This window comes from Nerophis ophidion, linkage group LG03, assembly GCF_033978795.1.
Source record: "Nerophis ophidion isolate RoL-2023_Sa linkage group LG03, RoL_Noph_v1.0, whole genome shotgun sequence".
Taxonomy (NCBI): Eukaryota; Metazoa; Chordata; class Actinopteri; order Syngnathiformes; family Syngnathidae; genus Nerophis; species Nerophis ophidion.
Genome location: NC_084613.1, coordinates 28984437 through 29272794, shown reverse-complemented (window position 1 = coordinate 29272794; position 288358 = coordinate 28984437). Strand labels below are relative to the sequence as shown.

Here is a 288358-nt window from a genome sequence, read left to right as displayed (position 1 = left end):
AACCGAAGGAGCGTTCAAAACAAGATGGAATAATCACAACGCCTCCTTTAGAAACCAGACTTTGCAGAATTCTACAGAACTCAGCAAACACATTTGGAACCTCAAAGACAATAATGTTGAATATTCAATAACATGGCAAATTCTTGCATCCAGCACACCTTACAACAGTGGTAATAAAAGATGCAACCTATGCTTAAAAGAGAAACTGTTTATTATATATCATCCAGATTTATCATCCCTCAACAAGCGCAGTGAAATCATTTCAACATGCCGCCACAGAAGGAAACACCTCCTAGGTAACACAAGAGCCAATCACCACACCCTACGCCTGCCTGTACCCACCCACTCTGTGCTCTATATAAACCATTGTATGTGAATGCTTCCATTAAAATCTCCTGATGATTGAGGGAACCCCTCATGAAACAGATCTGTAGAGATGAAGTAGTCTTGTGATTTTTTTTCCCACACCTATATATATATATATATATATATATATATACATATATATATATATATATATATATATATGTGTCTATGTGTATGTATGTATGTATATGTGTGTGTGTATGGATGCATATGGGTATGTATATGTGTGTTCATGTATATATGTATGTGTATATGTAATATGTATGTATGTATATATATGTGTGTAGGTGTATGTATGTATGTATATATATGTATGCGTGTATGTGTGTGTGTATATGTGTATATATGTATGTGTGTATGTATATATATATGTGTATATATATGTATGTATGTATGTATATGCATGTGTATATGTATGTACGTATGTATGTGTATGTGTATGTATATGTATATGTATGTGTATATATGTGTATATGTTAGTATGTGTGTTTATATATATATGTGTGTATGTTGGTATATATATATATATATATATATATATATATATATATATATATATATATATATATATATATATATATAAAATGTATTTATTTATTTATTTTGTCTCGGCTCCGGCGGCCGCGGGTGTTTGTACTGCGAGCGGGCGGTAGTGGCGATGGTTGCTGTGGTGCTACCGGCGGTTGGCATTGCTGTGTTGGGTTGGAGTGGTTGGGGCACTGTGATTGGTGTCTGCGCGCCTGTGGGGTTGTGGGTGATGGCTGGCGTTGGGTTGCCGGCTGGTTTGAATGCTGACGTGCGGACGGGATGCATTGGCTTCTTCCCCCTTTGGGGGGCTCCGTCCCCTGGCCGGGACTCGTATGGGCACGTTGCTGTGTGGATGGCCGGGATGAAGTGTTTGCATTGGGCATGGGGGCTGTGCGGTTTTTCTGCGTTCGGTTGCCGGTATGGGCTCTGCAGGGCTGGGTTGGGGTGGGCGGGCGCTGGCTTTGTTTGGCAGGGGGGTGGACTCTCATGGCGTCTTCTTAAAGAGGTCTGGTGTAGGTCACGGGCCGTGGGGGAGGGCGGTGGCCTCCTGGCCGTAGTTCCTGGTTGTCGCCTGATTGGACTGGGGGAAGGTGGTGGGGGGAGGGGGGGGGGGGCATGTCTGGGCCCTTTACTCCTCCTACTTATAGCACACACACACACTCACACATACATAATAATTTGGGGGATTGTCCTGCAGGAAGGCATGGTAGGGGGGATAAGGACGCCTCCTATGGGACTCCAGTCCTCCTGTCTTGTCCCCTGCTCGTCCATCAATCTTAGCTGCATTATAGACACTAAGGATTTGGGGGGCTCGGCTTGGTTGGGACCCACCATGACCTTGATGTCCCCCAATTTTAATCGCATTATTAGTTTCCACAAGCATACACATTTCACTCACGCTACTGTACACACACCAACAGGGACTTGAGGTCGGCTGTAACGGCTGGCCTCCTAATTTTAACTACACAGTAGACACTCTGGGGGCCCTGTACACATGCATGAGGGGGTTGGGGTTTGGGAGTACGGCGCACCCCTAATTGCCTCCTCGGCCAGCGCGGGTTGCGGGGACTGCAAGACCTCGCTGAAGGTGTTATTATTATTATTATTATGTATGTATGTGTATGTATGTATATGTGTATATATATTTATATGTATGTGCATGTATATGTATGTATGTTTATGTGTATATATATATATATATATATATATATATATATACATATATATATCAATGTGTGTGTGTATATATGTGTGTATATGTGTATATATGAATACATATATATATATATATATATATATATATATATACATATATATATATATATATATATATATATATATATTTATTTGTTTTGTATTTATTTTATTTGAAAGAAAAAATAATAGTACAATATATTATTTATTTTTGCGGGGCGTCGTGCAGGTCTCGCTTCCTGTTCGGTGGGGTCCGTGCCCGTGTGACCCATCCTTGCGCTGTGGAGTCTGTGTTGGTGACTTGATGCGGTGGCAGCGCGGCCCCTTTGTCTAGTCTGGATGCTGTATCTCGGTTGTTTGGGCGGTGGTGTGTTTGTGCGGGTTTGGGTTGGGGTGGTGGGGGTTATTGTTTGCATGTTGGCGTTTGGGCTGACTGGCGGGCTGGCGCCGGTTGGTCTCCATGATCCTGTTGGCGTGTGGTTGCCGGTAGCAGTTTATTTATTTATTTTTTCCCCCGATCACTTTGATTTGATGGGGTGGTGCTGGCTTTCTGGGGCTATTGCAGCTGCTGTTTCTGATGCCGTTTGTTTGTGGTGTGGGCGCCCGTGGCTGCTGGGTCAGGTGCAGGGGGGTGGCTGATGTTGTGACTGGTGGTAGCGGGCACTCGTGGTGGTTGTCGGGGCTGACGGACCAACTGGCTTCATACTTGTTTATTGTCGTGTTGGTTGGATTGTCGGGTGTGGGCCTGGGCTGCCCTTGCGCCCTTCCGCGCCGCCCTTGCGCGCCCGGTTTCACACCGTTGTCTGGGCCAGGCTTGTAGGGGGTTGTCCCTGGGTGGCGTGGGTACGCGGCCGTACCTGTGGGACTTGGGGGTTCAGCCAGTTCTCAGTGGACAGTGGATGCCTGGACTTCATTGCTGTCCCTCCGACATGTGTATGGATTTTTTGTTGTATAGATATTTGTGCGTGTGTGCGTGTGTATGTGTGTATGGATGGATGCAAATGTGTGTATGTACTTATATTGGTGTGCATGTATGGTTACAAGTATGTGTGTTCATAGATGTGTATATATATGTGCGTATGTGCATGTGTGGGTATGTATACATATGTATGTATGTGTATGCGTGTATATGTATGTATATATTTATGTATGTTAATATTTATGTGTGGAGGAGGGGTGGCCCTCTATATATATAATGAACTTAAATGCAGACCAGTTAAATGTATGACAATGGCCATAAATGATTTACTGGAGTGTCTAGCTGTTGAGATAGAATTACAACAAAACAGAAACATTGTTGTTGCATGTGTATATAGAAAACCAGGATCAAAAGTGGAAACCTTCATGGATAAATTAGAGGAAATGATTAATGGTTTAAATAAAAATAGAACTATTGTAATTTGTGGAGATTATAATATTGATCTTCTAAAGGAGGATTCACATACTTACAAAGTACAAAGAAGAAGTATTATGAGAAACACTTTCAAACTTATTGAAAATAAGATATTCTTCATCTTAGTATGTTAATAATGACTGAAATAATTAAGTACATGTTAGAAAACTGCTGTGTTAATCACTCATAGATGTAATTTTGCTATTTTGATAATTTGCTGTAAAGAAGGTCAGTGAATAATTGTATATATTGTGGGCGTTCTGAAGTGGAAAAGGGGTAGGATTAAATAAGCTTTGCTTCTTCCTACTCCTTTTCGGACATGATGTATTGTGTATTGCGAAATGATGAATTTAACTGATGTATAATGTTGTATGTATGTCATGTTCGAAATAAACTAAGAAAAGAAAGAAAAGACATAAACAAACATCAGATTTTTTAGAGATGTTATATGAAAAAGGGCTGTACCCATTAATTACAAAGCGTAGCAGAATAACCACAACTAGTGCAACCTTAATAGACATCCATCCATTTTCTACCACTTATTCCCTTTCGGGGTCGCGGGGGGCGCTGGCGCCTATCTCAGCTACAATCGGGCGGAAGGCAGGGTACACCCTGGACAAGTCGCCACCTCATCGCAGGGCCAACACAGATAGACAGACAACGTTCACACTCACATTCTCACACTAGGGCCAATTTAGTGTTGCCAATCAACCTATCCCCAGGTGCATGTCTTTGGAAGTGGGAGGAAGCCGGAGTACCCGGAGGGAACCCACGCATTTTCGGGGAGAACATGCAAACTCCACACAGAAAGATCCCGAGCCTGGATTTGAACCCAGGACTGCAGGAACTTCGTATTGTGAGGCAGACGCACTAACCCCTCTGCCACCGTGAAGCCCCCTTAATAGACAATATCTTTACAAATGTTTTAGGGATTCACATCACTACTGGGTTAGTGATAAATGACATAAGTGAACATCTGCCTATATTTGCAATATTTGACTATCAATTCCCTAAAAGAACATACTATCAAATACTTAAGAGGAAAAGAAGTGTCAACCATATTAACAACTTTAGGGATGACCTATTAAAACAAGAGTGGAAAGAGGTCTACACAGACGATATAAATACTGCCTATGATTCTTTTCTTAAACATTATATTACTCTGTATAACAAGCATTGTCCCGAGGTTCCATGCAGATCTAAACAAAGGCAAAATAATGCACCTTGGATGACAAACAGTTTGAAAAATGCATGTAAAAAGAAAAATAGACTTTACAAGGAGTTTATCAAATCAAGGACAGAGAATGCTGAAAAACGATATAAAAACTACAAAAACAAGTTGACCAATATATTGAGACAAGCAAAAAGGGAATATTACAAAAGAATGTTGCATGAAAATAAAAATAACTTAAAGGCTACATGGAATATTTCAAATAAAGCAATAGGGAATAGGACAAGGCGAACAGAACTACCTAGATGTTTTAAAAAATATAATATGTTAATTGAAAACAAAGATGAAATTGTCAATGAATTGAATCAATTCTTTGTAAATGTAGGACCTAGCTTAGCAAACAAAATACCTAGAGCTAATGATCAATCAGGGGATGCCTGGAAAAGGGAAAATAGGGTTATGCAGTCAATGTTTCTTAGTGAAGTGACTGAGAATGAAATATTATCTGTGGTTTACAAACTAAAAAACAAGACCTCAACAGACAATGAGGGCATTGACATGAGTATAATAAAAAACACAATTGATTGCATCATTAAACCATTGGATTACATAATTAATTGTTCTTTTAAAGTAGGGGTTTTCCCAGACAGTATGAAAACAGCTAAGGTTATACCTATATATTAAAACCGGAGATAAACATACATTTGGTAATTATAGACCAGTATCTCTCTTATCTCAATTTTCAAAAGTGCTTGAAAAACCGTTTGTTAATAAATTAGACTGTTTTATTGAAAAACATAAATTATTAAATGAAAATCAGTATGGATTTCGATCAAACAGGTCTACGAGCTTGGCCATCATGAACATTATTGAAGAGATTACAACTGCAGTTGATCAAAATAAATACACAATAGGAGTGTTCATTGATTTAAAGAAGGCATTTGACACTGTAGATCATCAAATTCTCATTTCTAAATTATATACTTATGGAGTCAGAGGAGTTGGACTGGACTGGTTAACCAGTTATTTACATCAACGACAGCAATATGTTGAGATCGATGATCATAGGTCAGAATGTATGAATATTGAATGTGGAATTCCACAAGGTTCGATTTTAGGACCCAAACTTTTTACTTTATATATAAATGATATTTGTGAGGTTTCGAAAATTTTACAGTGCGTATTATTCGCAGACGATACAAATTTATACTGTTCAGGAGATGACTTGAAAATTTTAGCTAATAATATTGAAGAGAAAATGGTTAAACTAAAATTGTGGTTTGATATAAATAAATTATCTTTAAATTTGGAAAAGACTAAGTATATGGTATTCGGTAATAAAAGAAAGATAGAAGTTAGTTTATCCATAAACAATGTGAAAATTGAGAAGGTGTCTGAAATCAGATTTCTTTGGGGTCATCTTAGATGAAAAGTTGACATGGAAAGCTCATATAATGCATGTGAAAAATAAGGTATCTAAAAGCTTATTTATTTTGAACAAGGTTAAATATAGTTTTACATACAACACAATGAGAATGTTATATTGTTCAATTATTCTACCTTATTTCAATTATTGTGCAGAAATATGGGGAAATACATATCATAGCAACATAATGCCTTTATTTCTTTCACAGAAAAGAGCAATTCGAATCATTTTTAATGTAGGATATAGAGACCACACAAATCCACTCTTCATTAGGTCAGGATTACTAAAACTAAAAGACATTGTAGAATTGAATACACTATCAATGATGTTCAAAGCGAGAAATAAAGTTCTTCCAAAGGACATACAAAAGTTATTTGTGTTCACATCTGAAGATGAGAACCACAGAAGGCCGTATGATTTTAAACATCCAAGAGCGCAGATACATTTGAAACAAATGTGCTTGTCTGTTGTTGGTGTGAAAGCATGGAATTCTCTAACCAAAGACTTAAAAAGCTGTAAGAATATATTTGTATTTAAAAAGAGTTATAAAAAGAGAAAACTGAAATTATATCAAACTGAGTTTTGATTTAGATTGGACGTGTCATTGTGAAAGTGCTTAAAGGAAAATGGAAAAGTATGTTGGAGTTTGGGTGTTGGTGGAGGGAACAGTTATAAAGTCATCTAAAATACTGTAATTTGTGTTAAAAAAGGGGCAGATAAATATAAGAATATAATTCTTCCATCTGCTCCTTTCTGATCATGGAAATGTATAAGAAAGTAAAGCAAAAAAAACAATGAAAGTGTCAATTGTACATGGCTTGTAAATATGCATTTTCATGAAAGGAATAAAAATAAATGATGATGATGATGATGATGTGTGTATGTACGTATACATGTATGTATGTGTGTATGTTTGTGCATATATGTGTGTATGTATATGTGTCTATCTGTGTGTATGTATGTATGTATATATATGTGTATGTGTACGTGTATGTGTGTATATACATATATATATGTGTATGCATGTATATGTGTATATATGTATATGTATATATATGTATGTGTATGTATATATATATGTGTGTGTATATATATATATATACTGTATATATGTATATATATATATATATATATATATAGCTATATATATATAGCTATATATATATATATATATATATATATATATATATATAGCTATATAGCTATATAATATGTATGCCGGTATGTGTATGTATGAATATATACATACACACGCGTGTGTGTAAGTATATATGCAGATGTATATAGTTGTATATGTATGTGTGTGTATGTATATATGTATGTATATATATGTGTATATGTGTATGTATATTTCTGGGGATACGCTCTGGGCATGCTGGTCAATCGGGGTCGGCGCCTCAGGCTACTGCATCCGGGCTGCATGTCTGGGGCCCCTGGGTCCCGCCGTCCATCCCTTCCAGGTGTCCTCCTTGGTTGGGGACGGCTGGGTCTAGTCCCCTCATTCATTGTGGTAGCTTGGTGCCGCAGGGTATTCCGAGTTGCTGCGAGTCGGTCAGCTGCTTGGGTAGTGTTGTGTGTCAGCCTGTCTGCGATCTTATTTAATATATATATATTTTTTTATGTATATATGTGTGTATGTTTATGTATGTGTATGTATGTATGTATATATGTGTATGTGTGTATGTGTATGTATATGTGTATGTGTATGTGTGCATGTATGTGTATATATGTGTGTGTAAATGTGTGTATGTATGTATGTGGGTATATATGTATGTGTATGTATATATGTGTATGTATGTGTATGTATATATGTGTTTGTGTGCATGTATGTATATATGTGTGTATATGTGTGTATATATGTGTATGTATAAATGTGTATGTGTATGTATGCATATGTCTGTATGTGTGTGTGTGTATATATGTATGTGTGTGTGTGTGTGTGTGTATGTATGTGTGTATGTATGTGTATATATACATATATGTATATGTGTGTGTATTTATGTGTGTATATGTGTATGTATGTGTATGTATGTATGTGTGTATATGTATGTATATATGTGTGTACAGTATGTATATGTATGTATATATATATGTATGTAGGTGTATATATATATATATATATATATATATATATATATATATAAATGTGTATATATATATATACATATATATATATATATATATATAATTTAATTTTTTTTTTTTTGTTTTGTTTTATTTTAATTTTTTTCCTTTTCTCCCCCTCCCTCAGGGGGGGAATTCGACAGGGCGGTTGCTGGTTGTTGCATCTCCATCGTTGGGGTCTCCGCGGCCCTGCGCTGGGTGGTCTTGTGGCAGCCGGCTCGGGTGGGGTGGCCTGGTGTGGGCCGCGCTGTGCTCCTTGGAGGTGGGGTCGGGGGGGCCCGGGTGCTGGTGGGGCGGGGGCGGTCTTCCCGTCCTGCTGCGGGGAGTCTCTGGGTTCCACTGGGCGGGGCGTCCCATCTTTCTGCCCGTGTGGGGGGGTTCTCTCTCGCTGGCTTGGGGTCTCCACTCCGGACGGTTTGTACCAGTTCGTAACACTTCCGTTCAGCTTGTTCGGTGCGCCGGCCACGTTCCAGCGTCTCATGGACCGGGTGCTGCGGCCCCACGCTGCATACGCGGCTGCCTACCTGGATGATATCATCATCCAGAGTGACAGCTGGGAACAACACATGCAGCGTGTGGGGGCGGTGCTCGAGTCCCTGAGGCGGGCGGGGCTCACTGCCAACCCGGCGAAGTGCGCGGTTGGACGCAAGGAGGTACAGTCTCTGGGGTACCACTTGGGGGGGGCAGGTGCGGCCACAGGTGGACAAAACAGCGGCGATCGCGGCCTGTCCACCTCCCAAGACAAAAAAAGAGGTGAGGCAGTTTTTGGGACTAGCAGGGTACTACCGGAGGTTCATTCTGCGGTTCGCGGATTGGACTGGTCCATTAACTGACCTCACCCGAAAAGGTGCTCCCGAACTGTTCCAGTGGACGGAGCAGTGCCAGCAGGGGTTTGAGAAGGTAAAAAAAGCACTTTGTGAGGAGCCGGTGCTGCACATGCCTAATTTTGAAATCCCTTTCTGTCTGCAGGCGGACGCGTCGAGTCGGGGGCTGGGGGCGGTACTGTCCCAGCAGGTGAGGTGGGGGGGTCGACCGCCCCGTATTATATCTCAGCCGTAAGTTGGCGGACCGGGAGGCGAGGTACAGCACGGTGGAGAGGGAGTGCCTTGCCATCCGGTGGGCGGTGGGGGCCCTCCGTTACTACCTGTTGGGGCGCGCCTTCAGCCTCTATTCGGACCACAAACCGCTCCAGTGGCTCCACCGCATGAGGAATTCCAATGCGAGGATCACCCGATGGTACCTGGCGCTGCAGCCTTATAACTTTCGGGTGGTCCACAAGCCGGGGAGTCAGATGGCCGCGGCCGGACGGCTGCCCGGCCTGAATCGGGCGGTGGGGACATGTGGGGAGGGGCGTGTCCTACGCGTCCCCTGCGGGCGGAGTATGTGCGGCAGCCGGTCGTGGAGCAGCAATCAGGTGAGCAGATACCTCAGCTGGGACGAGTTATCTAATCACCTGTTTCCTTTATTAGCAGTGTTGGAATCCATGAGGAGGGCTGGCAACCGAGAGGGGGACTGCCAGACGAAAAGAGCAAGCCGAAAAGATAACCGTTTACAAAAGCTGAAAAGCTAAAAGACTGTTGAACGTTGTCATATTGTGAAAAACCATTAAAACAATTGAAACCACTGAACCAGGCGTGGTGTTTCCGGGTAGGGAACGGAGGACCGAGGACGAGGATCTCCACACATACATATACTGTACATATACATTTACTGTACAAACAAACATACATACACTGTACATATACATTTACTGTACAAACAAACATACATATACTGTACATATGCATTTACTGTACAAACATTCATATACACATTCTGTTCATGTACATATACATACATACACTCATGCACATAATCACGTTTCATCAAACATATATCAACGTTGTTGCCCTAGGGTAAACTGGGTAACACAAGGCATATTGACAGAGCTTAACCCATTGTTACTATAACAATCTACAAGATTAATATAGGTTGCCTCTCTCTCTTCCTTTTCATATTTCGGTATTCCTTCTTTTTTTTTTTTTTCATTTATTTATTTATTTTTATTATCTTTCTAGCTATCATTATGTATACGTATTGTTGCATTTGAACAACTGTATTGTTGATAATAGAGGTAAACTATTGGTTTGTTCATGATCAATAGCGCTTTTTCTATTGGTATTTGTATTGCTCCAGTTTTAGTGTAAAAATGCTCATTGTCATTACTATATTATTTATTTCACTAACTGCTTATTTGCTATCACTTTTACGATCATATTTGTACATATTGTATGTGTTGATGTTCTATTGTTGTTATTGTTGTGTTTGCTGTTGTTGCTTTTGTCTCTCTGTCTAATCCCCCTCTTATCCCCACAATTTCCCCCTCTGTCTTCCTTTTTTTCTCTTTCTATCCCCTCCTGCTCCGGCCCGGCTGCACCAAATGATAATATAAATACATTTAATAAAGTCAACTTCAAATAAGGCAACAAGAGAAGTATCCTCCACTTCTCTTTTGTAAAGTAAATCTGAACAGCCGATATGGGCAACTACATCAACTATATGATTTGCCTGAGAAGCTGGACAGGACAAAAACAAACAAAAAAAAAACAAAAGTTGTTTATATCCCAACCTTCAGTGTAACCGGTGTAGCTGATGAACAAGACCCCTGGTTTACACAATAGTACAAGCTGAAAAAACTCTTGATGCATTTCAAAAGAGTTCTGCGGCTCACGATATCATTGTGAAATGGGTCGAAATGGCTCTTTGAGTGGTGCAGGTTGCCGACCTTGTTGCGTCCGCCTTTTTGATATTGATGACAGTGAAGGCGTCACTCGCGACGTCACGAATTTGACCCGGCGGTAATAGTAAGCATGCGCTAATAATTTTGGGAAGAAAGTTTGACCCGGCAAGTAGTTCAAGGCAGGCGCATATTACATGCCCTGCGGCAATTCAAGGAAATACGGTATGCATTGTTTGTGAAAATATGGTACGATGGCATTTGTATTTCCTGTCCATCTTCATAGTTTTCACAGTGTCAAAATTGTGAGGAGAAAAGAAGGAGAGAATTAAAGTTGCACCAGTCGAAGCTCTCTGCATCTTGTGTCATTATCCGAGTGGGCAGCTACACTAGCTACAACTGCATTAGCTATCGTGGACGAAGAGCAATTTTAAAATAAAAACCGTATTCTAAAGCTAATGTAAGTATTGACAGCAAATTAGCAGTGTAATCATTCATAAAATATTGTAAATTGTAGTGACGTTTGTTCACTGCTAGTCTGACATTGTAGTTTACTGGCTTTGGTTGTGTTTGCCAGAACATACGATGAGTGATTGTGAAAAAAAAATAAAACAGCATTTTAATCATAGGTAATGTACTTTTCAAGCCCACGGTCCCTTCTTAGGCACCAAATTCTGAACATTTCATCTTTTTTAGTCCAGCTGGGTGCTTGTGAAAAAACACTACCCTTTGGGGTTTTCTTAGATGTGGCGATGAGAGATGATGTGACAGACTGTTTAACAGATGGATGGAGAGCCTGAATACATCATGGTTTTGGACATAGATGATAGACTTAGAGCCATAAAAATGTGTTCAGGTCACCCATCAAAGCATAGAAGGGTGAATGAATAGTTTCCGCGGAAAACTTAACCACTTGAAGCACAAAACACTCGATCGGATAGATAAAACATGCTGTGCTGTGTGTAAATACACACACGCACCCACACACAAGGAAAGCCATGTAAGAAAAAAAAAATCAGCAGTGTTAGTATGGAAGCTTGGCAGTGTGTGTATGCGTGTGCATTCTGCATCTGTGGTGTGTGTGTGGGGGAGGTTTTTCTGTAATCTAAAGAATAACCTCAAAAAATAGATTCCCTTTGCGTCTGAGGGGTCATGTTAAATGGGCCGCAGGGTGCGTGCTGTCAAATAGGAGCGTAGGAGTTGGGAGCATGGATGTGTATCGTTTATATATAGTTTAATGGATATTCGTACCAAATCCGTACTTGATACACAGTGGCGGTGCTTAAACAATAAAAACACAATTGGAAAACATGCAGTTTTTTGCAAAAAACAATGCACAATGGCTTTTGAGGTTTTATGACAAGTTGTGTAAATACTTTATTGATCTAAATTACATTTTGACTAAGTAATACATTTAAAAATAAGAAATAAAATCCACAACAAAAATGTCATAATGAGTTCAGCAATACAAAACATTGTAACGTTAAAAAAAACCCCGACTTAGTTGAGTTGTAATGTTTGATGCGCATAATTCCAGTTGTTTGAGAATGCAACCTCATTTACCAATTGGTGCATGATGGGGAAGTGCTGTGTTGTTGTTGTGGAGTTAGCGGTGTTAAAAGAGCTGCTTTTGGCATGTTAAAAGTACCAAAAAAAGGAAAAATATGATGACTTTATATTGAAGGAATTATCATATTTTTTTATTCATACCACCAAATCACTTACAATGTTTGCGAGTAAATAAATATGATCAAAATAATATAAACCTGAGACAGATTCCCTGGCCATAATGAGCATGAGCAGTCACATGATCCGTGATGTGCATTGGGGGACAACAGTTCCTACTACTCACGGCATACTTTGTGAGAGACAACAAAGACAACTTTGGAACAAATGATGATCCAGAACCTTATATTTTTTTTAGCCTGTATATAATGTGGATGAGCAACACGTTTTTGAAGCTGTGTGCTAAACAGATCCATTTTTGCACCATTTCTAAATGCTAAATAAAAAATACAAACTACAAACGTAATAAAACAATCACTTAATGCTCTCGCTGGGATCTTCCCGTTTGGATGAAGAATTACCCATAATACACATTGAGCATTTTGTTGTGTATCTTTCTTGCCATCTCCAGGTCTAAGTTGTTTTTTTGTTTTTTTATTAAATGATTTATTACGGCAGACAGACATTTATAGCAACACTTCATCAGTCTTTGTAATTTGACAGGCATGCAACGGCATCCACCGAAAAGGGTTTTTGGGAAAAAAGCAAGAACGCTTATCCATGTCCTGCCCCTAATTTACAATCAACTTATATGTTGGTTATATGGTCCAAGTTTCAACAGCAGATTTGATGGACACATGACAATTTCAGAACAAGTATAACATATGATAATGGATGATAATGACAAGTCAGTATACATGCACCAATATGGATATATTTTGTTTGATTCATTGATTTTTTTTTTTTTTCTTGGTCCACATTATGTCCAATTTATGTTTCTTCTTGTGTTTGTCACAATTCTGTATAACACAGTTTGAGAGGAACCCAAAGATGCAGACAGAAGGTGAGTCAAACAGTTCTTTTATTAAAGTTGCGTACTCACAAAAGGCGCTCTTCACAGGACGGAACACAAGGCGACGATGCAAAAAGGGGAATACAAAATGTGCACCGTGGAGAAAACAAAAAATAGTATACACAGTATAAAAATAAAACAAACGTGGGTCGTAGTTGCAAGACGTTTTACCGCCGACGTAGACACCAAACAGTGGCCAGGATAACAAGCAGCAAAAACACGAAGCATGGAAGTCATCAAATGTGGAGAGCCGAGGAGTGGAATGACCGAGAGCCATCCGGCTGCCAAGGTGCTGCTTAAATAGCACCCGGGTATATTGGGAGCAGCTGTGCACGTCTCACAACTCCGCCCACAATGGGATCACAGGAACTCTAAGGGGAAGGAGAAATGAAGTGAACAAACAAGGTCAACTGCACCAACAAAGGAAAACTGAATACAACCCACAAGGTGGCAGCGGGTGGTGACAGTATCCCTCCCCTTAATCAACGGACGCCACCTGGCGGACTTCCTGGTTTGTCAGGAAATCTGTGATAAAAATTGGTAATTATAATTATCGATTATAAGGGAACAGAAAGATCCATGAGCGATCCTCTGGAGGGTAACCCTTCCAGTCGATCAGAAACTGCACTTCCCTGGCGTCCAGGATGGTGTTTACTATGAAGGGCGGATGACCCTCCACCTGCAGAGGAACTGGGGGAGACACTGATGGAGGGCTAAGTTCGCTCGACTCGACGGGCTTCAGGCGGTAGACATGGTAGACTGGGTATGACTTGAGTCGAGCTGTGACGGGAGTAATCATCCGCTTCACCTCATATGGTCCAATGTAATATCTCTGGATGATAGCCAAACCTTCTGGTCGGGTTTGTAGTCAGGGGCTGGTGTGCGATGACGATTTGCCTTGGTTTGGTTTCGTCTGGCAGTGCGAGACAGGGTGGCAGTGGTGTCACGCCACACATGGTGCACCGGCGCGGGAAGGCAGTCACGGAAGAAACTGCGGACTCTACTTTCTTAGAGGAAAATCTAGGTGGTTGGAACCCATGCACCACATGAAGTGGGGACCGGCCGGAAGATGGACAAATGAGACTGTTACGGGCATACTCCACCCAAGGGAGATAGGTGGACCACAATGATGGATGTTGATGACAAACACATCTCAAGGCCGCCCCTTAGTCCTGTTTGGCTCTTTCAGATTGTCCATTATATTGTGGGTGGTCCAAAACCCGGAGACAAAGGACGCGCCACTTGTTCCAGACGTCCATCGTGTAGCCGGCCAGAAAGGTCCCATCAGGACAGGTCGGCTCAGCTGGGCCCTCACGCCGGCTGGAAAACACTTTGTCAATAGCATTGAACGACCATGAGATTAGCTCCATCTTGCCTGGGTATCTTTCGTCTTCTGAAGCCTTGTCTGATGTGTTATGTCCCTTATTCCACCATGAGTTCTTTTGCACCTGTGTACCACAGTTGAGAGAGTCCAAGCAACTAGTCAAGTTTTTTAAGGTTCCCAACAACACATTTTTTATCGCAACGTTGAACACTCTTAGGCTAGAAGACAATTTAATTTCTTCGCTCACATAGTCCCACAGTTTCACCCCGCTATGGATAACGTTTGAGACTTGAATGAGGGATTTTACCATTGTGGAGAGGTGGAGCCGATGGGCCGACGGCGGGGCAGGGCACGCTGTAACCCTGCCCAAAATGGCGGCAAGAAGGCGGAGAGCGACGCCGCAGACGAAATCAGGTGTGTGGGTCGCGCACCTGGACACAATCAACATATCTCCTCACACTGTATGAAAGGGGAGAAGGAGGAGAGATGGGGGCTGAAGGAGTTGGAGAGCCGGCAACAGCGACCGAGAAGCAAGGAAGAGCAAGACGGGACAGGCGGAGACGCGGCCGACTAAAGGGCGGACCGGAGAGCGAGAGACGGAGAGTGAGACACGGAGGAGCGAGCAGCGCGAGCGACAACGGCGCAAAAGTCTGCCTTTATTTGAAAACATAAAAGAGTCAAACCTGCTCAAAACATGTCCTTTCTGGGTGGTCCACTGAACCCGAGCGACGACAGCAAGAGACTGTTACAACCATGTTTGAATTTCAGGACACCCCTGAGTAGGGATGATGTTCGAAACCGGTTCTGCCGATTGTTCGATAAGAAAAGAACCAATACCATGGATTCGAATCCCTTTTTGAGAACCGGTTCCCGTTATCGAAGCCACTATACCGTATTTTCGTGAACATAGGGCGCACCGTATTAAAAGGCGCCGTGTCAGTTACGGGTGCTATATCTGTATTTAACGCATAAATAAGGCGCAGGGTATTTTTGGCCGCAGGCATGGTTAAACATACGCTATCTTAAAACACACGCTAGCATGCATGGATGCTGTTATAAAAAGGCATCAGGAGCAAAGCTGTGTTCTGTTGTACTTTATTGAAGTATTTATCAATGTACTCACATTATTTTTTGATCTTCATTTTTTTGATCTTGATTGATTTGTGATTTTGGTTTATTAGTGATTCCCAAAGCCTAAACAAAGTATGCGGGCTATAGAGCGTTTTCAATTCGGGCTCCAGTACTCTGGAATGCCCTCCCGGTAACAGTTCGAGATGCCACCTCAGTAGAAGCATTTAAGTCTCACCTTAAAACTAATTTGTATACTCTAGCCTTTAAATAGACTCCCTTTTTAGGCCAGTTGATCTGCAGCTTCTTTTCTTTTTCTCCTATGTCCCACTCTCCCTTGTGGAGGGGGTCCGGTCCGATGGCCATGGATGAAGTACTGGCTGTCCAGAGTCCGGACCAAGGATGGAGCGCTTGCCTGTGTGTCGGCTGGGGACATCTCTGCGCTGCTGATCCGCCTCTGCTTGGGATGGTCTCCTGCTGGCTCCGCTGTGGACGAGACTCTCGCTGCTGTATTGGATCCGCTTTGGACTGGACTCTCGCGGCTGTGTTGGATCCACTATGGATTGAACTTTCACAGTATCATGTTAGACCCGCTCGACATCCATTGCTTTCGTCCTCTCCAAGGTTCTCATAGTCATCATTTCACCAACTGAGTGTCCGCTTTCCTTGCCCTTATGTGGGCCTACCGAGGATGTTGTGTTTTTTTTTTATTTACAACGCACATTGCAGCACGATATGCGCACTGGGGGCGTGCCTTTAGTGTCCTCTCTCACCTGAAACCTTCACCCTCTAATGGCCGCATTCTGTCCTCAGTCACGTCCGCTTTTCCTCCATATAAACAGCGTGCCGGCCCAGTCACGTAACATCTATCGCTTTTGGAACTCAGTGCACACACAACAACCTATCTGGATTCTATAAGGAATCGGTTCGATAAGAGGATTCGATAATGAGCTCGAACATGATAATTTCTTAACGAACATCATCCCTACCCCTGAGTTCATGTAGACCATCTCTAGATGAGCCCTTTGTGAGGCCATAAACATAACTTGAAGGCTACTATATTGGATTATATCATTATTTAAGAAAATTACTCACTATAAACCAAACATTGGTATGAGCTCTATATGGTGCATAATGTATAATTCTAATTGCCTTTTTCTGGAGCTTAAATAGCGGTTCAATAGTGTCCCTGTTGGTGTGCCGAAAAACTTTGGCACAATACTGTAAATCCGTCAATAAAAGAGCTAAGTAAATCGTTCTTAGTGAATTTTTATTCGGTAATTTCTGGATTTTCCACAAAACGAGACACCCTTAGCCAATTTAGAATGTACTGCTTTCGCAGTACAGTGGTTTCCAAGTCAGTAGAGCGTCTATCTTAACCCCCAAGACCTTGTGTTCATATACTCTATTTATAGACATCCCGCTAACTTCTATGTGTATGTTTTCTTCCAGTCCCCTTCTCTCAAAGAGGATATAGTTTGTTTTTGATATATTTAATGATAATTTATTTATTAAAAACCACAAATTAATTTTTGACAATTCACTGTTCACTGCGTAGTTGAATTAAATATTTTCCCGATCAGAGGATGTTGGTGTCGTCCTCTAACAACACAAATTTAAGGACGTCAGATACTTTAACTATATCATTGATATATAATGTGAAACATTTTGGTCCCAAGACAGACCCCTGAGTGACCCTACACGTGATAACTCAGTCTGTTGATATGTTATTTCCCATCTGTACAATTGTGTTCTGTTCGAAAGATAACTTTTTATCAATTTTAAAGAGGTCACTCTAACTCCATATGTCTGCAGTTTGTGAATTAGAATACTGTGGTTTAAGGGCAGCACAGTGACACATGGTGGAACAGGGGTTAGTGCGTGTGACTCACAATACTAAGGTCCTGGGTTCAATCCTGTGTTCGGGATATTTCTGTGTGGAGTGTTTATGTTCTCCCGTGAACGTGTGGGTTTCCTCCAGGTACTCCGGCTTCCTCCCACCTCCTAAGACATGCACCTGGGGATAGGTTGATTGGCAACACTACATTGGCCCTATAGTGTAAATGTGAGTGTGAATGTTGTCTGTCCATCTGTGTTGGCCCTGTGACGAGGTGGAGACTTGCCCAGGGTGTACACCGCCTTGCGCCCAAATGTAGCTGAGATAGGAGCCAGCACCCCCTGCGACTCCTAACGGGACAAGCAGTAAAAAATGGAAAATGGATAGATGGTTTAATGTGTCAAAGGCTTTTTTAAGTCAATAAAAAGGCCAATTTCATAGAGTTTGTTGTCTAGTGTATATTTGATAAGTTATACGGTGTCGGTTAAAACCACTCCTGTGGAATGTTTTTTCCTAAAACTGCATTGGTTTTCACACAATAGTCTGTTTACCAATGATTTTTTTGTAATCTGATCTGGAAATGCCTCTCTAATATTCAGAGCATTGGGGTAGTAATGAAATCGGACGACAATTTGAAAACAAAGGTTTTTCACTGCTTTTGTACAGAGTAAGCACTTTCGCCTTCTTCATTTTATCCAGGGATGGGAATGAAGATTTACAAAATCAGCTGAAATTTTTTTAATCCTAAAACACCGCTTTGTGGAAGGCCGCACAGCGGCCGCACCCGAGTGCACTCGCCTCCTAAGGGGGTCTGGGGGCATGCCCCCCCCCAGAAAAAAATTGAAATTTATGTTACCTTAGGATGCATTTCCTGCTATTTTGAGTCAAAATCTAACAATATTCTCCTGACCAAAATTTCACATTTATTAGCAAATATTTTCATAAAAATGTATCATGTGATGAAATTTATGTATACAAGTTTACACATATATCAAATTCTTGCACACTTTTGGATTATAGAAAATATACCCACAAATGGATTAACCAGAATTCAAAATATAAAAATTTCGAAATACATAAGATCGTGTATTGTACCTCTGAATGGACTCGTCTGTCGTAGATTGGTGTGAGAGGAGCCGACTCGGAGATAGGAGGCTTCGATAGTTGATTTGAGGCTGCATTTGTGACGATGTTTGACTTCAGCTTGAAGGCAGATCCTAGTGAAAAATTACTTCTCCGTAAAGTCACTTTACTTAGATGCCTTGCCGATTTCGCATGGTCAAAAAGTGCCACATTCCCCCGAGATCCATAGTTCACAATGTTCTTGCGATATAAGCACTGAGGCCGAAGATTAGCCAAGGACACGCCACCTGAGGGGGGGGTCCTTTTTTTTTTCTTTTTTTTTTTTTCTTCTTTGTCATGAAAAAGGGACGTTTTTGTCATGAAAAGGGATTTTTTTGTGGTTGGTGCGCTATTTGTAAGTGTATATTGTGTTTTATATGTTGATTTAATAAAAACATTTTTTTTTTTTTTTTTTTATAAAAAATTTTTCTGCGGCCTGGTACCAATTGTACCGGGCCCGGTGGTTGGGGACCACTGCTCTATATGCTCTGCCATGGTTCTGTTATCACTTAAAATAATTCCAGTGCACATGCGAAGGAGGAATGATTCTGGCCAGTGACAGGCCCATCTGCACAAAGTACTCATTAAATTTCTCCAGAATACGCTCCTTATTTTCCTCCTTCACTCTGTCTCAAAGTGAGTTGGAAATGACCTTGTCGTGGCTCTCTCAGCAACCTTGTTTAAAATTTACTACAGGCTCTTAGTCAATTTTCGGTTATCCGTCAATAGTTTATCATGGTAGTTTTTTTCAGTTTTTTGATTAAATAAGTCACTTTATTTCTGTAGTATTTGTATTTGTCATATGTTTGCTCATTTCTGGCCTTTAAAAAGTTTTAATATAATTTATTATTTTTCCTGCATACATTACTGAAGGCTTTTATCATCCAAGGCTTTTTATCTTTGTGTTTTTTACTTCTACATGAAGTAGTGATTACCAGACAGTGCATGTTGTATGATTCAATTATTGTGTTAAGGTATATCTCTTATGCGGAGTTGGTATCCGATTCACTGAATACACTATTCCATTCTTTGTTTACCATATCATGTACAAAGGCCATGATTCTCTTTTCATCACAAACCCTTTGTGGTGGGCGTGGCCTGCTCGCCTGCGGGCAAGCGGGGTGTGGCAGGGCCAGCTTCGAGGCTGGCGATAGGTGAGTGGATGACACAGCTGAAAGTGTTCAGCAAATCACCTGTCGTTCTGTTAAAAGGCCGCAGTCGGGAGGCGGCGAGAGAGAGTTGGACAGACGACAATGCCGAAAGGCAGAGAGTGACATTGCTGAAGGGAGACAATTGCTGTAAAGCAAAAACAGATTATTGGAAAAAATAAATCTTGTCTAACTTGAAAGCTTGTCATGTCAGTCCTTGGTGGTCTCGAGAACCTGGAAACAGCAGACTTCCACAATTTGGCACCCAACTTAGCCGGACCACCGAAGACAGGGGAAGACGTCCCCTGGATGGGTCTCGCGAGTGTGGTCACAGAGGTGGCAGCGAGCAGCCGCCAACAGTGCTAGATACTGCGGGTGTTGGTGGACAGGATGGGCGGCGCAAGGCCGGAGCCAGCGGTCGTTGTCATGCACCGCATGGGGGAAAGGGAAGATCCCCATTCATTTTTGGACATTTTTTCGGCCACGGCAAAAGTGTGTGCGTGGCCTGAGGAAGAGTGGGGCGTGGGAGAGGCGCAGCGTGCAGCGCTCAGCCTGCCAGCGGTATCCAGGGTGTGCTTCACAGACCTGAGGAGGGCAGTGTTGGACCGGACGGGAGGCACAGCCGAAGACTACCGACGCCGGTTCCGGTTCATGCGTCTGGGAAAGGAGGACCGCCCATTCACCTTTGGCCAGCGGCTTCAAGAGGCAGCGACGCACTGGCTGCAGCCCGGAGAGGAGGTGGACCAGGTCATCCGGGAGCTGTTTTTGGAGGCGATCCCCAATAAGATGGCCGACTGGGTCCGGTACCACCAGCCACGTGACCTGGCAGCTGCGGTGACCCTCGCTGAGGGTCACCTGGCCGTCCACCGCGAGGAGCAACCTGCACCAATGGCGCACGGAAGGAGCGCACGGCAAAAGGAGAGAACAGTGCACATTCCCCACCATAACCCGCGTGACTGCCCTTCTGTTTTTTCTCCGCAGGTCCCGGCTGCTGTCCCCAGAACATCTCCCGCGCAGACGTTCCTCAAATGCCTGGGCAGGCGTGCTGGAGGCGTGGGCGGCCCGGTCGCACGCGTCAGGGACCTCAGCAGGTGGAGGTGGGGCGCGTGGCCGTGGTGGCCGGCCCTTCAGTGCCCTCCCCGGACCCGAGTGAGACGTACGGTATCAAGGTAATGATACAAGGGACTACATACTGGCAGAGGCTTCGTGGGAAGCCTCCACGGCCCCCTACTGGCATCCTACGGAGGATTTTCCCCTCGAGCAGTCTCGAGACGAAACTTTGCGTGCGGCCTGGGACAAAGTGGATTATATAGACGGTCAGGCGATTTGCCCGGGAACAGCGCGGGTATTCCCTCACTCCTCCATTTTGAGAGAAATATTGTACCGAGTGAGCTGTGACACTCAAACAGGAGAGGAAATCCCCCATTTGTTGGTGCCGAAATGCCGCCGGGAAATAGTTTTCCAGGCGGCGCATATTAATCTTATGGCCGGACATTTGGGGTATTATAAAACACTTAATTGGGTCATGGTCCGATTCTTTTGGCCAGGCATCCGGGCAGACGTGCGCCGCTGGTGTGCCGCCTGTCCGCACTGCCAGCTGGTGAACCCAGCGGCCACCCCGAAGCCCCCTTTGCGCCCATTGCCGCTCATGGAGGTCCCATTCGACAGAATTGGGATGGACCTCATCGGACCATTCCACCCGAGCTCACCGGGGTATCGCTTTGTGTTAGTCTAGTGGATTACGCAACGCGCAACCCCGAAGCAGTGCCGCTGCGCTCCATCTCTGCAAAGAGTGTGGCGCAAGCGCTGTTTCAGGTCATTTTCCGAGTTGGAATCCCGAAAGAGATTTTGACTGACCAGGGCACGTCCTTTATGTCACGCACAATAAAGGAACTGTACGGATTATTGGGAATTAAAGCAATCCGCACCAGCGTGTATCATCCACAAACGGATGGGCTGGTGGAGCGACTAAACAAAACACTAAAAACCATGATCCGTAAGTATACGCACAAGGACAAACCAAATTGGGATAAATGGCTTGATCCCCTCATGTTTGCGATGCGGGAGATACCCCAATCCTCCACTGGCTTTACGTAAAGCCTTTTGAGCTGTTATACGGCAGAAAACCATGCGGTGTGTTGGACGTAATTAAAGAAAGTTGGGAGGAACGTCCAAGCTCCAGCAAAAATGAAGTGCAGTACGTTCCGGACACGCGAGCAAAACTCCACACGGTAGCGCACTTGTCATGTGAGAATTTGCTCCGTCCCCAGAAACGACAACAGCGCACGTACAACAAGGGACCCAAGCTAAGAAAATTTTCACCGGGAGAAAAAGTCCTTGTATTACTCCCAACATCCAGCTCAAAATTACTTGCAAAGTGGCAAGGACCCTTTGAGGTCACATGGCAAGTGGGTGACGTGGATTACGAGGTTCGACGCTTGGACCGGGGCGGAGACACGCAAATCTACCATCTTAACCTGTTGAAGGGATGGAGGGAGGCGGAGCCTGTCTCCATGGTTACGGTAGTGAGAGAGGAGGAGGAGTTGGAACCAGAGATCCCGCGCTCTGTCCCTCCCTCTCCTCTCCCCTGTGATAACCAGCTCACGTTAGCGCAAAAAGCGGATGTTGCTAAACTGCAGCAGCGCTTCTCTGACGTGTTCTCTCCTTGGCCCAGCCGCACGAATATCATCCAGCATCATATCGAGACCAGCCGAGGATTACGGTGCGCTCTCGGCCTTACAGGCTCCCCGAACACAAACGTAAAATAGTTCGGGAGGAATTAAAATCCATGCGAGTAATAGAAGAATCCCACAGTGCCTGGTGTAGCCACATAGTTCTTGTTGGGAAGAAAGATGGGTCTGTACGGTTCTGTGTGGATTACCACAAGGTGAATTAAGTATCAGGATCTCATGCGTACCCAATGCCCTGGGTCGAGGAGATCCTAGATCGGCTGTGCACTGCTCGTTTTTCACAACACTGGATATGACCAAGGGCTACTGGCAGATTCCCTTGTCACCAGAGTCCAAGGAAAAAAGGGCCTTTTCTACTCCGGAAAGTTTGTACCAATTTGTCACACTCCCGTTTGGCTTGTTCGGTGCACCTGCCACGTTCCAGCGCCTCATGGACCGGGTGCTGCGACCCCACGCTGCATACGCGGCCGCCTACCTGGATGATGTCATCATCCAGAGTAGCGGCTGGGAACAACACATGCAGCGGGTGGGGGCAGTGCTCGAGTCCCTGAGGCAGGCGGGGCTCACCGCCAACCCGGCGAAGTCTGCAGTGGGCCGGAGGGAAGTACAGTATTTGGGGTACCACTTAGGAAGAGGGCAGGTGCGGCCGCAGGTAGATAAAACAGTGGCGATTGCGGCCTGCCCAACCCCCAAGATGAAAAAAGATGTGAGGCAGTTTTTGGGTCTGGGGGTACTACCGGAGGTTTATCCCTCGGTTTGCGGACCTGACCAGCACAATAACTTACCTCACCCGAAAGGGTTCCCCAGATCTGATCCAGTGGACGGAGCGGTGCCAGCAGGCATTTGGAGAGTTAAGAAGGCCCTCTGCAAGGAGCCGGTCCTACACATGCCTGATTTTTCTCTCCCGTTTTGTCTGCAGGCGGGCGCGTCGGGCAGAGGACTGGGAGCTGTTTTGTCCCAGCAGGTGGAGGGCGTCGACCGGCCCATCCTGTACATCAGCCGAAAGCTATCTGAAAGGGAGGCGAGGTACAGCACAGTGGAGAGGGAGTGCCTCGCCATCCGATGGGCTGTCGGGGCCCTCCGATACTACCTCCTGGGGCGCTCATTCAGCCTATGCTCGGACCATAAACCCCTCCAGTGGCTCCACCGCATGAAGGATGACAACGCGTGGATCACCCGTTGATATCTGGCTTTGCAACCCTACAACTTCAGAGCTATCCACAGACCGAGTGCACAGATGGCCGTGGCCGACTTCCTGTCCCGCTCTCTTCCAGGAGGGGGGTGGGAGTTGGAGCGGCCGGACGGCGTCCCGGTCTGAGTCTGGTGGTGGAGGTATATGGTGGGCGTGGCCTGCGCGCCTGCGGGGAAGCGAGGTGTGGCAGGGCCGGCTTCGAGGTTGGCGACAGGTGAGTGGATGACACAGATGGAAGTGTTCAGCAAATCACCTGTCGTTCTGTTAAAAGGCCACAGTCGGGAGGTGGCGAGAGAGAGTTGGACAGATGACAATGCTGAAAGGCAGAGAGTGACATAGCTGAAGGGAGACAATTGCTGTAAAGCAAAAAAGATTATTGGAAAAAATAAATCTTGTCGAACTTGAAAGCTTGTCATGTCAGTCCTTGGTGGTCCCGAGAACCTGGAAGCAGCAGACTTCCACACCCTTCTAATGTTTTTTTTTTCTAATTTTGAAGTGTGCAAAAATAAATTACCATAAGACGGCTAGTTATTTCAGTGTCTAGTATGTTGGTAAAAATATTGTCAGTTAGAGTGGCGCTCTGCTTCATGATTCTACTAGGGCGTTTGATAAGAGGTCGCAACACATAGGCATACATAGCATTAATAAAGTCCTCCTTCTGGTTGTTGTCATTGTGGTGTAACAGATCACCACATAGAAATATATTTCCTTGTTTCATTTCTGCGATATTTTCCCCCAGGCATTTTCCAAATATATCAATGTTTGAATTTGTAGCCCTGTAAACACAGCATACGGATGTTCTGTTTTTTTCCTTTCAGCACTGAGATTTGAATTTTTACACATTCCATCACATCATCAACCACTCTCGACACATTTTCCAGAATCTTGAAATTATTGTTTACATGAATGAACAACCTGGGGATAGGTTGATTGGCAACACTAAATCGGCCCTAGTGTGTGAATGTGAGTGTGAATGTTGTCTGTCTATCTGTTTTGGCCCTGCGTTGAGGTGGCGACTTGTCCAGGGTGTACTCCGCCTTCCGCCCGATTGAAGCTGGGATAGGCACCAGCGCCCCCCGCGACCCCAAAGGGAATAAGCTGTAAAAAATGGATGGATGGATGGATCAATGAACAATGCAACTCCACCCCCAGATTTGTTGATTCTATTTTTGCATACAAAGCTGTAACCTTCAAAGTGGAAGTCCATAACCTTTTGCTCATTAATCCAGGTTTCCGACACTGCAGTTATGTTAAAGGGCTTGTAAAAGTCAAAGTCCTGTATTTGACCAAAGTTAGCATGTAGGCACCTGGCGTGAAAATTAATTATTGCAAAATTTCCTTCGAGGTAAATGTTGTCGGTGAATTTACCCTCTGTGTAGTATCCACAGTCATTTACCTCGTTATAATAGAAATTATATTCCGGATGTCAAAATTGGATGTCAAAGCTGACAAACTTCTCGGTTTACGGCCACATTCTTCTACTATCCAGGTGAGAGACTAGATTTATCATGTAGATTTGAGGCTTAATCTGAATATTACTCCTGTCCCCTGGATTTTGCGCTTTTACGTCAATCAAGTAGTGTCTCAATTCTCTGTCAGGTAAGGGAGAAAGGTCTGGGTGAGGGCCACCAAGGGCCTAAATGAAGTTAGCTCGGGGACCTTACTAGGATATTGAGTGAGAGGAGAAATCTCCAACATTACACTATTCCTGCTAAAAAAAGATTTCAGAAAACAAACAAAGAGAAGCCTACAAATGTACTATGCTGAGTTATTGATTTTCATAATAGTGACACTAACGGTTTTGTTCTGTTGTGCTACTCCACTTAAATATTGATTATGTATTAATTGTTTGTTGTATTTTTTATCGTTTGTTAAAACGATCCAGTTCCACTATATTTTGCTAAAATCGCTGTAACTTTATTATTTGTTTTATCAACGGTGAAAGAATAAACAGTAGAGCCACATAAGCCATTTGTTGAATTGTTCATTGTTTGTATTTACCACTCGTTACAAGAAGCCAGCCACATGGTTGAAGCTCCTGTAGTTTATTGCTTCTGAACACTGCGTTCTTTGTGTTCTGCATCATCAGTAATGTAACTCAGTGGCCTAGTGGTTAGAGCAGGGGTCACCAACGCGGTGCCCGCGGGCACCAGGTAGCCCGTAAGGACCAGATGAGTAGCCCGCTGGCCTGTTCTAAAAATAGCTCAAATATCAGCACTTACCAGTGAGCTGCCTCTATTTTTTAAATTGTATTTATTTACTAGCAAGCTGGTCTCGCTTTGCTCAACATTTTTAATTCTAAGAGAGACAAAACTCAAATAGAATTTAAAAATCCAAGAACATATTTTAAACACTTAGTCTTCATTTGTTTAAATACATTCATTTATTTTTTTACTTTGCTTCTTGTAACTTTCAGAAAGATCATTCTAGAGAAAAAATACAACCTTGAAAAATATTTTCGGATTTTCAAACACAAATACCTTTTTACCTTTTAAATTCCTTCCTCTTCCTTCTGTCAATTTAAATCAATGTTCAAGTATTTTTATTTTTTATTGTAAAGAATAATAAATACATTTTAATTTAATTCTTCATTTTAGCTTCTGTTTTTTCGACGAATAATATTTGTGAAATATTTCTTCAAACTTATTATGATTAAAATAAAATAAAGATATTCTGGCAAATCTAGAATCAAATTTAAATCTTATTTCAAAGTCTTTTGAATTTGTATTTGTTAGAAATATAGCTTGGTCCAATTTGTTGTATATTCCAACAAAGTGCAGATTGGATTTTAACGTATTTAAAACATTTAATCAAATTTCTAAAATTAATTTTAATCAGAAAAAATGACTAATGATGTTCCATAAATTCTTTTTTAAATTTTTTCAAAAAGATTCAAATTAGCTAGTTTTTCTCTTCTTCTTTTTTTCTTTTGAATTTTGAATTTTAAAGAGTCAAAATTGAAGATAAACTATGTTTCAAAATTCAATTATCATTTTTTTTCCTGTTTTCTCCTCTTTTAAACCGTTCTTTGTGTTTTTTTCATCATTTATTCGCGACAAAAAACCTCCCGCAAAAGGAAAAAAAAATACGACGGAATAACAGACAGAATTACCCATTTTTTGATATATATAGATGTATTTATTAAAGGTAAATTGAGCAAATTAGCTATTTCTAGCAATTTATTTAAGTGTGTATCAAATTGGTAGCCCTTCGCATTAATCAGTACCCAAAAAGTAGCTCTTGGTTTCAAAAAGTTTGGTGACCCCTGGGTTAGAGTGTCCACCCTGAGATCGGTAGGTTGTGACTTCAAACCCCAGCCGAGTCATACCAAAGACTATAAAAAAATGGGACTCATTCCTTTCCTGCTTGGCACTCAGCATCAAGGGTTGGAATTGAGGGTTAAATCACACAAAATTATTCCAGGGCACGGCACCGCTGCTGCCCACTGCTCCCCTCACCTCCCAGGGGGTGATCAAGGGTGATGGGTCGAATGCAGAGAATAATTTCACCACACCAAGAGTGTGTGTGAAAATAATTGGTACTTTAACATGGAAAAAAAGCTTTCGAAGATTCAACTCCATTGTCATAGAATAACTTACAGAAGGGTCTGAGATAACTTGTTTTTAAGTAGTTTTTAATGGTTGTATACATTGTTTTGATCTATCACATGTTTAATGTTAATATATATATATATATATATATAAGTATTTTCTTTTAACTGTGGTGTGTGACAGCTGCTCTTTTTGTTGTTCTTGTATTGTATTTCTGTCACTTTGTTTGGCTACCCTCTTGGCCAGGTAAATCTTGGAAAATAGATTTTGATCTGACGGACCCCATATGGAACAAGGAGTAGAAAATGGATGGATGGTGTCTCTTTACCTGGGTAGTTAAAAGATATTGATTTATTGAAACATGACACATATTTGAGAAAGGTCTGTATGTTACATTCACCCTTTGCCATTTCTTTGTGTTTGGAAACACGTGAGACATCGCGTTACTGCGTGAGTACCGCTGACACATGTCAATGATCCGCTTCAGAAACAACAACAAAAAGGTCTGTTTTCTTGTTTGAGAACCACTGATCTAGAATGAACTTTCACCAGCTCAAACGCTCACCGGCTCAAAATGTCAAATTAGCAGCACAAGTGAGATAGCTCTCTGTGATCAATTTTAATTTCCCCTCGCGGATTTATAAAGTATGTCTGATTCTGATGCGGTGCTAAGAATAGGTTGTGTGTATTAGTGCTTATATTAACAACATCGCTGATATTTGGTTAATATTGAAGTCACAAGATGTAAATTGGGTGTTGTTGGCGCTTTTTGGATGGTTATTTGAGGAGCCCTCTTTGACTTCTTTGTTAGCTGACTTTTGCTAATATTTATTTACGATTTAGAATGCAAAAAAAAAAAAGATATGTGTTCTTTTAATAGATAGGGATTTTCTGTTTTTGCATATTTCCAGTCACACTGATTGTGGGCAGTGTAGATCACTTCCCACCGTGACACCATCAGATCCCGAATGTATGAAAATTGCCGAAGTGGCATATTTACAATGACTGTTTGAAATTGTGGCATTTTGTGGATGTTAAGACAATATTTTCACATAATTTGCGGATTGGTAATATAATTGAATATGGTCTAACGCAGGGGTCGGCAACCTTTTGCAATCAAAAGAGCCATTTAACCCTTGTATTATATTAAAAAATACATTGATTATGTTGTGGGTCGTTTTGACCCATACTGTGTAAATGCACTCAAAACAGTCAAGAAAACAGGTTAAACCAATAACAACTTTATTTTAGGTTGTATAAACATTTATAAAAGTGACATTCAATACATTTTTAATTCCAATTGTATTGTGTTAAGGGTCAATTTCACCCATTTCAGTTTTTGTGTTGATCAAAGTACTGGTTATCCTTTCTTTTTCTTGCTGAAATTTGGTGACATTTCCTCATCTAGGTTCATGAACTGGTGTTTAAATCTGGACATTTTGATGTGTAGTGGAATGTCTAATGTGTGGCGCATTATGAAACGTAAAATATGACAGTGGAGACCCCGGACTGTTGAACAACTGAAGCTCTACATAAAAAAAGAATGGGAAAGAATTCCACTTTCAAAGCTTCAACAATTAGTTTACTCAGTTCCCAAACGTTTATTGAGTGTTGTTAAAAGAAAAGGTGATGTAACACAGTGGTGAACATGCCCTTTCCCAACTACTTTGGCACGCGTTGCAGTCATAAAATTCTAAGTTAATCATTATATGCAAAAAAAAAATAATTATGAGTTTAAACATCAACGATTTTGTCCTAGTAGTGCATTCAATTTAATATTGGTTGAAAAGGATTTGCAAATCATTGTATTCTGTTTTTATTGACCTCTAACACAATTTCCCAACTCATATGGAAACCGCCTTTGTATCTTCAGTAAAGAAAAATCATCTTGTCTTATTTCAAAAACAATATATCTCCTCTCCTTTGATGTCAGTTTCAAGCCCTTTGCCTCTAATGAAGTGTGCACGAACACAAGTTCATGTAGATGCTGAAAGAGCATTGTTCTGCTTAAAAGCAGCTGTTTCCCTTCTGAATCATGTTCTTGTATATTCAAGACAACATGAAGACACACAGTGTAGTAGTAGTATGAAAAGAATTGGTGGCGCACCAACCACTACTTAGGATCAACCTGGAAAAAAACAGCAGTCCTTTCTTTTGTTTTCTTTCTCCTATAGACAACATTTGTAATTCATGAATGTTGTCTATTTCAAATCATACCATCGTTCTTAACTGAAATAATAATCTAGCCTCCACAGTAATACACATGCTTTAGTCAGTGCAGAAAATCAGAAAAATCAGCGTCACCCTCTATCACAGACCTTAGCAAACTACATGCAGCCCATTGAGCTTTTCAATCTGGCCCGTCGGACAGTCCCAAATAATTGTTTTAGATGTTTAAGATGGAAAATGTAGCTGCCATTATGATGTGCAGTGATGTTTTCTAATGACCGTGAGTCTTCAACTATACCAAGTCTTTCAATGGTTGGAATCTGCATCATATACGAGTTACTATGGTCATCTAATTAGTTACTATGGTCATGTAATTACTTACTATGGTCACTATGAGATATCTCAGATTGTAGGTGGGTTTTTTTTCACTGTTTATTGCATTTTGGTTGCGTTTCGGTTGATTGTAAAATATATTGCCAATATTCAGTGCTTTATCGTTCATAGTTAATATTATAAATCCCACATTCTTTATTTTCATGTACATTCTTTGGTGTCTCATTCAGTAAAAAAAAAATTCAAATTTCATTCTGTCTTTTAAGGCGGCCTGTCATAACGTTTTTTAGCTTTCAATCATTATTGTGAGGTTTGGTATTAGTGTTCCTAAAAACAGATATACTGGCCCCCAGTCACACTGGTTTATCTAAATCTGGCCCCCCGAATAAAATAATTGCCCAGTCCTGCTCTGTTTGGTCCCCTTCATCCTCGCTGTGCTGGTGTGGTGGAGAGTCATCAATCACCTCCAAGGCAAACAAAAGGCCACATGTCTACGGCTCTCAATAAGATGACACTTTGTGGTATCTGCTTGGCTTTTGCTCCGGTCCCCTCTCTGAAATTCAGTCTAGACTGTCCGTGTTGCTTATTACAGGTTTTGAATGACTTCCTAATGTTGAAACTCCTTCTGTTGATAATGTGCTCGGCTTATCAAGACACTACTTTGACCTTGATTCAACAATACTTTCCTATCTTTGAGTCTCCCAGATTTTAATCAGTCTCTCAATTAGTTTGAATGACATATGTCTAATTAAATCCAAACAGCCCCCGAGCAGATTTGGTGTAGGTAAGGCTGTCTTACTCCGGACTTCCACTAGAATGAGGCTTTGTGTCTTCTTTTCCTTGTATCATTAACACACGCTGCATTCTACTGAATATTCCACGGACTTGTCTGAGCCATGGTTCATACAATTGGAAAATGTGATGAATAAAAATAACTTGTGGGATGTTGTGCCGCCGTTAATTAATTGGTGTGATATTCGTTTGGCAATGGGCATCCTGACCATGTGGGCTCTGTAAAGCTTGGGAGTTTGCAACTTAAAAAAAATAAAATAAATTAAGCCATAAATGGATTGTATGATTCTGAGTTGTCTTCAACTTCTTTGGAAGCAGTTTTTCTTTGCATCTGTCGCCAAAGCACTTGCTCATGTGGAGCTCTGCAGGTTTTCTCATGGAAGTTATCAAAAAATGCCTTTTTTAAGGAAATATGTTATGGTTTTTTACAGTACAGCCAGCTTGTAAACAGTGATGCCCCTTGGAGAGATTAGCATGGATTTTCCCATAAAAGTACTTTTACCAGAATCAAACGAACGTGAACCAAGGCACTGAAAGCTTTTCATGTGTGACATAGATGTATTTTTTTTTAGAGAGTGGAATAATTCAGTTGGCAGTTGCCGGTACTTAGGGGGACAGAAGCTGAATGCGGGTTGTAAACAAAGCTCTAGTTATGATGTGACCTGTTTTCTTCAGCACCCCAGACCAAGACTGTAGTACGTACGAGTGACAAAATACAAACAATCAAACAAAACTCATTATGTCATTGTGGAGAGGCGCTGCTGGCAAACGAGCAGCGGGGCAGGACACGCTGGAGCCCGGCCAAAGATTAGCGGCGAGGCGGGGCGAGGCGGGGCGTGCCGAGAGCGACGCCGCAATCAAGTTCAGGTGCGTGCATCGCGCACCTTGACACAATCAGTGTGTCTCCTGTCAGTGTATAAAAGGGGAGGAGGAGGAGAGATCGGGGCAGAAGGAGTTGGAGAGCCTGCAGCAACAGATGAAGAGCGGAAGCGAGAGAGAGCAAGCCGGCGACGAAGACGCGGCTGACTAAAGAGCGAGACCGAGGAGCGAGCAGTGGGAGCGACTACGCCGCAAAAGACTTCGTGTTATTGAAAAATAAACAAGAGTCAAACCTGCGAAAGCAATGTCCTTTCTGAGTGGTCCATGGAACCCGCATGAAGGCAAGAATCCGTCACAGTCATTAACAAGAACAAATAGTCCATTGGTTAAAAAAGTGGTACATAAGCTGACTTTCATTAGGCAGGCATGGCATACATTCCAAGTGGTGCTCCTTCAATGGTCTAGTTGCCTGGAATAGGCTCTCGCCTTTGCCTTTGATTTAGTTTGATATATTTTTATTTCAAATATGCAAAAAAACAAGAGCAAGCCTGATCATATACAGTGCTATAGCCTTAACAGCCATTATAACAAAACGACTTGTCCAAGGTGTACCTCGCCTTGCACCCGATTGTAGCTGAGATAGGCGCCAGCACCCCCCCCCCGACCCCAAAAGGGAATAAGCGGTAGAAAATGGATGGATGGATGGAAATCAATGGAGAGTAAAAAAACGAAAAACCAAAAAACCAAATGAGCAATGGACTTTGTTTTTTTGTTTTTTACATATTTGAAAAGGAGTGAGAAGACAAATACACTTTTTTAATCCCACCCCTTTTCTATAAATCATAAATTACTCTGAGCTACAACTACCTGTTCACTTTATGTACAAACTTAATAAACTTGTATATGCATAAGTTATAAATATATACATACATATGCACACTACACACATACATAGCCAGTGAGAGGCAGTGAGAGCTGAAGATCCTGGCCAGATGAAGCCATCAGGACCACATCATCTGCAAAAAGCAGTGAGCTAATCCTGCAGCCACCAAAACAAGATACTGTCAACGCCCTGACTGCGCCTACAAATTCTGCCAATAAAAGTTATGAACAGAATCGGTGACAAAGGGCAGCCTTAGCGGAGTCCAACCCTCACTGGAGACGGGTCCGACTTATTGCCGGCAATGCGGACCAAGCTCTGACACTGATCGTACAGGGAGTGGACGGCCACAATCAGACAGTCCGTTACCCCATACTCTCTGAGCACTCCTCACTTAACTTCCTGGGGTACATGGTCGAATGCCTTCTCCAAGTCCACAAAGCACATGTAGCCGGGTTGGGTAAACTCCCATGCACCCTCAAAGACCCTGCCAAGAATACAGAGCTGGTCCACAATTCCACGACCAGGACGAAAACCACACTGTTCCTCCTGAATCCGAGGTTTGCCTTTCCGCCGTAGCGTCCTCTCCAGTACACCTGAATATACCTTATCGGAAAGGCTGAGGAGTGTGATCCCACGATAGTTGGACCACATCTTCCGGTTCCCTTTCTTAAAGAGAGGAACCACCACCTCGGTCTGCCAATCCAGAGGTACCGCTCATCCTCCCCCGGGCCCTTGCCACCGAGGACCTTTTTAACTACCTCGGCAACCTCAGCCCCAGAAATAGGAGAGCCCACCACAGATTCCCCAGGCACTGCTTCCTCACAGGAAGACGTGTTGGTAGGATTGAGGAGGTTTTCCTAGTATTCCCCCCACCGATTCACAGCATCCGCAGTTGAGGTCAGCAGAACACCATCCCCAACATACACGGTGTTGACATTGCACTGCTTCCCTTTCCCGAGGCGGCGGATGGTGGTCCAGAATCGCTTCGAAGCCGTCTGGAAGTCGTTTTGATGGCTTCCCCGAACTCCTCCCATGTCCGAGTTTTTGCCTCCGCGACCGCTGAAGTTGAACACGGCTTGGCCTGTTGGTACCTGTCTGCTGCCTTTCGAGCCAGGCCCGGAGGTGGGGCATGATGGTGAGCGCCTGCTGGCCCGGGCCTGTCCCCATGGGGCCCGGCCGGGCACAGCCCGAAGAGGCAACGTGGGACCCCCCTCCAATAGGCTCACCAAACATAGCAGGGGCCATAGAGGTCGGGTGCAATGTGAGCTGGGCGGCAGCCGAAGGCAAGGCCCTTGGCGGTACGATCCTCAGCTACATAAGCTATTTTCGTTTCATTTGGAAATGCGTCGGTTTGAAATGACAAATTACAGGTACCGTATATGTGTACACATACATTACACCTTGTGCTAAATAAAATTGCGTCAAGGTCGCTAAGCACAACCAGAAATAATATGCACATTAGACGCAAAGGGTTATAAGGCGCACTGTATATTTTTGAGAACTTTAAGTTTGCCGTATAGTCTGAAAAATACAACAGTATGTCAAGCTTGAAAACTGGGGCCAATTGATACTTCACAAAAATGCAGGTTTCATTTTTTACTTGTGTTTTTCCAAGTCTTATCACGTCTGTAACTGAAGTGTCTGATTAGCCAGTGCTCTTTAACAAATGACCACAGGCCACGAGGAGCTATTTTAAAGCAGATGATTTGTTTTCCACCCTGCAGGGGTTTAAGCAGAAAAAACACAGGTAATCTAATATTACAAAAATAATCCATGTCATAATGCTTAATGGCTTCCTCTGCACTCACATCTAAGAGACAAAATATCATATTTACGCGATCAAATTCCTCACGTCACTAAATGTAGCCATACACTGTTTGTCCTATTGCTAATCATAATAACAATACAAAGGTAACTCATTTGTAATGTTCTTCATGTTAAATATGAAAGTTAAATAAATAAATGTAAACGTGCTGTTTAGGGTGCATTTTGTATAAAACAGTTCTCATCCCCAAGTAAACCATTACTATTTAATGTAAATACATTTTGATGAATACAAATGAAGAAACTGGACCAAACAAGGCATGCTGGTTGTACAGATGTCAAAAAGGTTCCAGAAGGCCAAGCTTGGAAATAATTGAAGAGGTTGCCATAAATAGGCTTCATAAATGACATTGTAAGAATTGTAATAATTTCAATGAGTCACGTTTGTCAATTCTCTTTACTTTTGCTAATAGTTCATCAAAATGTTCCATTTGGCTCTCGGAGTACTATACTGATTACATGTCTTAATTGTTTTTGTTTTTTTTAAATCTTACTTTATAATTGTTTTTTTAATTTCATGACATGTTCACACAAGGTGTAATCTGCATTCATTGCTACAAAGGGTGATTAAGCCTTAATGAGAATTAAGTGTGTCAATGTACTTGACTAAGTATTTTTATAATCAAATGTAATTCGTAAAATTTTGCTCATGCAAAACATATATATATATATACATATAATAAATAAATGATAAATGGGTTGTACTTGTATAGCGCTTTTCTACCTTCAAAGTACTCAAAGCGCTTTGACACTACTTCCACATTTACCCATTCACACACACATTCACACACTGACGGAGGGAGCTGCCATGCAAGGCGCTAACCAGCACCCATCAGGAGCAAGGGTGAAGTGTCTTGCTCAGGACATAACGTCGTGACGAGGTTGGTACTAGGTGGGGATTGAACCAAGGACCCTCGGGTTGCGCCACGCCATCCCCATATATATATGTATATATATATATATATATATATTAGCATGTATTCTACTTGTAAGCTAGCAAGAGAACAGTGAATGGAGAGCCCTAAAATCTCCTTTACGATTTTTTTCAACCTCAAAAATGCAAAAACATGATAAACAAACATGGCACGGATTAGATAGTTTAGTGCTGTGGTTCTCCAATTGTTTTTATTTACCAAGTACCACCTTAGAAAATATCTGGTCCTGCAAGTACCACCATATTGACCAACATTAAAATACAGTACATACATAGGCATACATATGCATTAAAAACAAGGCAGAGGTTTTATTTAACAAGTATATTTAATATTTTAGCCACTGTAACATTACACACAGTTTGAACAGTAACACTGTGTTTGAATGTTTAATTGAGTGATTCTTTGGCCTAAAACTAGATGGAGCCCGCGAACCACCACCCAATTTGAGAATCCCTGGTTTAGTGAGCTCCTCAGAAGATGATCAAACTTGACTATCTAAAGCAGTGGTCCCCAACCACTGGGCTCGATTGGTACCGGGCAGCAGAATAATTTTTTATTATTATTATTACTATTTATTTTTTCTCAAAAAGGTTTTATACATTTTTTTTTTTTTTTTTAAACATTATCAATTCAACATAAAAAACACAAGATACACTTATAATTAGTGCACCAACCCCCAAAAAATCTATTTTTTATGACAAAAACCTCCCTTTTTCATGACAAAGAAAAAAAAAAAAAAGAATATAAAAGTTTAATGTTAATGCGGCCTGGTGTGGTATATGGCTCTCGAGGGCCGAACATTGACGTCACTTGCAGAGTGCAAGCAGAGAAACATTTTGCCGCTTTTCCACGAGACCCGCACTAGCTCTTCCACCCTTGCGCGTCCGCCTGCTTGCTCTCTCTCTCTCTCTCTCTCTCTCTCTGTCTCTCTCTCTCTTGATCTCTCTGTCACTGAGTGTGTGTCTCTCTCTCGCTCCCTCCCGAGAGTCCCGATAGCTTCCAAAGCACTCCGCCGATGGACCGAGCGACAATACAAAACTGTGGTCTACTGACCCCAGCGCTGATACTCCGACAGAGAGTCGATGGGCGAATCCCCCCCCCCCCCCCCCCCCCCCATTGGCTCCAGACAGAGAAAATGTTTGTTTTTTGGGTCCAAAATGGCTCTTTCAACGTTCTGGTTTGCCTACCCCTGCATTAGTGGAAAAACGGCAAATGAAACGTTGCCATGGAGACGAGGGTTTTCTTACTTGCCTGGCTGCAGTCACACAGCGACACTTGTCAGTCAGTAATAACAGTCCCCGATAACCTAGACCAATTCAAACCGTTTTTTTTGTTTGTTTTTTATTGTTTAATTTGCATTGCCTCACACGATGAACACTACATATATTTTTATAAAACGCCGGATAACACTGCGGGAGCCGTCACTTTTTTTGCTCTCGCTATCCCGGGACTTTCCAGGAAAAGTGAGAGATGCAATACTTCTTTGTTGAGCACAGGGGTACCCCAACGTGTTTTATTTGCAGAGAAAGTTGCGGTGCACAAGGAATACAATTTGAAACGTCATTATACAACTAGACATGCTGGGGAGTATGCAACATTTTTTTAAGAAATATTTTCTTGCGGCCCAGCATCACCCAGACTCTGCATCCAGTGGCCCTCAGGTAAATTGAGTCTGAGACCCCTGACCGAAAGGAATGTGAAAATGTCATTGTGCATTGAAGGACACTTGCACTTAAGTACAACACTAAATCCGGATATACTTTCGTATTTTGTCATTTAATATACAAACCCCGTTTCCACATGAGTTGGGAAATTCTGTTAGATGTAAATATAAACAGAATACAATGATTTGCAAATCCTTTTCAACCCATATTCAGTTGAATGCACTACAAAGACAAGGTATTTAATGTTCAAACTCATAAACTTAATTTTTTTTTGCAAATAATAATTAACTTAGAATTTCATGGCTGCAACACCTGCCAAAGTAGTTGGGAAAGGGCATGTTCACCAATGTGTTACATCACATTTTCTTTTAACAACACTCAATAAACTTTTGGGAACTGAGGAAACTATTTATTGAAGCTTTGAAAGTAGAATTCTTTACCATTCTTGCTTGATGTACAGCTTAAGTTGTTCAACAGTCCGGGGTGTTGTTGTCGTATTTTACGCTTCATATTGCGCCACTCATTTTCGATGGGAGACATGGGTGGACTGCAGGTGGTCCAGGAAAATACCCACACTCTTTTACTAGGAAGCCACTCTGTTGTAACACGTGGCTTGGCATTGTTTTGCTGAAATAAGCAGGGGCGTCCATGATAACGTTGCTTGGATGACAAAACCTGTATGGACCATTCAGCATTAATGGTGCCTTCACAGATGTGTAAGTTACCCATGCCTTGGGCATTAATACACCCCCATACCATCACAGATGCTGGCTTTTGAACTTTGCGCCTATAACAATCCGGATGGTTATTTTCCTCTTTGTTCCCGAGGACACCAGGTTTACAGTTTCCAAATATAATTTGAAATGAGGACTCATCAGACCACAGAACACTTTTCCACTTTGCATCAGTCCATCTTAGATGAGCTCGGGCCCACCCAAGCCAGCGGCGTTCCTTTGTGTTGTTAATAAATGGCTTTCGCTTTGCATAGTAGAGTTTTAACTAGCACTTGCAGATGTAGCGACCAAACGTAGTTACTGACAGTGGTTTTATGGAGTGTTCTTGAGCCCATGTGGTGATATCCTTACACACTGATGTCTGTTTTTGATGCGGTGCCGCCTGAGTGTTCGTAATATCATCGCTTACGTGCAGTGATTTCTCCAGATTCTCTGAACCTTTTGATGATTTTACGGACCGTAGATGGTAAAATCCCTAAATTCCTAAATAGCTCGTTGAGAAATGTTGTTCTAAAGCTGTTCGACAATTTGCTTACAAATTGGTGACCCTCGCCCCATCCTTGTTTGTGAATTACTTAGCATTTAATGGAAGCTGTTTTTATACCCAATCATGGCACCAACCTGTTCCCAATTAGCCTGCACACCTTTGGAATGTTCCAAATAAGTGTTTGATGAGCATTTCTCAACATTATCAGTATTTATTGCCACCTTTCCCAACTTCTTTGTCACATGTTGCTGGCATCAAGTTCTAAAGTTAATGATTATTTGCAAAAAATAAAATGTTTATCAGTTTTAACATCAAATATGTTGTCTTTGTAGCATATTCAACTAAATACGGGTTGAAAATGATTTACGAATCATTGTATTCTGTTAATATTTACATCTAAAACAATTTCCCAACTCATGTGGAAACGGGGTTTGTACATGTTTCACAGTTCAAAAGATGAAATGTATGATTTATTGGGTTGTATTTGTTTTGTTCAGAAAACAAAAGTGTTCTCATCTATCCTTGTAGCCCTTGATTTTCTACATCTCCACATTAAACCATAACCTAATAAATCGTACATTAGATGGTTTAATAGTTTGTGGTAAACACGAGTAGTACATGACAAAAAATATAGTGTTATTATTGTAACGATTGTACTCGCATAAAATATTTCTTCAACACGTAGTTTAATTTTTGCATTCCTTGGGTTTATATGTACGCGCAGATGTAAGGGTTTCACAAAATGTAATGGGGAGCACTTCTTGCCAGAACACAGAGTCAATTTTCCCACATACCGTATTTCCTTGAATTACTGCCGGGTCAAACTCGCTTCACAAAATAATTAGCGCATGCTTAATATTATCGCCTGGTCAAACTCGTGACGTCACAAGTGACACTTCCCCTGTCATAATTTTCAAAATGAAGGAGGCTGATTTCAATACCGGTAATTTGAAATCGCATTGGATTTAAGCTCCAAGCTAACATCACACTCAAATTTTTACTGCATGCCTTTGGTAAGTGCCGGAGTGAGTAGATGTTTTAAAATAATTAGCGCATGCTTATTTTTACTGCATGCCTTTGATAAGCGCAGGAGTGAGAAGAGGTTTTAAATTAATTAGCGCCCCGGTGGCAATTCAAGGAAATACAGTAGTCGACTACTCTAAGAAACCATTTGTGTGTTCTATGTTGGTATTGGCGGGCTTCACGGTGGCAGAGGGGATAGTGCGTCTGCCTCACAATACGAAGGTCCTGCAGTCCTGGGTTCAATCCCAGGCTCGGGATCTTTCTGTGTGGAGTTTGCATGTTCTCCCCGTGAATGCGTGGGTTCCCTCTGGGTTCTCCGGCTTCCTCCCACTTCCAAAGACATGCACCTGGGGATAGGTTGATTGGCAACACTAAATGGTCCCTTGTGTGTGAATGTGAGTGTGAATGTTTTCTGTCTATCTGTGTTGGCCCTGCGATGAGGTGGTGACTTGTCCAGGGTGTACACCGCCTTCCGCCCGTGTGTAGCTGAGATAGGCGCCAGCGCCCCCCGCGACCCCGAAAGGGAATAAGCGGTAGAAATGGATGGATGGATGTTGATATTGGCAGCTTGTGAAAAAATAATTTACACAATTACTAGGGCCACCAACAACTTTACGTGGCAATTTATTTTGTGTGATATTTGTATGCAGAATGAACCTTTCAGGAAGTAAAGGCATTAGTTTTTTATTTTATTTTGAAAGTCAGTCAATTAATTTGCCCATTCATGGTAAAAAAAACAAAAACAAAAAAAAAACACGCTTGTAATCAAATGGATATTTATTCTAAATCATGGGAAAATATAATCTTCAGCACCACATGTAATAACAATTGATAGCGACTCTGCGTTCAGGGCAATACTTTCCCATATGTATTTATTTTTATTGCAAAGGAGTGACATACCTGCAAAATGTTTACACATAAATCAATCTATCTACAGGACATACGCATATATTGTAATTCTTAGAGTGTACATGTGTGGGGCGGTATAGCTCGGTTGGTAGAGCGGCTGTGCCAGCAACTTGAGCGTTCCAGGTTCGATCCCCGCTTCCACCATTCAGTCAATGCCGTTGTGTCGTTGGGCAAGATGCTTTACCCACTTGCTCTCAGTGCTACCAACACTGGTTTAAATGTAACTTAGATATTGGGTTTCGCTATGTAAAGCACTTTGAGTCACTATAGAAAAGCGCTATATGAATATACTTCACTTCACTACATTTTGGAGCAATTGCTCTAGTGACTGTCCTTGTTTTGTCCTTCTATTTCAGCCCAATTAATTATGTCCAGCAACAATAAGCCATGCCTTGTCTCAGTGGATGGTGCCTTTCCATGAATAAACACTTGCACAAACAACACTGCCTGTAAAATTCAAAACATTTTAATACTGCCGTTCTGTATAGATGGTACTGAGTAGTACTGGGGTAGTTTTCAGAGCCATAACATATGTGAGTGTAAAGGAAGGCGATGACCTTGTTCGGATCCCTCCATTTATTCTAATGGCTTGTCTGGTGAAGGCAAGGACACTAGAATTGAAGATTAACAATTTATCAATCAATCAATGCTGATTTATACAGCCCTAAACCACAAGTGTCTAAAAGGGCTGCACAAGCCACAACGACAACCGCGGTACAGAACCCACATAAGGGCAAGGAAAAACTCACCCCAGTGGGACGTCGATGTGAATGACTATGAGAAACCTTGGAGAGGACCGAAAGCAATGGACGTCAAGTGGGTCTAACATACTATTGTGAAAGTCCAGTCCATAGTGGATCTAACATAATAGTTAGAGTCCACCCCGGGTCCCGACTCTGGACAGCCAGCACTTCATCCATGGGCACCGGGACCTGTCCCACCGCGGGTCTTGACTCTGGACAGGCAGCACTTCATACATGGCCACTGGACCTGTCCCCTTCCTCCCCTCCACAAGGGAAAGAGGGGCAGAGGAGAAAAGAAGACAAACGGCAGATCAACTGGTCTAAAAATAGGGTCTATTTAAAAGCTAGAGTATACAAATGAGTTTCAAGATAGGACTTAAATGCTTCTACTGAGGTAGCATCTCTAACTGATACCGGGAGGGCATTCCAGAGTACTGGAGCCCGAATAGAAAATGCTTTATAGCCCGCAGACTTTTTTTGGGCTCTGGGAATCACTAATAAGCCGGAGTTATTTGACTGCAGATTGTACCTGCACATATGCTACAATACAATAGGCAAAATAGTCTGGAGCTAGACCGTGAAGTATTTTATACGTAAGTAGTAAAACCTTAAAGTCACATCTTATGTGCACAGGAAGCCAGTGCAGGTGAGCCAGTATAGGCGTAATATGATCAAACGTTCTTGTTCTTGTCAAAAGTCTAGCAGCCACATTTTGTACCAAGTGTAATCGTTTAATGCTAGACATATGGAGTTTTATTCCATTCAAAAGGAGTGAGTACAAACAGGAGCAATACCAGCTCTGGAGAGATGACTGTGACCTACAAAGTTTGGTGTGTTTTTGATGCACACACATTTGTCCATTCTCGCTTTGTCTTGTTCCTGGCACCTCTTCTCACTATCAAAACCAAACAAAACACTATGCGTGTGTATTTGCCAGGATATGGCTTATTTTATGTTTTGTCTTTGAACAGAACAAAGTAAACAGAGGGTGAGACTCCTTATGTATTCCACTCTGCTTTAAGGTGGAAAAGTTTGACACACTTCTTACCGCCTTGATTTGTTGAAAGCAATTGTCACTGTCCGACAAATATTTCTTACAAAGGCAGTGTCAGGTGTGGAACTTCTGATTGCCGTCCTGACATTTTGTGATGCATGTTCATGTCAGTTTTAACTGTAATACAACCTTTTGTCCTCTCCATTCAATGTCAGATCTCTTCCCACAGAACAGCGACAAGCCAAAAATCCAGGAGAAAGCCAGCTTTTAGTGGTTATGGAATGGCCGTAAGGCATATTTCTGCCCTTTACCACCACCTGTTTGGAGAGGCGTACATACAACGGTATCTAACAAGCACACTGTGTACACAAAGACTTCGGGAACCATTACTAACCTGAGAGGTGGACTAATAACACGAGACAGCAGCAGAGTCAAGGCTGCGAAGAGCACAGGTGGTAGTAGTTTCTACTTTGTACAAGATAATGGCCTTGCTTGCTGTGACAGATGTCAAAGTTCTCCATCAAAATAACATGAAACAAAAATTCAAAAATAACTTTTGTTGTTTGGGACCACATTAGCCTGTGATAGTTTGAACAAAGCTGTATTGGCAGCATACTAGCAATGGTTCAATAATTTATTATTAGAACTCTAATGTTGCATTGCCATATATGAATTTGACAATGCTATTAATGAATGACATTATCAGATGACCCTTGTTTTTTTAGACCATATTTTAGACAAAATTAATCTTTTTTTTTTTGATCGGGTTTATGCAAAATTCCGAATTGGAATTCCAAGATTTGGAATTTGAATTGAATTGGATTCTGAGCTGGAATTGGAATTACAAGAAGTGGAATTCAATTAATTGCAAATCTGAGAAATCCTTTATAGCCATCATATTCAACAAAGGTTTTGGCCTGAAGCCTAAATATACTTTACAAATACTATGTTTTCCATCAACCTTGAAGTATTTTTTCCACTATTTTCCATAATTTGAAAGTACTAATAGCCATTACTTTTGGTTTTATATTCTCAAAAATGGTGAAAATCCCAACAGTTAGCATGCCAGCGAGATAGTGCCAAGTAACAATGTCTATGATTTTATTGTTTTATACCTACAATACTTTTAAAACTTCAAGCATATAAACATTTTTTTAGAATGCGAGCAAGAAAGTGCCATGTAACAATATCCACGACTTGTAACAACAGCCATTACTTTTAATTTTGTGCCTGCAAAAATGTTTAAAATGCCAAAAGATAGCATGCTAGCAAGACAGTGCCAAGTAACAATATCAATTACTTTTAGTTTCATACAAACCCTGTTTCCATATGAGTTGGGAAATTGTGTTAGATGTAAATTTAAACGGAATACAATGATTTGCAAATCATTTTCAACCCATATTCAGTTGAATATGCTACAAAGACAACATATTTGAAGTTCAAACTGATAAACTTTTTTTTTTTTGCAAATAATCATTAACTTTAGAATTTAATGCCAGTCAAACGTGAAAAAGAAGTTGGGAAAGGTGGCAATAAATACTGATAAAGTTGAGGAATGCTGATCAAACACTTATATGGAACATCCTACAAGTGTGCAGGCTAATTGGGAACCGGTGGGCGCCATGATTGGGTATAAAAGCAGCTTCCATGAAATGTTAAGTAATTCACAAACAAGCAAATTGTCGAACAGTTTTAGAACAACATTTAGGGATTTTACCATCTACGGTCCGTAAAATCATCAAAAAGTTCAGAGAATCTGGAGAAATCACTGCACGTAAGCAATACTATTACGGACTTTTGATCCCTCAGGCGTTACTGCATTAAAAACCGATATCAGTGTGTAAAGGATGTCACCACATGGGCTTTGGAATACTTCATAAAACCACTGTCAGTAACTACAGTTGGTTGCTACATCTGTAAGTGCAAGTTAAAACTCTACTATGCAAAGCCAAACCCATTTAACGCCGCCGGCTTGGCTGGGCCCGAGCTCACCTAAGATGGACTGATGCAAAGTAGAAAGGTGTTCTGTGGTCTGATGAGTCCACATTTTAAATTATATTTGGAAACAGAGGACCTGGTGTCCTCCAGAACAAAGAGGAAAATAGTCATTCGGATTGTTATAGGCGCAAAGTTCAAAAGCCAGCATCTGTGATGGTATAGGGGTGTATTAGTGCCCAAGGCATGGGTAACTTACACATCTGTGAAGGCACCATTAATGCTGGAATGTCCATACAGGTTTTAGAGCAACATACTGTATGTTGTCATCCAAGCAACGTTATCATGGACGCTCCTGCTTATTTCAGCAAGACAAGTGTTACAACAGTGTGGCTTCGTAAAAAAAGAGTACGGGAACTTTCCTGGCCCGCCTGCAGTCCAAACCTGTCTCCCATCGACAATGTGTGGCGCATTATGAAGCGTAAAATACGACAGCGGAGACCCTGGACTGTTGAACGACTGAAGCTCTACATAAAACAAGAATGGGAAAGAATTCCACTTTCAAAGCTTCAACAAGTCTCTCCAGAGAGTGGTGAGGACGGTGAAAAAGATTATCAGGACTCCTCTTCCTCCTATCCAGAAGATCGCAAAAATCAGCTGCCTGACCAGGGCTCAGATACTCTGCAAAGACTCCTCCCACCCCCACCAAGGACTGTTTTCAATGCTGGACTCTAGGAAGAGGTTCCGCAGCCTCCGTAGCAGAACCTCCAGGTTCTGTAACAGCTTCTTCCCTCAGGCCGTAAGACTCTTGAACGCATCATAATTACATTTTCCCCTCAACTCCCACCAAAATGGATTAACTCGCTGGAATAAAAATACAATATAACATACATCCATAAACATGGACGCATGTGAAAAAGTGCAATGTATTTATCCGTACAGTAATGTATTTATTTATATATACACCTTATTGGTTTTTTAAAATTGTTTTATTTTTTATCCTGCACTACCAAGAGCTAATGCAACAAAATGTTGTTCTTATTTGTACTGTAAAGTTCAAATTTGAATGACAATAAAAAGAAAGTCTAAGTCTAAGTCTAAGTCTAAGTCTATTAGTTTCCTCAGTTCCCAAACTTGTATTGAGTGTTGTTAAAAAAAGGTTGATGTAACAGTGGTCAACCTGCCCTTTCCCAACTACTTTGGCACATGTTGCAGTCATGAAATTGTAAGTAAAATATTATTTGCAAAAAAAAATTAAGTTTATGAGTTTGAACATAAAATATATTTTCTTTGTAGTGCATTCAACTGAATATGGGTTGAAAAGGATTTGCAAATCATTGTATTCTGTTTATATTTAAATCTAACACAATTTCCCAACTCATATGGAAACAGGTTTGTATATATGATATGCGTGTGTATGTATATGTATAATGAGGTAGATCACCTCGACTTGGTCATTTATTAAGTAATTGATTAACGTTGAAAAACTTATTCAGGTGTTACCATTTAGTGGTCAATTGTACGGAATATGTACTGTACTGTACAATCTACTAATACAAGTTTCAATCAATCAATCAATCAATGCCTCTTGAGCTTATGGTGCTGTTAAGTTATTGTGGCTCAATTTGCCTTAATTTGTTTTATTGTAATGTATTATTATTTAATAGATATTATTGTTTTAGTTGCTTAAGAAATATTCCTGGCTCTGAATTAGCTCATTGCTATTTTTATGTTTTTGTGCATTATTTGTTGCCTTAATTGTTAAACGAACAGGTTACTCATCAGTAACTCAGTACTCGAGTAGTTTTTTTTTACAACATAGTTTTTACTTTTACTCAAGTAAATATTTGGGTGACTACTCCTTACTTTTATTTGAGTAATAAATCTCTAAAGTAACATTACTCTTACTTGAGTACAATTTTTGATTACTCTACCCACCTCTGAACGTAACATATTATAGTAAGAGTCATTCAAATAACTCTAACATATAGAACATGCTGTACGTTTACCAAACAATCTGTCACACCTAATTGCTAAATCCGATTAAATCTTATAGGTCTAGTCTCTTACGTGAATGAGCTAAATCATATTATTTGATATTTTATGGTAATGTGTTAATAATTTCACACATAAGTCACTCCTATGAAAAAAACTGCGACTTATAGTCTGATAAATACGGTAGTTGGAATTTCATGGAGTTTGAATTTTACTACGAGTGGCCAGCTATCATTTAGCATACTACTTGCCAGCTAGCAATGAGCATGTTAGTTGCCACCTAGCGATTGGCGGTCCAAGCTGCCAGCTGGCGATTAGCAAGCGGTTGGCCAACTAATAATTCGCTTGCTTGTTTCCACCTGGCTGTCGAGGGAAAGGGAGACGCTCGAGACAGAAGAGGGCTGAAGCGAGGAGGGAGAAAAGGAGATACAAACCATATCTTCCTTCCGTCGTCATGGGTTACATGCGCTCTCTGGCAAATAAAATGGATGAGTTGTCGGTGCTTGCCGGTAGTCAGAAAGAATATCGTGAGTGTAGCCTAATGTGTTTTACTGAGACGTGGCTGCACGAAAATGTTCCGGATAGTAACGTCTCTATAAACGGGTTCGAAATGGTGTGCGCTGACCGGGACCGAACCAACGGCAAGCGGAAAGGAGGGGGGTTTGCTTTGTATATTAATAAGAAACATTGTCAACCCCGTCATATTACGATAAAAGAGCGCCACTGTGAACCGAATATAGAGATGTTAGCTGTAGGAATCAGACCATATTATTTGCCCAGGGAGATTCCGCATGTTATCATGATGGCAGTATACATCCCAACCTTCTGCTAACGCTGCAGCTGCCAGTGACGTCATCCACAGCTCCATAGCCAGACTACAAACCCAGCACCCGAAAACGCTCATCCTCATATCGGGGGATTTTAACCATGTTACTATGGACAAATCACTCCCCAACTTCACTCAGTATGTCAGCTGCCACACCAGAGGAAATAAGATCCTGGACCTGCTGTACGCAAACATCAAGGATGCGTATAGCTCCATAGCACTACCAGAGCTGGGCCGGTCTGACCACAACCTTGTTTACCTCAACCCCTGTTATGTGCCTCTGGTCAAAATACTGCCTGTGACCAAAAGAAACTATGAGAAGGTGGTCAGAAGGGGCCCAAGAGACACTACAAGGCTGTTTTGAGGTAACTGACTGGCAGGTGCTCATGGAGCCTCATGGTGAGGACATTGACAGGCTCACAGAGTGCATCACAGACTAAATCAACTTCTGTGTTGACTCAAATGTCTCATCAAAGACGGTCACCTGCTACCCAAACAACAAGCTGTGGGTGACCAAAGACATTAAAGCCATACTGAATGAGAAGAAGAGGGCATTCAATGCTGGTAACAGGGAGGAGGTGAAAAGAGTTCAGGTGCTGCTGAAGACCAAACTCAGGGAGGCCAAGGAGAACTACAGGAGGAAGCTGGAAGGGAAGCTGAAGGACAACAACATGAAGGCAGTTTGGAGAGGCATGCAGACCATCACCGGCCTCAAATCATCGAGGGGTACGGGGGTGGACGGAGAGAAAGAGAGAGCCAATGAGTTAAACCAGTTCTTTAACAGGTTTGACAGAGTGGCTCCGACAAGTTCCTGCCCACCCCGAGACATGCCAGCCGGGCCCCTGACAACTTCAGCAAACCAACCCATGCCCCCCTCCCTGCCTCATAGCCCCCCAACACCAATGACTACCTCCCTTCACTTAACACCTCACCCTCAGAATGATGACTCCCGCCTCCCCCAACCACCTGAGACCCCCCCCAATGTGTCTGTCTGTGGAACAGGTGAATGCACAGCTAAATAAGTTACAACCAGGCAAGGCCGCGGGTCCTGACGATGTGAGCCCCAGGGTGCTCAAAGCCTTCGCCCCACAGCTGTGTGGTGTGCTCCAGCACATCTTCAACATGAGCCTTAGGCTGCAGAAAGTCCCCACACTGTGGAAAACCTCATGCGTGGTCCCCATCCCCAAGTGCACGCGACCCAGCATGTCGAAGGACTACAGGCTCTAACTTCCAATATCATGAAGACCATGGAGAGGTTGGTCCTGAAACAACTCCGCCCTACAGTCAAGCCCCACCTTGACCCACTCCAATTCGCCTACCAGCCATGACTGGGAATGGAGGCTGCAGTCATCTACCTGCTGAACCGAGCCCACGCCCACCTGGACAAGCCTGCAAGCAGTGTGAGGGTCATGTTTTTTGACTTCTCCGGTGCTTTCGATACTATACGGCCTGGGATACTGGGTGTGAAGTTGGAGAAGATGCAGGTGGAGGCCCATCTGGTGTCCTGGGTTGTAGATTACCTGACTAACAGTCCACAGTACGTTCGACTGCAGGACTGTGTGTCTGACAGGCTGGTCAGCAACACCGGTGCCCCGCAGGGCACAGTCCTCTCCCCCTTCCTCTTCACCATTTACACCACTGATTTCCACTATGAGTCAGAGTCCTGACGCCTTCAGAAGTTTTCTGATGACTCTGCAATAGTAGGGTGTATTGAGCATGGTGATGATGAGGAATACAGGGCAGTGGTGGAAGACTTTGTCACATGGTGTGGAAAAAAACACCTCCAGCTTAATAAGATGAAGACCAAGGAGCTGGTTGTGGACCTGGAAAGGAGGAGGAGTATTTCGGCGACCCCTGTTAGTTGAGGATTATAAATACCTCGGTGTACACATGGACAACAAGCTGAATGGGTCAAAACACATTGAGGCCCTCTACAAGAAAGGACAGAGCCGCCTCTACTTCCTCAGGGGGCTAGGATCCTTCAATGTCTGTACAAAGATGTTGAAGATGTTCTACGCGTCGGTGATGGCGGGCCCCTTCTTGTATGAAGTGGCCTGCTGTGGCAGCGGGCTAAGTGACAGACTGGACAAGTTGGTAGAGAAGGCCAGTATTCTGGTGGGAGTGGAGCTAGACTCTCTGGCCCTGGTGTCAGAGAGGAGAAGTCTAGCAAAACTCCAAAACTCCTATGGACAACACCTCCCACCCACTACACTCGGACCTTGCGGAGAGAATGAGCACGTTCAGTGGAAGGCTCAGACTCCCAAAATGTAACACGGAACGACACAGGAGGTCCTTCATACCGACAGCCATCAGACAGTATAATGCATATGTTCCTTCTTGACTGCACTTAAATGTAGAATATATGTAGAATATATCTATATTATTCATATATTATATATATTATGTTATTTATTATTATTATTGTTTATTGTGTGTGAACTGTGGTGCTGAATATACCCCAGGGATCAATAAAGTACTTTCTATTCTATTCTATTGTAACGAATAACATCGTTATTATAAACTAGTGATTAAAAAGATGGATAGACAGATGGATGGATAGATACATAGAAACTTTGATAATCCTTTTGGAAAGTTAAAATTCAAATGCCAGCAGCAGATAGCACCAAAAATACAGGAAAAGCATTCAGATACAAAGACAAATGAAAACTAACAGTGACGTGCTGTAAGGGGAGGTAAGTGAGACAGTGCATCACCTGCCACCAGGTGGCTTAAACATGAGATGTTCCAAAACGAAGTAATAAAATAAAATAAGTTTTAATATTTCTCATCTGATTCATGCTTTCTACATGATGTTGGTGTGGTTCCTGTAATTTTTTATAATTTTCATGGTCAAAATCGCGGAAATTCCATGTTTCCTCATTATAACAATGCAGCAGATGAGAAGTGAGGCAGACACAGGCGGTGCCTCTACGGCTACACGCAGTGTGTATTGGGCGTGCGTGCGAAGGGGCGCATGCTTGTTGCCACGTGGAAAAGGCAGGTCTTGAAGCAGCAAGTACCTCTGCTTCAATGAAGGGGGCGATACATTGTCAACTTGCAGTTCAATGCCTCAGCAGTACTCTGACTCACCACACTGGGAGAAGTGGGGGCTCTCAAGCTTGCAGACACAGGTCTCTCCAGCGGAAGCCAGCATTTTTTTCTTTTCTTTTTTTTTAACTGTAATTATAACAAACATGGCATTTTTATCAGAGTAAGCCAGCATTTGTGGGTGTTTTTTGTCAGATGCAAAAATATTGTTTAATTTCTTGGAATGAAATTGAATTAAATGAATGTTTCTGCCAATATGGAGGATTATATACTGTATCCCAGATGAAATATTTCTCTAAACTGGACTTTTAGACAAAATGAATGCAGTCATACAAAGTTTGTTTTTATGGAGGATAGCTATTGCTGCGTCAGATACAAATACAGAAAGGTAATATACACTCACAATACTTGATTTATTTTGTTAAAAGCAAATGGGGGAAAAAAAAGTATTTAATAACAACTCTATCAAATAGTTTTTGGACCCATGTATCATATCATAATATCATTATGGTAACGTTTTTATGAAAGTGAATAACTCCCTTTTTTTCCTGTAACTCTAATGTGCAACCTAAATCATCAATGACTAGAGCTGCACATGGGAATTTAAGTTAAAAAAAAAAGAAGAAAAAAAGTATGTATGCCTCACCTGGTTTTTATTTACCGCACGTCATTGAAAACTAAAGTAACACGTTTTGTAAAAATGATGGACAAAATAGAGTAATGGTATAATAGAGTAACTAGCACACATTATACTGTAGTATTTGAATATCTTAGTATTGCACAAAAAAAAGTTACCTTTAAGAAACTTTAATTTGAAAAACACAATTTTTGTACTGGACATTTAAGTAGGAGGTCTTCGCTCCGTCTATTCGTCAGTGTTAAAGACCCCAGCCTTTATGCATGGTAAAATATGTCAAATGCATGTTATTTGAGGCGGCATGACTGCTATCAAATTCCTATGCATAATGATGTCTAGAGTATTTGAAATATTCACCTGCAATCTGAGAGTGTAGCCCCCCACCACCCACCTCTCTCACTCTGTGCTAAGAGGGCCTGGGGGGGGGGTTAGGGGTGAGCTTTCTTGGAAAGCTCAGAGCGACACATTAGGCAGGGCCACTGGGGGATGTGAGAAAATAGAACAAACTGATAAAATGGCTGAAGCCGAAATGTTTTTCTGTCTTCAGGGAACGTATGGGAATATGTACTTAAATGAAAACTATATAGTAGCAGACAGGAAAGGAATAGAAAAACACTTTGTCATGTTGAAGTGGCAGACGTGTTCTTTTCTCCAGTGTCGTTTATATCTCCCTGATCTCAGTGCCACTCTTCAAATTTGAAATATCTGCAGAGCAGAGTGATAGCAAAATACTCCATCGGCAATGCCTCAATCCTTATCAGAATGCATGAATTTCCTCAGCTGCCTCCTCTCTGTGTGAAATACAAACATCCCTGCGGATGTCTGATTCCCATACTCTCCCCACCGCAGAAGCTTTTCTTTGGACGACTTTTATTTGATTTATCACTCGTTGTCTCCCTACTCATACTGTTTCCGATATCCTGCTTTTATAAAAACAGATGACTGTGAATGGTTGTCCACATGTGTGTGAATGAAGAACCAAAAGTCTGCTTAGATAGGCTCCAGCTCACCCACAATCCGGAACCCCTAAGCGGCAAAAAAATGAACAAATGAACTGTCTGCACTTCGGTATACAACCTTTATTAGGCATAACTAGGAGTGTCCCAATATCTTATAAACCAGGGGTCTCAGACACGCGGGCCGGGGGCCAATTGCGCCCCGAGAGACGTTATTTTGCGGCCCCCGCCTTGATATGAAAGTTTAATGTTAGTGTGGCCTGCAAGTTTTATGTGAATGGCGCTTGACAGTGTTGCATGCGGAGCATGCCGGTAGCTTCCAAAGCACTCCGCCGAAGGACCGAGCGACAATGCAAGACTGTGGTGCACTGGACCCCAGCGCTGATACTCCGACAGTGAGTCGCTGGGCGAATCGGACGTGTAATACGTTAGTCACGATGCTGGCCCGTGCGGGGCTAATTGTGCTACCGTAACTGTAAACTCCACGGTTGGCTCAAGACCAAGACAATTTTTGTTATTTGGGTCCAAAATGGCTCGTTCAACGTTCTGGATTGCCTACCTCTGCGTTTGTGGAAAAGCGGCAAATGAGTAAAAGCGACAGAAACGTTGCCATGGAGACGAGGGTTTTCTCATGTGCCTGGCTGCAGTCACACCGCGACACCTGTCCGTCAGTAATAACAGTCCCCGATAACCTGGACCAATACAAACAGTTATTTTTATTTTTTTTATTGTTTAATTTGCATTGCCTCACATTAATTCATTCTATTTTTGTTTCATTTATAGTTTGATTTTATTTTGTGTTGAAAAAAAATAAAGACAATTAAAAATATTTTGATGAGGTGGTTCGGGCATCTGGTCAGGATGCCACCTGAACGCCTCCCTAGGGAGGTGTTTCGGGCATGTCCGACCGGCAGGAGGCCACGGGGAAGACCCAGGACACGTTAGGAAGACTATGTCTTCCTGCTGGCCTGGGAACGCCTCAGGTTTCCCCGGGAAGAGCTGGACGAAGTGGCTGGGGAGAGGAGAGTTTGGGCTTCCCTGCTTCGGCTGCTGCCCCCCGCGACTCGACCTCAGATAAGGGGAAGAAGATGGATGGATGAATGGGAAAAACCTTTTTTAAGTAATCTTTTCTTGCGGCCCAGCCTCACCCAGACTCTGCATCCAGTGGCCCCCACGTAAATGGAGTTTGAGACCCCTGTTATAAACCCCAAAAAAATCGGATTCATAAAGGAAACATTCTGAAATAAAGCTGCAATTCAAAGCAGTCCTGCAGCGTGTTTGCTTGTGCAAAACTGGAGAGCGATGTTGGGCTATTGGCTACTATCAGCCAGCTACACAACAGCTAAGCACACAATAGCACACAGGCTACACATACGGAATAAAAGTGTCCTTATTTGAACAATATTGCCGTCTAAAATAGCACATTTGTCAATATAAGCAATTATGAAATAGTTATAGTTGCATTTTAATTACACATACAAAGTCCCCAAGGCAGAAGCGCATTGGAAAATATCCAGTAACAAACGTGTCCGCATCATTTGACTTACTGCATTATGACCTTTTATTTAATGAATTATTTTGACAACTAGATGCTGCCAACAATGATTAGAGTCATAATGGATTTTCTACTGCCAAGTACATTTACACATACAAGGAGTTTGACCTGATGTTTTGGTGCTAAAACAGCTAACAAAGGAAATAACGTGTAAGAAAGAATTGATAATATATTAAACATAATTTAAAAATTGTTAAATATAATCATAATTACAAAATAAAAATACCATTTTAACTTAAATACATCATAAGTCCATTCAAGACAGTTCCTAAATAGGTTAATGTTTTTAATCCCTAACTTTGCTCTCTGTTTGAGTAATTTTACTTGACTAAGATTTTTCAAACATTACACTCTGCAAAATGATAAAAGTATGTATAATTTGTGCTTGGATCAATATCAGTAATGGCAAATACTCTAGGTTTCAAAATCAGTATTGTCAGAAGTGAAAACATTGACGGGACATGCCTAATTATGACATGCTTGATGGCCATGTAAGTGTAAAACCAAAATAACCGTTAATATTAATGAAGTGAATTATATTTATATAGCGCATTTCTCTAGTGACTCATCGCGCTTTACATAGTGAAACCCAATATCTAAATTACATTTAAACCAGTGTGGGTGGCACTGGGAGCAGGTGGGTAAAGTGTCTTGCTCAAGGACACAACGGCAGTGACTAGGATGACGGAAGCGGGAATCGAACCTGCAACCCTCAAGTTGCTGGCACGGCCGCTCTACCAACCGAGCTATGCCGCCCCACCAATAATGTCTATAGTCACTATTTTTATTGGGCTTTTTTTTTATTTAAGAGTTGCGAAAAAATATATATATATTGCTAAATAAATAATAAATTGACACATATGAGCCCAAAGAATGAAACCTGACCTCGCCATTTGCTCAAAAGTCCAGTAGAATAGGCTCCAGTTAACTTGTGACACTGCACAAGATAAAGTGTGGAAAATGTATGAATGAATTGTTGGCTCAGTAAGACATATATTGATTAGGATTTAAAAGGGGACCGATTACGCAAAAATAACTTTTCTTACCTGTTGGTATCAAAATATGGAGGCATGGCGGAGACATTTATAAAACAAATTTGCCTTCTTTCATGCTTCCTCCTAACGAGCCGTTTGGAATTTAAGTAGCGAGTGACATCAGCGGAAATCTCCATATATGGTAAAGTTTTACCCAAAGGAGCTTTGCGCGAGTCTGCCATTGAAGTTCAACGTTGTAGTCGAAAGGTCCTTCTTTTTTTTTATCCTCTTATTGTGGGGCAGACTAGCTTGTACATGCACGTCTATCCTCCACTGCTGCCGTTTCTAAAACGAAGTAGCATATAGTTTGAACTTGTAAATGTTAGTAAATTTGCTATGGAAGTACTAAAGACTGCAACAAATATGACAGGGAAGAGACACAGCCAAAGTGGAGCCACTTAAATACAAACCAGTGAAGTTGGCACGCTGTGTAAATGGTAAATAAAAACAGAATACAATGATTTTCAAATCCTTTTCAGCCTTTATTCAATTAAATAGACTGCAAAGACGAGATACTTAACTTTCGAACTGGTAAACTTTGTTTTTTGTTTTTTTGCAAATATTAGCTCATTTGGAATTTCATGCCTTCAAAATTGTCACGCCTGTAAATCTGGTTTTATGTTTGATCATGTTTTGTTTTGTTTTCTGGACTCTTGTTGCGTTTTTTCACTTCGTGGTTTGTTTTTGTTACCATACCTACTCATTAGTTTCCACCTGTTTCCCCTAGTCACGCCTCGATCATCAGCCTCTCACACCTGTTTCTAGTTACCACGGCCACTATTTATGTCACTTGCTTTCTGTTTATCGTTCTGGGATTTTTGCATTCTGCCTCATGCCTGCATTTCTCGTACAAACCTTCACGCCTTGCCACGCTGCTAAACCTTTGGACCACGCCACGTAAGATCTGTGTATTTTTTTGCCTAAGTGCAAGTTTTTGGTTTATTGAGTATCTTTGTTAGCATCGTTTGTTTATTTATAGATAGCCATGCCATTGTGTTGTTTTTGTTAAAGTTTTAGTATGGATTATTAGCCGCCACCGAGCGCGTTCTTTGTTTTGCCTTTTTGTATTTTACTAATAAATAAAATGTACTTACATTCATGCCTGACTCGTCCCACACCATCCTTGCATCGAGGAAGCACAAACAACCACAGTTCTGGCATGACAAAAAATGTTTCAAGAAAGCTGGCACAAGTGGCAAAAAACACTGAGAAAGTTGAGGAATGCTCATCAAACACTTATTTGGAACATCCCAGAGGTGAACAGGCTAATTGGGAACAGGTGGGTTCCATGATTGGGTATAAAAGCAGCTTCCATGAAATGCTCAGTCATTCACAAACATGGATGGGGCGAGGGTCACCACTTTGTCAACAAATGGGTGAGCAAATTGTCCAACAGTTTTAGAACAACATTTCTCAATGAGCTATTACAATGAATTTAAGGATTTCACCACAAAGGTATTTGATATCATCAAAAGGTTCAGATAGTCTAGAGAAATTATTGCATATAAGACGCATGGCTGAAAACCAATATTGAATGCCTGTGACCTTGTATCCCCCAGGCGGCAGTGCATCAAAAACCGACATCAGAGTGTAAACGATATCACCACATGGGCTCAGGAACACTTCAGAAAACCACTGTCAGTAACTACAGTTAGTCGCTACATCTGTAAGTGCAAGTTAAAAGTCTACTATGCAAACCCAAATCCATTTATCAACAACACCCAGAAATGCTTCGCTGGGCCCGAGCTCATCTAAGATGGAATGATGCAAATTGGAAAGTGTTCTGTAGTCTGTCGAGACTGTGGATGTTGTGTCCTCCGGACCAAAGAGGAATAGAACCATCCGGACTGGTCTCGGCGCAAAGTTCAAAAGCCAACATCTGTTATGGTATGGGGGTGTATTAGTGCCCAAGCATAGGTAACATCTGTGAGGGCACCATTAATGTACATATGTTGCCATCCAAGCAATGTTTTCATGGATGCCCCTGCTTATTTCAGCAAGACAATGTCAAGCCACGTGTTACAACAGCGTGGTTTTGTAGTAAAAGAGTGCGGGTACCAGACTGACCTGCCTGTAGTCCAGACCTGTCTCCCATTGAAAATTAAGTCTATAATACCACAACGGAGACCCCGGACTGTTGAACAACTTAAGTTGTACATCAAGCAAGAATGAGAAAGAATTCCACCTGAAAAGCTTGAAAAATGTTTCTCATCAGTTCCCAAGTGTTTACTGAATGTTGTTAAGAGGAAAGGCCATGTAACACAGTGATAAAAATGCCCCTGTGCCAACTTTTTTGCAATGTGTTGCTGCCATTAAATTCTGAGTTAATGATTATTTGCAAAAAAAAATAAGTTTTTCAGTTTGAACATTAAATATATTGTATATTCAAATATATTGTCAAAGTGTGTTCAAATGAATATAAATTGAAAAGGATTTGGAATCATTGTATTCTGTTGTTATTTACCATTTACACAACGTGCCAACTTCACTGGTTTTGGGTTTTTTTAATATGCTATACACATGGGCCTAATCCCAGCTGATCAGTGACCATCACGTTGTCTTTTAACGCTGGCTGACTAAAGATATCTGGCTTTCATAAAAAAATGTGTTGGGGATGAACATTTATATTCAGTGCAGATTGTGAACAAGCGCAGTTAGAGGAAATGAAAATATTAACCTCTATAGACTTTCAGATTTCGTCCTTTAAATCCCTGTTATATTAAACGCAAACCATAATTTACCATCCTGTGATTGTTTGACGTTTTTCTCCCAATGGAAAGCGACGAGAAGCTGTTGTTGCATTGGTTGCATAATTTGCATTGGTAAACGCCCCTTTTTCCCCATATAAGGACACACTTCCGGCGGAAAAGCCGATCATCAAACACACGGAGAAAACACAGATTACAGAAGAGAAATTCGTATTATCCCGCGTGGGAAATATATATTGTCAAAAAATAAGTTTAAGAAAGGGGGGACCGCTGAGGTAGCCTAAAGCATTCAAATAAATGTTTGTCTTTTCGAGCAAATAGCTACATGGGTCATGAAATATGCGTTTCCTCCCCAGTGCAGGATCTGTGGCCTTTTGCAGTAGCAGCAAAAGCATTGCCATTGTGTGTGTGTGTGTGTGTGTGCTACACAGTATTTTGAAATGTCTATAAATTGTTCATTTTGCCATATGTCTGTCTGTCTGTCTTAATTATTTCTATCTATCTATCTATCTATCTATCTATCTATCTATCTATCTATCTATCTATCTATCTATCTATCTATCTATCTATCTATCTATCTATCTATCTATCTATCCATCCATCCATCCATCCATCCATCCATCCATCCATCCATCCATCTATCTATCTATCTATCTGTCTGTCTGTCTGTCTGTCTGTCTGTCTGTCTGTCTGTCTGTCTGTCTGTCTGTCTGTCTATGATTTTAATGTAACATTAGACAATAGAAGTAAGGGAACTTGTCACACTCAAGAACAAATAGGACAGCTCTAGAGCACTCGTACATTTTGTTCTTACCTACGAACAAATCCCAGCTAACAAAACATTGGTGATTACAAAAATCTCCTTGAAAACTTCAAAAGTGGGCCTAAGACCAACATTTGTTCTTAAGAACGATTGCAGAATGGGGCCCAATGAACTTACTTAAAGTTGTAATTGTCACAAATGGGAGTGGTGTTTGTGTTCTCAGGATGCAAAGGACAGGGTGACATTTCCCGCTCTCCAGTTGGTATTTGCAGGTCACCGGATCGTCCTCGTTAGCTGTCTGAGAAGGCATTTTTTTAACGAGTTACGATCCTATCGTTGATGGTTGTCAAATTGTAATGCTCTAAGGATATTGTAAATAATCATGTTTTAATTCATCCATCCATCTATCCATCCATTTTCTACCGCTTATTCCCTTCGGGGTCGCGGGGGGCGCTGGAGCCTATCTCAGCTAGAATCGGGCAGAAGGCAGCGTACACCCTGGACAAGTCGCCACCTCATCGCAGGGCCATCACAGATAGACAGACAACATTCACACTCACATTCACACACTAGGGCCAATTTAGTGTTGCCAAGCAACCTATCCCCAGGTGCATGTCTTTGGACGTGGGAGGAAGCTAAGGAAACCCACGCAGTCATGGGGAGAACATGCAAACTGCACACAGAAAGATCCCGAGCGCAGGAGCAAAAACAGGACCTTCGTATTGTTAGGCAGACGCACTAACCCCTGTTCCACCGTGCTGCCCTGTTTTAATTCATTTTCATGTAAATCATTATTACCAACATATGGTGACTGAGATGTGCTTTCTGCAGCATGACCTGCCTTTTTTTTGAAAAAAATGGAGAAATAAAAGTAAAAAAGATAACTTGTTTTTAATCGACCAAAAATCTGTAGATTTGCACAACATCTATTCACTTAAATTCAACACACAACCAATAGGCCTATTATCTTACAAACCCTGTTTCCATATGAGTCGGGAAATTATGTTGGATGTAAACATAAACGGAATACAATGATTTGCAAATTATTTTCAACCCGTATTCAATTGAATGCACTACAAAGACAAGATACTTGATGTTCAAATTCATAAACTTTATTTTTTTTTTTGCAAATAATAATTAACTTAGAATTTCATGGCTGCAACATGTGCCAAAGTAGTTGGGAAAGGGCATGTTCACCACCGTGTTACGTTTGTAATAGTTGGCGACATAAGTGAGCACAAAGATGATTGTGTCTTGTCCAAGAATGGTGGCGTCATGGTGTGGGACTGCATTTAGTGCTGCTGGCACATGGAAGCTACGGTTCATAGAGGGGAACATGAATTTTAACATTTACTGTGACATTCTGAAAACATTCTGTCCATCTGCAGTATCTATCTAGGAGGTAAAGGGGGGTCAACCTACAGAATTTATTCCGAGTATAAAGTGTACAAATGAAAAGCAGGTTGAAATATTCCTATCTTCCAGGATATCTCTTCACCACACGAAGCACCTTTTTGGAGCGACTGACTTTTAAAATAGCAGCCGATATGATCAGTCTGGAGCTAAATGTTGAAGGACGACAAAGACACCGACAGAGAGCAGTGAGTGATAATAACTTCTGACTTGTCTCTTTATTTAGTCGATTTCCTCCATGGGGAAAAGGGATTTGTGCTAAGAACTGGCTCTACTCTTATATGAGGTACTGGCTGCATGGGTGCACTTCAGATCGAAGAAATAATCTATCTCTTTATCTTTCCAAGGAATAGTATCAGAGAAATTAGACCTGAATGCATGAATGTTGTCATTCTATCTGTGTTGGCCCTGTGATGAGGTAGCGACTTGTCCAGGGTGTACCCCACCATCCGCCCATGTGCAGTTGAGATAGACAAGCGGTAGAAAATGGATGGATGGATGAATGCACAGTCAGTAATTAGCTTGCATAGCAGTTAGGGTTGTTAATGATAAACTGATGTGACCGGATATCTGGTTCAAGAAGTGGCAAGTTCGGGTATGCCGGTTACAGACCCCTCAATCTGTAAGGTTCATTTGCAAATCTTTAGGTTAATCAAGTGTAAACAAATAAACCGGTTATCGCGCCAAACTAGAAATCGGTTTACGTTTTTTGTCTTTAAAACAACACGAGCTAGGATTGTCCGTGAAAAGAATCACACGTGTGTTACGTTGCTTGCAGGAGGGGTTAGAAAATCAAGTTATTTGCTTAACGAATAGACGAGAAGAAGCAGCAAAAGCATCGATCCCGTTCAGCTCTCCCCTTTTAAAGGGCAAAGTTCTCCCAGGTTTTTATTTTTTATTTTTAATGGCTTGTCTAAATAAGGCAAGGGGACTGGAATTGAAGGTAAACAATTTATCCTACAAAAACCGGAGCTATACCACCATTGTCTCGTGCCTGGCAACTCTTCTCATCATCGAAACGATGCGTGGTTATTTGCGAAGATTAAGGCAGAGTGTGTTCATTGCATTTTGTCCTTGAACAAAACAAAATGTTCAGAAAGTGAGACCCCTTTGCGTTCTACTCTAATCTCAGGGGAAAACTGCACTTTAAAAAAATGTTTGCCAATCGTTCACAATCATGATGAAAGACATGACGATGGATGTATTTTTTAATGCATTGTAGCTCGTAAATAAACGTAAATACAAGTCAACTACCAATCTGAGGTCCTCTATTCCGCCTATAAAACTAAATAAATAACAATTCCAAAACCGCCAAAAATACAAAATTTACATTTCGTGACTTGAATATTAACCATGTATTAGTGATATTGTTATTATAAGCGCTAACGGAGACAAACTATTTATAACGGCGCCGTGATCACAAGCTTTTGTGCCAATGTTGACATTATCCACTGATGATTGCTCATTTTTTTTGCTTGTCAAACTTTATTCTAGGTCACGGGGCCCCAAACTTTTTGACAATTTGGCCGGGGGCCAGGCTGTATATATATATATACATATATATATATATATATATATATATATATATATATATTAACATGCAGACGCATACACAAGTCTCCCAATTGTTAACCACCATGTTATTAACAAAAAAAAAAAATAAATAAATAAATAAATAAAATAAAAAAATAAAAATATATATATATATATATATATCCATCCATCCATCAATCCATCCATCCATCTTTGGGATCGTGGGGGTCGCTGGTGCATACATATATGTATATTTCATATATATATATATATATATATATATATACACAAACCCCGTTTTCCCATATGAGTTGGGAAATTGTGTTAGATGAAAATATAAACGGTATGCAATGATTTGCAAATACTTTTCAACCCATATTCAATTGAATGCACTACAAAGACAAGATATTTCATGTTCAAACTCATAAACTTTATTTTTTTTTGCAAATAATAATTAACTAAGAATTTCATGGCTGCAACACGTGCCAAAGTAGTTGGAAAAGGGCATGTTCACCACTGTGTTACATCACCTTTTCTTTTAACAACACTTAATAAACCCTTGGGAACTGAAGAGACACATTTTTTAAGCTTTTCAAGTGAAATTCTTTCCCATTCTTGTTTTATATACAGGTTAGGTTGTTCAACAGTCCGCGGTCTCCATTGTGGTATTTTAGGCTTCATAATGCGCCACACATTTTCAATTGGAGACAGGTCTGGACTACAGGCAGGCCAGTCTAGTACTCGCACTCTTTTACAATGAAGCCACACCGTTGTAACAAGTGACTTGGTATTGTCTTGCTGAAATAAGCATGATAACGTTGCTTGGATGACAACATACGTTGCTCCAAAACCTGTATGTACATTTCAGCATTAATGGTGCCTTCACAGATGTGTACGTTACCCATGTTTTGGGCATTTATACACCCCCATACCATCACAGATGCTGCCTTTTCAACTTTGCACCTAGAACAGTCCTGACGGTTCTTTTCCTCTTTGGTCCGGAGGACACGACATTCATCGTTTCCCCCAAAAAATTTGAAATGTGGACTCGTCAGACCACAGAACACTTTTCCACTTCGGCGCAGTCCATCTTAGCTGAGCTTGGGCCCAGAGAAGCCGGCGGCGTTTCTGGGTGTCGTTGATAAATGGCTTTGTCTTCGCATAATAGAGCTTTAACGTGCACTAACAGATGTAGCAACAAACTGTAGTTACTGACAGTGGTTTTCTAAAGTGTTCCTGAGCCCATGTGGTGATATCCTTAACACACTGATGTCGCTTTTTGAGGCAATACCGCCTTAGGGAACGAAAGTCCGTTATAACATCGCTTATGTTCAGTGATTTCCCCAGATCCTCTGAACCTTTTGATGGTATTACGGACCATAGATAGTGAAATTCCTAAATTCCTTGCAATAGACCATTGAGAAATGTTGTTCTTAAACTGTTTGACTATTTGCTCACGCATTTGTTCACAAAGTGGTGACCTTCGCCCCGTCCTTGTTTGTGAATGACTGAGCATTTCACGGAAGCTGTTTTTATACGCAATCATGGCACCTACCTGTTCCCAATTAGCCTGCACACCTGTGGGATGTTCCAAATAAGTGTTGGATGAGAATTCCTCAACTTTATCAGTATCTATTGCCACCTTTCCCAACTTCATTACCACGTGTTGCTGGCATCAAATTCTAAAGTTACTGATTATTTGCAAAAAACAATGTTTATCAATTTGAACATCAAATATGTTGTCTTTGTAGCATATTCAACTGAATATGGGTTGAAAATGATTTGCAAATCATTGTATTCAGTTTATATTTACATCTAACACAATTTCCCAACTCATATGGAAACAGTGTTTGTATATATTCCTCGCACACTAATTGACTGAAAGAGCGCGCACTTGCCGCTGATGATGTCAAGTTATCATTGGTAAAATGCATTTTTCGACAATATGATTTGCCTGAGCGGCTAGGAGAATATAATGGATTAGAAACAACATATTTAAAAACAATTCAAATTTACAATAAAATAATATATCCATCCATCCATTTTCTACCGCTTATTCCCTTTCGGGGTCGCGGGGGGCGCTGGCGCCTATCTCAGCTACAATCGGGCGGAAGGCAGGGTACACCCTGGACAAGTTATATTTTTTAACTTGGGATTTCCCGCCGGCCGGATTTTGGACGCTGGCGGGCTGTGTCCGGCCCGTGGGCCGTTGTTTGGGCACCCCTGTTCTAGATCATTAATCATGCCTCACCTAGATAGTGAAGGGACGAAGACGTATTCTGACAAGTTTGTTCACTAATGACAGCCAATTTAGACCAAAAAATTTCGAAAACAAAACGAAAAGACGCTTGGTTCTTTGTTAGGATTATGAGTGTAAATGGGAATATATGATCATCCTAATGACAGCAGACCTTGCACAGTAAGTGATGTTTATTGGCTCTAATGAAGTCTGCAGTGAGCAGTAATCAGTGATGTAGTTGGGTAAAAAAAAGTGAACATTGTGAGGCATTTTTTTTCTTAAACATTTCTTTATTGATTTTTTTACATATACAGTCCAGAAATACAATTAAACATGTGCCAAATGTTATTTTTTCCCCCCAAACAAAAAAAAAATATAAAATAACATTTAAAAAAAACAAGAAAAAACAAAAATGCATCAGTCAAATGAATACAGGCAAATATTGACATGAAGCCACAGACAACTGCAATCCTGGCTGTCCCCAATATGGTGTGGCACTACACAAAAGCAGACAAAAGGCTCATCACTTACGCTTAATATGTGCAAACGATGTCAATATTAAATGTTATCATAAATGTTCCTCTTACTACATTACATTACTATATACAACTATAGAGCGGTTCCTGTGGTCTCTATTGTCACCTTACTTTTGATCACATTTTTTTACTATTTAGAATACATTACAAAATGTAAATATACATATATACATATTTTGTCATGTCTTTCATGTTGATTGTAAAAAAAAGTGCACTTCCCATTTAAAGGGGAACATTATCACAATTTCAAAAGGGTTAAAAACAATAAAAATCAGTTCCCAGTGGCTTGTTGTATTTTTTGAAATTTTTTTCAACATTTTACCGGTCCCGGAATATCCCTGAATAAAGCTTTAAAGTGCCTTATTTTCGCTATTTTCGAAACATTATCCATTTCCCTGTGACATCATACAGTGCTGCCAATACAAACAACATGGCGGTTACCACAGCAAGATATAGCGACATTAGCTCGGATTCAGACTCGGATTTCAGCGGTTTAAGCGATTCAACAGATTACGCATGTATTGAAACAGATGGTCGGAGTATGGAGGCAGATAGCGAAAACGAAATTGAAGAAGAAATTGAAGCTATTGAGCGAATAGCTATTGACGCTATTCGGCCATAGCATGGGTGTACCTAATGAAGTGGCCCATAGCATGGCTGCCTTATTAGTATCGCCGGTAAAATGTGCAGACCAAACGATCAGGACTTTCGCATCTTGTGACACTGGAGCAACTTAAATCCGTCGATTGGTAAGTGTTTGTTTCGCATTAAATGTGGGTTTCTAGTTTCAAATGTACATACAGCTAGCGGCAATAGCATGTTAGCATTGATTAGCATAGCATGTTAGCATCGATTAGCTGGCAGTCATGCCGTGCCCAAATGTCTGATTAGCACATAAGTTAACAACATCAACAAAACTCACTTTTGTGATTTCGTTGACTTAATCGTTGCAAATGCATCTGCAGGTTATCCATACATCTCTGTGCCATGTCTGTCTTAGCATCGCCGGTAAAATGTGCAGACACTCTGGTACATTCAATGAGGGTCTGGCGGCAGATTTCTTGCCAGTGGTGCAACTTGAATCCCTCCCTGTTAGTGTTGTTACACACTCCGACAACACACCGACGAGGCATGATGTCTCCAAAGTTCCAAAAAATAGTCGAAAAAACGGAAAATAACAGAGCTGAGACCCGGTGTTTGTAATGTGAAAATTAATATGGCGGGTGTGTTACCTCGCTAAAAGACCGATAAACAGAAAGGCGTTTAATTTGCCAAAATTCACCCATTCAAGGTTCTGAAATCGGTTAAAAAAATACATGGTTTTTTTTCTGCAACATCAAGGTATATATTGACGCTTGCATAGGTTTGGTGATAATGTTCCCCTTTAAGGTGCAAAATCTTTCCCTAACACTCCCATCCCATCAAGCTAGTTTTAATCCGATATCAATACCCCTTTTGGTATCGATATTTTCACTATACTCATTTGGCTTATCAGATTTTTAAGCAATATTATGTGTTGAATAACACGTACACGGACGACTTCAAAGTACAGTACACCCAAGTTTAATTTCTCTATCGTCACTTGGGAAGATAGTAGGGTGTCCTCACTTTTGAGAGATACTGTATCGTGGACTGCTCTATAATTACATGTAAACGTGATCCAATCTCTTGTCACGTCTGCTTTTGGCAGCATCACTAAGCAATAAAGCTCCTCCAACTCCGTCAACTTTAATGCACCGAGTATTCATCTCTGCCAAGAGAAGTTTGCCCCGCGGTCTCTATGGAGAGTTTAAGTGAAACTCTGGCATGTAGCTGCCATCCGCATTCTGTCACCTGTCAGGTGGCTGCACATTTTCATGTGACTGATTGTTCGGAGTGGAAGATGAGTTATTCACGCTTATGACGCGTGTACTAATTGCATGTGACTCACCGTTCCATGTGAAGAGGTAAATTAAACAGACTAAAGTCGAGTGTGCCATTAACATCCCCTGAAACGAAATTATTTTCTATTATCTCTGTTGCAATTACACAAAGAGTGTTCAACAAGCTTTGGGAGTGCACAAGGTCGACTTAGAAGTATTCACACTAAGGGCCTGATTTACTAAAGGTTTGCACGTACTAAAACACTTGCAAACCTGATGGCAAAGCTGATCTGCTAAACGTGTAAATTGGATTGCGTGTGTTACGTGAGCAGGATATAGCGTGCAAACCATCTCGCGTCTCCGTCGTCATTAATATGCAACATGTATGCTGATCATGGAAACGTCCACAATACTGGGAGGAGAAGATGCAAATAGAAATATTTATGTGATTTGTCAACACTCATCACCCTTTTGCCAGCACTATTTAGCGTTTCATTTAGCACGTGTCAGAAGGCTGTGCAAACTGACCGTTCCACACAAGGCTGCAGGATCGGTGCTCTCCCGTCCAAAGGCAAAACCTAGTAACTCACTTCTAACTGATTTTGAGAAAACAAAGTAAAACCAATCCATCTTGATGCTGTCTTACAACGATCTACAAAGTCATCAAACGTATAGATGTTTTCTTGAGCTTTCATTTTCTTGCCGATTGAGCCATGGATTGAATCTGCTCTCATGAACGTGTGCCCTTTCTCCAGATATTTTATCACAATCTCGGGTGGGCCCCATTCTGCGTTTGCACATTGGGCAAGAGCCGTGTACAGCGTCCAGTTTTTATTTTGATCTCCACAGTTATCTGCCCAAAAGAGTATGCAAGGGGAAGAATCAAGAACAATACGTTTAATGAAGGTGCTTGCAACGTCCTGGGCCAATCTTCCGAATATCCCCTCGTGCCATAATATCACATAATCAGGTTGACCGCCGGCCCCCATTCGTGCAAATGTCTCATTAAAGACAATAAGGCGACTGACAAAGAAGCTCCGATTCGTCCATTGAGATACTAGGTTTTTCTGTTGTATCTACGCGGTTATGTGGTAGTTGCTAGGTCCTGCCATGCGGGTAACAGCTTACTTACGGAACAAATTACAATATCGCATACACTAATGTAAAGCATATCACCTAGGAACTCCAAAATTATTATCAGCTGAGTTTTGACCAACATTGAGTTACTGGGTTTTGCCTTTGGACGAGAGTGCTGGTTAAGGATGTGAGTAGATCAGATGTTTCCGGTTCCGATTCCACTTTCTATTCTGCTTGACAATTCGGTTTCTTAACGGTTCTCTTGTCGATTCTTATTTGGGAAAAAAAAGATTAGCCTTAATTTTGTTTAGTTTATAGGTAAGAGACCGGAAGGTCGTGAGTTCGAATCCTGGCTGAGTCATATCAAAGACTATAAAAATGGGACCCGTTGCCTCCCTGCTTGGCACTCATCATTAAGGGTTGGAATTGGGGGTTAAATCAACCAAAATGATTCCTGAGCGCGGCCACCGCTGCTGCTCGCTGATCCCCTCACCTCCAGGCGGGTGAACATGAGGATGGGTCAGATGAGGATGGGACAATTTCACCACACCCAAGGTGTGTATGACTGTCGATGGGAATTTAACTTTCACATTACCTTACAAAGGCTACAGTGAGGTCACATGCATGAACATCCCCCTACTGCAATTTAGGAGTGTCTACTGTAGCAAATAGACCACAAACTTAGTCGCTGCTCGGAGACATTCAACTAGCGGAAACGTGAACTTGACTGGGAACTCACTTAATTGAGTGTTTTAATTTAATTTTAACAAAATAAAGCACTCACATGATAGGCGGTGAGTACCTGTTGTATTTAGATGACGTTCCGGTCTGGCTGTCCAGAGTCGGGACCCAGAATGGACCGCTCGTCGGGACCCAAGATGGACCGCTCGCCTGTGTATCGGTTGGGGACATCTCTACGCTGATGATCCGACTCCGCTTGGGATGGTTTCCTGTGGACGGGACTCTCGCTGCTGTCTTGGATCCGCTTTGAACTGAACTCTCGCGGCTGTGTTGGATCCACTATGGATTGAACTTTCACAGTATCATGTTAGACCCGCTCGACATCCATTGCTTTCGGTCCCCTAGAGTGGGGGGGGGGGTTGTCCACATATGTCAGGTCCTCTCCAAGGTTCTCATAGTCATCATTGTCACCGACGTACCACTGGGTGTGAGTTCTCCTTGCCCACTGGGTGTGAGTTTTCCTTGCCCTTATGTGGGTTCTTCCGAGGATGTCGTAGTGGTTTGTGCAGCCCTTTGAGACACTTGTGATTTAGGGTTGTATAAATAAACATTGATTGATTGATTTATTGATTGATTGACGTTCTGGCGTTACTGCTGCCTGGGATGAGATCGGAGCGAATCAAAAACGCGACATTCATTTATAGTTATTGCATGCTGTGTGTTCCAATGTTTCAGTATATTACTCGCATCCCCTCCTCTTGATGAAATAGCAGCCTTGTAATTACTACAAGTAGCGCCGTTGCAATATTTTCCCGTAAAATGTTAGTGTTTGTTTCAACCAGGCATCGCCATCTTGAGATTTGACGTCACTACGCAGTACGCATGTTGCAAATGATGTCATCCCCACCCGGAAACATCGATAAGAGAATCGGTTCACAAAATGGCAAGCGATTCCAAGGAAATGATACACTGGAAAAAACAACCGGTTTTCGATTCCCATCACTAGTGCTCGTAGTGCACAGACACACAATGGATGAGAATCCGCCGTCCCACTGTTTGGACGATTAGTAATAAAAAAAACATTAGACGTATAGTTTATTCAGCAACATCATTATATAATTTTATAGCTCCTAGAGTACTTAAAGGGCTAACTAAAACAAACTAAATTGATTGAATTTGGGTGTCCTTTGTTATTTTTTTTGAACACGTTAGTTTTTTTCCAGATTATTAATGGTCATAAAAAATATAAATAAACATATTGTTTGTTCAGCAACATCATTTTATATTTATGTAGCTGATGGGGAACTTAAGAGGCTGATTAAAACCGATTAAAACCAAACTGATGGTATTTGATGTCATTTAATATTTTGTCATGACATGCATTTGACTCATCACCCTTGATTACCACCTGGGAGGTGAGATGAGCAGTGAGCAGCAGCGGTGGCCGCGCCGGGGAATCACTTTTGGTGATTTAACCCCCAATTCCAACCCTTGATGCTGACTGCCAAGCAGGGAAGTAATGGGTCCCATTTTTATAGTCTTTGGTATGAATTGGTACTTTAACTTTAACTAAATAGGGTTGCAGGGGATGCTGGAGCCTATCCCAGCTGCACAAGGGCAGAAGGCGGTGTACACCCTGGACAAGTCGCCACCTCATCGCAGGGTCTAACAAAGACAGCCAGACAACGTTCACACTCACATTCATTCATCCATCCATCCATTTTCTACCGCTTATTCCCTTTCGGGGTCGCGGGGGGCGCTGGCGCCTATCTCAGCTACAATCGGGCGTAAGGCGGGGTACACCCTGGACAAGTCGCCACCTCATCGCAGGGCCAACACAGATAGACAGACAACATTCACACTCACATTCACACACTATATTATTAAAATATTTATTTTCTTTAAAAAAACTTTTAAGTATGCATTTTTTCTTCTTGAGGAGAGTAAGTGGAGCCTCTCACCAATTAGTGCACCTTTGCCAAAAAAAAAGTGGTTTCATTGTAGATGCACTGCACGACTGCTTCTAAAATGCCCATAAAAAGTGATACAAGTCTCCTGCATATTTGAAAACATATAAAAACGTCGCAGGTAAGAGCATGATCACATGGGTGTGCAGTAAATAATTAAAAATTAAAGAATAAAGTACCAATGATTGTCACACATATACTAGATGCGGCGAAATTATTCTCTGCATTTGACCCATCACCCTTGATCACCCCCTGGGAGGTGAGGGGAGCAGTGGGCAGCAGCGGTGCCGTGCCCGGAAATCATTAATGGTGATTTAATCCCCAATTCCAACCCTTAATGCTGAGTGCCAAGCAGGGAGGTAATGGGTCCCATTTTTATAGTCTTTGGTATGACTCGGCCGATGAGAAAGTTGCTGCATAAAGTAGATGCAAAATCCTCATTTCAATAAAGTGGTCTGCACCAATTTACAATTGCACACGCGGTGTTAGTAAATCACATGCAACATGGCCACTTATAGTACACACTATGTTATAGTAATAGTAATTGGATCTTAGTGAATCAGGCCCCTGGTATACAAAGTTACCCTATTTCCTTATATTTGTGCTTGTTTAAAAGTAGGAACTTTATTAGGTCCTGCATCACTAGGTAAGGATGGTTTTATTCAACAAATAAATATACCATAGGAATACTTCACAACAGATTTGGGGACAATACAAAACCAAACCAATTACATACATCTAATAAATGACATTGTAAACAGAGCAAACATCACAATATCAAAGATATTACATCAAAAATAGCTAACTGTCTAATCAGAGAAAACAAAAAACACAAGTCACAAACATAACATCCCATCAAACGTCGAAAGAATCAGGAATCTTTGGGACGGACATAATTGATGTGGGAATATCCTAGTAGTCCACAACAAAACAACATAATACATTTGGATGGTCAATGATGATCACGTTGTGACAATCACTTTTTGCTGACGCTGGAAAACAAATAGCACACGTGAGGCCACTTTAAAGTCAGAAGCAAAGGAAACTTTTTTACTTCATTGTACAAACTCTACCTGCTTTTTCCACTGAAAAATCAGGTACTATTTAAGGATTTGTCATTGCTGCTTTTTTTTTTGGTACTCCATAATCTCCACTTTTACTGGCTGCCCTCAGTTTATTCTTGGTTAAAACTTGGTCTGCTTACCACGAGAGCCTGTTATTCTCTCCCATTGTTGTTCGTAGCATAACTCCCTTAAAATGATGCGTTCAATGTGGCCTGGTTTTTACAGTTTGATGTCGTTACTGTTTGGAAGTGGATCGGCCCAAAGTGAGGCAGGTAGATGTCAGAGTTGCCACTGACTGTTTGTTTGTGTTTTAGTTTCTCCTCTGTGTGTTTAGTATTTCCTGTCCTTAGTTCCTGCCTAGTGCTCTTATTTTGGTTCAGCTTCCTGTTTGTCTCCCTGTGTCCTGTTTTCACTCAGCTGCGGCTGATTGGCATCTGGTCACACCTGATGTCAATCAGCCAGCTCCTACTTTACCTGCTTTGTTCCTCCAGTCAGGGCTGGGTCATTGTATTGTCATTCGTATTGTCGTTGCCTCATGCCACTCTAGTGTCTTTGCTACATGTCGTGTCTGGCATCATTTCAGCTATTACCTGTCGTGCTACATCTTGTCCTGGTCGTCGTAGCGGTAAGCTGTTTTTGTTAGCCATAGCTACTTCCAGTTTTTCTGTTTGTTATCCTCTAGCTTCCATGCTAAAGTTCCTTTTTGTTTCTTGTTAGCTTCTATGCTAAAGGCCTTTTGTTTTTTATATGCCCACGTGCGCGCTTTTGGTTTGAACCCTTTGTTTGGTTTTGTCTTTGTATTTATATTAAAATCATGTTTGCTCACTCCATGCCTGCCTCCATCTCTGCATCTCGGGGTTCGACAACAACAAATAACCCTGACAGTAGAGTCTATAGTCTATCACAGGGGTAGGGAACCTATGGCTCTGGAGCCAGATGTGGCTCTTTTGATGACTGCATCTGGCTCTCAGATACATCTGAGCTGACATTGCTTAACACGATTAGTAATGAATAATTCCGCTGGTAATCGGTGTTAAAAATAACGTTAAACATATAAAACATTCTTATGCATTTTAATCCATCCATCCGTTTCAACCGCAATTATTCAATAAGTCACATCAATGGTAAGAAGTCCAGCCATCTACTGTATTCTCTACCGCTTGTCCCTTTTGGGGTCGCGGGGGTTGCTGGAGCCTATCTCAGCTGCATTTGGGCGGAAGGCGGTGTACACCCTGGACAAGTCGCCACCTCATCACAGGGCCAACACAGATTGACAGACAACATTCACACTCACATTCACACACTAGGGCCAATTTAGTGTTGCGAAAGAAGTATTTTATTTATCGGTTAGCTTCAGAATAAAAATTATATAGAATATAAGACTTATAATCTAAAATGCAGGTCTTACTTAAAAAAATGCATGCATTTAGTTGTATTCAGTGTTTAAACATATAATACGGCTCTCACGGTAATACACTTTAAAAAATTTGGCTTTCATGGCTCTCTCAGCCAAAAAGGTTCCGACCCCTGGTCTATCACGTGACCTCTTCCCTGAAGTGAAAACCATTTGTGGTCGACCAAGACAAGACTGCTGTTGTACAGCAAGCAGTGCGCGAACTGAGTACAAAAGAGCCTTGAATCTTCCTGCAAAAATGAAATCGAACTGTGTGCTCCAGACGGCATTCGACACGACAAAACTGATGGAAAACTGGGAAAAGCATGGAGGTCTACAACTTCTTTTGGTAGCAAGACTCTCCCGAATAAATATTGTTTTTGCTGGGGTAAGGATGCATTTCAAGACTTAACTTTGCGTCTACCTTCATGTTTGTTGCTGTTGTAGGCGCTGTTAACAAGTAGCGTGCTTTTCCCCTTCTTTTCAAAATATAACTATAGATGTCAAGATTGTGTATGTGCTGAAAGATTCATTTATGATTGTTTATAACCATAGATGTCAACATTGTGTATGTGCTGGAAGATTCATTTATTATTGTTGCCTTTGGTAAAAGCTTGACTCTTTTTGGTTTTGCTCACATTTGCTTTCATTTGTTTAGACATGTTGCTTTTCGAGTAGCCAACATGTGTTTAAGAAACACAAATATCACGATAAGACATTAATGCAAAATAATAACCGTTAAAAGTATATCAAACAAACCTTTAACAAAAGTGATCACTGCAAACTCATGCATTCTTCGATTCTGCTACCTTGGACTAAAGTGCCAGCTGCTTTTCTCGTCATCGTTTCCACAAATCTTGCACTTGTCCGCCCTTTTTGATTACCTCTCGAGAAACTCTGAAGAAAAGTTTGTCCTTTCTGCGGTTAATACAGCCGAAAACAACACAAGCAGAGGGCTTTTTTTCCCCGCAAAAGGCTAAATGTCGCCTAGTACAAATTGAGAACAGAGCTAGTTTGACCACCAACTGTATTCAGTGACATCCCAGCAATACTGCAGACAGTGGTCATGTATTTCCTTGAACTTTCTGTAAGTTTTCATTGAAGGTTCTGACAATAATAGAAAGTTGGTGATTTTTTCCTAGGATTTATTGGTAATAAATAACGTGTCCTTTTATTTATTCCAGATGTTGTACTTTTCTAAATATAACTGTCTTGTTTGTTTTAGTTGCAGGAACTAAGTTGATGCTTGGATTGGGCCCCTTGATGGGTAGCCCAGGAGTCCTTGGGAGGACACGCCGTGGTTCCTTCTCCCTTAAAGAGAAGGGTCTCCTTGCAGACCTTAGGTGGTGGCGACCTTTGGCGACAACAATGGAAGTTTTAGGAATTTGCTAAACTTAGCTTCTCCAAACAAAATATGGTTAATAAACAGCCTGGAGTTATTTTTTCGATTGTTGGCTGAATTGTGTGTTTGGCTGTTTAGGTGCAATGAACAAAAAGGACATTTGGTAAAATGTTTAGCATTTTAATAAGGCCACACTGCAAAAACTGACATCTAAGTAAGATTAAATATCTCAAATAAGGGTGATATTTACTTATTTTCTGTCTGATAAGATAATTCTTCACACAGATTTTATATTAGTGTTTTATTTGTTTTAAGGGTTTTGGTCCCAAATGATCTCAGTAAGATATTACAGCTTTTTGCTGAGATTTTATGACCTATATTGAGTAAAACATGCTTGAAACTAGAATATCAACAGATGCAAAGCTGTGACATTAACACTCACAAGTATGAAGATACTTTTTTAAAGTAATAATTTCTTACTTCAAGCATAAAAAAAAAATCATGTCAAGATAATGGCACTAGCATTTACTTAATTTAAGTATATTTTTCAACATATTGAGTAAAAAGGTCTCATTTATTTTTCTAAGAAGAAAAATGCACTTGTTATTAGTGAGAATATACTTTTTTTAAGGTATTTTTGGGTTCATTGAGGTTAACTAATTTTACTTGTTCTGGAAAGGCTTGAGAAGCCACATTTTCTTGTTCTACTGGCAGATCATTTTGCTTAGTGATCGAAGTGGTGCTCAGCTAAACCAACATTGCTACTGGGCAGCAAGCGGCGTGCAAACTAAGTACGCAAGGGGCCTAGATCCCAACACTAAAAGCAGTTACAAGCAAAAAATCAAACTTTGTTATAGAATCGATCCCCAGGCGTTATTAAAAAAACTTTCATCGAGCGATCCCAAGGAATATGTCGAACTATCTGGTGCGCCAGACATCATTTTACACGACAAAACAGATGAAAGCTTGGAAAAGCTTGGAGGTCTACAACTTCATTGGATGTGGCTGTGTCAAGGAAATTGTTATCAAGATTCTCCTGGATAAATATACATTGTTTTTGTTCCGGTAAGGTTGCATTTTATGATTGAACTTCGCGTTTTGGAGGGGACACGTCCATGCAAACAAAACTGTAGCACTTGATAGCCTTTATGTTAAAAACTCATAAAGATAATCAAAGGCACCACTGAAGACCTGGCTGGAATACAGAGTTATTGCTAATCAGTTTGGAGTAGGGTTGTCCTGATACCAAAAATGTATTACCGGTACCAAAATGTATATCGATATTTTTCCAAATAAAGGGAACTACGAAAAATTGTAATATTGGCTTTATTTTAGCAGAATATCATTATTGCATTAAACAATCAGTCAAAGAACAATTTTACAAGGTTAAAATATAAATTAAAAACCTTGAAATGGCCTCGATCCTGAAGGGAAAGTCTTCGCTGGGCTCCTCGACCACAGTCTGCACCGGAGCAGAACAGCAGGACAAGTGTAAAAACTACATTATTACCTGTCACTATTCAAACTCCTTGTGCAGATCTGAATGTTCATTATTAACATGTTCACCTTAGTTTCAAACAAAGGTGGTAATACTAATCGCCGCATTTGGTGAGGTGTGTTTTAAAGCAGCAGTTGTGAGAGTAGCGTATGTGAGCGCCCCTTGAAGAATGGCAGTATTTGGGGATAGTGACGTAAGTAAGTGGGCAAGTAAGGAGAGGTAGCGCTGGTTTGTGAAGGAGTGTCAATAGCATGGTGGATGTTCGGATGTGCCCTGTGGAAATTATATATAAAATGACCAAGTTGTGACTAATCGACGGCCTCGTCATTCCGACCAAAGTGAAAGGTCTCCCCTGCTCTCCTCGACCACGGTCTGGAGCTGACAAGCAGGAAAGGTGTAAAACAGTCCTTGCAACACGGTGCCTCTTTGTTTAAAGTGTCACTTTTATTGTTAGTTTTGAAGTCCAAATACTTCCATATTCTTCTTCACCACCTCTTTATCAACCAGTAAAATTGTACTTTTTTGTGTTAGTTTTGAAGTCCAAATACTTCCATATTGTACTTCAAACACACACTCGTTATCAACCTGTAAAATTTTAGTTTTTATTATCAGTTTTGAAGTCCAAATACCTCCATATTGTACTTCACACACTCATTATTAACGATTAGAATTGTAGTTCTTTGCTATTCTTCCTCTACAAAATGTTATAGCTTGTATGCACTTTTTGTGTGTGTTTTGACACACTTAACAGCATGCGCCACAAAGCGGCATTCGGATGAAAGAACGGTTCCCGTACTTTTCAAAGGCGGTTGGGGAAGACTCTCACCTCCAGGGTCCTCGGACCAGCAATCACTGACATGACAGCTGCGTTTATGGTTCTGAACAATAATTTATTTTTCAATATGCGTTTCTTTTTGTGTTTTTCAGCCATCGTCCTTGAGTCAGTCTCGCTCTCGCTCGGTCTCCAACTTCTTTCTCCTCTCCGGGTGCTGCCTTTTAACAGAGCGACAAGTGATTAGATAATCAGACCCAAGTGGGCCATCTAAGCACCTGTCGCTCATCTCAAAGCCAGTCCTGGCACAAAACCGCTTGGTTGCAGGTCCGCAGGCCACGCCCCCGCCCCCTTTTACAGTGGTATAGTACCGATTTCAGATGAATATACCGCAATACTTTATTGGTACCGTTACAACCCTAGTTTGGAGTGCATAAATTCAGCGTCAAGAGGTTTGCTTATTATTCACCTTTAATACATCTGCTTCATTCTCTTTTATCACATTCGTATTTTGTCCGGGAGTCCGACTTAAACAGGTACTGTATTTTCCGCACTATAAGGCGCACCTAAAAACCTCAAATTTTCTCAAAAGCTGACAGTGCGCCTTATAATCCGGTGCGCCTTATATATGGACCAATATTAAGCCACAACAGGTCTCGCAACTACGATAAGCAGCCGCTGACTTCCTTTTCCCTCGTAGAAGAAGAAGCGCGTGGTGCATGCTGGGATAAATGACTGCGGGAAGCGTGCCTTTTCTGTTTGTTTATGTAAAGACCCCAAAATGTCTCCTATTTAGATACACGCTTACGACGCAGAGTTTAAACTCAAGGCGATCAGTCACACAGTAGAACACGGGAATAGAGCAGCAGCGAGAGAATTTATTGTTAACAGCAGTGACACTGACTCGTTTATGACAACTTCGACTAGACGGAGCCGGGCATGTTGGTTGCCGTATTCACCCAACTGTTTAATTTGGACACTGAAAAAGAAGAATTTGAGGGATTCGTGGATGAGTAATAACTTAATAAAGTGAGCTTTACATGTTTATTTTGTGTGTTGTGTTGAGTGACATTGTGTAAAATTTCGGTTCGGTACGTACCTCGGTTCAGAGGTCACGGTTCGGTTAATTTTCGGTCCAGTAAGAAAACAACAAAATATATATTTTTTTCATTATTTGTTTAACAAATTTGCTAAATCTTCCACCAAATATATTTTTCTTAGTGGAATATTTGATGTGAAGTAATCGGAAACTTGGATGGACTAATAATTCATAATAACATTGATTTTGATTGAATATTATGTTTAGAGAAATGACAGTTTGAAAGAAAAAAAAAACAGCTTTGTTTTATTCGTCAACTTTGCAATTTTTCTAAATTACATTGAGCCTTTTTTTTCTTTTCTTTTTGTCCTGTCCAGCTTCTCAGGCAAATCATATAGATGTTCAGATTTACTTTACTGGAAGAGAAGTGTAGAATACTTCTCTTGTTGCCTTATTTGAATTTGACTTTATTAAATTTATTTATATTATAATTTAGCGCAGCCGGGCCGGAGCAGGAGAGGATAGAAAGAAAAAAAAAGGAAGACAGAAGGGGAAATTGTGGGGATAAGAGGGGGATTAGACAGAGAGACAAAAACAACAACAGCAAACACAACAAAAACAACAAGAATAGAACAACACCAGCACATACGATATTACATTTAGCCTTGTAGCTTTTTTATTTCACTTTTGTTTATGTTTTTGTTTATTTTAATAGTATTTTTAGAATGTGCCGTGGGACTTTAAAACATTAGCTGTGGGCCGCAAATGGCCTCCGGGGCACACTTTTGACACCCCTGTGTCTGATAAATCTATGGGTAAAAAGCAGAGCCTGGCGACGCATGCGGGTTTATCATAACTCTCTCGCTCTCTGTCTCTGCCCCTCCCTCACGAATTTTGCTGCGTGCACCACTTTTCTTTTTGTTTTTAACCCCTTCTTAACCCTGAACGTACATTGAAAATACACGCCACCCTAATTTAAAATGCCGGACATTCGAGGCATTTAAGAAACTCCACCTGGACAGCTCTGCAAAGAGGACATATCCGGTGAAAAGAGGAGGTATGGTCAAACTATCATAGTCCAGTCGTTGCTAGCATGCCGTGTGTTGTTTTTCTGATTGATTGAAACTTTTATTAGTAGATTGCACAGTACAGTACATATTCCGTACAATTTACCACTAAATGGTAACACCTGAATAAGCCTTGGTGTGCATTGTTTACACAACGTGCGGTGCGCTACTTAATATGTCTGTGTCTTTTGGTACACCTCCAAACCAAAACCCCCGTATTGAAACAGTTCAATACAAATACAAGTACCGTTACACCCCTAATATATATATATATATATATATATATATATATTTCAACCCAATGCGGGCCCCAAGTCAAAAAGTTTGGGGACCCCTTATCTACATATTTAAGCTATATTTAAACTAGTGTGGGTGGCGCTGGGAGCAGGTGTGTCAAGAATCCTGCTCAAGGACACAACAGCAGTGTCTTGGATGGCGGAAGCAGGAATGGAACCTTGAACCCTCAAGTTGCTGGCACGGCTGCTTTACCAACCAAGCCATGCCGCCACTAATATAGAGCATTTTTCTTGGAGAAAGCCAAAATGTTGCCTAGAACACTTTGAGCACACACTCCCCTGACCACCACTTGGAGTCGCTCATATTTAATGAGCCAGCCGTGGTGCAAGGCAAATTCTAAGAATACCGCTTGAAATGTCAACCCCAGTCAAGACTAGGCATCCACTTGGTCAGATGCTCCAGGCTGTAGTTACCATGGCAACACTGACGATGCTAATGTATATGTTGACTTTTACGCTTCTGTCAATCATCTTTCACTCCTGTCAGGTGCCATGCTAAAAGTGGCCCCACCTGTTCCAGTGATGACCACATTATTTCTAAAAGGTACAGGTGGTACAAACCCCGTTTCCATATGAGTTGGGAAATTGTGTTAGATGTAAATATGAACGGAATACAATGATTTGCAAATCCTTTTCAACCCATATTCAGTTGAATGCACTACAAAGACAAGATATTTGATGTTCAAACTCATAAACTTTATTTTTTTTTGCAAATAATAATTAACTTAGAATTTCATGGCCCTGCGATGAGGTGGCAACTTGTCCAGGGTGTACAGCTCCTTCCTCCCGATTGTAGCTGAGATAGGCGCCAGCGCCCCCCGCGACCCCAAAAGGGAATATCTGGTAGAAAATGGATGGATGGATTCATGGCTGCAACACTTGCCAAAGTAGTTTGGAAAGGGCATGTTCACCACTAGGTAACATCACCTTTTCTTTTAATAACACTCAATAAATGTTTGGGAACTGAGGAAACTAATTCTTAAAGCTTTGAAAGCGGAATTCTTTCCCATTTTTGTTTTATGTTGCCCTTCAGTCGTTCAACAGTCCAGGGTCTCCGCTGTTGTATTTTACGTTTCATAATGCACCACACATTTTCGATGGGAGACAGGTCTGGACTGCAGGCAGGCCAGGAAAGTACCCGCACTCCTTTTTTACAAAGCCACGCTGTTGTAACACGTGCTGAATGTGGATTGGCATTGTCTTCCTGAAATAGGCAGGGGTGTAAAAAAGACGGCGCTTAGATGGCAGCATATGTTGTTCCAAAACCTGTATGTACCTTTCAGCATTAATGGTGCCTTCACAGATGTGTAAGTTACCCATGCCTTGGGCACTAATGCACCCCCATACCATCACAGATGCTGGCTTTTGAACTTTGTGTCGAAAACAGTCTGGATGGTTCGCTTCCCCTTTGGTCCGGATGACATGATGTCGAATATTTCCAAAAACAATTTGAAATGTGGACTCGTCAGACCACAGAAAACTTTTCCACTTTCCATCAGTCCATTTTAGATGATCTCGGGCCCATTGAAGCTGGCTGCGTTTCTGGATGTTGTTGATAAATGGCTTTCGCTTTACATAGTAGAGCTTTAACTTGCACTTACAGATGTAGCGACAAACTGTATTTAGCGACAGTGGTTTTCTGAGGTGTTCCAGAGCCCATGTGGTGATATCCTTTAGAGATTGATGTTGGTTTTTGATAAAGTGCCGTCTGAGGGATCGAAGGTCCATCCATCCATCCATCATCTTCCGCTTATCCGAGGTCGGGTCGCGGGGGCAGCAGCCTAAGAAGGGAAGCCCAGACTTCCCTATCTCCAGCCACTTCGTCTAGCTCTTCCCGGGGAATCCCGAGGCGTTCCCAGGCCAGCCGGGAGACATAGTCTTTCCAACGTGTCCTGGGTCTTCCCCGTGGCCTCCTACCAGCTGGACGTGCCCTAAACACATCCCTAGGGAGGCGTTCGGGTGGCATCCTGACCAGATGCCCGAACCACCTCATCTGGCTCCTCTCGATGTGGAGGAGCAGCGGCTTTACGTTGAGCTCCTCCCGGATGGCAGAGCTTCTCACCCTATCTCTAAGGGAGAGCCCCGCCACCCGGCGGAGGAAACTCATTTCGGCCGCTTGTACCCGTGATCTTATCCTTTCGGTCATGACCCAAAGCTCATGACCATAGGTGAGGATGGGAACGTAGATCGACCGGTAAATTGAGAGCTTTGCCTTCCGGCTCAGCTCCTTCTTCACCACAACGGATCGATACAACGTCCGCATTACTGAAGACGCCGCACCGATCCGCCTGTCGATCTCACGATCCACTCTTCCCCCACTCGTGAACAAGACTCCTAGGTACTTAAACTCCTCCACTTGGGGCAGGGTCTCCTCCCCAACCCGGAGATGGCACTCCACCCTTTTCCGGGCGAGAACCATGGACTCGGACTTGGAGGTGCTGATTCTCATTCCGGTCGCTTCACACTCGGCTGCGAACCGATCCAGTGAGAGCTGAAGATCCCGGCCAGATGAAGCCATCAGGACTACATCATCTGCAAAAAGCAGAGACCTAATCCCGTGGCCACCAAACCGGAACCCCTCAACGCCTTGACTGCGCCTAGAAATTCTGTCCATAAAAGTTATGAACAGAATCGGTGACAAAGGACAGCCTTGGCGGAGTCCAACCTTCACTGGAAACGTGTCCGACTTACTGCCAGCAATGCGGACCAAGCTCTGACACTGATCATACAGGGAGCGGACTGCCACAATAAGACATTCCGATACCCCATACTCTCTGAGCACTCCCCACAGGACTTCCCGAGGGACACGGTCGAATGCCTTCTCCAAGTCCACAAAGCACATGTAGACTGGTTGGGCAAACTCCCATGCACCCTCAAGAACCCTGCCGAGAGTATAGAGCTGGTCCACAGTTCCACGACCAGGACGAAAACCACACTGTTCCTCCTGAATCCGAGGTTCGACTATCCGGCGAAGCCTCCTCTCCAGTACACCTGAATAAACCTTACCGGGAAGGCTGAGGAGTGTGATCCCACGATAGTTGGAACACACCCTCCGGTCCCCCTTCTTAAAGAGAGGGACCACCACCCCGGTCTGCCAATCCAGAGGTACCGCCCCCGATGTCCACGCGATGCTGCAGAGTCTTGTCAACCAAGACAGCCCCACAGCATCCAGAGCCTTAAGGAACTCCGGGCGGATCTCATCCACCCCCGGGGCCTTGCCGCCGAGGAGCTTTTTAACTACCTCAGCGACCTCAGCCCCAGAAATAGGAGAGTCCACTACAGATTCCCCAGGCACCGCTTCCTCAAAGAAAGACGTGTTGGTGGGATTGAGGAGGTCTTCGAAGTATTCCCTCCACCGAAGGTCATGGTCATTCAATGTTGGTTTCCGGCCAAGCCGCTTACGTGGAGTGATTTCTCCAGATTCTCTGAACCTTTTGATGATATTATGGACAGTAGATGTTGAAATCCCTAAATTTCTTGCAATTGCACTTTGAGAAACGTTGTTCTTAAACTGTTTGACTATTTGCTCACGCAGTTGTGGACAAAAGGGTGTACCTCGCCCCATCCTTTCTTGTGAAAGACTGAGCATTTTTTGGGAAGCTGTTTTTATACCCAATCATGGCACCCACCTGTTCCCAATTAGAGGGCACACATGTGGGATGTTCCAAATAAGTGTTTGATGAGCATTCCTCAACTTTATCAGTATTTATTGCCACCTTTCCCAACTTCTTTGTCACGTTCTGCTTGCATCAAATTTTAAAGTTAATGATTATTTGCAAAAAGAAAAAAATGTTTATCAGTTTGAACATCAAATATGTTTTCTTTGTAGTGCATTCAACTGAATATGGGTTGAAAAGGATTTGCAAATCATTGTATTCCGTTTATATTTACATCTAGCACAATTTCCCAACTCATATGGAAACGGGGTTTGTATACAGATGGTTGTGGAAAAGTGCTCCTCAGACTGGTTTCCAAACTACATGCAACATGAGACCTCCGCACCCTTATATGTCAAAAGAGCAGCGACACACAACACTCGGCAGTGGTTTGTCCAATCGTAACAAAACTCAAATCAGTCAATCAGCAGAATAATGCTGCGTGATGACTTGAGTGGATCGAAAATAAATGATTGACTGACCTTTGTTTCTGATAAAAGAGCAAGTGGAACAGTGAGATCATGGTCATTAGGGCAGCAGAAGACTTTAAATCTCGCTAATGGGCACAATTGACCTGGAGGCGCTTTTGCTGCTGCTGTTGTCGCTTCTTTCCTCCGTGTCTGTGTGGCCGCCACCTGAGGCCACCTGCCTGCGGCAGGACAGGCGTGTCATGTGCATGACACAATTGTTGTTTTCGGAAGTGATCTGTGTGTTGGAGCTTCGGCAGTACTTCTTCATGCCCTTGTGGAGATGAATGGTGAACAGGCCGTAGGTGATGGGGTCTAGACAGGCGTTAAAGAGGCCAAAGATGAACAGCATGTGAGTGAGCGAATGGGAGACCGTCTCCTCCATTTTTTCGGGAAACAACCAATACCACAGGCCTAGCAGGTAATACGGGGTCCAGCAGATGATGAAAGATGTCACGATGACAATGCTCATCTTGAGAGTTCTCATTCGGGCTTTGGGGATGTTGTTGTGGGACCGGCGAAGGTGAACATCTCTGGACAGCACTGCAAGAGAACACAACAATTGATTTGCTTTAGGAAGGTCAATCAATCAATCAATGTTTACTCATATAGCCCTGAATCAAGAGTGTCTCAAAGGAGTGCACAAGCCACGACGACATCCTTGGCACAGATCCCATATTAGGGCAAGAACAATGTTGGGGGGAACGCAGATGTGGGACCGGTGCAATGAACGTCGAGTGGATCTAACATAATATTGTGTAGGGTCATCCGAAGTTTATCTATACCAGGGCTCACCAACCTTTTTGAAACCAAGAGCTACGTTTTGGGTACTGATTAATGCGAAGGGCTACCAGTTTGATACACACTTAAATAAATTGCCAGAAATAGCCAATTTGCTCAATTTACCTTTAATAAATAAATCTACACATATAAAAAATGGGTATTTCTGTCCGTCATTCCATCGTACATTTGTTTTCCTTTTACGGAAGGTTTTTTGTAGAGAATAAATGATGAAAAAAACACTTAATTGAACGGTTTAAAGGAGGAGAAATCAGGAAAAAAATTAAAATTAAATTTTGAAACATAGTTTATCTTCAATTTCGACTCTTTAAAATTTAAAATTCAACCGTAAAAAATGAAGGGAAAAACTAGCTAATTCGAATCTTTTTGAAAAAATTAAAAAAATTATTTATGGAACATCATTAGTAACTTTTCCTGATTAAGATTAATTTTAGAATTTTGATGACATGTTTTAAATAGGTTAAAATCCAATCTGAACTTTGTTAAAATATATAACAAATTGGACCAAACTATATGTCTAACAAAGACAAATCATTATTTCTTCTAGATTTTCCAGAACAAAAATTTTAAAAGAAATTCAAAAGACTTTGAAATAAGATTTAAATTTGATTCCACAGATTTTCTAGATTTGCCAGAATATTTTTATTTTATTTTAATCATAATAAATTTGAAGAATTATTTCACAAATATTATTCGTCGAAAAAACAAGCTAAAATGAAGAATTAAATTAAAATGTATTTATTATTCTTTACAATTAAAAAAAATTGTCAGGAAAGAAGAGGAAGGAATTTAAAAGGTAAAAAGGTATATGTGTTTAAAAATCCTAAAATCATTTTTGAGGTTTTATTTTTTTCTCAAAATCTGTATTTCTGAAAGTTATAAGAAGCGAAGTAAAAAAAATAAATGAATGTATTTAAACAAGTGAAGACCAAGACTTTAAAATATTTTCTTGGATTTTCAAATTCTATTTGAGTTTTGTCTCTCTTAGATTTAAAAATGTCGAGCAAAGCGAGACCAGCCTGCGAGTAAATAAATACAATTTAAAAAATAGAGGCAGCTCACTGGTAAGTGCTGCTATTTGAGCTATTTTTAGAACAGGCCAGCGGGCTACTCATCTGGTCGTTACGGGCGACCTGGTGCCCGCGGGCACCGCGCTGGTGACCCCTGATCTATACAATTGTCCCTCGTTTATCGCCACAAATTGGTTCGAGAACCGACAGTGGTAAACTAATTTCCGTGAAATTGGATTATTATTAATACAAATAATATGGTCACAGTTGGAACATAAATGAATTGTTTATAACCTATGTGTCAAAGTGAATGATCTATGGCCCCCGGAGTGATATCTGATTATTATTTTTAACCGGCCCGCAGGCCACAGCCACCTGCTGCTGTGTTGCACGCACCAATACTCCATCAGTGTTGGTGCCTGGACTTTTCACAACGGGGTCAGAAGGTGTTTGTTCTATTTTTGGCCAAAGGAAAACAAAGAAAACAATCTGAAGTCATCTTTATTTTTTAGTTTTAACGCTATGATTTTAATAGTCCTGCCCACGTGTGCACAGATCCTCCATGTGGCCTCTGAGCTAAAATGAGTTTGACATCCCCGGATTATAACTTTCTAAAAATATTTTTGGACCTTGAAACATCAAAATAATATTGAAGTCACATTTACACTCATTTCAACCAATTACAGTACTCACCAGTAGGGATGGGCACCGTTCACATTTGAACCAATACAGTACCAATTCCCGGTATCTAGTAATTGATACCGGTACTCAATGGTACAAATTTTTTGTACTTTTGTGTTTGGTAATACATATTAATATAATGTCTAATATTTATTGCAACATTTAAAAAAAATGAGCTGATTATGATAACTGCTGTCCAGTTGTTATTTATTGTTTTATTATCACATTTCTGAGTCTCATAGTTCAAGATGTTAGATTAGATAGTGTGTAGTTTATAGTGTGTTGGCCAGTCAGTTAAGTCATTGTTGAATCGAGTCTTTTGTTGCGCTCGAAAGTGTGTTCATACTGTAAGTATTGTACTTATTTCGCACCAGCTGTTTGTTTGTAACGTACATCTTAGGTGTAGTTTTCATTAATAAATTTGGAGATGTTGAAATCCCCATGTAAAATCGCTAATGCTAATCAGTAGCATGTCAATAGCAAAACCAATGTATGTTAGCATCAAGCTAGCACATTTTTTCGAAAAGTGGAGCCTTACGTTATGTACGTTGGAGCATTTTATTTTTTATTAGTTGGCAATTGGAAATTGCAACATTACCCGGAGGTCGTTTGGCTGTGTCGGCTTTCAGTGCTGCTGGAGTGATCGCCATTTGCCGAAATGTGAAGAGCTGGCTTAGTCAGCCGCCGGGTGTAACGTCACGCGAAATCTAGGTATCATAAGATGGCACCATTGGATTTACATAAATCTGTGCCTGGTAGGACCAGCGGGATTTGGCCTGTGCCAAAAATTGTACAGGATTCGATACACAGATTGAGTACCTGTCCCTATTTACTGGTAGCCTGGAGACACCTCCAAGCGTCATTTCTACACAGTCAATAAAACATGGCCATTTTGTGGAAATACATTGTCACATCCTGGGTAATTCCTCTAACATAAATTTGGGCTTCAATGTGCTGATACCACAGGAATTAGCAGTGTTGTTAGCATTGCATGTATTAAGAGGTATGTGTGCTATAGCTATGGGTTGTTCTTTCCCTTGGCCTCAGTCAGGACCCCCTCTCCAGGGGCCCAGGCTGAGACCAATTTTATTTTCTCTCCCCCATTATTTACCTGTATCTCACCTTTTTTGTTAGGGGCGCCGGAAGTTGGCAGACCCGTCAGCTATCCTGTTCTGTCTCCCTGTAACGTTTGTCTGATCTTAAATGGGATTGTGCTGAAAATGTTAATTTCCCCTCGGGGATTAATAAAGTGGTTCTGATTCAGATTCTGATTCGGCTAGTGTGGAGAGAACGAGGCGAAGATGAAGTGCATCAAAAAGTTGTTCTACCAAAAGTTGGTCAACTTGATTATGGCAGTGGAGATAGCACCAAAATTAGCGACCGCGTTGTTAGAATTGTTCATCGTTAACCCAAAAATAGAAGTACCGCTTGGTGAATATCTTTTTCGATTGCCACAACATAATAGAAAATAAGCTAACAGTTTCTTATATTGGATCTTATCAGTAAACATTTTGTCTTCTTTGCTTAACCCATTTCATAATTTAGTTCCACATACTAAAGTACCAGTACAGTGGAAAAACAAGTTTACTTTATATGCTTAATTGTGTTTCATTATATCCTTTAAACCATATCCAAGTGTATTTACAAACCCCGTTTCGATATGAGTTGGGAAATTGTGTTAGATGTAAATATAAAACGGAATATAATGATTTGCAAATCCTTTTCAACACATATTCAGTTGAATGAACTCCAAAGACAAGATATTTGATGTTCAAACTCATAAACTTTATCAAAATGTTTTGCAAATAATAATTAACTTCGAATTTCATTGCTGCAACACGTACCAAAGTAGTTGGGAAAGGGCATGTTCACCACTGTGTTACATCACCTTTTCTTTTAATAACACTTAATAAATGTTTGGGAACTGAGGAAACTAATTGTTGAAGCTTTGAAAGTGAAATTCTTTCCCATTGTTATTTTATGTAGAGCTTCAGTCGTTCAACAGACCGGGGTCTCCGCTGTCGTATTTTACGCTTCATAATGCGCCACACATTTTCGATGGGAGACAGGTCTGGACTGCAGGCGGGCCAGGAAAGTACCCGCACTCCTTTTTTACGAAGCCACGCTGTTGTATCACGTCTGAAAGTGGCTTGGCATTGTCTTGCTGAAATAAGCAGGAGCGTCCATGAAAAAGACGGCGCTTAGATGGCAGCATATGTTGTTCAAAACCTGTATGTACCTTTCAGCATTAATGGTGCCTTCACAGAAGTGTAAGTTACCCATGCCTTGGGCACTAATGCACGCCCATACCATCACAGATTCTGACTTTTGAACTTTGCATCGATAACAGTCTGAATGGTTCGCTTCCACTTTGGTCCGGATGACACAATGTCGAATATTTCCAAAAACAATTTGAAATGTGGACTCGTCAGACCACAGAACACTTTTGCACTTTGCATCAGTCCATCTTCGATGATATCAGGCCCAGAGAAGCCGGCAGCGTTTGTGGATGTTGTTGATAAATGGCTTTCGCCTTGCATAGTAGAGCTTTAACTTGCACTTACAGATGTAGCGACAAACTGTATTTAGGGACAGTGGTTTTCTGAGGTGTTCCTGAGCCCATGTGGTGATATCCTTTAGAGATTGATGTCGGTTTTTGATACAGTGCCGTCTGAGGGATCGAAGGTCACAGTCATTCAATGTTGTCTGGCCATGCCGCCTACGTGGAGTGATTCATCCAGATTCTCTGAACCTTTCGATGATATTACGGACTGTGGATGTTGAAATCCCTAAATTTCTTGCAATTGCACTTTGAAAAACGTTCTTAAACTGTTTGACTATTTGCTCACTCAGTTGTGGACAAAGGGGTGTACCTCACCCCATCCTTTCTTGTGAAAGACTGAGCATTTTTTGGAAAGCTCTTTTTATATCCAATCATGGCACCCACCTGTTCCCAATTAGCCTGCACACCTGTGGGATGTTCCAAAAAAGTGTTTGATGAGCATTCCTCAACTTTATCAGTATTTATTGACACCTTTCCCAACTTCTTTGTCACGTGTTGATGACATCAAATTATTAAGGTAATGATTATTTGCAAAAAAAAATGTTTTATCAGTTTGAACATCAAATATGTTGTCTTTGTAGCATATTAAACTGAATATGGGTTGAAAATTATTTGCAAGTCATTGTATTCTGTTAATATTTACATCTAGCACATATTCCCAACTAATATGGAGATGGGGTTTGTACATGTTGTTATTATGCGGTCTGTTACTTATGTATGTTATGTTGCAGCTATTTATAATACTTCTTTCCAATTTGTTCTGGCCCAAAATAAATTGGCCCTTTGAAACATATCTTTGTCTTTGAGTGTTGTACGTAGACCACATTGCTTAGCAGAGTTCAGCGATCCAAATGCATGTCAGGTTGATCAACAGATTGTAAAATTCTCCAGTGCAATAACAATACTGAAATCAAGGCTAAAAATGCAATATATTAAAAAAAAAAACTAACTACTTACTTTTCACAGTAACACTTAATTTTTTTGGTGTAAGTAATGAAGTTACTTTTGAAATAAAGTAACTAGTTACTGGTTTTTCAGTAACTAACCCAACACTGATTATTGAACTATTTAGAGCTAGTTTATGTTGTATATTTTTAAGAGATTTCCAGTTAATATTATTACACCCAACATTCATATTTATTTCACCCTGTCTAATGTCTACTCTATCTATTTCTAATTGTGTTGGACTTTCTCTTTTGATTTTACCGGATATCATTATTTTAGTTTTGCTGAGATTCAAAGATAGTCTGTTTTTGTCAAACCCTCCTTTTAATTTGTTCATTATTATTATTCGTATTAGCGTCTGTGAGTTCTCTCCTGAACAAAACACAGTCATGCTATCTACAAATAATAAAAACTTTTAGTCCTTTGTAACTTTTCAAATGTTGTTTATATAAAGATTGAACAATTTTGGTCCCAGTGTTGATCCCTGGGGTTTGCCGCAAGATATATTTAGCGCTGTAGACGTATCTTCTCCTTGGTTGACATATTGCTTCCTGTTGGTTTGGTAGCTTCTTACCTAGCTCACGACCAGACCTCTGATGTCATATTGTTCTAAGTTGTTAATCAAGACATTTTGATTAATTTGGTCAAATGTTTGGAGTAAGTCCAGAAACACTGCACACACAGTTTACCATCTATTGCATTGATAATCTCTACCATTATTTCAATAAATGCAATTAATGTGGAAATTCTGTCTCTGTAAAAAATATGTAGCTTTAAACAACAAATCTGTGATGTAGTTAAACTGCAATATTTGAAGCGGAATATGGCAAGGGACGACTGTATATACATAACTCACATGCTGAGATAACTTTCATTTTATGAACTGGTATGCTCGCATTTGTCCATTCACATACTGACATTATGGAAACATCTTCCAGTCCTTTCATAGATTCGTACAAACATTCACAAAGCTAAGATGTTGATGTTTTGTTCAGATAGCAGTGCACATGTGTATTCCATTGTCCATTGTCCATTTGTGCCTGGCCCCTACAAATACATCTGTGTTTGAGTTTGAGTGATTTCGAACACGCATACATACAATTACAACATGCTACATCACAATTTCCAGTTTCTCTATTCAATATGTTTGAAAAGGAGAAGGAAGAAGCATAGTTTATTTAATCCTAACCCTTTTCCCTTTCAGAGCAATTGCCAACACTTGTCCTTTTCCAGTGTCTAAATTTATTGACAATATACATCATAAATAATAACATTAAAAACAAACTATTAATAGTAATTAGTGAAGTTGTATTTCGTTTTGTGAGATAAATAAGAAAATCAGTAAGTTCATAATGTTTATCAACAAAAAGTACATTGGTTGCGATCCTTACTTAATCCATTCAATAGTTTAATTCCACATACTGTATTTTTTGGACTATAAGTCGCAGTTTTTTTCATAGTTTGGCCAGGGGTGCAACTTATACTCAGGAGCGACTTATGTGTGAAATTATTAACACATTACCGTAAACTATCAAATAATATTATTTAGCTCAGACTAGACGTATAAGATTTCATGGGATTTAGCAATTAGGAGTGACAGATTGCTTGGTAAACGTATAGCATGTTCTATATGTTATAGTTATTTGAATGACTCTTACCATAATATGTTACGTTAACATACCAGGCACCTTCTCAGTTGGTTATTTATGCCTCATATAACGTACACTTATTCAGCCTGTTGGTCACTATTCTTTATTTATTTTAAATTGCCTTTCAAATGACTACTTTTGGTGTTGGGTTTTAGCAAATAAATTTCCCCCAAAAATGTGACTTATATATGCTTTTTTCCTTCTTTATTATGCATTTTCGGCAGGTGCGACTTATATTCCGGAGCGATTTATACTCCGAAAAATACAGTACATATAGACTAAAGATTTTAAGTGTTATATGTGCATACAAATATTTTTAATTATATTTTTCTCTAAAGTTATAGTTATTTTCTTTTGTTGAGAAGAATTGTTGTACGTTCGTGGGTAGTAGGTTATTGTTTGCTTTGTGCATAATTTTAGCTGTTTGCCAATTCACTATATCGTGGAATTTCAGTATTTTTGAATAAACAAATAAAAGCAGCTTCCATGAAATGCTCAATTCACATTCACAAACAAGGATGGAGTGAGCGGACTAAGCGACGTGGCTTTCCGGAGAAGTTTCAACATTTACTATCTTATAGATTTGAAAATAGCATCAAATACCTCAACTATTTGTCTTTTCTGAAGTCCACCAAAAGGACTTTGAGTTTGGAGTGACGACGTGTTATCCAGAGGTGTAGCGGAATGCTTTGACCGGGACGGCTAATTGTAGCGGCTAGCCGACACACGGAGCAATGCTATTTAGCCGGTGCTGCTAACGTGTCGCCCTGCAGCACACACGGGGGAAGGAGCCACGGAAAGCGGGGGAGTCTCCGGCGTTGGTGCCTGTAAACTGACGAGGACCCGGCTTTGACGACCACCAGGACGTACCAGAGAGGCCCGCTGTTCCCGTGCATCCTTTTATCTCTGAGTGACGGCAGGGGAGAGGCCCGGCTAGCAGCCAGCAGCAGCGACACCACCACCTCTCCACCTCACGGCGGCGAGACCGACAGCTTTCTCGCTGTGGCGAACGACATCAGCGGGACGATGAGGCCTGGCTAGTAGCCAGCAGCAGCGGCACCACCACCTCGCGGCGGCGAGACCGGCAGCTTTCTCGCGGCGGCAAGTGATGGCAGTGGCACGGCGAGAAAGAGGCCCAGCTAACCGCTGGCAGCAGCAGGGCCAACTAGCGGCGACGAGACCGGCAGGTGACGGAGGCGAGGCCCAAAAGAGGAGAGAGGCTAGCGCGAAGCTTGCCAGGCAGGACGGGACCTCATCGAAAGATCGGTGTCTTGGGCGTCAGACAACATCCACCCGGACAGGGCAGCAGCCAGGATCAACATGGGACCAAAGAAGGTGCTCTCTCCTGATGAAGGTGAGGAGGTGAGGAGATAAGGAGATCGCTCGAATTTCTGACAGCAGAAGTATCAGCTATCAAGCAATACCAACAGAGAATAATGCAGTGGGTGGAGGAGGTAAAAATGATACGCGTTGAGAATGGCGCAAAAGACCTACAAATAGAACAATTAACGGACCGAGTGGACGAGCTAGAACAGTACACAAGAATAAACGACGTTATTCTGACCGGGCTTAATATAAAGCCCCGTTCATATGCTCGGGCGTTGACCGCCAATGGTGGAAAGGAGCCCGGGACAAGTAGCAACGTCATGGAGTCCAAGGGTATACTAATGGACATTACAAATGTAGAAGCTTGCCACCCACTCCATAAGAAGAAGGATGGATCGGCACCAGCAATAATAATGAGGTTCGCCAATAGGAAACATAAAACTGCATTACTAAAACAAGGGAGGAAGTTAAAAGGAACAGATGTGTACATAAATGAACATTCAACAAAGAAAAACGCAGACATAGCCAGAAAAGCACGTAGTCTAAGAAAACAAGGCAAAATACAACAAACATGGACAGCAAACTGCAAGATATTTATTAAATGGAACACCTGGTTGTAGCATAAGGAAAATAGCAGAGCTGGATAAATATCAATAACGATAAATAAATTAAACACAACTATGACAGAAACAAACAATAATCATTCAGAAAAGAATATATAACCTTTTCCAGCAGTGATCATAACGGGACAGAATTGGACAGTGCTATAGATCCAGACACACCTTTTTTTTCTCCCATGGACAATAATTGTTTATATTATACAGAAGTACAATTCAACACCAACATTAATTCCAAAATCAAACTGTCAATTATTCATATTAACTGCAGAAGCTTGTATGCCAATTTTAACAATATGAAATCATTTTTGGAACAATTTAAAGAATCTTTCAAAATTATTGCTGTATCAGAGATATGGATGGATACAAAAAAAGGAATGGACTTTGGACTAGAAGGATATGAACTCAATTACACTATATTAATAGGTTAAATAAGAATGGAGGCGGAGTTGCTGTATATGTGATGAAGGACTTTCATTACAGGGTGGTAAAAAACATGTCACTAGCTATTGACAATGTTTTAGAGCAGGGGTAGGGAACCTATGGCTCTAGAGCCAGATGTGGCTCTTTTGATGACTGCATCTGGCTCTCAGATACATCTGAGCTGACATTGCTTAACACGATTAGTAATGAATAATTCCGCTGGTAATCGGTGTTAAAAATAACGTTCAACATATAAAACATTCTTATGCATTTTAATCCATCCATCGGTTTCAACCGCACCTGTTCAATAAGTCACATCAATGGTAAGAAGTCCATCCATCTATTCTCTACCGCTTGTCCCTTTTGTGGTCGCGGGGGTTGCTGGAGCCTATCTCAGCTGCATTTGGGCGGAAGGCGGTGTACAACCCTGGACAAGTCGCCACCTCATCACAGGGCCAACACAGATAGACAGACGACATTCACACTCACATTCACACACTAGGGCCAATTTAGTGTTGCGAAATAAGTATTTTATTTATTATTGGTTAGCTTCAGAATCAAAATGATATAAAATATAAGACTTATACTCTAAAAATGTAGGTCTTACTTAAAAAATGCATGCATTTAGTTGTATTCAGTGTTTAAACATATGATACGGCTCTCACGGTAATACACTTTAAAAAATGTGGCTTTCATGGTTCTCTCAGCCAAAAAGGTTCCCGAATCCTGTTTTAGAGTGTATAACCATTGAGATATGTCATGAAAAAAGTAGAAATGTATTGATCAGTTGTATATATAGAACACCCAACTCACGTATTGAAGGATTTGAAGACTGGATTAAGAGAACTTTTAATGGAATCAGTCAAAAAGTACTTTTTTTATGTGGAGACTTCAATATAGATCTCTTGAACCCCAATAAGCAAAAGTCCATTACTGATTTCATAGATACAATGTATAGTATGAGTTTGTATCCCCAAATCACAAGGCCAACCAGAATTGCAAGTCACATTTATTGATAATATCTTCACTAATGTCTTTGATAATAACAGAACAAGTGTACTGTTAACAACGGACATAAGTGACCATCTGCCAGTTTTTACTATTTATGACGGGAATTACAAGAAGAAGAACATTGACAAAAAGACATTTCAAAGAATATGCACAGAGAAAAGAATAATTTCCTTCAAGGAGGATCTGAGGAAACAAACTTGGGACAATGAATACAATGAAGATGATGTAGATGATGCATATGGGAATTTTTTCAAAACCTTTCAACACTTTATGATAAACATTGTCCTTGACAAGAACTTAGTAAGAAGCAAAAGAAAAACAACCAACCATGGATGACAAAAGGACTGAGAAATGCTTGTCACAAAAAAAACACATTATATCGAATATTTATAACACAGAGCTCTATAGAGGCAGAAAATAAGTATAAGAAATATAAAAACAAGCTAACTGGTATACTACAAACATCTAAGAGGGAATAATACAGTCAATTATTAAACAAGAACAGAAACAACATGAGAGCAACATGGGGCATCCTAAATAGCATCATCAAAAATGGTGCTAAGCAAGATTACCCCAAGTACTTTCTAGATGGAAATACAAAAAATGACAATAGAAACCAAATAGTTGAACGCTTTAATGATTACTTTGTTAATATCGGAAAAAATCTGGAACAAAGAATTCCAAATGCAGATGATGGGTCAGTTGAGAACTTGAGTGAGCTCATAGACAGAAATCCCAATTCCATGTTTCTTAAGAAGGTGACAAAAGAAGAAATAATCAAAATTGTAAAAAATTGTAAAACTAAGACCTCAACCGACTGTCATGGAATAGATATGGTAACGATAAAAAAAGTTATAGAAGACATTTCAGAACCTCTTACGTATATCAGTAACCTATCATTTCTAACCGGAAAATTCCCTGACAAAATTAAAGTTACAAAAGTTGTACCAATTTATAAGAATGGAAACGTACATCAGTTCACTAACTAAACACCAGTTTCATTATTTCCACAATTCTCCAAAATCATGGAAAAACTATTCAATAGCAGATTAGATAAATGTATCAACAAAAGTTGAACGTTCGTGGAGAACCAATTTGGATTTAGAGCAAATATCTCAACATCAATAGCAATAATCAAAATAACAGAGGAAATTACCAATGTAATAGACAGTAAAGAATGTGCAGCCGCAGTATTCATGGTTTAACAAAAGCATTTGACACAATTAATCATATTTTAATAGAAAAACTAGAATGATATGGCATCAGAGGTTTGGTATTGAACTGGGTAAGAAGCTATTTAACCAACAAGAAGCAATGAGTGAAGTTGGGTGAAAACATGTCAACACAGTTGGATATATCTTGTGGTGTACCCCAGGGATCAATACTGGGACCAAGATTGTTTGATCTTTATATAAACCACATTTGTAAAGTTACAAAGGACTTGAAGTTAGTTTTATTTGCAGACGACACAACTGCTTTCTGTTCAGGAGAGAACACACAGAAGATATTACAAATAATAACGGTATAAATAAAGAAATTTAAAAAATGGTTTGATAAAAACAGACTATCTTTGAATCTCAGTAAAACTAAAATAATGCTATTTGGTAACAGTTAAAAAGAGCACCAGACACGAATACAAATAGACGGAGTAGATATTGAAAGGGTAAAAGAAACCAGATTTTTGGGAGTACTAATAGATGATAAAATGAACTGGAAATCTCATATACAAAACATACAACATAAAGTGGCAAACAGGATTTCAATAATGAATAAAGCAAAATACGTCCTGGGCCAAAAATCACTTTATATTCTCTACTGTTCGCTAGTGTTACCATATCTGAGTTATTGTGCAGAAATATGGGGAAATAACTACAAATGAGCGCTACATTCTTTAACTGTGTTACAAAAAAGATCAATTAGAAAAATACATAATGTTGGATATAGAGAACATACAAACCCTTTATTTATTGAGTCAAAAATATTAAAGCTCGATGATTTGGTAAAATTGCAAACAGCTATTATGATGTACAAAGTAAATTATAACCTGCTACCAAAGAATGTACAACAATTCTTCTCAACTAAAGAGGAGAAATATAACCTTAGAGGAAAATCGAATTTTAAACATTTGTATGCATGTACAACACTTAAAACTTTTAGCATATCAGTATGTGGAATTAAATCATGGAATAGATTAAGTAAATAAGTTAAACATTGTACTGATATGATCCAGTTTAAGAGGCTGTTCAAATTAATAGTGCTTACAAAGTACAAAGAAGAACAACTATGAGATAAACTTTCAACCTTATTGAAAATAAGATATTCTTCATCTCAGTATGTAGGTAATGACCGAATTAATTAATTACATGTTACAAAACTGTTGTATTACTCATTCACGGATGTCATTTTAATATTTTGCTGTAAAACGGGTCAGTAAATGAATGTATATATTTGTGCGCGTTCTGACGTGGGAAAGGGGTTGGATTAAATAAGCTTTGCTTCTTCATACTCCTTTTCGGACATGATGTGATGTAATATGAAATTGTCTGATGTATTGTGTTGTAAATGTGTTCATGTTCAAAATAAACTAAGAAAGAAAGAAAGAACGAAAAAAGAAAGAAAGGGTCACCATTTTGGGAACAAATGTGTGAGCAAGTTGTCGAACAGTTTAAGAACAACATTTGTCAAAGAACTATTGCAAGGAATTTAGGGATTTCACCATCCAAGGTCTCTAATATCATCAAAAGGTTCAAATAATATGGAGAAATAACTGCACGTAAGCTTTATTAATACTGACCTTCGATCCCTCAGGCGGTACTGCATCAAAAAGCGACAGTGTGTAAAGGATATCACCACATGGGCTCAGGAACAGTTGAGGACTGTTGAACAACTTGTGCTGTACATCAAGCAAGAAGGGGAAATAATTCCACCTGAAAATCTTCAAAAACTGGTCTCAGTTCCTAAACATTTACTGAGTGTTGTTAAAAGCCTATAATATAGGTTTTTTAAACATAAGATCATTGTCTCCTAAAACGTTGTTAGTTAATGATATTATCAGAGACAACAATCTTAACGTCATCGGTCTCAGCGAAACCTGGCTTAAACCAAACGACTTTTTTGCGCTAAATGAGGCATGTCCTCCTAACTTTACACATGCGCATATTGCCCGTCCGCTCAAAAGGGGTGGAGGGGTCGCACTAATATACAACGAAAACTTTAACCTTAGTCCTAACATAAATAATAAATATAAATCGTTTGAGGTGCTTACTATGAGGTCTGTCACACCGCTGCCTCTACACCTGGCTGTTATCTACCGCCCCCCAGGGCCCTATTCGGACTTTATTAATGAATTCTCAGAGTTCGTTGCTGATCTAGTGACACACGCCGATAATATAATCATAATGGGGGACTTTAATATCCATATGAATACCCCATCGGACCCACCGTGCGTAGCGCTCCAGACTGTAATTGATAGCTGTGGTCTCACACAAATAATAAATGAACCCACGCATCGCAACGGTAATACGATAGACCTAGTGCTTGTCAGGGGTATCACCGTTTCCAAAGTTACGATACTCCCGTATACTAAAGTATTGTCCGATCATTACCTTATAAAATTTGAGGTTCAGACGCATGTTCGTCAAACTAATAATAATAATAACTGCTATAGCAGCCGCAACATTAATACAGCCACAACGACAACTCTTGCTGACCTACTGCCCTCGGTAATGGCACCATTCCCAAAGTATGTGGGCTCTATTGATAACCTCACTAACAACTTTAACGACGCCCTGCGCGAAACCATTGATAACATAGCACCGCTAAAGTTAAAAAAGGCTCCAAAAAAGCGCACCCCGTGGTTTACAGAAGAAACTAGAGCTCAGAAATTATTATGTAGAAAGCTGGAACGCAAATGGCGCACGACTAAACTTGAGGTGCACCATCAAGCATGGAGTGATGGTTTAATAACTTATAAACGCATGCTTACCTTAGCTAAAGCTAAATATTACTCAAATCTCATCCACCGTAATAAAAACGATCCTAAATTTTTGTTTAGTACGGTAGCATCGCTAACCCAACAAGGGACTCCTTCCAGTAGCTCAACCCACTCAGCTGATGACTTTATGCAATTCTTTAGTAAGAAAATTGAAGTCATTAGAAAGGAGATTAAAGACAATGCGTCCCAGCTACAACGGGGTTCTATTAACACTGACACGATTGTATATACGGCGGATACTGCCCTCCAAAATAGTTTCTCTCGTTTTGAGGAAATAACATTAGAGGAATTGTTACAACGTGTAAATGGAATAAAACAGACAACATGTTTACTTGACCCTCTTCCTGGGAAACTGATCAAGGAGCTCTTTGTATTATTAGGTCCATCAGTGCTAAATATTATAAACTTATCACTCTCCTCGGGCACTGTTCCCCTAGCATTCAAAAAAGCGGTTATTCATCCTCTTCTTAAAAGACCTAACCTCGATCCTGACCTCATGGTAAATTACCGACCGGTGTCTCACCTTCCCTTTATTTCAAAAATCCTTGAAAAAATTGTTGCGGAGCAGTTAAATGAACACTTAGCGTCTAACAATCTATGTGAAACCTTTCAATCCGGTTTCAGGGCAAATCACTCCACGGAGACAGCCCTCGCAAAACTGACTAATGATCTATTGCTAACGATGGATTCTGATGCGTCATCTATGTTGCTGCTCCTCGATCTTAGCGCTGCTTTCGATACCGTCGATCATAATATTTTATTAGAACGTATCAAAACACGAATTGGTATGTCAGACTTAGCCCTGTCTTGGTTTAACTCTTATCTTACTGATAGGATGCAGTGTGTCTCCCATAACAATGTGACCTCGGACTACGTTAAGGTAACATGTGGAGTTCCCCAGGGTTCGGTCCTTGGCCCTGCACTCTTCAGCATGTACATGCTGCCGCTAGGTGACATCATACGCAAATACGGTATTAGCTTTCACTGTTATGCTGATGACACCCAACTCTACATGCCCCTAAAGCTGACCAACACGCCGGATTGTAGTCAGCTGGAGGCGTGTCTTAATGAAATTAAACAATGGATGTCCGGTAACTTTTTGCAACTCAACGCCAAAAAAACGGAAATGCTGATTATCGGTCCTGCTAGACACCGAACTCTATTTAATAATACAACTCTAACATTTGACAACCAAACAATTAAACAAGGCGACACGGTAAAGAATCTGGGTATTATCTTCGACCCAACTCTCTCCTTTGAGGCACACATTAAAAGCGTTACTAAAACGGCCTTCTTTCATCTCCGTTACATCGCTAAAATTCGCTCCATTCTGTCCACTAAAGACGCTGAGATCATTATCCATGCGTTTGTTACGTCTCGCCTCGACTACTGTAACGTATTATTTTCGGGTCTCCCCATGTCTAGCATTAAAAGATTACAGTTGGTACAAAATGCGGCTGCTAGACTTTTGACAAGAACAAGAAAGTTTGATCACATTACACCTGTACTGGCTCACCTGCACTGGCTTCCTGTGCACTTAAGATGTGACTTTAAGGTTTTACTACTTACGTATAAAATACTACACGGTCTAGCTCCATCTTATCTTGCCGATTGTATTGTACCATATGTCCCGGCAAGAAATCTGCGTTCAAAGGACTCCGGCTTATTAGTGATTCCCAAAGCCCAAAAAAAGTCTGCGGGCTATAGAGCATTTTCCGTTCGGGCTCCAGTACTCTGGAATACCCTCCCGGTAACAGTTCGCGATGCCACCTCAGTAGAAGCATTTAAGTCTCACCTTAAAACTCATTTGTATACTCTAGCCTTTAAATAGACCTCCTTTTTAGACCAGTTGATCTGCCGTTTCTTTTCTTTTTCTTCTATGTCCCACTCTCCCGTGTGGAGGGGGTCCAGTCCGATCCGGTGGCCATGTACTGCTCGCCTGTGTATCGGCTGGGGACATCTCTGCGCTGCTGGTCCGCCTACGCTTGGGATGGTTTCCTGCTGGCTCCGCTGTGAACGGGACTCTCGCTGCTGTGTCTTGGATCCTCTTTGGACTGGACTCTCGTGACTGTGTTGTATCCATTGTGGATTGAACTTTCACAGTATCCTGTTAGATCCGCTCGACATCCATTGCTTTCCTCCTCTCTAAGGTTCTCATAGTCATCATTGTCACCGACGTCCCACTGGGTCATAATTGTCACCAATGTCCCACTGGGTGTGAGTTTTCCTTGCCCTTATATGGGCCTACCGAGGATGTCGTGGTGGTTTGTGCAGCCCTTTGAGACACTAGTGATTTAGGGCTATATAAGTAAACATTGATTGATTGATTGAAAAGGAAAGGCCATGTAACACAGTGGTAAAAATGCCCCTGTGCCAATTTTTTTTGCAATGTGTTACTGCCATTAAATTGTAGGTTAATGATTATTTACAGCAACAAAAAAAACACTAGTTTTCTCAGTTTGAACATTAAGTATTTTGTCTTTGCAGTCTATTCAATTGAATATACAGTTTTGGTCAAAAGTTTACATACACTTGTAAAGAACATAAGGTCATGGCTGTCTTGAGTTTCCAATAATTTCTACAACTCTTATTTTTTTGTGATAGAGTTATTGGAGCACACACTTTTTGGTCACAAAAAACATTCATGAAGTTTGGTTGTTTTATGAATCTATTATGGGTCTACTGAAAATGTGACCAAATCTGCTGGGTAAAAAGTATACATACTGCAATGTTAATATTTGGTTACATGTCCCTTGGCAAGTTCCACTGCAATAAGGCCCAACAGTTAAATTTTTGTTTAATCTGACCACAGAACTTTCCTCCAGAAGGTCTTATCTTTGTTTATGTGATGTCAGATGAAACAAAAAAAATAGCTGTTTGGCCACAATACCTAGCAATATTTTTGGAGAAAAAAAAGTGAAGCCTTTAATCCCAGGAACACCACCCTACCGTCAAGCATGGTGGTGATAGTATTATGCTCTGGGCCTGTTTTGCTGCCAATAGAACTAGTGATTTACAGAGAGTAAATGGGACAATTAAAAAGGAGGATTACCTCGAAATTCTTCCTAAAATCATCAGCCCGGAGGTTGGGTCTTGGGCGCAGTTGGGTGTTCCAACAGGACAATGACCCCAAACACACGTCAAAAGTGGTAAAGGAATGGCTAAATCAGGCTAGAATTACGGTTTTAGAATGGCCTTCCCGAAGTCCTGACTTAAACGTGTGGACAATGCTGAAGAAACAAGTCCATGTCAGAAAACCAACAAATTTAGATGAACTGCATCAATTTTGTCAAGAGGAGTGGTCAAAATTTCAACCAGAAGCTTGCCAGAAGCTTGTGGATGGCTACCAGAAGCGCCTTATTGCAGTGAAACTTGCCAAAGGACATGTAACCAAATATGAACCCCGAGGTGCGCTCCAGGGGGCGCAACAAGCAGAGCGCATTCCAGGGCGCATTCCAATGCATCCTGGAATGACAATTAACATTGCTGTATGTATATTTTTGACCCAGCAGATATAGTCATATTTTCAGTAGACCCATAATTAATTCATACAAGAACCAAACTTCAAAAAAGTTCTTTGTGACCATCAAGTATGTGCTCCAATCACTCTATCACAAAAAAATAAGAGTTGTAGAAATTATTGGAAACTCAAGACAGCCATGACCTTATGTTCTTTACAAGTCGGTGTACACTTTTGACCACGACTGTAAATTGGAAAAAAATTAGCATATCATTGTATTCTGTTCTTAATTTACAATTTACACGACATGCCAACTTCACTAGTTTTGGGTTTTGTAAATAATAGCTCAATGCATACTTGCCAACCCTCCTGGATTTTCAGGGAGACTTCCGAAATTCAGCGCCTCTCCCGAAAATCTCCCGCAATTCAGCCGGAGCTGGAGGCCACGCCCCCTCCAGCTCCGTGCAGACCTGAGTGGGGACAGCCTGTTTTCAAGTCCGCTTTCCCACCATATAAACAGCTTGCCTGCCCAATCACGTTACAACATCTACAGATTTTAATAAAAAACTGCACACAAGTGTGATGTTTTTATTTCCCTGCCTTCTTTTTCGTTGTGATTTGTTTCCTCAGCTCGTTAGCCTCCAGCGAGGGGCGGACACTAGACACACCTGCAACCATTTTCGACTAAGGAGTATATAAGCTCGTCACCCACAACTGCTCCTTGCCGGTTCATTTTGGATCCTGCACCTCCTACATGCATGTGCCTGCTTCGCCCCGTCAGAACGGTATGTTGACTTTCCTTATTCTGGTATTTCCTAACCTTGTTGTATTTTGTTTTCTAGCCTCCCTGAGGCAGTAAAAACGTTTTCCCTTTGCACTACTGCATCCCGGCTTTTCCACTGCCAACCTCTGAGGAACCGGCTTCATTTAGTTTTCATGGTGTGCATTTTCTGCCCCATCGCCTTTTGTTGCACTTTTTGGACTGATTAAATGTATTCCCTTTTGTTATTCAAATTTGCCTGCCGTCCCTGCATCCCAGGGTCCCAACTGGACCAGTTCCTAACACACAAGGAGACGAAGCAGAAAAACGAGGAACTTACAGACATGGCGACGCCGTCGAAGAGCAAAATTAAGAAATACTCTTGCAAGTTCCAAAACGATTGGAAACAAGAATTTCAGTTTATCCAGGAGAGTTTGAAGGGGAAGGGGTATGTTGCCTGTAAATTTTGTAGAACAGACTTCTCCATTGAACACGGTGGCCAAACGGATATACTCAGTCACGAACGGTCAGCGAAGCACAAAGCGTCCGCAGCGCAGCATCGTTCACTACCCAGTATTATGGGCCACCTCGCAAAATGTAGGCCCGATTGTGTAACTTATGCTGAGACAAAGATGGCTATGCTGATAGCTGGCAGCAACATCCAGTTCTCCTTTACGGATGTCTACAACAAATCCGTGAAGGATATGTTCCTGGATTCGGAGATCGCTCACCAGTACGCAAATGGCAGAACAAATGTTACTTAAATAGTGAAAGGTAAGTGTTGTTTTGTTTTTTTTGTAACCAGCAAGCACAGTACATTAAGTAGAACAACTGTGTTTTCATTACTGTGTATTTGATAGGTGCCATTCAAAGGCTCTGCTTCTGGCTGCAAAGCATTGTACTTTCAAGTACAACAGTGAGTAGATGAGTGTTATGTGTGTGTGTATATGTCTGGATAAATGTACACTGAAATTCAACCATTTCTTTTATTTATATATATCTAATAAAATAAATATATACAGCTAGAATTCACTGAAAGTCAAGTATTTCATATATATATATGAAATACCCCAGTATATGTGAAATACTCGAATTGGTGAATTGTAGCTGTAAATATACTCCTCCCCTCTTATCCCCCCCCCCAACCTCCCGAAATCGGATGTTTTAAGGTTGGCAAGTATGGCTCAATGGTTTTGGAAACTACTGTAAATGGCATGTACTAAGACCAGCTAAAACAAAATAACTGCACCATGGGAGGGTGGATGTTGTTATGCTGTACAGTATTCTGTACACCAGGACTGATGTGTTTTTCCTACAATGTTTTCACGCCTCTCAGTGTGCTGCAGCCAATTAGCTGGCCAGCCTGCATTGCAGTAATATCGGTGCACTCCTCTCCAACTTCACCAACATGGAGGACAAACTGTGTGAGTTTTGTTTGTGGCTACGATAAGGAGGCTGCGGCTGTGTGGCTTATTGTGATGCTTGTTGACACAAATAGAATCAAGCCATATGTTATGCAATATAATTGCTGCAAAACTACATACAACTGCTATTTGATAGAAGCTATATATATGCACAAGTTAAAGTTAAAGTACAAGTGATTGTCACACACACTAGATGTGGCAAAATTATTCTCTGCATTTAACCGATCACCCCTGATCACCCCCTGGGAGGTAAAGTGAGGTTACTATAAGGAGAAATGTGTTTTCCTCTCTGATGTGCGTGGAATGACTTACAGGTATTGCGAGCCATCTCAATAAGAATTGTTGTGTAGCAGAAAATCATGATGGCCAAAGGAAGGAGGAAGAGGCACGCAAAGGTGAACATGTTGTAGACCGTCTCCTGCCAGTGCTGGAAAAAACTGCCGTGGGTGGTGCACTGCGTGAAGTTCTCCGGGACGGTGATGGTCACATTGTGGAATATAAACATCTGTGCAAAAGACAGAAACAACAGGGAGTGACTATCAGGCGTGAACAACATATGTGGCGCATTCTGTTGGTTGTAGGGCTGGGCGATATGGCCTTTTATTAATATCTCGATATTTTGGGGCCATATCACAATACAAGATATACATTGCGATATTTTGCCTTAGCCTTGAATGAACACTTGATGCATATAATTTACAGCAGTATGATGATTCTATGTGTCTGTGTTTAATGCAGTATAAACATTCTTGTTTATACTGCATTAATATATGCTCATTTTAAACTTTCATGCAGAGAGGGATATTACAATTAAGTCAATTGACCAAAACTGTATTTATTAAACAGTTATTAAGCAATGGCACACATATTCATGTCATTTCCAAAACAGAAAGTGTAAGATTGTCAGAGACATTATAAAACAAGCTATTAGTGCACTTTTGTGCATGATGTCACTAAGATGACATATCAAAACAACACTAAATTAAAGTGCACTTTTTGTACAGAACACCACTACAATAGTTTAAAACATATAAAGTGCACCTTTGTGCATGATGTCACACAATATATTTTAAAAACTGTCAAATAAAAATGAGCTGCAGAATAGGAAATAAAGTGTGTATGTCATTCGTTCTGTGGTAGGTTCCTGCGGACGTTGTCTCTTTCAGTTGTGAGTTTTTTTCATATGGTGTTGATCTGGAAATTGTTGCTTTGGCATTTTGTGGGTGTGGCACTGAACGGAGATGTTGATATGCGGTTTCAAGCACTCTCCATTCTCTAGTGGGTGACTTTTCAAATGATGCAACATTAGCAGTGCTGCTACTTTTAGTAGCAATGCTTTTGCCTCATAATTGTTCAACATACTCCCGCTTGAAGCCAACCCACCGCCAGACGATGCACCCCGTGCTGTTCTTCTTGGGAATGTTATTATTCCTTCATTTGTTACCAGATTGGCACTTTCTCTCTTTCGTATTACCACCCGGAGCGCTCCGTTAGCATCACAGCTAATGTTACCCATGTAGCTATTTCTCTGCTCGAGGAGGTCGTGTGACGTTGCACGCGTGACGTATGTAAGAAGGCGCGCTTGTCTTAAGTCTCTGTGAGAAGGAAAGACAGGAAAGATTGATAACCGTGATTACCAAGATAGTAGGTGGAGACGGTACTGATGCAAAAAAAATCCTTCAGTCAGGTAGACTGAAGGATTTGCTCTATCTACTTACTATAGTGCTCTAGAGCGGCCGTGCCAGAAACCTAAGGGTTGCAGGTTCGCTCCCCGCCTATTGACATCCAAATCGCTGCCGTTGTGTCCTTGGGCAGGACACTTCACCCTTGCCCCCGGTGCCGCTCACACTGGTGAATGAATGATAGGTGGTGGTCGGAGGGGCCGTAGGCGCAAACTGGCAGCCTCTCTTCTGTCAGTCTACCACAGGGCAGCTGTGGCTACGGATGTAGCTTACCACCAACAGGTGTGAATGAATAATGGGTTCCCACTTCTCTGTGAGCGCTTTGAGTATTTAATAATAGAAAAGCACAATATAAATCTAATCAATTATTATTATTATTATTATTAATAGTGAAATGCCCGCAGCTAAAATCAACTGTGGGAGAACGTATACTCGAATATCACGATATAGTCATTTTCTATATCGCAGAGAGACAAACCCGCGATATATCGAGTATATCGATGTATCGCCCAGTCTTAGTTGGTTGTACTCAGGAAGAAAAAAATGGAACACAGAAATATTTCAAATTGTATGATCGTTACCAGGCTATTTAACTCGCAGCCCAGGGGCCAAATCTGATCCAGGAATGATACCATCCTGACCCCGCAAGTTAGTAGACAAACATTTTAGCAGCAAAGTCTTGAAAACGACAGAGTGCTCCCGTGGTATAGAGGAACCTGGACTACTGTAAACACATTGCTATTGACATTCCAACCTATAAACACACAGTGGAACACTGGGGTACGAACTTGTGATTTACATAACCGAGGCGTTTTCCAAGGCCCCTCTTCAAAGGGGAACTGCACTTTTTGGGGAATTTTGCCTGTTCGCAATCATAATGAAAGACATGACCACGGATGGATTTATTTGTTTTTCTATTTGTATTATTTCTACAGTATGGTAAAAAAAAAACAGCAGCAAAAGTAACAGGTTGCCTACTGTTAATTCAACTTGAAGAAATGATGGTAGCACTTTATTTTTTAATATTAATATTATATTATTTCTGTTAAAACAGCAGAAAAAGTAGCAGGTAAATATACTCAAAGCGCTCACAGAGAAGTGGGAACCCATCATTCATTCACACATGGTGGTGGTAAGCTACATCTGTAGCCACAGCTGCCCTGGGGTAGACTAACGGAAGTGTGGCTGCCAGTTTGCGCCTACGGCCCCTTTGACCACCACCAATCATTCATTCATCATTCATTCACCGGTGTGAGAGGCACCGGGGGCAAGGGTGAAGTGTCCTGCCCAAGGACACAACGGCAGCGATTTTGGATGTTAATAGGTGGGAAGCGAACCTGCAACCCTCAGGTTTCTGGCACGGCCGCTCTACCCACTACGCCATGCCGCCCGTCTTCAACCCAAAGTGTTGGTTACAGTTAATTAGACGTCAATGCATTGGCCATTAATTGTTGTTTACTTGCTTGTTTGTATCCATAATTCATTCATACATAATTCCCTTACAATAAATAACAGAAATATAGGAAACTTCACCTGCTCTGACCAATATCCACTGTTTATTTCACAGTCACACTGCCTGAATCCTTTCAGATCTTCCATCCATCAATTTTCTACTGCTCGTCCCTCTAGCGGTCGCGTATCATTCTAAACCATGTGTAGACCAACAGCGTCCTACATCTGGCCCGTCGTACATCTGGAAACTTTTTCAAATAATATTACAATTATTCTAAATTACTTTCCTCTTGTGGCCAAAATGACTATTGTCAGACCTTTTGTATTGTAAAACTACTTAACTACTTATAAGTAGCTATCCAAACAACCTTTCCTTCCCTAAGTATAAAAAAAAATCAAACTAACCTCATCTGTCCTCTATGTGGACATTATAACAAAAATGTTGAAGCAACATTCCCAATTCAAAATAAACCCATGAAAATCTACTCCAAGGCATGATGGGTAAAATGCAAAGCACTCTCCACACTTCCCCATTTTTGGCGCATTTTATTGGCGGTTTTTGGTCTGATTGATTAAAAAACATTAAGAAGTAAACAAAGTAGGAGTCGAATTTTACATACTCTTATTTGTTTTTATGTTTCATCGTTTGTACTTTGTATGGTAGTGTCGTCATGATGGGGGTTCGTTAATAACAGTTAAAAGTTATGTGTTGTTTTGTCTGTTAGCGATAGCTTGCTTGGAGTAATCTTTTAGCCACCTGAAGTGTGTCTGATCATATCCTGATAATATCCTAAATCTTGCATCCTTTTTGTGTGCAAATGATCGTAATTACGTTACCCCAGCAAGCACAAGACATTAAAACAACACACTGGTTAAATTAGATCCTGACGATGAGCAACTCAAACTTAACATTGAAACAACATGCTTTTTGGCGACGCTTTAGCATTGTCGGTTTCTGACCTTGATTTGATCATTGAGTTTTGGTCATCTCCCAACCAATATTATAAGACACAAATATATTAAAGGGGAACATTATCATAATTTGAAAAGGGTTAAAAAAATAGAAATCAGTTTCCAGTGGCTTGTTGTGTTTTTTGAAGTTTTTTTCAAAATTTTACCGGTCCCGGAATATCCCTAAATAAAGCTAAATTGCCTTATTTCTGCTATCTTCGAAACATTATCCATTTCCCTGTGACATCATACTGGGCGGCCAATACAAACAACATGGCGGTTACCACAGCAAGATATAGCGACATTAGCTCGGATTCAGACTCGGATTTCAGCGGCTTAAGCGATTCAACAGATTACGCATGTATTGAAACAGATGGTCGGAGTATGGAGGCAGGTAGTGAAAACAAAATTGAAGAAGAAATTGAAGCTATTGAGCGAATAGGTATTGACGCTATTCGGCCATAGCGTGGGTGTACCTAATGAAGTGGCCCACAGCATGGCTGCCTTATTAGCATCGCCGGTAAAATGTGCAGACCAAACGATCAGGACTTTCGCATCTTAAATCCGTCGATTGGTAAGTGTTTGTTTCGCATTAAATGTGGGTATCTAGTTTCAAATGTACATACAGCTAGCGTAAATAGCATGTTAGCATCGATTAGCGTAGCATGTTAGCATCGATTAGCTGGCAGTCATGCCGTGACCAAATATGTCTGATTAGCACATAAGTCAACAACATCAACAAAACTCACCTTTGTGATTTTGTTGACTTAATCATTGTAAATGCATCTGCAGGTTATCCATACATCTCTGTGCCATGTCTGTCTTAGCGTCGCCGGTAAAATGTGCAGACACTCTGGCAAATTCAATGGGGGTCTGGCAGCAGATTTCTTGCCAGTGGTGCAACTTGAATCCCTCCCTGTTAGTGTTGTTACACCCTCCGACAACACACCGACGAGGCATGATGTCTCCAAGGTTCCAAAAAATAGTCGAAAATAACAGAGCTGAGACCCGGTGTTTGTAATGTGAAAATGAATATGGCGGGTGTGTTACCTCGGTGACGTCACGTTCTGACGTCATCGCTAAAAGACCGATAAACAGAAAGGCGTTTGATTTGCCAAAATACACCCATTTAGAGTTTGGAAATTGGTTAAAAAATACATAGTCTTTTTTCTGCAACATCAAGGTATATGTTGACGCTTGCATAGGTTTGGTGATAATGTTCCCCTTTAATGAAACAACACACTTTTTCACTGTGTTTGTTCAATGGGGTGGGGGGGGTGGGGGGGGGGAGAAAAAAATAGAAGATTAAAATAAAATTTAAAAAATCCGTCTTAGCCTAGGCCCTGGAGTGGGGGTGCAGACTGAAGCCAAGGGAAAAAAACAACAAAAAAAACAAAAAACAACAACAACATAGTACACATCCCTCTTACATGTGTGTAAGAGGGAAACATCAAACATCAAAGAACACAGAGGACATTAAAGCAGCAGATACAACCAGACACTTCTACATACAGCTATGAATAAAAAGTAAAATAAACATATCCACTGTGGTGGCCTCTAAGGTGTTCCACGCCATCGTCCGCTGGGGTGGAGGGAGCATGGCCAGAGACAGGAGCAGACCCAACAAAGCAACCAAGACAGCCGACTCCACTCTCGGCCAGTGTCCAGTCCGCATGGATGAGAGATGATACGTCCAAGGTGACTGAGGTGTCCGACACCTGCTCACCCAGCCAAGACACCGCGAAACCTCTCCGTCCCAGTAGCTCAGTGCTAGCTCCACAGTCCAGTCCCCTCATCCGCATCTCCTCCAGTACATCCAAACAGACTCTGGTGTAGCAGAGACCCTGCAGCTGGTCTCCATGGCCAAAAGGCTCCCGGGAGGCAGATCCAGAAGTCCACAAAAAAAGCACCACAGAGGTCACGAAAGTGGCACCCCTTGTCACACAGTCCCAAAGGGTCCCGGACCAAAATGCAAAAAAAATATAATACCACATGAAAACAAGAGGGAAACACAAAAGGATGACACAAGAGCACAGAGCTCCTGCCTACAGCAGCCACTACAGCAGCGCCATCTTGTGCATTTCTAAAAAGAGTTGTATTAATTATACCATGATGTCTCCGAGGCCGTGAATGTGCCCTGACTGATGATTGGATGACCGTGAAGAAGGCAAGGAAAAGGGGGAATGAGCTGTGTGTGTGTGTGTGTGTGTGTGTGTGTGTGCGTGTGTACACGTGCAAGAAACATGTTGGCTATGTGAATCCTGTATTGAATACATCCCAAAATAGACAAATCTCTGAAAAAATGTGCTTAACGCTGCATGGACATATTACATATCCTGTAAAATTAATTAAACATTCAATTATAATTAAGTATTATAATAAAGTAATTAAAAGTTACGAAAATGAGTTATATTCAGTGCAGTCTTATCCAAATTCCAATCCGGCTTCAGAACTAACCACTCCACTGACACATGCCTTCTCTATCTGACCGACCACATCAAACATGAGGTGGACGCGGGAAAATACTGCGGCATGGTCATGCTGGACCTTCAGAAGGCCTTTGACACCGTTAACCACGCTATACTGTTGGATAATCTCCGAGCAATCGGATTCGACGAAACCTCATCAAGCTGAAGGCAATCTTACTTGGAGGGGAGGAAACAGGTGGTAAGAGGTGAACGGCACCATGTCCCCTCCCCTCTCAGTAAGCTGTGGAGTCCCCCAAGGCAGTATACTAGGACCTTTACTGTTCCTAATATACGTGAATGACATGCCATCAGCATGCCACTGTGAATTGTTCCTGTATGCGGATGACTCGGCCCTGCTGGTATCCGGCAAGGACAAGTCACAGGTGGAACAAATCCTCAGTGCTGAACTCCTCAATATTTGCACCTGGCTCGCTGACAACAAGCTATCCATACACTTAGGTAAAACGGAATCCATCCTATTTGGGTCCCATATCAAACTTAAGAAGGTCAGTGACTTCACTATAAAAGTGGATGACATTGTTATCACCAGGAAGGATGAGATCACCTACCTAGGTTCCATTCTAGAGGCTAATCTTTCCTGTGATAAAATGGCAACCAAGGTGATCAAAAAGGTCAACCAAAGAACGAGATTCCTCTACAGAATCTCCTCTCTGGTCAACAAAAGCACCTTGAGGATTCAAGCGGGAACTCTCATTCAACCCTTCTTCGATTACGCTTGCACCTCCTGGTACCCCAGCACCTCCAAAACCCTCAAATCTAGACTCCAAATATCCCAGAATAAGCTAATCCGGTTACTTTTAGACCTCCACCCCAGATCACACCTCAATCCAACCCACTTCTCCAAAGTGGGCTGGCTCAGGGTGGAGGACAGAGTAAAACAACTTGCACTGAGCCTAGTCTATAAAATCCGCTACACCTCCTTGATACCGAAGTACATGTCAAATTACTTCCTTAACGTAAATGACCGCCATAACCACAACACCATGGGGAGCTCCACAAACCACGTTAAACCCAGATTTCGATCTAACAAAGGTCTTAACTCATTCTCTTTCTATGCCACATCAATGTGGAATGCACTCCCAACAGGTATAAAAGTAAGTGCATCTCTATATTCCTTCAAAACCGCTCTAAAACAACACCTCCAGGCAACTTCAACACTTTACTAATACCCTCCTCCATTCACATCCCATCTCCCCGGATTATAAACAACTCAAATGTATTTCTAATGTATATACTTGTTCTTATGCTATCTGACCTCACTATGTTCTCTGCTGGCTGTACATATCCTACAACATAAGACCTACACTGTTTCAATGTCCACATTTCTCTGTTGATGCAATTGTTGATGACTGAAGTTCTGATATCAACCAAAGCTCCTCATCCCACCCCCCGGATTGTAAATAATGTAAATAATTCAATGTACATACTATGATGATTAACTTGTGTTATGACTGTATTATGTTGATAGTATATATTTGTACCATGAATTGATTAACGTGGAACCCGACTTAAACAAGTTGAAAAACGTATTCGGGTGTTACCATTTAGTGGTCAATTGTACGGAATATGTACTGTACTGTGCAATCTACTAATAAAAGTATCAATCGATCAATCAATCAAAAACTTGGGGGTCATTTGCGGTTTGTGTTAAATGGCCTGCGGCACATTCTAAAAATACTATTTGAAAAAAAAGGGGGGGAAAGAAAAGTGAAATAAAAGAGCGAACAGGTGAAATGTAACAAGAACAAGTTGCAATGTTGACTTTAATAAACCACAGCTGCCATGCAGGCTGTTATTTTTTTTTAAAGATGGCATTGCTAAAAAAATTATAAAAATGTATTAATAATCAATGTCGTTAGGAATTATTGACCGATTCAAGCCTCCAGTTACTTCACATCAAATATTCCACTTTGAAATATTCTTTGGGGAAATATTTCATTTTAGTAGATCAGGCTCATAGTGAGATTGGGCCCTCTTTCACTGTTTTAAGACGCAGTACTGGGATATGTTAAAGAAACATTGATTTGTATTATTTTGTTCATATGTTTTCTTTGACAAAAAGGTCAGAAGACAAACAAACAAACAAAAACTTCTAATGAACAGATAGATCTGAAGTTTCTTAAGTATTGAAAGTTAAAAAAAAAAAAAAAAAAAAACTCTGTTTAATACTTATAAGACTGGGTCCGTTTTGATCCAAATTAATTTTAGTGGGATTTTTTTTTTTTAACTGTCATTGCTCAAAAAAATAATAATGAATTAAAATTGATGTTATGAATTGTTGACCTATTAAGGGCTCCAAATACTTCACATCAAATATTCTACTTTGACATTATTTGGGTGTGGGGAATTATTACATATTTTGTGAAAAAAACATGGGTGTTGTGATCTGGAATGTTTTGTCCCCTTTTTGTATTTTCCTATTATGTTTGATCATGTTTTGGACTCATTTGATCCCGTTCATAGCGCACTTCCTTGTTTACTTTCGTCACCACGACTACCTAATTTGCTCCTCCTGCACGGCTCATTCACACACCGGTTTGTAATTATGTTTTCTGTATTCAAGCCCTTCTGCTACCTAAGTTCGACCTCGCCAGTTTATTTGCACCTGCAACCGTTACATGAGTAGTCTCTGTTTATTTTTCTGCTTGCTAAATGTAGCTTGCCTCCGCGCGCTTGGCTCGCGCTTTATGGACTTCGAACTCTGTCTTCTGTTTATATTACCATTTAGTTTTCTGTGCTCAGATACGCCTTTGATTTGCTCTTTTGTACCAGTGTTCTTTTGTAACTTCACATTAAAAGGTTGTTCATACCTTCATTCCTGCCTGCTGTGATCCTGCGCATCGAGAGGCGACACTCCCCGCGCATCCACAATGCCGCGCAAACGTAACAGAAACTGGCGAGCAGAAACGCGTCACCTCGCGCTGGATCCTCCAGGACTCCGTTCCCAACAAGCAGCATACCCGACCAAGTACTCCACCGCTACAGCCCAGGACTCCTCAATTTGGGTTGGTAGTTTGTTTACTTCCCCTACTTCCAGTCACCACTCTGTCATTACTCCACTAGCTTCCGCCTCCCCTGTCACTCACGGTGACGTCACTCCGTTCACGCCCCTCTATGACGTCACCATTAACCCCTTAGTTGATTCCCCTGCTAGTTGTTCCTATGACAGTAGTGACGAGGAGTTTTTTGAAAATGAACTTTCTCACATTCCACCCAAGGACCTAATTTTATATAAGACGATTTTCAAGGATAATTATAGCACCTCCAAGCCCAGTCACACTCCCAACAATGACTTTAATAATACAATTAATTATTACCAGGACATTTTCCGCCACTACTATGACTCTAGTCCGTCTTCAACCCCCACACCTGCTTCCCCGCCTCTCAAGTCTCGTTCTCCTCCTAAATCCGTGCCTTTTCCCACCTCATTTAGTGAGGATTTTGAACATTTTAGAGGGGAGCAGCCTGCCCTCCTCCAAACCTCCCACCGCCCGCCCTTACGGTCAGCCTCTGTCCAATTGGGCCCCGTCTGGAATCCGGGTCTTGAGGGGAGGGCTAGTATTAGCAGCTGTGCTACAAAAGTAGCACAGCGGCAAACTACTAAGCCACCTCGACATCCGGTCCAGCCTCTTCCTCCTTTTTTCCAGCACATCAAACTTCTACCTATTAGACCTCCTCCGAAACTCCGGTTAAGTCTGCACTTCCCTCTAGTTCTCCACCACCTGTCTGTAAACTTGTTAAGCCACCACGGCCACTTAAACCTCTTTCTCCAGTCTTCCGTCCTGTTAAGCCACTACGGCCTCCTAGACCTCCTCCACGTGTTCTCCCCGGTCAAGTCACGCCCTCCTAGACCTCCTCCACCTGTGTTCCGTCCGTGCCCTAGTTCTAGTTTTAGCCCTGCTTCTGTTCAGAGTTCAAGTCCTAGCCTTTCTTGTAGCCGTAATTCTAGTCATACTCGTAGACCCACTTGTAGACTGATGCGTAGTCTAAGTCCCGGTCCGAGTTGTCGAGCTTCTCATAGCCTTAAATCTAGTCTTAGACCCACTTGTAGACTGAATGGTAGTCCAAGTCCCGGTCCCAGATACGTACCTTCGTGTAGTCTTGATCGTTCTTCTTGTCCTAATTCCCTTCGTGGTCTTAGTCCTCACAGTAACCCTAGTCATTGCCCAAGTTCTTGTCCGAGCCCCAGTGTTACTGTAAGTCCTAGTCTTTGTCCTAGTCCTTGCCCGAGCACCAGTCCCAGTCCTTGCTCAATCCCTAGGTTGACCTCTAGTCCTAGTTATTGCCCAAGCCCTGGTTTGACTGTAAGTCCTGGTCCTTGCCCAAGTCCTTATAAAAGCACTAGTTTGATTGTAAGTCCTGGTCCTCACACAAGCCCTTGCCCAAGTCCTAGTGTTAGTCTAAAGTCCTCCTCCCAGCCAGTCTCTTAGTTATCCTCGGCAGGCCCCTGTGCCTGCCCCTCGGCTGAAGCCGACTCCTGCTCCACGGCTGAAGCCGACTCCTGCTCCTCGGCTGAAGCCGACTCCTGCTCCTCGGCTGCAGCCGACTCCTGCTCCTCGGCTGCAGCCGACTCCTGGTCCTCGGCTGAAGCCGACTCCTGCTCCTCGGCTGAAGCCGACTCCTGCTCCTCGGCTGAAGCCGACTCCTGCTCCTCGGCTGAAGCCGACTCCTGCTCCTCGGCTGAAGCCGACTCCTGCTCCTGCTCCTCGGCTGAAGCCGACTCCTGCTCCTCGGCTGAAGCCGACTCCTGCTCCGCGGCTGTAGCAGACTCCTGCTCCGCGGCTGACGCCGACACCTGCTCCGCGGCTGACGCCGACACCTGCTCCGCGGCTGACGCCGACACCTGCTCCGCGGCTGACGCCGACACCTGCAGCTCCTGATCCTCTGCCGGCCTCTGGTCCTGATCCGCTGCCGGCCTCTGGTCCTGATCCGCTGCCGGCCTCTGGTCCTGATCCGCTGCCGGCCTCTGCAACAGCAGCGGTCAAGCCTCCTCCACGTCGGCCACGGGAATGGCCGTACCACGGGCGTCCCCCGCAACGGGCGCGTCCATCTCCACGACGACCACGGCTGTGGCCCTACCCCGGGCGTCCTCCCCATAGGACGCGCCCGGGTCGTCGTCAGCCACTAAAGTGTCCTCTGCGGGTCCGCCCGCCTGGACTGTTGTGGCAGCGACGATCCACCCGCCGCCGCCACCTAGCGTGTCCTCGGTGGATCCGGGGACACAGGACTTAGACCCTCCACCAGGGCCTCCCTCCACCCTCCCTTCGTTTTCAGACTGTCTCTTTGTGGGAGGGGGTTCTCTTCATTGCTGTTTTTTTGGGGGCATCTGGGATCTGCCCCTTAAGGGGGGGGGGGGGTAATGTTGTGATCTGGAATGTTTTGTCCCCTTTTTGTATTTTCCTATTATGTTTGATCATGTTTTGGACTCATTCGATCCCGTTTCATAGCGCACTTCCTTGCTTACTTTCGTCACCATGACTACCTAATTTGCTCCTCCTGCACGGCTCATTCACACACCGGTTTGTAATTATGTTTTCTGTATTTAAGCCCTTCTGCTACCTAAGTTCGACCTCGCCAGTTTGTTTGCACCTGCAACCGTTACGTGAGTAGTCTCTGTTTATTTCTCTGCTTGCTAAATGTCGCTTGGCTCGTGCTTTATGGACTTCGAACTCTGTCTTCTGTTTATATTAGCATTTAGTTTTCTGTGCTCAGACACGCCTATGATTTGCTCTTTTGTACCAGTGTTCTTTTGTAACTTCACATTAAAAGGCTGTTCATACCTTCATTCCTGCCTGCTGTGATCCTGCGCATCGAGAGGCGACACTCCCCGCGCATCCGCGATGCCGCGCAAACATAACAATGGGTTTTATTTGATGTAGAGGGCCTAATACATAAACAGCATTTTTTACTGTATACTGACAAATAGACCTGATGTTTATCTGGAGATTTAATTATTGGATAAAAATGTTTTTAAAAAATGACTTATTTTTAACATATTCAAGACTGAGACTCAAAAGTTTTTCAGTGTGCGACCCTCAGTGGAAAAAGTTTAGACACACCTGGTTTAGTGCCTTCAGACTTTTTTTCTTGAGTAAAAGGGTCACAAAATGGCTCTTTTGATGGTGAATGTTTCTATGGGGAAGATTTACTGGTGTTGGCCATAGGAACAAAGACCACGTGTCAACATACAAATAATTTAAAACAGTTAATGTTGTGTCTCTAAAACAGTGATTCTCAAACTAGTTGTACGTCAAAAAAATCACTTTAATTATTTCATTAAATTATTCAAACACTTTGTTATTGTTCAAACTCTTTGTGAAGTTACAAAGTTAGTTAATGAATTCTTAGGCCTACCACACTACTGTATTTAATGTTGTCATTATGGTGGTACTTAATGAATACTTGGGTCTACTACACCAGTGGTTCTCAACCTTTTTTCAGTGATGTACCCCCTTTGAACATTTTTTAAATTCAAGTACCCCCTAATCAGAGCAAAGCATTTTTGTTTGAAAAAAGAGATAAAGAAGTAAAATACAGCACTATGTCATCAGATTTATTAAATTGTATAACAGTGCAAAATATTGCTCATTTGTAGTGATTTTTCTTTTAACTATTTGGAAAAAAAGATATAAAAATAAATAAAAACTTGTTGAAAAATAAACAAGTGATTCAATTATAAATACAGATTTCTACACATAGAAGTAATCATTGACTTAAAGTGCCCTCTTTGGGGATTGTAATAGAGATCCATCTGGATTCATGAACTTAATTCTAAACATGTTTTCATAAAAAACAAATCTTTAACATCAATATTCATGGTACATGTCCAAAAAAATCTAGCAGTTTTTGAACCTACGTTCATATTTTGTTGAAGTATTATTCAATAAATATATTTATACATTTTTTTTGAATTGTTGCTATTTTTAAAATATTTTTTTTAAATCTCACGTACCCTTTGGTATACCTTCAAGTACCCACAGGGGTACGCGTACCCCATTTGAGTACCACTGTACTACACTACTGTATTTTAATGTTGGTCATTATGGTGGTACTCAATGAATACTTGGGTCTACTACACCACTGTATTTTAATGTTGGTTATTATGGTGGTACTTAATGAATACTTAGGTTTACTACATTACTGTGTTTAAATGTTGTCATTATGGTGTTACTTAATGATTACTTAGGCCTGCCACACTACTGTATTTAATGTCATTATGGTGGTACATAATGAATACTTAGGTCTACTACATTACTGTGTGTTAATGTTGGTCATTATGGTGGTACTTAATGAATGCTTGGGTCTACTATACCACTGTATTTTAATGTTGGTCATTATGGTGGTACTTAATGAATACTTAGGTCTACTACATTACTGTGTGTTAATGTTGGTCATTATGGTGGTACTTAATGAATACTTGGGTCTACTATACCACTGTATTTTAATGTTGGTCATTATGGTGGTACTTAATGAATACTTAGGTCTACTACATTACTGTGTTTAAATGTTGTCATTATGGTGTTACTTAATGAATACTTGGGTCTACTACAATACTGTGTTTTAATGTTGGTCATAAGTACTATCTATCTATCTATCTATCTATCTATTATGGTGGTACTTAATGAATACTTAGGTCTACAACATTACTGTGTTTTAATGTTCTCATTATGGTGTTACTGTACTTAGAAAGTGTTTTCTGAGGTGGTACTCATGGTGAACATAGTTTGAGATCCACTGCTCTTGAGTGTTAACTCGATAAAAAATAATTGCCGGCCTGATTCCTTCTCCATGATGGAGGTGTTCTTCCTGCCTGCAGGTTGTCATGCAAAATGTTCCCAGTATTCCCTGCGATAACTCAGAATGCCTGAAGGTGTTTGGGAGTAAATTGGATTGCAACTTTGAAACGTCAAGTGCTTCTTATGGTATATATCAAAAGACAGACTGTGACGGCACAAACTGAACACCCCCACTCAAAATGTTATTATTTTTTTTATTTAAATGTGTTCATCTTGGTGGAGAGATGAGCGTTGTGCCAATTTTAATTCCCCCCGTACGACTAAACTAGAAATCCCTAAGGGAATGTGTTAAATTGCCTTTGTCATAGTTTGTTTGGCTGAAAACAAAACATAAGGTCCATTTTTCACAGGTTTTCTCATGATAATGTCTTCTCATTTCAGACAAAATTGTAATATTGTTCCCTGACAAAATGCACATAAATGTCTAAACCAGTGGCTGTAAAGTAAAAGGAAATGAAATAAACAAAATTATGATTACTTGGGCTTCACGGTGGAAGAGAGGTTAGTGCGTCTGCCTCACAATACGAAGTTCCTGCAGTCCTGGATTCAAATCCAGGCTCGGGAACTTTCTGTGTGGAGTTTGCATGTTCTCCCCGTGAATGCGTGGGTTCCCTCCGGGTACTCCGGCTTCCTCCCACTTCCAAAGACATGCACCTGGGGATAGGTTGATTGGCAACACTAAATTTGGCCCTAGTGTTTGAATGTGAGTGTGAATGTTGTCTGTCTATCTGTGTTGGCCCTGTGATGAGGTGGCGACTTGTCCAGGATGTAAACCGCCTTCCGCCCGATTGTAGCTGAGATAGGCGCCAGCACCCCCCGCGACCCCAAAAGGGAATAAGCGGTAGAAAATGGATGGATGGATATGATTACTTGTATCGACTTGAAATAGATGCGGTCTTTATTCACCAGGCATGTGATTTGACCACAATGAAAAAGACTGAAAACATTTCCAGGGGCCTGGGGGACGAAGGCACCCAGCCAGGTCCGGGGCGGTGCCCTGGTGGGGGGGGCAAGGGGGACAACGTGCCCCGAAGCTCCTGGTTTTTCACCAATTTAACATGCTAAAATTAACAAACAGCACCATTTGAAGAAAATATTTTAATGTTTAAAGACATGAAAACATCATTAATAGAACATACACACCCCAAGTATCCTAATGAATCACTGTATATGGTTCAGTCCCGACAGTATTTAGCAGAGGTGTGGACTCGAGTCACATGACTTGGACTCGAGTCAGACTCGAGTCATGAATTTGATGACTTTAGACTCGACTTGACAAAATGTAAAAAGACTTGCAGCTCGACTTAGACTTTAACATCAATGAGTTGCGACTTGACTTGGACTTGAGTCTTTTGACTTGACATGACTTGCTACTTTCCCCAAAACCCAACAATTAAAAAGTTATTCAGGAGCGCTCCGTGTCTTTCATTTTGTACGCGTCTCTGTCAACATGTGTGCGATGACAGTGTGTGCGCTACCTGTCAGTACAACAGCCAATCAAATTACATCCACGTTATTTTCGTCACACAGCATTCATCCAATCAAATTGCAGGAAAACCAACACAGAAGTGCTCTTAAACAAAGCGCCAGTGAGGAAAAGTTATGCCAAAAATAGTTTTGTTTGGGTATTAAAACAACGACATGGTCAACAAATAATGAATTACCGTATGCAAACGTGCGGTTGGAAGATTACAGACGGAGACGCAACAACTTCCAACTTCGTTCGACATTTGAAGATGCACAAAGACGGGTAAGTTTTGAATTTAAGCTAACGTTTATTGGCTGAGTAACGTAACTTTTATCTGCTGTGTAGTTAAACCAGTGAGACTGTAAACTCATTGCTAACGTTAGAACCATAGACATCTTATAAGGGTACGCAGCATCGAGCGCTACTGGCGCTGACGAGACGAGACGCGCGACCGCCATCTTGGAGTGGTGATCCACTCCACTCAGTGCAATTCTTTTGGCAGGAGCAATGAACTGTCCAATCCAATCCAATCCACTTTATTTATATAGCACATTTAAACAACAATAACGTTTCCAAAGTGCTGCACAGCCATGTTAAAAACAATATTATGCTCCACCAATGACTGAATAAAACAAAAAATGAATAAAAATAAAACCAATAAAAACAATATAAAAACAAATATGATTAAAAACTATTTTAAAGGGTAAAATCAATTTAAACAGTAAAATAAAAATCAAAGTGTATAAAAAACACAGAGGACAACAGAGGACAGAGGACCACACAACTCACGTAGTGTTAAAAGCCAAAGAATAAAAGTGGGTCTTAAGACGAGACTTAAAACACTCCACTGTGGAAGCAGTTTGAACATGGAGCGGCAGAGTGTTCCAGAGCTTAGGGCCGACCACAGAGAAGGCCCTGTCTCCCCTGGTCTTAAGTCTGGTCTTGGGCACCACAAGCTGGAGCTGGCTCTCGGACCTCAGAGCGCGCGCAGGGATGTAAATTTGGATGAAGTCCGAGATATATTGAGGTGCCAGTCCATGTAAAGATTTAAAAACAAACAGCAATGTTTTAAAATCAATTCTAAAATGAACAGGGAGCCAGTGCAAACTCTGAAGAATTGGGGTTATATGCTGGTGTTTCCTGGCCTCTGTTAAAAGTCGTGCTGCCGCGTTCTGGACTAACTGCAACCGGGAGAAAGCTTTTTGGCTAATGCCAGCATAAAGTGCATTGCAGTAGTCCAGGCGACTTGAAATAAAAGCATGCACGACTTGTTCAAAAAGGTTAAAAGATAAAAACGGTTTAACCTTTACTAAAAGACGAAGGTGATAAAAACACGATTTTAAAACGTGTTTAAAATGGCTGTCTATAGTGACGCCAAGGCTGGTGACTTTGGGACGCACATAATTTTGCAATGGTCCCAAGTCAGTAAGGGCCGGACCAAAAACTAAAATTTCCGTTTTTCCCTCATTCATTATTAAAAAATTCTGGGCTAACCAAGCCTTGACGTCACATAGACAGTTAAGAAGGGGTGTAAGGGGGCCGTGGCTTTTTGAAATCGGTATATAAATTTGGCAGTCATCTGCATAAAAGTGATAAAACACTCCATGTTTCTTAAAAATATCTCCAAGAGGGAGGAGATAAAGAGCGAACAGGATGGGGCCTAAAATAGATCCTTGGGGGACACCACAGTAAAGCGGGGCAGAAGAGGAGGTGGCGTCCCCCAGCCTGACAGAGAAGGACCTCTCAGACAGGTAAGATCTGAACCACTCTAACGCAGTCCCGCTGACACCCACACAGTCTCTCAGGCGGTCTAAAAGTTGTGTGGTCGACTGTGTCAAAGGCAGCTGTAAGATCTAAAAGCACTAAAATGGCAGAGCTGCCAGAATCAGACATTAAAAGCAAGTCATTAAAAACCTTTAAAAGTGCAGATTCAGTACTGTGCAAAGCTTTGTATCCAGACTGAAATGGATCTAAAGTGCTATTTTCATCTAAATAAGGCTGCAGTTGTGCCAGAACACATTTCTCCAAAATCTTTGTCAGCGCATTTTATCTCACTGAATACCACTGATTTTCACACGCTTTTTGTCATACGTGTAACTATGATAAAGGACACATGTTTTGGCGTGTTCATAGTTTGCTTAACAATAATAGAATATTCTTATATGCTATAAATGACCAGAGGTCCAAGATCAAAACTGGGAATAATAATCTCAAAATTGAAGAAACAATATGATTAGGTTATATATACATGTGTATATCCTACATTAACAATGTATGAATATAGTAGATATCTATATATCTTACAACCAATAGACTTTATCTCTGTTGCTGCAACAGCAGAGAGTTTATTCTGTCTTGACACTTTGTATTGATATTTTCTATTACATTCTTCCCGTAAACGATCATGTTCACAGTGATTGTTTTATATGTATTTTTTATGTATGTTGCTTTGGATAAAAGTGTCTGCCAAATACTTAAACATATACAGTATAAACACTTGAAAGTCTTTGTATCAGCTAAAGCCACCAATCTGTTTCATTGGATTCAGAATCAAACCGAATTCTCTCTTACCCAACAAAGTTAGTATTTGAATATTGTTACTTGAAGACTTATTCCTGGTTACAGTTTTACTGTTAAGAGAGTATTGTCTTGTGTTTTGCCTAAAATGATGAATGCATCATAATCAGTGGTTGCTGGTGAATTTTGTTTTAGGTGGGGCTGGAAGTTTGTAAACCAAATACCAGTAGGGGGGTCATCCTCCTCCAGAAGATTTCTTTGTGATTTTCATATACAAATATTGACGATCTTTGCTCCTTCACAACTCTGTGATATTCTTTTCACAAAATACTACCAATAGTATGTTAATGTTAAATCTTACTTGTGAAAAGTAATCCCCCGGTTCCTATTTTCAACAGTCCACTCATTTAAGCAGGAAAACGCTGAACACCAGCCTGGCATCTTTGTTTTCTACCTCTCAACTGTCAGTTTAGGCTGCTCTCCAGCTCCTCATTACCAATTCAAGATGGTGGCCAAATTGCTCACGTCACAGCAGCCAATATTGGGTTTACTTACAGTATAATATGTCTATGGTTATAACTTCATTGCAAACACTACAATCTGTTGTGTCCACTGCAATTCGCTACCTTATTCATACTTTTTGTCAAGTGATTTTTTTTTTAAGCAGAGCTGCATGAGGTACCTACACATAATGTTACGTTAGTGAATGTATCACACACAGTAACGTAACGTTAGACGGCGGTCAGGAGCACCGCGTATTTTAACCACCTACAAAAAGACAAACATAGTCAAATAAAGGTCAGTTAAAATGTATACTATATTAAGAATATGTGTACAAATTCCATAGGGCCCTGACATCTAAAAAGTACAACTCCGTTCATTGTTATGTTCATGTATTTATGGTTTTCATGTGTACGCACACTTTAAAACACATACAGTTTGAGATGAGATCAATGAGATAAGGTAAAAACAGGATGGAAACTGCTGTGGAACTAGTTCCAATGCAATATGCCATGGAAATACAATGATAACACTTTTGTGCAAATAATTACAGTTGCACTTGTTTTTTCAAATGTGTTTATTCTGTAAAGGAATGAGTTACATGTTTAAAATAACTGGTTAATACTGCTATTATGAAGTGCAATGTCAGCACTAGTTTCTTTTATAATAAATACATACAGAATTTTAAAAGCATACACAATCTGTGTAAATATATTAGTCTGTGGTTAAAATGACTTGAAATGACTCGAAACTCAAAATGCAGGACTTGGGACTTGACTTGAGACTTTTCAGTTTTGACTTGGACTTGACTCGAGACTTGCCTGTCTTGACTCGAGACTTGACTCGGACTTCAGGGCAAAGACTTGAGACTTACTTGTGACTTGCAAAACAATGACTTGGTCCCACCTCTGGTATTTAGTCACTAATATTTACATCTTGTGTTCATTTCACATCCACAGGTGTCACATTGATCGTTGTTATTATCTACAGTGTATTTACAGCAAGGGCGCTCACACTTTTTCTGCAGGTGAGCTACTTTTCAATTGACCAAGTCGAGGAGATCTACCTCATTCCTATTTATAATTTATATTTATTTATTTATGAAAGAGACATTTTTGTTAACAAGTTAATGGTGTTTAATGATAATACAAGCATGTTTAACACACATAGATTCCTTTCTTTCATGAAGACAAGAATATAAGTTGGTGTATTTGATTCTGATGACTTGCATTGATTGGAATTAGACAGTGGTGCTGATAATGTCCGCATTTTCAAATGGAGGAAAAAAAAAAGTCCTCCTTTCTGTCCAATACCACATGAAAGTGGTTGGATTTGGCATCTCATTTGTCCAACTTGCATACTCGTTTTTAAACACTTTGTTATGAGAGTAGCATATGTGTGTGGCCCTTCAATGTCTGGCAGCAGGTGAGTGACGTCAGTGAGTGTGCGGGTGGGCAAGCAAGTGAGAAAGCGGTCGCTGAGGGCGGTGGAGAAATACATTGGCATCAAACTCCGTAGTTTGCTAGCTTGTGCACGCTAGCTTTCTGAGACTCTTATTTTGTTAGCATAGGCAGGATGAAACAGGTCTTTTATGGTGAAAACAGGAACTGCGCAGTCGGTCTTTAGAGTTTCGACAGTAGGTACGGAGTCTCTAGAAATAAAATGTGTTTCTCTGCGTCCGCCCTTTTAGTGATTTTTTTCTTAAATATGAGCTCGCAGCAGCCAGCGTCATCTCACAAGATCCTCGGGTGCCGAGAATGTCAAACAACTGACGAAAGTGAAGTCTTGGTATGATTGATGATTGCTCATTTTTATGTATATTTTTTAATGCCTGGCTTGAGATCGACCAGTCGATCGCGATCGACGTAATGCCCACCCCTGATTTACAGTATTACCGCATTACTTCAGGTCACTTCACACATTTACTTGCTCGGAGAGACCTAACATGAGCTTTCCTTGCAAATTTCCGAGCAGTCTGCATTTTCCTTTTGGTCTCTGCTTTTGTAGCTTCTTTTTTAGATTTCACTGCCAACTTCTGCCTCGAGTATTATATGCAAATTTATTTCAAATAAATTGTTAACTGGAATCAATAATGCGACTCTTTGAAATTCTGTAATTTCATAATATATTTTCATGTGGCTTTTTATTTTTAGAAAAACTAATTTATATTTCGCAAAGCAATAATTGGTTAATATTTAAAACATGCGTATTTCGCAAGAAAATATTTTTTAGCTTACCTCATTATTAACTACCCTGTCTGCAACTGAAGTGGGTTGTTTGGGTGGATCTTTCCTCTCGATGTCTACGGCAGTTGTCGATGTAAACAAAGGATGAAGTCCGTAAGGTTTGCTCACTTTCGGTTGACATCCAAGAGTACCAGCTAGTGAAAAGTAAGTTTCCTTGCTTCAAGTTGATTCATATGTTTTTGGCGTTACGCATGTACTTCCAAAGCCTTGAAACCTCGTGATCCATTGTCAATATTATCATGACACCACGTGCACAAAACCTTTCCGGGACGATCGATTTTCCGAATAAAATCGCTGAACAAAGTCGGAACTTCCTTCTTCCCAACAGTATCAGTGATTTCCCTTTCTATCCAGTCCCATCGAAGCTTATTTTTGACATGTTTATCAAATTATTTTACTCTTGAAGCGTCCTTTCTCTCGAGAACCGACATCGTTTACTTTTGGAAAATGGCGGTAGTAACATCATCATTCATAACAGATGACCTGAATGGTCACAAGAAACAATTCGACCAATCAACTACGGGGTAATATTATATTACCCCGTAGTTGATTGGTCGACACTTTTTTTCCCCCGAGATTAAAAATGACGGAATTCCGACTTAGACGGAAAAATCACATGCCTGATTCACTGAGGTCAAACATCACACTAGTGGTGAAACATCTCAAGAGGCTTTGGAAGCCCAAGGCTGCAACACAGGGTGACTTTAAAAGGAGACCTCACAGCTACCTGACCAGTGAAAATAGAAAATGTAGCTCTCGGCCATTTCTTCTGATGGCAACATTTAGCAGTGTTTGTGACCGTCAGATACGCAGGGCGGAAGAAATTAACTGGAATGATGGAGGTGAACGACTGATGCGTGGCAAGAACACCAATATGCACTCATTCAGTATGTTTCCATGGACTAAATTAGTCTGATTTCTCCAAAAATGTGTCTCAAAATAAAACTTGTGGTGAAACCCACTTAAACTCCTTCATTGGATTGTGTTTGGCTTCTGAAAAATCGTATTCACATTCCCAGATTATGCGATTGGAAACTAGTTTTCTCCGGCATGTGTCACTAAACCTGACGTTGATCTGGAGATTTAAGCATTGGATAAAAATGTTTTTAAAAAATGACTTATTTTTGACATATTTATGACTGAGACTCAAACGTTTTTCAGTGTGCGACTCTCAGTGGAAAAAGTTTCGACACACCTGGTTTAGTGCCTTCAGACTTTTTTCTTGAGTCAAAGGGCCGCAAAATCAAATCAAATCAACTTTATTTATAAAGCACATTTAAAATTTACCACAGGGGTAGCCAAAGTGCTGTACAATGGGCAGGTTAAAAGATAATACGAGAACCGAGCAAACAACACAACACCAACAGAACATGATAAAAAATAAATAAATAAAACATAAAAACTGGTTCACAGCAGGTGTATAATGGGGCGCCATTGCAGGATGGATATCACTCAGTGTTAAAAGCCAAGGAATAAAAGTATGTTTTTAAGAGAGATTTAAAAACAGGAAGAGAGGAGGCTTGTCTAACACTCAGAGGTAGGTCGTTCCAGAGCTTAGGAGCAGCAGCGGCGAAAGCTCTGTCACTTCTAAGCTTCAGCCTTGTGTCAGGGACCGTTAGTAGCAGCTGATCGGCTGATCTTAGGGATCGGGTGGGGCAGTAAGGCTGAAGGAGGTCGGAGAGATATGTTGGCGCGAGGTTGTTTAGACATTTGTGAAGTGAAGTGAATTATATTTATATAGCGCTTTTCTCAAGTGACTCAAAGCGCTTTACATAGTGACACCCAATATCTAAATTACATTTAAACCAGTGTGGGTGGCACTGGGAGCAGGTGGGTAAAGTGTCTTGCCTAAGGACACAACAGCAGTAACTAGGATGGCAGAAGCGGGAATCGAACCTGCAACCCTCAAGTTGCTGGCACGGCCACTCTACCAACCGAGCTATGCAGCCGGTTGGTACAAATGGAGTTTAAAATTGATTCGATAACGCACAGGGAGCTAGTGAAGGGACGCTAGTATAAGGGTGATGTGCTCACGTCTGCGGGTCTGTGTTAGCAAAATGGCTCCTTTAATGGTGAATGTTGCTGACTATAGATTTACTGGTGTTGGCCATAGGAGCAAAGACCACATGTCGGCATACACTTCTTTCAAAACAGTTAATGTCGTGTCTCTAAAACACCGTCTAGTTGTACGTCAAAAAATCACTTAAATAATTAATTAATTAAATTATTCTAACATCTTGTTGCTGTTCAAACTAATTATGAAGTTACATTGGCCAAAAATAATAAATATACCTGTTAAATAAAACCTCTACCTTGTTTTTAATAAATATTTAGGCCTACTACGGTACTGTTTTTTAATGGTGGTCTGTGGAGGTTGCCCTCCATTGGGTTCCTCGGACCACCAAACATTGCCACAAGAGCCCAGATCAGGGTTACAACACTGTTTTATTTTTACTCCAAAGGATGCGAGTGTCCTGCTTTCCAGCAAAATGTTTTTCTCAGTTTGCGTCTCGCTCCCTCTCTCACGCTCTCTCTCCAGCTCCAACTCCGACTCAGGGTCTCATACCAGCTGCTGCTAATAAAGGTGAAAGGTGATTGGATAACAACGCCCACCTGGGCCATCTACACACCTGTCGCTGTCTTCGATGCCGGTCATGGCACACCTCGTTCCGCGGCAGGCGCGCAGGCTACGCCCCCCTCCACATGGTCTTTATGGTGGTACTCAATGAATACTTAGATATACTACACTACTGTATTTTAATGTTGGTCTTTATGCTGGTACTTGATGAATACTTAGACCTACTACACTACTGTATTTTAATGTAAGTCATCATGCTGGTACTTGATGAATGCTTAGGTCCACAGACTACTGTATTTTAATGTTGTCATTATGGTTTTACTTAATGAATACTTAGGTCTACTACAACACTGTATTTTAATTATGGTCATTATGGCGGTACTTAATGAATACTTAGATCTACTACACTACTGTATTTTAATGTTGGTCATTATGCTGGTACTTGATGAATACTTAGGTCTACTATACTAGTGTGTTTTAATGTTGTCATTATGGTGTTACTGTAATTGGAAAGTGTTTTCTGAGGTGGTACTCATGGTGAAAAAAAGTTTGAGAACCACTGCTCTTGATTGTTAACTCGATGAAAAACAATTGCCAGCCTGATTCTTTCTCCATGATGGAGGTGTTCTTCCTGCCTGCAGGTTGTCGTGCAAAATGTTCCCAGCATTTCCTGCAATAACTCGGAATGCCTGAAGGAATTTGGGAATGAATTGGATTACAACTGTACAACGTCAAGCACTTCTTATATATCAAAAGACAGACTCTGACTGTGGTGGCACAAAGTGAACGCCCCCACTCAAAAAAAAAGTTTTTTCTTTTGGTTTTAAATGTTTTCATCTTGGTGAAGAGATGAACGATGTGCCAAGTTTAAATACCCCCTTACGACTAAACTAGAAATCCCTAAAGCAATGGGTTGAATTGCCTTTGTCATAGTTAGGCTAAAAATAAAACAAAAACTCAATATTTCACAGGTTTTCCCATGATAATGTCTTCTCATTTCAGACAAAATTGTACTTTTGTTCCCTGACAAAATGCACATAAATAAAATAAAATAAAACAAAAACATATTAGTATTACTTTTATCAACTTTAAATAGATGTGGTTTCTATTCACTGAGGTCAGACGTCACACTATTGGAGAAACATCTGGACTAAATTAGTCTGACTTCTCAAAAAATGTGTCCCAAAATAAAACCTGTGGAAAAACCCATTTAAACTCCTTATTTGGATTGTGTTGGACTCTGAAAAAGTTTGTTGCAGCAACACTAACTAATTACCTCAGTTGTTTCAAAAGTTCAGCCTAAATTTATTTTGAAGGGCAAAGAGCACATCGCTTTAACTATCATCATTGCCCGTGCAATGCGTGGTCAAAACAAACACCGGGAATAATCTTCATTCATTTGTGATAATGCGTAATTTTTTGGGTAATAATATGAATTAATGTTTTAACGTGTTAACATTGACAGCCCTAATAAAAACATGCGTGGGACTAAAAGTCATAATAATAGCAATCATTAAAATAGTTAATAACAGAATAAAAATTAAATGATGCCACGAGTCAACAGTAAATGAGCGTCTCCATGGTGACAGACAGAAGTACACTAAATAGAACGGTCCTTACCACTTTTGTAAATATTATCAATTACACAGACAGTCTTAGTAAAGTGAAGTGAATTATATTTATATAGCGCTTTTCTCTAGTGACTCAAAGCGCTTTACATAGTGATACCCAATATCTAAGTTACATTTAAACCAGTGTGGGTGGCACTGGGAGCAGGTGGGTAAAGTGTCTTGCCCAAGGACACAACGGCAGTGACTAGGATGGCGGAAGCGGGAATCGAACCTGGCACGGCCACTCTACCAACCGAGCTATACCGCCCCCTTAGTATATATTGTTTTACTTTGCACTTTTATTTGGGATCTTAGTAAATCAAGCTCATAGTGAGATTGGGCCCTTTTACACTGTTTTAAGTAAACAGGACTGGGATCTGTTAAAGAAACATTGATTTGTATTATTTTAAGCAGAAAACATTTATAATAAAGAAAAATAGTATTTGCGTTATATTAATGTTTATTGAAATAAATAAATAAATCATTGTACAATAGTTCCCCATTTATTTCTATTATTCCAAAGCAAATATCCAATTAAAACATGCTGGTTCAAGTCAAGCGGTGAAACAATTGTTTTATGTAAAAAGCAAAAAAGGATGGAAGATAATTCCACACCCGTAGCATTTGTAATATTTCTTCCAAAGGTGGGCACTTGCTCGGTCAACCTGATCTCCTTCATTTAATTAAGTGCCACCAATACATAGCAAAAAATAAAGGCAGAAAAATACTGCATTGTACAATCCAAGATATACTGTACAGACACACAAAAAAAATACAGTCATATTGTGAAGTGTACACTCCAGACAAGATGTCTTAAGCCTTCTTTTGATCTGAGTGGACAATATTCGGCGGTACTGCTTTGAGTTGGCTGAAGTCATATTTGACTAACAGGACTTTCTCTGTAAATGTTGCTGGTTTTGAATCCTCTGTTGCTCCATTGCCATGTGAGGTCCCACAAGGTTCAGTTTTAGGACCACTGCTCTTTTCTATTTACTTACTTCCTCTAGGCTCAATCCTAAGAAAGCTTGATATTTGTTTTCATTGTTATGCCGATGACACACAAATGTATTTTCCGTTAAAGAGAAATCATCCCTCTTCAATGCAGCCACAATTGCTTGCCTTGAAGATATCAAGGCTTGGATGGCACTAAACTTCTTAAATTTCAATGAAAAGAAGACAGAAGTGATAGTGTTTGGACCTAGTGGTACCTGTGAGCTCCCCCCTGGTGACTATGGCCCCTTGACTAAATTGGACCGTCAGATTGGCACAGTGGTGAAAGCCCCATCCATTTCTACCGCTTATTCCCTTTCCGGGTCGCGGGGGGCGCTGGCGCCTATCTCAGCTACAATCGGGCGGAAGGCGGAGTACACCCTGGACAAGTCACCACCTCATCGCAGGGCCAACACAGATAAACAGACAACATTCACACTCACATTCACACACTAGGGCCAATTTAGTGTTGCCAATCAACCTATCCCCAGGTGCATGTCTTTGGAAGTGGGAAGAAGCCGGAGTACCCGGAGGGAACCCACGCATTCACAGGGAGAACATGCAAACTCCACACAGAAAGATCCAGAGCCTGGATTTGAACCCAGGACTGCAGGACCTTCGTATTGTGAGGCAGACGCACTAACCCCTCTTCCACCGTGAAGCCGTGGTGAAAGCCAACTTTTTTTTTATTTACGTCAGCTGGCCAAGGTTAAAAACCTTCTTTCTAGGCAACAGTTTGAGACAGTAATCGATGCCTTTATTAAATCTCGGTTGGATTGCTGTAACTCTTTGTATTTTGGTATTAATCAATCCTCTCTCTCACGTCTGCAGCTGGCCCAAAATGCAGCTGCCCGGTTTTTTAACCAACACAAGAAAAAGAGAGCACATTACTCCTGTTTTAGCCTCCCTCCACTGGCAGCCTGTGTCTTTTAGAGTCCATTTTAAAATGATCTTACTCGTTTTTAAATCCTTACATGGTCTTGCCCCACCTTACCTCACTGAGCTGCTCCACCTCTATGCCCACACCCGGTCCCTCAGGTCAGCTGATCAGCTGATCCTGGAGGTACCCAAATCAAAGCACAGGCTCAGAGGGGACAGAGCGTTCTCTGTTGCGGGTCCCAAACTCTGGAACGATCTCCCTCTCCATGTGAGACCCTTTTAAGACCCTTCTTAAAACCCATTTTTATTCACTGGCTTTTAACCCAACATGAGACTTTAAACTGTTTTTAACTTTTAAATTTTTTAAACTGTTTTTAACTGCTTTTTAATCTAACAAATTGTTTTAGGGTAATTTGTGTTTGCTATTTCAACGTGTTTGTTTACTTCGGTTTTAAATGTTTTTTTTTAGTCTGTCCTTTGCCTTTATTTATTTGTGGTGTACAGCCCTTTGTTCTTCAACTGTGTTTTATTTTAAAGGGCTTTATAAATAAAGTTGGTATGGTATGGTATGGTATGGTAGGGTATGGTAAGATACACTTCAACTCTGGCGTTGCCGGCAGTGAGAAGCGACAGGTAGGGGTAGCAATTCTTGTTGCCCCTCCGGCTCAAAGCCTGCACGTTGCAGTTCAACCCAGTGGACGAGAGGGTAGCCTCACTCCGCCTTCGGGTGGGGGGACGGGTCCTGACTGTTGTTTGTGGTTTCGAGCGTAACAGCAGTTCAGACTACCCACCCTTTTTGGATACACTCGAGGGAGTACTGTAAAGTGCTCCCCCGGGTGATTCCCTTGTCCTGGGGGACTTCAACACTCATGTTGGCAACGACAGTGAAACCTGGAGAGGCATGATTAGGAAGAATGGCCGCCCGGATCTGAACCCGAGTGGTGTTTTGTTATTGGACTTTTGTGCTTGTCACAGATTGTCCATAACGAACACCATGTTCAAACATAAGGCCGCAGTTCCATGATCGACTTTGAGGTTGTGTCATCGAATTTGTGGCCTCATGTTTTGGACACTCGGGTGAAGAGAGGGACGGAGCTTTCTACCGATCACCACCTGGTGGTGAGTTGGCTGCAATGGTGGGAGAGGATGCCGGACAGACCTGGCAGGCCCAAACGCATTGTGAGGGTCTGCTGGGAATGTCTGGCAGAGTCTCCTGTCAGAGAGAGTTTCAATTCCCACATCCGGAAGAACATTGAACATGTCACAAAGGAGGTGCTGTACATTGAGTCCAAGTGGACCATGTTCCGCACCTCTATTGTTGAGGCGGCTGATTGGAGCTGTGGCCGCAAAGTAGTTGGTGCCTGTCGTTGCGGTAATCCTCGAACCCGATGGTGGACACCGTCGGTGAGGGATGCCGTCAAGCTGAAGAAGGAGTCCTAATGGGTCCTATTGGGTTCTTTAGGACTCCGGAGGCAGCGGACAGGTACCGACAGTGGTCGCGGAGGCAAAAACTCAGACTTGGGAGGAGTTCGTGGAAGCCATAGAAAATGACTTCTGGAAGGCTTCAAAGCGATTCTGGACCACCATCCGCCGCCTCAGGAAGGGGAAGGGAGTGCACTGTCAACATTGTGTATGGTGCAGAAGTTGTTCTGCTGACCTCAACTGCGGATGTTGTGGATCGGTGGAAGGAATACTTCGAAGACCTCCTCAGTCCTACCAACACGTCTTCCTATGCGGAAGCAGTGCCTGGGAAATCTGTGGTGGACTCTATTTCTGGGGATGAGGTTGCTGAGGTAGTTAAAAAGCTCCTCGATGGCAAGGCCCCGGGGATGGATGAGATCCGCCCGGAGTTCCTTAAGGCTCTGGATGCTGTGGGGCTGTCTTGGTTGACAAGACTCTGCAGCATCGCGTGGTCATCGGGGGGGGGGTTCCTCTGGATTGGCAGACCGGGGTGGTGGGAACCGGAGGGTGTGCTCCATCTATAGTGGAATCACACTTCCCGGTAAGGTGTACTGGAGAGGAGGCTACGACGGATAGTCGAACCTCGGATTCAGGAGGAATAGGGTGGTTTTCATCCTGGAACTGTGGACCAGCTTTATACTCTTGGCAAGATCCGTGAGGGTACATAGGAGTTTGCCCAACCAGTCTACATGTGCTTTGTGAACTTGGAGATGGCATTCGACTGTGTCCCTTGGGAAGTCCTGTGGGGAGTGCTCAGAGAGTAAGGGGTTATCGGACCGTCTGATTGTGGCTGTCCACTCCCTGTATGATCAGTGTCAGAGCTTGGTCTGCATTGCTAGCAGTAAGTCGGACACGTTTCTAGGGAGGGTTAGACTCCGCCAAGGCTGCATTTGTCACCGACTCTGTTCATAACTTTTAAGGACAGAATTTGTAGGCACAGTCAAGGCGTTGAAGGGCTCCGGTTTGGTGGTTGCAGAATTAGGTCTCTGCTTTTTGCAGATGATGTGTCCCTGATGGCTTCATCTGGCCAGGATCTTCAGCTCTCACTGGATCGGTTCGCAGCAGAGTGTGAAGCGACTGGGATGAGGATCAGCACCTCCAAGTCTGAGTCCATGGTTCTCGCCCGGAAAAGGGTGGAGTGCCATCTCCGGGTTGGGAAGGAGACCCTGCCCCAAGTGGAGGAGTTCAAGTACCTAAGAGTCCTATTCACGAGTGAGGGAAGAGTGGATTGTGAGATTGTTACGTTCCACGTGATTTATACACTTTTATGTTACGTTCCCCTACGATCACTAGACTTCGAGCCATCTGGGAACGTAACAGAGATCGACAGGCGAATCGGTGCGGCGCCTTCAGTAATGCGGACGCTATATCGATCCATTGTGGTGAAGAAGGAGCTGAGCCGAAAGGCAAAGCTCTCAATTTACCAGTCGATTTACGCTCCCATCCTCACCTATTGTCATGAGCTTTGGGTAATGACCGAATGGAAAACATCACATGTACAAGCGGCCGAAATGAGTTTCCTCCGCTGGGTGGCGGGGCTCTCCCTAAGAAATACGGTGAGAAGCTCTGCCATCCAGGGGGAGCTCAAAGTAAAGCCGCTGCTCCTCCACATCGAGAGGAGCCAGATGAGGTGGTTCGGGCATCTGGTCAGGATGCCACCCAAATGCCTCCCTAGGGAGGTGTTTAGGGCACGTCCAACCGTTGGGAGGTCACGGGTAAGACCCAGGACACGTTGGGAAGACTATGTCTCCCGGCAGGCCTGGGAACGCATCGGGATCCCCCTGGAAGAGCTGGACGAAGTGGCTGGGGAGAGGAAAGTTTGGGCATCCCTGCTTAGGCTGTTTCCTCCGCGACCCGACCTCGGATAAGCGGAAGAAGATGGATGGACGGAACGAAAGATACAAACTTTATAGTAAATAAACCGAAGTTTTCACTTCTAATTGTTGTGCTCATTCATAGCGATGGTGTTTTAATGTTCAAGGAACTTTCTGTAATTAAAAAAATCATTCAATAAATTAAAGTTTATTGATACAGCCCTAAATCACAAGTTTCTCAAAGGGCTGCCCCAGCCACAGCGACATCCTCGGCTCAGATCCCACATCAGGGCAAGGGAAAACTTCACCCAATGGGCTACAATGAGAAACCTTGGAAGGGACCACAGATTTGGGATCTCCCCTGGGCGACCGGTGCAATGGACGTCGAGTGGATCTAGTTAAAAGTGTGAGGGACCAGTACATAGTGGGGCCAGCAGGTGATCATCTTGAGTGGAAACAAGCTAGCAGCGCAGAGATGTCCCCAACTGATGCACTGATGAGTGGTCCACCCTGGGTCCCGACTTTGAACAGCTCGCGCATCATCTGTGGTCACCTAATCTGTGCCCCCTCCCCCCTCTAAACAAAGGAGAAAAACAGAAAGATACAGCAGATCCATCCATCCATCCATCCATCCATCATCTTCCGCTTATCCGAGGTCGGGTCGCGGGGGCAGCAGCCTAAGCAGGGAAGCCCAGACTTCCCTATCTCCAGCCACTTCGTCTAACTCTTCCCGGGGGATCCCGAGGCGTTCCCAGGCCAGCCGGGAGACATAGTCTTCCCAACGTGTCCTGGGTCTTCCCCGTGGCCTCCTACCAGCTGGACGTGCCCTAAACACATCCCTAGGGAGGCGTTCGGCTGGCATCCTGACCAGATGCCCAAACCACCTCATCTGGCTCCTCTTGATGTGGAGGAGCAGCGGCTTTACGTTGAGTTCCTCCCGGATGGCAGAGCTTCTCACCCTATCTCTAAGGGAGAGCCCCGCCACCCGGCGGAGGAAACTCTTATCGGCCACTTGCACCCGTGATCTTATCCTTTCGGTCATGACCCAAAGCTCATGACCATAGGTGAGGATGGGAACGTAGATCGACCGTTAAATTGAGAGCTTTGCCTTCCGGCTCAGCTCCTTCTTCACCACAACGGATCGATACAACGTCCACATTACTGAAGACGCCGCACCGATCCGCCTGTCGATCTCACGATCCACTCCTCCCCCACTCGTGAACAAGACTCAGTGGTACTTGAACTCCTCCACTTGGGGCAGGGTCTCCTCCCCAACCCGGAGATGTCACTCCACCCTTTTCCGGGCGAGAAACATGGACTCGGACATGGAGGTGCTGATTCTCATTCCGGTCGCTTCACACTCGGCTGCGAACCGATCCAGTGAGAGCTGAAGATCCCGGCCAGATGAAGCCATCAGGACTACATCATCTGCAAAAAGCAGAGACCTAATCCCGTGGCCACCAAACCGGATCCCCTCAACGCCTTGGCTGCGCCTAGAAATTCTGTCCATAAAAGTTATGAAAAGAATCGGTGACAAAGGACAGCCTTGGCGGAGTCCAACCCTCACTGGAAACGTGTCCGACTTACTGCCAGCAATGCGGACCAAGCTCTGACACTGATCATACAGGGAGCGGACTGCCACAATAAGACAGTCCGGTACCCCATACTCTCTGAGCACTCCCCACAGGACTTCCCGAGGGACAAGGTCGAATGCCTTCTCCAAGTCCACAAAGCACATGTAGACTGGTTGGGCAAACTCCCATGCACCCTCAAAAACCCTGCAGAGAGTATAGAGCTGGTCCACAGTTCCACGACCAGGATGAAAACCACACTGTTCCTCCTGAATCCGAGGTTCGACTATCCGGCGAAGCCTCCTCTCCAGTATACCTGAATAAACCTTACCGGGAAGGCTGAGGAGTGTGATCCCACGATAGTTGGAACACACCCTCCGGTCCCCCTTCTTAAAGAGAGGGACCACCACCCCGGTCTGCCAATCCAGAGGTACCGCCCCCGATGTCCACGCGATGCTCCAGAGTCTTGTCAACCAAGACAGCCCCACAGCATCCAGAGCCTTAAGGAACTCCGGGCGGATCTCATCCACCCCCGGGGCCTTGCCGCCGAGGAGCTTTTTAACTACCTCAGCGACCTCAGCCCCAGAAATAGGAGAGTCCACCACAGATTCCCCAGGCACCGCTTCCTCAAAGGAAGACGTGTTGGTGGGATTGAGGAGATCTTCGAAGTATTCCCTCCACCGATCCACAACGTCCGCATTCGAAGTCAGCAGAACACCATCCGCACCATACACGGTGTTGATATTGCACTGCTTCCCCTTCCTGAGGCGGCGTATGGTGGTCCAGAATCGCTTCGAAGCCGTCCGGAAGTCATTTTCCATGGCTTCCCCGAACTCTTCCCATGTCCGAGATTTTGCCTCCGCGACCACTGAAGCTGCACACCGCTTGGCCCGTCGGTACCCATCCACTGCCTCCGGAGTCCTATGAGCCAAAAGAACCCGATAGGACTCCTTCTTCAGCTTGATCAACTGGTCTAAAAGGGGGGTCTATTTAAAGGCTGGATTATACAAATGAGTTTTAAAATGGCACTTAAATGCTTCTACTAAGGTAGCATCTCTAACTGTTACCGGGAGGGCATTCCAGAGTACTACAGCTCTGTAGACTTTTGTTGGGCTCTGGGAATCACTAATAAACCGGAGTTCTTTGAACGCAGATTTCTTGCCGTGACATATGGTACATAAGCAAACATAGTCCGTTGGCGGGGATGAAAATGTCTGTCTGAGCTTACATGCTGCATTTGAGGAGTTAAAATGCAGGGAAGGAACACAAAAATGCCACTGAAGAAAATGATACAAGCTATTATCGCTGGTCAGCAGACACTTGCAGCAATATTTTGTGCTTCCAATGCCAGTGATCAGACTCGCCATAGTGTTTCAACATTGTCTGTTCAAACTTTGGTCTCTGTTCCAGCTGTGGTTTATAAATCAGTAAAAATGTCTGCACTTTGAAGTACTCTCCAAACTTTTGCACATGTGTCTGACTACAAATTTAATTTGGGTAAAAATGAAATATTTCCTACAAATTCTGCCGCTAAGAAATATTCTCTGGACAATTTTCCCTTTAAATTTGCCTTGCAAAGTTTCACATACTTAGGAGTCCAGGTAAGGTGTACCTTTGCAGAGCTTTACAGAACCAGCTATGTTTCTCTGTTGTCCAGAATCAAGGAAGAGCGCAATCGCTGTTCCTTACTTAATGTATCTACAGTGACTTGTGTCAACTCTGTAAAAATGAATACTTTTCTGCGATTTTCCTATTTGTTCCAGTGTTTACCACTTTTTCTCCCTCAGCCATTCTTTCGTAAATTAGATAAGTCAGATCGTAAGTCAGATTTTAGACTTCATTTGGAATAAAAAGACTCACAGGTTACGTAAGCAATATTTACAGAGAACCGAATCGTCAGGAGGATTAGCACTAATAAACTTTAGGTTTTACTACTGGGCCACTTTTTACATTACAATTCTTAAATATTGGCTACAGTATGTATCATTTAATCCTCCTCTGTTATTTTTGGTTATGGGGGTTAACTTAACAAAACCAGTATCTCTTAGGGCTCTGGTTAACTCTCCCATCCACTTTTCTACTTCCGCTTTTACGAAAAATTACTGTCCTCAAAACGTGGCATCTTATAGCTTTTACAAGTGCATTAATATCAGGTGTCACATCTTGAGTGGCAAACAATTTCAGGATGTGAGCGTAGTTTTATTTTATTGATGCTTTTTACAGAGAAAAAAAGTTCACAATGACAGGTGGTTTAACATTCACTTCTGTGAATACATAGGAGGAGGCTCATTTTTCTTGAAATACTTTGCCCACTGTGTCCACTTTTCTCTTTTTTGACTGACATTTGGTGTAAATGAGGGTGCCAGAGGACGATGTGTTGGAAGCAGGTTTTACGTTGGGTCGAGAGGGAGGAGCCGCAGCCCCGCTTAAAGGGGAACATTATCACCAGACCAATGTAAGCGTCAATATATACCTTGAAGTTGCAGAAAAAAAGACCATATATTTTTTCAACCGATTTCCGAACTCTAAATGGGTGAATTTTGGCGAATTAAATGCCTTTCTGTTTATGGCTCTTGTAGCGATGACGTCAGTACGTGACGTTGCCTAGGTAAGAAAGCCGCCATTTTCATTTTTTCAAACACATTACAAACACCGGGTCTCAACTTTATTTTAATTTTCCTGAAGGAAATCTCCTGAAGGAATCAATAAAGTACAAACTATCTATCTATCTATCTATCTATTTAAAACTGACTTTTTATGTTGACTTTGGACTGACTGGTGGCTGCAACAACACCATGGCTGCGGAACAGAGACACGTGTCAGGCTTACACACACACATGCATCCACAAAAACTATACGCCACACAAACATACCCATAAACATAAAGTTTTGTTGCACTTGTGCAATGACAATAAAGACCTACCGACCATTATACATACATGTCCTTTAAAACCGTCTTTGAAACATTCTTGATTATATACATACATGTCCTTTAAAACTGACTTTGAAACATTCTTGATTATATACATACATGTCCTTTAAAACTGACTTTGAAACATTCTTGATTATACATACATGTCCTTTAAAACTGGCTTTGAAACAACCTTGCAAAATAGTTGTATTCGTAAATTGACACAATATTGATGTCTAACGTTAGCTCCACGTTATTGGTTGGGAAATAACCAAAATTCAATTTCACCACCTGACATTGAACAAACACAGTGAAAAAGTGTGTTGTTTCATTAAAGGGGAACATTATCACCAAACCTATGCAAGCGTCAACATATACCTTGATGTTGCAGAAAAAAGACCATGTATTTTTTAACCGATTTCCGAACTCTAAATGGGTGTATTTTGGCAAATCAAACGCCTTTCTGTTTATCGGTCTTTTAGCGATGACGTCAGAACGTGACGTCACCGAGGTAACACACCCGCCATATTCATTTTCACAATACAAACACCGGGTCTCAGCTCTGTTATTTTCGACTATTTTTTGGAACCTTGGAGACATCATGCCTCGTCGGTGTGTTGTCGGAGGGTGTAACAACACTAACAGGGAGGGATTCAAGTTGCACCACTGGCCCAAAGATGCGAAAGTGGCAAGAAATCTGCCGCCAGACCCCCATTGAATGTGCTGGAGTGTCTGCACATTTTACCAGCGATGACAGACATGGCACAGAGATGTATGGATAACATGCAGATGCATTTGCAGCAATAAAGTCAACGAAATCACAAAGGTGAGTTTTGTTGATGTTGTTGACTTATGTGCTAATCAGACATATTTGGTCGCGGCATGACTGCCAGCTGATTGATGCTAACATGCTATGCTAATCGATGCTAACATGCTATTTACCGACGGTGCTAGGCACACATGGCACAGAGGTGTATGGATAACCTGCAGATGCATTTGCAACGATAAAGTCAACGAAATCACAAAGGTGAGTTTTGTTGATGTTGGTGACTTATGTGATAATCAGACATATTTGGTCGCGGCGTGACTGCCAGCTAATTGATGCTAACATGCTATTTAGGCTAACTGTATGTACATTTGAAACTATATTACGTTTCCTTCCACACACATTTAATGCGAAAAAACCACTTACCAATCCACGGATTTAAGTTGCTCCAGTGCCACAAGATGCGAAAGTCCTGATCGTTTGGTCAGCACATTTTACCGGTGATGCTAACGCAGCTATTCGGCCATGCTATGGCTATGAATAGCGTCAATAGCTATTCGCTCAATAGCTTCAGTTTCTTCTTCAATACTTTCATACTCCAACCATCTGTTTCAATACATGCGTAATCTGTTGAATTGCTTAAACCCCTGAAATCCGAGTCTGAATTCGAATAAATGTTTCTATATCTTGCTGTGGTATTCGCAATTGTTTGTTTACATTGGCAGCACTGTGTGACGTCACAGGAAAACGGACAGTGTCTTGGCAGAGAGCGAAAAAAAAGGCACTTTAATACTTTTTTTAGGGATATTCCGGGACCAGTAAAATTTTGAAAAAAACTTCAAAAAGTACAAAAAGCCACTGGGAACTGATTTTTATTGTTTTTAACCCTTTCAAAATTGTGATGCTGTTCCCCTTTAACTGGAGGTCAGTGGTGTAAATATCGAACTGGACTAGTATCAGAAGGATCCTAGTGTTTTTAAGAGCCAGTGTTGCATATCAATAATGACAGAGACAACGATGAACTAGAATGTTGAATGTCCAAAAATATATTGAAGAGTGCACATGAAAATTTACAACAACTGTAGTATATGAAAAATAATAAACGAAAATAAGAAAATCCGGCAGAATAGAAACCCTTTTTGTCTTAGTTCCCAAAGTTTGTTTAAATTGTCAGTTGGGGCTCGTTTCTCTGTAACTGACAGAGCACTGTATAAGTTTTGTCCTACCGCACAGACCGTGGGGGAGGGGACGTCAACACTGCACCACAGTGTCCAGGTTTTCAGGTAGCTCGCCACCCCAGTATGCACTGGGAATCAGATCGATAGATCTGGGTATTGGGGGAAATCAGTATTGGAGTTGGAGAGACTGCGGAGCCTCTCATCCACCTGGGCTGGAAAGGTGATGCTGTCCTCTCCACACAAGGGATGAAGATGGTATTTGAATAACCCAATCAAAAAAAAAAAACTGACCTAATAATAGATCAGACAAGACCCAATAGCTTGTGTTATTCACACACACTAGTTTCCACAGTGTTTTTAAATAACCATGAAATAGCTTAAATACTTTTAACTTGCATTAATTAGCTCAATCATGTCATTAATCACCAATCATGTATCGCAAATGCTTTGGTTTACAATGTATTTGTTGTCAAAATAAGAAATATCAAAATAAAAGTTAAGCGCTTATTATAGTCCTTTTTATAGTTATTTTCGATCGTGAGATTTACAGGCGGATCGGTGCGGCGTCTTCAGTAATTCGGACGTTGTATCGATCCAATGTGGTGAAGAAGGAGCTGAGCCGGAAGGAAAAGCTTTCAATTTACCGTTCGATCTACGTTCGCATCCTCTCCTATGGTCATGAGCTTTGGGTCATGACCGAAAGGATATGATCACGGGTACAAGCGGCCGAAAGGAGTTTCCTCCGCCGTGTGGCGGGGCTCTCCCTTAGAGATAGGGTGAGAAGCTCTGCCATCCGGGAGGAACTCAAAATAAAGCCGCTGCTCCTCCACATCGAGAGGAGCCAGATGAGGTGGTTCGAGCATCTGGTCAGGATGCCACCCGAACGTCTCCCTCGGGAGGTGTTTAGGGCACGTACAACCGGTAGGAGGCCACGGGGAAGACCCAAGACACGTTGGGAAGACTATGTGACCCGGCTGGCCTGGGAACCTCTCGGGATCCCCCTGGAGGAGCTGGACGAAGTGGCTGGGGAGAGGGAAGTCTAGGCTTCCCTGCTTAGGCTGCTGCCCTCGCGACCCGACCTCGGATAAGCGGAAGAAGATAGATGGATGGATGGATGGATATAGTTCTTTTTACCAATTGTTCAAATATTAAAAAATATATGAAATGTTTCTTTAAATACAAAAGTACAAATACGATTTAAATGCACCTTTAGTTCACAATTAAACAAGGTAGGTTAATTGTACAAGATTCACATTAATATTCAAAAGGGACTTGTGTAGCAACTTTGAGGTATATAAAGTTAGAATGTGATAAATATCTCTACCTTGCTAGCACAGGTGAGCGATGCACTAAAAATTACCCCTCCAATCAATAAATCAAAAGTGCTCAGTAATCTATTACTTCAGTAAAACAAAAATAATCACAGCGTTCCCAGCATGTGCTGTAAACACAAACAAATTAAATATCACCAACACTTGTGGCTCAAGTAAAACATCACATCATTGTTATTATTCACTCACCGCTGATCAAGCGATATGACTGCACACAGGGATGTCAATCAGTGAATGTTACACTCGGATGTCACGCTGCTCTACAAAGTTCAAACGACACAATATATGGATCAAAAGTTGTATAACAACATTAGAAATGTGGATGGATCAAATTGCAAGCTAATTTTAAAGCCTTACCGGGTGGATTGCAAAGGATTGTTCGACAAGTTCTCCACATGTGTTTAGCATAACCGTACATAAACAGAAAGAAACAGGAAGGGGCGTTTCTCTGCTTTCACACTACAGGAAGTTGCGTCACAATAGGGACATGGAAAGGCTCACAGATCGCCCTCTAGAGGTGACAATCATGGAGACAGGTATTTTTTACCTCTACAAATCCTGTGAAGACACCATGTTTGTGCCAACATTTCTATGTATATTGTGTGTTTTAGATTTTAACAATTTGTATAACAGGTTAAAAATATAAATGAATAACATAAAGTGCAGATTAGTGTGTACCTGTTTGAACACTTATTCAACTGAAATTAATGTATCTTTACTAAATGAATTATTTGAACTCAAATGAATTATTTCAAATCCGGACATTGGGTGTTTTCAAGCCAGGGTTACAAGCAGTTTTCTTCATTTAAGAAATTAAGCTAATTTTTACACTTACCAAACTCATCTCGCGAGCCTGATTCAACCCACAGGCTGCAAGTTTGACATCAGTGCAGACATTTCTGCCAAAAGTGCATCAACAAAGCATTGAGCAAAGGCTGTAAATACTCTTATATGTGTGATTTTTTTTAGGTTTTTATTTTCAATAAATTTGTCAAATTAAAAAACAAAACTTCATGGTGGCAGAGGGGTTAGTGTGTCTGCCTCACAATACGAAGGTCCTGCAGTCCTGGGTTCAATCCCATGCTCGGGATCTTTCTGTGTGGAGTTTGCATGTCCTCCCCGTGAATGCGTGAGTTCCCTCCGGGTACTCCGGCTTCTTCCCACTTCCAAAGACATGCACCTGGGTATAGGTTGATTGGCAACACTAAAATTGGCCCTAGTGTGTGAATGTGAGTGTGAATGGTGTCTGTCTATCTGTGTTGGCCCTGCGATGAAGTGGTGTACCCCGCCTTCCGCCCGATTGTAGCTGAGATAGGCCCCAGCGCCCCCCGCAACCCCAAAAGGGAATAAGCGGTAGAAATGGATGGATGGACAAAAAACAAAACATTTTCACATTGTCATTATGGGGTATTGTCTGTAGACTTTTGTAGACAAACATTCATGTATTCCATTTTGGAATAAAGCTGTAACATAACAAAATGTGGAAAAAGTGAAGCACTGTGAATACGTAACTCAGATATGGTAACATGAGCAAGTGATTAAGTGAATTTTATCCCGGAACATATTTTAATGAGATTTTTAGTCGATTTTTATCATCAATTATTACACCCCAGATTTTTTTTCATCTGTTCAATGTCTACTCTGTCTATTGGTATTTGACTTTCTTTTCTACTGTTACTGAATAGCATGATTTTAGTTTTACTGAGATTCAGTGATAGTCTGTTTTTGTCAAACCATCTCTTTGTTCATTTCTAATAATAAAACATGTAAAAAAAATAGTTGATGTGTTAACAAATCAAGAGTCCCCCGAACCAAGAGGTGTTGGTGGCAGCCTTCCGCACATTGGCTGAACATTGTGAATTTGGGAACACTCTCAGTGATGCATTGAGGGACAGGCTCTTGTGTGGTCTTAAATATGCCGCAGTTCAAAAGAATTTGCTCACAGACAGGCATTGACACTTCAAAGGGGCATTAACGTAAGCGTACCCATGGAAATGGCCTCCAAAAAAGCAAAACAGATGCACGATACAAGACGTAGAGATGTAGCAGCAGTAATCGATATTTTGAAGGGGCATGTTTTCGTTGTGGTATACATGGTCATATGGCTTCTTTTTGCTGGTGTAAGGACATGGCTTGCCGGAATTGTGGTCGACGAGGTCATGTAGAGAAAACATGCAGAAATTAAAAGGAAACAATGATTGAAGAAGAGTGAAGTACTATGAATAGAAATTAAAGTACACAATACAAAAGAAAACGGAATGTCACGGTATTTCAATGTTGGTCAATATGGTAGTACTTGGAAAGCCAACAGTTTTCTGAGGTGGTACTAGCTGAAAAAAGTTTGAGCCTTGTTGGGAAGTAATGCAGTTAGAGATGATGAAATAAGGCTAGACAAGGACGTGTTTGCCGCGATAAATATGATAAATACTCAGTGGCCTAGTGGGTAGAGTGTCCGCCCTAAGATCAGTAGGTCGTGAGTTCAAATCCCGGCTGAGTCATACTAAAGACTATAAAAATGGGACCCATTACCTCCCTTCTTGGTACTCAGCATCAAGGTTTGGAATTGGGAGTTAAATCACCAAAAATGATAACCGGGCGCAGCCACTGCTGCTGCCCACTGCTCCCCTCACCTCCCAGGGGGTGATCAAGGGTGATGGGTCAAATGCAGAGAGTAATTCCGCCACACCTAGTGTGTGTGTGACATTCATTGGTATTTTAACTTTAACTTTACACTTCCTTACTGTAGGAGAAGAGTCAATTGGCTTTTAGACTAAAGTCCACTCAGAAGTATTCAATGACTATGCAAATACACACAGGTGTCAGGCATCATTGTGTATCATTAGGCCTGGTCAGATAGTCATTCACTCGATTTATCGAACGGTTAATGAAAATGAAGTTGATAAATTGCTACATTTGTGTGTGTTTGTTTTCTTTGTCGCTCAAAGAGGAAGAAAGAGGTCTCACTCTGCCCTCAGCACTCGAGCACGTGTATTCAACAATAGAATTAACTGAACACAATAAACCCTCTTCAGTCATGCACAATCTTTGTCTCGGTGGGCATAGAGCGGGAAAGCTTGCTTACAGAGAAATTAATAGGTGCAGCCGCAGAACCACTGTAAGTCCACACCAACGCGAAGAGTTTCAAAAACACAATTTTTGGGGTTAAAACTATCTCCAGCCACACAAGTGGGGTTTCAAAACTGTCTACACACAAACGCATACACTCTCTGTCATGCAAATTCTGTCCAAACAGAAGCCTGAAAAAAGCAGCAATAGCTGACTTGGTGGCATTACACTATAATATTTATTTTGTTTTGGGTTGCCTACCAGGGGTAGGCAACCCAAAACACTGAAAGAGCCTTACTGGCCCAAAAATACAAAGAACAAATCTGTCTGGAGCCGCAAAAATTAAAAAAGCTTATAGTGTCTTACTTTTTAAATACACCAATGGTGCAATTGGACACATCCTCAGTGATGTAATCTAGGATCACAGGGGGTTTCGAGTCTTTCAATAATCCGACCCCCTCCCCTAGGCGACCCAGCCAGGGTTGATCAAGCCCCAGCCTGTGTCCAGGTAGCGCTACTGCCCTACATGCCACGCCTCTCCCCTCCTGATCCACAGCCACCTTGATGCCACTTCTGCTGCATCTGTGGCTAACTTTATGCCCCTTTGCTGGCTGACCCCTGTGATGCCCTGCAGAGAGATTTGCCCACAATCCCTCGACATCCCACTTCAACGGGCCGGCACATCGCTCGCCACCCATTGCTCCGACACTCCTCCACAAGCTGAGAGTACTTTGCGCTCTTCCTCTCATTGGCCTCCTCCATAGGGTCCTCCCAAGGCACTGTGAGCTCCAGGAGGATTACCTGCTTGGAGGCCACTGAGGTGAGCACAATATCTGGCCTTAGTGTTGTTTTGGCAACCACGTCAGGGAACTTCAACTGCTTTCCCAGATCAACTGACAGCTCCCAGTCTCGTGCTGTTGCCAACAGACCAGAAGAGGTGTTCCAGGCAGCCAGTGTCGACTTCTCCCCAGCTCTGATGAAAGCGGTGCTCTTCCCTGGGCGGAGGTTCTTGCTGTGACTGACTCCCCTGCAGATAGTATCAGCTATGGCTTTCAGGACCTGGTCATGTCGCCAGCAGTACCGCCCTTCACCCAGGGCTTTTGGACAACAGCTTAGGATGTGCTCCAAGGTTCCTCTCCTCTGGCAGAAGGGGCACCCTGGTGTCTCCACCTTCCCCCAGATGAAGAGGTTGGATGGACTTGGCAGAGGTCGTAGACCGCCTGGATCAAGAACTTTATTCGATGGGGTTTGACTTTCCAGAGCTCGGTCCATGTGACCTTATATTATAGTGTATTATGAAGTCTTATAATGAAGGCAAAACATTACGTAAGTGTGTATATTAGCTATAATAGCCTACCATCAAAATTACAATGTGTTGCAGGGTGAAGCAAATCTTTGTTGAGATAAATATTGAAATGTTATGATTATTCTACACATTTTTACAACATTAGAAAATATTAGTAAATCAGAGGCTAATCAGAAGGTGAGATAACTCTTGGAAGTTACTGGCTTTTAATGGCCAAAGGTATGGATGTGTGTGTCCAAGTTAAGGCTGTATTTTTTTAATAGATTTCTTACAATCTTTGGCAAGCTAGGTAACATTTGCTGTGGTCTGGAACAACATGGTACACACACAACTATCTGAAATGCAGCCAATATTACATATAGATAATGTGTAATGAGATATGCAAAATTTAATTATATACAAAGAGGATAAAAGTGAAGGAAATAAATGAGCTCAAATATACCTACCTGCCTGATTATCACTCCAACAAGTCAATATAATCAACAAAGTGCACCGTTGTGCATTCACGCACAGCATGAAACTAATGGTGGACAAAATGAGACAAAATGGGAGTGGAACATTTTACATGTAAACCAACTTTTGCGTCACAGTCCAAACTATGGTGGGTTCAAGAAGCGCCGAAATTAGCCAGAAAAAAACAATGTTCACTAACTAATCTCATCAGTGAAGCATACATACACACATATTAAACAGTGGGCTTTCCAACAATTGGGAAGGTTTGTGTCAGGTTTGTCCTCAAACATATACCATTTTTAAAAATGCTCCAGGGAGCCACTGGGGCGGCACTAAAGAGCCACATGCGGCTCAAGAACCGCGGGTTGCTGACCTCCCTATTAGCCGTACAATGACATCAGGGCTTCCCGTGGCGCTTTGTTGTTAAGGTCAAAGAGTCACCGCCTAAACTAACGTCTCAACAAGCTGCTGTGCTTTCTTCTGCCTCTGCCCCTGTCAGTACGTCTCTGCCTCACCCAGCATTGTCCAACCCACAGAACCATCTGATTAGTTACACGCTGAGCGGTAACAGCCAATCAGCAGTGTGTATTCAGAGTGCATGGAGTCAGTGCTCCTGCGGTGTGGTGAGCAGAACGGTGTTTAGCAGGTAAGCATAAGGCAGCGGCCTCTCCCTAAATTGCAATAAACACCTCCCAGTCAACTACTGGTAACATCACTATGAGCCCGTGACGTTCTAGAAATATAAGCGGCAGCTCAGCTCGTCGCAGTCCTTGAGGTAAAGGCTAATTAGCCTTTAGCGTTACGTTAGCTCAGTGTGTGTGTGTGTGTGTGTGTGTGTGTGTGTTTCTGAGAGAAAGACAAGCATTATTGACCTACAGTTAACAACTAAGTTATTTCACTTTACCTGGTTCTGTGTTGATTGGGCTGTGTTGAAGCAGCAAAAAACGACATTATGTTAAATGAAGAGTTTCCTGAAGCTGTCTCTGGTAGTGTATATAATAATGTAGCTGCTTCGGGCTGTTTATATATATATATATATATATATATATATATATATATATATATATATATATATATATTAGAAATGCGCGGATAGGCAATTATAACATCCGCATCACCAAAGTTGTCATCCACCCGCCGTCCACCCGAACTAACATTTTATCAGGACCGTACCCGCCCGCCAAACGCCCGCTGAAATACATCAGAGGTCGGCCGCCTTATTTAAACCTGTTTCACACAGTATCAAAGACAATTAGAGCAGCCAGCGTTCTCGCGATTATCCTATAGCGTTCATTCTGGTGACAAGAATATGGGCGTGCTATGAAGCTATTGCCTTAGACACCTTCAACAACATGTACGAGCCGATTGTTGGTCCAGCAACATGTTGTGTGCAGCTTCCACAATTACACGTATAAGATTGAAAGGCATACTGGGTGATACAGCGTACACTGATGGTTGTGATATAAACAACTTTAACACTTACTAATATGCGTCACGCTGTGAAGCCACACAATACAAGATTGACAAACACACTTCGGGAGAACATCCTCACAGTAACACAACATAAACGCAACACAACAAATTCACAGAATCCTTTGTATTCGTGACACTTCGAAATTTTGACCCATTTTGGGATTTAAAACTCTGAGTTTGAGAAACCCTGATTTATGGTAATTACAGAGCTCAGATACTTAAAGAGGCAAAACGCTGGAATAAATTGGGCAACACCTGCCAGGAGTGGGTGTTGTAAATTGTCGTCATCAACAGCATCAGTGAGTAGAAGAAATGTCGGAAGAATGGGGATGATGAATGTGTTTAGAAAACTATTTTGTAAAATAAAAAATATATATATACTGTAACAGGAGATTATGTTTCTGCCTGGGTTGTCTTGAAAACAATAATTTTCATGATTGCTCATGATTTTTTTTTTTCTAAATTAAAAAAGTTACATAACACGAGGAGTTCTGCTGTTGTCGTTTATATAAAATTGTTGCATTTGCATGATCCAGTGAACCAGCTTAAGAACTACTTTTACAGTTTGAATTGTAATATTTGTTCATTGTATTAATGTATTCCTAACAGTCAATTGTTTTCATTTTGTAGCATGTCTCTTGGCGACACTGGTTCCAGTAGGCTAAATGTACAGTATGTTGTTGTTGTTTTTTGTCCAATCATATTCCAGCGTCTATGTGATTCCATGCCAATCTTAAATTAGATTTCAGATTTGTTCCTTTATGACTGCACAATAATGTAAGTGTTACCTGGACTTCAAAAATATTAGCCGCAACGCTATTATTTCCTTGAAGAAGAGTTGAAATATGAAAAAAAAATAAAAAGGGGCAAACAGCCGTTAAAATCCCTCACCTGCTTGATTTTGGTTGAAACAAGCAATTGTAGTTAAATTTGGTTAACTATGACAACCACTAATGATTTCTCAAATATCCAATAGCGTTCATCCTGATGACAAGAATATGGACGTGCTGTGAAGCTATTTCCTTAGACACCTTCAAATTGCTGGTCCGGCAACATGTTCTGTGCAGCTTTCGCAATTATACGTACAAGATTGAAAGGCATACTGGATGATACAGAGTACACTGATGGTTGTGATATAAACAACTTTAACACTTACTAATATGCGCCACGCTGTGAAGCCACACAATACAAGATTGACAAACACATTTCGGGAGAACATCCTCACTGTAACACAACATAAACGCAACACAACAAATACATAGAATCCTTTATATTCGTGACACTTTTTGAAAATATTTTACACCCCCACACCCCCAACTCTGCCCACCTTACTGACGCACGGGGGGAGGGGGTTTGCTGTTAGCTAGCGTTCTTAATTGGTGTGGCTTCACAGCGTGGCGCATATCACTAAGAGTGTTAAAATTATTTATATCACAACCATTAGTTTACTCTGTGTAACCCAGTATGCCTTGCAGTCGTGTGCGTGTTGCTGCTGAAGCCACGCACAACATAATGCTGGACTGACAAGCGGATCATAAATGCTGTAGAAGGCGACAAAGACAATGGCTTTATAGCACGCCCGAATACTTATTATCTGGGTGACTGCAGGCAGTCATTCAAGAGAATAACAGCGTTTCCTGTTATCTCCTTCGCTTTATGACACGAATCTTAAATTGGTCTTTGAATGGCAAAAGATACCGATCCCACACCCATGTTTATTAAATATTTCCGGATGGTTCAATCTATTTTTTCGTCATGTCAACCGCCCGACCCGTGGTTTATCCGCGGACTCCACGCCTGAGACCGAAAACACACAGCCCGGCCCCTGTTAAAACATTTTAACCCAATGCTGCTCCAGAGTCAATGAGTTTGGGGATCCCCTGGTTCAAAGAATCCAGTGTTTAGAAATTATGTGGAAACAATTCAGTCTTTAAAAATTCAGTGTAAAAAAATTCAGTCTTTAAAAATTCAGGGTGTAAAAATTCACTGTAAAAAATCAGTTCTAAAAAATTCAGTGTCAAATAATATGCTGTTTTAAAAACCAATTCCCACTGAAGACAATCGCTCCTGTTTCAAAACCAGCCAATGAGGTGTCAAGTTATAAGTCACGTGATACTGCTCTTGCAAAACAGCTTAAAAAAGGCAGTTCCCTCGGTCACCTAGGCATTATACAACATGATTAACATTTCAACGCAGTCGGCTGGAAATGTTCTATACTGAACTATAGAAATGATTCCAAAGGTTGGAATCTGCAACTTTGGGGGACTTCAACGCTCATGTTGGCAATGACAGTGAAACCTGGAGAGGCGTGATTGGGAAGAATGGCCGCCCGGATCTGAACCCGAGTGGTGTTTTGTTATTGGACTTTTGTGCTCGTCACAGTTTGTCCATTACAAACACCATGTTCAAACATAAGGGTGTCCATATGTGCACTTGGCACCAGGACACCCTAGGCCGCAGTTCCATGATCGACTTTGTAGTTGTGTCATTGGATTTGCGGCCTTATGTTTTGGACACTCGGGTGAAGAGAGGGGCGGAGCTTTCTACCGATCACCACCTGGTGGTGAGTTGGCTGCGATGGTGGGGGAGGATGCCGGACAGACCTGGCAGGCCCAAACGCATTGTGAGGGTCTGCTGGGAACGTCTGGCAGAGTCTCCTGTCAGGTAAAGTTTCAATTCCCACCTCCGGAAGAACTTCGAACATGTCACGAGGGAGGGGCTGAAGATTGAGTCCGAGTGGAGCATGTTCCGCACCTCTATTGTCGAGGCGGCTGATCGGAGCTGTGGCCGCAAGGTTGTTGGTGCCTGTCGTGGCGGTAATCCTAAAACCCCTTGGTGGACACCAGCGGTGAGGGATGCCGTCAAGCTGAAGAAGGAGTCCTATCGGGTCCTTTTGGCTCATAGGACTCCGGAGGCAGTAAACAGGTACTGACAGGCCAACCGGTGTGCGGCTTCAGCGGTCGCTGAGGCAAAAACTCGGACATGGGAGGAGTTCGGGGAAGCCATGGAAAACGACTTCCGGACGGCTTCGAAGCGATTCTGGACCACCGTCCGCCGCCTCAGGAAGGGGAAGCAGTGCACTATCAACACCGTGTATGGTGCGGATGGTTATAAAAGAAGTCGATCATGAAGGTGGTCTGCAGTAGAGAAGCAACATTCATATATTCTCAATATTCAGTGTTTTATTGTTCATATTGAGTATTGTAAATCCCACATTCTGTGTTTTCATCTTCATTCTTTGTCTTATTCAGTAGAAACTAAAATGTAATTTAGTTTTTGAGACGGTCTGTTTTAACATGTTTAGTATCAGTCATTATTGTGTGAGTGTTTGTACCATCATGTGATAATTTTTTATCATTTTTAGCGAAATTTTGGGCTTATTTTTTACTAATACACAGCAAAGTTCACTGTTTAGTGTTCATAAAAAGGGGTCGAAGCACAAACAGTAGATTAAATGGCCAGTGGCACATTTGATTGATTGATTGATACTTTTATTAGTAGATTGCACAGTTCAGTACATATTCCGTACAATTGACCACTAAATGGTAACACCTGGATAAGTTTTTCAACTTGTTTAAGTCGGGGTCCACGTTAATCAATTCATGGTAAATTCATAGTACTGCATAACCCACCTCTTTGTAATATAATTCACATATGTAAGACCTGTGTCATGTGACTTTAAACTTGACACCTCATTGGCTGCCTCTGAGACAGGATCGATTGCTTCAGTCCTAATTTACTGGAAGTGGGTCTTGCTTTTGAAGCAGTGTGTTTTTCAGCACTGATTTTTCATGCGCTGAATTTTTAAATATTGAATTTAAAACTACTAAATTTTTAATCACGCGCTTTTTGCGAACAAACTTTTTTTCACTGAAATTGTCAGTATAGGCTTCACGGTGGCAGAGGGGTTAGTGCGTCTGCCTCACAATACGAAGGTCCTGCAGTCCTGGGTTCAAATCCAGGCTCGGGATCTTTCTGTGTGGAGTTTGCATGTTCTCCCCGTGAATGCGTGGGTTCCCTCCGGGTACTCCGGCTTCCTCCCACCTCCAAAGACATGCACCTGGGGATAGGTTGATTGGGAACACTAAATTGGCCCTAGTGTGTGAATGTGAGTGTGAATGTTGTCTGTCTATCTGTGTTGGCCCTGCGATGAGCTGGCGACTTGTCCAGGGTGTACCCTGCCTTCCGCCCGATTGTAGCTGAGATAGGCGCCAGCGCCCCCCGCGACCCCGAAAGGGAATAAGCGGTAGAAAATGGATGGATGGATGGATTGTCAGTATAATTGAATGTAAAAAAGAAAAATCAGTTCTCAAAATTCAAACCCAAAAAAATTCCGTTATGGAAATTCAGTGTTTAAATAAGCTTTCATATTAAAAACACAAATTATCCGCCATGAATGTGACCCCATCTACATGGAAGAACGAGCGAGAATGCCGTGATCATGTGATGGCAACAAAAAGAGACCAAGCCCAACCTAGTTTTTCCAACTGGGAAAAAAAAAAAGCGCTTTAAGAATATTTATTTAGGTTGAATTATTGCTTACAGAGATGAGAGTCAATGAAAGAAGTGCCAATTGTCAGCATTAAAGGGGCCTTTTAATGCCAATAGATTACCTCCAGGCTACGGCAACACACCTAGGACAAACTGAAATGAATACAAATGAGACTCAGAAGTGTAAGAAAAGGATAGATCACAACAGCACAGTTAATATTATCAGCTCAGTGTTAAATGTTACATCAAAATATTGTTAAACAATTAACATTTAAATCAAGATGATAACACACAAATATCGATTCCCAGGTACCAGGAATTTGTATCATCTTTGTTCAAATGTGAACAGTACCCATCTTTACGCACAGTATATTTCTAGTTGTTGCGTCTCTGTCACTACGTGTTCTGCAATCTGATGTTTCTGCAAAGTTTATTCCAAGTTGCTTGTGAATGTCATTTCCAGGAAGACATCTGGGCAATGTGCCTCCCAAAACAATCTTCTTATGTACTCACATTGTATTCTGACTTATTATATTCCAGTGGAACTCACAGGGTGTTTGGGCGGGAAAGAATCTTCAGACCCGTAAAATGACTTCAGGGATGTCTTAACCTTTCAATAGAGTCAATTTGAAGGATGAATAATGTTTGCTTGATAATATTGTGGGCTTCACGGTGGGAGAGGGGTTAGTGCGTCTGCCTCACAATACGAAGGTCCTGCAGTCCTGGGTTCAATCCCAGGCTCGGGATCTTTCTGTGTGGAGTTTGCATGTTCTCCCAGTGAATGCGTGGGTTCCCTCCGGGTACTCCGGCTTCCTCCCACCTCCATAGACATGCACCTGGGGATAGGTTGATTGGCAACACTAAATTGGCCTTAGTGTGTGAATGTGAGTGTGAATGTTTTCTGTCTATCTGTGTTGGCCCTGCGATGAGGTGGCGACTTGTCCAGGGTGTACCCCGCCTTACGCCCGATTGTAGCTGAGATAAGCGACAGCGCCCCCCCGTGACCCCAAAAAGGGAATAAGCGGTAGGAAATGGATGGATGGATGGATGATAATATTGTTTATTAAACAGGTTATTGTCACGACCGGGTCTCATGGTGATGCGGGATTTCTTCTCTCAGGATGCAAAGGAAGAATCCGGACAGGACTTGCAGGTAAGAATCAGAATCAGCTTTATTGTCATTACTCAGGGTAACAAGATTGAGGCCATTCCATACAGTGCGATGTGTGCATACAAGAAAACAATGTGTAAATATAGTGAAGTGAAGTGAATTATATTTATATAGCGCTTTTTCTCTAGTGACTCAAAGCGCTTTACATAGCGAAACCCAATATCTAAGTTACATTCAAACCAGTGTGGGTGGCACTGGGAGCAGGTGGGTAAAGTGTCTTGCCCAAGGACACAACGGCAGTGACTAGGATGGCGGCCGCTCTACCAACCGAGCTAAACCGCTATATATTTTATATATAAAAATATAAAAAATATAGAAGTGATAAAAAGTATAGAAGTGATTAAAAAAAAAATTGAAGTGTTTTTCTACAAATGTACACTCTATACAGTGGGTGAAATAAGGACGTGATTTAAAAGTAAAACAACACAGAACAGGTAGAAAACAGAAAACAAACCGACTGGATAAGGTGCCGAGCGCACCGGAAGCTAAGCCTATAATTTAGCATAGACTAGGATCACTAGCAGGGGCTAGGAGACAAGCAAAAACTTACGTGACAGCCGCGTGATGCAAATAAAGAGGCCAGACTGACTGACTGGAAAAGGCAGGCTTAAATAATGTCAGTGATTACAAACAGGTGCGCGTCCGGAACACAAGCGGCAGGTGAAAATAATAAGTAACTATGGTAACCAACTCTGAGCTGCACAAAGAGGAACCGAAGGAGTCCAAAACCAACAGAAAACACAAGTGACCCGAAACTTTTTTTTAGATTCTGTTTACTCCCTCTGTCAGCCGCCCACTGGGGACTTTATTTCTAAAAAAAAATCCTTATGAGAAGATTTTTTTGAAATTTTGATTTTTTTCAGGCCCAGTCACCTTCTGTTTTTCAAGCTCCACCTCTAGTAACTTTGGCTTCACCCCAGTGACTATTGCTCCCATAAATGGACTTTGTGGACAAGTGAGAGGGGAGGAGTCAACCCCCCTCCTGACCTCCCTCCACCCACCCCTAAAGATGATTCCAGACCACAGGGAGCGCGTCTGGTATCCGCTAGCAGCTGTGCTAGTGGGTTGGCAAAGTTGCGCCCAGCCAGGGAGCAACCTCCGGCCCAGCCACCACCTCCGGTCCTTCGGCAGACCAAGGCACAACGCCTAGCCAGGCCAGCTCCGCCAAAGTCACAGGTAGTACATGTCCCCAGGCCGGTTTCCGCACCAGCACCTGTCCCCGGGCCGGTTTCCGCACCAGCATCTGTCCCCGGGCTGGTTTCCGCACCAGCACCTGTCCCAAGGCTGGTTTCCGCACCAGCATCTATCCCCGGGCTGGTTTCCGCACCAGCACCTGTCCCAAGGCTGGTTTTCGCACCGGCTTCACGAACAGTTCCTGTCCCTGCACCACGGGAAGCTCCAGTACCAGCTCCAGGGCAAGCTCCGGTGGGGGGTACTGTTATGATCTGCTGCCCGGATCATATTCCGTTTGGGGTTTTCGGGTCACTTGTGTTTTCTGTTGGTTTTGGACTCGTTCGATTCCTGTTTGTGCACCTGTGAGTTGGTTAACATAGTTACCTGCCGTTCACCTGCCGTGTTCCGGACCCGCACCTGTTTGTAATCACTAACATTATTTAAGCCTGCCTTTTCCAGTCAGTCAGTCTGGCTTCTTTATTTGCGTCCCGCGAATGCTACGTAGGTTTTTGCTTGTCTCCTAGCCTCAGGTAGCGATTATAGTCTGTGCTAAGTCGTAGCCTTAGCTTCCGGTGCGCTCGGCACCTTATCCAGTCGGTTTGTTTTCTGTTTTGTACCTGTTGTGTGTTGTTTTACTATTACGTCAAGTCCTTACCTGCAAGTCCTGTCCAGATTCATCCTTTGCATCCTGGGAGAACAAATCCAGCATCACCATGCAACCCGACCGTGACAAAGTAATTATGGTAACCAACTCAGAGGTGCACAAACAGGAACCGAAGGAGTCCAAAACCAAAAGAAAACACAAGTGACCCGAAAACCCCAAACAGACTATGATCCGGGCAGCAGATCATAACAGTTATATCATTATGTGGCAAGACATGCACCATTATAGGTTTAATTTTTCATAATGTCCATCTTTGATATTTTTTTTCAGAATATGTTTCAGGCCTATGAAAAACAGGTTAAACTTTAGACATTCATCACCAGGATTGAAAATTAAAAATATGTAGATAATGGGTCGGATATTCAATAAGATTGTTCTTTTAGAATAGAATACAATAGAATAGAAAGTACTTTATTGATCCCCTTTTATCCTGCTGTTAGTTTTGTCCCTAAAGTGGATGTGTCACTTCACGCTCGCATGCCTTTTTAAAGTGCGTTTCCAAAGATCTTTTTTTTTTTTTCTTTTTAATTTTGCGCTGCTGTGTCTGAAGGTTGACTCACAATAGATGTTGGCATAGCAACGCTGCCCTAAATATTGAAGCCAGTTGCAACCTTCCTTTCAAATGAATAACGGAAGTTAGCATCGTTGTCGAAAGCGAGTAGAGATCTTAAAACAAAAATAGGGGTGCATGATAAATATTAAGAGTGCTCGAAAAAATTGATTCACATCTGAATTTAGTTTATTTTTTATTTCGATTTTTAATGTATTCATAATTTTCAAGAATCTATTCATTTTTTTAAGAATCACATTTTTCAATCCATTTATGAACTTGCAAAAAGGTTTTATTTTAACGATGTTACAGTAGGAAGGGGATTCACATTTACCTGAACCATCAATTGTGACAACTTGGGGGGTTGCACTATCGCCTTTAGCAGCCAGACAACAGTATAGTGTTGATTACCTTATACCCAGGAATGGTGTCAAATTAATCACTTCCCTACAAATAACATATTGCAAGGATCGGTTTGATTCGAGCATCAATTCTGAATTGAAACGTCACCCCAGGATCCAAATCAAATCATGTCTTGTGGGAGTCAGAACCCTAATAGATATTGACCGATCATTATCGGGTCGATATGAAGAATTGTGTCATTATACTGCTACAAACATTTAAAAACATTGCTCCAGTAACCAGAGGTGGGTAGAGTAGCCAGAAATTGTACTCAAGTAAGAGTACTGTTACTTTAGAGATTTATTACTCAAGTAAAAGTAAGGAGTAGTCACCCAAATATTTACTTGAGTAAAAGTAAAAAGTATGTTGTGAAAAAACTACTCAAATACTGAGTAACTGATGAGTAACCTGATTACGGCAACAAATAATGCACAAAAACATAAAAATAGCATTGAGCAAATTCAGAGCCAGGAATATCTCTTAAGCAACTAAAACAATAATATATATTAAATAATGGTACATTAAAATAACATTTAAAAATGGCACATTGAGCCAAAATAACTTAACAGCACCATAGCCTCAGTAGGCATTCATTGATTTGATTGATTGATTGTCGTAAACTTCCCCTCAGCTCATTGTAAACAAACATGCCGTCAATCTTTCAGGCTTTCTTCACTGTTTCAGAGGAAAACATTTTGTCTGCTATTTGCACCAAAAGTTCAGCAAAAATCCTGCGAGGAGGGAAAAAAAACATTGCACTTCAACACATCAAATTTTACCAGCCACCTGAAACACCAGGATTGCTACAACAGTGTTTTGAAAGCAAACTAAAAGCTGCCAGACCTTACAACTTAGGGTTTTTTTTTAATGTAAAAACTAATTTAACTAATATATTGTATGGATGGATACTGGGTTGGGCCGATAAAACAATATCAATAAAATACAAACCCTGTTTCCATATGAGTTGGGAAATTGTGTTTGATGTAAATATAAACGGAATACAATGATTTGCAAATCAGTTTCAACCCACATTCAATTGAATGCACTACAAAGACAACATATTTGGTGTTCAAACTCATAAACTAAATTTTTTTTGCATATAATAATTAACTTAGAATTTCATGGCTGCAACACGTGCCGAAGTAGATGGGAAAGAGCATGTTCACCACTGTGTTACATCACCTTTTCTTTTAACAACACTCAATAAACGTTTGGGAACTGAGGAAACTAATTGTTGAAGCTCTGAAAGTGGAATTATTTCCCATTCCTGTTTTATGTAGAGCTTCAGTCGTTTCACAGTCCGGGGTCTCCGCTGTCATATTTTACGCTTCATGATAGCACACATTTTCGATGGGAGACAGGTCTGGACTGCAGGCGGGCCAGGAAAGTAACCACACTCTTTTACTACGAAGCCACGCTGTTGTAACACGTGGCTTGGCATTGTCTTGCTGAAATAAACAGGGGCGTCCATGATAACGTTGCTTGGATAAAAACATATGTTGCTCCAAAACTTGTATGGACCATTCAGCATTAATGGTACCTTCACAGATGTGTAAGTTACCCATGCTTTGGGCACTAATGCACCCCCATACCATCACAGATGCTGGCTTTTGAACTTTGCGCCTACAACAATCCAGATGGTTATTTTCCTCTTTGTTCCGGAGGACACCGCGTCCACAGTTTCCAAAATATAATTTGAAGTGTGGACTCATCAGACCAAATAACACTTTTCCACTTTGCATCCTTCCATCCTAGATGATCTCGGGCCCAGCGAAGCCGGCGGCGTTTCTGGGTGTTGTTGATAAATGGGTTTTACTTTGCATAGTAGAGTTTTAACTTGCACTTACAGATGTAGCGACCAACTGTAGTTACTGACAGTGGTTTTATGAAGTGTTCCTGAGCCCTTGCGGTGATATCCTTTACACAATGATGTCGGTTTTTGATGCAGTACCGCCTGAGGGATCAAAGGTCCATAATATCATCGCATACGTGCAGTGATTTCTCCAGATTCTCTGAACCTTTTGATGATTTTACGGACCGTAAAAGGTAAAACCCCTAAATTCCTTGCAACAGCTCGTTGACAAATTTTGTTCTAAAACTGTTCGACAATTTGCTTACAAATTGGTGACCCTCGCCTCATCCTTGTTTGTGAATTACTTAGCATTTCATGGAAGCTGCTTTTATACCAAATCATGGCACCCACCTGTTCCCAATTAGCCTGCACACCTGTGGGATGTTCCAAATAAGTGTTTGATGAGCATTCTTCAACTTTATCAGTATTTATTGCCACCTTTCCCAACTTCTTTGTCACGTGTTGCTGGCATCAAATTCTAAATTAATAGTTATTTGCAAAACAAAAAAAGTTTATCATTTGGAACATGAAATATGTTGTCTTTGTAGCATATTCAACTGAATATGAGTTGAAAAGGATTTGCAAATCATTGTATTCCGTTTATGTTTACATCTAACCAGTGTTAATTTTGTTGACGAAAAATGTTTGTCATAGTTATCGTCAACGACCTTTTTTTTCTGACTAAAACGAGATAATAACCAAATAAAAAATTATTTACTTGGACTAAGACGATGACGAGGTGTATTGACATATTCGTCAACGAATAAAATCGAGACGAAAATGTCTGCCAGAGACGAGATCCAATCGGAACTCATTTCGTTAGGAAAAGGCGGGAGGAGTTGGGAAGAGAACCAATCAGAGCGACGTGGTAAGGAAGTTACGTAAACGTAGTTTGCGTTTGAAACTGACCAGGGAATGCGCTGTAGAAGACAACATGTCAACGCCGGGGAGGAAGAGGAGAGAAGACGTATGGGGAAATTTTATTTTTGACGTCAAAGATAACAAGACGCAGTATAAGAAATGCAGCGTGAGGATTACGGGGAAAAACACAACAAACTTGAAGCGACATTTACAGTTGAATCACCCCAAAATCCACACACAGGTAAGCATTTTCCACAACATACAACTCACTCAACGTTATCCCGTTTATTACACGGCTTACTCGTGAAATACTAAATTTTAGACATGATTTTCATGAAAATACGACTTGTATCGGTGATTTTTCCGCTGTTTTGCTTTGACTTTCAGAAATTGAAGGGAAAGTTTACATATTACCCTTTAGTCGACTAAATCTACTGTAGTTTTCGTCGACTATAATCTTATGATATTTTGTCAACTAAAACTAGACTAAAACTAAAACAATTTAAATAACTAAATTATGACTAAAACTAAATTACATTTTAGTCAAAAGACTATGACTAAAACTAAATCAAATTTTGCTGTCGAAATTAACACTGCATCTAACACAATTTCCCAACTCATATGGAAATGGGGTTTGTAATAAAAAATACACTCAATAATATATATATATATATATATATATATATATATATATATATATATATATATATATATATATATATATATATATATATATATATATATATATATATACACATATGTATTCATTTATTTATCTATTTTGGTCGGAAGAAACCAGAAGTGGCACTCGAGCTCTGGTAAACTAGCAAAGCAGGAAGGGATCACTAAGCAATGGGAGGGACATTCTAAAAGCCAATCAGGTACAGGGTCAACATTCACCTTTGGTTGCGCCTTCTCGCTGTCTCATTGTTGATTCTCTGCATGGAGTGACAGAGAAACTAAAAATGAGTGCTGCAGAGAGCGAATAAATTAAATAAATAAATAATAAATTAAAAGAAAAGTCACTTCGACAGTAGGGCTGGACAATTCAAGGAATTTTGATGTTGGTTATGGCTTCTCACGATCATGAAAATATAATAATTGAAAAAAAAAAAGATTATTGGGCTGCACAACGTCCATGGACATTGCAGAGCTGGTCACGGTGCAACAGATGAGGAGCGAATGAGTGTGTGTGTGTAGGGGGGTCGGACATTTACTAGAAGTTTGTGATCTTACCACGGTCGCTACTTATTATGTAGTATGCTACTCACCAGTGGCAGGCCGTGTGTTTCCCACCTAGGCCTTCAGTGATGTCCGACTTCAATGATTACCTCTCAAAATACAATCATTTATGTCCCCATATGACCATTGCTGGAGAAATACTATACAGAAACAAATTTACACACTACTATGCATTGAATCACCACCAACAGTGTACATAACGGGTTATTTTAAAAATCAATAAACTCGCATCAGGAATTAAAACATATCTTATGTGGTACTGTCAAAATTGAATTTGAAAAAAACATATTAAACTTGAAAAAATTAAGAAAAAATTAAGAAATCAAATATCTGACCTCACTATCTGTAGAACCCATTCGAGCTTCCAGGGTTGGCCGATTTCAAGAAAATGGCCTTCCAAATATATGTGCTGTCTTTTCTAATCAGAAAAGATGCAGATGAAGCATGTTGGCTGACTTCTCAAAGTTTACTCCACAAGGTGCTCATCAAAACCATCCCGCTGCCGGCACAGCTAAACAGGGCTACTCTGTATGCGCTTCACTACTCTGGCATGCTGGGTAATGGATTTCTTATGTTATCTAGCTCATAACATAACTATATAGCTGCCTTAAGCCATCGAGAAGGCCTTAAAGACAACAACTCGGGATCTGATTGGGCATCCCAACTGTCCGTCAAATGTTTGTGCCAGTTCACTTAAAGTGCACAGACGCTTGCATTGTTGATTCTGAAGGGTTAGGGCAGATTTGAAACAGCATGGTAAAATAAGGTATCTGAATTCTGATTGGATAAAAACTCTATAACCTAAAAACAACAGCGGTGGAACTAGTGTAATATGACATAAAGAGATAATGAATATGTTTAGATATTTAGGGAAAGTAAGTAAAAAAAATAATTTTATCTCTAATTATGATCAGGATTTCTGGTTATGTTAGGCCAGCAGAAAAGACCTTGCTGGCCCTGACACCACACCACTGCTACTCAATAATCACTAAACTCCAGAAGAAAAAAAAAGGCATATGATTTCCGCGTTGACGTAACAGCGGATGGAGTCTCAGAATTGGCCAATATAACGTAATCTGCTGTTAGAGGGGAACATTATCACCAAACCTATGCAAGCGTCAATATATACCTTGATGTTGCAGAAAAAAGACCATGTATTTTTTTAACCGATTTCCGAAGTCTAAATGGGTGAATTTTGGCAAATTAAACGCCTTTCTGTTTATCGGTCTTTTAGCGATGACGTCAGAACGTGACGTCATCGAGGTAACACACCCGCCATATTTATTTTCACATTACAAACACCGGGTCTCGGTTCTGTTATTTTCCGTTTTTTCGACTATTTTTTGGAACCTTGGAGACATCATGCCTCGTCGGTGTGTTGTCGGAGGGTGTAACAACACTAACAGGGAGGGATTCAAGTTGCACCACTGGCAAGAATTCTGCAGCCAGACCCCCATTGAATGTACCAGAGTGTCTTCACATTTGACCGGCGATGCTAAGACAGACATGGCACAGAGATGTATGGATAACCTGCAGATGCATTTGCAACGATTAAGTAGACGAAATCACAAAGGTGAGTTTTGTTGATGTTGTTGACTTATGTGCTAAACAGACATATTTGGTCGAAGCATGACTGCTAGCTAATCGATGCTAACTTGCTACGCTAATCGATGCTAACATGCTATTTACGCTAGCTGTATGTACATTTGAAACTAGATACCCACATTTAATGCGAAACAAACACTTACCAATCGACGGATTTAAGTTGCTCCAGTGTCACAAGATGCGAAAGTCCTGATCGTTTGGTCTGCACATTTTACCGGCGATGCTAATAAGGCAGCCATGCTATGGGCCACTTCATTAGGTACACCCACGCTATGGCCGAATAGCGTGAATAGCTATTCGCTCAATAGCTTCAATTTCTTCTTCAATTTCGTTTTCGCTATCTGCCTCCATACTCCGACCATCTGTTTCAATACACGCGTAATCTGTTGAATCGCTTAAGCCGCTGAAATCCGAGTCTGAATCCGAGCTAATGTCGCTATATCTTGCTGTGGTAACCGCCATGTTGTTTGTATTGGCAGCACTGTATGACGTCACAGGGAAATGGATAGTGGTTTCGAAGATAGCGAAAATAAGGCACTTTAAAGCTTAATTTAAGGATATTCCGGGACTGGTAAAATTTTGAAAAAAACTTCAAAAAATACAACAAGCCACAGGGAACTGATTTTTATTGTTTTTAACCCTTTTGAAATTGTGATAATGTTCCCCTTTAAACGCAGAATATCAGGGAAATTAACATACATGTGAATGAAATGCTGTCATTGTGAGGAGATTTGTTTGGAAAAATATTGTGTTTGGGACCACTCATGTATCCCCGAAACTGTCAACTGCTCCGTCTCTAACAATGTGGAGGCGGCCACTTGAAACGGCGACTAAACTACGAAGGTAAAGCCAACAAGAACAATCCATACACCCACAACACAGCTCATCTGCTTGTGTGGTTGTGAACGACATCATCGATGTAACATCAACTTACAAACACGAAAACAGTTGCAATTTGAAAGGCACTTTCTCTCTTTTTATTTAAAGGGGAACATTATCATTTTCGCATCTTTGTGCCAGTGGTGCAGCTTGAATCCCTCCCTGTTAGTGTTGTTACACCCCCCGACAACACACCGACGAGGCATGATGTCTCCAAGGTTCCAAAAAATAGTCGAAAAAACGGAAAATAACAGAGCTGAGACCCAATGTTTGCAATGTGTTGAAAATTAAATTGGCGGCTGTATTACCTCCGTGACGTCACGTTCTGACGTCATCGCAAAAAGAGCGATAAACAGAAAGGCGTTTAATTCGGCAAAATTCACCCATTTAGAGTTCGGAAATCGGTTAAAAAAACATATGGTCTTTTTTCTGCACCATCAAGGTATATATTGACGCTTACATAGGTCTGGTGATAATGTTCCCCTTTAAACAACCTCAAGTCTCCTCCACACGTCAAGCTGAGAACAGCAGCACACACACCCCTCCCTTCACAGTAATAGCACGGAGTGCCACATCTGACTGTGCTAACAAAATAAAGGTTTCAAAAAGCCACAATGGACTTAAAGCACTTATTGATATAATTACTCAATTATTATGGTTTGACCTAAAATACGGGTCAAAATTGTTCAAATATGTATTGCACCAATAAATGTGAGAGATTTTGCATTAATAAACAAATATTTTACAAAATTGTCATTTATTTGACACAAGAAGCTCACTTATATGGTGGTAAAACTGGTGTACAATATGGAGGTTAATTTGTGAATTTATTACAAAAGCTTTTTTTTTTACATTGAATTTATGTAACTGGATTTTTAGAGACCACAATGTCCCTATTGGTACAATGGGACAGAGGACCCTATTGTATTTTGTGGGTTTTATTTGCATTTGATATCTGTTTACTGATTTTTTTTTACATCATGCTGACAATTTAATTGAAAATAAATTCAGTGTTTTGAAATTCAATGTATAAAAATTCAGTGTTAAAATAGTCAGTCTAAAACCATTTACTGCTTCAAAATGCAAGATTTACTTCTGGTAAATTAAGACAGATCTCCCGAGGCCTCCTCAAAGATAGACGCTTTTTACCTTCCTTTTTGTCAACAACACCTGTAGCTGAACTTTATCGGCCTCAGGCATACAAAAACATTCATCATCTCTCCCAAAGTTAATTGGGTATATACGCACACACATGACCCCCACCCTTGAAATCAACGCCTTCACCGCTGCCTAATTCCCCTGGGGCTGTGGACGGCTGAGCAGCGCTATACAGCGCCAGCGAGTCTCCTCAAATCCACCCCCTCCCTCTGTTGCAATTGGTGAGATATACGTGCCATGTCTAAATGTGTGCCATGCTATGTGAGTTTTTTTTTTTCTTTGGACTTAGTCTGGACCACTCCTGAGGGTCTTGCCTTAGACTGATATTTTTTTACTCCACCTCCTCTCACCCAATGTCACCCTTTTCTCACCTTTTTAAGGAGCGCCGTAAAAATGGCTGATCCGTTGGCGGTCCCGTCTTGTCTCCCTGTAACGTATGTCTGCTCTTAGTGGGACTGTGCCGAAAATTTAATTTTCAGTTCTTATGTCTTGTGCATGTTAAGAATTGACAATAAATAATCTTGAATATTGAATCTTGAATCGATCCTCTCCAAGAAAGAGCCAATGAGGTGTCAGATTTGAAGTCAGGTGACACGGATCTTGCAGTACAGCATAAAAAAAAACAGTTAACAAGGCTACCTGGGCATTATACAACATACTTGGTATTTCAATGCAGCCAACTGGATATTTTCAAACTGTAGAAATTATTCCAATGATTAGAATCTGAACTTTAAAAAAAAATAAAAATTATCAACTGATTTTAATTTTTTTTTCGGTTAAAGTGTCTTCATAATTTCTTGTAAAAAAAATTCAGTTCACAAAATTCAAATGCAAAAAAATCTGTTACATAAATTCAGTGTCCCCAAAAAATAGTTTGCATTAAAAACACAAATTAAACTCCATATAAAAGGTAAAAAAATTGAAGTAATTAAACAATTAAAACATAAAACCTAAATGTTATAGTTATTTATATTGCTATTGTTTTTCAAATTTATTGTTATTACTAATATTTTACTTGTTGTTGTTTAACCATCCATCCATTTTCTGCCGCTTATTCCCATTTGGGGTCGCGGGGGGCGCTGGCGCCTTTCTCAGCTACAATCGGGCAGAAGGCGGGGTACACCCTGGACAAGTCGTCACCTCATCGCAGGGCCAACACAGATAGACAGACAACATTCACACTCACATTCACACACTAGGGCCAGTTTAGTGTTGCCAATCAACCTATCCCCAGGTGCATGTCTTTGAATGTGGGAGGAAGCCGGAGTACCCGGAAGGAACCCACGCATTCACGGGGAGAACATGCAAACTCCACACAGAAAGATCCCGAGCCTGGGATTGAACCCAAGACTGCAGGACCTTCGTATTGTGAGGCAGACGCACTAACCCCTCTTCCACCGTGAAGCCCTGTTGTTTATTTGTTACCAATTTAAACTAAATTTAAATTTGTGTTTTGGTGGTACATGTTTTCAAAAGAATGAACAATCGTATAATTAATCGTGATTACAATATCAGTCAAAATAATCATGATTATAATTTTTTCCATGATTGTACAGCCCTACTCAACAGTGTGGCAGTTTTTAGGATATCCGTTTTTAATATAGTGTATTAAATGTGCACTATCTGCTAGTGTTGCACCGAAAATTCAGCCACCGAAAAACGCACACGATTGTTAGAAGCAGAGGCAGCATGTCTGCAATGTGAATGTACTTGAAGAAATCCCAGATATACCTGCAGACAGCCATCTACAAAATGTGCAGTGTGCAAATATTAGGAGGACAGTGGTGATCTTTCAAGGAGAGAAAATTCAGTTGGAGCAGCAGCGACAAGCCTCCCTATTTTCACGGGAGAGTGCCAAATTTCAGTGCTCCTCTCGAAAATCTCCCGGGACCACCATTCTCACGAATTTCTCCCAATTTCCACCCGAAAAACCATACTGCTGCACCATCCTTCACTGGGCGCTGTTTCCGACCGGACAATAATAACATTTACACCTCAAAGTCAAGCGCGGAAATCAGAACAGAAGAAGAATAAGAAGACGAAGCAGAAGAAGAGACATGGCGACGACGAGTAAGAAGAAGAAGTACACTTGCAAGTTCCAAAATGATTGGAAAAATAATTTCAATTCATCCATGACAGGCCGAAGGGGAAGGGGTATGCTACCCTGCAAATTTTGTCAATCAGAATTTTCCATTGAACACGGTGGCCGAACGGATATAGTCACTCATGAACGGTCAGAGAAGCACAAGGCTGGGGAAGTGCAGCGCTGGTCACAGTACAGTATTATGGGCCACCTTGCTAAATGGAGACCCGAAGGTGTAACTTTTGCCGAGACAAAGACGGCTATGCTGATAGCTACAAGCAACATCCCATTCTCATTTTCGGATGTTTTCAACAAATCCGTGAAAAACATGTTCCCGGATTCAGAAATAGCTTGCCAGTACACAAATGGCAGACCATAGGCTACTCAAATAGGGAAAGGTGAGTGTATGGGTTTGCCACCCGTCCATTATGATATGGAGTCGTCCCGTATTTTAAGATTAAATTATATATATATATATATATATATATATATATATATATCCATATATATATATATATTTATATGATCCCCAGCGGGGCTTTTGAATATCTCCCTAATTCTGAGGTCAAGGTTGGCAAGTATGCAAAGCAAGTGGGACATCAGGCTCGGTGTAGCACTTGCTGTTAATCGCGGACATAAAGTGACGGAAGTAAAAAGTCTCCAAACTCAAGTACAGTCTCCTATAACAGTGTTTGTCTACCTTGTTTGAGCCAAGGCATATGTTTTGCATTGAAAAAATCCAGAGGCACACCACCAGCATAAATCATTAAAAACAAAACTCAGGTGACAGTAAAAAGTTGTTGTCGCACCTGTTGGATATAACTTCAAACCATAACCAACCATACATCAATATAGCTCTTGTCTTAAGGTAGGTGTACTGTCACGACCTGTCACATCACACACACTTATTTTGAGAGTTTTGCTGTTTTCCTGTGTGTAGTGTTTTAGTTCTTGTCTTGCGCTCCTATCTTGGTGGCTTTTTGTCATTTTTTGTTTTTTTTCCTGAAGCAGTTTCATGTCTTCCTTTGAGCGATATTTCCCGCATCTACTTTGTTTTAGCAATCAAGAATATTTCAGTTGTTTTTATCCTTCTTTGTGGGGACATTGTTGATTGTCATGTCATGTTCGGATGTAGACTGTGGACGCCGTCTTTGCTCCACAGTAAGTCTTTGCTGTCGTCCAGCATTCTGTTTTTGTTTACTTTGTAGCCAGTTCAGTTTTAGTTTTGCATAAACTTCCCTAAGCTTCAATGCCTTTTCTTAAAAGCACTCACCTTTTGTTTATTTTTGGTGGAAGCATTAGATACGTGTTTATCTGCAAGCTGGATACCGCTGTTTCCGACATCTACAAAGCAATTGGCCACCGGCTGCCAATTACTGATTTGGAAGAATATTACACGGTTACTGTGCCAAGCTCTAGACAGCACCGACACTCAACAACCACACATAGATTGCAGACTAGAATTACTGGTTTGCAAAAAATAGTTTTGACCCAAATAGGTGAAATTAGATCATCTCCCACGGCTCGGGTTGAAAAACACTCTGCTTCAACACCATAAAAAGATGCTAAATGTGTTGCTAGTAGTTTTTAATAGAGAGAAAGTCACTAAAAGGATTGGTGAAGTCTTGAGAAATGTAAAAAAAATCTCAAGTACATTGAAGGATAAGCAGCAACAATTGGATAATAGAGCAAAACAATACACCAAATTATATGTTAATGCTAGTTAATAACAGATTTCTTTTTGAATGTATATATACATTCTTTGCTTTTTTAAAAAAAAATGTATGCATCAGTGCTGATTATACAAATGATATAAAGAAGTCATGTTGACCATGCCCCTAGCCACGCCCCCACCACCACAAGTACATTGGGAATGTGGGGGCGGGGGGGTAGGGGGTGGAGTTTATAAATAGCAGTGTTGAGAAGCAAAAAGTAATCTATATCAGTTTGAGGTAAACACTGAGCATTCCTAATGTAAGTGGATCAGAAATGATTTTATACTTTTATTTTGTGTATTTTCTGTATAATGCTGGCTAAATCACACGGAAGTCATTCAGTGCACGGATTTTGCATCACTCAAGTATTATTGATCCCTGCAGGAGAAGCTGTGGTCACAGCAGCGATTATCGGCAGTTGTCGCGAAGAGAACACAAATAGCAGCAGCTGGGCACAGTGCATTGTTAGATCTTGTGTTGACAAACTCCAATCAGCATTCAACATACACTTTCTCCAATAAATCAAATTACCAGGTCCATTTGTGGCGCATCGATCTGACGCCTTCTCTTTCATCCGGAAATCTATTCAATCGGCTTCAAAGGGCATTAGCACCACAATCTCCCTGCCATGTTGTGATTGAGCCATTAAAGGCACATACATATATATATATATATATATATATATATATATATATATATATATATATATATATGTCTTAATTGGATTATCCAGAGAATAGTGCTCGATACCTTGGTAGAGCGCAATATGTATGTGTGGGAAAAATCACAAGACTACTTCATCTCTACAGAACTGTTTCATGAGGGGTTCCCTCAATCATCAGGAGATGATTGAGGGAAGATGATTGAGGAGATGATTGAGGGAACCCCTCATGAAACAGTTCTGTAAAGATGAAGTAGTCTTGTGATTTTTCCCACACATACATATATATATATATATATATATATATATATATATATATATATATATATATATATATATATATATATATATATATATACATATATATATATTACACAGGCAGACATTTGTATTGATTTCAAGTGAGGGAGACCACATGTTGAGCCAAGACTTTATTTAATACAAATATATATATTTGCATATATTTATGCAGTAAATGTACTACAAAGTGGCTATTTGAAATTTTAAGTAGGCAGTGCTTCTCAATTAGGAAGAAGAGAACATTTAATCCTCCCCCACTCTACACCACGACTATGAATGTGTTTATAAAATTGTTATGAGTGCATCCTTGCATAAAAAATTATATACAATTAAAAAAAGTTTCAATCACATTTAGAAAATTCAGAATTGATTTAGAATCCGGATGAATAAGAAATGCAATTCACTTTTGATATGATTTTTTTTTGTGCACCCCTAATTAGCAAGCTCTTGGCTTGTTTTCAGTATGTAACATGTTTAGTCTGTTAGTGCGTCTGCCTCACAATACGAAGTTCCTGCAGTCCTGGGTTCAAATCCAGGCTCGGGATCTTTCTGTGTGGAGTTTGCATGTTCTCCCCGTGAATGCGTGGGTTCCCTCCAGGTACTCCGGCTTCCTCCCACCTCCAAAGACATGCACCTGGGGATAGGTTGATTGGCGACACTAAATTGGCCCTAGTGTGTGAATGTGAGTGTGAATGTTGTCTGTCTATCTGTGTTGGCCCTGCGATGAGGTGGCGACTTGTCCAGGGTGTAACCTGCCTTCCGCCCGATTGTAGCTGAGATAGGCGCCAGCGCCCCCCGCGACCCCAAAAGGGAATAAGCGGTAGAAAATGGATGGATGGATGGATGTGTGAATGTGAGTGTAAATGTTGTCTGTCTATCTGTGTTGGCCCTGCGATGAGGTGGGGACTTGTCCAGGGTGTACCCCGCCTTCCGCCCGATTGCAGCTGAGATAGGCGCCAGCGCCCCCCGCGACCCCAAAAGGGAATAAGCGGTAGAAAATGGATGGATGGATGGATGTTTAGTCTCATCCTGCAGTGATACTGGTACATGATACTTCAGACTAGGGCTGGGCAATATGGCCTTTTAATAATATCTCGATCATTTTATGCCATGTCACGATACACAATATATATCTCGATATTTTATCTTAGTCTTGAATTAACTCTTTATGCATATAATCACAGCAGCATGATGATTCTATGTGTCTACATTAAACATTATTGTTCATACTGCTTTAATATATACTGATTTTAAACATTCATGCAGAGAGGGAAATTACAACTAAGTCAATTTACCAAAACTATATTTATCAAACAGATATTAAGCAGTAGCATAAACATTCATGTCATTTCAAAACAGAAAGTGCAAGATTGTCAGAGACATTTTAAAACAAGGTATTAGTGCACTTTGTATGCATGATGTCACTAAGATGACATATTAAAAAAAACGCTAAATTAAAGTGCACTTTTTTGTACATAACGCGACTACAATAGTTTAAAACAAATAAAGTGCACTTTCGTGCATGATGTCACATGAGATATTTCAATATTTGTCCAATTAAAATGAGCTGCATAATAGGAAATCAACTAATGTTGTCATGTTCTGTGGTCCTCTCTGAGCTGCAACCTTATCGTGGTAGAGGAGTTTGCGTGTCCCAATGATCCTAGGAGCTATGTTGTCCGGGGGCATAAAGCCCCCTGGTAGGGTCTCCCAAGGCAAACAGGTTCTAGGTGAGGGATCAGACAAAGAGCAGCTCGAAGACCTGTATGAAGAAGAAAAAGCATGGACCCAGATTTCCCTCGCCCGGACGCGGGTCACCGGGGCCCCCCTCTGGAGCCAGGCCCGGAGGTGGGGCACGATGGCGAGCGCCCGGGGGCACAGCCCGAAGAGGCAACGTGGGTCACCCCTCCAATGGGCTCACCACCCATAGCAGGGGCCAAAGAGGTCGGGTGCAATGTGAGCTGGGCGGCAGCCGAAGGCAGGGCATTTGGCGGTCCGATCCTTGGCTACAGAAGCTAGCTCTTGGGACGTGGAACGTCACGTCACTGGAGGGGAAAGAGCCTGAGCTAGTGCGCGAAGTCGAGAAATTCCGGCTGGATATAGTTGGACTCACTTCGACGCACAGCAAGGGCTCTGGAACCACTTCTCTCGAGAGGGATTGGACCCTCTTCCACTCTGGCGTTGCCAGCAGTGAGAGGCGCCGGGCTGGGGTGGCAATTCTTGTTTCTCCCCGGCTCAAAGCCTGTACGTTGGAGGTCAACCCGGTGGACGAAAGGGTAGCCTCCCTCCGCCTTCGGGTGGGGGGACGGGTCCTGACTGTTGTTTGTGCTTACGCACCAAACAGTAGTTCAGAGTACCCACTCTTTTTGGGAACACTTGAGGGAGTACTGGAAAGTGCTCCCCCGGGTGATTCCCTTGTCCTACTGGGAGACTTCAACGCTCACGTTGGCAACGACAGGGAAACCTGGAGAGGCGTGATTGGGAAGAATGGCCGCCCGGATCTGAACCCGAGTGGTGTTTTGTTATTGGACTTTTGTGCTCGTCACAGTTTGTCAATAACAAACACCATGTTCAAACATAAGGGTGTCCATATGTGCACTTGGCACTAGGACACCTTAGGCCGCAGTTCCATGATCGACTTTGTAGTTGTGTCATCGGATTTGCGGCCTTATGTTTTGGACACTCGGGTGAAGAGAGGGGCGGAGCTTTCTACCGATCACCACCTGGTGGGGAGTTGGCTGCAATGGTGGGGGAGGATGCCGGACAGACCTGGCAGGACCAAATGCATTGTGAGGGTCTGCTGGGAACGTCTGGCAGAGTCTCCTGTCAGACAAAGTTTCAATTCCCACCTCCGGAAGAACTTTGAACATGTCACGAGGGAGGTGCTGGACATTGAGTCCGAGTGGAGCATGTTCCGCACCTCTATTGTCGAGGCGGCAGATCGGAGCTGTGGCTGCAAGGTAGTTGGTGTCTGTCGGGGCGGCAATCCTAAAACCCCTTGGTGGACACCAGCGGTGAGGGATGCCGTCAAGCTGAAGAAGGAGTCCTATCGGGTCCTTTTGGCTCATAGGACTCCGGAGGCAGTGGACAGGTACCAACAGGCCAAGCGGTGTGCAGCTTCAGCGGTCGCGGAGGCTAAAACTCGGACATGGGAGGAGTTCGGGGAAGCCATGGAAAACGACTTCAGGACGGCTTCGAAGCGATTCTGGACCACAGTCCGCCGCCCCAGGAAGGGGAAGCAGTGCACTATCAACACCGTGTATGGTGCGGATGGTGTTCTGCTGACCTCAACTGCGGATGTTGTGGATAGGTTGAAGGAATACTTCGAAGACCTCCTCAATCCCACCAACACGTCTTCCTATGAGGAAGCAGTGCCTGGGGAATCTGTGGTGGACTCTCCTATTTCTGGGGCTGAGGTCGCTGAGATAGTTAAAAAGCTCCTTGGTGGCAAGGCCCCAGGGGGGGACGAGACCCGCCCGGAGTTCCTTAAGGCTCTGGATGCTGTGGGGCTGTCTTGGTTGACAAGACTTTGCAGCATCGCGTGGACATCGGGGGCGGTACCTCCGGATTGCCAGACCGGGGTGGTGGTTCCTGTCTTTAAGAAGGGGGACGGAGGGTGTGTTCCAACTATCGTGGGATCACAATCCTCAGCCTTCCCGGTAAGGTTTATTCAGGTGTACTGGAGAGGAAGCTACGCCGGATGGTCGAGCCTCGGATTCAGGAGGAACAGTGTGGTTTTCGTCCTGGTCGTGGAGCTGTGGACCGGCTCTGTACTCTCGGCAGGGTTCTTGAGGGTGCATGGGAGTTTGCCCAACCAGTCTACATGTGCTTTGTGGACTTGGAGAAGGCATTCGACCGTGTCCCTCGGTAAGTCCTGCGGGGAGTGCTCAGAGAGTATGGGGTATCGGACTGTCTTATTGTGGCGGTCCGCTCCCTGTACGATCAGTGCCAGAGCTTGGTCCACATTGCCGGCAGTAAGTCAAACACATTTCCAGTGAGGGTTGGACTCCGCCAAGGCTGTCCTTTGTCACCGATTCTGTTCATAACGTTTATGGACAGAGTTTCTATGCGCAGTCAAGGCGTTGAGGGGTTCCGGTTTGGTAACCGCAGGATTAGGTCTCTGCTTTTTGCAGATGATGTGGTCCTGATGGCTTCATCTGACCGGGATCTTCAGCTCTCGCTGGATCGGTTCGCAGCCGAGTGTGAAGCGACCGGAATGAGAATCAGCACCTCCAAGTCCGAGTCCATGGTTCTTGCCCGGAAAAGGGTGGAATGCGATCTCTGGGTTGGGGAGGAGACCCTGCCCCAAGTGGAGGAGTTCAAGTACCTAGGAGTCTTGTTCACTAGTGAGGGAAGAGTGGATCGTGAGATCGACAGGCGGATCGGTGCGGAGTCTTCAGTAATGCGGACGTTGTACCGGTCCGTTGTGGTGAAGAAGGAGCTGAGCCGGAAGGCAAAGCTCTCAATTTACCGGTCGATCTACGTTCCCATTCTCACCTATGGTCATGAGCTTTGGGTCATGACCGAAAGGATAAGATCACGGGTACAAGCGGCCGAAATGAGTTTCCTCCGCCGTGTGGCGGGGCTCTCCCTTAGAGATAGGGTGAGAAGCTCTGCCATCAAAGTAAAGCCGCTGCTCCTTCACATCGACAGGGACCAGATGAGGTGGTTCGGGCATCTGGTCAGGATGCCACCCGAAAGCCTCCCTAGGGAGGTGTTTAGGGCACGTCCAACCGGTAGGAGGCCACGGGGAAGACCCAGGACACATTGGGAAAACTATGTCTCCCGGCTGGCCTGGGAACGCCTCGGGATCCCCCTCGAAGAGCTAGACGAAGTGGCTGGGGAGAGGGAAGTCTGGGTTTCCCTGCTTAGGCTGTTGCCCCCGCGACCCGACCTCGGATAAGCGGAAGATGATGGATGGATGGATGGATGTTCTGTGGTCATGTTTTGTTTAGTAATGTGCTGTTTGTTAAAGACTCCATTAGTTCCTGTTTTTGTGCACCCTGCTTTGGTTTAGTTTCCATGACAACTCATTAGTTTCACCTGCCTCATTTGTTTGGACTCACGCACCTGTTAATCCTGACATTAATATTTAAGCCTGTAGTTGCCAGGTAGTTGGCTGGCGACATTACTGATTCTCTTCAGTAATGGGATGGTATAGCTCGGTTGGTAGAGCGGCCTTGCCAGCAACTTTAGGGTTGCAGGTTCGATCCCCGCTTCCGGCATCCTAGTCACTGCCATTGTGTCCTTGGGCAACACACTTTACCCACCTGCTCCCAGTGCCACCCACACTGTTATAAATGTAAAAATTAGATATTAGGTTTCATTATGTAAAGCGCTTTGAGTCACTAGAGAAAACGCGTTATATAAATATAGTTCACTTCACTTCACACTTCTTAATGCCACTCTTACTGACGTTCATTTCTTATTCCATAGTTCATGCTTCACGCCCTGCCATGTAAGTTTTGTTTATTCAAGTCACAGTTAGCAAGTTTTTCATGTCCTCAGTTTTTTTTGCCTTTGCTTTAACGTGCATTAGGCACGCTTGCCTTCGGGTTATTTTTTGTTTCCTTAACCAAGTTGTGCCTCCGCTGTGAACGCCTCTTGTTTGGACCTTTTTGAGTCAAGATTACATAAGTTCTTACCTCCAAGCCATGACTGGTCTGGTCCGATTGCACCTCGGGAAAACAATCCTTGCAGCAAGCTGCGAAAAAAATCCACGCCCTTACAAATGTATGTCCTTCGTTATGCGGTAGGTTACTGTGGACATTATTTCCTTCTGTTGTTGACTATTAGTTTCATATGGTGTTGATCTGGAAATGGAAGACGCCAGGCTCAAATTTGTCAGTGCAGGTTGTTTGGGCATTTTGTCGGTGTGGCGCCGCTTACTTGACATATTACGGTGGTCTTTTCAACATATTCCCGCTTGAAGCCAAACCACCGCCACACGATGGACTGCAGGCTGTTTTTCTTGTGAATTAATTACTATTCCTACCATGCAGCTACCTGTCTACTCCCTGAGAGCGTATGACGTTGCACAGGTGACAGTATGTGACGTATGTAAGAAGGTGCGCTTGTTTTATGTCTCTGTGAGAAGGAAAGACAAGAAAGAGTGAGAAATGCATGCAGTGTAATGCCCGCAGCTAAAAGCAACTGCGTGAGAACGTACTGTATACTCGAATTTCACGATATAGTCATTTTCTATATCGCACAGAGACAAACCCGCGATATATCGAGTATATTCGATATATCGCCCAGCCCTACTTCAGACACTAACAAATACAATTTTTTTGCTGCAATGGAGGTGATTATTATTAACTCAGGTCCCACCGTGTGTATGGAGATATACAATTAGCTGCTAGTTTGTCAGCCAGGATCTCAAAATTCAATTTTAACTAAAGGAGATTGTCATGTGTGATCGACGCTCAAAGATAATTAAAGCTGCAAGCAGCGAGGGACGGGACCGAGTACATATGGAAGTGACTGAGGAGAGTGAAGTCTGGGCTTCAAAGATATAAGTTAGAACAACACACTACTTTGTATTATATTGTAGTTTTTACCTTCCATAACGTGCCTACTGACACATATGAGTTAGAACTATACACTACTTTGAATCATAAATGTTGTAGTTTTTACCTTCCATAACGTGTCCACTGACAGATATAAGTTAGAACTACACACTACTTTGTATTATGTTGTAGTTTTTACCTTCCATAACATTTTATACTGACAGATATAAGTTTAAAACTACTTAGTATTATAAATGTTGTAGTTTTTATATTCCATAACATGTCTACTGACAGATATAAGTTAGAATGAAAATACATGGGTACGGCTAGTAGCTACTGTTAGCAAACAGATAGACCTACCAACTCGGCGCATAAAAAAAGCGTATAGCCTTAAAACGCCACAACAGTCAGGCACCATATGTAAGTACCCAAAATAAAGACTCGACATACAAAGAAATTCAAACGGGGCATAAACATAGGAAGAATTGGGATTAAAACCCGATGCTAACCGCCCATTGAAAAAACATGGGTATGGCTAGTAGCTAATATTAGCAAACAGATAGACTTACCAACTCGGCGTAATATATTAACATCGACACACTCTCTCGTCGCAACTCGGCCCTGATGGTCGGCACCTATAAGTTTACAATTAGTTGTAAAATGTTGGACGGTTGTGTTTACGATATGCAGGCAATCGACCACTGTAAAACATACCGGCTTAGTTACGGCACCTGGCAGTCATCTTGGTATAGACGATCACAGCCAATCTCTTAACGAATATTGGTGCGTGCGCACCAGCAACAGAGGGTACGGAAAAAACGGGAAAAAAAACGTCTCCCTCACTGTGTCTGCGCACGGCGGCCATCTTTGAAACTATCTTCAGTACAGCGGTTCTTTGAAGGCTGATAAAATCAAAACCGTAGCAGTAATTAAAACTCTTTCATCAACTTTTAATCAGAAGGGTTCATCTCTCTCCTGTGGTCGTTTGAAGCCGGCACGAAAAACGCGCTCAGAGGAGATAATGTTTGAAAAAAGGTGACCGATTTTTACAAAACATTTGTTTTGAAGGGGGAATTGCAATCTTCCTGTGGATTTTTGCTGGGGGTTGTTAATACATGAAATGTAGGTCTAAGTAAGACCTAAATAGAGGTTTTTGTTTCATGTCTCTACAACATTACTACTGTAAGTTACAGGCAGTTTTGTCTGTGTTTTCTTCCTAGGAGCAGTGTTGTCTGTGTTTTATTCCTATGAGGCGCTAGAGCGAATTCTGAGTTTTGGGGTTAGGTTTTTTTGATTAGAATCGCAATTTTCGCCAGTCCTGATTTGTGTCCAGTTTGGTGAGTTTTGAAGCATGTTAAGGGGGTCAAATTACAGCTCAAAGAGGCAAAGGTGAGTGTTTTCCAAAACTTTTGTTTTGAAGGGGGAATTGCAAACTTCCTGTTAATTTTTGCTGAAGGATGTCAGTGTATGAAATATAGATCTAAGTGAGACCTACATAGAATTGTTTGTTTCATGTCGCTACAACATTCCTACTGGAAGTGACAGGCAGTTTTGTCTGTGTTTTCTTCCTAGGGGGCGCTAGAGCACAGTTTTCAGTTTTGGGGTTAGGTTTTTTATTAAATGTTTGACAGTCCTGATGTGAGTGTCAGATTTGGTGAGTTTTGAAGCATGTTAAGGGTGTCAAATTACAGCCCAAAGCTGTGGAATTATAATAAAGAAAGAAAGAATAAAAAGCTAGAAATTCAATAGGGTCTTCTGTCCCAAAGGGACATTCAGTCCCTAATGACCTTCTTTTTCACGAAAACTGGCCCAGCATTAGACAAATCCCTTGATTCAATGATTTTCCTTTTTTATTTCACTTACGTGTCAAGAGCATTTAAAATAATGAGGTGCATCAACGTTGCATTGAGCGTGATCATAAGAGCTAAGACTGCATGTGTTTTTGTTTTTCATATTAGGTGGTTATTTTTTAATTTTTTTTATGTTCTTTAAAACATTGTCGGTACAATCCTATAGAGATGTTACTCTAATTTAACAGTTTTGGTCTGGAACAGCCTGTCCATTATTTCCTATGGGGAAAAAACACATTCTTTCTTCTGTGAAAAAGAAAGAACCACATTATAATTCAGAGACAATCAAGACAAGTTCAATAGATTTGTTGCTCTCTTTTCAGCCAATCTTCTTTCAAACGAAACATGGTGGAAGTCAAGGGTCATCGTAAATGTTGCAGCTTTCATTTGAAAACTGCATATCAGCCTACATTGCAGAAGCAATGAAGCAAAAAAATATAAAAAATAGAGGCACTGGAGCTGAAAAAACCCCACAAATTGGGACCATTGGAGCTTAACTTTGACATTATGGACCATAGAAAAAGTGCATTGACACACACACAACGTTAATTGTTCATACTTAACCTTTATACCTTATTATGATAAAGATGGTGAGACAAAATTGCAGCTACTTTACTTTGATGCTGATAAGCATTCATTTCCTCACGTTGAGTTATTTCCAGCTGACAGTCTTCACCCAATATGCACTTGGATTCGCACTTCTGCCGATCGTTAAAAGAAAGGCTGACTTTTTCCAGGAGGAAAATGTAGTATGCGAATAATCCCTGACAGACCTTTCTGGAAATTGTCCCCCTTGGTGTCACAGCTCCAATAATGCCACCATTACTTTGTTTCACAGCCGCTGCTGTGAAGATAGCTCAGGTATTGTCGAGATTCGTCATTCGTTCATCTGGAGAATGAGCTGAGATGATGGAAACGTCATCTTTCGACGGCCCACAGGAAGCCTCTGACTGTTCCTCTGGCTGTGTCTTCAAGTGATAGAAAAGAACAGACCCGTTCAGGTTGCCATCAACAACTTGTTTGTGACTTTTTTTTTTGCAGATTACCTTTGTTTAGTTGGGGTCTGACTTTTAAATACCGTATTTCCCGGACTATAACCCGCTAGTTTTCTCCCCACACTTTTTTTGTTCGCTAACTGCCATAATATTTTGCATTCAACAAACTTACATATGGTAACACCGACACCGAGACAGAAAAGGGGTGTGTTTGTTTGTGCTTTGGCGCCATCTTTTGAACGAGTTTGCTCACTGCAGGTGCTTCTGTTGTGTACCTTAAAACGGAAGGATAACTGCCATTCCAGCTACTAGTCATCAATAGCGTTTCTACTCGTATGGATCATTCATTCATAACTCCAAGCAACGTTTGTAAGTTTTACAATATAACTAAATAATTAGTAGTTACTATGATTGTATGGAATACCGGGACTAGTATAGTACCGCGATACTAATGAATCATTTTTGCTACGATACCGTCTGTGAAACGTACTGGTCAAAGTCACGTCGTGACATCGCTGGTTTACAAGAAGGCGAGCACGTTCGGTAGCACACACGCACGGAGTACTTACAAGCAGACACAGCATCTACACAGAAAAGGGAGAACGGACGCATTTTGGCTTCAAAACTAACGATAAAGGTGAAGTTATAACACTGAAACGCCCTCAGGAAGTGGTGTTTTAAGACATGGCTAGCTAACTAGCGGCTAACGGCCATCCGCCGTTGGCAGTGTTTTAGCGACTTCTTAATCACTAATCCTGGTCTCCATGGGGAAAATAAAGTACGTTTCTTACAAGTATCATCCCTGCAGAAGGAGGAATAGCTAAAAATGCTTCACTACACACTGTAGCTCACCGGTGTCAAAATGTAAACAAACGCCATGGGTGGATCTACACCTGACATCTACTGTGATGATATCAAGTACAGGGACGTATCTAGTCAATACTACTGTGATTACGTCAATATTTTTTGGCAGCACAACATCTTCGTTTCATTTTTTTTAAATCGTATATTATGTTTATAAACTCAGGAAATATGTCCCTGGACAAATGAGTAATATGACCAATGTATGATCCTGTAACTACTTGGTATCGGATTGATAACCAAATGTGTGGTATCATCCAAAACTAATGTAAAGTAGGGCTGGGCAATATGGTCTTTTTTTAATATCTCGATATTTTTAGGCCATATTGCGGTACACAATATAAATCTCGATATTTTGCCCTAGCTTTGAATTAACACTTGATACATATAATCACACCAGTATGATGATTCTAGGTGTCTACATTAAAACATTCTTGTTCATACTGCATCAACATATGCTCATTTTAAACTTTCATGCAGAGAGGGAAATCACAACTAAGTCAATTGACCAAAACTCTATTTATTAAACAGTTATTAAGCTGTGGCTCAAACATTCATGTCATTTCAAAACAGAAAGTGCAAGATTGTCAGAGACATTTTAAATCAAGCTATTAGTGCACTTTTGTGCATGATGTCACTAAGATGACATATCAAAACAACACCAAATTAAGGTGCACTTTTTGTACAGAACGTCACTACAATAGTTTAAAACAAATATAGTGCACTTTTGTGCATGATGTCACACAAGATATTTCAATAACTGTCAAATAAAAATTAGCCGCATATTAGGAAATCAAATAGTGTTCGTCCTTCGCTATGTAATCGTTTACTGCGGACATTATCTCCTTTTGTTCTTGACAGAGGTGGGACCAAGTCATTGTTTTGCAAGTCACAAGTAAGTCTTAAGTCTTTGCCCTCAAGTCTCGAGTCAAGTCCCGAGTCAAGACAGGCAGGTCCCGAGTCAAGTCCAAAGTCAATACTGGAAAGTCTCAAGTCAAGTCCCAAGTCCTGCATTTTGAGTTTCGAGTCATTTCAAGTCTTTTTAACCACAGACTAATATATGTATACAGATTGTGTACGCTTTTAAAAAGCTGTATGTATTAATTATTAAAAAAAACAGTGCTGACATTGCACTTCATAATAGCACTATTAACCAGTTATTCTAAACATTTAACTCATTCCTTTACAGTATAAACACATTTGAAAAAACAACTGCAACTGTACTTATTTGCACAAAAGTGTTAACATTGTATTTCCATGGAATATTTCATTGTAACTAGTTCCACAGCAGTTTACATCCTGTTGTTACCTTATCTCATTGATCTCATCTCACACTATAAATGTGTTGATGTGTGTGGACACATAAAATACATAACAAATACATGAACATAACAATGAACAGTGCTGTACTTTTTAGATGTCAGGGCTCTATGGAATATGTACACATATTCTTTATATAATATATATTTTAACTGACCTTTATTTGACTATGTTTGTCTTTTTGTAGGTGGCTAAAATATGCGGTGCTGCTGACTGCCGTTTAACGTTACGTTACTGTTTGTGATACATTCACTAACGTAACATTATGTGTAGGTACCTCATACAAGCCTGCTTAAAAAAAAATCACTTGACAAAAAGTATGAATAAGGTAGCGAACTGCAGTGGACGCAACAGATTGCCGTGTTTGCAATGACGTTATAACCATAGACATCTTATAAGTAGACGCAGAATTGGCTGCTGTGATGCAAGCAACTTGGCCGCCATCTTGAAGTGGTGATGAGTTGCCGGCAAGCAGCTTAAACTGACATTTGACAGGTAGAAAACAAAGCTGCTGGGCTGGTATTCAGCGTTTTCCTGCTCAAATGAGCAGACTGTTGAAAATAGGAATTGGGGGATTACTTTTCACAAGTAAGATTTAACATTAACATACTATTGGTTGCATTTTGTGAAAAGAATATTACTACAGAGTTAAGCAGGCGCAAAGAACTACAATATTTGTATGTGAAAATCACAAAGAAATCTTCTGGGGGAGGATGACCCCCCTACAGGTATTTGGTTTACAAACTTTCAGGCCCACCTAAAACAAAATTCACCAGCCGCCGCTGATTATGATGCATTCTCATTTTATTGTAACCACAGATAAGTCTTCAAGTAATACTATTCAAATACTAACTTTGTTGGGTAAGACAGAATTTGGTTTTATTCTGAATCCAGTGAAACAGATTGGTGGTTGTAGCTGAAATGAAGACTTTCAGGTGTTTATATATGTTTAAGTATTTGGCAGACACTTTTATCCAAAGCAACATACATGAAAAATACATAAAAAACAATCACTGTAAACATGATAATTTAAGGGAAGAATGTAATAGAAAATATCAATACAAAGTGTCAAGACAGAATAAACTCTCTGCTGTTGCAGCAACAGAGATAAAGTCTATAACAATGGTTTTCAATCTTTTTTCAGTGATGTACCCCCTGTGAACATTTTTTAAATTCAAGTACCCCCTAATCAGAGCAAAGCATTTTTGGTTGAAAAAAGAGATAAAGAAGTAAAATACAGCACTATGTCATCAGGTTCTGATTTATTCAGTTGTATAACAGTGCAAAACATTGCTCATTTGTAGTGGTCTTTCTTGAACTATTTGGAAAAAAAAGATGTAAAAATAACTAAAAACTTGTTGAAAAATAAACAAGTGATTCAATTATAAATAAAGATTTCTACACATAGAAGTAATCATCAACTTAAAGTGCCCTCTTTGGGGATTGTAATAGAGATCCATCTAGATTCATGAACTTAATTCTAAACATTTCTTCACAAAAAAGAAATCTTTAACATCAATATTTATGGAACATGTCCACAAAAAAATCTATCTGTCAACACTGAATATTGCATTGTAGCATTTCTTTTCACAGTTTATGAATTTACATTCATATTTTGTTGAAGTATTATTCAATAAATATATTTATAAAGGATTTTGAATTGTTGTTAGAATATTTAAAAAAATATATCATGTATCCCTTGGCATACCTTCAAGTACCCCCATTTGAGAACCACTGGTCTATAGGTCCGTAGGATATGTAGATATCTAATGTATTCATACATTGTTTATGTAGGATACACGCATGTATATATAACCTAATCATATTATTTATTTAACTTAAAAATAGCTGACTGTTTTTTTCCCCCTTCTCTGGGATTATTATTCCCAGTTTTGATCTCAGTCTGGTCACTTATAGAATATAAGCATATTCTATTACTGTTAAGCAAATTATGAACACGCCAAGACATGTGTCCTTTATCATAGTTACACTAATGACAAAAAAGCGCGTGAATATCAGTGGTATTCAGTGAGTTAATATGAAATAAATGCGCTGACAGTTCATTGCTCCTGACAAATGTATTGCACTGAGTGGAGCGGATCACCACTCCAAGATGGCGGCCCCGCGTCACGTCAGCGGCAACAGGCAGTAGCGCTCGATGCTGCGTACCCTTATAAGATGTCTATGGTTATAACGTTAGCAGTGAGTTTACAGCCTCACGATTTAACTACACAGCAAATAAAAGTCACGTTACTCAGCCAATAAACGTTAGCTTACATTCAAAACGTACTCTTCTTTGTACAACTTCAAATGTCGAACGACGTTGGAAGTTGTAGCGTCTCCTTCTTTAATCTTCCAAACCGCATGATTTGCATACGGCAATTCCTGTTTTGTTTACCAAGTCGTAGTTTTAATACCCGAACAAAACAGTTTATGGCATAATTTTTCCTCACTTATTCTTCTGTTGTTTGAGAGCTATTTTTCCTTGGTTTTCCTGCAATTTGATTGGATGAATGCTGTGTGACGAAAATAACGTGGATGTATTTTGATTGGCTGTTGTACTGACAGGTAGCGCACAGGCTGTCATCGCACACATGTTGACAAACACGCGTACACAGTGGAAGATACGGAGCGCTCCTGAATAACTTTTTAATCGTTGGGTTTTGGGGAAAGTTGCAAGTCATGTCAAGTCAAAAGGCTCAAGTCCAAGTCAAGTCACAAGTCATTGATGTTAAAGTCTAAGTCGAGTTGCAAGACTTTTTACATTTTGTCCAGTCGAGGCCAAAATCATCAAATTCATGACTCGAGTCTGACTCGAGTCCAAGTCATGTGACTCGAGTCCACACCTCTGGTTCTTGACTATTTTTTTCATAAGGTGTTGACCTGGAAATGTTTGCCCTGGCATTTTGATTTTCTGGGCGTGTGGCACCGAATGGATTTGTTGACATGCGTAGTTAGCACACTTCATTCTCTAGCAGGTGACTTTTCAAATGATGCTACATATTAGCAGTAATGCTACTTTTGGTAATAACGCTTTTGCCGCATACTTGAAAAATTACGGTTGTCTGTTCGACATATTCCCACTTGAAGCCAAACCACCGCCAGACGATGGATCCCCTGCTGTTTTTCTTGGGAGTTAATTATTCCTTCATTTGTTACCAGATTTGCACCTTCTTTCTCTCGTATTACCACTAGCATCACAGCTAACGTTACCCATGCTGCTACCTCTCTGCTACGCGAAGGCGTATAGGTATGTGACATATGACATGACAGTATGTGACATATGTAACGAGGTGCGCTTGCTGTCTGTGAGAAGGACGGACAGGAAAGAGTGGGAAACGCTTGTAGTGTAATGCCCGCAGCTAAAAGCAACTGCGTGAGATCATATACTCGAATATCACGATATAGTCATTTTCTATATTGCACGGAGACAAACCCGCGATATCTCGAGTATATCGATATATCACCAAACCCTAATGTAAAGTATGAAACAACAGAAGAATAAGTAATTATTAAATTTTAACAGAAGTGTAGACAGAACAGGGCTTCATGGTGGCAGAGGGGTTAGTGCGTCTGCCTCACAATACAAAGGTCCTGAGTATTCCTTGGTTCAATCCCAGACTCGGGATCTTTCTGTGTGGAGTTTGCATGTCCTCCCCGTGAATGCGTGGGTTCCCTCTGGGTACTCCGGCTTCCTCCCACTTCCAAAGACATGCACCTGGGGATAGGTTGATTGGTAACAATAATTTTGGCCCTAGTGTGTGAATGTGAGTGTGAATGTTGTCCGTCTATCTGTGTTGGCCCTGCAATGAGGTGGCGACTTGTCCAGGGTGTACGCCGCCTTCCGCTCAATTGTAGCTGAGATAGGCACCAGCGCCCCCCAAGACCCCAAAGGGAATAAGCAGTAGAAAATGGATGGATGAGGACAGAACATGTTAAAAGAGAAAGCAAGCAGATATTAACAGTAAATGAACAAGTAGATTAATAATTAATTTTCCACCGCTTATCCTTAATTATTTTGACAAAATAATAGAATGATAAATGACACAATATGTTACTGCATACGTCATAGGAGCCTTCGTTTCTTTACTTACTAATAAAAGACAAGTTGTCTAGTACGTTCATTATTTTATTTAAGGACATAACTGCAGTAAGAAAACTATGTTTAATGCACCCTAATATTTTTTGCTTAAACAAAGCCAATGATGCAATTTTTTGGTGCTCCAATTTATTTAAAATAGTACCGAAAAGTACCAAAATAATTTTAGTACCGGTACCCAAATATTCGTACATACTAAATTGTCACATGCTTGATAGTATTGTTTTCATGCATATTTGTGCGTGTTTTCGCAATGTAATTAAGATAGCGTGGTTAACATTAGCTAATATGCTTACACGTTTAGAAATGTCTGTGTTAGTATTATTAACTTACAACGGCATTATTTTTGTAGTGTTTCAATTTCACAAATTCCTCAGTAAATTCCTCAAAACATCACTGTGGAGTAATAGTCTGTTTAGCTGATTGGAGAGCTGGCATCCGCAGTTAATGGGTCCATAAAGATGACTTTTGTTTTGTTTGATGAGCTGGTTTACTGCAAAATTACAGACACCGTTTGGAAACAATTAAGCTATGTAGATATCCTTTACAGAATACGTCTGTGTATATAACTAATTTCATAACACATATATCTGCGGCTTTTAGTCCGCTGCTGCCGACATATGAAGAAATATATTTTAATCTTCTAAAATTTAGTGGGTGCGGTTTGCACACAGGCGCGCTCTATAGTTGGAAAAGTTCCTCTTCCCTCTTTGTGTCACGTATGTGGGTTTTGTTTGTTTAGCTTCCATTGTGCTCCCGGTCTCTCCAATGTTGTTGACATGCATACTCCGGCCGTCTCTTGCACACATTGACGTATCAGCAGCGTAATGTTATTTCAGGTGATGTAAAAATGCTAACAGAAAGCAGTGTTGAATGAATAAATAGAGAATTATATCGTACAATGGACATTTTTACTTCGCACTAGGATACATATCTTTATATCGCACAGGACAAAGCAGGCAGTAATTGGAGCATTCGTGTTTGCAAACCTCCAGTAACGTTCTAAAACAGGAGTGGCAGATTTGAGTTATTAGTCAGGCACATCAAAACATCTCTAAGGACTTCATTCATAATTTGAGGAACTAAACCACCCTTTATTCCACTTACTTCCATGGCAACACACACACACACACACGCAAACACACACAAACTTGCACACACACACACACACTACTGAAAGTTGGTGATAATTGGCTTCAGCCCTCACATCAAATTTCGTGGAACGCTACAAATAGAAAACAACAAGCCACATGTGCGCATACGTTTGAGCATCCGCTATAAGATTTAAGCAACAATTGTTCACCGGCCCACAGCTGGTAAGTTTCTTCCATTTATGTTTTGTTAAAGAGGGTTCGAGGTCATCATGCTCATCACAGCTATTACACATCAATACAAATAGTATTATTCCACATGTACAGATAGCATTATTACACACAGTACAAACAGTATTATTACACACAATACAAACAGTATAACTAAACATCAATACAAATAGTTAATATGCATCAATATATAGAGTACCGAATTTTTCAGACTATAAGTCGCAGTTTTTTTCATAGTTTGGCCGGGGGTGCGACTTATACTCCAGAGCGACTTATGTGAGTAATTATTAACACATTACCGTAAAATATCAAAAAATATTATTCATCTCATTCGCGGAAGAGACGAAGAAAATGTCAGCAATCGTCACAATAAAGTCAAACCAATAAGAATTTGGCGGGGGAGGGTCATGGCAGAAGTGCATTGTGGGTCATGGAATGCTAACTGCTATATGTTATATGCTACTGCAGTAGCTATTAAAATGGATCATTTCATCGTTGGCGGTAACTTATAAAATTTGTGAAGGACTGAACAAAAATTGGACCGAAAAGACTAGACTAGACTTCCTTTTTATTGTCATTCAAATGTGAACTTTACAGCACAGATAAGAACGACATTTCGTTACATAAGCTCATGGTAGTGCAGGATAAAAAAAAAGCAATAAGGTGCATATATAATTAAATAATATATATAAATTATATATATATATATATATATATATAAATATATATGTATATATAAATATATATATATTTATATATATGTATAAAATAAATAAATAAATATATATAAATATCAATCAATCAATCAATGTTTATTTATATATCCCTAAATCACTAGGAACTCAAAGGGCTGCACAAACCACAACACAAACCACAACACAAACCACAACAACATCCTTGGTAGAGCCCACATAAGGGCAAGGAAAACTGACCCCAGTGGGACGTCGGTGACAGTGACTATGATGACTATGAGAAACCTTGGAGAGGACTGCATATGTGGGCACTGAAAGCAATGGATGTCGAGCGGGTCTAACATGATACTGTGAAAGTTCAATCCATAATGGATCCAACACAACCGTGAGAGTCCAGTCCAAAGTGGATCCAACACAGTAGCGAGAGTCCTGTCTATAGTGGAGCCAACAGGAAACCATCCCAAGCAGAGGCGGATCAGCAGCGCAGAAATGTCCCCAGTTGATACACAGGCGAGCAGTCCAAATATATATAAATAAATTACTGTACAGATAAATATATTGCACTTTTTCACATGAATCCACGTTTATGGATGTATGTTATATTGTCTTTTTTATTCAAGCGAGTTAATCCATTTTGGGGGGAGTTGAGGGGATAATTTAATAATGATGCGTTCAAGAGTCTTACGGCCTGAGGGAAGAAGCTGTTACAGAACCTGGAGGTTCTGCTACGGAGACTGCGGAACGTCTTTCTAAAGTCCAGCAGTGAAAACAGTCCTTGGTGGGGGTGGAAAGAGTCTTTGCAGATTTTCTGAGCCCTGGTCAGGCAGCGGCTTTTAGCGTTCTCCTGGATAGGAGGAAGAGGAGTCTTGATGAGCTTTTCCGCCGTCCTCACCACTCTTTGGAGAGACTTCCAGTCTGAGGCATTGCAGGCTCCAGTCCAGACAGAGATGCTGTTGGTCAGCAGGCTCTCTATAGTGCCTCTGTAGAATGTGGTGGACGTAGTGAAATACAGTGGGACAAAAAAGTATTTAATCAGCAAGTTCTCCCTCCTAAAATGATGACAGTGGTCTGTAATTTTCATCATAGGTACCTGTAGACTTCAACTGTGAGAGACAGAATGTGAAAAAAAATCCAGGAATTCATATTGTAGGAATTTTAAAGAATTTATTTTTAAATTATGTGTCACAACTTGGACTATGGGATATTTTGTTTTTCCAACGCAAAGGATAATTGGCACGAGCCAGGCGTGAATGAAGGTACATTTTTATTTATTCTCTAACAAAACTACAAAAATGCAAACAAAAGGCCCGCACAATGGCGGAGAAAAAACTTGACTACTCAAAAGAAAAACAGCACAATGGCATGACTATGTATAAAAACCAAACCAAACAACTGAGACATAACAAAACCAAAAACTTACTTGACAAGCGCATGAGGAAAATAGCACGGCTTGGCATCAGGGTGTTGAGGAATACGGAGGTATGTAGGTAGGTACATGTAAAGTTGCCCGGACGAAGAACAGAAACAGAATGGCTTAAATAGCAGTGACATAATCAGTGATGAAACAGGTGCGTGACATGACAACTGAAACTAATGAGTTGGCATGGTAACAAAAACAAACCAGGAAGTGCAAAACAGGAAACAAGTGTCCAAAAAACAAAACCGAACATAATCAAAACAAAACATGATCCATAGGCGTGACATTATGGTGGAAAATAAGTATTTGGTCACTTCAAACAAGGAAGATCTCTGGCTCTCACAGACCTGTAACTTCTTCTTTAAGAAGTTCTTCTGTCCTCCACTCGTTACCTGTATTAATGGAACCTGTTTGAACAGCCTCAAACAGACTCCAAACTCCACTATGGCCAAGACCAAAGAGCTGTCGAAGGACACCAGGAAAAGAATTGTAGACCTGCACCAAACTGAGAAGAGTGAATCTACGATAGGCAAGCAGCTTGGTGTGAAAAAATCAACTGTGGGAGCAATAATCAGAAAATGGAAGACATACAAGACCACTGACAATCTCCCTCGATCTGGGGCTCCACGCAAGATCTCATCCAGTGGGGTCAAAATGATCATGAGAATGGGGGGGACCGAGTGAATGACCTGCAGAGAGCTGGGACCAAAGTAACAAAGGTAACCATCAGTAACACTACGCCGACAGGGAATCAAATCCTGCAGTGCCAGACGTTTCCCCCTGCTTAAGCCAGTGCATGTCCAGGCCCATCTGAAGTTTGCCAGAGAGCACATGGATGATACAGAAGAGGATTGGGAGAATGTCATGTGGTCAGATGAAACCAAAAAAGAACTTTTTGGTAAAAACTCAACTCATCGTGTTTGGAGGAAGAAGAATACTGAGTTGCATCCCAAGAACACCATACCTACTGTGAAGCATGGGGGTGGAAACATCATGCTTTGGGGCTGTTTTTCTGCTAAGGCGACAGGACGATTGATCCGTATTAAGGAAAGAATGAATGGGGCCATCTATCGTGAGATTTTGAGCCAAAACCTTCTTCCATCAATGAGAGCTTTGAAGATGAAACGTGGCTGGGTTTTCCAGCATGACAATGATACCAAACACACCGCCCGGGCAACGAAGGAGTGGCTCCGTAAGAAGCATTTCAAAGTCCTGGAGTGGCCTAGCCAGTCTCCAGACCTCAACTCCATAGAAAATCAGTGGAGGGAGTTGAAAGTCTGTGTTGCTCGGCGACAGCCCCAAAACATCACTGCTCTCGAGAAGATCTGCACAGAGGAATGGGCCAAAATACCAGCTATTGTGTGTGCAAACCTGGTAAAGACCTAGAGCAGTGGTTCCCAAAGTGGGTGGTACTGCCCCCCTGGGGGCGGTGGAAAGATCTGGGGGGGCGGTGAGGAAGAAGGGGGCGGTAGGGGGGCGGCAGTCCGAAGTCGAAGTCAGAAGTTCGAACGTTTGTTTGACGATTTGTACACAACACGTGCAGCAGGACGAGTTAGTGGACGACGCATCAGGGTCCGGTTACCACACGCCGCTCTGGCCCAGTCAGATCCGACAGCATAGACTACAAAAGCAAAAGCTCAGGTTTGTAATTTCAAGCTTGTAATGTTCAGAATTTTCAAAAGTCATATCAAGATTTTTGGTTACAAAAAAAAATCTCTGACTGCTATCAAGTGCTGTGGAACAGGGTCAAGATGTACTTTATTGCCTTCCCAGCATCATATTTAGTAGAACGGGGCTTCAGTGCAGTCGCCTTGCTTCTTTCCAAGCAAAGAAACCGACTGAAAATTACTGACCGCGGGGATCTACGACTTCTTCTTAGTGAGTTCCAGCCTGATGTTGAGAAGCCTATGTCCCTGCACCAAGCACATCCATCCCATTAATATTAAGTGTGAGACAATGAAGGTTCCTGGTGGAATGTTTATTTACCATTCTATGTTGCTGAAACAGTTAAAACTGCTAAAAAATAAATTTGTTTACTAAATTGGGTTTTATTTGTGAAATACACATTTGTGTTTAACCTTTCTCTTTTCAAATTGCAGCATACCAAATATCAAGAAAGGGTTTTTTGTTCCCATATGTGTCTGTGGGGGGGTGAGGGAGCGGGGGGGGGGGGGGGGCGCTAGGAATTCACTGGGGAGCCAAGGGGGCGCCAGCCTGCAAAAGTTTGGGAACCATTGACCTATAGTAACCGTTTGACCGCTGTTATTGCCAACAAAGGTTATATTACAAAGTATTGAGTTAAATTTTTTTTATTGACCAAATACTTATTTTCCACCATAATTTACATATAAATTCTTTAAAATTCCTACACTGTGAATTCCTGGATTTTTTTTTTCACATTCTGTCACTCACAGTTGAAGTGTACCTATGATGAAAATTACAGACCTCTGTCATCATTTTAAGTGAGAGAACCTGCACAATCGGTGGCTGACTAAATACTTTTTTGCCCCACTGTATGCAGCAGAAAACGACAAAAGGAAGCGGCGCATACCTTTGGAGTTGGCAGAGTTGTTTAGAAGCGACATCGAGGAAGAAGATTTCATCGGATTTATCGATTAGGAGTGACAGATTGTTTGGTAAACGTATAGCATGTTCTATATGTTATAGATATTTGAATGACTCTTACCATAATATGTTATGTTAACATACCAGGCACCTTCTCAGTTGGTTATTTATGCCTCATATAACGTACACTTATTCAGCCTGTCGTTCACTATTCTTTAATTATTTAAATTTGCCTTTCAAATGTCTATTCTTGGTTTTGGATTTTATCGAATAAATTTCCCCCAAAATGCGACTTACAGTATACTCCAAAACAACGTATATGTTTTTTTTCTTCTTTATTATGCATTTTCGGCCGGTGCAATTTATACTCTGGAGCGATTTATAATCGAAAAAATACGGTATTATTACACATAATACAAAGAGTATTATTACACATTAATAAAAAAAAGAGTATTGTAATTTCAATAGGAAGAATTGAAGCACATTCGGCATGTTTTAAGAAGCCAGGCGTACTACTCGGAATTTGTGCCTTTGTCATTGTATGTCACCTAAGTATTACGGTTAAAAGTGTGTTGAAAATTATTTCTTTAGATTTAAACTTTATATTTAATATTTAAATTCAACATTTAGAAGTAATATTTTATATTTATAGTTAACAGTTATATTGATTATTTATATTTAACTTTTATTTTTGGATGTAATATATATTTTAACCATTTAGATTTAATATTTAGATTCTGTAGCGGTGAACAGCTGTCTTGTCAGCTGATGCGCGAGTTTGCAACCGCGGCGACTTGGCAACCAGCCAAACCCCGTTTAATTAAATAAATAAATAAATAAATAATTATTATATTTTATGGTAAAGCACATCCGCACCACCTATTCACCTTGACAACCCCAGGTAAAAAATATATAATCCGGCATTAGTTCAGCTAGTCTGTTTATACAGGTGCTGGTCATATTATTAGAATATCATGAAAAAGTAGATTTATTTCATTAATTCCATTTAGAAAGTCAAACTTGTAGAATGTATACATTCATTCCAAACAGACTGATACATTTCAAGTGTTTTTTGCCAAAAAGGAGATGATTATAGCTGACAACCATTGAAAACCCTAAATTCAACATCTCAGAAAATTAGAATATGGTGAAAAGGTCAGATATTGAAGTCACCTGGTGCCACACTCTAATTAGCTAACTAACTCAAAACACCTGGAAAAGCCTTTAAATGGTCTCTCGTTTTGATTCTGTATGACACACAATCATGGGGAAGACTGCTGACTTGATAACTGTCCAAAAGATTACCATTGATACTTTAAAGAAGGAGGGCAAGACACAAAAGGTCATTGCCAAAGAGGTTGGATGTTCCCAGAGCTCTGTGTCCAAGCACATTAATAGAGAAGCAAAGGGAAGACAAAGTTGTGGTAGAAAAAAGTGTACAAGCAAGAGGGATAACCGCGCCCTGGAGAGGATTGTCAAACAAAACCCATTCAAAAATGTGGGGGAGATCCACAAAGAGTGGACTGCAGCTGGAGTCAGTTCTTCAAGAACCGCCACACACCAACGTATGCAAGATATGGGCTTCAGCTGTCACATTCCTTGTGTAAAGCCACTCTTGAATAAGAGACAATGTCAAAAGTGTCTCGCCTGGGCCCAAGACAAAAAGGACTGGAATACTGCTGAGTGGTCCAAAGTTGTGTTTTCAGATGAAAGTAAATTTTTTATCTCCTTTGGAAATCAAGGTCCCAGAGTCTGGAGGAAGACAGGAGAGGCACAGAATCCACGTTGCCTGAAGTCCAGTGTCAAATTTCCACAATGGGTAATGGTCTGGGGTGCAATGTCATCTGCTGGTGTTGGTCTACTGTGTTTCCTGAGGTCTAGGGTCAATCCAGCAGTCTACCAGGAAGTTTTAGAACACTTTATGCTGCCTGCCGCGGACCAATTTTATGGAGGTGAAGATTTCATTTTCCAACATGACTTGGCACCTGCACACAGTGCCAAATCTACCAGTACCTGGTTTAAGGACCATGGTATCCCTGTTCTTGAATGGCCTGCAAACTCACCTGACCTTAACCCCATAGAAAACCTATGGGGTATTGTGAAGCGGAAGATGCGAGATGCCAGACCCAATAATGCTGAAGAGCTGAAGGCCACTATTAAAGCAACCTGGGCTCTCATAACACCTGAGTGCAACAGACTAGTCGACTCCATGCCACGCCGTATTGCTGCAGCAATTCAGGCAAAAAGAGCTGCAACTAAGTATTGATTGCCGTACATGCTGAAACTTTCCATGTTCATACTTTTCAGTTGGCCCACATTTCTAAAAAATATTTTTTGGTACTAGTCGTAACTAATATTCAAATTTTCTGAGATACTGAATTTGGGATTTTCAGTAATTGTCAGTACTAATCATCAAAATTTAAAGAAATAAACATTTCAAATATATCACTATCTGTGTAATGAATTGATATAATATGTAAGTTTCACGTTCTGAATATAATTACTGAAATAAATCACCTTTTTAATGATATTCTAATAATATGAACACCTGATCTATTCACATTCACGCGCAGGCAGAGCGCAGCGCGCTCCCGTCTCACCTGCTGGTGCGCGAGCCCGACAAATCAGACAGCTGCGTCTAATCAAGTGGTGCATAAAATGCCACCGCAGCGCGGAGTGGAGGAAGGTTCACTATCCTTGACAATAACCTAGAGTTGTGCAAAACAAAAAGTACCAAATCCAAAAGCTGAACGGACAACCGGTAAGATTATACTTTGTTCCTCTTTGTGGGTGTGACGCACATGTTGCGCTGGTGAGATGAGAGGGGGGAGTTGTGTGTATGTAGCGTGCCTCGTCTGGAGGTTAAATACACACGGTGTTTGTTTAAATGTTGCTTGATAAGGAAATGGAAATGCATATTCTTTACTTGGTCTGATAAATGTAGGAACAGTTTGTTTCATCAGGGGGGTGAAGTTATTCAATTTAAAGTGTTGGATTTAACTGTGCCGGATCATTGGCTCTCAGTGAGGGCATGTATAGTAAACATGTCATTTTTCTACCAGTATACAACATTTAAGATCCGAGTGATTCACTGCTAAATAAATACATTTGTGTTTGATATGTATTTTAAATATGTATGTAAAATAAGTGGTTAATTGGTATGGTATGTATTTGCATATTGGGTTTTCTGCTGCAAATTTTGTATTGTGTTTTTGGGGTTAAATGTATTTTATATGTATCTTAGTGCATTTATGTTGAGACAAATTATTTAAAATCTGTTTGAACTTAAAGGGAAAATATTAGTCAATTTTCTTGCACGTGTTTAATGGTTAAGAGTTTGATAGCCTAATTATAATTGTAAATAATGGAATTAGAATTGATTTAATTTTGTACAGCATTTTAATCTTGTGGTGTTTTGTCCTTTACAGGTTTTTCACCTAAAAGCTAAAAGCCAGAAGATAGAAGCTAAAAACTAAGACTGCCAAAAGCTCCTAATGTCTGCAGAGACTCCAATTTCATTGGTTGAAGAAATTGTTGCAAACTAAAGGAAAATAAAAGGGAAAAAAAATAATGACGGTCTGGTCTTTTGAGTGAAATCCAGAATCTATATTCAGCATTGGTACATCTTTTCAAGTGTGGGATAAGCACAGCTAAAAAAACAAAACACTTGGCAGATTCAACATTTAGATTCAACATTTGTATCTGAAATGTAAATTTTACATTTAGATTTAACACTTAAGTTTTAAATTTTAGATTAAACATTAAAGAAATCAACATTTTGATTTAGCATTCAGTTCCAACATTGAGATTTAACATTTTTAATTATAATTTAGATTAAATAATGTACAAATGATTGTCACACACACACACACACTAGGTGTGGTGAGATTATCTTCTGTATTTGACCCATCACGTCACCCCCTGGGTTGTGAGGGGAGCAGTGAGCAGCAGAGGTGGCAGCGCCTGTGACTCATTTTGGTTGTTTAACCCCCAATTCCAACCCTTGATGCTGAGTGCCAAGCAGGGAGACAATGGGTTCCATTTGTATAATCTATTTAGATTTAATATTTAGATTTAACATTTAGATTTAATACTTTGCTTCAACATTTGCAATAACCAGCTTTTAGATTTAACGTTTATATTTAACATTTCAATTCAGCAGTACATTAAGATTGAATATGTATATGTAACATTTAGTTTTTAACATTTAGATTCATCATTGTATTTGTACCTGAAATGTGAAACTGAGCTAAATGTGAAAAAAGTAAGCAAAATATAAAAAATATGTCTGCAAGACTTTAAATTTTTTTTTTTTTTTTTAATATTTGGCCCCCTATGCATTTTAATTAGAACAAGTGGTCTTGCTGCTGTGCCTTAGGCCTGTCGCACCTCCAACGGTGCATATACGCTGTAGCGGTGCACGTCTCCAGCATAATACAGTGGTACATCGGGATACGAACACCCTAGCTCAGTGGTTCTCAAATGGGGGTACGCGTACCCCTGGGGGTACTTGAAGGTATGCCAAGGCATACGTGAGATTTTTTTTTAAATATTCTAAAAATAGCAAGAATTCAAAAATCCTTTATAAATATATTTATTGAGTAATACTTCAACAAAATATGAATTGAAGTTCATAAACTGTGAAAAGAAATGCAACAAGACGTGACGCTCACATCATCTGCTACTTCCGGAACAGACAAGGCTTTTTTATGAGCGACCAAAAGTTGCGAACTTTATTGTCGATGTTCTCTACTAAATCCTTGCAGCAAAAATATGGCAATATCGCGAAATGATCAAGTATGACACATAGAATGCACCTGCTATCCCCGTTTAAATAAGAAAATCTCATTTCAGTAGGCCTATAAACTAGGCATGTAGATATCTGGTCAGGACACTCACTCTTTTGCCTTCACCTTCATTGTCCATTCGTTTTTGGTGACTTTATATACTCTGGACTTAGACGTTTAGTCCGCAACATACATGGCAGACAATAACTGATACAGTCTGCTTCGTCAGTCCAAATGCATTCGCCGTTTTCCTCGACGGCCAGGTAATATAAAGCACACGCTACCTTTTTTATCACATCCACAGGAGCTCGCATCTCGTTGTCTCTCCTTCGACAAATGGACAAAGTTTTTCGGTAAGTTAACATGTTGGAAGGTTCTCTTGCTGTCTGAGAAGTGTTGTATCCCAAATAGCTGCCATCGCTTTCTCTTAAGGTATTCATGTTTGATTTCCACAAGCGTCTGCACATGTAGAAGAAGGAGAAACACGGGTATGTCTGGATGACTCGCCTCCATCTTACCAGTGGTTCGCGCCTAGTTCCGAAACTGCTTAATTATTATTTTTATGACGTCACTTCCTGTGTGTGCGCGGCCTTTCTGGCATCACTACTTCTCCAAACTCATTTTGTAAACGATCAATGAGTCTATACAAAGCTAAGTGCCGTAGATGCAAGAAATACACGGCTGACTTAGCCGTGTAAACATTTGTCCGAGGAGGGGGATCTTAAACCAAGGGTTACTGTGGATGAAACGGGGCTTAGGTTGAATAATTATTCGTTTAAGGGGTTAAACGACTTAGTGTAAACATGGCCTAAACCATGTGCCTACTGTACAGTACAGTGGCGGCCATCTTAGAGGGGGCAACGTTCCCCTTTAAGGCAATGAAATACATTGCATTGTATGTTGAAAATAAAACATAACTTGCTCCTTTCTCAATTATTTCCATGCAGTTTACTTTATTAACAATATATGTGCTTATAAAACACATTAAGTAATTTTTGTAAAAATTAAAAAATATATAATAATAATAGTTACCTATAAAATTGTCAATTTCTTTGTTTCTAGGGATTTATGGATATGATGATATGGGTTAGCATATTCGCTGAAGAAATAAAGTGCCACTTCCCCATCTGACTAGTAGGTATTTGTCAGAGCTCCACACTTTATCTCAAAATGCAAAGTAAGACATAATTTGCCATAAAGAGTGCATTGTGCATTGTACCTACTAAATAATCAAAGTATCTTAAATGTTTTTCCAGCTGCTTGAGGGGTAAAAAACAACTACAAATGTGAAATACACCAATCAGAAATACTATAATATGAAACATAAATGTGACATACACAGTTGACACTGAGTAGCGATTATATGCTTTTGACGCGATTTATCATCATTCCATATTTCTTTCATTTCTTTGACATTTTGGTTCGACTATCGCATTTCAAAGAGTTTCCATTTGTAATTATTCCTTCATTTGTGTCATTCAATTGTCAAAGCGTGCTGCTTTTCAAATCACCCTGAATCATGATGATGCACCAGCAGCGTGGAAAAAATGTTCATACTGCTTTTGAAGAGCAGTGCGTCAGCAGCCACTAATATCACGTCAGAAATGTGTTTTGAACTTCAGTCAATGTAGATAGATAGATAGATAGTAGTTTATTGATTCTTTCAGGAGAGTTCCTTCAGGAAAAGTAAAATTCCAGCAGCAGTGTGCAGAGTTAAGTAAGTAATGAGGGTATAAATGGAAACAAAACATGTTGCGCCTTTGGTTGCTGCGCGGCCTCAGAGTTCAAACTCCTGCACCCAAGACTCGCAGATCTTGTTTTAGTCCCCCAAAAAGTCCTGCTCTGATGACTTCTACTTCACTTTTGTCTGATTTGCACCATATGCTGCTGGAAAATCAATATAGGTCACATTAATGGCCTATATGAGTGATTATCAAAGTTTTTCAACGAGTACTACCTCAGGAAACTGTTGGGTCTCCAAGTACAAAAACCCAAAACCAGTGAAATTGGCACGTTGTGTAATTCCTAAATAAAAACTGTTTATATACAATGGTTTGCAAATCCTTGTCAACTTATGTTCAATTGAATAGACTGTAAAGACAAGATACTTAATGTTCAAACTGAGAAACGTAACTGTTTTTTTGCAAATAATCATTAACTTAGAGTTTAATGGAAGCAACACATTTCAAAAAAGTTGGCACAGGGGCATTTTCACCACTGCGTTACATGGCCTTTCCTTCTAACACTCAGTAAATGTTTGGGAACTGAGGAGACCAATTTTTTAAGCTTTTCAGGTGGAATTATTTCCCATTCTTGCTTGACGTTTTGGTATTTTAAGCTTCATAATGCGCCACATGTTTTCAATACATAGGTTTCCGCTAGCGGGGATTACCCATAATCCTTTATGGCAGCCGCCATCTTGTGTGTCAAAACTTTTGTTTACTCGTCTGCGGCAGTTTTCTAAATATTTTTCCACACTTTAGCAGCAACAATGACGTCCACTTCGGGAAATTTGAAAGAAGTCGTAAAAGTTCCCTACAGACAGACGCTAGATGGGGTTTGCAAAGCCAGGTATTTACAGAAATTGAAGGATATTGGCGATAAAGATCCGTATGAGATGGGAAAGCACGACTGGACTACGGACTTGAAATCTTATCCTGATATAACTTACCCCGACATCGTCAACTATTTGGTGATCAATGTTAGTGCCTACACTCTGGATGAGCTCAAGGGCTACAAGTCGCTCGAAGCGTACAATTACTTTGTGTGTGGATGGGTACAGGAAATTAAACTGGCTACAATGGAAGATAAATGTGTGCTCATCGCTCGTGTTCGTCACTCTCAGAGATCAACTGATCCGTGTTTGGTGCCATGGGTCATATCAGAGAAGACGGGTCTTGTTTTATCAGGACACCGTACGTGTATGTCAGGCATTGGCGAAATATGTTCACATGTTTCTGTATTGTTGTTTGCCATTGAAGCGAGCGTCAAAATGCGGGACAACACGACAGTCACACAGGAAAAATCTTACTGGCTACTTCCATCTGCAGTCAAGAAAGTTGGGTACAACACCATACAGGACATTAAGTTCACATCCGCCAAGACAATGAAGAGAAAGCTAGACAAGGCAATCGTATCTGGAGATACACCGGCACAAATTAAAACAGAGGAAACTACCGGAAGTACAGAAGGGGACACAAGATGAACTTTCTCCGATTCCAGGATATGCTAAAGACTATCGTCCAAAATCACTTGATAAAAAGTACCCAAAAGTATTTTCAGAACTATATGATTCTAACTATGCAACTGCTGGGATATGGAAGTTTTAGGGTATCTTGATTTAATTCAGTAAAATTTTAATAAAATCGTCCAAAAATAAGCGGAGATTGCCTATATTATATATAGAAGGTTGTATTTGTGCAACAACAACGTCAGACGTCGAGCGTTATTAAGTACAAGCGCAGGCACGGTACTCCTATGTTTTAATATCTATTCTAACCATAACACATTTTATCATGGATACAGAGAGCAACATAATTCAAAGTACCACTCGATTGATTCTAGCTAGCCACAGGTTGCGCCTTTCTTCTGTCGACAGTCGCTCGGTTTCTTTTCCCTAATTTACTATGACCTTAGGGATATCGTAGTACTTTGTTGTTCTTTGTCCTGAATTGGCGCGGTTTACACAGCCCCAAACGACACGTGTGACCCATTTCTCACAAAAATAACAACGGAGGCGTCCTTGGTTACGAGTGTTTGTTTGGACACGGTTGTGAAGTCATCGCAAACCCATGTATTGGAGACAGGTCTGGACTACAGGCAGGCCAGTCTACTACTAGCACTATTTTACTACGAAGCCACGTTTTGTAACACATGGCTTGGCTTTGTCTTGCTAAAATAAGCAGGGACGTCCATGAAAAAGATGTTGCTTAGATGGCAACATATGTTGTTCCAAAAGCTGTATGTACCTTTCAGCATTAATGGTGCCTTCACAGATGTGTAAGTTACCCATGCCTTGGGCACTAATACACCCCCAAACCATCACAGATGCTGGCTTTTGAACTTTGCGCCTAGAACAATCCGAATGGTTATTTTCCTTTTTGGTCCGGAGGACACCACGTCCACAGTTTCCAAATACAATTTGAAATGTGGACTCGTCAGACCACATAACAGTTTTCTACTTTGCATCAGTCTATCTTAGATGAGCTCCGACCCAGTGAAGCCGGCTCTGTTTCCAGGTGTAAATGGCTTGGGCTTTGCATAGAAGAGTTTTAACTTGCACTTACAGATGTAGCAACAAACTGTAGTTACTGACGGTATTTTTCTGAAGTTTTCCTGAGCCCATGTGGTGATATCCTTTACACACTGATGTCCGTTTTTTAGGCAATACCGCCTGAGGGAACGAAAGTCTGTTATATCATCGCTTATGTTCAGTGAATTCTCCAGATTCTCAGAACCTTTTGATGGTGTTACGGTTTGTAGATGTTGAAATTCCTAAATACCTTGCAATAGCTGGTTGAGAAATATTGTTCATAAAATGTTCAACAAATTGCTCACGCATTTGTTCACAAAGTGGTGACATTCGCCCTATCCTTGTTTGTGAATGACTGAGTATTTCATGGAAGCTGCTTTTATACCCAATCATGACACCCACCTGTTCCCAATTAGCCTGTTCACCTGTGGGATGTTCCAAATAAGTGTTGGAGTATTCCTAAACGTTCTCACTCTTTTTTGCCAATGGTGCCAGCCTTTTTGAAACATGTCGCAGGCATCATATTCCAAATGAGCTAATATTTGCAAAAAATAACAAAGTTTTAAGATTTACACAATGTGCCAACTTCACTGGTTTTGGGTTTTGTACTATTATAATGACTAACATTAAAACATAGTAGCTTAGTAGGTAGGGGTGTAAAAAAAAAAAATTTTTAATTGCAATTCTTACCTGTAACGATTCTTAATCAATTCAAAAAAATCAAAAAATCAGTTTTCATTAATGCTTCTTTTTATTTATTATGCCCTGTCCAGAAACTCAAATAAATCATATTGTTGAAGTAGATGATCTATATCTGATATACAGACTAACTTTAGAAAAGAGAAGTGTTTGATACTTCTCTTGTTGCCTTATTTGTATTTGACTTTATTAAATGTTTGGGTAGAATTTTATTAAACAAAACCAGTTAAGTAATATAGAAATGTATCACAGCTTTTATTTACTTTATAGAGGAATGTAGTTAATCATAGCCCTGCGATGAGGTGGTGACTTGTCCAGGGTGTGCACCGCCTTCCGCCCGATTGTAGCTGAGATAGGCACCAGCGCCCCCCGTGATCCCAGAGGGAATAAGTGGTAGAAAATGGATGGATGGATACTTAATCATAGAACTGGCACCCAATGTTATTTAAGTATTGATTCTGAATCAGGAATTGATTCTGAATCGAGTCTTTACCCCCAAGAATCGAATCCAATTGAATCCTGCGGTGTCCAGAGATTTACAGACCTAGTAGTAAGCCTAAGTATTTATTAGAAACAAGGCAGTGGTTTTATTTAACAAGTATATTTAATATTTTTGGCGTTCTCAACATTACACAGTTTGAACAGTCACACTGTGTCTGAACATGGGAAAATAAAACACCGTACTTTAAATCAAGTAATTCTTTGCTGTACCACTAGATGTCCACTTGTCCACTGCAGGTCTTTAAGATGAGTCACAGTGTGAGTGTTAGTTACATCCTGTGCTAACATTGCTTCATAACAAAATGAAGAGGATATGTTCGAAGCACATTTTGAAAGGGCTTTCAGGCGTGATGCTCGGATGGAAAGAGAAAGCATCAAATGCAGCTTTCATCATCGTCCTCATCTCCCCTCCATCGCTCCTGTTACGCTCCCGGGGGCTAAATCCAACTAGGATTTTTGTTTTTCCATCCTCAAATTCAGGTTGAGTCACATGCAGCATGGTAACTGCCCAGGTAAACGATCTGCTGCCAAAATGCAAATTAATTAAAATGATGAAATGCTAAATGATGCACCTCAGCAAACACTGCCAATCTTATTAGTGTTCATTTCCACACTGATTATTTGATCAAAGCAACATGAAAAGTCCCTACGAAGGAGTGTCAGGACCAGTTGGATTAAACATTAAATGTAAGAATTAAAGGGGAACTGCACTTTTTTGGAGTTTTGCCTGCCATTCACAATCCTTATGTAAGACAAGAACACATAGGTTTTGTTTTTTTAATGCATTCTATGCCGTTAAATACAGCAAATACCAGGTAGCTAACAATGCAGCAAATAGGTGTACACTATTCCGTCCATAAAACCCTCTAAAAATAAAAAAAATACAAAAACCGCCAACAATACTCTCTTGACCTGAGTATTTACCATCCATCCACCCATCCACCCATCCATCCATTTTTTACCGCTTGTCCCTTTTGGAGTCGCGGGGGGTCGCTGGAGCCCATCTCAGCTGAATTCAGGCAGAAGGCGGCATACACCCTGGACAAGTCGCCAGCTCATTGCAGGGCCAACACAGATAGACAGACAACATTCACACTCACATTCACACACTAGGGCCAATTTAGTGTTGCCAATCAACCTATCCCCAGGTGCATGTCTTTGGAAGTGGGAGGAAGCCGGAGTACCCGGAGGGAACCCACGCAGTCACGGGAAGAACATGCAAACTCCACACAAAGATCCCGAGCCCGGGATTGAACCCAGGACTATTCAGGACTTTCGTATTGTAAGGCAGATGCACTAACCCCTCTGCCATCGTGCTGCCGAGTATTTACCAAGTTGTTATGCCTGTGTGGCATCGTGGTACCGGGTTTGATTCCCTCGAGGATACGTCAAAATTGAACACAGCAAAGGTAAGTTTTAACAGATTTATTCTACAACAAGGATCTAAGAAACAAAACACTGGAGCTAACAAAAGGAAACCAAAGACGCTAGTATGAGAACTAGGTGATACAAAATACAAACTAAACTGACCCGTAGGTACAAAAGAGAAAACAAAAACCTTCAGCATGAGAACTGGAATTAACAATAGCTAGTGTGAAAAGCTTAGCAACAATATACATACATGAGAGTATTGCAGGCGTAACTCGTTGCGTGAAAAGCAAATCATGAACCCAGGCTGAACAAACAAAAGAGGACGGCTTATAAAGAGACGGTGATTATCTGTAGCAGGTGTGCGGGGCCGTGAGCAGCAGGTGAACTGATGAGTAACCATGGTAATGACTAAACAGGAAGTATGAGGGTAGAACGACAGAGTAATAAAAATGCAACAATAAACCATAATATGGGAAGATCGGAGTACGGATCTTAACAGTATCCCCCCCAAAAAGACAGATCCCAGATGTCCCAAAAACATAAACACAAACTTAAACCCCCTACCCAAAACCAGAAAGTCCACAAACGAAGGGAGGCCACGGTGGAGGGTCGCCAGGTCGCATGTCCCCGAATCCACCGAGGACCGGCAATGTGGCGGCGGCGGATGGAACGCTGCTGCCGAAAGAGTTTTGGCGGCCGATCTTGAAAAGGCCACATCAGTGGCCGCCTTGCAGGATGAGGTGCAGGGCGAGGCGGACGACCTCGCGGAGGCCACACCCGTGGCAGACGTGGAGGATGACGCTTCAGCACCGAAGACATGGCATCCTTGGAAGCAGCAGACGAGGGTGCGGGGACTACAGCCAAAGCAGGCCCGAGTGCAGCTGGCGAGGATGATGCGGGTGCTGCAGCCGAAGAAGGGGTCATTGGCGGCGTGGAAGCCGCAGGAGCCGTTATTGGCGGCGAGGAAGCCGCAGGAGCCGTCATTGGCGGCGAGGAAGCCGCAGGAGTTGTCATTGGCGGCGTGGAAGCCGCAGGAGTCGTCATTGGTGGCGTGGAAGCCGCAGGAGTCATCATTGGCGGCGTGGAAGCCGCAGGAGTCGTCATTGGCGGCGTGGAAGCCGCAGGAGTCGTCATTGGTGCTGGCGTGGGCCCCAGCCCCAACGTCTGCGCTGATGTGGGCTCCAGCCCCGTCGTGGACGCTGGTGTGGGCTCCAGCCCCGTCGTCGACGCTGGTGTGGGTTCCAGCCCCGTCGTCGACGTTGGTGTGGGCTATAGCCCCGTCGTCGACGGTGCTTGGCGGCGTGGAGCTGGTACCGGTGCTTGGCGGCGTAGAGCTGGTACAGGTGCTTGGCGGCACGGAGCTGGTACCGGTGCTTGGCGGCGCGGAGCTGGTACCGGTACCTGTCGTGGTGCTGGTACCGGAGTGGGCTCCAGCTTACTAACTGGTGCTGGAGTGGGCTCCAGCCCTTGGGTTGGTGCTGGCGTGAGAACCAGCTTAGAGTCTGAAACTGGTGCAAGAACCAGGCCCGAAAAAACTGCTGGTGTGTGAACCATGTTAGTGTCATGTGCTGCTTTGAGAACCAGCATGGGAGAAGTGCTGAACACCGGAGGAGGAGGACGTGCTGGAGGTAATGACCTCGCAAGTCTGAACACCGGTGAAGGTCTACAAGGCTGTTGAGACTTGGCCTGGGGAAAAACAGGTAAAGTTGGTCTGCATGGTGGCTGTGGTTTAGAGGGTAGCATCTGTGCTACCTCTGTAGCACAGCTATAGGCCATAGCCCCTCCCTCCAAACAGGGATCCCAGACCCGTTCACTATGGTCAGGGACTTACCTTAAGGGAGGGTGGTGGGACGTTTGGAGGCGGGCCGACTCCTCCCCTTTAATTTGTCCAGAATTTCCTTTAGAAAAGGAAGGAAACACCTTAGACTTGGCCGGAGAATGAGGTTTTAAAGGAGGTGTAGGAGCCAGCGACCCCAAAAGGGAATAAGCGGTAGAAGATGGGTGTAGGAGAAGCAGATGATTGTGAATTACCAGAATAATGAAAAGAAAAATTGTTCTGATAATTTTGTATTTTATCATAAATGTTATTGTTAGAAAGTTGTTGAGAGGTGGATTTACTGTCCACAATAAAAAAAATTTCAGCAAAGATATCGACGACAGGGGGCGGTGTTGCGTCACCGGTGGGCGTTCCCCACATGTCATCACTACAGTCTGAGATCGTGTCATGGCGGCCGAAGGAATGATTGAAAAAAAAACAAGCAGGATTACCAGTAGTGGAAGGTGAATCCTGAATGGAATGACAGTTGCTCTGTCCATGGGGAGGAATAAGTGATGCTGGAACATTACTGCGGCGCGGGGCACCTTTCCACTGGATCCCCCGCCTCTTCGGGCCAGCGCGAACGGCTTCGGAGGAGACTTCAGGCCCACAGCCGAGTCTTTCCTGCTCCCAAGCCATGAGCTCCAACCACAGCCCTAAGTCGAAGGGTTCCTTCCTCTGGTTCGACGCGAGGGAATTCTTTTTTGCTGGGTTCATACTGTTACGCCTGTGTGGCATCGTGGTACCAGGTTCGATTCCCTCGAGGATGCGTCAAAATTGAACACAGCAAAGGTAAGTTTTAACAGATTTATTCTACAACAAGGATCTAAGAAACAAAACACTGGCGCTAACAAAAGGAAACCAAAGACGCTAGTATGAGAACTAGGTGATACAAAATACAAACTAAACTGACCCGTAGGTACAAAAGAGAAAACAAAAACCTTCAGCATGAGAACTGGAATTAACAATGGCTAGCGTGAAAAGCTTAGCAAGAATATACATACATGAGAGTATTGCAGGCGTAACTCGTTGCGTGAAAAGCAAATCATGAACCCAGGCTGAACAGACAAAAGAGGACTGCATATAAAGTGACGGTGATTATCTGTAGCAGGTGTGCGGGGCCGTGAGCAGCAGGTGAACTGATGAGTAACCATGGTAATGACTAAACAGGAAGTATGAGGGTAGAACGACGGAGTGATAAAAATGCAACAATAAACCATAATATGGGAAGATCGGAGTACGGATCTTAACACAAGTATTAGCAATATTGCTATTATAAGCGTTAACTCAGACAAACTAGTTTTGGCTGCGCCTTGATCACAGAAAGCTAAGTACTGTATTTTCTGTGCGATAGAACGCAATATATAACTTAGACTTAGACTAAGCCAGCCCTTTCTGTTCATTCATTCTCAGATCCTAATTTGCTTTCACGCAACAGATGACGACTTGCTTTCAACGTTTGTATTCGCTAGCTCTCGCGCTGCGTTTTTGTTTATTCCTAGCTCTCATGCTAATTCTTTTGTTTTCCCTTTTTGTGCCTGTCTGCAAAGTATTAGTGTGTCCGTTTATTTCCCTAGCTCTCATGCTAGCTCATTTTGTTTGCCTTTTCTGCCTAGCACCAGTGTTTTTGTTGTAGCCTGTTTTATTAGTTAAATAAATACTTATTTCTTGCCTTACGCTGTGTTCTTGTCCGACGCATCCCACGAAGAACATATCCGGCATCGCTATGCCACGCAAGTCTCACACTCAAGTTGACACAGAGATTTACTGGAAGCATTAAATAAAAAATTATAATAATAATAATTTGACTTATTTTTAACATTTTAGTGACTGAGACCCTCTATGCTCCCCAGGAGCCCTAAGGATTAAAAAAAGAAAAATCCATATATTTTGTTATGGTTTGAAAATGAAAAATATCAAAATGGCCCCCGCATGCTTAAATTTTTCCATGTGCGGCCCTCTGTGGAAAAAGTTTGGACACCCCTGACTTAAACTATAATTTTAGACAAACGATGTCTATTGTCTGAATACAAGAAACATTGAAAAGTATTTGAATAATAAGTCATAAGGAACCTTTTTTGAGCAAAAAAAAAAGATGATTCATATATGTATGTAAAATGTATTGAATATTCCAATTAATATATTTGTGTGCAGAGAAGTTCCATGAATGCAGAGGTTTTTTTATTCTGTCCTTGTTGAAATGGTCATGCAGCTGTCTCTGAAATAAGAATGTAACAATCAGATCACATGAAAACAGCTAAGACAATATAAGTCATACGGGAAAATGCATTTTTAGAAAATATGATTTGCTTGAGCGGCTAGGGGACATCAAAAAATGGATTAGAAAAGACAAATTTAAAATAATAATACAAAAAATAATAATTCCAATGGGCCAGATGTTGGTCGTTGGCGGGCCGTAGTTTGGGGACCCCTTATCTAGTCCAAAGAAAAGCGCTAAATAATGTAATCTATTATTATTACTATTCGATCAGCTACCGACGTACCACGACGTGACTCACATTTCGACATGTTACCATAGCAACAACTCTGCAAACATTATTAGCTGATTTGACAGTGTACTTTTTCCGTTTACTCCGAGACAAATGGCAAGTTTTCAACAGATGTCAGACTCTTAGGAGCCGCGGAAACACTAGTTGCTAACTTGTTTGTAGTGGAGGCACAAAAGGCTAACTGTAATCACAGTGAAAAGTTAAATAAAATCCTATTAAATATATTTGAGATCCGAAAGGTTCCCCACTCATAAAGTAATACATTTTTATTATTTTTTTTTTTTTTTACTTTTAACACTCAAATTTCAAGATCAACTTCCGATATGTCTGTTGATTTTAAGTTTGAACTATTATTTTGTTTGTTTTATGCTCTTTTGTCAAAACTTTGATGTTTTTAGATGGCAACCACACAACTTATGCAATATTTTTTCCACATAAAACATTTTAAAGTGATAATTTTAGGTAATAATTCATTATAACAGATTTTTTTGTCCTTTTTTTTTTTTGAGCAATGGAAAAAAAAAAGAAAATAAAGACCAAAGGAAAAAAAATGCCTGCATGGAAGCTTTGTGTCAACATTGCCACTTTTTCCTCATCAGATTTCACCTCATTCCACTTTTTTTAAATGTTTTTATTTTTATTTTTGCAATACTGTCAATTTTGATATTTTTGCAGAATGTGTGGCGGGCCGTTAAATAATTAGCTGCGGGCCCCAAATGGCCCCCGGGGTGCACTTTGGACACCCCTGGTTTAAGTTAATGTGTTAAAGTTTACACCTAGCCCCTAACATAAATACAATAATCATAAGATAAAAAATTGTGTAGCACAAACGTTTGGGACACGCTTAGGGAGAACCATATAATTCCCATGTTGTTCACTGCATAATGTGCAGAATTAACGTTAAAATGTCTATCCCATAGTTGCCATCATTTTCAAGTGGGTTCACTTGTTGAATAATGTTCATTGTTGTTTCATTAATGTTAACATCTATGTGTGGAATTACAACGTTATTTGTTATTATTATTTATTATTATGTGAGAGCATTTCAGTTGTCTATGTAAGAGTATTTCAGTAGTGTATGTGAGAGCATTTCAGTAGTGTATATGAGAGCATTTCAGTGGTGTATGTAAGAGCATTTCAGTAGTGTATGTAGGAGCATTTCAGTAGTGTATGTGTTAGCATTTCAGTAGTGTATGTGAGAGCATTTCAGTTGTGTATATAAGAGCATTTCAGTAGTGTATGTAAGAGCATTCCAGTAGTGTATGTAAGAGCATTTCAGTAGTGTATGTAAGAGCATTTCAGTAGTGTATGTGAGAGCATTTCAGTAGTATATGTGAGAGCATTTCAGTAGTGTATGTAAGAGCATTTCAGTTTTGTATGTAAGAGCATTTCAGTAGTATATGTGACAGCATTTCAGTAGTGTATGTAAGAGCATTTCAGTGGTGTATGTAAGAGCATTTCAGTAATATATGTGAGAGCATTTCAGTAGTGTGTATGAGCGACATTGCATCCCGGTTCCGATCACCAATAGTGCCCGCCCCTTTTCAGTTTTTTTTTGTTTTTTTTTAAAGCCAAGTTGTTTGTGAACAAAATTTCTGCATAACTGCCGACTATTAGCTTAACGAAGGCAGGAGCTCTACTTCATAATTTGAGGGTTTCAGCGGAGAATATAAGAACACTTTTAATGCCGCCGTGGGTTGCACCTGCGTGCCGCGACACCTGAGCGGCCACTTTCTCCTCCCGACAGCCAAGCAGCCTGGAACACTCGTTCCGTTGCAATAGTCCACCGTCCGCACCATTATCAAGCGAAACCTTCTACCTCATGGACATCGGGGCAAGAGGAGGAAAAAGGTAATTAGACATTATTTATTTCTAAATGACTGTTGAATCCCACGGAATGTAAGGCAACATTGTAGCTATTAAGCAGTTAGCCTTGTGTGCCTCGACTACAAACAAGTTAGCAACTAGTGTTTCTGCGGCTCCTAAGAGTCTCACATCTATTGCAAACTTGCAGTTTGTCTCGGAGGACACAAAAAAAGCACACTGTCAAATCAGCTAATAATGTTTGCAGAGTTGTTGATATGGTAATATGTCGAAATGTGAGTCACGTCGTGGTACCTCGGTAGCTGATCGAATAGTAATAATAATAGATTACATTTATTAAGCGCTTTTCTTTGGACTAGATAAGGGGTCCCCAAACTACGGCCAACGTCCAACATCCGGCCCACTGAAATTATTATTTTCCATCCATCCATCCATCCATCCATCATCTTCCGCTTATCCGAGGTCGGGTCGCGGGGGCAACAGCCTAAGAAGGGAAACCCAGACTCCCCTCTCCCCAGCCACTTCGTCTAGCTCTTCCCGGGGGATCCCGAGGCGTTCCCAGGCCAGCCGGGAGACATAGTCTTCCCAACGTGTCCTGGGTCTTCCCCGTGGCCTCCTACCGGTTGGACGTGCCCTAAACACCTCCCTAGGGAGGCGTTTGAGTGGCATCCTGACCAGATGCCCGAACCACCTCATCTGGCTCCTCTCGATGTGAAGGAGCAGCGGCTTTACTTTGAGCTCCTCCCGGATGGCAGAGCTCCTCACCCTATCTCTAAGGGAGAGCCCCGCCACACGGCGGAGGAAACTAATTTCGGCCGCTTGTACCCGTGATCTTATCCTTTCGGTCATGAGCTTTAGGTGAGGATTGGAACGTAGATCGACCGGTAAATTGAGAGCTTTGCCTTCCGACTCAGCTCCTTCTTCACCACAACGGATCGGTACAACGTCCGCATTACTGAAGACGCCGCACCGATCCGCCTGTCAATCTCACGATCCACTCTTCCCTCACTCGTGAACAAGACTCCTAGGTATTTGAACTCCTCCACTTGGGGCAGGGTCTCCTGCCCAACCCGGAGATGGCATTCCACCCTTTTCCGGGCGAGAACCATGGACTCGGACTTGGAGGTGCTGATTCTCATTCCGGTCGCTTCACACTCGACTGCGAACCGATCCAGCGAGAGCTGAAGATCCCGGTCAGATGAAGCCATCAGGACCACATCATCTGCAAAAAGCAGAGACCTAATCCTGCGGTTACCAAACCGGAACCCCTCAACGCCTTGACTGCGCCTGAAAATTCTGTCCATAAAAGTTATGAACAGAATCGGTGACAAAGGACAGCCTTGGCGGAGTCCAACCCTCACTGGAAATGTGTTCGACTTACTGCCGGCAATGCGGACCAAGCTCTGGCACTGATCGTACAGGGAGCGGACCGCCACAATAAGATAGTCCGATACCCCATACTCTCTGAGCACCCCCCACAGGACTTCCCGAGGGACACGGTCGAATGCCTTCTCCAAGTCCACAAAGCACACGTAGACTGGTTGGGCAAACTCCCATGCACCCTCAAGAACCCTGCCGAGAGTATAGAGCTGGTCCACAGTTCCACGACCAATTATTATTTTTTGTATTATTATTTTAAATCTGTCTTTTGTAATACATTTTTTGATGTCCACTTGCTGCTCAAGCAAATCATATTGTCTAAAAATGCATTTTCCCGTATGACTTATATTGTCTTAGCTGTTTTCATGTGATCTGATTGTTACATTCTTATTTCAGAGACAGCTGCATGACCATTACAACAAGGACGGAATACACAACCTCAGGATTCATGGAAGTTGGCTTCCAAACAACTTCTTTGCATCTCAACGCAAGGGGGGCAGACACCACTTCAGATGTGGCATTCAGGTGTCATTAATAATGCAGGAATCCATCCAGCTATAAGCAGCATTTTGATGCTGACAACTACTTTGGCATTGATGAAGAAGGTCCACTACCTGAACTCCAGACGAATAATAACATTGTAATTCCAGACATAGATTTAAACATTAGTGAGGTGATAATGGACATTTTTCAACAAGTGAACCCACTTGAAAATGATGGCAACTATGGAATAGACATTTTCACTTCAATTCTGCACATTATTCAGTGAACAACATGGGAATTGTATGGTTTGTTAAAATGTTTGCTTCACTTGTGCAGAGTATTATTCAAATTAAGGTTTTGTTTAAACATTTTGTAAAAAATAAATAAAAAAAGAACCTGTTACACAGACCTGTATGAAGTTGTCCACTTTATTATTGCAAATATCAAAATAACACTGCAATATGTTTGTGCTGTAAATACTTGTTTCTACCATTGAGGTTTTTAAGTTAACAAGCAGATCACATGAAAACAGCTAAGACAATATAAATCATACGGGAGAATGCATTTTTAGACAATATGATTTGCTTGAGCGGCAAGGGGACATCAAAAAATGGATTAGAAAAGACAGATTTAAAATAATAATACAAAAAATTATAATTTCAGTGGGCCGGATGTTGGACGTTGGCGGGCAGTACCCGGCCCGCGGGCCGTGGTTTGGGGACCCCTTATCTAGTCCAAAGAAAAGCGCTAACTAAATGTAATCTATTGTTATTACTATTCGATGAGCTACTGACGTACCACGACGTGACTCACATTTTGACATGTTACCATAGCAACAACTCTGCAGACATACTTAGCTGATTTGACAGTATATTTTTTCCGTTTCCTCCGAGACAAACGGCAAATTTGCAATAGATGTCAGACTCTTGGGAGCCGCGGAAACACTAGTTGCTATCTTGTTTGTAGTAGAGGTACACAAGTCTACAATGCCATGTTGCCTTACATTCCGTGGGATTCAACAGTCATTTAGAAATAATAATGTCCAACCCTTTGATGCATAACATATACACACCCCTTTTAATGCACAACATGTGTCAAAAATGACCCGCATCAATTTCCCATGTTATTTCATGCTGCCTGAGTGTTTCTTTGCTGTATATTTTGAAATCAATGTATTTTATAATCTAATAATTCAAGTATCCTTTAAAAATCTTGTTTTTAATTAACACAAATCTTTATTTGTATTTTTCTTACCATACCTTATGAACAAAAGTATTTGTTGTAATACTACATCAAGTTTACACACATGGGTCAAAAATTACCCTTAATGCAAGTGCGATTTAAAAATGGATGAAGGCATATTACAATAATATTTTACTTCAAATACTTATTTTAGATGTGATCTGGGCCAAAAAATCATACATTTATAATTTGAAACCTGTTTATTTGTCATTTTGGCAAACATCTGGCAGTAACAAAATTAAAATTGTGAATTAGACCAACGTAAAATAAAATTATCAATTCAGTTCTTATGATTCTTTTATTTTTTATTAGTTAGTTATCATATTCCTCACATGTAGCACACATTACCACTGTGCGTTTGTGCTCCTTGCACACAGGCTTCTTGCACTGCGAACACCAGCTGACTTTTCTGTCTTTGGCAGATGGGCAGATCGCACACCTCTTCCTCTTCGCCACGCCCTTCTGTCTTATGTCCTCTTCACTTTGGGTGTTGACTATGGTTTGTTTTTCTATCCCGCGTCTTCCCATTGCCTGTATGATATGCTTTTGGTGGGTGTGCCCTCCATGCGGCTCTTCATATGTGGCATGAGCAGCTCTTTGCCCAGCTCCTTGATGAATAGTCGGCGTGCATTGGTGACACCACCCATGTAACCAGAGTGTTCTGCAGTGAAGTTGGTGTAAGCATTGAGGGTGGCAATATCCAGCATATTGTACCAGAGCACCATGGGCCACCTCCGTATTCTCCGTAGATGCCAACCATCTGATCTGTTGTGTCCACTCCTTTTGTTCTGTTGTAGTACAGTATCACTTCTGGTTTCTTCTTCTGACTGTCATCCCTTTTTTTCAAAAATCCTCGAAAAAATTGTTGCAGAGCAGCTAAATGAACACTTAGCGTTTAACAATCTATGTGAAACCTCTCAATCCGGTTTCAGGGCAAATCCCTCTACTGAGACAGCCCTCGCAAAAATAACTAATGATCTATTGCTAACGATGGATTCTGATGCGTCATCTATGTTGCTGCTCCTCGATCTTAGCGCTGCTTTCAATACCGTCGATCATAATATTTTATTAGAACGTATCAAAACATGAATTGGTATGTCAGACTTAGCCCTGTCTTGGTTTAACTCTTATCTTACTGACAGGGTGCAGTGCGTCTCCCATAACAGTATGACCTCGGACTATGTTAAGGTAACGTGTGGAGTTCCCCAGGGTTCGGTCCTTGGCCCTGCACTCTTCAGCATCTACATGCTGCCGCTAGGTGACATCATACGCAAATACGGTGTTAGCTTTCACTGTTATGCTGATGACACCCAACTCTACATGCCCCTAAAGCTGACCAACACGCCGGACTGTAGTCAGTTGGAAGCGTGTCTTAATGAAATTAAACAATGGATGTCCGCTAATTTTTTGCAACTTAACGCCAAAAAAACGAAAATGCTGATTATCGGTCCTGCTAGACACCGACCTCTATTTAATAATACAACTTTAACATTTGACAAGCAAATAATACAACAAGGTGACTCGGTAAAAAATCTGGGTATTATCTTCGACCCAACTCTCTCCTTTGAGGCACACATTAAAAGCGTTACTAAAATGGCCTTCTTTCATCTCCGTAATATCGCTAAAATTCACTCCATTTTGTCCACTAAAGACGCCGAGATCATTATCCATGTGTTTATTACGTCTCTTCTCGATTACTGTAACGTATTATTTTCGGGTCTCCCCATGTCTAGCATTAAAAGATTACAGTTGGTACAAAATGCGGCTGCTAGACTTTTGACAAGAACAAGAAAGTTTGATCACATTACGCACTCCGGAATCATTTTGGTGATTTAACCCCTTTATTCCAACCCTTGATGCTGAGTGCCAAGCATGGAGGCAATGGGTCCCATTTTTATAGTCTTTGGACTCGGCCGGGGTTTGAACTCACGACCTACCAATCTCAGGGCGGACACTCTAACCACAAGGCCACTGAGCAGCTTAGATTGTGCTTGACGTCACGTCTTTGCACTTTGGCGTGTGGCGATCACTCCTGCATCACTGAGAATGGACTCAACCAAACTACCTCGAAGCAATTCTTAATGCAAACAAAGAAATCGACTCAAAATGTGCCAACGTGAGTAAAGTAACGCTCCGCTTATCCAAAAATGTGCTAGCTTGATGCTAATATACATTGGTTTTGCTACCGACAAGCTACTAAATAGCAATAAAAATTTTACATGGTAATTTTAACACCTCCAAATTTGTTAATGAAAACTACAACTAAATGCACATTACATTCAAACAGCTGGTGTGTAATAAGTACAATACTTACAGTATTAACACTTTTAGAGTGCAACAAAAAAACACACCATAAACGATACACTACTGCCATTTATCATCCTGGACTTGCAACTTGATGTCATACCTTCAAATAATAGCTCAGAATTGTGATAGTAAAATAAGATTAAACAACTGGACAGCAGTTATCACAAACAGCTAATTTTGTGGGTTGGAACAAGGGGATGGGTCAAATCCAGAGGGTAATTTCAGCACACCTAGTGCATGTGTGACTATTAGTGGGCTCTACCAAGGATGTCATTTAGTTTGGTTGGTAGAGTGGCCGTGCCAGCAACTTGAGGGTTGCAGGTTCGATTCCCGCTTCCGCCATTCTAGTCACTGCCGTTTTGTCCTTAGGCAAGACACTTTACCCACCTGCTTCCAGTGCCACCCACACTGGTTTGAATGTAACTTAGATATTGGGTTTCACTCTGTAAAGCGCTTTGAGTCACTAGAGAAAAAGCGCTATATAAATATAATTGACTTCACTTCACTTTACGTTGTGGTTTGTGTTGTGGTTTGTGCAGCCCTTTGAGACACTAGTGTTTTAAATAATAAATAATCATTGATTGATTGATTGATACTTTAACTGTGGGATCTGGGATCTGAGCCGAGGATGTCGTTGTGGCTTGTGCTGCCCTTTGAGACACTCGTGATTTAGGCCTATTAAATAAACTTTGATTGATGATTGATTGATTAACTTTTACTTTAATCTCTACCGAAACATGGCACCGTTGTATTTTTCATGAAGCGTTGCCCGGTAGGACAACCACTGCCAAAAAAAGTACTGGGTTCGTTACCTATCCCGGATTATATTCCGATTAGTGACTGAGCAAGATTCGGCTGGGAAAAAAATATTATGAAGTGTCCTGACAAGGGGTTGGTGTTCGAAACTGGTCCTCCCAATTGTTCGATAAAAAAAGAACCGATTCCATGGATTCAAATCCCTTTTTGAGAACTGGTTCCTGTTATCGAAGCCACTTTACCATATTTTCGCGACCATAGGGCGCACCGTATTAAAAGGCGCCGTGTCAGTTACAGGTGCTATTTCTGTATTTAATGCATAAATAAGGCGCAGCGTGCCTTCAGCGTCCTCTCTCACCTGAAACCTTCACCCTATAACGGCCGCATGCTGTCCTCAGTCACGTCCGCTTTTTCTCCATAGTGGAACGACATGCTGAGGTTGATGTTGTGTTCTTGAGTGAGTGAATCAGAGTTCCCATTGTTGTGAACGTAGCACACCTGTAAGGTGATTGGCAAGAAGGACGATGCGTTATTGTTGCCAAAATGAGGAGTGAGGATAGACGTGCGTGTGGAAGGAATGAGAGAAGTTCAGCTGTGTTAGTATAGGTTGCTCAAAAGTTTAAAAAGAGCGTCAGACTTGGTGTGCACTTCTTCTGGATGCTACAATATAAACAGCGTGCTGGCCCAGTCATATAACATCTATGGCTTTTGGAACTCAGTGCACACACAACAACCTATCTGGATTCTGTACAGATGTTCAGTACAATATCACTTAGCGTCCAGAGGGGGCGCCGTTGAGTGTATTGTGGGGATTAAGGGAATGAAGAACAAGTAAAGGAAGCTGTGTGAAGTTTACATGAAGTCTCGGGAGTCTGCTTTCACGCATATAAACACTACCACAACATGGTGTCAGAAGTAGGCAAACCTACTGTGGGTAAAAAGTAGGTGTAGTTGGGAGAAGTGTGGCTGAAATAGTCCAGCTGAGGTCGTCATTGTTTACCTAGCCGGCGGCAGGCTAAGCTACGCTAGGCTACGGAGAGCAGTGGATCTGCATCGGAGCCCGGATAAGGACCGGAGATGACAGATCAAATATTCTCCATCGCGCCTCCTGGCAGCTTCAACTTCGAGGAGCCCAGCTCGTGGCCGCAATGGTTGAGACGGTTCGAGAGTTTCAGGATGGCTTCAGGATTGAGCGGAAAAGAGAACAGCTTTCAGGTCAACTCTCTACTGTATGTGATGGGTGAAAAGAGTGACGACATTTTCACTACGTTACCACTAAGCGACCAACAGAAGACAGTCTATGCCGAGGTGACAAAAGCATTTGATGAACATTTTGTCGGTAAGCACAATGTCATTTATGAGCGTGCAAAGTTTAATAGCAGACAGCAACAACAAGGTGAGTCTGCAGAGAACTTTATCACAGATGTGCATAAGCTGGCAGAACACTGCAAATTTGGTGCTTTAAAGGAGGAAATGATAAGAGACCGCATAGTGGTCGGGATAAGAGACTCCAGGCTGTCAGAGAGACTTCAGTTGGACCCAGACCTGACGCTGGCAAAAACAATAACCCAGGTCAGACAGCAGGAAGAAATAAAGAAACAACAGCAACTGCTACGAGGGGGACACACAGAAATTAAAGGTGCTAATGTGGATGCCATAAACACAAACAGAGGGAAAGCACAATATAGACAAGCTCTCCCACGCAGACCAGAGCAGTCTACGTTCAAGCCAAGCACTGTAAACAAGACATACTATAAGGAGAAATGTAGAAGGTGCGGCAAAGCGCCACAACACCCCTGGAAACTGTGCCCAGCCAAAGAGGCAGAGTGTCGAAAATGCAATAAAAGGGACATTTCGCTGCGGTCTGCAGATCATCTCAAAGAGTGGAAGATATAGTGGACAGCAACACAGAAAAAGACATAGCTTTCATGGGGACAGTTAACACAGAAGGAATTGAAGAGCAATGGTTAAAATAAATCAGCCTCAATGGAAATAAGGTAACATTTAACCTGGACTCAGGAGCCTCAGTTACAGCTATTCCATCTGCTATGTACTTGAGAGCACGTAATGGCAGGCTGAAGACACCACCTAAGAAGATTAAAGGTCCAGATAACTGTCCATTGAAGGTTTTGGGCATCATGAAAGCACACATTAAAACAGAAAAAAGAGAAATAAGGCAGGATGTATATGTGGTGACAAACTTGGTGATGCCACTAATGGGACTTCCTGCTTTAATAAAGCTGAACCTGGTTCAACAGGTAGCTTCAGTACAGGAAGAGAAACAAGAAGCGAGCCATAAATACAGAGCTATGTTTCCAAAAGTATTTTAGGGCTTGGAAAGCTACAAGGAAGTTACCAGATAAAACTGAAGAATGAAGCAGTTCCTTATGCTCTCTCGGCCCGCGCAGAGTTCCATTACCTATGAAAGAACAAGTTAAAGAAGAGTTAGACAGGATGGAAGCAATGGGGGTCGTAAGAAAAATTGAGGAACCAACTGAATGGTGAGCGGGGATGGTAGTGGTCCCCAAGCCAAATAAGAAACCTCGTATTTGTGTGGACCTCACCCGACTTAACGACAGCGTGTGCAGAGAGAGACACATACTGCCTGCAGTTGATGAGACACTGGCACAGCTTGAGGGGGCAAGAGTATTTTCGAAATTAGATGCAACATCTGGTTTCTGGCAAGTTCCTCTACATGAAGAATCACAGCCTTTAACAACTTGTATTACCCCCTTGGGAAGATATTGCTTTCAGAGGCTCCCCTTCGGCATCTCTTCCGCGCCTGAGCATTTTCAGCTGAGAATCTCACAAATAATCGCAGGAGCAAAGGGCGCTCTGTGCCATGCAGATGACATCTTAGTCTATGGAAAAGACAAAAAAGAGCACGATGAAAGGCTGCAGGAAGTACTGAAAAGGTGTGAAAAAGCGGGCCTCACCCTCAATGAAAAATGTGAATTTTCAGTGGTAAAAGTGAAATTCCTTGGACACAACATAAGCGCATCAGGAATCGAGGCTGATCCAGACAAAATCAGCGCCATTAAAAACATGCCAGAACCTCGCAATGTGGAGGAAGTCCGCCGGTTCATGGGAATGGTGAATTATGTTGGCAAGTTCTCACCTAGTCTACCAGCTCTCACAAAACCCCTACGTGACCTGTTAAAAAGTGACAGCACACCGACCTGGGACGCACAACAGAAAATAGCCTTTGAAAAAATTAAAAAAGAGCTGAGTTCTCCTCCAGTCCTGGCACAATACAGTCCTAAGAAAGAAACATTCGTATCGGCAGATGCGTCGTTATATGGACTTGGGGAGGTCCTCCTGCAGCAGCAGACAGATGGTAGGTGGAGACCTGTTGTGTGCATATCATGGAGCCTGACACCCACAGAGATCCAGTACGCGCAAATAGAAAAAGAAGCACTAGCGGCAACATGGGCCTGTGAGCGACTCAGCTCATATCTGCTAGGCTTGGAATTCACAGTGAGAACCGATCACAAACCTTTAATCTCGCTGCTTGGATCTCGGTCTTTGGATGATCTTCCTCCAAGAATTCTTAGATTTAGGCTAAGACTGTTGAGGTTCAACTACAAAATCATACATGTCCCAGGAAAACAACTCGTCACTGCTGACACTCTCTCAAGAGCTCCCCTGGGAATGGAGGCCAGAGAGGCCAATAGTAGCTTGCAGAAAGAATGCTGTGCATACATTGATCACATTCTACACTATCTCCCTGCCACTGACAGTAAACTAGCGTGCATCAAAGAAGCTCAGAGCACAGACAGTGTTTGCAGGCAGCTGAAAACATTGACGGAAAAAGGCTGGCCCTCTCACAGGAGAAGCGTTCCTGAGCATTTTTTGCCATTCTGGTCGGAGAGGAACGATATCAACATGGCAGAGGGCTTGCTCCTTAAGGCAACGAGGATTCTGATCCCTGCATGCATGCAACAGCAAATGATGGAAAGGTTGCATGAAGGCCATCAGGGCGTGATTAAGTGTGTGGCAAGGGCACAAGGATCCCTATGGTGGCCAGGGATAACAAGACAGATTAAAGAGATGGTGGAAAGGTGTGAAATCTGTTGCCAATATTCACAGACAGACAGAATCGTTAATGACCACACTCCTACCAGCACAACCATGGGAAAAAGTGGCGGCTGATATCTTTCAGTGGAAAAATGGACATTATATCGTGGTGGTGGACTTCTACTCCCGATACATTGAAGTAGCAAACCTCCCGACCCTGACAACATCTACAACTGTGGAGCGACACAAGGTAATCTTTGCAAGATTTGGAGTGCCTGAAATCTTGGTGACTGACAACGGGCCACAGTTTTCTTCCACAGATTTTGCCACTTTTGCCCAGGACTATGGTTTCAACCACACGACCAGCAGCCCTCGCTATCCCCAGAGCAACGGAGAAGCAGAGAGAGCTGTCCGTACGGTCAAACAGCTGCTCAACAAAAGTGCAGACCCTCAGAAAGCTCTTTTGGCTTACAGAGCTACACCACTGGCTCACGGTCTAAGCCCAGCCCAGCTGTTGATGGGGAGGAGGATAAGATCAACAGTTCCTATCGCTCCTCAAGCATTGAAACCAGCCTGGCCAAACCTCAGAGCTTTCAGGAAAAAAGACAAAGAACTAAAAGTGAAGCAGAGAGAGTCGTTCAACCTGAGACACAGGACTAAAGACTTACCAGTTCTGGTTCCAGGACAGAGTGTGGATTAAAACAGCGCAGACAACAGCTACTGTCCAGGGACCGGCTTCAACACCAAGGTTGTACAATGTAGAAACAGACCAAGGGAGCTTAAGACGAAACAGGGCTCACCTGACAGTGCTCCCAGAAAGAGGTTTATCCTGCCCGGATGAGTCAGAGACTGTCCAAAGGCAGACAGATGGAGGTGAAACAGTGACCAGGTCGGGAAGAGTTTCCCATCCTCCAGATAGACTGGATTTATGAACATGCTAATTGACCAGAGAGTTTTCCCTAGTCTTGTTTGTTGTTCCTAAAAACATGTGTGTTATGTTGGGTATTAATGTTATTGAATGGGACTTGAATATACTCAGTTATTAATACCTGGTGAATACGATATAAGTAACTATCCTTTTGGAATTATTTCATTTTGAAACAGTTCTATGTTTAAAATAAAGAAAAGAGGTTTACAAGCTAAAAGGGGGGGATGTACAAATGCTCAGTACAATATCACATAGCGTCCAGAGGGGGCGCCGTTGAGTGTATTGTGGGGATTAAGGGAATGAAGAAGAACGAGTAAAGGAAGCTGTGTGAAGTTTACATGAAGTCTCTGGAGTCTGCTTTCACGCATATAAACACTACCACAACAGATTCGAGAAGAGATTTGAGAAGGAATCGGTTCAATAAGAGGATTCGATAATGGGCTCGAACTCAACAATTTCTTAACAAACATCATCCCTAGTCCTGACATTTTACATTATTCAGCAATTAATTCTCATTCAAATGCTTTAGATCAGTGATCCTCAACAGGCGGACCGCAGTCCATGTCCGGAGCCAGCACGAATTATAGTAAAAAAAAATATATATATATATATATATATATATATATATATATATATATATATATATATTAGGGTTGTGGGAAAAAATTGATTCGAATACGAATCGAATCGTTTACGTTGTGCGATTCAGAATCGATTCTCATTTTTAAATAATCGATTTTTTTATTTTTTTATTTTGATTTTCTTTTTTTTTTTTTAATCAATCCAACAAACCACTACACAGCAATACCATAACAATGCAATCCAATTCCAAAACCAAACCTGACCCAGCAACACTCAGGACTGCAATAAACAGAGCAATTGAGAGGAGACAAACACGACACAGAACAAACCAAAAGTAATGAAACAAAAATGAATATTATCAACAACAGTATCAATATTAATTATAATTTCAGCATAGCAGTGATTAAAAATCCCTCACTGACATTATCATTAGACATTTATAAAAAAAAATAAAAAAGAACAATAGTGTCACAGCGGCTTACACTTGCATTGCATCTCATAAACTTGACAACACACTGTGTCCAATATTTTCACAAAGATAAAATAAGTCATATTTTTGGTTCGTTTAATAGTTAAAACATTTACATTATTGCAATCTGTTGATAAAACATTGTCATTTACAATTATAAAATATATTTTTTTTAATCTTCTACTCTGCTAGCATGTCAACAGACTGGGGTAGATCCTGCTGAAATCCTATGTATTGAATGAATACAGAATCTTTTTGAATCGGAAAAATATCGTTTTTGAATCGAGAATCGAATAGAAAAAATCGATATATTATCGAATTGTGACCCCAAGAATCGATATTGAATCGAATCGTGGGACACCCAAAGATTCACAGCCCTAATATATATATATAATTAGAATTATAATTATTATAGAAAATATATAATAATTGTATTTATCTTTGAATTATCGCTAGTGCAAGTCAACGTTCTTTGTTGTTTTTAGTCAAATATCTCCACGTTTCGTTTACACTTCTCCGTGTCTCACTCACTCCGTCTCTCTCTCTCTCTCTCTCTGTCTCTCCCTCTCTGTCAGAGAGAGAAAGAGAGAGAGACGGAGTGAGAGTGAGAGAACGCCACTCTAATTGGCTGATTCCGGGGTATGGGTTGTCATCTCTATCACGACGCGCTGATGGGCTGTTACCACCTGTGTCATACAGAGCTCATGCTACAGGCACAGTGCATGGAACCTTATGCTGCAGGCACACAGTTGTCTCGTATCGCTACTTCGCTAACTGTTCACTCGTCAGTCACTGAATGTGAATCAAATCACAATGGCATGCTCCAAGTTGGCTCAGGCTGGTAAAAGAAAGGTGGACGGGGAAAACCGACGTTTCAAAGAAGAATGGACAGAGCAATATGTTTTCATCCTACCTACTTTAAGTACCAGACCAATGTGTCTAATATGCAACAGTACTGTTGCTCTGGTGAAAAGTGAAAATCTGAAACGCCACTATCTGAAAGAGCACCGCGAATATTGAAGAGACATTTCCTCATGATTCAGAGCTAAGAAAAAAAGAAATCACGAGGCTGAAAAAGTCATATGAAACATCAAGCAAGAGTTTTGTTAAATCTATGACACAAAAACAAATAGCAACAGAGTGCTCACTCGGAGTGGCAAGGGTTTTGGGTAAACACAAGAAGCCATTCTTTGGTGCAGAAATAGTTAAAGAATGCTTGACTGAAGTGATGGGTGCCATGTTTGAAGGCAAAGAAAAGGAGGAAATGACTGCTAAAAAAAATCAAATCCCACTCTCTGATGCCACAGATACCAGACATACTGAAATACTAGCTGGTGATTCGTCCAAGCAGCTTTGTGATGGAATAAAAAACATAGAGTGCATATCCCTAGCGGTGGATGAGTCCACTGACACCACTGACAATGCTCAGTTGTTGGTGTTTGTGAGGTATTATGATGAGGAAAAGGGGGAGTTTATTGAAGAAGTTTTGGGCCAGGCAAACCTCAGTGGACAAACAAGGGGAGAAGACATCTATAAAGCAATATCAGAAATGCTGAATGAAAAAGGGATTGATCTGAAGAAAGTTGTGTCCATTGCTACTGATGGAGCTCCAGCCATGTTGGGGAGAGAGAAGGGACTGGTTCCGCGTCTGAGAGAACACCACCATGGCCTGATATCTTATCACTGCATACGCCATGGTTTACTGAAGAAACTAGAGCTCAGAAATTATTATGTAGAAAGCTGGAATGCAAATGGCGCACGACTAAACTTGAGGTGCACCATCAAGCTTGGAGTGATAGTTTAATAACTTATAAACGCATGCTTACCTTAGCTAAAACAAATTATTACTCAAATCTCATCCGCATTAATAAAAACGATCCAAAATTTTTGTTTAGTACAGTAGCATCGCTAACCCAACAAGGGACTCCTTCCAGAAGCTCCACCCATTCGGCAGATGACTTTATGAAGTTCTTTAATAAGAAAATTGAACTTATTAGAAAGGAGATTAAAGACAATGCGTCCCAGTTACAACGGGGTTATAGTAACACAGATACGATTGTATATACGGCGGATACTGCAAATATCCAAAATAGTTTCTCTCGTTTTGATGAAATAACATTAGAAGGATTGTTACAACGTGTAAATGGAATAAAACAAACAACATGTTTACTTGACCCACTTCCTGGGAAACTTATCAAGGAGCTTTTTGTATTATTAGGTCCATCAGTGCTAAATATTATAAACTTATCACTTTCCTCGGGCACTGTTCCCGTTGCATTCAAAAAAGCGGTTATTCATCCTCTCCTTAAAAGACCTAACCTCGATCCTGACCTCATGGTAAACTACCGACCGGTGTCTCACCTTCCCTTTATGTCGAAAATCCTCGAAAAAATTGTTGCAGAGCAGCTAAATGAGCACTTAGCGTTTAACAATCTATGTGAAACCTTTCAATCCGGTTTCAGGGCAAATCACTCGACTGAGACAGCCCTCGCAAAATTGACTAATGATCTATTGCTAACGATGGACTCTGATGCGTAATCTATGTTGCTGCTCCTCGATCTTAGCGCTGCTTTCGATACCGTCGATCATAATATTTTATTAGAGCGTATCAAAATACGAATTGGTATGTCGGACTCAGCCCTGTCATGGTTTAACTCTTATCTTACTGATAGGATGCAGTGCGTCTCCTATAACAGTGTGACCTCGGACTATGTTAAGGTAACGTGTGGAGTTCCTCAGCGTTCGGTCCTTGGCCCTGTACTCTTCAGCATCTACATGCTGCCGCTAGGTGACGTCATACGCAAATACGGTATTAGCTTTCACTGTTATGCTGATGACACCCAACTTTACATGCCCCTAAAGCTGACCAACACGCCGGACTGTAGTCAGTTGGAAGCGTGTCTTAATGAAATTAAACAATGGATGTCCGCTAACTTTTTGCAACTTAATGCCAAAAAAACGGAAATGCTGATTATCGGTCCTGCTAGACACCGACCTCTATTTTATAATACAACTTTAACATTTGACAACCAAATCATAAAACAAGGTGACTCTGTAAAAAATCTGGGTATTATCTTCGACCCAACTCTCTCCTTTGAGTCACACATTAAAAGCGTTACTAAAACGGCCTTCTTTCATCTCCGTAATATCGCTAAAATTCGCTCCATTCTGTCCACTAAAGACGCTGAGATCATTATCCATGCGTTTGTTACGTCTCGTCTCGATTACTGTAACGTATTATTTTCGGGTCTCCCCATGTCTAGCATTAAAAGATTACAGTTGGTACAAAATGCGGCTGCTAGACTTTTGACAAGAACAAGAAAGTTTGATCACATTACGCCTGTACTGGCTCACCTGCACTGGCTTCCTGTGCACTTAAGATGTGACTTTAAGGTTTTACTACTTACGTATAAAATACTACACGGTCTAGCTCCAGCCTATCTTGCCGATTGTATTGTACCGTATGTCCCGGCAAGAAATCTGCGTTCAAAAGACTCCGGCTTATTAGTGATTCCTAGAGCTCAAAAAAAGTCTGCGGGCTATAGAGCGTTTTCCGTTCGGGCTCCAGTACTCTGGAATGCCCTCCCGGTAACAGTTCGAGATGCTACCTCAGTAGAAGCATTTAAGTCTCATCTTAAAACTCATCTGTATACTCTAGCCTTTAAATAGACCTCCTTTTTAGACCAGTTGATCTGCCGCTTCTTTTCTTTCTCCTATGTCCCCCCCTCCCTTGTGGAGGGGGTCCGGTCCGATGACCATGGATGAAGTACTGACTGTCCAGAGTCGAGACCCAGGATGGACCGCTCGTCGGGACCCAGGATGGACCGCTCGCCTGTATCGGTTGGGGACATCTCTACGCTGCTGATCCGTTTGAGATGGTTTCCTGTGGACGGGACTCTCACTGCTGTCTTGGAGCCACTATGGATTGAACTTTCACAGTATCATGTTAGACCTGCTCGACATCCATTGCTTTCGGTCCCCTAGAGGGGGGGGGTTGCCCACATCTGAGGTCCTCTCCAAGGTTTCTCATAGTCAGCATTGTCACTGGCATCCCACTGAATGTGAATTCTCCCTGCCCACTGGGTGTGAGTTTTCCTTGCCCTTTTGTGGGTTCTTCCGAGGATGTTGTAGTCGTAATGATTTGTGCAGTCCTTTGAGACATTTGTGATTTGGGGCTATATAAATAAACATTGATTGATTGATAATCCACTAGTTTGTCCTTTGTGCAAATCTTGGAGAAGTGTACTCTGAAATCATGACAACAATGATGAAACTCATACACTTCTTGAGAGCATCATCTGCACTGCAGCACCGCTTGCTGCCCACATTCCTAACAGAGGTAGATGCTGCTTTGATGATTTGCTCGTGCACAACAACGTCAGATGGTTCAGCAAAGGCTGGGTCCTGGAGTGTTTTTGGGCCATTAGAGAAGAGCTGCAATTGTTTCTGTCCCAGCAAAATAGCGCAAAAGTAAAACAGTTCTTGGAATTTCTGCAAAATGCTGGGAAAATGGAAGCTGTGGCATTTTTGGCTGGTATAACCTCCCATCTCAATGATCTAAATCTCAAGCTACAGGGGAAGAAGAACACAATGTGGGAGCTGATATCAGAAGTCTGTGCCTTCCAGGGGAAGCTGGAGCTTTTCAAAAGTGACATACAGGTAACTAATTGGTTATTATTATTTTCTACCACACACTATTTTCTTCCACTTGATAATTCATACCTATTTTTAAGCATTGTTCCTAATATATATTTAAACTGTGTATCTACAGGAGGAACTTCTCCACTTCCCCAAACTTCTGGAACTGACCAAATGAGAAGGAGATCATCAGTGCCATTTGGAATTCTTGAAAAAACTCATTGCAAATTTCAAGACTCGCTTTGATCGCTTCATTTTGGGAAAACAAGTCCTGTTGTTCATTGAAAACCCATTCCTGATCAGAAATGTGAGTGCGTTCTCTGCAGAAGCAAAACAAGTCTTCCCATGCGCCAGAGCTGCTTCACTGCAGACTGAGCTCATTGACTTCCAAGAAAGTGTCGCACTGAAAGAGGCTCAGTGTGACGCCTTCATTTTCTGGTCATAGCTGGTCATTCCTTCCAAGTTCCCTCGGCCTGTCACATCCTCACAATGTTTGGCTCAACATACAGCTGTAAGTCTGCCTTCTCTACAATGAACATTGTGAAGAACAAGTACCGCAGCAGACTGACAAATGAACACCTGGATCAGTGTCTCCGTCTGGCCATCACACCTTTTGTGCCAAAGTTCAAAGTCTTGGCTTCAACCCCAAGAGCCCAATTCTCCCATTGAGCAGCTTTGTTTTACACAATGGGGATGTACTGTACCATAGTTATATTTGCACATGAATGAGATCTGTTGAGGTCATTTGTTTAGCGGGGATAGGAGGGTTGTGTTTAAAAGTATTTATTTTTTGTTAAAACTGAACTTATTATTTTTGTTTCAAAGAAAATATTTCATGTATTCTATTGGATATGTATTTTATTTGTGTTAATTTTAAGAAAATGTTAAACTAATGCCTACCTCCTGCTACTTTCTAAGCTTGACCGATAATAAACGGACGCAGCCTGTTTCAAAATAACATTTGTGGACCTTCAAGAGTTGTACTTGAGGACCCCTGCTCTAGATGTTTCCCCAAATATCCTACTGTGTCCAAGAATGTGTAAAATAAAATTAAAAAATATCAATCGGAATTTGGATTGATCTGCTCGTATTGAAAAGTCAGAATTTCCGAGTTGCAACAAGACTTTGAGCAGCAAAAAAAAGTTTGGAATCGACACAAAAAAGACGCCCAGCTGCCCTACCTGAGGAAGTGCGAGGAAGACGCTCATGGTCCAGGCCACAGTCAGCATGATCTTGCTCCTGGTCTTGGCCTCCCTGATGCCCAGAGGGTTCAAGATGGCTGACTGCCTGTCCAGACTGATAACCACCGTGACGAAGGCGCAGGAGTACATGGCCACCAGCTTGAGGAACATCAGCAGCCTGCAGGCGGCGTCTCCTGCCTGCCACTGCACGGTGATGTTCCACACGGCGTCCACGGGCATGACGATGAACGTGACCAGCAGGTCGGCCACAGTCAGGTTCATGATGATAATCCTGACGTGGGACTTGCGCCTGCCGCCTTTGCCGGCCGCCCACAGCACCAGCAGGTTGCACACGGCCGACACCGCGCACAGGCTGAAGGTGATGATGACGCGCACCTTGGCGGCCGTGGAGAAGGTGGGCAGCTGGAGCGCGTCCTCCGCCAATGTGGCGTTACAGGCTGCACCTGGGCAGCTGTCGTTCGCCGCCTCGAGGTCCTCATGCTGGTGTAACATCACGCCGAGACGGGTCGGTTTGATCCAAGGACCCGCGCCTGTTGCCTGCATCCACCTGCGGCCGGGAGCGTGGGAGCTGCGATAAAAGTGCAACATTTGTGAATGTGCTGGAAACTATTATTTACACACCCGGTCTTTAAAAGAACCAACATAATTTATGTATTATATATATACAAACCCTGTTTCCATATGAGTTGGGAAATTGTGTTAGATGTAAATATAAACGGAATACAATGATTTGCAAATCCTTTCCAACCCATTTTCGGTTGAATGCACTACAAAGACAAGATATTTGATGTTCAAACTTTTTTCAAATAATAATTAACTTAGAATTTCATGGCTGCAACATGTGCCAAAGTAGTTGGGAAAGGGCATGCTCACCACTGTGTTACATCACCTTTTCTTTTAACAACACTCAAAAAACGTTTGGGAACTAAGGAAACTAATTGTTGAAGCTTTGAAAGTGGAATTCTTTCCCATTCTTGTTTTATGTAGAGCTTCAGTCGTTCAACAGTCCGGGGTCTCCGCTGTTGTATTTTACGCTTTCTAATGCGCCACACATTTTTGATGGGAGACAGGTCTGGACTGCAGGCAATCCAGGAAGGTACCCGCACTCTTTTACTACGAAGCCATGCTGTTGTAACACGTGCTGAATGTGGCTTGGCATTGTCTTGCTGAAATAAGCAGGGGCGTCCATTAAAAACACGGCGCTCAGATGGCAGCATATGTTGTTCCAAAACCTGTATGTACCTTTCAGCATTAACGGTGCCTTCACAAATGTGTAAGTTACCCATGCCTTGGGCACTAATGCACCCCCATACCATCACAGACGCTGGCTTTTGAACTTTGCGTCGATAACAGTCTGGATGGTTCGCATCCCCTTTGGTCCAGTTGACACGATGTCGAATATCTCCTAAAATAATTTAAAATGTGGAGTCGTCAGATCACAGAACACTTTTCCACTTTGCATCAGTCCATCTTAGATGATCTCGGGCCCAGAGAAGCCGGCGGCGTTTCTGGATGTTGTTGATAAATGGCTTTCGCTTTTTGTATAGTAGAGCTTTAACATGCACTTACAGATGTAGCGACAAACTGTATTTAGTGACAGTGGTTTTCTGAAGGGTTCCTGAGCCCATGTGGTGATATTCTTTCGAGATTGATGTCGGTTTTTGATACAGTGCCGTCTGAGGGATCGAAGGTCACGGTCATTCAATGTTGGTTTCCGGTCCTGCCGCTTATGTGGAGTGATTTCCCCAGATTCTCTGAACCTTTTGATGATATTATGGACCGTAAATGTTGAAATCCCTAAATTTCTTGCAATTGCACTTTGAAAAACGTTGTTCTTAAACTGTTTGACTATTTGCTCACACAGTTGTGGACAAAGGGGTGTACCTCGCCCCTTCCTTTCTTGTGAAAGACAGCATTTTTTGGGACGATGTTTTTATACCCAATCATGTTCCCAATTAGCCTGCACACCTGTGAGAAGTTCCAAATAAGTGTTTGATGAGCATCACTCAACTTTATCAGTATTTATTGCCACCTTTCCCAACTTCTTTGTCACGTGTTGCTGGCATCAAATTCTAAAGTTAATGATTATTTGCAAAAAAAATAATGTTTATCAGTTTGAACATCAAATATGTTGTCTTTGTAGCATATTCAACTGAATATGGGTTGAAAATTATTTGCAAATCATTGTATTCCGTTCATATTTACATCTAACACAATTTCCCAACTCATATGGGAACAGGGTTTGTATTTAAAAATATTATGACAAGCGGTAGAAAATTTTGACAAACTTTAATGATGCACAAGGGAAGTGAATTATATTTATATAGCGCTTTTCTCTAGTGACTTAAAGCATTTTTACAGACTGAAACCCAATATCTAAGTTACATTTAAACCAGGGTGGGTGGCACTGGGAGAAGGTGGGTAAAGTGTCTTGCCCAAGGACACAACGGCAGTGACGAGGATGGCGGAAGCGGGGATCGAACCTGGAACCCTCAAGTTGCTGAAGTTGTTCCACACAGTAGCTCAGTTACAAATGATGGAAAAGATGGAATAAGTGTAAGTATATAATAATAAAATAAACTAAACGCAATATTAAAATGTAACATCCATCCATCCGTTTCCTACCGCTTGTCCCTTTTGGAGTCGCGGGGGTGTTGGAGCCTATCTCAGCTGCATTCGGGCGGAAAGCGGGTTACACCCTGGACAAGTCGCTACCTCATCGCAGGGCCAAAACAGATAGACAACCAACATTCATATATATATATATGTAATATTTACATGTGTACAGTATAGGATATATACAGATATAGTATATCATATTTTTATATCAGATATACAATATATAACAATTACCATGTACAATATTACAGTATATCTGCAATGAGGTGGCGACTTGTCCAGGGTGTACCCCACCTTTCGCCTGATTGTACCTGAGATAGGCACAAGCGCCCCCCGCGACCCCAAAGGGAATAAGCGGTAGGAAATGGATGGATGGAATATTACAGTACATGTAACAGCTGCAGCATAAAATAGAGAGTAAATCTCTAAGAGTAAAATGGTTTATTATATGTATGTTTTTTTTTCAAATAAATACAATTTCAAAAATAAATTAATAATCCATCCATCCATCCATTTTCTACCGCTTATCCCGTTCGGGGTCACGGGTGGGTGCGGGAACCTATTACAGCTGCATTCGGGCGGAAGGCGGCGTACACCCTGAACAAGTCGCTACCTCATAGCAGGGCCAACACAGATAGACAGACAACGTTCATATATACATAATATTTACATAATATATGTACAGTAGGGCTGTGAATCTTTGGGTGTTCCACGATTCGATTCAATATCGATTCTTGGGGTCGCGATTCGATTATAAATCGATTTTTTCGATTTAACGTGATTCTCGATTTAAAAACGATATTTTTCCGATTCAAAACGATTCTCTAATAATTCAATACATAGGATTTCAGCAGGATCTACCCCAGTCTGCTGACATGCTAGCAGAGTATCCATCCATCCATCCATTTTTCACCGCTTATTCCCTTTTGGGAATAAGCGGTAGAAATGTCTACTACTAGCAGAGTAGTAGATTTAAAAAAAAAAACTTTTATAATTGTAAAGGACAATGTTTTATCAACTGATTGCAATAATTTAAATGTGTTTTAACTATTAAACAAACCAAAAATATGACTTATTTTATCTTTGTGAAAATATTGTCAAGCTTATGAGATGCGATGCAAGTGTAAGCCACTGTGACACTATTGTTCTTTTTTTTATTGTTATAAATGTCTAATGATAATGTCAATGAGGGATTTTTAATCACTGCTATGCTGAAATTATAACTAATATTGATACTGTTGTTGATAAAAAACATTTTTGTTTCACTACTTTTGGTTTGTTCTGTGTCGCGTTTGTGTCTCCTCTCAATTGCTCTGTTTATTGCAGTTCTGAGTGTTGCTGGGTCAGGTTTGGTTTTGGAATTGGATTGCATATATATATATATATATATATATATATATATATATATATATATATATTATATCATATGTTTATATCAAATATACAATATATAACAATTACCACGTACAATATTACAGTATATGTAACAGCTGCAGCATAGAATAGACAGTAAATCTCTAAGAGTAAAATGGATTGTTATATGTATATATTTTTTCTAATAAATACAATTTAAAAAATTAATAAATAACCCAATTTAGGTTATTATTGATGTGTTGGTCTGATTCAAAACCCAAGAGATATGTAAATTATTTGAATGAACTTTTTTTCAAAATAATCCTGATAAGCTACAAAATAATGCTCTTCAGTACATGACGATATGAATACAAAAAAAAAGACAATTTACCTGAAATGAGGGTCTGTGCGCATGGATTAGGGTCTCACAGAGTGTTTCCACGGCAGTGTGTGTCGGCAGCTTCCTCCATTGACTATACTGAATTCACACGAGGGTCTTAAAGCATGCCCAAAATCCATTGACCAGAGTGGGAGGGGCGTGTGTGTGTGTGTGTGTGTGTGTGTGTGTGTGTGTGTGTGTGTGTGTGTGTGTGTGTGTGTGTGTGTGTGTGTGTGTGTGTGCGTGTGTGTGTGTGTGTGTGTGTGTGTGAGAGAGAGAGAGAGACAGAGAGCAAGGGGGAGAGAGAGAGAGAGATAGGAAGGAGGGTTGCATGCTTGTCTTTTTCCACATCAGGCACCGATGCGTCTTAATATGCACTATGTCTCACAAAAGTGTGGCCTGTTGTCTCATAAACATCATTGACTTTACAGGCAGGGGTGATTACAGTACTCATGCACTTGCACATATTATCATCTATTGTATGTCAACGGGGACCCCAAAAAACACAATAGTGTGTCGGGAATGTGTCGTCCAAAATGTAGCCTGGATGCTGAAAAAGTGATATTATTATTTTTGTTCTACAAACCCTTTTTCAATATGAGTTGGGAAATTGTGTTGGATGTAAATATAAACAGAATACAATGATTTGCATTTTCAACCCATATTCAGTTGAATATGCTACAAAGACAAGATATTTGATGTTACAACTGATAAACATTTTTTATTTTTTGCAAATAATCATTAACCTTAGAATTTGATGCCAGCAACACTTGAAAAAGACGTTAGGAAAGGTGGAAATAAATACTGATAAAGCTGAGGAATGCTCATCAAACACTTATTTGGAACTTCCCACAGGTGTGCAGGCTAATTGGGAACAGGTGGGTGCAATAATTGGGTATAAAAACAAATTCCCAAAAAATGCTAAGTAATTCGCAAACAAGGATGGTGCGAGGATCACCAATTTGTAAGCAAATTGTCGAACAGTTTTAGAACAACATTTCTCAACAAGCTATTGCAAGGAACTTAGGGTCCGTAAAATCATCAAAAGGTTCAGAGAATCTGGAGAAATCACTGCACGTAAGCGATGATATTACGGACCTTTGATCCCTCAGGCGGTACTGCATCAAAAACCAACATCAGTGTGTGAAGGATATCACCACATGGGCTCAGGAACACTTCATAAAACCGCTGTCAGTAACTACAGTTGGTCGCTACATCTGTAAGTGCAAGTTAAAACTTTACTATGCAAAGCAAAAGCCATTTATCAGCAACATTCAGAAAGGCCGCCAGCTTCGCTGGGCCCGAGCTCATCCAAGATGGACTGATGCAAAGTGGAAAAGTGTTCTGTGGTCTGACGAGTCCACATTTCAAATTATATTTGGAAACTGTGGACGTGGTGTCCTCCAGAACAAAGAGGGAAAAAAAACATCCGGATTGTTATAGGCGCAAAGTTCAAAAGCCAGCATCTGTGATGGCATGGGGGTGTATTAGTGCCCAAGGCATGGGTAACTTACACATCTGTGAAGACACCATTAATGCTGAATGGTCCATACAGGGTTTGGAGCAACATATGTTGTCATCCAAGCAATGTTATCATGGACACCACTGCTTATTTCAGCAAAACAATGCCAAGCCACGTGTTACAACAGCGTGGTTTCGTAGTAAAAGAGTGCGGGTACTTTCCTGGCCCGCCTGCAGTCCAGATATGTCTCCCATCGAAAATGTGTGGCGCATTATGAAGCGTAAAATACGACAACAAGACCCCGGACTGTTGACCAACTTAAGCTGTACATCAAGCAAGAATGGTAAAGAATTCCACTTTAAAAGCTTCAACAATTAGTTTCCTCAGATCCCAAATGTTTATTGAGTGTTGTTGAAAGAAAATGTGATGTAACACAGTGGTGAACATGCTCTTTCCCAACTACTTTGCAGCCATGAAATTCCAAGTTAATTATTATTTGCAAAAAAAAAAGTATATGAGTTTGAACATCAAATATCTTGTCTTTGTAGTGCATTCAATTGAATATGGGTTGAAAATGATTTGCAAATCATTGTATTCTGTTTATATTTACATGTAACACAATTTCCCAACTCATATGGAAACAGGGTTTGTACATTTAAAACACTTTCTTGTGGTCTACATCAGAGTTTTTCAACCACTAGTGCCGTGAGATGCAGTCTGGTGTGCCGTGGGAGAATATGTAATTTCACCTATTTGGGTTAAAAATATTTTTTGAAAACCAGTAATAAAACTCTGCAAATGTGCCGTTGTTGAGTGTCGGTGCTGTTTAGAGCTCGACAGAGTAACCATGTTATACTCTTCCAAATCAGTAGGTGGCAGCAGCTAGCTAATTACTTTGGAGATGTCGGGAACATGGTTTGTCGTGATCACAATATGCAGACGACAGCAAGAGGCAGGTAAAAATGTATCTAATGCTTAAACCAAAAATAAACAAAAGGCGAGTGCCGCTAAGAAAATGCATTCTAGCTTAAGGAAGGCTATGCAAAATGAAACTAATTGCAAAGACAACAAAAAAAGAATGCTGGATGACCACAAAGACTTACAGCGTGTGGAGCGGACAGCGTCCACAAAGTACATTCGAACATGGCATGACAATCAACAATGTCCCCGCAAAGAAGGATAGCGACAACTTAAATAGCCTTGATTGCTAAAACATAGCAGGTGAGGGGAACAGCGCTCAAGGAAGACATGAAACTGCTACAGGAAAATACCAACAAAACAGGAAAAGCCAAAATAGGAGTGCAAGACAAGAACTAAAACACTACACACAGTAAGACACCAAAAAAGTCACGGCATGATGTGACAGGTTGTGACAGTACACCTACTTTGAGACAAGAGCTATAGTGACACATGGTTGGTTATAGTTTGAATTCATATATAACAATTGCGAGAAGGACTTTTTATTGTCAATATTGGCTACTCGGTTTAATTTTTTATTGTTTTCTGCTGGTGGTGTGGCTTTGCATTTTTTTCTTGAAAAAAAGTGCCTTGGCTCAAAAAAGGTGGAAAAATACCGGTCTACATAACATGTAATGGCATGGATTATGTTTCTAGAAGCTTTCTGAGCATCTCTTTGGGACGTTTATTTACGTGGCTCCACTTCGACTGCGCCTTCTCCCCGCCAGCCATCCCAGCGGGCAACAACGTTGATTATACGTGCATGTACTTTAAAACTGACTTTGAAACAACGTTGTAAAGTAGTTCCATCCATCCATCCATTTTATTCCGCTGATCCGAGGTCGGGTCGCGGTGGCAGCAGCCTAAGCAGAGAAGCCCATAGACTTCCCTCTACCCAGCCACTTTGTCCAGCTCCTCCCGGGGGGTCCCAAGGCGTTCCCAGGCCAGCCGTGAGACATAGTCTTCCCAACGTGTCCTGGGTTTCCCCATGGCCTTCTACCGGTCGGATGTGCCCTAAACACCTCCCTGAGTTGTTTCGGGTAGTATCCTGAGCAGATGCATGAACCACATCATCTGGTTCCTCTCAATGTGGAGGAGCAGCGGATTTACTTTGAGCTCCTCACAGATGAGAGAACTTCTCACCCTATCTCTAAGGAAGAGCCTCGCCACCCTGCAGAAAAAACTCATTTCGGCCACTTGTACCCAACATCTTGTCCTTTCGGTCGTATCCCAGAGGTCATGATCATAGCTGAGGATAGGGAACGTAGATCGACCGGTAAATTGAGAACTTTGACTTCCGGCTCAGCTACTTCTTCACCACAACTGTTCGCATTACAGAAGACGCCATACCAGTCCGCCTGTCGATCTCACCATCCACTCTTCCCTCACTCGTGAACAAGGCTGCGAGGTACTTGAACTCCTCCACATGGCACTCCACCCTTTTCTAGGCGAGAACCTTGTACTTGACTTGGAGGCGGAAAGTTGCCACACTTCAATGGTCAAATCAACGCCACAACATGACTGAATAAACGTTGTCAATGTTGTTTCAATGTTGTATTTGTGTTGTAAAACATTGGTTGGAAAATGACCTAAATTCCATGGTCAAATCAACGTCAGAACCCAACACTGATTCAACGTCGTCAAAAAGCATGCTTCACCGTTGTGTGTGAGTTGTTTAACGTCAGGACCTAATTAAACAAATTCTCAACGTTGCGTTAATGTCTTGTGCCTGCTGGGATAATGTAGTTTTTAGAACATTCATATCGAGTCTACTGACAAATGTTCAAACCCCGAAACCTAAATAAAAATAGAATGCAATGATTTGCTTATCCTTTACAACTGATATTCAAATGAATATAGGTTGTACAGTATATCATCAAAAGGTTGGGAAAATCTGGATAAATCACTGCACGTAAGCGATGATATTACGGACGTTCGATCCCGACATCAGTGTGCAAAAGATATCACCACATGGGCTCAGGAACACTTCAGAAAACCACTGTCAGTAACTACAGTTGGTCGCTACATCTGTAAGTGCAAGTTAAAACTCTACTATTCAAAGCCAAAGCCATTTATCAACAACACCCAGAAAAGCCACTAGCTTCACTGGGCCCGAGCTCATCTAAGATGGACTGATGCAAAGTAGAAAAGTGTTCTTTGGTCTGACGAGTCCACATTTCAAATAGTGTTTAGAAACTGTGGACGTCGTGTCCACCGGAACAAAGAAGAAAAGAACCATCCGGATTGTTCCAGGTGCAAAGTTCAAAAGCCAGCATCTGTGATGGTATGGGGGTTTTTTAGTGCCCAAGCCATGGGTTATTTACACATCTGGGAATGCACCATTAATGCTGAAAGGTACATACAGGTTTTGGAGCAACATATGTTGCCATCTGTCAGGCTTGGACTTGGTCTTGGTTTGTTTTCCTGAGGTGCAAAGCGAATGGAGTGGAAACGACGTGAATGTAAAGACATCTTTATTTTAACACCAAAACTAAAAACAGGAACCAACAAAAAGCGCGCACAAAGGTGGTACAAAAAACTGGGCTATGAAACAAAAGACTAGCACAAAGGCTATAAACTACAAACATGAAACAAAAACACTTGCGCAGTGGCATGAATAACAAAAACTTACGTGGACAAAATGGACAGCATTGCAAGGCATGAAGCAGATAATCGAGGGCGTGAATGAGTTGATGTTGCCAGCCTGACTACCTGGTAACTGTGGCTTAAATAATGAACATGATAAGTGAAAACAGGTGTGAGACAAGACAGGTGAACTGATTGGTCGTCATGGTAACAAAACAGGGAGTGAAAAAAAAAGGAACTTAGAGTCCAAAGGTCACAAGCACCTGGTATTCCTAGGTAGTCTCCCATCCAAGTACTAACCACTGCTTAGCTTTGAGAACAGATGAGATTGGGGATGCTCAGGGTAATATGGCCATACAAAACTCATGATCAGACATGACAGAAAACTAAATCAGTTGGCATGGTAAGACAAACAAGGAAATGCAGAACAGAACTAAATGTCCAAAAAAACTAAACATAGCATGACCAAAACAAAACATGAGCCATAGGCGTGACACCATCGAAGCAATGTTAACACGGACGCCCCTGCTTATTTCAGCAAGACAATGCCAAGCCACGTGTTACAACAGTGTGGCTTCATAGAAAAAGAGTGCGGGTACTAGACTGGCCTGCATGTAGTCCAGACTCGTCTCCCATTGAAAATGTGTGCCGCAATATGAAGCCTGAAATACCACAACAAAGACCCCAGACTGTTGAACAACCTAAGCTGTACATCAGGCTATAATTGGAAATAATTCCACCTGAAATGCTTCAAAAAATGGTCTCCTCAGCTGCCAAATGTTTAGTGTTTAGTGTTGTCAAAAAGAAAGGCCATGTAACACAGTTGTGACAACTTTTTTGCAATGTGTTGCTGCCATTAAATTTTAAGTTAATGATTATTTGCAAAACAAAAATATGTTTCTCAGTTTTAACATTAAATATCTTGTCTTTATAGTCTATTCAATTGAATATAAGTTGAAGAAGATTTGCAAATCATTGTATTCTGTTTTTATTTACCATTTACACAATGAGCCAATTTCACTGGTTTTGTAAGTTAGAATTATAGCTTACTTTGTAATATTGTAAAATTGTTTGATTTATGGATTTAAACTTTTATTAGTAAATTGCACAGTACAGTACATACTCTGTACAATTGACCACTAAAAGGTAACACCCGAATAAGTTTTTCAACTTGTTTAAGTCAGATTCCACGTTAATCAATTCATTGTAATGGCAACAGTGGAGGATGCATGTTCATGTATGAGCCAGTCTGCCCCAAAACAAGAGGATAGATAAAAAGAAGGAGCTTATTGATTACAATGCAGGGTTGTACAATATCAACAAAGTAGACTCCAGCACATACAAGCGGAAACAGGGTGTGGAAATAGAAGAAGAAATGTCACGGGGGACACGGTGCCGTTCACCTCTACCACCTGTTTCCTCCCCTCCAAGTAAGATTGCATCCAGCTCGATGAGGTTTTATCGAATCCGATTGCTCTGAGATTATCCAACAGTACAGCGTGGTTAACGGTGTCAAAGGCCTTCTGAAGGCCCAGCATGACCAAGCCGCAGTATTTGCCCGCATCCACCTCGTGTTTGATGTAGTCGGTCAGATAGAGAAGGCATGTGTCAGTGGAGTGGTTAGTTCTGAAGCCAGATTGGAATTTGTACATGAGTTTTTTTAGTAGCAAGGTATCTATCAACCTGTTCATAAACTATTTTTTTCATTACTTTCGAAATGGAACTGAGAATAGAAACAGGTCGGTAGTTACCAGGTTCTAATTTGCTTCCTTCTTCATAAAGGGGGGTCACTCTTGCTATCTTGAAATCCTTGGGTACTTGGCCTTGTTTGATTGAGAGGTTTATTATATGTGTGATTATTGGTGCAATGGTGGTGGCAGAGTCCCTGAGGAATCTGGAGGGGATATTGTCAAGGCCGGCGGCCTCGTTTAGGTGGAGTGCACTCAATTTATTAAGCACCTTGTCAGCTGAGACCATTTCTAATTTGAAATTGTTAATGATTACTCCTAGCTTTCTGTAGAAGGCATTAATGTATTCTACACCAAAGCGACCAGAGTGGTGGGACAGCTTGTTAACTAGAGTTGCGGCTATGCTGGTGAAAAAGGTGTTAAGTCTGCTTGCTACCTCCATTTTGTCTGTAATGAGGGAGTCACCCTCCTTGATGTTGATGTTGGTGAGTCTGGTTTTGAGTTTCTGGCTGCAGCCAGGAAGCTGGTTGTTGAAAATGTTCCAGAGCTCACGTGGCTTATTTGTGTTTTCCTCTATTTTGTCGTTAATGTAAAACATTGTTAAAGATTTAGTCAGGTTGTTTGTCTTATTTCTTGATATACTGCATTGCTTTTTGAGTGTTGTAAGGAGTGATTTGAGGAGGTTATTATTATTGGGTTGTTTATCTACTTCGGTTTTACACTTTCCGTATTCGAAGTATTTTCTGTCACTGACTTTAATGGCAGCTAATAAGTCTGGATTCATCCATGGTTCAGAGCGGGCTTTGATCCTGACTGTTCTCACGGGAGCCATATCATTTAGTATCGCTAGGAACGCTGTTTTGAAGCGATCCCAAGCATCTGCGACCATGTTGCTCGTGAGCACAGGGGACCAGTCCCACCCACCTATGGGGCGGTATAGCTCGGTTGGTACCAGCAACTTAAGGTTTCCAGGTTCAATCCCCCCTTCCACCATCCGAGTCACTACCGCTGTGTCCTTGGGCAAGAAACTTTGCCCACCTGCTCCCAGTGTCACCCACACAGGTTTAAATGTAACTTAGATATTGGGTTTCACTATGGGAAGCACTTTGAGTCACTAGAGAAAAGTGCTATATAAATACAATTCACTTCACTAATTTAAGGTTGAAATTATCACTGGAGTATGCTTTAAGGGATCTGAGTTGAGCTGTTATGTGGCCATTGGCTTTGGGTTTAGTTATTTTGTGCGTGCAGAAGGTTAAATAGTGGTCGCTAAAACCACAGATCATGACCCCTCTGATGTGAGAATGAGATCTATGGCTGATTGCGTGGAATCACACACCCTTGTGTTATTAGCTGGGAGAGACCGTGCAGATTACAAAGCTTGCTGTTGTCACGTCTATGGGATCATGTTTTGTTTTTGTCATGTTTGGGTTTATTTTTTGGACAATCAGTTCCTGTTCCTGCACTTCCTTCTTTGTCTTATTACCATAGCAACTCATTAGTTTTCACCTTGTCCTCATGTCACGCCCCTGTCCTCATGTCTCATACCTGTTTGCACTTATCATAGCTATTATTTAAATCTGTAGTTTCCAGGTGGTCACCCTAGTGACTTTTCATATACCTCAACTGCCTTCATGCCAAGCCATGCTGCTTAATCATTCTGTCCATTCCACGTAAGTTTTTGGTTTGTTTAAATGCCACAGTTAGTGTCTGATGTTCTTTTGTCCATACTCATGCCTTTGTGCTAGTTTTTGTTTTCAGTAGTCAAGTTTGTTCTTCGCCACTGTGCGCGCCTTTTGTTTGCCTTTTGTTAGTTATAGTGTTGAGGAATAAATATGTACTTACATTCACGCCTTGCTCATAGTCAAAGTCTTGACAAAAGTCGCCAGCATAAACATTTTTCCGCAAGTGAAATGGACGAGGCTTGATGGAGGAAGAAACACTGCGCTATTCCTCTGTGGAGCACAGAGATATGATGTGGCGGCCAGTTAGAAGACTGGTGCCGTTGAGCTCCATTTTGGTCCGGAAGGGCCCCAGTGCCTGCTCCACTACAGGTACCATTGCCTGCACCATGCCAAGCTCCATTGCCTGCACCACGCCAAGCTCCAGTGCCTGCACCACGCCGGGCCCCAGTGCCTGCACCACAACAGGTACCATTGCCTGCACCATGACAAGCTCCAGTGCCTGCACCATGCCAAGCTCCAGTGCCCCAGTGCCTGCACCACAACAGGTACCATTGTCTGGACCACGAAAAACTCCAGTCCCTGCACCACGCCAAGCTCCAGTGCCTGCACCATGCCTAGTTCCAGTGCCTGCACCACACCGGACCCCAGTGCAAGCACCACGCTGGGCCCCAGTGCCTGCACCACAACAGATAATATTACCTGCATCACGACAAGCTCCAGTGCCTGCACCACATCGGGCCCCGGTGCTTGCTCCACGCCGGGCCCCAGTGCCTGCACCACGCCGGGCCCCAGTGCCTGCACCACAACAGGTACCATTGCCTGCACCACGCCAAGCTGCAGTGCTTGCAACACGCCGGGCCCCAGTGCCTGCACCACAACAGGTACCAGTGCATGCTCCACGCCAAGCTCCAGTACCTGCACCATGCCAAGCTCCAATGCCGCCAGGAGCAGCACCACACCATGCTTCGCCGCCTGCCACGGTGACGACGCGCCCGTCGGCCACGTATGTGGCCACTACATAGTCGTCCACTACGCAAATGGCGCCGACCTCGTCGGCCACGGATGTGGCCACTACGTGGTCGTCCGCCACGCAAAGGGCGCCGACCTCCTCGTCGACCACGGATCTGGTCGCTATCTGGTCGTCCGCCATGCCAGTTGCGCCGACCTTCTCATCTGCCTCGGAGATAGCCCTTCCCGGGTCGCCCACCTCGTCAGGTTCAGCGGGTCTCTACGCGTCGCCGCCACCCAACTCTGCCCCGGTGGGTATGGGGACACATGGTCTGTCGACCCACCGCCATGTCCCCCTCCCGCCCGCCCATGACTCTTGATCATATTTTTTTTTTTTTGACATCTGGGAGCTGTTCTTAACGAGGGGGCTCTGTCACGTCTATGGGATCATGTTTTGTTTTTGTAATATTTGGGTTTATTTTTGGACAATCAGTTCCTGTTCCTGCACTTCCTTGTTTGTCTTATTACCATAGTAGCTCATTTGTTTTCAACTTGTCCTCATGTCACGCCAAGTCCACGGTTAGCACCAAGTCCAAGCCAAGCTCCAGTGCCTGCACCACGCCGGGCCCAAATGCCTGCACTACGCCGGACCCCAGTGCCTGCTCCACAACAGGTACCATTGCCTGCACCATGCCGAGCTCCATTGCCTGCACCACGCCAAGCTCCAGTGCCTGCACCACGCCGGGCCTCAGTGCCTGCACCACAACAGGTACCATTGCCTGCACCACGACAAGCTCCAGTGCCTGCACCACGCCAAGCTCCAGTGACCGCACCACGTCGTGCCCCAATGCCTGCACCACACGCATTTGTCTTCCATAGTTCCTGGTGGCACTTCCTATTTTGTTCTATTGTCATAAGCAGCAGGTGGTGCCCCCATCATCTCCGGTGGGCCGACACACGTCACCATCATCTCAAGTGGGTCTGCAACAGACGGCGCCATCATCTCGAGTGAGTCTGCAACAGACGACGACATCATCTCTAGAGGGTCTGCAACAGACGCCACCATCATCTCCACTGGGCCAGCAGACGCCACCATCATCTCCGGTGGGTTTGCAACCTACGGCGCCACTAGTCACTCCGGTGGGCCAGCAGACTCCACCACGCACTCCGGTGGGCCAGCAGGGGTGCCACCACCATCCTGTCCGGTGGGCCAGCAGGGGTCGCCACCACCATCCTGTCCGGTGGGCCAGCAGGCGTCGCCATTACTATCCTGTCCGGTGGGCCAGCAGAGGGCGCCACCATACTCTTGTCGCCCAAAGATGTGGTCATTTCATGGGCGACCACCTCGCCAATTGCAGCGTCGTTCTACTCGCCGTCGCCACCTGACTCTTCCCCGCTGGTTGCGGGGACACTTGGCCTGGCGGCCCACCTCCTTGCCCTCCCTCCACCCTCCCGTGACTTTGGACTTCTTTTTTTTAAGGGGAGGGGGGGGCGTTTTTTTAAAACGTCTGGGATCTGTTATGGAAGGGGGGGTACTGTCAGGTTCGTCCCTGACAGCTTGGTTTTGCTTTAGTTTTTCCTCTGTGTACGTCTTAGTTTCCTGTCAGCGCTTTTACTTTGGTATTTTCCTGTCTTTCTCCCTAAGCGCTGTTTCCTCTCAGCTGCGGCTGATTGGCACCTGGCCACACCTGGTGTCAATCAGCCCGCTCCTATTTGAACCTGTTTTGTCCTCCAGTCGAGTGCTGGATTATTGTCACGTATTCCATGTCGCTTCTGTATGGTATTGTTGCTCCTGTCGTGTCGCGTCGTGTCGTTGCAGCGTAGCGGTAAGCTATAATTTGTTAGATGTTTGTAGCTCACTGTTTTTTTTGGTTCCCTGCTTCCTATTTTGTTTTTGTACGACTTCTGTTCCCTGTTCTGTTCATGCTAGCCTCCATGCTAAGCCTTCTGTTTTTACTAGCTTCCATGCTAAGTTCCTTTTGTTTGTTACCCGCCTCGTGCGCGCTTTTTGTTGTACCCGTTTGGTTTGTTCTTGTTTCAGTATTTTAATTAAAACATGTTTTCCTGCAAAATGCCTCCCTCCTTCTCTGTCTCTTGGGGTTCGTCTACGACTATCTCTGACATAATTATCCAGCCAAATTCGAACCCCGCAGAGATGTCCACGGCGGTGAGGATTAATTTAGCGCTAGAGCTAATGGCTAAATTGAAGAAGAGTTTGGCCACGTTTCAAGGACTCTCCCACCCATCCCTGTTGTCTGCGGGCCTATCTGGGGACGTCTTGGATCCGTCCCAGTTGTTCTGCAACAGACGGCGCCATCATCTTCGGTGGGGCGGCAGACGCCACCATCATTTCCGGTGGGCCGGCAGACACCACCATCACTTCCGGTGGGCCGGAAACCTAGGGCGCCATCACCTCCGGTGGGTCTGCAGCCTATGGAGCCATCATCCCTGGTGGGTCTGCAACCTACAGCGCCACCACGCACTCTGGTGGGCCAGCAGACGCCACCACGCACTCCGGTGGGCCAGCAGACTCCTCCACGCACTCCAGTGGCCCAGCAGACTCCACCACGCACTCCGGTGGGCCAGCAGACTCCACCATCTTCTCCGGTGAGCCAACAGCAGGGGTCGCCACCATCTTCTCCGGTGGGCCAGCAGCAAAGGACGCCACCATCTTCTCCCGTAAGCCAGCAGCTGGGGGCACCACCATTCTCTCCGGTGGGCCAGCAGCAGGGGGCACCACCATCTTCTACGGTGGGCCAGCAGCAGGGGGCGCCACCATCCTCTCCGGTGGGCCAGCAGTAGGGGGCCCCACCATTCTCTTCGGTGGGCCAGCAGCAGGGGGCCCCACCATCCTCTCCGGTGGGCCAGCAGCAGGGGGCACCACTATCCTCTGCGGTGGGCCAGCAGCAGGGGGTGCCACCATCCTCTGCGGTGGGCCAGCAGCAGGGGGCACCACCACCATCCTGTCCGGTGGGCCAGCAGGGGTCACCACCACTATCCTGTCTGGTGGGCCAGCAGAGGGCGCCAACATACTCTTGTCGGCCACAGATGTGGTCCTTTCATGGGTGACCACCTTGCCAATTGCAGCGCCGTTCTTCTCACTGTCGCCACCTGACTCTTCCCTGCTGGTTGCGGGGACACTTGGCCTGGCGGCCCACCTCCTTGTCCCCCCTCCAACCTCCCGTGACTTTGGACTGTTTTTTTGGGGTGTTTGGTTTTTTAAAATATCTGGGATCCGTCATGGGAAGGGGGGCTACTGTCAGGTTCGTCCCTGACAGTTTGGTTTTGTTTTAGTTTTTCCTCTGTGTATGTCTTAGTTTCCTGTCAGCGCTTTTACTTTGGTATTTTCCTGTTTTTCTCCCTAAGCGCTGTTTCCTCTCAGCTGCGGCTGATTGGCACCTGGCCACACCTGGTGTCAATCAGCCCGCTCCTATTTGAACCTGTTTTGTCCTCCAGTCGAGTGCTGGAATATTGTCACGTATTCCATGTCGCTTCTGTATGGTATTGTCGCTCCTGTCGTGTCGTGTCATGTCGTGTCGTTGCAGCGTAGCGGTAAGCTATAATTCGTTAGATGTTTGTAGCTTACTGTTTTTTTTTTTTGGTTCCCTGCTTCCTATTTTGTCTTTGTACAACACGTAACGATTTCTGTTCTCTGTTTTGTTTATGCTAGCCTCCATGCTAAGCCTTTTGTTTTTGCTAGCTTCCATGCTAAGCTCCTTTTGTTTGTTAGTCGCCTCGTGCGCGCTTTTTGTTGTACCCCTTTGGTTTGTTCTTGTTTTAGTATTTTAATTAAATCATGTTTTCTTGCAAAATGCCTCCCTCCTTCTCTGTATCTTAGGGTTCGTCTACAACTAACTCTGACAGATGGAAGGGTTTGAAATTGTTTTAGAGGGCTTGGAAGGCTACAATGATGACTCCCGTTAGCCGCATCTTGAACCCCACCCCTTAAAAAAAAAATTTAAAACACATGTGTGTTCTTGTCCTTCATAACGATTGTGAACGGAAAAAAAAAAAATACCAAAAAAAAGTGCAGTTGCCTTTAAAGGAGTGGGGCAGGAGGAAACGCATCAGAATCAGAATCAGAAATACTTTGTTAATCCCCAAGGGGAAATTAAAATGATAGCAGCATGTTAGCAACACTAGAAAAGCTAAGTGATGTTACAGCGCTAACTCACATTTTAACAGCAATATCATACTAGGTTAGCCTGTTCACTTAGAAAATACAAAATAATCAAATCGTACAGCCTGCTACTGTCTGTAGTTGACTGATGGATAGTTGGCAGAACACTAGGTTTTAGTTTCAAGATGTGTAGCAAAGCCTGCGTACTCTCAGGGCAGGTTAATCTACAAACCCCCGTTTCCATATGAGTTGACAAATTGTGTCGGATGCAAATATAAACGGAATACAATAATAATTTGCAAATCATTTTCAACCCATATTCAGTTGAATATGCTACAAAGACAACATATTTGATGTTCAAACTGATTAACATTTTTTTTTTTTTTAATAATCATTAACTTTAGAATTTGTTGCCAGCAACATGTGACAAAGAAGTTGGGAAAGGTGGCAATAATTACTGATAAAGTTGAGGAATGCTCATCAAACATTTATTTGGAAATCCCACAGGTGTGCATTCTAATTGGGAACAGTTTACGAAAATAAATGTAACCCTTATGGCAGTTTAAAATGGCCGTTTGGAAAGCAGTTTTATCGACTGTAAGGCTCACATGCTGTTACTCACTCTTAAAACAATAAATGCTGAAGCTATAAAAGCAGTGTGTAACTGTATTTTAAGTCCACAATTACTAAGTGGGTCATGAATCGTGAGCTGCAGTCGCAGCCCCAAGAGTGCTGCAGAAAGGCAATTATGGTGTTCAGTATAGAGCACTTGATGTCAAGAATTAACTCCGTGTGACAAAATGAAGATCAGAGTCGTTATGTGACATGTTGGGATTGGTTAAGTGTAATCCCCACTTGTAGTTAACTAGTGAAGAGCTTTAGGGTCCAACTTTCACCCACATAAAACCTGTATTCATTGTATTGTGTTCTCAAAATATATTGAAGTTATTTGCTCCATAAGACAACTAAATAAAGTCAATTAAAACTACTCACTCTTTGTAGAATTTCATGTTCAAGTCAAGGATGGGACATATGGCCTAAAATATACATTGCGGTATATATTGCATGACAATATTTATCATATATTAAAGGGAGGTTTTTCTCAAACCTTTTTGACCTCAAGGCCCAACTTTCCCACTCTAATATAATTAAATTAGTAATCCTACTCTTAATTTTAATCATAACTGTATCTGGGATGATCCGTAGCCCGGATCATGTTTTGTTTATTTAGGATTCCCTCGTTTCTGTTTCAGCGCCCCTGTTTGTGTTCCTGGTTGCCATGAGTGCTGATTATGTTCACCTGCCTCTCATTAGTTGGTCGATCCTAGCTTCTTGTTCCTGTGCTAAGCTTTACCTTAGCTTCCTGTGTTATCGGCAATATAATTCTGGTTGTGCTTACAGACCTCAAAGCAATTTTATTTTGGTACATGCTGTAATGATAAGTGTGACCAGTAAATGGCACTCACACATAAGAGATACTTACCAACTTCAATATGACACCACTAAACAACACCAAAACTTTAAATGTTCCATTAAAAATAATGAACATTACACAAAGCACTCAAAAACCTGTCAAAATGTTTTCGTACGACTTTGAAGCCGCATCGCTTGATAGATTGTCGGCTTATTATGGCTACCGTAGTCAGCGATACAAGAACTACTATTGTGTGTGTATAAGGACTACAAAATGGCACCCATTAGCAGACATTATCTGGCATTTTGTTTCGCAATATTATGCAAAAGCAACTTTTCTTACCTTCTAGTACCTGATGATGTGTTTTTGGGATCTGCATAAGTCCTGAAAATTTGCACAAGTCGCGCCAATGCCGTAGTCAATAAGCTTCTTCTTTTTCACTATCTTCTTGTTATGGGACATTCATCCTCCGCTGATGCCATTTCTAATATAAAGTAGCTTAAAGTTCTAATTTATATCTCGCTATGGAAGCGCTAAAAACTACCTGTGTCATACTTACTTACTTACTTAGGCCTTAGTATTCCCTGAGGAACACAGGCCGTCGACGAAAACCTTCCATTGTGAATTGATCTTAAGCCCAAGAAATGCAGCGGCTCTCTCTAGTTTTTGTGAATTGTCCTGCATCTGTTGATGGGTGTGAGCCAGAAGAGCTAGACTGTCTGCAAAGATTAGGTCCTCCAGTTGTTTGTTAAGGCTCCACTGTATGCGGTTTTGCTGTTTTTAGTTGTTTGGTTCTTGGTCCAGTCAATACAGAGGAGGAAAAGGAAGGGCGAGAGCAGACATCCTTGCCGCACCCCGGTCAGGACCATGAAGGCCTACCTCGCATCCCTTGGTAGGTGCTCTTGATGACGTTGATGAGCTTCGGTGGGATGCCATAGTGTGCCATTAGCTTCCACAGTGTCTCACGGTCGACACTGTCAAACGCCTTTTCAAAGTTTATGAAATTAATATCTACCGGTGAGTTCCATTCCATGGATTGTTCTATTATAATCCTGAGGGAGGCAATTTGGTCAGCACAAGATCCTCCATTTCTGAAACCAGCCTGGTTTTCCCTCAGTTGTACATCGACCAATTTCCGCATACTTTTTTGTCGTATGTGGTTGAGCACCTTCCCTGGCACTATAAGAGCATAATTCCCCTGTAGTTTTTACACTCCCTGAGGTCTCTTTTCTTGGGAATCTTTACAATGTTGCTATGTCTCCAGTCTGATGGGTCTTTGTCTTCCTCCCAGATAGCTTGCATGAGATTGAAAAGCATGCTGAAGGATTTTTCGATATCTGCTTTGAGAGCTTCTGCTGGTAGCTCATCTGGCCCTTCTGCCTTTCCTTCTCTCAACGCTTTGATGGCCTTCCTGATTTCCAGTTTGGTGGTGGGGTTGCAGTTTATTTCAGGCATGATTGGAGCTGGTGGAATATCTGCAGTCAGTTGATGGGGCTCTCTGTTGAGTGGTCTTGAAAGTGATCAGTCCATCTCTGGAGTTAACCTTCCTTGGTTGTGAGGAGTGTACCATTTGCGTCTTTAATATGCATTTGGGCTCGTGTAAATTTGCCCGTGAGCATTTGTGTGGTTAGATAGAGTTCTTTCAGATTATATATTCCTGCCGTGCTAAATCCTCGATGTACTTCTTTTTTTCCCTTCTGACATACCGACTCCTTACGGTTTTCTGAGTACATCGTCATTTTCTCTTTGGTTTGTGTAATCGAAGATACTTCCTTCCCAAGACTTTTGGATTTTTTTGTTTCCGACAACGTTTCTGTAGCAAGGAGTTTTTATGGGTTGGGTTGCTAGCCCCAAGCCTAACCTTCCACCATTTCTGGTTTTGGGAAGTTTTGAAATTGACGTGTTAGCCCCCTCGCCTCGTCTATTGTCTTCCAGGTAATGGGCTACAGTGTCATACCACGTGAGAACAGACAGACATAGGGTCGTGTACAAGCTGTCTCGGCCCGTCAAGCAACAGAGTTGTCTGGGCCGCACCAGCCACAAGCAGTGAAACTGGTGCAAACCCATCCTACCAGTAACAAAAGACAGTGTGTCGTGAGTTTCCATAATTCACCCACGGAACTTTAGATATGAGAGTTTCCTGTCGGTTAGTTTTTCACGGGACACATTTCCGGCGTTGTTGTTCAACTAGTGATCCACGGATGAGAAGATGCTGCTCTGTTGTTGATTTAAATAAAGTCTGAATGTCGTTTTGACACTTCTTCCACTCCCGTCCTTGCATGCTACACCGCTACAACAAAGATTATGAGGAGTAGATGCTGTCGAAGGTGAGCCACGTAAATAAGTCCGCCCACAAAATGGTGCATCCGGAAGCGACTTGAAGATGGTCTGTAAAACATAATCTATGCAACATTTTGACCACAGAATCACCATTACATGTTATGTACACCACAAGGAAGTGTTTTTAATTTAGAAAATAATATTTACATGCACCTTTTGTAGGGAAAAAGAACCTGACGAGACCCGCTCATCGGCAGTGCGCCTTATAATACAGGGTTCCCTATGGCCTGGAAAATATGGTAAATAAGAATAGAAACAGTTCAAAACTAGCTACGGAGGCTGCTAATTTAGCTTCTGGCTAATGCTATTATTTTCCCAAAATGAGTCTATTTACTAATTTACTGATAATAGTTGGGTATTTTCTGTTGTAACATTATTGTATATACACTTCTGTTTAAATGTAATACAGTGGAATCCCGATATGTGAACCCCTCTATTTGCAAACTTTGTGATGGATGCACTTTTATATCAAGCCAAAAATGCTTCAGTGTGCGAACCATGTCTTTGTGTACAAACACTTCATTCATTCATTCTGTGTCACGCCTACAGGCTAAAAGCAGAACTAGCAATTTATTTGCAGTCTATTCAATTGAATGGACTTCAAAGACAAGACACTTTATGTTTAAACTGGTAAACTTTGTTATTTTTTGCAAATATTAGTTCATTTGGAATTCAATGCCTACAGCATGTTTAAAAAAAGCTGGCACGAGTGTCAGGGTTCAGACAAGGAGGCCAGGACCTTGTCGCAGGGAATAACTCCAAGAAAGGGTTTAAGAGGGTGGTATAATAAGCCGTCTGATTAGCCCAAACGAGCTGCAGGTGTGTGTGGAGTTCTGTGCTCCCAGAGATCGACCCGCCACTCGACAATCACTGCAGGAAGAGAGGGAAGGATCAGACACAACACAGCAAATCAGGCCCACAACAACAAGCTGCAAAAAAGACTAAGAATGTTGAGGAATGCTAATCAAACACTTATTTGGAACATCCCACAAGTGAACCTGCTAATTGTGAACAGGTGGGTGCCATGAATGGGTATAAAAGCAGCTTTTATGAAATGCTCAGTCATTCACAAACAAGGATGGGTCGAGGGTCACCACTTTGTGAACAAATGCGTGAGCAAATTGTCCAACAGTTTAAGAACAACTTTTCTCAACGAGCTATTGCAAGGAATTTAGGGATTTCACCATCTACGGTCCGTAATATCATCAAAAGGTTCAGAGAATGCTCGTGACCTTCGATCCCTAAGGCGTTACTGCATTAGAAAGCGACATCAGTGTGTAAAGGATATCACCAAATGGGCTCAGGAACACTTAAGAAAACCACTGTCAGTAACTACAGTTGGTCACTACATCTGTAAGTGCAAGTTAAAAAACTCTTCTATGTATAACCAAAGCCATTTATAAACAACATCCAGAAATTCTGGCGGCTTCGCTGGGCCCGAGCTCATCTAAGATGGACTGATGCAAAATGGACCCCCTGCTTATTTTAGCAAGACAATGCAAAGCCACTTGTTACAACTGCGTGGCTTCGTAGTATAAGAGTGCGGCTACTAGACTGGCCTGCCTGTAAATCCAGACCTGTCCCCCATTGAAAATGTGTGGCGCGTTATGAAGCGTAAAATATGACAACGGAGACCCCGGACTGTTGAACAACTTAAGCTGTACATCAAGCAAGAATGGGAAATAATTCCACCTGAAAAGCTTGAAAAATTGGTCTCTTCAGTTCCCAAATGTTTACTGAGTGCTGTTAAAAGGAAAGCCATGTAACACAATGGTAAATGTCCCTGTGCCAACTTATTTGCAGAGTGTTGCTGCCATTAAATTGGAAGTTAATGATTATTTGCAAGAAAAAAATATGTTTCCCACTTCAAATGTTAAGTGTCTTGTCTTTGCAGACTACTCAACTGAATATAGATTTAAACGATATGCAAATAATTGCATTCTGTTTTTATTTACCATATACACCGTGCCAACTTCTCTAGTTTTAGGTTTTGTATTTTCATAATAGTTATGGTCACATTAACCGTGATATAAAATATTCATATCGTTACATCTCTAATGGCACTTAAAGGCCTACTGAAACCCACTACTACCGACCACACAGTCTGATAGTTTATAAATCAATGATGAAATATTAACATTGCAACACATGCCAATACGGCCGGTTTAGTTTACTAAATTGCAATTTTAAATTTCCCGCGGAGTTTCTTGTTGAAAACATCGCGGAATGATGACGCGTGACGTCACGGACTGTAGAGGACATATTAGCGCAGCACCATTTGCGGCTAAAAGTCGTCTCTTTTCATCGTGCAATTAAACAGTATTCTGGACATCTGTGTTGCTGAATATTTTGCAATTTGTTCAATTAATAATGGAGAAGTCAAAGTAGAAAGATGGAGTTGGGAAGCTTTAGCCTTTAGCCACACAAACACACGGTGATTCCTCGTTTAAAATTCACGGAGGTGAAGCTTTACTATGGATCAGAGCGGTCAAGCGAACATGGATCCCGACAACTTGTCAACCGGGAGGTTTCGGTGAGAAAATTGTGGTAAAATGTCGCCTCTTACGGGAGATCAGCTGAGCTTGCGCCGTCAATGCAGCTGCCGTCGACTTCCCTCAGAGACTGACCTCAAGACGGCGGGGACGGTGTGGCGCAGTGGGGAGAGTGGCCGTGCGCAACCCGAGCGTCCCTGGTTCAATTCCCACCTAGTACCAACCTCGTCACGTCCGTTGTGTCCTGAGCAAGACACTTCACCCTTGCTCCTGATGGGTGCTGGTTGGCGCCTTGCATGGCAGCTCCCTCCATCAGTGTGTGAATGTGTGTGTGAATGGGTAAATATGGAAGTAGTGTCAAAGCGCTTTGAGTACCTTGAAGGTAGAAAAGCGCTATACAAGTACAACCCATTTAAGACACCCGTGGACACACCCCTCCGACTATCAGGTACTATTTAATCTCACTAAAACACTAGCAACACAGTAGAAAGATAAAGGATTTCCCGAATTATCCTAGTAAATGTGTCTAAAAACATCTGAATCTGTCCCAATGTAATCGCCTTATTTTTTTTTTACTTTATTTTTTATTTTTTTTTTGTAGTCCTATCAATATCATCATCCACGAATATTTCATCCTCGCTCAAATTAATGGGAAAAGTTGTTGTTTTCTCGGTCCGAATAGATCTTGCTGCTGGAGGCTCCCATTATAATCAATGTGAGGACGTGAGGAGCCCTCACCCTTGTGACGTCATCGCCTGCGACTTCCAGTAAAGGCAAGGCTTTTTTATCAGCACCAAAAGCTGCGAACTTTACGGTCGATGTTCTCTATTAAATCCTTTCAGCAAAAATATGGCAATATTGCGAAATGATCAAATATGACCCATAGAATGGACCTGCTATCCCCATTTAAATAAGAAAATGTCATTTCAGTAGGCGTTTAAATCTTTTTGATGAATGGCGGGTGAATACACAGCATAATACTGTGTATCGTCAAACAAGCCAACATACTTAATGCTGCCAAGCATCTTCCCAGTAGTGTTCATTGGAGTCATGGATGCATTATCTCTTTGTCGCTGCTCCAGATTGGACAGGCTGCTGGAAACACGTCGGGAGCAACACTTACTGAGGTGAGGGAAGGAGGTGGTTGACCATAGAGGCTGGGAAATCATCTCGTTTCACACATTTTCCCAATTTTTCATCCTCAACGATCCACTTGGTCTCACAATTGACTGAGATGAGCATCAGTTCATGTAAAAGAAGGAGATTGATAATCCCTGTAAACTCCATTGCATTCATCAATGGCTGACTGACGAAATTTGCCTGCAGGACGGTTATCTCTGCCAATCCTGCACCGTACGCTCGTAATACAGTGGTTTTCATTTTTCCTGAGCCCTGTGGTATTTACATGAATGCCAATTTTTACTCATTGATTTCTTCCTGTGAAGATACAAATAAGGGGCAGTGATTGAAGTAGGAACTTTACGACATTCAATCACTTTTCACAGCTTGATTTAGATCTAGTTACCTAAGAAAGCAGAAATGTCCGAAACTTTTGCACTTCAGTTGTATATGTGTTGCCAGATACGTAGTTTTTCCAAAGGCAGTTTTGGTCCCGTGCAGTTTTTAAAAGAGATGTGACATTTATCGGTATTAACGATAAACGAGGAATAGCTAAACATGCTTCACTACACACCGCAGGGGGATACAACAGCTCACCACTAACAAACATTGGTGGATATACACCTGACATCCACGGTAATTATACTAACTACAAGAGTGTATCTAGTCGATACTACTATGACTACATCGATATTTTTTAGCATGACAAAATCTTCTTTTGTTTTTTTAACATTTATAATATGTTTATAAACTCAGGAAATACATCCCTGGACACATGAGGACTTTCAATACGACCAATGTATGACCCTGTAACTATTTGGTATCGGTCCAATACCCAAATGTGTGGTATCATCCAAAACTACTGTAAAGTATCCAAACAACAGAAGAATAAGTGATTATTACATTTTAACAGAAGTGTAGTTGGAACATGTTAAAATAAAGGGTAAGCAGATATTAACAGTAAATAAACACATAGATTTATTAATTCATTTTCTACCACTTGTCTTTAATAATTTTTACACAATAATAGAATGGAAAATGACACAATATGTTACTGCATACGTCAACAGACTAAATTAGGAGCCTTTGTTTGTTTGTTTATTGTCTGGTATGTTCCCAATTTTTTTTTAAACAAACTTGCAATAAGAAACATATGTTTAATGTACCGTAAGATTTTTTTGTTAGAATAAAAAAAATAATGCGATTTTGTATGGTCCCCTTTATTTAGAAAAAGTACCGAAAAGTATCAAAATACATTTTATTACCAGTACCGGTAACAAAAAATGTATATCTGAACAACACTACCAAACAAACAGAACATGTTTTGCCATCAAAAATGTCACACACCAATCTAAACATGTTTCAACACAAACAGTGCCAGAAAAAAAAAGATTAACATTAATAACAATTCTGAAGCAATCCTATATTTTGCGAGAATTGATTTTTGAGGCCATATTTGCGCTCACACACGCCATACAGCAGCCAAAAAAGGAGCTCTTGTAACCTCTAACCAGTTTTGGAAATATTTCATTTAGTGTTGTCGAGGGATCTGTTATGGTATTGGGGCGTGACGGCAAACGGACACCAGAGGTAAGTATGTTCAATAATGTATTATATATATGGCAAATATATATAATAAGAATAATAAACAATACTAACGAATAAACCAAGGAAATGAACTGTGACAAAAACTCAACAGTGTATGGTGTAAGACTAAGTGTAGAATTTAACTGAAGTGTGTATTACCAAAGTGTTGAACGAGATAAGAGGAGGTCCAGGGGGCAGGCAGGTGACCCAGGCCGAGAGAGAGGCTTCAGAATCCAGGGGCGAGCGAGGATTACATTAGATTAGATTAGATAGTACTTTATTTATTCCGTCAGGAGAGTTCCTTCAGGAAAATTACAATTTTCAGCACAATCCCATTCAAGATCAGACAAACATTACAGGGAGACAGAACAGGATCGCTGACGGGTCTGCCGGCTTCCAGCGCCCCTTACAAAAAAGATGACATACAGGTAAACAAGGGGGAGGGGGGATGGGAGAAAAGAATAGAAGATTAAAATAAAATTGAAAAAATCGGTTTCAGCGTGGGCCCTGGAGTGGTGGTGCAGACTGAGGCCAAGGGAAAAAAACAACAACTCATAGGCATAGTACACATCCCTCTTACATGTGTGTAAGAGGGAAACATCAAACATCAAAGAACACAGAGGACATTAAAGACATTAAAGCAGCAGATATAACCAGCAACTTTTACATACAGCTATGAATAAAAAATAAAATAAACATATACACTGTGGTGGCCTCTGTGGTGTTCCACGCCATCGTCCGCTGGGGAGGACGGAGCATGGCCAGAGACAGGAGCAGACCCAACAAAGCAACCAAGACAGCCGACTCCACTCTCGGCCAATGTCCAGTCCGCATGGATGAGCGAGGATACGTCCAAGGTGACTGAGGTGTCCGACACCTGCTCACCCAGCCAAGACACCGCGAAGCCTGTCCGTCCCAGCGCTCAGTGCTAGCTCCGCAGCCCTGTCCCCTCATCCGCATCTCCTCCAGTCCCTCCAAACAGACTCTGGCGTAGCAGAGACCCAGCAGCTGGTCTCCATGGCCAAAAGGCTCCCTGGAGGCAGATCCAGAAGTCCACAAAAAAAGCACCACAGAGGTCACGAAAGTGCCACCCCTCGTCACACAGTCCCAAAGGGTCCTGGACCAAAATGCAAAAAAATATAATAACACATGAAAACAAGAGGGAAACACAAAAGGGTGACACAAGAGCACAGAGCTCCTGCCTCCAGCAGCCAGTACGGCAGCGCCATCTTGGAAAAAGGAGTCGAGGAACGAAGGAGGCAGTCAGAGTAGATGGAGATCCGGGGAAAAGTGAGACGCACAGCTCACTTACAGGCGACGGAGGGTACTGCGGGGACACGGGAGAGGACAAGGGACAAGTCAAGCCACAGAGAGGAAAGAATAATTGAGCATCAAGCAGTCGCTAAGTGAAAACTAAGTTCCCGCGCCGATCCTTGGGTCTACTGGTCCCTTTATTCAGCTCGCACTCATCAGTCACAGGTGTGCAGATTGACTGATCGTCTGCAGGATTATAGCTGCGTGGGAGTGCTGCGCTCAGCATGAGCGGGGGAGTGTCCGAGCGCGCTGTCAGCGGATCCTCCGGGTGGACCTGCTGAGGAGGGAGACGCAGACTGCACATGCGCCGCAACAGGATGTTTATCATGTATCATGTTTGGTAATGCATGTATACTTTGTATTTTTATTTTGACTGCCGTGTTATTTTGTGCCACAGGAAGACTAGCAGTCGCCTTGGCGTCAGCTCGTGGGGATCCATTCAATAAACAATAAACAACATATCATTAAGATTTTATCGGTACGATATCCTTATCGATTTTCCTTATCGATACCGGTATTTATCGGTACTCTTATTGGTGCTGTATGTAATTTGTGGAGATAAAGATGTGAAGAATTAGCATGTGAATTTTAATTAGCATTTATACTAGCACAAATTCAACCATAACCCTTTCAACATCGTACAACCTCTTTTTTGAAGTCTTGAACAAGTCAACTGTGTGTGCTGTGCATGGTGAAATGCAGTTATGTCATCTTCTTGTAAAGATCCATCACTGTTTCTATTATTTACAATTACACTCAGCTGGAAATAATTATGTGCAGAGAACATACCTTTGACATGATACATCATGTAAACCAATGCAATCAATTAGTTATGTAACAAGAGGAATTTGTTTTGTTTTTATGTTGCACACAGACGTATTTGAATGACACCTGCTGTCGTGCCGTCTCCTTCCCCCTTGTCGTACGTAACAGTACGTTCTGTCCAAGATGGAACCAGACGGTACAAAGAGGTCCAATTCCAACCCCCTTTCCCGAGCTTCCTCGGCAACTGTCTTGTCGACCATGCAGACTGTACTCTGAAAACACAAGAGTCGTTTCTCTAGCCTGGAGGACAAGCGGGATGTCGCTTTCGCCAACCCGTTGGCTAGGTTGGGGATTTTTTTTTTTTTTTAAATGGATTGTACTTGTATAGCGCTTTTCTACCTTTTTTTTAAGGAACTCAAAGCGCTTTGACACTATTTCCACATTCACCCATTCACACACAAATTCACACACCAATGGCGGGAGCTGCCAGGCAAGGCACGGACCACGATTCATCAGGAGCAAGGGTGAAGTGTCCTGCTCAAGGACACAACGGACGTGACTAGGATGGTAGAAGGTTGGGATTGAACCAGTAATCCTCAGATTGCTGGCACGGCCACTCTCCCAACTTTGCCACGCCGTCCCCTTTGCCGACACCCTCAGTCCTAGCCAGGCGACATTCCCTACACCTGGCCTTGGCGCCACAGCGACACCCGTCACCTGAGGACAGCCTCAACACCGATTTTGGTTAAAATCTACACACAGACTTGCATGCACACATATAGTAGTATACACTTCATCAAAAGCTCAAATAAAACTGTGACGGACTTCCAGCCGTCCTCATGTGGGTTGCGGGGACACCTGACACAAGACGCATCGTAACAGTTTTGACCTTGATTTATTGTTTCAATAAATCTGCTGTCACTTGGCCCATTGGTCGCGTCACTTTTCAGTGCGCTCTTCCGGCTTGTCTGCTGCCGCTGCACGCCTTTCGGCGTCCGGGGCTTGCGTCCGCTGCGGGGGTGTGTCATTGCTCTCGTGGTGTGGGTTGTCGCGCTTCTCGTCTGCTGGCCGGCGTTTCTTCCTCCGTGCTGCTCCCTGGCTAGTTCCTCCCTCGCCCTTTTTTTACTCTACCAGCAGATAGACAGACTGTGAGCAGGTGTGTAGTATACGCACCTGGCTCAGATTGCCGCTGCAGTGTCGCTCCGCGTGTGTCACGCCTCTTCTCGCCGCCGCATGCCCCGCCTCCTGGCCTCCAGGTGGGCCCGCGCTGCTGCTTTGCGCCCGTTGTCTGCCCGTCGGCTGCATCTCTCCACAAAAACCCGTTGAGCTAGACCTCCTGTTGTCGTGCTGTGTCCTCCTCCGCGCCGGGCTCCTTTTCAGTCGCCGTCTTCCTGTGCTCGTCTCGGTCGCTCCGTGGCTCTCGGTTGTTCTCGCTCGTCTGGGTCTCGCTTGTCGTGCTTGTGGTCTTCGGTTGCCGTGGTTTCCTCGCCTACTTCTTCCACGATCGCTCCTCCTTCGCCCATTTTATTCTGCAGCAGAAGATGTAACGATTGAGCGCAGGTGTGCGGTGTACGCAACTGACGCTGATGGCTGCAGTGCCGCTCCAGGCGTGCCCCGCCTCTCAGTTCTGCTGCATGCCCCACCTCATGGCCGCCATCTTGGTCAGGACAACCATTTGCCCTGTCCTGCTGTCGGCTCGTCGGCTCCGCCTATCCACAATAATTAACTATTCATTTGACTATTATATCTTTTTTAGGTAGGCTGTAAAATAAACAAACCTACATTTTACTGTAAAAACAAACAAACTGACAGCTTAGTTGCCAAAATATTACCGTAAACTCTGGGTGGTTTCCGTTTTTTTTTACCACTGTTTTTTTTGATAAAATTCATGCAACTGCCAGTTTTTTTTTTTGTTTTTTTAGTGTACTGTAAATGGAAAAACGGTACTAAAGTTGTTTTTACAGTACAAAATCCTTACCATCAAGTCTATTGTAATTTTTACAGTGCAAATTTGATGGATAACTTGCTTCGAAATTACAACTCGAGCAGATGTCCAATATTTATTTTTATTTAACAAAAAATGTTTTTGAATGTATGATAATATTTTTGTTGAATTAATAGACAATACACTAACAGTCAATATTTATGTATTTATTTTATTTTTTCGGGGGGTAACAACAGTCAATATATATATATATATATATATATATATATATATATATATATATATATATATATATATATATATATATATATATATATATATATATATTCTTTTTTTTTTTTTTTTTTTTTTTTTTCCTTAAAAAATTGTCACATGTTGTTGGTGGCAAACCCCAAGATGTAGAGATGGTGCCAGTCATTGAATGGGAAAACATAATTTAATGTCCAAATATATAAAAATAAAGAAGAAACACAAACAAAGAACCAGGAACGAACAAACTGGAAGCAGGGAACAGGAACCAGCAAACAGGAACTAGGAACAAAAAAACTGGGAGTAGCTAACGGCTAACAGGAAGAAAAAAAATACAAGGAGATAGGAGACAGCAAACTTTAAATAGTTATAGGAACTCACAGGAACAGCTAACAATAACAAGAGGTAACAACAATAATCCAGCCCAGACTGAATGGGAAGGCAGGTTCAAATAGCATCTAGCTGATTGACACCAGGTGTGGCCAGGTGCCCATCAGCCACAGCTGAGGGTACACAGCACTCAGGGAGACAAACAGGAAACAGAACCAAAACAAAAGCGCTGACAGAAAATACTACACACACACAGAAGAAAAACTAAAACAAAACCATACTGTCAGGCACAAACCTCTCTCTCTCTCTCTCTCTTTCTGTTTATCCCCCTCCGTGTTCATTTGTCTGGTGTCCCTTGTTGCCTTACAGCAGCATTCCTTCGTTCTCGCGTCACGAGATGTGTGTCTCTTCTCCCTGTATTCCCTTATGGTTCCCTAGCTGCCTCTTGGATCTCGACCTCCCGCCTGGACACGGATTTTGACGCCTCACTCCTGCCCTTGACCTCATGCTTGCTCACGGACCACCGAGCCCGCCTCGCCCCCTTGGACTTCCGCCCCTTACTCAACACTACCAGTAACACTCAACAGCTAAACACTAAACATAGTCGCACACCACACATTTAGATTAGTTTCACACTCTATTCTATTAGAAATATATAATAAATACAGCTAAAATGTGGTCCCTGTGTTCTGTGCCGTCTTCTTCCCCCTGGTACTATAAAAGAATCCTGATTAACATCTTGAGCTTTATCAAAAAATGAGATCATGTTATTCAACTCAGTATGTGAATCACAATGACTTAACTATTCAATTCAGACAACTTTATTGATTATTAACTTAGTCATTTGTTTGTTCTACAATTACAGTACCGTATTTTTCGGAGTATAAGTCACACCTGCCGAAAATGCATAATAAAGAAGGAAAAAAACATATGAGTCGCACTGGAGTATAAGTCACATTCTTTGGGGAAATGTATTTGATAAAAACCAACACCAAGATTAGACATTTGAAAGGCAATTTAAGATAAATAAAGAATAGTGAACAACAGGCTGAATAAGTGTACGTAATATGACGCATAAATAACCAACTTGGAACGTGCCTGGTATGTTAACGTAACATATTTTGGTAAGAGTCATTCAAATAACTATAACATATAAAACATGCTATACGTTTACCAAAAAAATCTGTCACTCCTAATTGCTAAATCCCATGAAATCTTATATGTCTAGTCTCTTACGTGAATGAGCTAAATAATATTATTTGATATTTTACGGTAATGTGTTAATAATTTCACACAAAAGTCGCACCCCCGGAGTATAAGTCGCACCCCGGCCAAACTATGAAAAAAATTGTGACTTATAGACCGAAAAATATGGTACAATGAGTGAACAAACAATTGTTGTAGAAGTCGCTATGAAATGAGAAGAGGCAGGATTGAGTGAGCTCTGCTCCTTCTGGGACACGTCATGAAAAACTGGGAACATGTGATGCACCGTGTTGTTACTGTTCAAAGTCTACTAACACTCTAACGGTATTGGTTGGGGCCAGGAGTCCTTTTTAAATTGTTCTCATGCAGGCTATCAATTAGAGCCATTTTTTTTAAATCAGATGTTTTATTTCCATTACCCTATTTAAAATCCGTGTGTGAGTGTATGTGCGCGTATGTTTGGCTCAGTAATTAGTCCTTCGAGTACCCACCAATGAAATCAAAATGTCAACCTTGTTTGTCGCATTAGTAAAACCTTCATATTGTGCATGAAGACTCCAGTAATTACGAAAAATGGCATTGAATGATAACCTTGTCAGGCATATTGGATATTTGTTTACGTTTATTTTGAACCCAGCAGCTTGTCGGGGGCCATGTTTGCCTGTAGGGATGACTAAATGAAGCGCGGATCATCACCGAGTGGCTCTTATCATGCCAGTGAGGTATTTTTCGCTTATCATAAAGGGTTTAGTTTCTTTTTCAGACGCCGTCCCCATCCAGGTGGGATGTTGCAGCGCTCCTCTTGTCTACTACTTAACGACAATGCTGGAAGAACATGTATGCGGGAAGCCGACCTGATAGCAGCTTACAGACCTGCTGCATTATTGAGCAGGTGGCAGCTCACAGCGGGAATTAAAAGAGCATTTGGACATGAGAAATGTAAACATCTTTGTATGGCATAGGAAGCCATGAATACCATTTGCATGCACATACAAACCTCGTAAACCTATCAGGAGCCGCCATGCAGCCACTTTTTTTTTCGTTTTATGGGAAGGAACATCTTTCTATTCAGTTTGTGAAGAGTAACCAAGGCAACAGGACATTTCCAAGTAAAGTACAGTCCCATTCTTGAAAAAGTATTTGATAAAATGACTAAATAAAACCAAAAATGTATGGAAATACGCAACCTCCTCACATGACAGTGTGCATGCATTTTTTTAAGTGAAAATGTTGCTCTTTTTTCGTTTTTGTCCATTGAGTACATTCCGAAGACAGTGCTCGGGGGGCTCAGCTGGAGACCAGCAAAAAACATTGGGCAACAATAAGCACATGTTGAGACACACAAAAGCTGGACACTTTCTGTGTAGTCGTAGTACTCCATGGGTGCCTGTTTTGTCCGTAAGCCGGGAAGTTGCTCTGCAGAGTCAACATCGCAGGTATCACTGAAGAAGGAGAAAGGGATTTCAGAGGGTCCTTTGTTGCAATGGTCCTACTGCGGTGTTTGCAGCACGGAGGGAGCAGAATTGTAGATAAGGATCGTTTTGATTTGTGCGAGCAGACACATGGTTTGTCTGCTCTAGTTGTCCGTTCTGGTCCACAAATTGATTAAATTTGTGCCTTGCGGAGCGGAAAGCTTCTCCGAGATGTTATTAATTTTGCAATTCAATTCATAAATTGTCAAGTTTGAGTGCTGCGATGAGATTGCGACTTGTCCAGGGTGTACCTCGCCTTCCGCCTGAGTGCAGTTGAAGTAGGCTTTAGCACCCCCTGTGACCCCAAGAGGGACAAGCGGTAGAAAATGGATGGATGGGTCACAGCTCTGCTCATCCCATTAATCACGATGCATGTTTTCTTTAGTTGGAAATAGAATTCTTGTAGGCTGAAATGTAAACATTTTTACTGACACAGATGACAGCGTATGATATGAATGTGTTTTTTTTTTAGTTTGTAAGCCTCGTCTGATCATAATAATGATATAATAATGGACTAGATTTATATAGCGCTTTTCTAGGCACTTAAAGCTCTTCACAGAGAGCCACAGCTGCCCTGGGGGAGACTGACGGAAGTGTGGCTGCCAGTTTGTGCCTACGGCCCCTCCGACCACCACCTATCATTCATCATTGAGGGGCAAAGGGGGTAAAGGTGAAGTGTCCTGGACACAACGGCAGCGATTTGGATGGTAAGAGGAGTGAACCTGCAACCCTCAGGTTTCTGACACGGCCGCTATACCCACTACGCCAGGGGTCGGCAACCCAAATGTTGAAAGAGCCATATTGGACCAAAAATACAAAAACAATTACGTCCGGACCCGCAAAAAAGTAAAAGCCATATTACATACAGATAGTGTCATGAGATATAAATTGAATTAAGAGGACTTAAAGGAAACCAAATGAGCTCAAATATACCTACAAATGAGGCATAATGATGCAATATATACATACAGCTAGCCTAAATAGCATGTTAGCATCGATTAGCTTGCAGTCATGCAGTGACCAAATATGCCTGATTAGCACTCCACAAAAGTCAATAACTTTAAAAAAAAACTCACCTTTTGTGCATTCATGCACAACGTTAAAAGTTTGGTGGACAAAATGAGACGGAAAAAGAAGTGGCATAAAACACGTCTTAGAAAGTCGGAGAAAGTTATACATGTAAACCAGCTACAGTGAGTTCAACAACCGCCGAAATTTGTCCAAGGTGTACCTCGCCTTCCACCTGAGTGCAGTTGAAATAGGCTTTAGCACCCCCTGTGACCCCAAGAGGGACAAGCGGTAGAAAATGGATGGATGGGTCACAGCTCTGCCCATCCCATTAATCACGAAACCAAATGAGCTCAAATATACCTACAAATGAGGCATAATGATGCAATATGTACATACAGCTAGCCTAAATAGCATGTTAGCATTGATTAGCTTGCAGTCATGCAGTGACCAAATATGCCTGATTAGCACTCCAAAAAAGTCAATAACTTAAAAAAACTAGCACATTAGCATCGATTAGCTTGCAGTCATGCAGTGACCAAATATGCCTGATTAGCACTCCACAAAAGTCAATAACTTTAAAAAAAAACTCACCTTTTGTGCATTCATGCACAACGTTAAACGTTTGGTGGACAAAATGAGACGGAAAAAGAAGTGCCATAAAACACGTCTTAGAAAGTCGGAGAAATTTATACATGTAAACCAGCTACGGTGAGTTCAACGACCGCCGAAATTTGTAGGACAAAACGGCGTTCGCCAAATACTCAAATCAGTGAAGAATGCATACTTGCCAACCCTCCCGGATTTTCCGGTCGACTCCCGACATTCAGCGTCTCTCCTGAAAACCTCCCGGGACAAATTTTCTCCTGAAAATCTCCCAAAATTCAGGCGGGGCTGGAGGCCACGCCCTCTCCAGCTCCATGCAGACCCGAGTTTTCCCACAATATAAATAGAGTGCCTGCCCAATGACGTTATAACTGTAGAATGATCGAGGGCGAGTTCTTGGTTTCTTATGTGGGTTTATTGTTAGGCAGTCTCATTGACGTCCTCCCAGCGTGGCAACAACACACAACAACAGCAGTCACGTTTTTGTCTACCGTAAAGCAGTTTGTCTGCCGTAAACCGCAATGTCGTGACACTCTTAAACAGGACAATACTGCCATCTACTGTGCATGCATATGTGACAATAACATCTACGGCTTTTAGAGCAGTGGATCTCAACCTTTTTTCAGAGATGTACCCCCTGTGAACATTTTTTTAATTCAAGTACTCTCTAATCAGAGCAAAGCATTTTTGGCTGGAAAAAAAAAACGATAAATATGTAAAATACAGCACTATGTCATCAGTTTCTGATTTATTAAATTGTATAACAGTGCAAAATATTGCTCATTTGTAGTGGTCTTTCTTGAACTATTTGGAAAAAAAGATATAAAAATAACTAAAAACTTGTTGAAAAATAAACAAGTGATTCAATTATAAATAAAGATTTCTACACATATGCGATGAAGTGGCGACTTGTCCAGGGTGTACACCGCCTTCCGCCAGTTTGTAGCTGAGATAGGCACCAGCGCCCCCCGCGACCTCAAAGGGTATAAGCGGTAGGAAATGGATGGATGGATAGCGGTAAATATACTCCTCCCCTCTTAACCACGCCACCAACAACGCCCCGCCCCCAAACACGCCCCCCACCTCCCGAAATCGGAGGTCTCAAGATTGGCATGTATGGTAGAATGTTTAGTATTAACTGCGTGCTTTATAACAACTAGGAAGGTTTGTGTCATGTTTGTCCTCCGACAGAAACTGTATTAAAACACAAAATATATTTTTTATATTTATTTCCTCTCTGCTTTTTCCATTTTTGATATATTTTTGAAAAAGCTCCAGAGAGCCACTAGGGTGATGCTAAAGAGCCGCGTGTTGCAGACTCCCGCACTACGCCATGCCGCCCCTTGATGATGTCAAGTTCCAAAATGTGGGGTTTGAGTGCGGTCATGTGACAGGCAGACTCCCTTTGATTGGTTGAAAAAGAGTCAGGAATTACGCGTGCTTACGTTGGATTAGTGAAACAGAGTCATGTGACAACGCCCGCTGGTAGAAGTCAAATGAATTTGTCTTCGCCAGCAGTAATAAATACAATTATGATGTAAATAAATGCAGCGATCGGTATAAGAATCAATGTAACAGACAAATAGTAGCGTTTCTTCTTCACAACAATACTCAAGTAGAGCTAAAAGGTATGTTGCATTATATCTACACTTACAAGTACAATTTATTTTAAAAAGTTACTTCTTTGGGAGCAAGGCGAGCACAATGTGTCTCCCTTTCTGGTCCGTGCCACGGAATTGTCTGTCTTTGCTTCAAACAATCACACTGGGGAAAATATCACAGACAGTGAATCTGACAACTGAAAGCAGCATAATGAGTTTTTCTTGGACTAAATATGAACCTGTCATTTTTTTACCTTAATTGTCTCCAACATGAACAGTGGAGTGTAAAAAGAAGTTAATTACTCCATATCAAATCGTTGATGGACTTTGAGGCGAGACAAATGTGTGCTAAATACGTTAGTCATTTTTTCCAAGTCCAGTTCAAGTCTGGAGTTTTTTGTGGGGCACTTGATACGCTGCCACGGCATTATGATGCCGGAGGTTGTTTTTTCAAGATGCAGAGAGGGATGGATGCCAGGAAGCGGCTTGCAGGTGAGAAGAAATAATTTATTCTAGCTGCAGACAAATATATGCTGCGCGGTGCCACGGCACGGAAAACAGGAAGGATAGCCAAAAGATGCTAAATCAAATCAAATCAACTTTATTTATAAAACACATTTAAAATTTACCACAGGGGTAACCAACATTACAGGGAGACAGAACAGGATCGCTATTAATAATGTTAAGGACTCTTGATCCAATAGTAGAAAGTATCTCCTTAAACAGGCGAGGTGGGAGGGCATCTGCAGGAGAACCGGAGGGCTTCATATGACTAACCGTGTCCTTTAGAAAGGAAAAGGACACCGGCAAATACTGATGGAAAACAGAAAGTAAGTGCAGAGGAACAGAAGGGTCATAGGAAGGCTGCGATAAACTGGCTCTAGTTGACACAATTTTGTCAGTGAAAAAGTGGAGACAATTTTCACAGAATTCAGAAGAAGCATCAAAACCAACAGATTTGGGAGCATCAATGACAATATTAATGGTCTTGAACAGAGCTCTGGGGTTGTTAGTTAGAAGCTTTAATTCATCTCTGATTTTTACAGTCATCTGAAAGGACAACGGGCAAAAGACACATGCAGCCTGTCTTTTTTACATTTTCTCTCTGCTCTCCTACATTCGCGCCTGGCCGCACGAGTGACATCATTCAACCGGGCTCAGGCGTGGGTTTGGCACGGCAGAACTTGAAAGGAGCGATCGTGTCCAGTGTTTGTAAACAAATAAGAGTGGAACCCAGAAACCAACTTTTCAGTTTTCAGACACACAGAGGCTGCAGAGTTATCATCACAAAGAGTCGGAAAAAATAGAGGAGAACAGTGCAGGAGACGAAGAATTACACATGCGCACAATTTAACCGGGCACTGAGTGGGAATATCAAACAGGATCGGCATATAATACGAGAACACAGCGTCACAAATGTCCAAATCAAAAATGCACAAACCATACAAGAGCAATAAAATCGAGTGTATGGCAGCGTTCATGTGTGGAACCAGACACGGACTGTACAAAGTTAAATGAGTCAATTACATTCAGGAAGCTCCTGGAGAGCGACTCGTCAGGGCAGCAGGTGTGAATATTAAAATCACCAACAATAAGGACACGATCATATATTAAGGCAGGATTTCAGCCAGAAATTCAGAAAAGTCAGTTATAAAAAGTCTTTATGATATTTGGGTGGTCAATAGACGACGGCACACAGGACGACATCGGAAAGACCCAGTTCAAACGTGCACAGTTCAAAGCTTGAAAAGAAGGATTGCAGGCGGATCTGATGGCATCTAAAGTTATTTTTAAAAACGACTGCTAATCCTTTTCGACCCGACGACCGGGGAAAATTAAAGTAGGAGCACTCCGGTGGTAAAAGTTCATTAGGAGGGGCTGACTCACCGGTTCTCAGCCATGTCTCCCTCACACAGAGGTGCTAGTAACAACACAGACTCGGAGCGTAAATGAGAACGTAGTGGCTGCTGTTGGCAGGAGCTCTGTGCTCTTGTGTCATCCTTTTGTGTTTCCCTCTTGTTTTCATGTGGTATTCCATATAGATTTTTTTGCCTTTCTGTCCGGGACCCTTTGGGACTGTGTGACAAGAGGTGGCACTTTCGTGACCTCTGCGAGCTTTTTTGTGGACTTCTGGATCTGCCTCCTGGGAGCCTTTTGGCCATGGAGACCAGCTGCTGGGTCTCTACCACACCAGAGTCAGTTTGGAGAGACTGGAGGAGATGCGGATGAAGAGACAGGACTGCGGAGCTAGCACTGAGCGCCGGTACAGACAAGTTTCACAGTGTCTTGGCTGAATGAGCAGGTATCGGACACCTCAGTCTCCTTGGATGTATTCTCGCTCATCCATGCGGACTGGACACTGGCCGAGAGTTGGTTGGCAACAGAGTGGAGTCGGCTCTCTTGGTTGCTTTGTTGGGTCTGCTTCTGTATCTGGCCATGCTCCCTCCACCCCAGCAGACGACGGCGTGGAACACCGCAGAGGCCACCGCAGTGTATATGTTTCTTTTACTTTTTATTCATAGCTGTACGTAGAAGTGGCTGGTTGCATCAGCTCTGCTACTTTAATGTCTTTAATGTCCTTTGTCTTCTTTGATGTTTGATGTTTCCCTCTTACACATGTGTAAGAGGGATATGTACTATGGCTATGAGTTGTTTTTTTTCCCTTGGCCTCAGTCTGGACCCCCTCTCCAGGGGGCCAGGCTTAGACCGATTTTTTTTTTAATTTTATTTTATTTTAATATTTTATTTTTTCTCCCATTCCCCCCCACTTCTTTACGTGTATCTCACCTTTTTTTAAGGGACGCCGGAAGTTGGCAGACCCGTCAGCGATCCTGTTCTGTCTCACTGTAATGTTTGTCTGATATAGAATGGGATTGGCCTGAACATTTTAATTTCCCCTCGGGGATTAATAAAGTCTGAGTCTGAGTCTGAGTAACTTGTTGCATGGGAGCAAAAAAACCCACCAGACCAAGTGAGGCCAGGGCTTTGACTAAATAGCTCTCTGACAGATGAGCGTCCCGAACACTAACCAGAGGCAGGTGAGAGTAATCTGCCGTCATGGCAACTGAAACACACAAACTCTAAGCTGCTGAACACACAAGTGAATTGAAAACGCAAACAGACAATGATCCGGGCAGCGGATCTAACAGCACTGCCTAATCGGTTGGGGACATCTCTGCGCAGCTGACCCGTCTCCGCTCAGGGTGGTCTCCTGCTGGCCCCACTATGGACTGGACTCTCACTATTTATTTAGATCCGCTATGGACTGGACTTTCACAATATTATGCTAGACCCGCTCAACGTCCATTGCATTCGGTCTCTCCGAGAGGGAGCGGGAGGGTCACCCACATCTGCAGTTCTTTCTAAGGTTTCTCATAGTCATTCACATTGACATCCCACTGGGTTATGAGTTTTTCTCTGCCTTTAAGTGGGATCTGAACCGAGGATCTCGTTGTGGCTTGTGCAGCCCTTTGAGACACTTGTGATTTAGGGCTATATAAATAGACATTGATTGGGGATAGGTTGATTTGGCAACACTAAAATGGCCCTAGTGTGTGAATGTGAGTGTGAACGTTGTCTGTCTATCTGTGTTGGCCCTGTGATGAGGTGGCGACTTGTCCAGGGTGGACCCCGCCTTCCGCCCGATTGTAGCTGAGATACGCTCCAGTCTTTCGTACCAAGTCCACGTCATTCTCCAGTCTCAAATGGCTGAAGCCTATGACGGCAAGTGAAAAGTCAAGTGTCACAAGCCTTTGTTCGAGTCTCAGATTGAAGTCCGCCGCATGCTACGGTAGATTGTTTGCACTTTGATCTCCATTAACGGAGCAGTAGATACAATTCCCACAAACACACTTCAAGGATCTTATAAAAACCTCCATCTCTTGACCAAGCATTTGTAACAGGTGCCTTGTTATGCACAGCCTATGCTACGTTATTTGCATACGTTGATGAAACTTCCGTTTTTCGCCATCTTTCGGCGACACAGATGAACTCTGAGTCATGCATCTGCAGTATCGACCATACAAGGTTAATTAGACTCACAAGCGTGGGTTGGCTGCTCCTTCGTAGGAGTTCCATCCTCACCATTATTGGCTATGTGGGGCAGAGCAAACAACAAAGATGACACACATATTGACTTCAACCCTTACTTTGTCATTTGTACATGTCCACGTGACTCACCAGAGACTCAAAGCCATTACATCCATAATAGTGACGTCCATGCTGAAATGATACTTGTACTTTGATGTAGTTGCTTCTAAAGTCTTCTGTCGAGCACAGCTACTTTTCCACCTTTTCTCTAAAGTATTAAAATTCATAAATGGTTTTTGCCGGTTCTCACGTTCTTGCAATATGGAAACATATCTGCAATTTTTGAATTATGCTAATGAGTGTAACCTGGGGCTCTTCAGTTGAATGATTAATGCCTATACGGAGCATCAAAGACTAGTATGCGTAAAATATACCATTCATTTAGAGCAGGGGTCGGGAACCTTTTTGGCTGAGAGAGCCATGAAAGCCAAATATTTTAAAATGTATTTCCGTGAGAGCCGTACAATATTTTATAACACTGAATACAACTAAATGTGTGCATTTTTAAGTAAGACCAACATTTTTAGAGTATAATAGGTCTCTTATTATTTTCAATAACATTGTTATTCTGAAGTTATCCAAAAATAAATAAAATACTTGTAATGAACAGGTGCGGAAGAAAATGGATTGATGGATTATGATGCATGAGAATGTTTTATAATGTGAACGTTATTTTTAACACTGATTACCAGTGGAATTATTCATTACTTATCGTGTTGAGCAATGTCCGCTAAGATTTATCTGAGAGCGAGATGCGGTCATTAAAAGAGCCACATCTGGCTCTAGAGCCATAGGTTCCCTACCCCTGATTTAGAGACATGTTGTTTTGTTTTTTTGCCAAGCCTTCTTTTAAAACCAGGGATTCTTAAACGGTGGTATGTGCGCCACTAGTGGGTCTGCAACTTGTGGCTCCTTTTGGCTTTGAAACAAAATGTCAACAAATAATGGCAACTTCCATCCATCCATCCATGTTCTACCGTTTATTCCCTTTGAGTGCCTATCTCAGCTACAATCGGAGGGAAGGCGGGGTACACACTGGATAAGTCGCCACCTCATCGCAGGGCAATAATGGCAACTTAATGTATTCAATTTTAGTTAGTTAGTTTATATTGATTTAACAGTTGTTATTTCGGAGAGTTCCGGGGTCTTGTCATATGAAAATAAAACATATTTTAACTTATTGTCAATCGAAATGTGCGTCACAGTTCCTGTGCGTCATCTCTCGCTGTCAAGCAATTGTATTGTTTTTAGCGGTCTACATCCAGATAAAAAAATATAAATATATTTTTTTATTTGCTTTATTGATTACAAGGTTGTTGTTTCCCCTTTTTAGTCAAATTAAATATGCCGTTTGTGTGCCTTTAGAATATTGGAGCAATTTGATTTTTTGTAAATTTATTAATAAAGGAAGGAATGGGGCAATTTTTTCTAATGTCCAAATTACTTTTGTAATTGGCTTCATTATACCCAAAAATAAAATCTGAGTCGTGTTTTTGTCAAGTGTTTGATTTCATAAAGCACAAGTCTAACGAAACTGTAAGTAGTGTTATCTTCATTTTAGGAAACGAACACAGTTTGCGGCTGTATTTGGGTTTTGTTTGGGGGTAAATGGGCTAAAAGGGCTCTTTGTACGGTGAAGGTTGTAAACCACTTATCTAGTGGTACGCCAAAGAGTCACTGGATTAAAGTACTCTGTTTTATTTTGCTATAATAAAACACAGTGTTACTGTTCAAACTGTGTGTATACGTTACGGTGGACAAAAATATTAAATATACTTGTTAAGTAAATCCTCTGCCTTGTTTTTGATTAATACATGTATCTGAGATCAGTAAGTCGTGAGTTGAAACCCCGGCTGAGTCATACCAAATACTATAAAAATGGGAACCATTACCTCCCTGCTTGACACTCAGCATCAAGGGTTGGAATTGGGGGTTGAATCACCAAAAATTATTCCTGGGCCCGGCCACTGCTGCTGCTCACTGCTCCCCTCACCTCCCAGGGAGTGATCAAGAGTGATGGGTCAAATGCAGAGAATAATTTCGCACTACCGAGTGTGTGTCTCACAATCATTGGTACTTTAACTTTAACTTTAATTTAAACGTTAACCATTATGGTGGTGACAAAAGTGACATTGCCACCACTGGCCTGGCATGTTGTTTTAAGGGAGACCTCTATCAGGTAATTATCACATATATCCTCTAAAAAATTACTGTAAAAAAATATGCTTTGATAACCGATGGGAAAATATCTCCAATGAGGCAGGGTTACCCGTTCCCAGATAACAAAGTCATTGATGTCATCCGGGCGCACTCCAGCGCACACCACTCTGGCTGCAGCAGGGGTTTGCATTCAATCCGCCAATCAGTCAGCATTCAACACACCTGCCACTGATAGAGCTCTCTGAGCTTCTTAAACCAGTTCAAACTTGCGTTCCGGGCCAGAACGTAACAAACTGTTCCAGTCCAGTAAGCCGTCTTTTCTAGCTCTATGCACACTCTCTCTGTGTGTGTTTCTCCCTCTTGTTGTGCCAGCAGCATTTCCTCCGTTCCCTGATTACGAGCTCTGTGTCTCGTCTCCCCGTACTCCCTCGGGTTCTCTGGCTGCCCATTTTGGATCTTGACCTCCCGCCTGGACATAGACTTTTGGCGCCTTGTTATTGTCCATGACTTCCTGCCTGTCTCTGGACCTTCGAGCTTGCCTTGACCCTCTTGGCCTTTCGCATCTCGCTCAACATTTAATCCCTACACATAGTCGCACGCATACACATTTTGGATTAGTTTCCACACTGCATATACAGGATATATATATATATATATATATATATATATATATATATATATATATATATATATATATATATATATATATATATATATATATATATATATACATATATATATATATACTCACTCAAGCACCGCCTGACAGGTAGGCACCTCACAGGGTAGGAGTCAGGGCATGTAGGCAGAGTGGAACACAGAAGACAACGCCCCAGCTTTGGCCGCATCATCGAGGGGCGGTATAGATAGATAGATAGATAGATAGATAGATAGATAGATAGATAGATAGATAGATAGATAGATAGATAGATAGATGGATAGTACTTTATTGATTCCTTCAGGAGAGTTCCTTCAGGAAAATTAAAATTCCAGCAGCAGTGTACAGAGTTGAGATCAATTTAAAGAAAAAAGTAAAAAGTAAATAATGGGGGTTTAAAAGGAAACAAAATAGAGAAATATTACAAATAGAATAAAAACAATGGGAATAACAATATAACAGTAAAATAAGAATATAACAAGACAAAGTAGGCAGTAGTGACCATGTTATGAAAACGTATTGCACTGTTAATGTTTTGCATCCCCTGTCATCCTAATACCCCCCACCCCCCGTCCCAGAGAGGAGTTGTACAGTCTAATGGCGTGTGGGACAAAGGAGTTCTTGAGTCTATTAGTCCTGCACTTGGGATGAAGCAGTCTAGCACTGAACAGGCTCCTCTGGCTACTGATAACGCTATGCATAGGGTGACTGGCATCATCCAGGATGCTCACTAGTTTGTCCACAGTCCTCTTCTCTGCCACCGTCACCAGTGAGTCCAGTTTCATTCCGATTGTAGAACCGGCCCGCCTGATCAGTTTCTCAAGTCTGGAGCTGTCCTTCTTAGATGTACTGCCCCCCCAGCACACTACCATGTAGAACAGAACACTGGCAACCACAGACTGGTAGTACATCCACAGGAGTTTTCTACAAATGTTGAAGGAGTGCAGTCTCCTGAGGAAGTACAGCCTGCTCTGTCCTTTCTTGTACTGGTGGTCCGTGTTAACAGTCCAGTCCAGCGTATTGTCCACTCAAACCCCGAGGTACTTGAATGAGTCCACGGTCTGTACCTCAACTCCCTCGATCACAATAGTTTGTGACCGTGGACTCGTATATTCCCCTGTACCTTCTCAATCAGCCTGAAGTGCCACCAGCTGTGAGACCAGGTCGGGGCCCAGCTACAAACTGTTCTTAACTCTGCCTCATTCAGGTCTGGCTCTCCTCTGTGTCAAGGCAGGTGCAAAAGGCGGTAAGTGAGACATCCACTATTACTTCAAGTATGATTATTCCACACCCTGCCCCTCCTAGAAAGACTTGTGCAATCAATGCCCTTTTCGGCTTTTTGCAAACACCCTCCTGTGTCTTGGTGACAATCAGGTGCCCCATATGGTGGAGAATGGAGGTACTCTGATTCACGCCAACCTCTTATGATGTCACACGCAGAAGCACTGATGGCTTTGTTAAAAAAACAAACTGAACTTCAAAGTGCAGCACAAGAGTTAGTAATAAAAAATTGCTAAAAGATGTGGCTATTACACGGGCACCCGCTGAGGTCCCAACTAAATTATCAGGGGAAGATGATGTGGAAGCCTATTTTAGAGTTGTTTGAGCGCACTGCGGCCCGGGAGAAGTGGCCGGTAGCTGAATGGGGATCCATACTGGCACCTTTCCTCACTGGGGAAGCCAATTGTGTGTATAGCGACCTGGCATTGGCGGATGCTCGAGACTTCAAGAGACTAAAGAAAGCCATTCTCGCCAGCCAAGGGTGCAGTCTGCCGGCCAGGGCCCAACGTTATCACAACTGGACCTTCCAGCCCACCCAGCCGTCGCAACCGCAGGTAGCCACACTCCTCCGCATAACACACAGCTGGCTAACGAGTGAAGGCAACCCCACCTCAATAGACCGACTGGCGATAGACCGCTGTATCTGAGCCTTGCCGCCTGATGCCCGAAAATATGCCGCACAAGTAAGCCCTCCAACTGTGGAGCAGTTGGTGACCCTATTAGAGAACCACCAAGTGAGCATGGAAATGCTGAGAGCCACACGGATGGAGCCACCAGGGAAGAGAGGCTCGGGCGCAACCGCAGAAGAACGCCAGCACCAGCGCCACCCTTACCCCGGCCTTGGGGCGCTGCTCCTGAGAGGCCCAGTCGGACCCCACTGTTATGGGTCACACTCCTGCTTCCTCTCTTCCTGCTATGTCTCCTCCTGCTGGGCGTCCGGACAAGCACACCACGGGCCACTCCCACATGTGCTCTCTCTCCGCTGCGGGCGTGCCTCCTCGCACCTGCAAACACTCACCAAACTACACACCTGCCTGTGATGAGCGAGCTGCCTTCAAGAGCAGACGCAGCCTGAGATCCGACGCGAGAACGTAGCTTCACGTACCCAGTACAGTAAGCCCACACGTATCTAGCTCCTCTGCATGTGCAAACTATTTCCCTGTGCTCCTTCCCTGTTGTGCTCATTGTCTCCTGTGTTGTGTCGTCTTCCAGCCTCCCGCCATCCTTCCTTGTCGTCGAGTTGTGTGTCTCGTCACCTTGGACCTCCCGTGGATTTTCCCTTGCCTTCCTGGACATCGACCTCACGCCTGCCTAACGACCACGAAACCAAGCTCCTGCCCTTGACCATCTGCCTGCTCCCCGACGTTCGATTCCGCCTTGCTCCTTGCTGGACTTCCGCCTGGATCCCAACACGCATCCTCAACACCCTCTGGCAACCATACTCAGATAAGTCTCACACTTCGTCACACAACATCTCTTTGGTTAAGTACACATCTCACTCACACACTAAACTGTCATTAAATACGCTGACAGCTAACGACGTCATCGTTCCTCTGCCGTCTTCTTCTCCCGTTGTACCGTCACAGTACGTTCTCGCCATGTCAGAACCAGACGGCAAAGACGCGGCACGTACCCCGCTCCCGAGGCTCCCCGGTACCAAGTGTCGCAGCCATGCACACTGCACTCCAGCAGCACCAAGAGCGCTTTTGTGTTCTTGAGAATAAGCTGGATGCTGCTTTTGCTAGCATGTTGGCTCGACTGGACTTGATCTCCCCAAGCTCTGCCGCTCCCCCGGAGCGCGTACTAGCCGCCCCCGCCGCGGCATCCCCCACACAGCCCCCGTCTTCCTGCGAGCCGAAGATCGCTAGCCCTAAGGCTTTCGAAGGGGATTTTGAGTTATGTCGTGGTTTCCTGGTCCAGTGTGATATGGTATTTCGTCATCAGCCCTCCCGGTACACCTCTGACGGGGCCAAGATTGCCTTTATTTTTTCTTTATTGACCGGAAGGGCTCTCCAGTGGGCCACAGCAGCTGTGGACCACAACCTTGGCCTCAGCATGAATTATGATGCTTTTTGCACGGAGTTTAGGGCAGTTTTTGACCATCCCTCCGATGGAGGAGACGCCGCCTCACGTCTACACTCCCTTCAGCAAAGTTCTCGTTCTGTGGCAGATTACACTCTTGAGTTCCGCACCCTGGCCGCAGACAGCGGGTGGGATAACAAGGCCTTGTTGAGCGCCTACCGTCGAGGCCTCTCCGACGAGATCAAGGACGGATTGTTGCGGGACCAACCTGCCTCCTACCAGGACCTCATTCAGCTGGCCCTACTGATGGACAAGAGACTCAAGGAACAAGCGGCTGAACGAAGACTTTCAGTCCAGGAGAGGACCAGAAGGCCGGTGTGGGGGAACCGTACCGTTTCTTACTCTCCTAGCGCGGCCAGAGGTGGGGATGAAGGCGCCCACTTGGTGGACCAGTCTGGGTTTCTCCCTGCACCAACCAGCGGGATGGAACCCATGCAGTTGGGCAGGACTCGACTGGCCACGGAGGAACGGGAAAGGAGGTTCCGTCAGCGCCTCTGCCTCTACTGTGGTTGTGCGGGTCACATGATCGTGACCTGCCCCACACGACCAAAAGACCAGGCTCACAAGTAAGGGGAGTACTTGTGAGCCACACCACCTTTACCCGGAGCCACTGTGACCCTGGTATCCTTTTCCCCGCAACATTGTCTTGGGAATCAAGAGGACTGAAGGTGGGAGCGTATGTGGACTCAGGAGCAGATGTTAGTTTTATGGACCGTAATTTTGCCTGTCAGGCCGGGATTGAGCTTCTGCCTCTGGACAAGCCTTTACCAGCTCAGGCCCTGGACGGGCATCCCCTGGGTCCCATCACCCACCGTACAGCACTGCTCACACTAACCCTGTCCGGCAACCACACGGAGCAGATTAGCTTGTTAATCCTCAATGCCCCTATCGCTCCTCTTGTCCTCGGCCGTTCATGGCTTCGCCAGCATGACCCCCATATTTCCTGGATCTCTGGTAAGATCCTATCCTGGAGCACAGCATGCCATGCTAACTGTCTCAAGGCAGCATCCCCTGTCTCGGAGAGCCCCAAACTTAAGTCATCCCCATCTGACCTGTCTGGGGTCCCCGCGGTTTACCATGACCTTGCAGCTGTATTCAATAAGGCCCAGGCACTATCTCTACCCCCGCACAGACCGTACGACTGTGCCATTGATCTCGTACCTGACGCAGTACTTCCTTCTAGCCACTTGTACAACCTGTCCATACCTGAGAAGAAGGCTATGTCTAACTATATTACGGACTCACTCTCTTCAGGTATCATCACTCCCTCCAAGTCACCGGTAGCCGCCGGATTCTTCTTTGTCGGCAAGAAGGGTGGCTCCCTACACCCTTGTATCGACTACCGAAGACTCAACGCCATCACAGTCAAGAACCGGTATCCCCTTCCACTCATGAGCTCCTCCTTTGAACCTCTTGCTCCTGCAACTGTCTTCACCAAGCTTGACCTCCGCAATGCTTACCATCTTGTCCATTAGGAAGGGGGATGAGTGGAAGACAGCCTTCAACACGCACCTTGGCCACTTCGAGTACCGGGTCATGCCCTTCGGCCTGACCAACGCCCCAGCTGTCTTTCAAGCTCTAGTTAACGACGTTTTAAGAGACATGCTCGACAAATTTGTGGTTGTGTACCTGGATGATATTCTGGTCTTCTCTCACAACATGCAGGAGCATCAGCAGCATGTCCGACAGGTCCTACAGCGCCTCCTCGAGAACCGCTTGTTCGTCAAGGCAGAGAAATGTGAATTCCATTCATCTTCTGTAAACTTCCTTGGCCACATCATCGAGAAGGGTAACATCAGAGCCGACCCCAAGAAGGTCAAAGCGGTTATGGAGTGGCCTCAACCAAACACCCGTACGGAACTGAGGCGATTCCTAGGCTTTGCAGGATTTTACCGTCGATTCATCCTCAACTTCAGTAAGGTAGCTGCACCTCTCCACGCACTAACATCTACGATCACTGCATTTAGGTGGAACAAGGAGGCAGACGTGGTGTTCCAGAACCTCAAGAGGAGCTTCAGTACCGCCCCCGTTCTCGTACACCCTGACCCGGATGTGCCGTTCACAGTTGAAGTTGAAGCGTTCCAGTGGGAGTAATGTGTTGCACCCTTGTGCATTCTTTTCTAGACGTCTCTCTCCAGCTGAGAGAAACTACGATGCTGGGAACCGAGAACTGTTGGCAGTCCACGAGGCGCTGGTCGAATGGCGACACTAGCTGGAGGGGGCCAAGCATCCGTTCCTGGTCCTGACCGACCATCGCAACCTCATTCACATCCGATCCGCTAAAAGACTGAATGACAGGCAAGCTCGCTGGGCACAATTTTTCTGTCGATTCGATTACACTCTCACCTACAGACCTGGTTCACGCAATGGCAAGGCGGACGCTCTTTCTCGAATATTCTCAGAGGAACCTACCGTTAAGTCTACTTCCGAGACCATCCTTCCCCCTAACCGCATCATCGGGATGGTAACTTGGGAGATCGAGGGCCTGGTCAAGACGGCCTTACGTTCTGACCCTGGTCCCGGAAACGGACCCCCTAATAGGCTGTTCGTCCCAGAACCTTTAAGGGCCAAGGTACTTGATTGGGCTCATTCTAGTGTGTTTACCTGTCATCCCGGAGTCCATAGGTCACTAGGCTTTATCCGACGCCGTTTTTGGTGGCCTACCATGGAGGCGGATACCCGGGAGTTTGTCGCCGCCTGCAGCGTCTGCGCCCGGAACAAGGCAAGCCACAGCCCTCCTGCCGGCCTCTTACACCCTCTTCCCATCCCCAATCGACCTTGGTCCCACATTGCTGTTGATTTCATCACGGGACTTCCCACTTCTAGAGGTAACACCACAATCCTCACTATCGTCGACAGGTTTTCCAAGGCAGCACACTTTATTCCTTTGCCCAAGCTTCCATCCTCTGCTGAAACCACAGACCTGCTGGTCCAGCATGTGGTCAGGATCCACGGGATCCCCTCCGACATAGTCTCTGATCGTGGCCCTCAATTCATTTCTCGGGTCTGGCAGGATTTTTGCAAGGGCATTGGGGCCACGGTCAGTCTGACTTCCGGCTACCACCCCCAAAGCAATGGTCAAGCAGAGAGGGCCAACCAGGGGGTGGAGACCATGCTGCGCTGTATGGCTGCGCAACAGCCTAACTCCTGGAGTAAGTTTATTCCATGGGTGGAGTACTCTTTCAACTCCTTGACCTGCGCAGCTACGGGTATGTCTCCATTTGAATGCTGGCTGGGATTTCAACCTCCCTTGTTTCCCTCCCAGGAGATCGAGGTGGCAACTCCTTCCACCCAGGCACACCTGAGACGTTGCCGCAGAGTGTGGAGGTCCGCCCGTGCTTCCCTATTGAAGGCGTCTGTTAGGATGTGTCGCAATGCCAACCGGCGGCGCATCCCGGCTCCCGACTACCAGCCCGGACAGCAGGTCCTGCTTCGGGCCAAGGACCTCCACCTCCCGATTTCCTCCCAGAAACTTGCACCACGTTTTGTTGGACCTTATACGGTCAAATCGAAGATCAACCCTGCTGCTGTACAATTGGATCTTCCACATTCCATGAGATCTCATCCTGTCTTTCATGTCTCCCAGGTCAAACCTGTTGTTAACAGTCCCCTGTCCGCCCCCACCCCCGCTCCTCCCCCTCCTAGAGTCCTCGAGGATGGGGACCAAGTCTGGACCGTCAAGGAGATCCTCAAGGTTCGGCGACAGGGGAGGGGTTGGGTCTACCTTGTGGACTGGGAGGGCTATGGCCCTGAAGATAGGTCCTGGGTACCGGCCTCTTACATCGCCGACCCCTCCCTTATCAAGGACTTTTACAGAGCTCACCCCGAGGCACCCCGAAGCTCGCCGGGAGTCTCGCGTAAGAGGGGGGGTGCTGTTATGGGTCACACTCCTGCTTCCTCTCTTCCTGCTATGTCTCCTCCTGCTGGGCGTCCGGACAAGCACACCATGGGCCACTCCCACATGTGCTCTCTCTCCGCTGCGGGCGTGCCTCCTCGCACCTGCAAACACTCACCAAACTACACACCTGCCTGTGATGAGCGAGCTGCCTTCAAGAGCAGACGCAGCCTGAGAACCGACGCGAGAACGTAGCTTCACGTACCCAGTACAGTAAGCCCACACGTATCTAGCTCCTCTGCATGTGCAAACTATTTCCCTGTGCTCCTTCCCTGTTGTGCTCATTGTCTCCTGTGTTGTGTCGTCTTCCAGCCTCCCGCCATCCTTCCTTGTCGTCGAGTTGTGTGTCTCGTCACCTTGGACCTCCCGTGGATTTTCCCTTGCCTTCCTGGACATCGACCTCACGCCTGCCTAACGACCACGAAACCAAGCTCCTGCCCTTGACCATCTGCCTGCTCCCCGACGTTCGATTCCGCCTTCCTCCTTGCTGGACTTCCGCCTGGATCCCAACACGCATCCTCAACACCCTCTGGCAACCATACTCAGATAAGTCTCACACTTCGTCACACAACATCTCTTTGGTTAAATACACATCTCACTCACACACTAAACTGTCATTAAATACGCTGACAGCTAACGACGTCATCGTTCCTCTGCCGTCTTCTTCTCCCGTTGTACCGTCACACCCACAGCGGAAATGTTACGTGTGTGGACACCCGGACCACATGTCTTGGGCGTGCCCGGAACGCGACCTTGATGTCTCTATGGCCACGGCCCCCAGCTCAGATGCAGGCAAACCATGCCTCCACACGGGGAGTGGACAAGGACAACATGCCATCCTTCCAGTAAAGATCGGGGGGACCGATGCACATGCATTGCTGGACAGTGGGAGCGCTGTGACTTTGGTACACACTGACTTAGCCGGACCACTCATCAAAGACACCGTTCTAGTGACGTGCGTACATGGAGATGTCCGCCAGTATCCGGTGAGCCACATATGCATTCAGACACCCCGAGGTGAGGAACTGGTACCAGCTGGAGTGGTACCAAACCTACCTGTTCCACTACTTTTTGGGTCCGACTGTGTACTCTTTGGTCGTTATTGGACCCTGAGCTACATCCCAGGTGCCATTCCACGGCAGTGTCGCCGCCACCACAATGGACAAAAAAGTACGAGACCGCTTGCCGCCTGCCCCGCATTTAGGCCCTCGGCAGAGGCCCCACTGAGTGACAGCTCAGCTGAAGAGGAGCGACGGGAGAGCAGAAAGGAGGAGAAGGCAGAAGAGGAAGGGGACCCCTTTGTGGAGTTCCTTGTGCCAGAAGAGAGCAGCAACCCTAAAACGGGCGAGTTTGACCAGAACCTCAGCTGGGCCCACCAGCAAGTTGTGGAAATTGACGGACAGAAATGTGAAAGGGTGAGTGCACATAATTCACCGTATTTTTTTTATTAAAAAGGGCCTTTTCTATAGAGGGGTGTTAACTAAGGGCAAGGACATAATTGAGCAACTGCTGATGCCTAAGTCTCCTACCTCCCGAGTGCTTTATCTTGCCCATACTCATCAGCTGGTAGCTTACCTTGGTGTACAAAAGACATATGACCGCGTAATAAACCGCTTCTATTGGCCCGGTGTGAAACGAGCCATACAAGACTTCTGCAAGGGCTGTCCAGAATGCCAAAAGACTGCACCTAGTCCCACGTATCGAAACTCCTTGGTACCGCTCCCCATCATCAGCATCGTTGGACCTCTCCCGAAGTCAGCCAGAGGACATCGCTACATACTGGTAATAGTACACTATGCCACCCAATATCCGGAGGTTGTACCATTACGCACAGCCTCAGCCAAAGGAATAGCACATGAACTGTTTACGATGTTTAACCGAGTGGAGCTCGCGGATGAGATTTTAACGGACCAGGACACATGTTTTTCAAACCCCGTTTCCATATGAGTTGGGAAATTGTGTTTGATGTAAATATAAACGGAGTACAATGATTTGCAAATCGTTTTCAACCCATACTGAATTGAATGCACTGTAAAGACAAGATATTTGATGTTCAAACTCATAAACTTTTTTTTTTTTTTTGCAAATAATAATTAACTTAGAATTTCATGGCTGCAACACGTGCCAAAGTAGTTGGGAAAGGGCATGTTCACCACTGTGTTACATCACCTTTTCTTTTAACAACACTCAATAAACATTTGGGAACTGAGTAAACTAATTGTTGAAGCTTTGAAAGTGAAATTCTTTCCCATTCTTGTTTTATGTAGAGCTTCAGTCGTTCAACAGTCCAGGGTCTTTGTTATCGTATTTTACGCTTCATAATGCGCCACACATTTTCGATGGGAGACATGTCTGGACTGCAGGCGGGCCAGGAAAGTACCCACACTCTTTTACTACGAAGCCATGCTGTTGTAACACTTGGCTTTGCATTGTTTTGCTGAAATACATAAGCAGGGGTGTCCATGATAAAGTTGCTTGGATGACAACTTATGTTGCTCCAAAACCTGTATGGACCATTTCGCATTAATGGTGCCTTCACAGATGTGTAAGTTACCCATGACTTGGGCACTAATACACCCCCATACCATCACAGATGCTGGCTTTGAACTTTGTGCTTATAACAATCCGGATGGTTATTTTCCTCTTTGTTCCGGAGGACACCACGTCCACAGTTTCCAAATATAATTTGAAATGTGGACTCGTCAGACCATAGAACACTTTCCCACTTTACATCAGTCCATCTTAGGTGAGCTCGGGCCCAGCAAAGCCGGAGGCGTTCCTGGGTGTTGTTGATAAATGGCTTTCGCTTTGCATAGTAGAGTTTTAACTTCCACTTATAGATGTAGCGACCAACTGTAGTTACGGACAGTGGTTTTATGAAGTGTTCCTGAGCCCATGTAGGTATATCCTTTACACACTGATGTCGGTTTTTGATGCAGTACCGCCTAAGGGATCACAGGTCCGTAATATCATCGCTTACATGCAGTGATTTCTCCAGATTCCTTGAACCTTTTGATGATTTTACGGACCGTAGATGGTAAAATCCCTAAATTGCTTGCATAGCTCGTTGAGAAAATTTGTTCCGAAACTGTTAAAAAAAAAATGTTTATCAGTTTTAACATCAAATATGTTGTCTTTATAGCATATTCAATTGAATATGGGTTGAAAATTATTTACAAATCATTGTATTCCGTTTATATTTACATCTAACACAATTTCCCAACTCATATGGAAACGGGGCTTGTATGTCACAAGTGCTAACGATGCTGTACAAATGGCTGAAAGTAAAACGCATACGAACCTCTGTATATCATCCTCAGAGAGATGGCCTGGTGGAACGTTTTAACTGCACGCTGAAAAAGATGCTAAAAAAGTAGCTGACGAAGACGGGAAAGACTGGGATCACCTCATCTCATATGTCCTCTTTGCCTTCAGAGAGGTACCCCAGGCGTCCACTGGCTTCTTCCCCTTTGAGCTAGTTTATGGCCGACGTCCCTGAGGCGTGCTGGACATTGCGAAAGAGACCTGGGAAACCCAACCCTCGCCACACCGCAGTGTGATCGACCATGTCGCTTAACTACAAGCCAGGGCTCGCAAAATATGGCCAATGGTAAGAGAACATATGGAAAAAGCCCAATGAGAACAGGCAAGAACATATAACAGAGGTGCCACACTCCAAGAGTTCCAGGTTGGGGAAAAGGTGCTGGTATTGGTTCTGTCCAGCGAATGCAAGTTCTTAGCCAGATGGCAGGGGCCTTACGAGGTAATTGAGAGAATCGGGCCCGTGAACTACAAGGTAAACCAGCCAGGCCGGCGGAAAGGCCACCAAATTTAACATGTAAATATTCTGAAAAAATGGCATGCGGCAGAGCCGTTGCCATCTGCTGCGTTTTTAACTGCACACTCTCCCCAGACCACTCTCCCGGTACCTATAGGAGAGGACCTCTACCCGTCACAAAAGCAGAGGGTAAAGGAACTTCTGGGACGGAACCAGGACCGCCTCTCGGAACTGCTAGGGAGGACCCAGGTGATCAAACATGACATTGAGACCCAACCCGGAAAAGTGATAAGAAAAAGGCCCTACCGGATCCCAGAAGCCAGGCAGGTAGCTATAAAAGAAGAGGTAAAGAAAATGTTATAACTTGGAGTAATAGACGAATCCCATAGTCCATGGTCCAGCCCAATTGTTATTGTGCCAAAACCAGACGGGTCCCTGAGATTTTGTAATGACTTTCACAAATCAAATGAGATATCACTGTGTGATGCTTATCCCATGCCCAGAGTAGACGAGCTGATAGAGCGGTTCGGACCCGCTCAGTTTGTCAGCACCCTGGACCTGACCAAGAGCTACTAGCAGGTGCCATTGACGGAAAGGGCGAAGCCCAAAACGGCTTTCTCCACACCCGAAGGCCTATTCTGTCTTGCCGTTCGGGATCCACGTGGCCCTGGCAATATTCCAGAGGATGATGGACCGAGTTTTACAGCCTCACCAAGAATACTCAGCTACCTACATAGACAATATTGTGATTCACAGCACCAGCTGGTCTCTTCATCGCAAGCATCTCGACGCGGTTCTAGGAGCCCTTAGACGTGCCGGACTGACTGTCAACGCTAAGAGGTGCCGAGTGGGTCTGACTGAGACTGATTATCTTGGCTACACTATCGGAAGAGGCTGCGAGAAACCCCAGGCCCGCAAAGTGTAACGCATCGGGGAATGGCCCCGCCCCTTGACAAAAAAGCAAGTAAAATAATTTATTGGTCTGGTGTCATATTATCACAAATTTATTTTAAAAAATTCTCTATGATTGCATCACCGCTTTATGAAATGACAGAGAACAAACTGCCCCATCATGTCACCTGAACCGCTGAGGCGGTGACTGCCTTCCAGACGTTGAAGAAAGCCTTTTGTGAGGAACCGGTGTTGAAAGCCCCCGACTTCAGTCAGCCGTTCATCCTCCACACTGACGCCTCAGGCACAGGCATTGGAGCCGTGCTCGCCCAGCTCGTGGACGGAGAAGAGCACCCAGTAACATTTATTAGTCGGAAGCTCCAGAGCCATGAGCGAAACTATGCCACAGTGGAAAAAGAGTGCTTGGCAGTCAAACGGGCAAATCGCTACTACCTATGGGGCAGGACCTTCACATTGGTAACAGACCACGCCCCTTTGAAGTGGACTTCCACAAATAAGAATTGGAACAATGGTATCACACGCTGGTTCCTGGAACACCAGAATTACCAATTCACCGTTGAATATCGGCCTGGCAAGGCGATGCCACATGCAGACGCCATGCCTCGGCTCTACGAAGAGGACAAAGAAGCTCCTGGACCGACTGGCAAGCTTAGGAGGAGGATATATGGAGTCTCACTCAAGCACCGCCTGACAAGTAGGCACCTCACAGGGGAGGAGTCAGGGCATGGAGGCAGAGTGGAACACAGAGGACAACGCCCCAGCCTTAGCCGCATCATTGAGGGGCGGTACATTCCCCTGTACCGTCTCAATCAGCCTGAAGTGCCACCAGCTGTGCAACCAAGTGGGACCCAGCTACAAACTGTTCTTAACTCTGCCTCATTCAGGTCTGGCTCTCCTCTGTGTCAAGGCAGGTGCATCAGGTGGTAAGTGAGACATCCACTATTTCCCTATTAATGACATTTTTTAAGGAAATGTTTCTGATATTTTGTTTTCTCTTGTTTGATAGGCAATTATCTACGACATGTAAAGAAGTGAGCGATCTGAAGGATTGATTTGATTTGTTAATAGACACTTTAAGTCTGATTCTGTGCTGTCTTCTTCCCCCCGTACCGTGACAACTGAACCAACATTGAAATTTTGTCAGACGTCGCTGGGCTCAACCTTGATGTCTGACATTGAAAAGAACATTGAAAGTGCTTGCTATGATCAACATTGAAATAACGTTCAATTTTCAAATATAAAATATATATCATATGAGACTTACAAGTTTGTTTCACACAGAATGCCGCTTTTTTTCCCTTACCCGCCACATCTTGAAGCCACTTTTACTTCTCATTTGAGCCTAATAGCGGGCTTCAAACTCGCGTCCCACGAGATCTTGCTAGTCTTATCAGCTGCCTGCTAAATATGGCCCCTCCTACTCCTCCATCAGCATCATTGAAACGATGTCAATTCAGTGGAGGGCATTTCAACATTGAAAAATTATCATCTATAAAATATTGATTCAGCAACACTCTTTTTGATCATTTAAATGGTAAATAAACATTGAATCAACTTAGATTTTTCAAACTCAACGTAAATTAACAAAAAATACCCAATCTGAGCAAATCAAAGGCTCCTTTTCTCCTGCCAAATCTAAATGTTCCCTGAGCTTGTTATAAGCAAACATGGCGCCAATTGTGCAGGACTTCGTCTCCGTTTCAGAGGAGGACATTTCGTGTGCTGGTTGCACAAAATATTCTGCAAACATTCCGCGAGGAAGGGGAAAAAAAACATCACGCTTCAGCACATCAAACGTTATCATTTCTAAAGCCCCCCAAAAAATGCCTAAGGACTTATATTATGGCCCTTGGAAAGTGCAAAAAGTTTGCCAGAGACGCCTGGAGGACTAAAACGATCAATGATTTCATCATAAAAACCCTGAGAAATTATGACTATTCATGTTGAAAACCAACATTGGGACATTTAAATCCCTGAATGAGACCCCTGGAGAACACCCAAACATACAGCGTTTCCCTGTGGTTCAGTCGCTTTTAAAACCAAAACCTCTCCTGCGGATCCTATCAGTGCTGGTGAGGTTTTGCAGACAACAGATGAAGTGCGGAGCATAATTAAAAGGCAGCTCCACGGGGTGCCAGTCAAAAGAACACCTATATTTTAGTGATAAGGCTTCAGGAGGCTGCAAATTTGGCATTTCAGGCCGCATTCACATTGTTTTGATTGTCTTCCAGCAACGGTTTTCCACATTGAACAGCTCATCTATTGTTTTCAAGTGTTGTTTTTTGGGAGTTAGAGTGAGATTTGAGTGCAGGGAGGAAATAATAGAGAAAACACGAAGAGAAAAGAGCACTTGAACATTGTTCCTGACCATTCAGTTCAGTCTTTGCTGGTATCACTTTTGTTTCTGTTCTGTCCAGCCACTTGGGATTTTTATTTTGTTGATGTAGATGATTTTATATCAGCTGTACAGATTTACTTTAAAAAAGAGAAGTGTTTGATACTTCTCTTGTTGCCTTATTTGTATTTGACTTTATTAAATTGATTTACAAACCCCGTTTCCATATGAGTTGGGAAATTGTGTTAGATGTAAATATAAACGGAATACAAGAATTTGAAAATCATTTTCAACACATATTCAGTTGAATATGCTACAAAGACAACATATTTGATGTTAAAACTGATTAACATTTTTTGGGGCGCAAATAATCATTAACTTTAGAATTTGATGCCAGCAACATGTGACTATAGAAGTTGGTAAAGGTGTCAATAAATACTGATAAAATTGAGCAATGCTCATCAAACACTTATTTGGAACATCCCACAGGTGCGCAGGCTAATTGGGAACAGGTGGGTGCCATGATTGGGTATAAAAGCCGATTCCATGAAATGTTAAGTAATTCACAAACAAGGATGGGGCGAGGGTCACCAATTTGTTAGCAAATTGTTGAACAGTTTTAGAACAACATTTCTCAACGACCTATTGCAAGGAATTTAGGGATTTTACCATCTACGGTCCGTTAAAGCATCAAATGGTTCAGAGAATCTGGAGAAATCACTGCACGTAAGCGATGATATTACGGACTTTTGATCCCTTGGGCGGTACTGCATCAAAAACCGACATCAGTGTGTAAAGGATATCACCAGATGGGCTCAGGAACACTTCATAAAACCACTGTCAGTAACTACAGTTGGTTGCTACATCTGTAAGTGCAAGTTAAAACTCTACTATGCAAAGCAAAAGCCATTTATCAACAACACCCAGGAACACCGCTAACTTAGCTGGGCCCGAGCTCATCTAAGATGGACTGATTCAAAGTAGAAAAGTGTTTTTTGGTCTGACGAGTCCACATTTCAAATTATATTTGGAAACTGTGGACGTGGTGTCCTCCGGAACAAAGAAGAAAATAACCATCCGGATTGTTATAGTCACAAAGTTCAAAAGCCAGCGTCTGTGATGGTATGGGGGTGTTTTAGTGCCCAATGCATGGGTAACTTACACATCTGTGATGGCATCATCAATGCTGAATGGTCCATACAGGTTTTGGAGCAATATATGTTGTCATCCAAGCAACGTTATCATGGACGCCCCTGCTTGTTTCAGCAAAACAATGCCAAGCCACGTGTTACAACAGCGTGGCTTCGTAGTAAAAGAGTGAGGGTATTTTCCTGGCCCACCTGCAGTCCAGACATGTCTCCCATCGAAAATGTGTGGCACATTATGAGACCCCGGACTGTTGAACAACTTAAGTTGCTCATCAAGCAAGAATGGTAAAGAATTCCACTTGCAAAGCTTCAACAATTAGTTTCCTCAGTTCCCAAAGGTTTAAGTATTGTTAAAAGAAAATGTGATGTAAAACAGTGGTGAACATACCTTTTCCCAACTACTTAGGCACGTGTTGCAGCCATGAAATTCTAAGTTAATTATTATTTGCAAAAAAAAATAAAGTTTTTGAGTTTGAACATCAAATATCTTGTCTTTGTAGTGCATTCAATCGAACATGGGTTGAAAAGGATTTGCAAAACATTGTATTCTGTTTATATTTACATCTATCACAATTTCCCAACTCATATGGACACGGGGTTTGTATATTAATGTTTGGAGGAGCCAGACCGGAGCAGTAGGATAGTAAGGGGGAAATAATTAAGACAGAGGTAAATTGCAGGGACAAGAGGGGTATAAGACAGAGAGACAACAACAACAATAATAACACCAGCAGCAGAAATTACGATATGTACAAATATGATAGTAAAGGTGACAGCAAAGAAGCAGTTAACGAAGTAAATATTAATAACACCAATACATATAGCACAATTTATAATGAATATTTAATAATTACCTCTCTTATAAACAATAAGGTTGTTTCAAATGAAACAAATCATATATGTAATGATACTTTAATTACAAAACAAAGCATATAAATGGAATGGAAGAAAGAGAATCAAGCATTTTTAACCTTGTAGATTGTTATAGTAACAATAGGTTCCATCCGTCTGTTTTCTACCGCTTCTCCCTTTCGGGGTCGCAGGGGGGGCTGGAGCCTATTTCAGCTGCATTAGGGCAGAAGACGGGGTACACTCTTGACAAGTCGCCACCTCATCGCAGGGCCAACACAGATAAGACAGACAACATTCACACTCACATTCACACACTATGGCCAATTTAGTGTTGCCAATAAACCTATCCCTAGGTTAAGCTTTACAATTTGCACTCGACATTTTATAATGCAAAAAAGAGCTGACAGAATATGAGATAAAAGACAAGATTTTATAATACTAAAATCTAGTGAAATTATCTGTAGCTAGTTAATTGTACTTGATAAGAGATCCTAAATTAAGATTTGCATATCAATAAATTGTCATGTTTTGTGGTCACTTTCTGTTTGGTTTTGGGCTCATTGTGCACTCTTGTTTGGTTTGTCACCATGACAACTCATAAGTTTCACCTGTTTTGTGTTCACGACTTACGCACCTGATTTGTTTTGACTCACGCACCTGTCAATCACTGCAACACCATTTAAGCCTGCAGTTGCCAGGCAGTCAGCCTGGCGACATCACCCTCTACACACTACTGTTTGCTCAATTCTTGCAATAGTTTCATTGAAGGTGGAAATTTTTTTTTTTTTCGTCTGATGCCCAACATGCTATTTTCCTCCTTGATAGGTATGTTGGCCATTTACATGTTCTTATTACATGTAATAAATGGAAATGGACATTTATTTGGTGTGTGAACCATATTGTCCAATACAGTCTATGATTTTGTCTAACTAAGATAGTATGTTCCTGCAACAAATGCTTAGGAGCAAAGCACCATCACACTAGTGTAGCTTAGCATTGTAGGCCGGTCAATGACACATCGACATATAGGCTTAGTGGGGAAATATATGCCCATTAGCCTGTATGCCGATGTGTCATCCAACTGACAGGGCAAAATATATTTTGGACAAATAAAACCTACTTGGATATAGGTAGTGTCAGTGCCTATTACCTTCTCAATATGCTGATACGCTTAGGAAATTTGTTCCAACATTAACACGGCTGGTACTGCATGTGCATCAGACACATACAGGGTGGTATTTGCTTGGCCCAATATAATGCATTAAATGTAATGGTTTGTGTATTGACATGGTAGTAGGCTGTACGATTTATGCATAATGTGTTTTTTTAACATGGGTTGGCTCATAAAATAGCACTCTGCAGTGAAAGATGGTGATGTGCGTACATGGAAAAGAATGCAGTGCGTCAGGTTAGATGCAACATGGGGTTATGCTGAACGAAATGTGGCGGTAATTTTATTGTTGGCCTTGCCATCAAAGTAGGCTTATGCCATATACTGTATATTATATATCCATCCATCCATCCATTTTGTACCGCTTATTTGGATGGTGGTCAGTGCGGTCAAACAAGACATTTTAGCAGAGTAATGCTAACAATCTGTCCAGACTACCGACGAAAATATTGCTGCGTAACTTTACAAATACATTTGGCTAATGGACATCAGTAAAATGTGGCATAATTACTTAGTAAACCCTCTTGCGGGAAAAACGAACAAGCAAAACCTACAGCGTAGGACTCGTCGATTGCCATTTGAATCCTTGGAGTAGGATTCGGCTATGTATCTGGCAACCTCAATTATGGAGAGTGGGAGGGGACTACAGAATTTTGACCGTGAATGCAGTACCGTTTTTGGCCACATCACTACACATGGCACCTTTAAATCAAGCATCCTCAGGATTTTGGAAAATCTTTTAACACAATTTTCTGTGTGTGGAAAACCGAAATATCTTATATTGTATAGTATTTAGAAAATACATATTTTCACATTTTTAAAGTAGAAATAAACACAATACATAGTGTTCATGCTAAAATTACGATTATCGTCTAGAGTCGTTGAGACAAAAAATAAGTAAATAGCTATGAAAACTTGGGAAATTGAAATATGTTTCAACCACATCCAATTATGGGATCCCGTAAAAGTCTGCGCTATTTCGCTGTACGACGGAGCCGCAACGGAACGGCGATGGCGATTGCCAAACGGAAGATGGCAGCAATCTCCCGCAGCCGATCCTCATTCAGTGGAAATTCGGGGTCAGTATCGTACTTATTACGCACCAGCTGTTTGATTGTTACGTGCATCTTAGTTGTAGTTTTCATCAACAAATTTAGAGACGTTGAAATCGCCATGTAGAATCGCTAATACTAATCAGTAGCATGTCAATAGCAAAGCCGATGTATATTAGCATCAAGCTAGCGCATTTTTGGAGACTTAACTTAAGTTTCGTTTTTTGAGTACATTTTTTTGTTGGCATTGAAAATTGCAACATTACCGAGAGGTAATTTGACTGAGTCTGTCGTGGCTGCATGTTATGTTTGCGGGGGGACTGTAGATGGCACAGACCACAAAGGGGCGTAGTTACTCTCTATGTTTTATTTATATATACCATATATATAAATACATAACAAAACAATAATATTAATTAAACAATAAGGGAATACAGTGTGATGAAATCCAAGTGTGTATGATGTGTGACAAAGTGTGGAATTAACTGTTGAGTGTTGCTGTAAGTGTTGAGCGAATATTTCGTCCGACCAGAGTGGCAAGGCAAGAAGGCAGTCTGTGGGCAAGTAAGCAGTCGGGGGCTGGAGAGAAGCAACGAGACCCATGTCCAAGTATGGGTCGAGAATCGAGGGAGGCAGTCCGGAGTCCAACAGGAAAGTCGAGGAACACAGCTCGATCACAAGAGACACAGGAAGTACTGCAGGAAACACAAGGAACATAAGACACAGGAACTGGGAAGACACAGAGAGAGAGAAAGTATGTGGGAGGGGAGCCAGAGATGCGATAGCTTACTGAATACAAAGAACTGATGATTACTTTCCGGCGCAGGATCTTAAGGACCACCGGTCTTTATACTGCTTGACTTCATCGTCCCAGATGCGCTGATTGCTGATCGCCTGCAGCCTTGCTGTTCACCTTGGAGACCTGCTGCCGTTAAGGGTAAGGCCTGGCGCGAGATTTACACCTTCTTCCCCCGGATTTTCAAGGAGCAGGGGCGTGTCCTGACACGCTGTCAGCAGAGGCGCCGGCAGAGCGTACAGCAGAGAGCATGCAGGATTGCGCATGCGCCGTGACACTGCCGTGATCACCAAGTGCTGAAGTGTGAACAGGCAACTGTGAGTGACGTCACCGGCAACCCAGGTACAATAAAATGTCACCGTTTTGTTTTAAGTTAACCGGTGCCTGGTAGGACCGGCGGGATTCGGTCGGAGCCAAAAAAAGTACTAGATGTTGGTACACATTCCTAGTTACA

General features: G+C 42.2%; 1 protein-coding gene and 2 long non-coding RNA genes across 4 annotated transcripts; 1 reads left to right on the top strand and 2 right to left on the bottom strand.

Moving 5' to 3' along the window:
• Positions 1 to 71150: 71150 nt before the first annotated feature.
• On the top strand, positions 71151 to 72398 carry LOC133549416 (uncharacterized). Its single transcript, XR_009806082.1, has 2 exons — positions 71151 to 71347; positions 72185 to 72398. It is a non-coding gene; the product is annotated as an uncharacterized LOC133549416 (long non-coding RNA).
• Positions 72399 to 80832: 8434 nt separating this feature from the next.
• On the bottom strand, positions 80833 to 228889 carry gnrhr4 (gonadotropin releasing hormone receptor 4). 2 transcript variants are annotated; one of them, XM_061894799.1, is made up of 5 exons: positions 228814 to 228889; positions 224430 to 225018; positions 102073 to 102265; positions 81504 to 81639; positions 81263 to 81411 (listed from the first exon to the last, which is right to left on the bottom strand). In XM_061894799.1, coding segments are annotated over exons 1-5 (942 nt in total). In that variant the 5' UTR covers positions 228837 to 228889; the 3' UTR covers positions 81263 to 81410. The 2 variants fall into 2 exon arrangements, with proteins under 2 accessions (XP_061750781.1, XP_061750783.1); XM_061894797.1 differs by having other exon boundaries at positions 80833 to 81639.
• LOC133549415 (uncharacterized) lies at positions 132387 to 140383 on the bottom strand. The gene is made up of 3 exons (XR_009806081.1): positions 140309 to 140383; positions 140141 to 140211; positions 132387 to 132770 (listed from the first exon to the last, which is right to left on the bottom strand). It is a non-coding gene; the product is annotated as an uncharacterized LOC133549415 (long non-coding RNA).
• Positions 228890 to 288358: the final 59469 nt, after the last annotated feature.

Coding starts and splice junctions, on each gene's coding strand:
- gnrhr4 (XM_061894797.1), bottom strand. CDS start 228,836: ATGCGCACAGACCCTCATTTCAG. Junction 102,266..224,429: donor TCTTCCTCGCACTTCCTCAG/GTAGGGCAGCTG, acceptor TCTTTTGCACAG/ATGTTTATATTCCACAATGT. Junction 81,640..102,072: donor TGAGATGGCTCGCAATACCT/GTAAGTCATTCC, acceptor GTTCTCTTGCAG/TGCTGTCCAGAGATGTTCAC.